We start from the raw sequence: 287,609 nt of genomic DNA on the forward strand, positions 1-287,609 counted from the left end.
GGCCACCAGGAAACCGGGAAGGAGGGATCCTTCAGAACAGGAAGCAGTAGCTGGGGAACCCGCCTTCCCAGCGTCCCGGCCCTGGGCCCGCCCCACCCCCCACCCCCCGCCGCTCCGGGGATCGTCCTGAGCCCCACTGACCAGGACTTCATGGCTCAGAAGCCACCAGAAGGCAAAGGGTGAAGGGGCCACGCCCCAGTGGCCGCCCGGCCTGCACGCTCGGCCGCCTGCTCTGTGCGCTCAGCCTTCCCAGGTGGGAAGCGCTCAGCCCAGGGAGAAAAGGGTGCGCATCCCAGGGAGTGAAGGGGCCCCTGCTCTCACCAGAGCCACTCTTCTAAATTTCTAATCAGGACCCAGAACTAGGCTGCGTCCTGCCCCTGCCCGCAGGGCTCGGTGGGGACCGTGAGGCTACAGAACATGGGGCAGCCCTGGCGGGAAGTCAGGAAGACTCAGACTCCAGGGGGCTGAGCTCTCCCGAGAAGGGAACCTGTCAGAACGTGTTAATGTGAAGGACAGAGGGGCCCCTGGGCCCAGCCGGAAGCTCTTCCTGGCGCAGGGGTTGCTCCACAGCGATAAGGAGTTGTTTTCGTTGGCTTACAGTTGCTGCTAATTTTTAGCAACACTATAGAGCAAAGAGCTGTTTCTCCACCAAAACTCCCCTCCACCCGGCAGGCCCCAGAGCCAAGCAGCACCCGAGGGGGAGCTGCCTAAACACCTGGACTCGGGGCTGGGTATCTAGAACCTTCTTCCTTTATCCCCGGAGTCCTGGGCTGCTGCTTCTAGCCCCTCCTCCAAGAAGGAGGTGAAGCTGAGGCTTGGGAAGGGCTGATCCGAGGCATCACCGCCCGTCCCTTCCGACGGTTGCCATGGTTGGCCTCAGGCATCCATGAGGCTGCAGGAAACACGGCTGTGGGCTGCGATACAGCAGGAGAGAGTGGGCTGACGTGGAAGACAGAAATTTTTTTTTAATGTGCAAACAGTTTAGGGAACCAACAGACAAAAGGAAAAAGAGGAGACAATCCAACAAAGGCTGGAAGAGCAAAGGGAGCTGATAGGATGAGAGGAGGAGTGGAGGGAGAACAGGCCGCCGATTAGCATCTGAGCGAGAGAGCGAGGACCAGACCGAGAAGGCCTTGGGGGCTCTCAGGACGTGGCTGAGGGCACTGGAGGGAGGGCAGGCAGCTGCCTGGGACTCGGACACCCAGCCCGGCCAGGTGGGGACCTGGGGACAGAAACGTGACTGAAACAGACAGGACAGGGCAGGTTGAGGACCGCAAACAACCACGAGAGCAAATACTTACGGGCATCATCACGGCCAGTGGCATCCGGAACTTCACAGAACCGCAGGCATCAGAGGACCTGAGCAACCATCCAGCCAAGGCCTTCGTGCCCAGGGAGGATGGCAGCTGACCGCCGGGGCCAAGGTCTCCCCGGGTCCCTCTGTTGCAAGCTCTTTCCCCAGCACCACTCACCTGCCTCTTGTTGATTACATAGTTATTTTTATTGAGATGTAATCGGCGTGTAACATTATACTCGTCTCAGGTGTACAGTGTAATGATTCAGTATCTGTATATGTTGCAGAAGGACGTGATGTGCAGCTTGATGACCACAGTGAACAGAACCGCGCTGCCTCCAGGAAAGCGGCTAGAGAGCCAATCTGAACATCCGCATCACGAGAAAAAGGCGTGGTCACGAAGTGAGGTGATGGAGGTACTAGACTTGCTGTGGAGATCATTGCACAATATTTTCAGCCTGCTTTTCAAATACGCAGTCACACTTGAAAACTGGGATCAAGAAACCTGGAAGGAGCAGGAATAACGTTGAGAGTGGGAAGGGTCAACACTGGAGAGAAAACACATGGGACAGGAAGCAAGAAGGGGCGGGACTCGGGCTGTGAGAGAAGGTTGAGGGGGCAGAGAGCAGGGAGGATGGGGGGACGATGCTGGGAGGATGGGGGGCAGGTGCTGGGAGGATGGGGGCAGGTGCTGGGAGGATTGGGGGGACGATGCTGGGAGGATGGGGGGACGATGCTGGGAGGATGGGGGCAGGTGCTGGGAGGATGGGGGGACGATGCTGGGAGGATGGGGGCAGATGCTGGGAGGATGGGGGGCAGAGATCAGGGAGGATGGGGGCAGATGCTGGGAGGATGGGGGCAGGTGCTGGGAGGATGGGGGGCAGATGCTGGGAGGATTGGGGGGACGATGCTGGGAGGATGGGGGCAGATGCTGGGAGGATGGGGGCAGATGCTGGCAGGATGGGGGCAGGTGCTGGGAGGATGGGGGCAGGTGCTGGGAGGATGGGGGCAGAGAGCAAGGAGGATGGGGGGCAGGTGCTGGGAGGATGGGGGCAGCGGGAGCCAGGCTAGGAGCCCTCTTCGTCCATGAAGGCTGGTAGACGCAGAGCAGGAGTTGGGGAGGAGGAGGTAGATTTGGGGTGGGGGCAGTATGGTGAAAGGTGATGCAGCAGAGATGCAAATGCCAGGGGGATGTGGGACAGGAAGACAGCCCCAAGGAAGTGGCAGAGGCAGTGAGGGTCAGCTTCCTCCGTGCGAGCTCACTGGGACGCTCAGAGCATCTTGGGTAAAGGAGGGATGACTGTCCATCCGTCAGTAACCCTGCTGCCCTGGGATGTAGGAAAAAGCGACAGGAAGAGAAAATTCAGGGGAAGATCGACTTTTAATTTATGAAAAGGGAGAAAGAGTCCAACTGCCCACCTTTTCATTTAGATTATTAGTTAGATGAAGAAATAATCATGTGCTGTCCCATTCTTTTGGGTATATATTACTGGAAAAGTATGAAATTAGTCTATTTGGGGGGTATACGTCCCTCAGAATTCTTAATTTTGTAAGGAATTCTGGCAATGCAGGTCCCGAAGACCCAATGGTCACATCTCCCTTTGCCACCAAAACATAGTAGGTGGAGCTTACAGTTGACTTATTTGTAAATATTTCTTTTAAATCTGAATGTTGGTCTGAAGGATTTCTTCAAGCAGCCTTGTTACTAATTTTACAGTGCTCCCCCCAAAAAAGAGCACTAGTAGTTGGATTTTTGGGGGTTTTTCTCAGTTGAAAGGAATCTTCTAATTCCCCCTGGTAGAGCAAGTCTGTTTATGGGGTTTGGATTTGTGTTTTGTATTATCCATAAAGCTTTTTCCATTTCCTAAAGTTTTGTAGCTTTACTAATAGTAGCAAATGTAGTCGATTGATCTTTTTGGAAGCATTTCAGGATGAAATCATGGATTAGTATTCATTTTAAGACTGGAGGCTAAGGAGGGGAGAAGTTGAGCCAGACCAGCTGGTCAGCACCTCTGACAGGAGTACCAGAGTGGGGCTCTAACTTGCTGTGTGGCCTCGGACCAAACCGATAGCCTCTCTGTGCCTCATTTGTCCTCTAAACAAGACTGCTTATTTCTATTTGCTTTAGGGCAGGAGTTCTTCACCGGGGTTCTGTGAATTTCGGCAGGAAAAATTCATCCTTGCTCTCCTCATCTCTCTCTAACTGAAATTTACCAGTTCTTTTCATTATGAAATAGACATAATGATGCTACAGCAGGATCCTATTGCCTGTGACATTGTTGCCAATTTAAACCACGATATTTTTGTATCATGTTACAATTGTTGCAGATAATAATATCCTTTCTGCTCTGTGTCTGCTGCTTCAGAATCAGTGATTAGACCTGCTGCTGGACCTTGTTAGTTAACGTATCAGTAAAGAAGCACGCATCACAATTAAAATATATTTTGTAACTATTTTAATCTAATTGGTTTCCTTGAGGTCTTGTGTATTTCATTTTACGCATTTAAACATCTTTGTCTAAGGAGGGTTCCCGGGGCTGCCATGGCGTTAAAAAAAAGGTCAAGAGGCTCTGCTTAGAGGGGTATTGAGGGGGTTGAACATTTGCTGAAGGACCAGCGGCTCTTTAGGGCAAAAAGGAGGAAAGGCAAGTTCAGAGAACAGTGTTGCTATTGCAACGATGAACTCAGTGAAATGGCTCTTGGGGGCTAAAGGGCTCTGGGGTGACTTCCTGACCCGTCCGTGTTCAGAGCAGCCAGTTCCTGCAGGATGGCGTCTGGGCACTCCTCCCGGGTCTGACTGTGCTGGCACCCATGGGCACCGCATCAGCCACCAGCGCCCGTCTGTGTCGGTGACCCGAAGTCGACGGCACGGCCCTGTCTGGTGCTCCGCCCCTGCCGCCCACGCAGCGCACAGTGGGCGGTGTCCTTCTGCCACACTGCCATGCGCTTCCCTGTCGTGATCTTAGAGACATGTGGCCCTGGACAAGCCCGGGGTGCTACCCCCGAAGTCCTGCTCGTGGTGAAGCAAACTCGTGTCGACGACTGTGCGGGGCTGCCTAGGGGTTCTGGACCCACTTCCCGCGTCAGACACCAGGCACCCCAGGGGGGCGCTGGCGCTGCAGTCAGGACACCTGGGCCTCTGACCCTGGTCACACTTTCTTTCCAGACCCTGGTTTCTTTTTCCTTTAATTTTTTGGCCACACCGCGCGACATGTGGGAGCTTAGTTCCCCAACCAGGGATTGAACCCAGGGCCTCCGCATTGGAAGCACAAAGTCCTAACCAGTGGACCGCCAGGGAAGTCCCAGCTCCTGGTTTCCTCATTTCCAAGTGGAGGTAATAACTGTACTTCCAAACTAGGTCATTGTGAGTGTGACACCACATGGTGCCCCTGGAAGAGGTCTGTAAACTGTAAAGGGCTGTGCCATGTTCACCACCAGCGCTGCAGTTATCAGAGCAATGGGGCACTCACAGGGCAGATGGGGAGGGATGTGGCGTGGCCCAGCCCGACTCTGGGTGACCAGCTCCCCAGCCCACAGCCCGGGAACCGCTCCAGGCTGGTGTGGGTTGGTCCATGTTCTGTTGTCCTTGGACTGAAGATAAAGGAATTTGCCCAACAGGGCAGGGCTCTCCTGGATGCCAAATCTCCCCAGGAGGACGGGTGGTGTCCTAGGGCTCAGAGGGCATCGTGGGTAATAGGGACCTAAGGCCTCCCTGGACCGTGAGGAACTTGCCTCATGAGGGCCATGTGGGGACCCAGGGCAATTCACATGCCCTTATGCCAGCACTCCCGCTTCTGGAGATTCATCCACAGGGAATTCCCTTGAATTTTCTAAAGACTCAGCCACCAGAATTCTCCTCTGCTTGTTCACAATAATAAAAATATTGAAAATAATCTAAATGACCTAACATAGGAGATTAAATACATGTGACGTGTGTGATACAGGAGGTAAACACTTGGCAGCCCCCAGAGTTCATGGTGTAGAAGAAGATGGAACGACATGGAAAGGATCTCACAACACGTTAAGTGAAAAGGCCAGTCACGGGGCAGGAGGAAAGACGTCGAATTCACATCCATGTACCCACACACATATGTGCACAGGCATGCATACATGAGGTAAACAATCAGCTGGGTGATGAAGTTGAGAAAAGTTTTCTTTTCTTTTTAAAAAAAATCTATGTTTTCTAAATACATGTATTTCTTTTTACTTATAAGAAAGAATGTAGGGGGTTTTGTGGTTTTCATTTTGTTTTGTCTGGTTTTAAAGAAGGAAAGGCACGCTAAAGAGGCGGAAATGCCCTTCTCTGCAGTTTTCTTAGTCGGGGCAGACTGAGGTGGCCACGGTCACCCACCTGTCCCGGCCCCATCTGCTCTGGTCTGAATGGCACCTCCAGAACATTCAGAGGGCCGAGGGTTTCCACGGTGTGGCCCCGGTGGGCCCCAGAAAGAGAGAGCAGGGGGCAACAGGCACTTAGGTGGTCCTGGATGTGGTCTCCCGAGAAGGATGGGGAGAAAGACCATCAGTGTCCACTCAGGGGGCTCGCGACCGCAGAGGCCGAGCCGGCAGGTAAAGCAGCAGAACAAGGCTGGAGGTCCACGCAGTGACCCGTAGATAAAAGAAAGTCCGCTGGGCAGGGTCCCTCAGTTCCCAGGCTGTGGGAGGCTCCCCCTGCCAGGCTGCCAGGACACAGGCTGGTCACAGGTGCACCATCAGACACAAACATAAAAGCTCTAAAGGGATCACAGAGCATCCAATTCCTCATACACCCTCAGCTCTGTAAGAATCTAAAGTACCCAATAAAAAGTCATGCTTTGGGGACTTCCCCGGCAGCCCAGTGGTTAAGAATCTGCCTTCCAATGCAGGGCATGCAGGTTCGATCCCTGGTTGGGAAACTAAGATCCCATGTGCTGCAGGGCCACTAAGCCCACGCGCCACAATGAAAGATCCCGAGTGCTGCAACTAAGACTCGATGCAGCCAAATAAATAAATATTTTTTTTAAAAAAGAAAAATACTTAAAAAAATTAAGTGCTTTCTACTGTACTGAAATTTACCAAAACTAGATGAAATAATTTTCCAATCTGAGCTTGTGTGTCGCTTGACTCTCAAGTAATGCCCATGTCCCAAGCCCCCAGATGATTGCAGTTCCACGAAAGCCCAGATGGTGGGTCCCCCAGGAGGTCCAGCCCTGGCGTGGCCCCTGGGTGCATGTGGAGGCCCTGGGGGCCGGATGGGGCCCCCTCAGCATTCCTGCCAGTCCTGCTGCAAAACCAAGAACAGACTGAGATCAGGCCGTTCCCTGTCCCTCGGCTGAGGATACGTCCACCTGCAGGGAGGCTCTTCCACTGAGGTGTCCCTGAGGGCTTCGGGGTGAAGACACCTCTGTCCTCAGCGTCTGGCACCGGGCAGGCTTCATGATCTCCTTGCCTTATCAGATTCCTTCTCTCACTCCTACCAAAGGCCACGGACAGGAGAATACATTCTCCAAATCCAGATGCTGTCGTTGGCAGGGCTTAGTGTCAGCATTTCCTCACCGTCTCCAGCAGGGCCCTTTCCGTCTCTGCATCCACTGCTGATGTCAAAGGGGCTGGTCGCCTGGGAAGAGGTGACCCTTGCAGGAGGAAGACAGGAGACCAGTCCTGGTCCACCCAAGGAGGCACCAGCTCTCATGCCAAAGACCCTGCCGAGGCCACCCTCACCTCCCCGTTCCCACATCGGGGTCCCGTTCCACAGGGCATGGAGGGTGCCCTGCTCACGGGCATGGCCACCTTTCCTTGTGTCCCTCTCAGCACCCACCACGGGGCCTTGTCATGTGCAGGGGCCAGCTGGGCACAGCCAGGTGTGCAGAGAGCAGGGGCATCTCAGCTCTGGAGGGCTTGACTGGGGGGGAGTCGTGATGGGGACTATGAAACGAGCCCAACACAGGGCAGGTGCCAGGCGTCCGGCAGTGGTGCCGGCTGACGTGGCCACCTGGATCGCGGGGCAGAGTCAGGTCACGGGCCCGCCTGCTCCAAGTCTGCGGGTGGTTGATGGGCTTCAGGGAGCAGGTAGGTTTGGGCACATTGCTAACTCAGATCTGACTCTGAAGCTCCATTTCTGCTGCCAGACTAAGAGATGGGCCGCCAGCCAGGCTGCCTCCCGGGGTTCAGATCAATGAAAACAAATGGGAGACAGCTCCCGCCTCCCTGTGTTCACAAGGCTTTGTGTGAGCCCAACGCGCTGGCCAGCGGAGAGTTCTGCTCCCATGGGACCCAGGAGACGACCAAGGGGCTGCCCCGCCCCGGGCCCCGCTCCCCTCACCTGCCCGGGGCGCCCCCTCAGTGCCCGTGCTCTGGGGCTCTGCGCGGGTCACGTGACAGCCTCACCGGAGAGGAGTAGGGTCTCTGGTCCCCCTGCTTGGGCCCTGAGTCCTGGGGTGGCTGCAGGTCCTCAGTGCCCGGTTAGTGCAAGAAAGGGAGCTACCACTGCTGGGAATGAGTCACAGGAAGGACAGAAACTAAGGCTCTGCTGGATCTGAGCCTCAGACACTAAGAAGAAGGAAAAGGATTTCTAAACAAGAAAAGAGTATTCCTTTCTCAGGGCTGAATGTATCGTACCCTTAATCCGAATGGACAATCAGCAGCTTGTCCTCGGCTTTGTTTTAACACAAACGCGGCTCCAGATGCTTCTCTTTCTGTGGAAGGACCTTGCATAGCCCCAGGAGGAGGATGCCAGAACGGTTGACATGAAACAATCACAGCACACCTACAGGCACACGGGTCAGCCTATCTACAGCTGACCCAGACCCTTGGGGTTTTCACTCTCAAAACTGGTCCAGGTTTCAGTGCCCACAAAGTGTACAAAATGGAGCTAATATGCAACATCTGCTGTTCACCATTTGGGGGTATTGCTTAAAAAAACCCACTCAAGTGACCCTTTAATCTTAAGGCATTAATATTTAATCACAGCTTTGATTGCATATAAAGGCAGTTCGAGGGTATGTTTTCACCTAAAGGTCTAATAATTTAATAACACTTATTGAAGCTGCATTTGTATTAGATTTTGCTCTGTTTTAATACCATGTTGCTTTAAATAGGGTCCATTTTTAATGGGGACCAAAGAGTCTATTTTTTGGTTCTCTGCTTTCTTCTACAAACCACAGGGCATGAAGATGCTTAATCAGGGCCCTTTGATGAAGAACAACAAAGCCATAAAGATCATTTCTATCAGACAATGAAGATCACCTGATTGAAATCTTCTCTCTCTCTGTGGACAATGGCGTCACCCCCAGGATTATCGTCACCTTTCATGGGCTGATATCAGAGAACATGCAGCAGAGAAATCCCCACTTGTTCAGAAAGCAGCTTTGAGGCAAACCTTTAATATAAAATGTGAGGATACATTCTAACTCTTCAGGTGCCAACCTCTCTATTCAAGAAGTTTGAAATTGGTATTAATATTTTAACTTATCGCTCACAGGATCTTTCCGAGTCGTAGCCACACTTAATTAGCTGACATTGGGTTTCCAAAGTTCCATTATGTAACTTACATTCCTTAGATGTTGGTTTATTAACAATCCCGAAAGGAGAAAGAAGTTACGAGAATCTTTGTCTGCTCTAAAGCAAGGCATGTATGCCTCTGACTTGCATCATAGATCAACCAAGTTGGCAGTTCAGGAACTTTGTCCGACACTGTGGTTCAATGCAATACAACTCTATTTTACATATTTAATTGCTTACGTCATTCTTTTGGGCTATTATGTATTGGGCTACTTTGCGCTATTGTTTGGTGGGGGGGATACAATTTTGACCCACAGTTCCTTGAAATCTGAGTTCCACAATAATAAGCCATATTAGAATAACATTCTAATACATTTCCCATGTAACCTCAGAGCATTTTTTGTTTTCCAGTAACTTCTTAACGAATATGTTTCATAAATATTTTGCTGTTGTGTTTCTATGTGTGTTATGATGTAGGGTATATTTTTTCTTTCTCGAAAATCTTGAAAATCAAGATGGGAATAATTTTTTCGCTTAAGGAATTAAAGAAATTTCTGGACACTTTTTTTCTGGGATCACCCTGGAGCGGACCTGTCTGTGTCCTGACTATATTCATATCTATGTATGGAGGTCTGTAGGCTGCATCTACGTACCTATGTTTCTATCTACCCATCCATCTCCGGAGTCCCCTGAGAATCGGGAAGGGCACAGACCTGTATCTGATGTTTTAGACTCCACTTCCACAAATTGTCCTTAGGAAGCAAAGCTTGATGTTTCAGGTGATGGCCCTAAAGACAAGTGAGCCAATATTATATTAAATTTAATCACCGTCTCCTTTGAGCAGGGCAGGTCTTGAAAATGGACAACAAGAGTGGATCCTGCTTCCACAGCAAATACATGTTTAGAGCAAGGGGCAGCAAGTACGAGTCCCAGAGGGAACCACGCCACTTCCTGCCTCGTTTCCTGGGTAATTCAAGGGCAACGACTTTCAATTTCATTCATTGCCTTTGACCTTTTATTTATTTGGTTCCTTGCTCTAATAGCAAATAACCTGAGGAATTTAAGAAACTTATAAAGGGAAATTAAATTATAGGTTAAAAATCATAATAAAAACACACATATCTAATGGGTATCCTTTTTATTGTAACAGTATAATATCGTTGTTAATTGCATTTTGGTATAAAACTATGAAATATGCCATTGAATGGGTTTCAAGATTTAAGATTAGCTCATAGATTGGTATGAGATTTTAAAACAGGCTACACAATCACATCAAAGACTGTTTTTTTCTCATATTCCATTACAATGTGAATTTTAAGATTGATATAGAGTTTAAAATATTTATTTAGATAATGCTATTACATATATGAATAAATATCAGCCAAGCAGAGAAATAGGTATAAAAAATATAGCCAGTTATTGAATTTTTTTTTTAGGGCTTGCTTTAGTAAATCAAGTATTGATCTCTCCCATTTGGGACTTTGCTCTATTCCACTCTCCACTCCTCGGTGAAATGGACTCATTGGTCTTGGCTTATTCTTAGCAAATCGTAATCCACATAACAAAATATAAGCTGTTCATCTCAGCCAATTTGGTCTTTTCTTTATGAGAAGAGGCTCACAGAAGTCTTCCATGGAGACCCAAAAAAACCATCTCATAAAAGTACGATTTGAAATCATCCACCTGAAACACATCTTCTCTCCACATTATTTTAATACGCATTATAAACCTCTCCCCACCTTTTCTCCCGAGATTCTCTTCTGACCCAGAATTAGGTGCTTCTCATGGACTCTAAGAAACTTTTCTGTCACACTCTAGGTGTTGTTTTGTTTCTTTTTCTTCCTTTTTTTTTTTTCTGGCTTTTTGCTTTTGCTTTGTTTTTGGTCAATAAAAGTCATTAAAAGTCAGGAATGCGTTTGCAGGCCTGGCAAAGCCAGCAGTTAGCTACTCTCTCATTATTGTTCATTAGCAAAAGCAGTGCAGCCTCACCACACCCAGAGGGAAACTTAAGAGTCATCGCAGCCATAAGAAATGCAGTGGCTCGCTCAAATGTAGTGTTAATCAGTAACTACAAACCCTTACATGCGTTTAACACGTTCGATCTGGAAAGAAAAAAATTATCTAAGTCATGAGATATTGAAAATCTTGCAAGAGACAAGATTATTTTTACTGGGAAGTAAGAAAAAACTGAAAAGCCCTATTTAGCAAAACCTTAAGATATTCCCCATCAGAGGCAAGATGTTTGGTTCTCTCCAGTCAAAGCAGAAGCCTCAATATCCATGAGAAACAGCCATGAGTGGAGGGAAGGCATACCTCCCCACGGTCCTTTAGGTGGGAAACAAAAGCCCAAAATCTCTTAAATTCTACGATTAGCATTAGCACTGTCTAGATGTGAGAATTTGTCAGATTTACCATGGAGGGTATGGAAGGACCGCAGCCGACACTTCTACAATCACGAATGTTATGGTTTTCGAGGGAACTCCGTGCCAGTGTCTCTACATGTTCCCGTGAAGAAACAGTTTAGTGCATTTACCAAGGAAGCCTAAGTTAGGAAAATGTTTATGACTCATTTTTTGAAATACTAAATTAAACTTAAATAGCTAAGTTTACTAAAGTTATAGGGATTATGTTTTAAGTCACAATTTTACTACCCTACAGAAAAATGATGCTAATTATTCTTAAATCCTATTTCCATTTTTTATCAGTTGCATGCAGTGCAGCCTCATTGGGTTATAATATGTAGGATCTATACTACTTAGCCAGCTACAGACATATCAAAAAATCACAAACCTTCTCAGTTTTCCCAAATAAATGAAATTAACTTTAAAAATCTAACTTTTAATAAGAGTTGAGGTGGGAAAAGGAGAAGAATGGAAACCTCTTTCTCTTCATTTTGGCAAATTTTTCTAAATGTAAGAATTGTTTCCTCCTGACGAGTCAGTTGAGTGGCTTAAGTAATGTGCTTTCTAGGCCATCAGGTAACATATGGCAAATAGTTTTTGTTTTGGGGACTTTGCTCTATTCCACTCTCCACTCCTCAGTGAAATGGATTCATTAGTCTTGGCTTATTCTTAGCAAATCATAATCCACATAACAAAGTATAAGCATCCTACCTAGTAAATTCTCAGAGACAACAATGAGAAGTTCTTCTTTAAAACAAGTGTAAAATAGGTCCTGACCTTTTAAATGATTAAAGTTATATTCCAATGAATGTAAACTTAACAGAGACAATGAAATCTCCAAGAGTGAGATTATTACTACACTCTGTTATTAATGTGGTCAAAAGGCAATTTTCCATAAGTTCCCACCTCTCCTTCCACCTCCACACCTACAAAAACATCCATAGAAAGAATGATAGGTAGGCTAGTAGTAAAATCCACACGCTAAATGTTAGGTGAAAGTCTTTAAGAAACAAAGGCACGACAGGAGAGTTTGCAGCAAAACAAAACATGGTCACTGGTATCATCCTTTAAGACTACATGATAATAAATATATGAATAATAAATCAACTTTCTAAATCATTTGAATTCAGGATGTATGCATCAGAAAGGCCAATATAGTTACTGTTCCCTGTAAAAGTACTCACTGTTTTTTATGCATTTAATTAAATTTTAGAAATTAAAAAGTTTTTAAACTTAAGGTTTCTAGAAATTTAAATTTCATTCCTGATATAAAGTGAGTTCGCTTCTTTCAGTGATAGCCATACAGCCCAGAAAAATTAACCTGGAATTTGCAGCAATATGTTTTCTTAATTTCATGACTAATCAAGTATCTATGAAATCAAATCAAGTTTTTATCAAACAGAACACTATACTTGTATATGTGCATGAAATATACAGTACACGTTATTAAATCCTTATTTCATTTATGAAATGTCTTCACTTTTTTCCTATTACTGAGTTAAATGCTTTCCTGCCAAGCCTGTTTGTATCAAAATCTACAAAAGTAATTCGTTTCATGCACTCCTCAGCTTCACCTATAGAAAGAATTGGGGCTCGTCATGCCAAACAAGAGATCTTCAATAAAATATCAAACATGAGACAATGCAGTATGAACAAGAGACGTAAAGTTTCTTCTCATGAAGAAACATGAAGACAGAAATGCAGACATTGACCTTGGGGGCTGTGACTTGTCTCTCCTCTAACTAGCAGCACCGTCATTCCTAGAGTTCAGTGTGATTAGTAGAAGTTTCACACAGACCTGGAAAAAAACAGTTAGATGGCATCACTATCACATTTAACACCAGCCCATAAGTCATAATTTACTTTCTGCAAAAGCACCTTCTTGTGGAAGCACATTTTTAAAAAACTTTCTTATGGACATTTTCAAATACACACAAGAGTAGAAAGACGAATGTAATCTACTCCCCTGTAGCTCGGTCAGCCACTGCTATTCCTGTCCCATCTCCAGTATTTTTTCCTGGAGTATTCTGAAACAAAGCCCAGGGGTTGTATCATCTTGCCTGTGGTCATGGGAGTATTTAAGGAATATTCGAGACAGGGAATCAGTGTGCTGGGCATCTAATCCAAGGAGCAGACAGGCAATGACGCTTGGATACGTAGTACATTTCCAACTGGCAGCAATTAATGCCAGCTCTCTTTAGACTGGGCTATGGTTTATTTTAGCTACGTAATTTATTTAAAATAGGAAATAGGCCAGCCTTCGTATTATTTTGTATGATTTATTAGCCTTGAAAGTAATTATTTTGAATATTAGAATTTAACACCCCCATTAGTGCTTGGAAGTCTATACAAAAAGGTCAAAATGCTTTTACTTTAAATGTAGGCTAAACATTTCTGGATATCTGAGACCTATTTTATCTGTGGCATTCAAAATGATCGTGTCACAGATTCTCATCGGTCTGATGTTTTTAAATGTTAAGATTTGATATCAAAGCAGAAGTGATATGTATACAAAACATATTTATGTATTTGTGTTTATACCCTCACTCTACCTAAAGAAAACCTCCACAGACCAGAGTATCCATTTACCCATAATCTAGAGTGACATGTTCTACCTTGAGTGGAGTATAGCTATCATTTTAATCATGACCTTATATATTATTAAGATTTTAAAATACCATTTTTACTTCAAGACATTAAAACGACAATCTGGAAAAGCCTGAGTCATGTGCCACAAAACATTCAACCAGGAAAATCTAATGAACTCACTTTTATTTCATGCCTAGGAAAGAAAAAGAGTTACGTAAGAAATAACCTGCTGCCACTATTACTGTCTCATGCCCCCCAAACAGGGTGTATTTGATAACTTTTCTTCTATCCAGTAAATAAAGCTATAGTGGCATCTGCAGATCCATCTGCAGACCCACAGCCTTTCACTGAGACGTTTTTCATTTGTTGAAAGGATGACACATGTTTATGAAAATCTCACTAAATTGTTATTTTTAAAGCCAAACACAGTCATTTTAAGTTTAATATAGATATATTTCCTCCATTATTCCCCATTTATTTTGTGTAGGGGGTGAGCCTTAGAATATTAATATTTTAAAGAATCATACATGTGTTAATTAACTAGATGGGGGAATCCGTTCACAATGTACACACATATCAAATCACCATGATGTACACTTTAAATACCTTACAATTTTCTAGGTCAGTTATACGTCTACAGCTGAAATGTTAAAGTCTGTGGATGTGCCCTCATCTGCTCCCACATAATTGTTAAAAATAAAGTGAAAAGGTCTACATGAAATAGAAAAAAGCAAAATTCACACACACACACACACATACACACACACACACATAAGGTGTATATAAAGCATATAAAGGGACTAAACTTCCACTCAAACCTCTAGTCCTAGAAATATTTATCTTTGAAAAGATTATTAATCTCCCTGAAAGCAATGTGGACATTTTACAAGCTCTAAGTACAGTATCTGCTCATAGTATATACTAGGTACAGAGTTACTGGTTACTGTAGTTTTCATAGCCTCCAATAAACACACACACACACACACACACAGAGTCATATTTTTAAAACATCATTTAAATCGTGCAGAGGGATCATAGCAAAACTGTGGTACAACAGCACAAAATAAAGCATCACCTTTACAAAACAGAGGGTGAATGTCATGCTATAGCAGGAAACTTACTGTACTTGTATTAATTATGTTTAAAAGCTTCTGGATTTTTTATACAATACGAGAGTCTCACCTTTTACACAAATTTCCGAAAGTATCCCAATATGTTAAAACGTATTCCATCTTGGTTGCTGCAGAGTCATTAACTGGAATTATTCTCATTGCTGTGTCACTTTAGTTGTTTCCTGGCAATAATGTTTAAGTTTGAAAAACTCTTTATCTTGTCATGAGGTTTACTTACTTCAATAATAAGGGGGTTTTAGGAGGGCAGGGATTCTTATCTCTTTTTAGGATTACTGTATTCCTAGTTTTTAATTTATAAGTGGTTTAGAACATCCGTAAGTATGTTTCACAGAGAAACAACCTGAAAAAACTCACTCCATTTTACTATGTAGCAGCCATGTGGTGGTGGTTTACTCTTTGGAGTGGTTACCTTGTGTTCTCAATAGTTCTGGGGCACTGATACTTATGTTTACAGTGTAAGCACTTAATCAGTTTTTTAAAAATTGATGCTATTAAGAATTATTTGATCATGTTTTATTTTATACTAGTAATCTTGCACATATCCTAAGTTTATGCTTTACGCTTGTATTTTCTTTAGGATAATATTAATTTTTATTTCTAATTATAAATATGCAGAAGGAATGAAAAGAGATAGTTAATATTATCAAAATTAAGCCAAATTGCTGCACTTGGGAACAGAGTCTTTCCTCAGAATCTTATTATCTGAGGCAACTACTGCCGTAAAGAGTTGGTGAAACTTTCTTGAGACTTTTGTAATATTTGAGCAGGTGTTCATACAGCAAATGATTTGCATTTACCATAGATGATTAGGACAAGCCCAAATCCTTTATGAGGAAAAAATAGGAAAACAAATATTCTCAACATCGTTACATTTTTGCTTACATCTTAACGCACACATTCACCTCTGAATAGCTTGAAAACCTTCCAAAATAATTTCTTTGGGAAATTGTGACTATGCACTTATTTACGTGAATTTCACAAGTTACAACAGTAAATATCAAAATCAATGAAAAAAGCTCTTGAATTCCTGGCTATATCCTGACTACATCATTTCACCATGCTCTTCTTCAAATTCCCAACTAAACTGGATTTTAAACAGAGAACAACCCCATTATCTACTCAGGGTAAGAAAATGTCATCATGTTAATGGAAATTTGTTACTTTCTTGTTCAGTAACTTTGGATGACAAATATTTATCTTCTACTCACAGTAACTGTTATTTTAAGGACTTCAGCACTAAATTTGATCCTATGGCTGCAGGTATATTATACTTTATTATAAACAACTGCCGAATGCTAAACATCTCAAGCTTCCATAATTGCATCAAAGTGTTTCCCCCAGCTTTCTATCAGTGTCTTCATATATCACATTCAGTTTTTCAAAGATATCTGAAAAGAATGTACAACTTGTACTATATTCTTGTAAATGGATTTTAAAAGTATCAACGTGATACAGACTAAAAGGTGTGTGTTCAACCAAATGGAGGGTTGGGTCAGGGTGGCCCTGTGTTTCAACTCTGTATATAGAAAATAAACTTCTGGCAGTGTTTTCTAGCTTCTTACTGTGCGTATGCATGTGTGTGTTTAAGAATACGAATCAAGTATTATTTTCTACCCTCTACCAGAAAAAAATTTTTAAGAAGTAGGTATGCTGGGAAAGGAACTTGAAAAAAAATCCAGCGCCAAAAAAACAAACAGAAAAACATTTGAAATTTCTTACTAAAGAAAGATCCCACTTTCTGTTGGTGGAGGTAAGTACACAAGTCATAAAGGGATTCTCCTTCCCTGGTCCAGGATGGAGAACTCAGCTCTAAAAGTTTAAAAAGAGAAACGCTTTGGATTCTTGGATTTGTGCAATTGTGCTCCTTCCCAATTGGAAATCAAGCATTTTAAAATTCATTGAAAATGTCGAGGAGAAGAAGTGCAACCAGCAAGGCCTCATAGCCCTGAGGTTTGTTTGTTTGCTTTCTCTCACATGGCGTCGTTTCTGATTCAGTGGAGACCCCGTCAGTGGCAGGGAGACAGCGAGACTTGGTTTGAAAAAAAAAAAAAGATGCTGCAGTGCTGAGCTCAAGAGAGGGGTGGGCCAGGGAGAGGGCGCATGCTACATCAGACACAGTACCTGATTTTTCACTGCACAGCTTGTCAGCGAGGTAGTGTGCCTCCTGGGCGATAAGTGAGAATATTTCATCTTCGTACACTTCCATTATAGTTTCACACTGTAGAAACAGAATAACAACATATGTGGATAGATATGCACTCACAGGACATCTTGTTAGGAAGAACTTGTCACAGTTTTATTAGCTAAAAATATAAAATCATGTTACCAAGGTAGTCCATTTTTATTAGCCCTTTTGGTTTAAGACATCACTGCATTGGATTAACCCTCTTCCCAGAATGTTAATTGCATCATTTTCCTGAGACTTGGCTAACTGATTAGTTGTGTTGAAAGACGAGGGTGAGGCAGGAAAATGGTTCTTTGTATTTGTTCCTCTTCCTCAAATTGGAATGGAATGCAGGGAACAGGAGGAATGGAGCTCCTATTTATGGAACTGAAAGTCTTCAGGTTTTTTGTTTGTTTGTTTGTTTTGAAACTTTAGAGAACACGGCTCCTTGAAATGGTTAAACCAGTTTCCTTTAGATTTAACATAATAATCCATTTTGTGGTTTTAAAACAGGGTCTGAAGTGTGAAAATAATTAAGCTTTCTCAGCAATCAAAACACAAGTGCATCTTCAATTGCACTCGGGATAACAGGGCTTTTCAGTTACTCAGGAAAGTTTCTCTTCATACCACTTAAGAGATCCATCCATAATTTCTCTTTGCTTCCCCCCACCCCAAATCTGACATTTCAGAGAAGAGAGAGCTCAAAGGTACCCACGCACCCAAAAATCTTAAATTCTGACTGGAGCGTGCGTCTGCGTTGGAGAAGCACAAGCTTAGGAACTGTGATGGTAAAGAGGGTTCACTGGAGACTAGTAACTCATTTTCCGAGTTCATTAAGTGAGAAGCTAAAATTTTTTAAATGGCATTTTAAAATATTTAAATTCCACTATTACATATTTATGGAAGACCTGTGAGATACAAACACACTTCCTCACTGTGATTCCCATTCTACAGTACTTTTAGCCCTGAATTATTGCCTTGACTTTTTAATTAAAATGAAATCTTCAAAAGTCAGCTGCAGCCCTTATACCAGGGGTTCAGCACGTCTGACATTTTGGCCAACGTGTGAACCAAAGACATTTCTCAAACAGGCTTTCCCACCACTTGGTCTGACTCAATAGCATTAAGTAAAGTGAAATCTCTTGCTATATATTTTGCCAGGCACATTCTAGAGAGCCAGAGGCCAGCATTCACGTGAAATAAACAATATGATGGGAGGAAATGCGGCATATAGCCAACTATCATACTAAGCCTTTGTTTAACTGAGTTTGTGCTAAAATACTTGAATGAACTCAGGAAAAAAAAAATTCTCTTCTGTGAAGCCTTGGGGGGAAAAAGTGATGTGTGTCACTCTCCCTCCATCATGTGGCTATAAATATTTGAAAACGACATTCATTTTAATTTGGATTTTAACCTCGGAACCACAGTCCCTGATTCCTGACGTGGGAACTTGTAAGAGACCTGCCCGGGCACGGGGACGGACTGGGTCCTCTTCCCAACCGTCCCCAGGAGCAAAGCAACATGCAAACTGTGCCTCCAAGTCACTGGGATTTGTAACGCACTTTCTGGAAAATATCACTTAACTGTCTCCACGGAGATGAAATACCACAGCCCCTAGGTGTCTCAGAAGGCAAGTCACTAAGTGCGCGGTTAACACTGAGAAAGCAGCAGGACAACAAAGCTAATAGATAACATTTTAATGGGCATGTCTTGAAACTCAACAAAACCCCAAACAAACAGCCAAAAAAAAAAAAAAAAAAAAGTACCAAAAACATGTTCACGGAGTACGGAATTCCTCTGCGAAGAAGATAGCTTACCGCGAATTTCAAATGTCTGTAAGCATCAGAATAAAAATAGAATTTTTAAAATTCTTTGTATATTTTGCCTCCTTTCCTTGGAGCAAATCTCTTGAAAGTCTCCTCCTTGGTCACGGGGGCTTCTTCGAGCTTGTAGTCATTCATCCGCTCACACACTTTATCCAAGAGGTCTGTGAGGAACGCCTCCGACTGGGCTAAGGGAATCTGCGGAGAAAAGCCAAAAAAGGGAGGAAACTCGTCTTAACGGTGATATTATTTAAAAGACCTTCCCCTGAATGCACGTGGTAGCACACCCCATCGCCCTAAACAGTATTCCTGTCCTGATACAACATGTGCACTTTCTATCATTTACATAATTTAAGGGGTTAGCCTAAATTCTGGTTTTTAAAAAGTGCCTATGTTCGAAAGTGGACAGAAGAAAAACCTTCTATTCAAGCTAGAAACTATACTTCTACGGGTGATAATTTTGGAAAGTCATGGAACATGCAGAATAAGGCATTAAGCACAGGCAATGGCTGTTATTATCTATCTACTTGCAAGAGACAGACAGAGCCAGAGAGAGCGCTCGGGTCTCTCTCTCCTCCAGCGCATCCCGAGCTGGGCGAAGGCCGGGCCTCGCGCTCCGCAGCCGCTGCCCTGCGCGCCGTGGCCCCTCGGCGGCCGCTCGGGCCCGGGGGCAGGGAAAAGCCGGGCTGACCGAATCGCCCCTCTCGCAGGCGCGGCTGCGCTGTCTTTGGAACAGCTGGTGCCCGTCTCCGCGCGCCCCTCTCCCTCCGGAATCCAGCGAGGATTCAGAGGACCCTTTGGCCACCACCTCCGCCCCGCGCGGGGGTCAAAGAGCACCCCTCGCCCTTGGTAACCGGGACAAAAACTCGGGGGCCGTCTAGACAGGTCAAGGTGCAGGATGCTGCGTCCCCGCGGCTCCTTCCGGAAGGGGGCGGGGACCCGCCAAGGGCGCCGCGGACGCGCCGCGGCCCCGGCCTCTGCGGGCTTTCTCCCTCTCCACCCTCTGCTGATCAAAGTAGGAAGTTTGCATGACAACCATGGTGAAAGGGGCTGAATCGCAAATGAACTCGATTTCTCCGATGTTGATATATCCAGCCTCCATTGTCCCCTTTCAGACGCAGTGTGAACCCTTCCGGTGCCGGCGACCGCGCGGCATTCACATGCGCGCTCCGGGCGCACAAAGGCTCCCCGCGCCCCTCCCTGCCATCTGGCCGCGGGGCTCGGGGCGGGCTGTGCGGCGCGCCTCTGCGCTTAACCCTGCTTCCAGCCAAAACCACTCGAGCGTCACTCCCGTCACCCCCCAGGCTCGGCAAGGAGCGAACTCTGTAGAAAAGGAAGGAGCCAAAGAAAGCCGGCACTAATGAACTTTCCATTAGCACCACCACGTGCGCCGTGATAAAATATCCCTCCTTCTGCCCGCAAAACTCGACTTGAGATTGATTACGAACTGCTTTCAAGGCCCATGCGGTCAACTCTGCAATTATGTCGTTTATTAAACTGGAGTGTACCGCAGCATTCTTTATCCGCTAACATATCAAGTTAAAAAATTGAGTGTTTTAATTTTTTTAAGTGTCGACACTCAAAAGACCCTAAAGAAAGTAGCTCAAAGCGCACAGTCAAAACACAAGTTACGTTTTTATTTACACCTTTAATTGTGCCACTTAAGCATCGTAAGTTGTGAATAAAACCAAAAACATAGGTTAACACATTGAAAATCTGTTTCAGAAACTAAAGATTAAATGTGTATTGGGACTTAAAAGCTAGGAAACAGAGGTAAATTCTTAAATTACAATTTATCAAGCAGATCATTAACAGAATGATTATGGTTTCTTCCTGCCCTGCGTGTGCTTTAGTATATTTCCTTGTCTGGTCCATATGAACAGGCTCATAGTACTTTCTGCATGTCCACAAAGCAGCATTTTTAACCTCAAAGTGAAGAGTTGGCTCTTTCATTTAAAAAATCTAACTGTGATCAAGAATCCATTCTCTCTCCCCCCTCCCTAACCCTCTCCTTCCCCAATCAAACTGTAAACACCGCGGGGCGATGCCATCTCTGAATGGAGAGGGTCTGAGCATTGGTAGGGTGCTTTTGGAACCCTGGATGCCGTCCTTACACACCACGGTATTTCCCGTTGAGATGAGACTACTCTCGAAACTGTTTTTTGTTTTAAACTGACCTGACGTTCTGAGCTGCGTGCATAAATCCTGAGTGTATAAGATTTGAGCAAATCAGGATGTCAATATGCAAGACCCTCCACAACTTACTTTTGAGAGCTGTATTATTTATTTCCTGGGTTGACGCTTTTTAAAAAACAGTCGCCACATGATAACTTTCCACCAAACGGGATTGTTTTTCTTATTTTGAAAGTGGAATTTTACGTATTTGAATATAGTAGTATTGTGCCTATTTTAACGCACATATGTTATACCTAGGGATCAACACGTGAATCTTGCTGATTTCATACATCTTTGAAGGCTAACTGGCTTTTTGATGTAATTGCTGGCTCTTTTGAGTAAATGTTCTTTAGTAGAAAGAGCAGGAAATGTTACAGGCAGAGAGCTCGGAAAATGCCACGTTACAATCTTCACTGAAAGCAAGAAAGGAAAACACCCAACATGAGACTAGTAGTGTTCGTTTTACAGAAATATTTTTTAAAAACTGACCTAAAGTGCCAAAGCATCCGATTTTGTGAGAAAATTTTAAAGAAAAAGATGCTTATGCATGGCAGCTATTTATACACTTATTAAAATGCACATGATTAGGGTTTAAAATGATTCCACTTAGCTGAACTACATTCACTAAACTTAAAGACTGTTCAAGGAATAATTGAGCCTTTTTCTCCCCTCAAAGTGTTTTGATTATAAGAGTGCAATAAGTATTGAGACAAGTGGAATAAAACTACCTCTTTCTTCCTATACTATGAAGGTTCTGAATAGTACTTGTCAATAAAGCAACTCCTATTGTAATCTTCGGGGAGCATTTCCTCCACCCTGGAAGGAGGGTCTCAGAGATACTAACCTCATTAAAATATGAATGAAAAAGGCCGCCATCATTGTATCAGGAGAAAACCGATTCACTGGCATGGTTTTCTTATCAGCCATTACTTTTACAGACAGACTCATCTGGTATACGTTATAAATACAAAAACGATCTGTTACAATTTCATTGCTATCTTAGCACACCCTCATCAAAGTAAATCCTAACTTTTGCCATTTTGGAATCTAGCTACAACTCTAAATCATACTTGGTATATGTCGTGTTTATTTATTTTTCCTTTAGGCCCCTTGTGACCATGTGCTTATCGTGTGAGCAATGACATGGGAGTGGGAGGAGATACTCAGATCCCAACTTGAAAACGGAAAAAGGTAGTTGAAAGTTTTGGCTTTGATTTCTTGAAAAAACTGGAGTTAGGGATCTATCCCAGAGCACTATGACAACACCTTTATAACAGTCAATTACAGGGTGCCTCCCATGTTCGTTCATTACTGTGTCTCTGTTCATCTTGTAGCAAATTTCTTGCTTGATAGCTATCACAATTATGTTACAGTGTACAGTCTGATGTGGAGATTGTCCTTGTGGTACACTGTCTTTTTCATAACTGTCTGACAATTTTGGAGTGTCCCTCAGATAGGAAACCAGTACTTAACCTGCTTAGTGACTGATAGTTAGTTTCACATGGTTGCAAAGATTTTCTTTCTAGAGGTTTAGTTAATGTAAAACTTTTAATTACGTTACAGCAAATATTACATCTAGTTTAATCACTAACTTTTCATCCATAAAAATACTGAAATCACTTCTGATATTAGTTAAAAGTCAATATTTAGAAGTGAACATTCAAACCTTCTTTGCTCTAGGCTACAGCCGGGAAAGCAAGAATTCAGAAACTCTTCTAAGTTGATGAGATCTGTAATTGGCTTTTATGTGAATTGACTGCTCTGAGTTTGTTGTGTGAGCCTTCTTCATATAATATGCAAATAGCATTGACTGTTTAGTTTTATTAAACAGTATAATTAGAAACCTAAAGAAGCTCATTTCGATGAGGAATAATAAAGGTTGATACATTTTCCAGTGTTCTGTATATCAGAAAAAATGAATCCCATCTGGACTTAATCAATAAGAGAGATTTTAAGTAGCCTTTGTTCAGAGAGCCAAACAACAGAATTAATATTAGTTTTTCCATAAATTCGGTGTTAAAACAGGTGAATTTGTGCAATCAGTAAAACCTTGGGTGCAAAAATACAAAGACTGCAGCACAATTTACCACAAATGACACAGTAAATTTATGAAAGTAACATCACAATTCTGCCCCCTTTAATCTGAATACTGGGAAAAGGCACTCTTATTATTTGAAATAAAGTATTTTGCAAGTGTTTCCTATTCTTATTCGTGGAGATGTTATGTCTACATGAAGTATACTCTCAGGTTGTGAGAAAAATAGAAATAACAAAATAAGAACAACATGATTTTGGGGGAAATTTTCCCCAGAATTCAAAACTATTAAAGTTTCAATCACATTTTCTTATTCTGGATCCTGTTTTCAACTTAACAGTATAGAAAACTTGAAAGTATAGAAAGATCGCATGATGGATCACCATTAATGAACTCCAAATGGGGGTCATCTAACTCAATTTGACTTTTTCCTAAAGTTAAAAAAACATACTTTCTTTTCATTATTAAATACAAACTTGGCACTGCCATTTGATTTCTCATCTTAAAAACTACTCTATTAGTCTTTAAAAAAACTAATTTTCAAACATTTTAGGTGAATTGAATACAGCTATCCACGTGAAAAATGTTATAAATTTTCAAGCTTTGTTAAAAATCACTCTAAGCGAGGATTTAGAACGACCTTTTCATGCTGTTTCTGAGCTTTGACCTCTGCTCGCTTACCCCGGAAGGATCTTGCAGATTAAAAAAGAAAGTAATAGAAGAAAGTGACAGTGCTTAAAAGGGCAAAGGCCGTAAGACTGCAACAGTAATAGAGGTGATGTGAATTTGTTCATTCGCTCAGCAATATTGATTCAACTCCATCTTCGTGTCGGACAAACATACCTCTCTAATTCGGACTTTTTAAAGGGGACTCTTCCGTGATTCTGAATAAAAATGAAAAGAAATACTCGAAAAAGACTGCCTGGAAGAGAGTCAATAAATCCTAGTTGATGATACTATAAAGATCACATGAATACAATATCTCTGTTCTTATTTGACAGTTTCTGTCCCCCCCATCTGCGTGTCTTTCACCATCTTGCTACTGAAAACACAATAGTTATCCCTTTCTAACCACCTCTGCAAAACACTTTCTCAGAATAGAAGAGGCGAAAAGTCACGTTTGCGGAACCTGTTGTGGCATTTCCCAGTTTTATCATCTGTGTACTTGTGGGCAAATGGTGAGATTTCCCTGGAAAACCTTAGAGGTCTCAGAGGAAAAGGATGAAAGAATGGGATAAGTTAAGAAGCTCTGGGTGTTCCGTCTCCACAGTTGTGGAAACACGCATACACACACCAGTTCCCGCTGGCTGCAAAGAAAGCACTCTTTTTTTTTGGACACGCCATGGGCATTCAGGATCTTAGTTCCCTGACCAGGATTGAACCCGCGCCCCCTGCAGTGGAAGCCAGGAGTCTTAACCACTGCCAGCGAAGTCCACCTTTCTTTAAAAACATTTTTAAATAGAAAAAGTTACACATTCACTTGATTTTTTTTTAATCCAGAAGGAACAAAAGAATAGAATAAAAAGTAAGGCTGATGCTACCCCAGACCCTAAAGCCCAGCTCTCCTTCCCCCAGAAACATTCTAAGTGCACCTCTATGAGTGTGCAATGAATGTGTGTGTGCATGTATGTGTGTGTCCGTGTTTGCCTGTATGCACATGTGCCTGTGTGTGTCCATGTGTATCTATGTGTGCATGTAGGCATGTATGCATGTGTGTCCATGTGTGTGTGTCCATGTGTGCACTTGTGAGTGTCCCTCCTCCTCTTTTTACAAGGTCCGAGCACAGCACACCCCCTGTCTTTCTCACTTGGGAATAAGAGGGTTCAGTCACATCCGGGAGGCTGAGGACCGTCTCCTGACGGTCACTGGATGAAGGCACACTTACTATGGGGGCATCAAAGCTCAAATCCATTGAGATTCGAAGACGCCCTGCATCCCAAGGGCAGGTTCCAAAGGGGAGCTCCCGCCCACGTGAGCTATGGCAGGATCTCTCTGGAATATTTGTTAAAAATCTGTTTGGGGATATATCTTAGCTTATTCTATCCTGAAACAATGGTTTTGAGAGGGTCGGGGCCAGCGTTTTTAACCCCCTTTCCTGGGTGAGGAGCCCCAGGCCCCAGGGACTTCCTTCCATGACTGACCGTGATGCTGCAAGGTCATTGCTCTCCATGCCCTCCAGGTCCTGCGCCTGAGGACACAGCAACGCAGACACTGCGGCCGGGAAGACCTTGGAGATCCCACAGTAACCCCCCCCCCGCTCTTCAGGTGGGGACACTGAGGCTCAGACGGGAGCGACTTCCCTGAGCACCACCTGGCGGAGCCAGGGTTGGAAGCCGGCTGCTCTAGTCGGTGCACGCTGCTGCCCCCCACCAAGCGACCAGGTGCGGCCACGCCCCAGATTCCTAGGTGACGCCCTAAGCCCCAGGACCTCAGGATGTGACCCTGTTTGTCGATGGGGCCTTTAAAGAGGTGATGAAGGTAAAATGAGGTTGTATGGGTGGGCCCTGATCCCATTTGACTGGTCCTTATAAGAAGAGGCGATCAGGACACAGACACACACAGAGGGACGGCCACGTGAGGACACGGGAGAAGACAGCGTCTACACGGCAAGGAGAGAGGCCTCAGGAGGACCTGGCCCTGCCCTCACCTGGATCTGGGACTTTCCAGCCTCCAGGGCTGGGAGACAACAAGTTTCTGCTGTTTAAGCCACCCGAGCTCCTAACACAGTCCCAGACCATGGAGCCCCCGCCTGAAGTCTTGCTAGTACAGCCCAAGCCCAAGGGGTGACTGGGGGCTGCTCGAGAGCCTGCCATGATGGGGGGACACGGAGCAACATGAGACGCATGCTGGTCTGCCTCGGTGCACGGGTGCTGTGATCCCGTCTGAGCCGGGGGCAGGACTCTGCACAGGCCCCCAAGCACCTCCATCCTGGTCTGGCGCCACCTACAACCTGCTGAGGGCTGGACCAGACGCCGGTCTCCTTGATCTCCCAGAGTCCTTGCCGGTAAACCTGGGACGAAAACAACACCTGTTCTAGTGTATCTGATCAGGTCAAGTAACTGGTAGGAAAATCTTTCGAGAGTTTGACACGACAAGTGAACGTAAAGGGTTATGATTACTTTCCCTCTGATGGATGCCGACTGTTTTAGTTTGTAAATGCCTTAAAGGTGATGCCGACTTGAGCATAGACTGACTTTTGCACCCACCTTACCGGTGGGCTAGTGGGATGGTCCGGTGACTCCAAGGCAGTGCCTCGAAAAGTTGGCCTGAGGACCTCTTGTCATTTTCTCCCCTTCCCATCCTCTCAGAATCCGAGAGCTGTCAGCATGGGCATCCAGACCCATGGCACTCAAAGTGTGGTCACCACCACCTGCTGCATCAGGCTGCCTGTTTCCAAGACCCCCAGGCAGCTGTGTGCTCAGGACAGAGCAGTGTTGCTTAGAATCCTGCTGGTGGCGGTCAGGGTGGCAATGGCAAGGGGGTGCTACCCGCGCTGACTTTTCTATTTTCTGCTTCTGTGCTCTGCCTAGAAAGAGCAGAAACTGGAGGAGGACCATTTAGTATAGAGGGACCAAGTGAAAGCCTTGTCCTTAGAAACACATGTGGGATGACCTGGAAAGAGGCCTGTGTCCTCAGCCCCAACAGCACCCAGGGAGCACCTCTGGGAGGATCTCATGCTCCTGTCACCCTGATGAGCGCTACACTGGGAGAGACAGCGGGTCACGAGTGAGCAGACGCAGTTCCAGGATGGAGATCTTTCATCGACACCCAGAGAAAACCGAGAGGGGCTGAGGACAGTGAGGGCATCACAGCCGCTCCCAGGCGCCCAGCTCGAGAGTCAGGTCTATTATATTACAGGCTGAACATTTTCTAAAAAATATGTAGCTCATTCTCATGGCGTTGTTTTTCTCTCATGCATTTCTGACCTCCCCTCTCTTCTCTAGACCCATGTCAGGCAGGGGCGCTGCCCCAAGTGTGACCTTGCCCGGACGGCCTAGTGCCAGGAGGAGCTCTCTGGGCTGGGTGCCCGTGTAAGGACCCACCCCTTCTGCACTAGGCCCCGCGGGGCACAGCCCTTCTAGTAAGAAGCGGTAAGAAGCGAAGGGATCGTGGTTTCTCAGATGCACCAAACTCAGGTCACCCAAGGCAAGCAGCTTGGAAATGGCTTTAACACGACATTGAAGATCCTGCACGTCCCCCTGGCTTGGAAGTCCCTTTGCCTCAGGAACACCCAGTTTTGGGACTTCCCTGACGGTCCAGTGCTTAAGACTTCGCCTTCCAATGCAGTGGGTGTGGGTTCGATCCCTGGTCGGGGAGCTAACATCCCACATGCCTCATGGCCAAAAAACCAAAACATAAAACAGAAGCAATATTGTAACAAGTTCAGTAGACTTTAAAAAAATGGTCCACACCAAAAAAAAAAAAAAAAAAAAAGAAAAGAAAAAAGAGCCAGTCAGTCCTAGGGTGCTGATCAGACATGCTATAGCTTCAGGTGCAAAGGCGGCAGGTCACTGGTAAACTCTTGAAGCGTTTGCGGGGCTGCCACACCTCAGGGCCAAAGGGAAGCATTGTCGGTGTCCTTGCTGTCCTGCTCATTCTTGGATTCCAGTTCTGTCGCATCTCTTAAAGCCGCAAAAGAATGGGCACAAAATTTGGCCCTGATTGAGACCCCGCCCAACCTCTCTCCAAGGAAGACAGAGAGACTGTTAACAAGTCAGCTTTGTTCTTATGCAAGATAACATTTTTGTTTGTTTTGTTTCATTTTCAGTGTTCGGGCCGCCAGTGACCGCGACTCTTCCCAAGTCAACGCACTGACAAGCTAAGCGTGCAGTGAGGTGCTGCTTCCCTCAGGCAACGGGACACAGATGCGAGGCGGGAGATCTACCCGCCAGCTCAGCCTCTGTACACCCAGGCCCTGGCCCTTCCCAGCCTTCGTCCATGTGGGACTGTGCACACCTGTGCACCCCCACCGCCCTGCCCCGTCACAGGCCTTTCCGGGGGCACCCGGTCCTGTGATCATCATCCGGGTGGCAGGGCCTGTGAGAATCTACGGCCCGTCTCAAAGCTCCTTCACTTTGGGACACGTAAGCGTTTGCCCATATTTAAAACATGATGAATAACTCCGCTCTGAGCACTCCTGTGGATGAAGCGCTTTTTCTTTCTCCTGTTGGATTATTTCCTCAGGCCGTGTCCCTAAATGTGGGGTAACTAAGTCGTGTTTGGTTTTATCTGCTGATACTTCTGGTCTGGCTATGAAACCCAATCCGGCTAATAGAGAGATATCTATGAAAATAAACTACGAACCAAGTCACGGTGAAGTTCCTCAGCGGTTTCCCTAAAGAGGAACGGCTCCCTCGAGGCCCCGTGTGCTGGGGATTCCTCAGAAACCTGCTCCAAGTAGAGAGCGGATCATGGAAGGAGCAACAGTTTGGGTTTATCACGCAGCCTGGAGGCATCTCTCAGTGCCGGCAACGCCCACCAGCCCCTCTTCACTCCTTCACGTGTTACCACTTTGCCCCCTGCTAATGTTTCCAGAAGGAGATAGACCTGAGATCATTTTGTTCCATTTGAGCTGAGTTTTCTTTATCACTATTTAAAAATTAACAATCCCAAGAGGTAACATGAAATCTCTTCCTTCCTGATTCTCTGTGCATTTGGATAAATATTATCTTTCTGCTCGTTAACACCCAGATCTTGGAGAAGGGTTACACTTCTAAATCGGGAGGAAGAAACACTCTCCCTAATGCTCCCGAAGGGAAAGAATCCCTGCCGCTCGTTCCGCCAGGTCCCGGGAGCCTGGGCCGCGGGTGGAGTCAGGCCTTCAGGGACTTTGCCTCAGGGCTCCACGATCGCAGAAGCCTCGGGCATCCGCTAAACTCCACTCACCGAGAGCGGTGCTGGGAAGTGAGAATGGGGACTGTTCCCACGGGCAGGGCGAGGTCCCTCCCAGTCACAGGAGACACCCACAGCCGAGAGAGTCTGGCACGAGTCACAGACCTAAGTGGTGAAATCGATCACTTGACCGATGCTTATTGAGCACCTGCTAGGTGCCAGGTGTTGGATTAGATGTGAGGAGACAACAGGGAACACAATTATGGTGGCCCCTGTCCTCCCAGAACCTGGGGTCTGGGCCCCTACCTGAAACCACACAGGGGCCATGTTGGCCTCGGGGTCCCCCAGGCCACCACCTGTTTTGTGTCGTGAGCCATGACTGGTTTTTACATTTACAAATGGCTGGAAAAAATCAAAAGAAGAATATCTTGTGACACGGGAAAATGATATGAAATTCAAATTTCAGTGTCCACAATAAAGCTGTCTAGGTCTTTCCAGAAGACTCTCGCTCAGCCCCACTCTGGCGAGCCAAGCTGCTCTGCCCAGGTGGAGCTGGGCAAGGCTGTTCCATCCTCACGCAGCCCCGCCTGCCGTGCGACGCGGTCCCGTCTCCATGGCTCCCGCCTCCCCTGCATCTTTCCTTCTCTGGATGCCCATAGCGCCTCTCTCCTGGAGGACCCAACAATAGTTCTTCCAGATTTGTTTACATACACATGCCTTGGTCCAGGACCCCACCCCGCGATGGGGTGGAAATTGTTATCTCATGCTGCAGGCCAGGAAACTGAGGCCTCGAGAAATTCACATAATGATTTCAGGGAGGCCTGGGACGGGACAGATGCCCCAGGCCTGCATCTCCCCCGGCACCACATAGCCAGCCCCACAGTGGACACGGAAAATGTCTGTGGCCTCCACGGCCTCCTGTCTGTACTCCAGGCCTGCTGCCCGGGGCCTCTCCCAGTGAAACCCCCTTCTCTCCATCCACAAGGCCTGCCGCAGGGGCCCCGTCCCTGTCCTGTCCATCCCACTTCACCAGATGCAGCCCCCGAGATGCAGGTCTCTTGCTTCAGGTCACAGAACTCGTGTATACGCTAAGCCGGAAGCTAATTGGGTCCATGTGATGCCGAAGCCCTTCTCTGAGTGTGGGGGGCCAGAGGGAGTGACATTTCCCCTGCCTTCATGGCGTGTGCACTGCCACGCACAGCCCTGGACGACACCTGTCACTTCTGGCACCGAGGAGGCGCCCCAAAGCTACTGTTTCTAGAACAATCAGTGTCACGGAACTCAGTCTCTCACCTCAGTCATCTTTCTCAAAGACAATCAGTGCGTTGCTTTCCCTCCAAAGTTTCCAAGGAAAGAATCGTTCGAAACCACCAGATGCAAAGCTGCAGTGCATTCAACCCAGCTCCCTCACCGAGGGCTGCGTGGCGCCCACCGCCAGGCCTGGTTCCTTTTGTGCTGGGGAAACTGTGCAATCCTCTAAATGCATCCCCTTTATCCCTCCGTTCCTCCCGATTTGTGGATTCAAACAATTCTGATTCTGTGGACTAAGGAGCAATTAACGGGACGAGGGATTTATTAAGGATAAGTCATGCCAGACAGTTTTGACAGCTTGTTTTGAGTGTGACAGAATTACAAAATGCATTATGTATTTAGACTTTTGTGCAGCGTCTAATACCAGGCTCGTGAAATTATTCTTGCCAAATGATCTGAGCCAGCCTGGATGAGAGCAGCCTCAGGTACTGGAAACGAAGGCAGAGATCAGGGACAAAGGATACAGGGCGCTCAGCTGCACGCCCAGGTGGAGGCCAGGAAGGGGCTGCATTTCATGAGGGCCGTGGAGGTCAATGTTAGGGTTTGTTTCCCTAACATGTTTATTGCTGATCTGGAGGGAGAGGCTGCTGCCGGCCACCATGCTACGTGGGGCGGGACGTGCCAGCCCCCACTGGGCGGCCCTCAGCCTTAGCAGCCAGCGAACAGGAAGAGGGACTGCAGAGGGCTCCCTAGCCACCCTCCAGCGCCCCCATCAGCTGAGAACGCCCAGCAGGAGGGCAAGGTGGGAACACAAACCCACTGAGCCTTATGGAATCAGCAAGACAGAACTGGGAGGCCCCAGGGTCGCCAACTGTAAAGCCTGCATGGATCGAATTGTGTCCCCCTAAAAGATAAGCTCACGTGCACACACCCGGTGCCTGTGAACGCAGTAGGGTCTTTGCAGATGTAGGTAGATAAGATGAGGTCATGTTCAGTATGGGGAGGATGGGTCCTGATCCAATGTGACTGGTGTCCTCACAGGAATGGAAGAGGAGACACGGACATCCAGGGAGGGGAGGGCCATGAGCTGACGCATGCAGAGACTGGAGGTCACGTCTCCAAGCCAAGGAGCGCCAAGGAGCGCCAGCCCCCACCAGAAGCTAAGAGAGGCAGGGAACCCATTTTCCCTGGGTCCCCAAGAAGGAACCGACTGCCAACACCTTGGTTTTGGACTTCTGGCCTCCTGAACTGTGAGACAATCCACCTCTGTTCAAGCACCCGGGTTGTGGTACCCTGTGGCACAAGTCTGGCTTTAGAAATGAAGAACTAACAAACGAGTCCAGTGGCCCAGACACCCGGAGGCAGGAGGTGGAGCTGTAGATGGAGAAGCTGGGGAAACCACACTCCCACGCTGGGGAGTAGATTCATTTCCCTCCGGGATCTGAGTGGGGAAGGGGGCGCTTCCGTCCTCTTCAGGGTCCCTGGGAGGAGTCGGGTCAGGGGAGGAGCAGCCAGCAGGCCGCTAGCTTGGCACCATTAGCTCCTGGAGCATTCTATCATGGCTTTTGTTTGTATTGATCAGTTGAAACGCATGCGTGGCCAGGGTTTGGTTAATTAACCTTAATTCCGTGCTAAGCTACTGTAATCTTTAATTCTCTCCCGTCACTTTATGCCCTCTGATAATTATTATTTTTATCGGTTCAGGGGTATTGAATCATCTGTTTTATTTCCTCTCCCTGAGGATAGCATGGCACTTAGTCTTTCTATAGCCCAAATGCTAATGTCAATGTTTCCTCGCTTAGCCAGAGCATTTGCTTAGTCAGGCCACGTTGCCTCTGTCCGTGTCTTCTATACTGTCCACTAGCACCAGTAACAGCAGAGTGTGTGGGAACCGAGGAGGAGGGTGCTAGAGACCCAGGGCTGGGGGCTGGCTGTGTGCGAGCCTGCCCTGGGTGAACAGGGATGAGGGCACCGGGCAGCCTTCCCAAGTCTAGAAACTCCAACTCTGGTATCATAGGCTCCTTTTATGTCATCCTGGGCTTGATCAGCACAAGCCTGATACCACAGACACGTATAACATCATCTAATTAAATACCCAGGAGGTAACAGGGGACGAATCCTCTTTTTTCCTTGACATTCTATCATTTTCCCAGGGGCTTCACAAAAGAGTGGAAATAGTCCCCAGACACCTCACAGAACCAAAGGAGAAGAAGTGACACACCTATCAAGCAAACATCTATTCTCTTATTTCACAGAAATGGAGAACACACTATGAGCAAAGTATTGCGCTATGTGGCGTGGGAAGTGGGGAGATACAAGATAAAATGTGTCCCTCTGGGTAGAGACGTAGGACAGCACACAGATAACTAGGATAAAATGCAGGATTTAACAAATACTCTAAAAGAGCCACAAAAATACTTGAACGTCCAGAACGTGTGAGGGAACGTCTGTATTTCAGCCTCTGACAAATTTATCTTTGAGAAAAGCTAACGTAGTGTCCTTCTAATGCAACAGGGAGGGGAGTACGGTTCGTTTGATCAACGGTGCTAACACATATGACTTGCTTTCAGCTGGAAGAAAAGAAAGCTGGATCATACCTCATACCATATCCAAAAACTGCGTTCTGTACAGACTCAATGTTGAAACATAAAAGCACAAACTATTGGAAGAAAATTCAGAAAACCATTAGTATGACAAATGGGGGGGAGGTGTTCTTGAACAAGATGAGACACCCAAAGGCGTCATGAGAAGAGACTGTCTGTGGGGCAAAGGGTGCAAAGCCACAGACAAATCCCAACCAAGAACACGCGTGGGCAGCATGGAGCTGCCTGTCCTTACACGGTGACTTGGGAAATAACGTGAAAGACAAACAACCCAACAGAAAATGGGTAAAGGATACAAATAAGCAACTCGAAGCACAGGAAATCTGCTTAACAACCTAGGAGCCACTGAAAGGGAAATTAAGACGAAAATGAAATGCCATCTTTCATGTTTTAGATTAGCAGAAATTAAACAATTATATTATCTGGGGCAAAAATGCAAGAAAGGTCTCATGCATGGCCAGTAGGGACATAACATGCGGCAACCTTTGGGGAAAGTAACCTGGCGACATGGATTCCAGTGAAGATGTACCTACTCTTTGACCCCTGCCCTCTGGAGAGTCTGTCCTGCAGAAATCACATGCACCAGACACGGGGGCGTGTAATCAAGGAGGCTTGTTGCCTATTCTGCTGTAGTAGCAACAAACTGGAAACAACCTGTGTGTCCATCTACAGGAGAACGGTCTCATTGGCCAGGCTAGATCTCCATCCACTGACCTGGAGGGGGTCCATGACATATTTTCATTAAGTGAGCATCTTAGCTTGGGCCACCGTAACAAAACATCACAAATTTGGTGGATTGACCAGTAGAAAATTTTTATCACAGTTCGGGAGGCTGGACATCCAAGATCAAGGAGCCGGCTGATTCGGTGTCTGGTGAGGACCCGCTCCCTGGTTTGCCCATGGCCACCTTCTCTCTGTGACCTCACATGGCAGAAAGAGAGAGCTTTGACGTCTCTTTCTCTTCTTATAAGGACACCAGTCCCGTCAGATTGAGACCCCACCCTATGACCTGATTTAACCCGGACCACCTCCTCAAAGACCCCATCTCCATCCAACACGGTCACATGGTGTGGCAGCGTGTTAGGGCTTCAGCATGCGAATGAGGGGAGAAACAGTCCGGTCTACAGTGTAAGGAGAGCATTCAAACGTAACATTTAAATTCACTGAGGACTTCCCTGGCTGTCCAGTGGTTAAGACTCTGCGCTTCCACTGCAGGGGATGAGGGTTCGATCCCTGGTTGGGGAACCAAGATCCCACATGCTGCTCAGTGCTGCCAAAAAAAAAAAATATATATATATATATATATATATATATATATATATATATATATATATATAAAATTCATTGAACATTTCCACAGTCTTCAGAGGAATATATGATTTTACTATTTTATTTTATTTTTTGGCCATGCCACACGGCATGTTGGATCTTACTTCCCTGACCAGGGATCGAACCCAGGCCCCCTGCATTGGGAGCACAGAGTCTTAACCACTAGACGACCAGGGAAGTCCCACTATTATTTTTAAATGACTAAAAGACAAAAACGAAAACATATCAAATGGGTATGTTTGTGCAGGTTTGAGTGGGTGTGGAGGATGCTAGGAAGGAAGTGCTGTCACCCTGGATTATCTGAGTGGGTGGGAAGCCACTGGGGAGTGGGGGGAAGGGACTGTTACAAACTTTTTTTTCTGTGTATCTCTGGTTCAAATTACTGTGTTACTTCTTTTTTTTTTTTTATAGATTTATTTATTTTATTTATTTATTTTTGGCCGTGTTGGGTCTTCGTTGCTGCGTGCGGGCTTCTCATTGCGGTGGCTTCTCTTGTTGTGGAGCACGGGCTCTAGGTGCACAGGCTTCAGTAATTGTGGCTCACAGGCTCTAGAGCGCAGACTCAGTAGTTGTGATGCACAGGCTTAGTTGCTCTGCAGCATGTGGGGTCTTCCCGGACCAGGGCTCGAACCCGTGTCCCCTGCATTGGCAGGCAGATTCTTAACCACTGCGCCACCAGGGAAGCCCCTGTGTTACTTCTGCAATGTAAGTTGTTTTTTTTTTTTTTTGCGGTACGCGGGCCTCCCAGTGCTGTGGCCTCTCCCGCTGCGGAGCACAGGCTCCAGATGTGCAAGCCCAGCAGCCATGGCTCACGGGCCCAGCCGCTCTGCAGCATGTGGGATCCTCCCGGACCGGGGCATGAACCTGCGTCCCCCGCATCGGCAGGCGGACCCCCAACCACTGCGCCACCAGGGGAGCCCAATGTAAGTTTTTTAATGAAGAAAAATTTGAAAACCCAAATTAGAGTCACCAGACAGGCATGTCCTCTAGTTCGATTTAGGTACCACCTGAAAATTGCTCAAAAACCCATCAGGGGCTCCCAGCCCACTGCTCCCCGCTGTCTAGGGACCCCCAGAAGCCCCCGGAAACCCAGCCTCTGGGTGGCATGGCCCGACCCTCCCCCAAGAACTCGGCTCCTTCCCTGAAACCCCGGGACAGCCGCCGACAGAGCTGTCTGGCTAAACAGGTGATCTTATTAGCGGACCCAGCAGCCTCTGAAATATTAAAGGCTACTCTTCATCCCATATTTTTACATAGAGCTCTCCAGACAGACCAAACTCAGACCATTCAATTGGCCGGAGAGGCCTCCTTCCCTCTGATGTTTCCAGAAAGTTCAGGAGGAAGAGCATGAGAAGAGCCCACAGAGCCTAATTATCTTTTCACTTGACTTAAACGGTGGGCAGGGGAATCAGACCTCTCAATATAAATTTTAAAGCCTCTCAGCTGAACCTTTGTCCGCTCCAGCACTTCTGTTCGTCCTCTCAATTCATCTTATCGCGAGCAGGGCCCCCGACTTTTCCTCCTCTGTCCCACATGAAGCTCTGAAGCTTGGCAGGGGGACTTGGGGGCTGACCCCATCGTGGAGTTCGCTTGGAGGGACGTTCAAGTCCAGCGCTTGAAAAGCACGCGTCAGAGCCCCCCAAGCAGGCCGTGTAGGCTGAGGCAGCTTCCCCACCCAGAGCCGAGCCCCGCGGGAGAGCAGGTGGTCTTCACGCCCCTCCAGGGAGACACGCGGCCCCCTCCCTCTGTGCACTGTCATCTCTGTCTTTTAAGTGTCTCTCCTTTGTTAGAGACCTGGTTACAGACAAAGATTCTGCACCTGCCAGGGAAATGACTGCCCCCCAGCAGTGAATACTGGGCTTCGGAGCCTGGGAGGCCACAGGAGGGAGAACCTGCCGGGAGCTGCCGTCCGCGGCTGGCTCGGCAGGCCATGCTCTCCCGGCCTCGCTCCAACCTCGGTGCCCTTGGCCATCCTGGGTGTCCTGCCTGCATCTCCCTCTGGGCATCTCCGTGTCTGCTGGCCTCCCTGCAAGGACTCCAGTCACTGGATCAGGGCCCATCTTTATCCAAGATGGCCTCATCTTAACTACAAACATACGCAAAGATCCTATTTTCAAATAAGGTCGCAACCTGAGGCTTTGGGTGGATGTGCATTGCTGGGGGTGGGAGGGCGGGTAGAGCGCTACTCCATCCAGCACACCACCTCACCAGAGTTGCGTGTGACTTTTTTTTTGTGTGTGTGTGGTATGCAGGCCTCTCACTGCTGTGGCCTCTCCCGTTGTGGAGCACAGGCTCCGGACACGCAGGCTCAGCGGCCATGGCTCACGGGCCCAGCCACTCCGCTGCATGTGAGATCTTCCCGGACTGGGGCACGGACCCGTGTCCCCTGCATCGGCAGGCGGACTCTCAACCACTGCGCCACCAGGGAAGCCCATGCATGTGATTTTTTTTCATGCTCCTTCCCTCCTCTATGTCCTGCTGGTGTGTCACTCTCTCCGAACTTGATCTGACCACAGCCGAGGTCCAAAACCAGCAGCCAAGGGCTTCAGTCATAGGATGGCCACGCAACTCCAGGGGGGCCGTTCTTTGTAAAGTTACAGCCACAACTTTCTCCAAACACCAGAATTCTGGATCTAAGTAAAGAAAATTCCTGATTTCCTCAGAACAGGACTTCTCGAATTCGGTGCTGTTGACATTTAAGACCAGATAATCCTTTGTCATGGAGGCTGTCCTGCGCTTACAGTGCCCCTGGCCTCTACCCGCAGATGCCAGCAGCGCCCCCTCCCCCCCGTTGTGAAAACCAAGCACGTCTCCAGACGTTGCCCCGTGTCACCCCCAGTGCAGAACCACTGCTGCCCAACCAGTTTCCCAGGTGTAAGCCTCTGCTGAAGCATTCTGGCGGGAAAAATGGCTCTGCCCGCCCACCTGGCTCTCTGGCCGCCCTGTTCTTGCTTGCAGCTGTGTCAGGGCTGACCCCTGTGCAGCACATCATAGCATCCTCGGCCGAAGAAGTCCAGCCAGACCCCCCTTGCCTCACCCCGCAGGTGAGCATGCCTCCAGGCCTCTGAGAGTGGGCGCTGCAAAATGGGTGACCATGTACACTTTATTTGGGGATAGGCTTCTCCTCGTACATAGACTCTTAAAAAGAAAAAAAATTGGGTCATACTAGGCCAAAATTCTTGACAATCAATCTTCTCTGCCTTCTACAGTCACTTTTTTTTTTAATTGAAATTTAAGGAATAGTGTCCATATTTGGCACTGGTCTCTGTCACTTAACACTAAACTAAATTAAAGATTTTCTTTCCCTCAAAATTGTGTGAACTTGCGTGTAGGTCATTAGAGTGGTCGTGACATTTGAACTTGGGGGGTTTGGATAACATTTAGAAGGTTAAAAACGTGTTTGGACAGTAGGAGAGGTCCTCAAGCCTCAGACCGAGGACTTGCTGAGTGCACGACCAGATATTGGTGTGCTGTCCGCCTTCGGCTGGCTGACCCTGATTTTATCAGGCTGTTCTATCCTGCCTTTCTCCTCCTCTCCCTCTGCGGGTTGGGATACGAGCTCTTCCTTGTCAGGGGCGGTGTGCTGGTGATGCACAGCTGCGTTCGGACATGGGATCAGTCCTGATTTGTCTGTTTCCTAAGAGCTCCTTGGCTGAGACTTCAGGAACTCTGGCTGCTTTCAGCACCTCACAATCCAGCGGGCAGACGGCAATCGGACGTCCTGGCAAAATGTGGGCACAAATGGGTGATGGCTAAAGGGACAGAGATCCAGGGAAATGCCTCGTCCGTGGGGGAAAGGGGAACGTTGCCTCCTCGGTTCCCTGGAGGGCTGAGCCTTGAGCCCCTGATGTCCTGGGATGCATCAGACAGACCTGGGAGAACAAGTCCCCCTCACAGCAAATCACCCAAATTCTTGGTGAAAGTGTGAGAACCAAGTCAGCTTGGATCTCAGATAACAGCTTGAGCAGGTAAAACAGAATGTGCATCAACATCTGTTCAAAATCATAAATAGGAGTTTACTTAGATCAGCATCTGGTAGGACACTCCATAAGCGAAAATGAGACTGAAATTTAGAGAGGGAAAAAAATTGGTTCTGAAAGTTCAGCCTGATTTTCTTTAATGGCTGATTTATAACAAAGACAGTCCCATCTTCTCTGCTTGCCGATCCATGCACAGCCCTGAGGGCTGTTTCTTTCTCTGGGTCATTGTCTTTTTAAACGATTCTTTGACCATTTGTGGACCAGGACACCTTTTTATGCCATGGCTGTATTTTATGTTACCAACCATCTCCTCCTCAGTCTATAGTCAGAAAACAAAATACACTAATTTCTCCTTTATCATTCAATAAAACCAAAAAATCTTCAATGGCTATCCATTCACGCTTGCTGACATACAGATCAAAGATAGCGAGACATCTCTGGGGGGTCGTCTATGGCTTAGAGGAGCTAAGAATAAACCATACAGAGATAATGCATATGTGGTGACTTGGGAATCAGCATAACCACGCACAGACAACTGCAGAACCGCGTTTCCAAGGGCTTTGCCCCATCACAGTCATCCCCAAACACGCTAAACCCGGGACAGCAGGTGTCTGTGCCTCTCTTCCTCAGCCTCCCGCCCCGTCCACAGCAGGGAAGGCAGGAGAAAGGAAAAAGCCAGAGCTGGGCTGTTCAGAACCTTGACAAGTTTTCAGCTGGCAAACAAATGGAACTGCTCTGGACCCACAGACATAGAAAACAGACTTGTGGTTGCCAAGGGGGAGGGGAGTGGGGGAGGGATGGACTGGGAGTTTGGGCTCAGCAGATGCAAACTATTATCTATAGGATGGATAGACAACAAGGTCCTACTGTAGAGCACAGGGAACTGTATTCAATATCCTGTGACAAACCCTAATGGAAAAGAATATGAAAAAACTTGTATATGTATGTATGACTGAATCACTTTGCTGTACAGCAGAAATTAACACAACATTGTAAATCAACTCTACATCAATGAAATTTTAAAAAAAGGAACTGCTCTATATGCAATCCTGGAACATGCCCATTAGTCAGAGAGAGAGGGAACACAGGAAACTTTGTGCCATCTCCAAAAAGATTCTCAAAGCAAAGTTAATGTTTGTTCCTTTTATTTTTAAGTACGTGCCCAAGCTGGGGGGTGGCAGAGGCTGCAGACCACCCAGGTAATAGGGCAGAGAGGGTCCCCGGAAGGAGACCCCAGAGAAGACCCGGCTGACCCACGCCGTGTCAGGACGGTCTTTGGGACGCACGGGACGCTCACTTTCCACGATTCCCCTCATCTGACTTGAAACCCCTCGAGAGGCAGAAGTTGACATCAAGTCTGAATTCCACTCGCCCACAGCGACAGGCACAGTGAAAATCTGAGCGCCTTTGACCGGAGAAACAATCTCTATGGGATTAAAGCGATTTTCTTATTTAGAAGAGGAAAATACTCAGTTTGCAATTACCTGCTCCTGGTGGCAAAGTCTGTCCTTGGTGGCTCAATCTAATGGGACAAACTTTTAGCGGCTTTGCTCTCCCTTCATTGTTTCAACACGCACCAAGACGATTAAAAATAATCTTCTCTTTCCCTTTTAATTTTACGTCACCCCTCTGCCCCACATACCCTGGGGACAGCATGAATTTTTAATCCTCGTGGTTTGGGGGGAGGGCTGGTTAACCCTTGTTGAGGCGCCAGCCAGGACAGGAAGCCCTGGGGAAAAGGTCCCTCTGCTGGCCTCGCCGGGAAGAGCACTGAGCACCCACACTGAATGAAGGCCACCAGATGGTCGGGCCGCAGTAACGTGCCTTTCCCCGCCCTCGGGGCCACCAGCAGTCCCCCGATCTCGGTGGGTCCCAACCAGGCCTGCCCAGGCTGGCAGCTCCCTCCTTCCCTATATCACCCTCGGCTGATCAAGTCTCCACTCTCTGCTCTGTGATGGGCGACTGCGAGCTAATGGGTTTGTGCCGTGTGCACATAGGCACGCTCACACCCACACCCACACGCGGTGCTCACACATGCATGCACACACACATGCACTCTCCCACGTGTGCACACACGTGTGCTCGCACACACATGCACACACTTGCTCTTGTCCTCCGGGTTTGCATTTCCACCCTGGCCTCTCTGGAGGCGGCTCAGGCTGAGCAGAGGATTTGGGGGCTGCGGGCAGTTCCAGCCTGGGGCGATGGCCAGTTGCACCGCCGCCCTGGGCAGGTCCTGGGCAGTTCAGACAGCTCGCCCCCCCTCCAGCAGGAGCAAGGGGCTGGCATGGAGTCTGGAAAGTAGATGGGACTCCAGCCTCAGGTGAAGAAGAGATCAACAGTCCTGCAGGTCCCAGACGCCCCATCCCTCTGGTGGGGAGCAGCAGGCTGGCCGGGCGCTGAGTGGACAAGTGCCGGGAAGCCCCTTCCGTGCCCTTGTCCACGTGTCCATCGGCCTGGGGAAGCTGGGGTATGTCGCCTCTTCCTGGGGTATGGAGTTGAGAGGCCAAGGCGGCTGACACCCTCTGGGTCAGGAATGTTCTCTGGGAAGGGAGGCAAAGGCAGCTGGGGACCCGGTTCCTGAGGGAGAGGTCTGGGCTGTGTGGACGCAGGAAAGGCGGTGGACGTGCAGCCCTGCGCAGAGGGCAGGAGAGGGCTCTGCCGCTCAGAGACGAGCCAGCAAGCAGGCTCAGACCCCCGTCCCGATTCCCTAACCACCTTCCACGACCAGGTGTTCCTGCTGTGGTGCTCCGAGCACCTGCAGACGCTTCTGGGACAGACCCAGCGTTCGGGACACGACATGGTAGTTGATACTAATGCGTGTTTTCTTCCCTGTGGTTACGGCTCCGTGGCCCCCTGGGGGTCTCAGGCCCCTCCGCCCCTGCATCCGGGGAGGTTTTCAGGCAGACCCTTCTCTCTGCCAGAGTTTGAGACCATCGGGAGGGGAGACCAGGAGCACCTGACCTCGGAGGGACAGTTTCCCAGAGGTGGGGAGAAGCCAACACCTTTAGGTCAAACACACAGGTTTAAGAAGAAAGGGGAGAAAGTTACGGCACCCACAGGAATAAGAAGGAAGACCCGTCAGAAGGACATAAAAGGCTTGAACCCACAGAGCCCAGGCCGCGGCCCCCAGGGTCTCCTCTTCATCGTCACGAGTGGCCCCCAGGCTCCTGGACACCGGAGGTGTGCAGATGGGCGCTCAGCTCCCCTGCCCGCTTGCCACCGCGGACTGCAGAGGCCAGCCAGCCAACCCCCAATTCCAGGATCACTTACAACCGGGGTTCTTTATGGGACATAGGTCTGGCTGATCCGCTGTGCTCTTCTGTGACCCAGAGGGTGGCGTGAGGGGAGCCCATCTTTGTGCTGCTTCTGCTGGCCTGGGGGTTCCGGAGCGGCCCCCAATACCCCATCGTGGGTCCCACGAAGGACAAGCGTGTCTGTGGTTCGAAAAGGCAGCGGTGGAGGGTGGGGGCTGCTGTTGTCTCCTTTCTGTGGCACAAAGGCAGCAGGGGTGTCCTGGCTCCGAGGCCAGAGTGGCCACAGGTGCCCTTGCTGAGCCCGAATCTTCCTGAACCCCGTGGCCGCCTGGCCGTGGCCTCGTGAGTCCCCTCGTCCTGACAGCAGCAGAGGAAGCAGCTCCCTGGTGGCTGCGTGGGAGCGTCTAAACCCCGCGTTAAATCTCTTTCTGTTTAAAGTCGCTGCAGGGCTTCTCACACTCAGCCGAACCCTCCCTGAGATGTGGTCTGGTACAAGAATTGTCTGCAGGCCACGAGCCCTCTGGGGCGGGGATCTGGGGCCGCTGTCCTTACCTGGGTAGCGGCACTGAGATAGGGTTCCATTTAAAGCGGGACCCCGCTAATCCCAGGCCTGCGGTGGCAAAATAGCGATGTGAGTGGCCAGCTGTGACCACCTGGGATGGAGCGTCCGTGGAACAAGGCCAGGCTTCTCCGGGCCTGAGGTGGGCTGTTGGCTGCGCTCCATCGGGGAGATTAACAGGCTTTGGGCTGCCCTGCGCTGGGGCTCCAAGTAATAGGTTTGAGGCAACGTCACTCGGGTGACACAGTAGACGCCTGGTAACCTGAGGCGCACACACTGCGCACCACGGAGCCCCCAGGTCGTAGCTTCTCCCCAGCGGCCACATGGCAGAAACTGCTGAATGATCACCGTCCTGTTTCTTTTTTTTAATTTTAAAAAAAATTTATTTATTTTTGGCTGCGTTGGGTCTTCGTTGCTGCGCACGGGCTTTCTCTAGTTGCAGCGAGCAAGGGCAGCTCTTCATTGCGGTGCGCGGGCTTCTCATTGCAGTGGCTTCTCTTGTTGCAGAGCACGGGCTCTAGAGCACAGGCTCAGTAGTTGTGGCGCACGGGGTTAGTTGCTCCGCGGCATGTGGGATCTTCCCGGACCAGGGCTCAAACCCACGTCCCCTGCATTGGCAGGAGGATTCCTAACCACTGCGCCACCAGGGAAGTCCCACCATCCCATTTCTTTCTCCTCCCGGACACAGCTGTCCTGCAATCAGGTGAGCACGAGTGACAGAGTCCCAGCCGCTGCATGTGGGCAGAAGTGAGACACCCCACTTTTAGGTCTGCCCGTGAACCCTTCCCGAGGAGCCCTCTGCCCCGTGTGCCCCATCCTTCCAGGAATGCAGAGAACACTGAGGACTGGATACGAGGAGCCTGGGTCCCTGGGTGACCACGTGGAGTGGCCTCCCCTGCCAACCTGCACTGGACCCGACGTGGGCAGGAGGCCAGCTCTCATCGTGGGAGGCCTCCCCTCTCTTTATGAGCGGTAAAGATGCACGCAGCATCATAAATCAACGCTAGAGCAGGAGTATTTCTCTTTTTAAAAAATGAAAGAAAGAAAAGAAGTAAAAGAGAAGATGATACACAGTAAAAGCCACCAAAAAAAATTAATGATAAAGGTGCAAAGAACCCAAGTATATTGTCTTGAGGACGAGAAAAGTCACTCATTCTTCTTTAAGGGGAAAGGAAAATGGAGAGTGGAAGGAAACCAGTCAGGCTGTCGATTACTGAACACACTAATTCTGCTGGTTTCCTTGTAGACAGTTGAGAAACATGAGATCAACTTATCTCAGACCCTCAGTCCTGGGTCCCCTCTGGTCACGGGAAGAAGAGTCCACCAGAGACAAAGTGACAGCCACCCTTCACAAGCCCCACCTTCCCGGGACTGTCCAGACCTCAAAGGACGGCACAGAACCAGGAGCACCAGGAACCAGGAACGGAGGCTGCACAAACCCGGGGCGGCCGCTTCGCCGCTTCCTGCTGAGTGGTTTGTATGAGAGCATCGTGTATCTGTGTGTGGTTTCCGTCTCACTAAGAGCAAGGCTGCTTTTGAGAACTGGAACTCCTGAAATGACTTGGAATTCCTCTGATTTCTCAAAAAAATAACCCAAACTATTTTTTAATGTCACAGTAATAATCTGTTCATTATGAAAAAACGTTTGAAAGATGAGCAAAAAGAAAAGCAGCTCAGGTAAGGCCAGAGACGACCCCGTCACCACCGCAGTGTGGATTCTGTGTCCCTTCACCCCGAGAAGAGATACTCGCACCCAAGGGTCGTCTGTATACACTCATTAGTTACCTCTTTTTTGGACTTAAAAACTGGAAAACACCTTTCTGATTTTTTTTACACGCTGCCTCGCAGGTTCCTGTGAACGTAATTTTATTCACAGTTGTTCTCCAAGTAATATATTTATTAAGGTGTGAACCATGGGCTGACGATGTCCATAGAACAACATAGGGGTGGCCCCCCGATTCCTGTCTGCTAGGTGTAGCTTCCAGCCCTGCAACCCACGCGCACATCATCTCTTTCTTTCGCTTACAGGAAAATGCACGAAGGAACTCAGGACAGTCCCCCGACCCATTTCAGAGCCATCACCACACTGGGGTCTCCAGCCACTGGTCCTGCTGCCTCCTGGGCCCTCACGCTCACAGCACGTGGCTGAAGTGCGGGCGGCTGGCGGCCACCTGCCGCAAAGCCACCCCCGACCCTCAGGCTGATGGACCCTCTTATGTCGCCCCTCCTCTGCTCAGGCAGGCGCCCCTCAGCCTCGGGGTTGGGCCTCAACTGATGGGGACCTTCGAGGTGGGCCCATTCCCTTGCCCAGTGGTCTCCTGACCATGAGATACGAGCAGGAGGCTCGTGGGGATGGGGTGTCGGGGGTCTTTTGGACAAATTCCCCACTTGTTAAAAAAGAACGGAATGCAAAACTTTTCCGTCTTTTGCTCTGAACGTTGTCTACATGCGACACCTGGAGACGGGCAGCCGTGCGGGGACCATGAAGAGAATCAGCCTATGAGGCTGAGCTCTCTCTTACTGCCAAGAGCAGCAGAAAAGAAGGACAGAAAGGAATGAGGTCACTCGTGGTGCCCCGGGGCCACAGAACTCACCTCCGCCACCGCAGAACCACCTGTGCTCAGACTTTTTATTGTGTAGGACAGGAAATGCTCTTATGGCCAAACTGCTTTTAGCTGGTGTGTCTGTCCTTTGAAGCTGAGAGCTTCCCACGGCAGCATGTTGGAAACGAGCAGTGGTCACGTTATAAAGCTCTAGTGCCAGGAACGGGGACAAAGACCAAATCCATTCCTCACTGTCGCTGCATGCGGTGCGCACAGTGGCTCCTTCTGAGAGCTCTGGGTCAGGGTGCTCCCTCCTTCGGGGTGAGAATTCCTTCTCTACACCATACTCAGCGTGGGCTGGACACGTACGTGGTGTGTTGACTCAGGGCAGTCACGGTGCCAGAGCATGACTCCTGAGCTTCAGCGGTCGTGAGCCAGGAGCCAGGCCGCTGGGGCCACCGCTGGGCTGGGAAGACACCACTGGTGCTCATGGCGCTCTGGTTCCCTGGTCTACAGACTGTATAGACCACCAAACCCAGTGCTGTTTCTGCCGTAATACCTGGTCTCAGGGGAGAAGTTCTGATTGTTTCCGCATGGGGAATCAGGCATTACCGTGGCATTGTTTGGGTATGAATAATCTTCCCAAATGAAATATCTTTAGGCTACTGCCCCATGCTGAGAACAGCCATCTGCTATGGTGGCTTTCAACTTTTTGGACATGACCCACTTTCTACATTGCAACTCATTACATAATGTGTCACGAGATAACAGTTTCCTTTTCTATAAGATGCACTCTGATATTTTATGTATATTTTTCTATGCTACTTTCACCCCACTCTACTGATTTACGGCCCACTAGTGGGTGGCAGCCTGCAGTCTGGAGGTTGCTGACGGACTGAATTCCCCTCTGCCTCTTAGCTGTCCTGTTACGATAGCCCACCTCTCTCATCTTGTTAGCAAACAAGGTCGCATGGACAGTTGTGCAGGTTGTGTACTGCACGGGCCCAGGACACCACAGTAACCTGATGTTGTGGGGTGTGCACCAGGATGGGGCAGCTCTATCAAGAGCTAAACTGACTTATCAGCCAATTAAGTTAATACCAGTTTGTCAAAATTGAGTCACTGACGCTCTCTGAGCCTCATCTTCTGTATTTCTAACATGAAGCTAATTAAAGTGGCCTCATTTACCTCCCACAGTTGTTGAAAGAATTTAACAAAAACAGCTTTAGAGTCTAGTGTAAGGAGATATTGGTCTCATCGTCACTATTATTTTATTTATTTATTTTAAATGGTTTTATTTATTTATTTATTTAGTTTTGCAGTACGCGGGCCTCTCACTGTTGGGGCCTCTCCTGTTGCGGAGCACAGGCTCCGGACGCGCAGGCTCAGCGGCCATGGCTCACGGGCCCAGCCGCTCCGCGGCATGTGGGATCTTCCCGGACCGGGGCACGAACCCATGTCCCCTGCATCGGCAGGCGGACTCTCAACCACTGCGCCACAAGGGAAGCCCCTCATGGTCATTATTATTGACGATACTTTCTCTATTTGAACTTGACGTTCATAGCAGGCCTGCACGATGCCTCGAGGATGGGGTCAATTCAAGCAAACCAGACTTACTTTCTCACACCCCCGTACCGCATGTCCCTCCCTCTAGGCCACCCAGGTCAGGAGCCCGAGCCTGGCTTTGAGGCCCTAAGCCCCGCCGTCCACTGAGGCTGTGGAGCACCTGTCGTAGGCCTTGCTGGGTGACACCTCCAAGAAAACAGCGCTTCTCCCTAAGGGTCTCCCCGCCCACCGCTGCCAGGTGGGGAGCTGGTGGTGGTTCCTGGGGAGGAGGGGTGCCAGAGGGGCCGTTTGCATGGGGGGGCTTTACAGCAACTACCTCGGCTGGGTTTTCCTTGGAAGGTTCTCCAAACATGGGAGGGGAGGGGGCAGTGCTGGCGGAAGAGGGGGGAGACGGTAAAGTGTATCCTCGGGGGCGGCTGGGGCCCCATCCCACTGGGGACGTTCCAGAGCCAGGCAGAGGACACCTCCGAGGTCCCCCCACCGAGGAGTATTAGACCCCTTTCCCTGCGCTGCTCCACCCCCAATCTATCCCCTTCCTGCTCACCGGAGAAAACAGTCAGATGGAGAGAACAAGTCTCCCAGAGTCAGTGGGAGAAATGGAGCCGCTGTATCTGCCACAGCTCCCCCGACCCCAACCCTGACCCCGATCCTGACCTCAAACCTGACCCCACCTAACCCTGACCCCAGCCCTGACCCCAGTCCTGACCTCAGCTAACCCTGATGCCAACCCTGACCCCACCCTATCCAATCTCTACCCCACCCCTCATCCAACACTGACACCAACCTTGACCCCAGCCCTGACCCCACCCCACCCAAGTCCCACCCCATCCTCTGAGGGCCAGCATCCCGCAGGTGGCCACGTGGGGGGCCACGTCTGGGAGTCTGTGGCCCCGCAAGCGGCCTCAGGGGCAGGCAGCCCTGCTCATGTGTGTACGGAGCCGAGAGAGGAAAGAGGGGAACAGGGCTCAAGGCAAGGCCGGCTTGGGACCCGGGGGACACGCGACCACGGGGCCGAGCCAGAGCAAAGTGGGGCCAGCAGGTGGGCAGGGGCCCGGGGGCCTCACTGACCGTGGCCTGGGCCTGACTCCCGCAGTCTGGGCACAGCCCGAGGCCAGTGCTTCCCAGGGTCCCCGATCGCCCCGGCCGGGCCACCCTGGCTTCTGACCAGCGGCTGGGCCTTCACAGCTGGGATGCACGTGGAAGGAGTCCTGGGACAGAAGAGGGCCGGCTGATTGCTGTGCAGGCCACAGGGCGGCAATGCAGAGTGGAGGCTGGAGAAAAGGCCGGACAGAGAACGTCGCCAGGACAGGCAGCGACAGCGCGGCTGGCGCTCCTAGGCGGGTCGCGGCGGTGCGAGGGCCCCAGGTCCTCGGGGCTGCTTCAGCAGAACCTGCTGTTTGGAGGACACGTGGCCCCTCGGGCGCCTGCCCCGCCCTCACTGTGTCCTCCGCGCCCACGTCCTCGGGGACAGAGCGTGACGGGGCAGTGGCCGTCCGCAGCGGTCACACGGGCCAGCTCCCTCCCCGGCTGTCGTCCGGGGGCAGAATGTGCCACAGTAGCCACCTGGCACCTTCTCACCCAGCGCGACCCAGCCCAGAGCAGCTGTCCACGCCCTCCCCCAACGCCGCCCTCCCCAGAGCTGCCCCAGCACCAGGCTGCACCCGAGCGACCAGCCTGCATCGACAGCAGCCAGTCTGTGTGTTAACTGTCCGCTCTGCACTTGAAAGGCCAACTCGGGCCCCTGCCCCTCAGCACATGGGCCCTCGGGGGTGCTCCCCACCTCCCTCTGAGGAAGGCCAGGCTCTCCCAGACCCTCAGCTTGGAGGATGCAGCCCATGGGTCAGCGTTTCCTTCCATCGTTGGAGAAACAGAATGAAAAAGGAAAAGAAAAGACAGGACGGGGCAGGAGATGGGTCGTGTCACCCTCGGCTGGCATGTCAGGGACCCAGGAAGCGCCCTGAATCCGAGACCTCTCCCAGCCAGGGCTCCGGCCTGATCCTGCCAGGCGCTTCTTTTGTGCTTTTTTTGTGTTTCTTGAACACTAAGCTGAGCGCACACAGGCTGTGCGCCCCCAGCAGAAGGACAGAGATGCCTCCCCATCAGCACCCCCGGCAAGAACAGCTGGCCTGCATCCAAGGCGGCGGGTGAGGCCCCGACTTCATGCCGAGAGGCCCCTGTGTTTCAAGTTTGGCCAAGCAGCCCGCTGGCCGAGGAAACAACCACGGGGCTTTGAAGCAGAGGAGAGTTTTCGGAGAGGGAGGGAGAACTGCTGGGTTCTGTAAAGCATGGGAGCTGCTGTGATCACTAGCTTCACGTCGACCGCAGGCAGGAAACCTGACTTCCACACCTCAACCCCAAAGCCACACAACTCCAAAACACGGGGCCTTAAAGACCAGCCTCTCCGGGCACCGCGTACCCTCCACGTGTCTGCCAGGAGAGTCCGGCTCCAGTGCCGAAGGCTGGGGAGAAGCACCCCGGGGGCTGTCTCCCCAAGACTGCCAGGCAGCAGCTCCGTGCGGGACGTGGTCCAGGACGGCCCTGCTTCCTGTCGCCGGGACTTTGAGGTCACTCTGGTCCACCTGATGAACGCAGCAGAATGATGGCTATCAACGGCTCAGCAGGTGGAGTGTTTGTAGCAACACTGAAAACGTGATTTCAACTTGACTGTCTCAAAGCACAAGACAATAGGGAAGGGAGAGCAGGCCTGTTTCCGGTAAAGGTGAGTCCATGTCGGGCGCTCAGGGATCCTCAGCACGGACACAGCAGGAGAGCTCGGAGGATGGAGGGCCTATGTGTGCAGTGCAGTCACCGAGGGACCCGGGGACCCCGCTAGCCTGCTCTGCGTGTCCTCAACAGAAAACATAGCTATTTTGCAGGTTGCTGTCAGGACTAGAAATCACTTAAAGGCTGTCATGGCAGGTCCTCGATAAAGAGCCGCCAGCTTCCCCGGTCCTCCCTCAGGGACCCGCGTCCCTACCTTTGCCCCCGCTCCTTCCCTGACCCTCCAGGGTCTCCCGGGTCACTCTCTTTTGCTTTTTGACCTGTTAGAGAAAGACTCCTTCTTCTCTCCTGGCCCAGGTGCACCAACAATGGGTCAGGTAACCCACATTTTAACCTCTTACAATAGTGACCCTCCATTTATTTTCGAAGCTGCCATGGCCCCGGGCACACACGCCTTTCCTGGCGCTGCCTGACCATGAGAATCCTCTGCAGCCGGTGTCAGGGACCAGGGTTACTCCTCCCCTGCAGGTCGCTGGGACCAATGGGGCCACCTGGTCGCCAGGAAGGAGGCCTGTGGATGAGCAGTGGTGCGAGTTGTCACTGTTCTTCCCGGGAAAGTACCTGAGTTATCAGAATTATCTGGTAATTCTGGTGAATTACCTGGTGAGATGATGGGAGATGGGCTTTTGTGGGGAAGACAGTCCTGCCCTTCTTTCTTTTTTTGCGGTACGCGGGCCTCTCACTGCTGTGGCCTCTCCCGTTGCGGAGCACAGGCTCCGGACGCGCAGGCTCAGCGGCCACGGCTCACGGGCCCAGCCGCTCCGTGGCATGTGGGATCTTCCCGGACCGGGGCACGAACCCGTGTCCCCTGCATCGGCAGGCGGACTCTCAACCACTGTGCCACCAGGGAAGCCCTGTCTTGCCCTCCTTAGAGGGGCCTCCTATAGCTCAACACACACTTAGGCCTCCCTTAAAGACGTGTTCAATACCCTACAGAGTCCCCTGGTGGCTCTTGTCCTTGCCCGACTCCCAGGCTCTTGGATGGGCACACAATTCCAGAAAGAGGTGGAAAAAGCAGATGGCCCACCTCGGTCATTTGCTTTAAAACAAGGTGCCTGTGCTCAGCCAAACCAACAGGAAATCCAAAACCAACTTCTGTTCAGCTCCGAGCGAGCCGGATGACGCTATGGAACACCTTTTCCTGTTATGGTTCCCTTAGGATGACAATGAAATTGCCTTATTGTTCTGAGCGCTTACCACCTGAGTGCGGGGTTGGGGCAGGACACGGGAGCCTGAGTTCACCGTGGCCCCGTCCCTCCTGATTTCTCAGACCCCTGCCATCAGACGCCGAGGGCTGGGCCCCTCTCCGCATGGTCTCAGTAGTGGAAGGACATCCATCTTTCCGCTCAGACAGGTGCCTGAGTCTGTCCCGGAGATGGGTCTTGCATCCTTATCCACACTAGAAACTTCTGTGGATCTCGGAGGCAGGGGTGGGGAGCCTGCGGGAGGGTGCCCAGCCTTTGAGGTCTCTGAGCAGCCCCTGCAGCCATTCTGGGTCCCCTGCTGGCCTTGCCCAAGAACCATGGAAGCGCTATTTTTATCCTGATGAGCAATAGTGCAGAAATGTCTTCCTACTTGACAAGACACAAAATTTAGGTGCTGGGAGAGAGACTTCAATTTCAAGCTTAAAGATTACTTTGGGTCCCCCAGGACTCAGAAGCAATTTAGAGCTGATACCCTGAACAAGAGAAAGGTTAGAAGATTAAGACCAACTGCTGTTTGGATAAATGGCTGGTAATTGCCCATATCCGCAATTATACACTGGCACATAATTTCTTTTCCGCTACCTTTCTCCTCTCCTGCGTCCCGTCAGGATTTATTCTGAAGGAGCCCACCTTGGTCTTCTGCCGAGCCTTGGTGACGTCGTACTCTACCTCGTCCATCAGGGCCCTGCACACTAAACAAGCACAAAGCATGTGTTATCTCTCTGGAAGGGGGATGAGGCTCCTGTGAGCCGTTCTCCAGCTGGACAGTCAGCAAACCCACGGTCCCCGGGGGCTGGGATGGGCTCTTGTCCTTTGGCTGCTTCTTCGAAGGCAGGAATGTGCAGTTTTCAAAGACAGCCAAACGGAGACTAGTTTTCTTTGCGTGCCCTTTTGTACTCGTGTTTTTATAAACCACATTCATTTTACTTTTTCCATTTAAAACATGCTTTTTTGAAGAATAAGGAGACCCATGCTCTGAGTCCATCAGAGACCTCGAGCCCCACTGGGCTGCATTAACTACACCCAAGGAACCTTTGCAAATGGAAAAGGTTTGTCCAAAGCTGGACCCTGCTCCCAAAGTCACATTTTGGCTGAATTTAAAGCCTCAGGGAGCCTCTGCCACTTACCTCGAATGGGCTACGCAGCTGATTCCGCCCCTTCTCCTCAGGCAGGGCTGCCCAGCTGAGAATTCTCACCAAGAAAAGGTAAATGAAGTAAATGAAGCCTCTAGCGTCAGCCTCATTTGCTCCACAGGAAACTGGTTTTGAACCTGCTGTCTTTGCCCCGGCTGTGACCGAGGATGCTGGAGGAGCCTGGCAAAGCCTCGGTCGGTCATGACCACTCGCCTGGCGTTAAACGAGGCGTGAAGACGTTATCTGTCCTAGTCGAGCACTGCATTTTGGGGTGTCTTTGGGAGAACAGCATAACCTTTAAATCTGAATGCAGGCACGGCCGACCCGACCCCGTTTCTTGTGCTGTTTCCTGGTTGTACATCAGAATGGGGTGGCCGAGGGCTCAGCCTGCATCCATGGCAGCAAAGACCAACCACAGTCACGACGGTGCCATCGCTATGGACGCTTCCTGCCTTCCACGTGTCGTGCTCCACGTGTCATGCACTCGACGCTTGTCACAGCCTATGAGAGCGACCCGAGGACTACTGTATCCCCATTTCATGGCGAGGCTTATAAAGATTGGGGAACCTTCCCCCGTTCCACTTCCCGGGTCACCCGGCGCACGTCTGTGAGTGTGTCCGGGCAGGTCAGCTGATTGAGAGCCAGACCATGGGATTGCACAAGCCCGGCTGCCATCCTGACCCCGCCCCTCACTGGCCAGGTGACCCTCAGGCAGTGTGAGCTGTCCTTGATCATTATGGTTGCCAATTATGGAACTACAAGCCCACTGAGTGGCACCCAGTCCTTCTCCTTCCCCAGGTCCCCAGGAACAGCCTGTCTGTCCAAGATGACAGCAAGGGCTGGAAGGTCTGTGGGCCCAACGCCAGAGGCCGGGAGGACCCAGCACTTCCTGCAGTGTGTTCCTTCTTCCCAGGAAAGGAACCTGTAGCCACAGGTGTCCTTTCCAGCTCCTGTGGCCATGTAACTTGCCTCCAGAACCATGCATTCCGGAACCTTCCTGAAGGCCCTTGGCCCGGTGTTGCCCTCCTGTCCCACTGGAGCCTGGACGGAGCTCGGGCCATCAGGACCAGGGCCCTGCGCACTGCAGGACAGATCTCCCGCCCACCTGGATGGCGATTCTCCATCCTCTTTGAGATGCCTCAGCCACTGCTATTCGAGTTCACTACTCTCCCAAAGAATGAGACCCTATGTCTCCAGGGCAGGGTTCTCCAGCGGGGACCCTGACCAGCCGTGGGAACACACCGGTGGGCGCAGGGGCTGATTGGGAGGGCACAGGGCCCCACCTCCCAGGACTCTCAGGTGACAGATGGCCTGGCAGGCTCTGCCGGGAGGCCTCTTGGGAAAAAAGCGAGGGCGACCATTGCAGGCTGAGGGCCATTAGGATCCCTGTGGACAGGCAAGAGTGGAGAAGAAGGGATTTCCTAGAGGTTCCTGACATCCTTTACTCCTTGCTCCCAGGGGAGGGAAGACAGTGGGAGCCAGTCTCTTGGCGGCAGGGAAGGAAACGGCCAGTGTGAAGGAGCAGTGGCTGGTCTGGCCCCGGGCCATGCGGCAGCTTCTTGGGGGAGCAGCGTCCCTGTCTGAGAGGGATACGGCAGGCTGGTGTGCAGGGTCCCGCAGAGCAGGGCGAGTGGGGCAGGGCCCTGGGGGTCCGGGTGGCTCCGTGCTCTGGCAGTGCCCCCGGCCCTTCCTGATACAGCTGCCCATCCGGAGGGCAGCAGGGGCCCTGTTAACAGCACCTGGCTTCAGATCCTGCCCACCTGTGCCTGCTTCACTTTTAGTTTTCTCTTCATCAGAGGATGGGGACTAGTCTATAAGGCACGTAGCACACGCATCCACTCAGCCAGGGCTGGCACCTTCCCTGCCCCTCTGGAAGAGTCCAGATTCTTGGAACCCCCCAGCTGGACCTGGCTACTCTCCTGGGATCCTGGATCCCACTCGGCTCTCTGTTCTGTGTCTGCAGACCGGGGTTTCAGACCCTGGCAGATCTGGGATGTTCTTGGCTTTCTGGAGCCCACTGGGTTGGATCTGGTAGACGTGCCCACCCCCGGGGCTCTTGGTCATGTTAATACCCTGTTCCTTTCAGCTCGGGCCCCAAGTTTGGGGAGCACCAAGACAGGCCATGTAAAGGACAGCTCCTAAAAGAGGTCCCCTGCAGTGACTGAGTTGATGGCAGTGTCACTGATGGTCCCCAAACCCATGGCCCTGCCTTTCTCTTCTCTGGCACCAGCTGCCTGGATCGCAGCCTCCAGGGGCCAGGAGGGTCCACACTCACTGGTCAAGCAGAGCGACTCAGGGGCAAAGGTGAGCCCCACCCACACAGAAGGCCGGGCTTCCAGGACAGCCCGGGAGGGGCGGAGGTCCTCCAGGTCCACGTCCTGACCTCCCCACGGAGGGAAGGGGCGGCTCGATCAGAAAAGATCATTTTAAATTTTCGCCCCAGGTCACAGAACGAGTTAACACAGTCACACCAGCGACCTGGGCCTCCAGATTTCTAGTCCGGCGTTAATTTAAATGTTAATCTGAAATCTTCACTTAAGTCACTGGAGTTTCGAGTTTATTAGAGCAGGCGGGGCCATGGGGCCTCCTGGGGGGTCACGTTGCCTGCCAGAGGGCGAGCCCTCCTCCCAGCCCTCCTCCTCCGCCGGCTGCCGGCTTCCTTCCCTCTCCCAGCCTTTCTCTCTTTCTGGGAGTGAGTTTGGGGAGGAGGTGGCAGTGGATGTCAGGGCAGTTGGGCTGGTCCCTGGGGGCAGGGCGCTGGGGCGCCTGGGCGGGCTGCAGAGGGCAGGTTGTGGGCACAGCTCGTCCCAGCCCCGTGAATAGGGACAGCACTCAGGGAGCCTGACACCTGCCGGCCCTGTCGTGACGAAAGCACTTCCACGGGGAGCAAGCCCTAAGGCCGCGGCAGCCTCCTCTCCCACCTACACCCTGCTTGGCACACGCCCTAGACGCGCTTTCAACCAGCGTTTTCACACCTGCTGTCTTCAAGGTGGCGCAAGGTACAAGGGAGCCCTGGGGAGCAGGTCACAGGCAGGCCCTCGAGGAGCTCGCATTTGCCTGGAGGTCAGCGAGCTGGCCGATGGCACAGGAACCGGTGCAGTGGGTCAGAGGCGGAGGGGACACCTGCAGACGCCTTGCCTGGACCAGCGGGGCGAGCAAGCACACCTGAGCCACGCCGAGCCACCCGCAGCAGTCGGTCCCAGGTGCCAGTGCAGGTGACCAGCAGGCACACCTGGGCAGATGCTAAGACACGGATCCAGGTCCCAGCCTGGGAGGATCCCGGTCAGCGCTCGGGGTGAGACCCGGGGTCGGCCTGTGTCTGTAACTCACGACAAAGTCGCTTTGCACCTGGGGGACGGCCACTCAAAGGCCCACACTCTTCCCGCCACCAAAGTACCTGTATCGGCTTAGTGGGATCGAAGCTCCTTTGGGGGAAGACAAAGCCCTGACCCCGTGGTAGGGGGTGTCCTGGAGAGGGCAACACGACCCCACACCCCACCCATCAAGGAACTCTCAGTCTCCCGCAAGCGGAAGCAGCTGATGCTCGAGTCTTTCTTGAAAATTTTGTCCACGAGACACCAGAAAGCGTGGTGGGAGTGTGGTGGGTGCCGCACGGTGCTAAGAGGGGCAGGTGGGCCACAAGGCGAGAGGCCCAGAGACGAGCTACCTGGTTGGAACTGAGAACTGCGGCCTGGTGTCCCCTCCAGATCCTGTGATGCTGTAGCCCAGAGCCCCCAGTGGACATGTGAGTGCCAGCCAGTGCAAGAAGCCTCCCGGGCTTGGGGAGCAAATCTCAGCTTCACAGCACCCACATCTTGTCACTTCCTCCCTCCCTCCCCCATTGCTGTGGGTGGAACAGTATCCCCAAGGCTACGTGCCCGTCCTCACCCCTGGTACCCGTGAAGGTGACCTTGTCTAGAGACAGGGTCTTGGTAGACGGTCAATTTAAGATGAGGTCACTAGGGTGGACCCTGATCCAATCTGACTAGAGTCCATATAAAGAGAGGAGAAACCCAGAGAGGAAGAGCATGTACAGACTCGGGGTGGTGGGGAGCCACAGGACAGCAGATGCAGAGATCAGGCAACGCGTCCACAAGCCAAGAGTCACCAGCCGCCACTGTACATCGGAAGGGGCAAGAGAGGACCCTCCTCTAGAGGTTTCAGAAGGAATGTGGCCCTGCTGACACCTCGATTTCAGACTTCTGGCCTCAAGAACCATGAGGAAATAAATTTCTATTGTTTGGGCTTCCCTGGTGGCGCAGTGGTTGAGAGTCTGCCTGCCGATGCAGGGGACACGGGTTCGTGCCCCGGTCCGGGAAGATACCACATGCCGCGGAGCGGCTGGGCCCGTGAGCCACGGCCGTTGAGCCTGCGCGTCCGGAGCCTGTGCTCTGCAGCGGGAGAGGCCACAACAGTGAGTAGGCCCACGTACCACAAAAAAAAAAAAAAAAAAAAAAAAAAAAAATTTCTATTGTTTAAGCCCCCCAGGCACCCCCAGGCACCACATCTCACCTGTGCCGACCAACACTGTTCCAGGTGACACAGCCCCATGTAAGGCAGACGATGGGGGAGGGGCAGGGAGACTTACAGGGATGTACCTGGTTGGGGCCTCAGAGAGCCTCCCTGAGGACTGACATGTGAACTGAAGCTCCAAGGACAAGCAGGAGACAGCCACGATGGGACCCACGGAGAGTGGTGCCAGGAAGAGGCATGTCCACCAGCAGGAGGTGAGCCGGGGGACGATGTGCTTGAGGGATGGAGAGACATTACTATAAAGCCTTGTCTTCTTTGTCTCATTTTTTCCTTTTTTAAAAAAAAATTTTATTTATTTATTTGGCTGTGTTGGGTCTTGGTTGCGGCCCGTGGGGTCTTCATTGCAGCGCACGGGCTTCTCTCTAGTTGTGGCGCACAGGCTCTAGGGTGCGAGGGCTCAGTAGTTGCCGCAGGAGGCTTAGTTGCCCCGTGGCATGTGGGATCTAGTTCCCTGACCGGGGATCGAACCCGCGTCCCCTGCATTGGAAGGCGGATTCTTAACCACTGTACCGCCAGGGAAGTACCTCTGTCATTTTTCTTATTCAATTTTATATCATAAGTATATTCTCAACTTGTGGCGTAATGGTGACTATCATAAAAGTTGTGTATAATATCCCATCAGGTAGATGTGCCATAATCTCCTTAACTCTTCCATCCGTACATGTTAAGTTGTTTCAGATGTTTAAATGTTTAATGGATAATTTAGGCTCACAAATGATCCTCATCTGCAATATAATGGCCTTTTTGAATTAACCTGGTGCATAATTGTATCTCATTCATTCGGTCGTCCAATAAGTATTAAAGCCCTGGCTCTCTTCTGGGCGCTGTACAGGGTGCAGGAGTTATAATGGGGTAAGAAGACCACCGTCCTGGCCACAGCCGCTCAGGAGAATACAGAGGACAGAGGGGTGTGGATCGTGTCCAGGAAGAAGAGCCTCACGTGCTCTGAGACCCACATGACGAGTGGAGATTAGAAAAGGCAGTATTTCGCCATCCTTCTGTCTCCCCACACTGCTGGGCAGGCCTGTGGCCCGCTTTGACCAGTAGAAGTGACGTGAGTGACGTGTGCAAGTTCTAGGTCCAGGCCTCAAAGGGCCTTTCAGCTTTCACTGTTGCCCTCTTGGAATGGTCTGGCCACCACGTTCAGAGCCCAGAAGGACGGCTGACTGAGAGGTCACATGGGAACGGGCACAAGCTGAGAGCCAGCACACAGGCCCCGGACCCTCCAGCCAGGGGAGCCACTGCAGGACTCAGGCTGCGCAAGCAAGCCCAGGTGGGACCAGGAGAGCCCCAGCCCACTCCCGACCTGGGAGAATGATTAGTTCACATGCAGGCTTCTGAGAGTGGCAGGGTTACACACACGTGGGTGCAGGTGGGCTGGACAAGGTGGGCTGGACCTTGTCAGGAAAGACAGCAGGTTTCCCTAGAAAGAGATGTGTAAGCCCTGAGGGATAAGTGCCAGGTGAGGTATCCACCAGGTGAGGAGTGTACAAGGTCCTGGAGAGAGGGACCAGCACATGCTCAGCACAAGAGTGAAATCACAACGTGTTTTAGGGACAGTAAAAACAGCAGCCCACATGCCTGAGGCGGCGTGGGTGGGACGAGTGTGGCATGTGAGGAGGCTGTGGGGCGGGGAGAGGCCGGACTGGGCAGAGCCTTGCAGGCAGAGGGAAGGAAGTATGTCTTATTCTAAGCTGCATGGAACCACTGCAGTATTTCAAGTAGGGTGAGACTTGATTACATCTACATTTTTCAGAGGTCATTAGGCTACAGTTAGAAGAGACGAGAGGGGATCAGGGTGTGTTCAGGCAGGCTGATAGGCTACTGCAATAGTCCCAGTAAGAGATCATTGGAGCTTGGATTACAGTGATGGAAGAGGGGCTGCAGAAAAGTCAGTGAATTCAACAGCTCTTTGGGAGATAAATCAATAGGATTGGTGATGACTGGTTGTGCAGGTGGGGAGAAGACCCTGCTGGCTGCAACCCAACCACCATTTCTGTTCCACTTTCTTCTAATGTATTAATAAAGCACCACTCACACCCCATCACTGGCAGCCACATGTGACAGACAACTGGCTTCTTCCTGGTTCATTCCCACCACGGTAATTCTGTGCCCATGGCCAACCATGGGCAAGGGTTGTAGTTCTGGCCAATGAGACAGCAGGAGAGGGCTTTCTCCCCTTCACAAAAGAGACATGTAGGAACATTCCAGCACCTCATTCCCGCCCCTGCACAGTGTCACCTGCAGGAGGCAGCTGGATACATGGCGGCCATCCTGGCACCTCGAGGAGCCCGCCTAAGGGTCAGGCCAACATGCCGAGTGGGCAGGAAGATGGAGGAACCCGGGTCTCTGATGGCATTGCTGAGACTACCACGGGCTGCTTTACTGTCTGACTTGTTGGATGTGATTTAGTCCATTTTCTCCTTATTACTGAAGCCATTTGGAGTTGGGGGTGATGCCACTTGCTTCCAAAGCCCGTATTGGCCTCGGTGATGTTTTAGTGTCCTAGGGCTGCCATGACAAAGTACCACAGAGGGGGCAAACAGAGATGAAACAACAGAGATTTATTTTCTTACACTTCTGGAGGGCAGTCGTCCAAGATGAAGGTGCTGGAATGTTGGTTTCATCCTGAGGCCTCTCTCCGTGGCATGTATGTGGCTGTCTTCTCCCTGTGTCTTCACATGGCCTTTCCGCTATGTGTGCATATGTCTGCATCAAAATCCCTCTTCTTATAACAGACCAGTCAAGTTGGATTATGAGTTACTGTAAGGCTGTTAGCATAACTGGTGCCATCTTGGGCCCGTAGAGTCCCACCTGTCCTGTTGACCCCACCCAGGTCTGTAGTGTTCAGTGAATCTCTTCTCTGTTGTGGTTGAGAGGTATTGTGCAATGATTGTTAGGTCCAGGTGGCCTCCATGCGCTGTTAGCCTCTGAACAATCACAAAGACCTTCGCTGACGTCTTCCTGGCGCCCAAGAGACTAGTTACCCATTCATAAATTTTTTTTTTTTTTTTTTTTGGCTGTATGCGGGCCTCTCATCTCACTGCTGTGGCCTCTCCTGTTGCGGAGCACAGGCTCCAGACGCGCAGGCTCAGCGGCCATGGCTCACGGGCCCAGCTGCTCCACGACATGTGGGATCTTCCCAGACTGGGGCACGAACCTGTGTCCCCTGCATCGGCAGGCGGACTCTCAACCACTGCACCACGAGGGAAGCCCCATTCATAAATCTTGACTTAGGAAGGCTCATCCTGTTTACAAACACATACCCCCATACCCTAAGTTAACTAAAAAATTGCCTTCGGCAGCATGGCATACAGCTTCGAATGCTTTCAGACTGTTGCCCACCAGACCCCACCCTATAATAAACTGACCCACTGAGTATAACAGAGCTGCCCACCTCACTTTTTGGTTCAGTGGACACTTTTCGTTCCCTCCATCCTCTAACAGTTACCGATTATAATTCATTGGTTATTTGATTATAACCCGAATCCTCACTAGAGTTAGGGTCCATAAAGACCTCATTTTAGTTTAATTATCTCTTTAAAGACCTCACCTACAAATACGATCACATCCAGAGGTATGAGGGGACCAGGGCTTCAACATATGAATTTGGGGGAACACAAGTCTGGAATAAAAAGTTTATTTTGGGACATCAGGACATCCCCAGGTTGATTAACTCCGCCTCAGTGACTCCCCAACTCTGGTTCTGCTTCTTTGCAACCCTCTTGACTTTCCTGCACAGGTGAGAGATGTCAGCTGTGGTTCTAAGCTTCAAATCCTCAGACCTGACATCTAGAGTCCTAGGCAGGTGTTTCCTCACCTGTGAACTTGTATTTGTGAGGAAAGTTCCCAGACACCCCTGGCACGCTCTCATTGTCATTGGCCAGAACTGTCCTACAACCTGGCCCAACCCGGTCACTGGCATGGAAATAAAATTATGATGTTTAGCTTAGACCAACTGAGATCCACCCTCTGGGGCTAGAAAGGGTGCAACCTGTCCTAGGAGGCACTTGGCCTCTCTGTAGCTGAATAAAATCAGGGTTCTGCCAGGAAGAATGCGCCTGGCCCCGGGACCCCACGGTCATCTCAGTACTGGGCAGTGATTCAGGAAGGCAGCAGGTGGAGGCAAGGCCTGGAAAGAGGAGGCCCACCAGCCGGTGCAAAGACAAAGCTCAACCCAGAGGCTCTTGCAAATACCTCCGGCCATACATCTCCCCTCCCCGCACGTTACCACGGCAACCCATCCGCCTGAGCGACTCCCCATCGAGTTTTAACCCAAATTATATTTTCCAGATCTAAAAACAGAGACACTGTGAGAAGAAGTCATTTTAACAACTTGAAGATGCTCAAAGATAGAGATGGGTGGCAGAAAAGGAAAATCTGATAAACAATATTTTTTAATCAAACAGGCAAACCCTGGTTACTCAGAACCCAAACGACAGGCATTTTCTTCCTACATTCTTTTAAGAAAAAGAAGCGATATTAGGATTCATCGTGGTAGTGTTTGTTTTCCAGGGAACATTCTAGTTTCACTATAATTCTATTTACCCCCCATCTTAATCATCCCTGATGTTCAGGATAACGGCCTTCAGTCACCAAGGGAGGAGGCGATTATGATCAGAAGATGCTGTTTACTTTGGGAAGATGTGGGCAGATACAGAGTTGGAAGATTTCCGGTTCTAACAATACAAGGGTCTCTGTCGGCCTTCAGGAGACCAGAAATGCAACCAACCAAAACACCACTTAAATCTCACTTATAATTTATATCTTTCATTCAGGGCATTCTCACTTGATTACTCTTTTTTTTTTTTAATAAATTTATTTATTTACTTGTTCGATTTTGGCTGCGTTGGGTCTTCGTTGCTGCGCACGGGCTTTCTCTAGTTGTGGCGAGCAGGGGCTATTCTTTGTTGCGGTGCGCGGGCTTCTCACTGCAGTGACTTCCCTTGTTGTGGAGCACAGTCTCTAGGTGCACAGGCTCAGCAGTTGTGGCGCGCGGACTTCAGTAGTTGTGGCACACGGGCTTGGTTGCTCCGCGGCATGTGGGATCTTCCCAGACCAGGGCTTGAACCTGTGTCCCCTGCATTGGCAGGTGGATTCTTAACCACTGCGCCTCCAGGGAAGGCCCTCACTTGATTACCCTTTGAAAGTTTTTATTCTGCATGTCTTGAGAACTAAATTTCTCTGAGACTTGGTAATATTAAGAAAAGTCTGGGGGCTTCCCTGGTGGTGCAGTGGTTGAGAATCTGCCTGCCAATGCAGGGACACGGGTTCGAGCCCTGGTCTGGGAAGATCCCACATGCCGCGGAGCAACTAGGCCTGTGAGCCACAACGACTGAGCCTGCGGGTCTGGATCCTGTGCTCCACAACAAGAGAGGCCGTGATAGTGAGAGGCCCACGCACCGCAATGAAGAGTGGCCCCCGCTTGCTGCAACTAGAGAAAGCCCTCGCACAGAAAAGAAGACCCAACACAGCCAAAAATAAAATAAAATAAAATAAAATAAAATAAATTAAAAATATTAAAAAAAAAAAGAAAAGTCTGGGGAAAGCATAAAACAGGCTATTTGTCATGTTCTATTTTCACAAGGCGTAGTCAGAGCTATTTGAGTGGGGCTTCCAGCTCTCAGGTCCCTGTCTGTTAAAACCACATTGACGTGATTAAAGATCATCAGGGTTGCAAACTATTATATGTAGGATGGGTGAACAACAAGGTCCCACTGTATAGCACAGGGAACTATATTCAATGACCTGGGATAAACCACAGTGGAAAAGAATATGAAAAAATGTCTATATATGGATAACTGAGTCACTTTGCTGTACAGCAGAAATTAACACAACATTGTAAATCAACTATACTTCAGTTAAAAAACAGACCGTCTGGGAACTGAATCTAGGCCTGTCCATGGGGAGCTGGGGACCCACACTCAGGGGCAGTGGCTTCCACCCGTCGAGGCCCACTGTGTGCAGACTCTGTGCTGAGCGCTCTACATGCCATCACACCGAAGACCAACCCAGACTCTGGAGCAGCTGCTGTGGTCATCATCCCATTTCACAGATGAGGACGCTGAGACTTGAGCAGGTAAGCACACAGGGCTGCAGGGCTGAGATTCAAAAGCAGGTGCATCTCCAGAACCCACCATGGTTCCACCCAAATGCCCTCCACGTAGAGAGGCGTTAAAGCAATCCAGTGATGGTGAGAGCTGGCACGTAGGGCTGTCAAGGACAGTGGGGAGAATGGCTCACACAACCAAATCATCTTGTGCAGGCTCTGTAGAGACTGTCACAGGCCCCGTTATCTCCATCCTAAGAGGTTTGGTCACAGGAAGACTCTTAAAGGCAAAACTCTCATGAATTCTAACAAGCCGATTAAGAAATAGCCCAGGCTAGCTTCATCCTGAGCGCGGTGTGCCCAGCCCGAGTTGCTGCGCGCTGCCATCACCAGGGGCCCCTCCAGTCCCGCCAAAAGGACGCTTGCCCCACAGTGGACATAGACACCTGCACCTCCCAGGAAGAAAGAAAACACTTTCCCAATAAAGTGTCCAAAGATGCCCACGTCGGTTCCAACAAGACCACGGCTCCCCTGCCTCCGGCGTGTGTGTGGCAGCGGGGCTCTGGTTCCCACCGAGGAAGCCGGGGAGCATCTTGTCAGCTAATCCCACTCAGCGGTGAGGGAGCACAGTTACCTGGCTGGTTAAAAAGCTGGCATTTCCAGGGCAGTGAATAAACTGCGCTGAGAAGGCACAAGCTCAGTTCCCTCTGCAGACACAGACCCACCTGTAGAAGGGAGAAAACCCCACTTTGGTGGTGACACTGGCTCTGCAGCATAAATTTGTAGTTCTTCCCGGCCCACCCCGGACGTGGGGCTCAGCCGTCTGACCCCAGTGGACTGAGGTGGAAGTGGCCAGTTCTGAGCACAGGCCTCCTGTGGCGTCACACAGTTCCTCTCACCCTCTTGCGCCCATAACCTGGCCAGAGAAGAGCACGTCCCAACCAGCTCCCGGGTCAGAGGGGGAGGAGTCACATAAGGGACAGACCTGGACCCATCCTACCCTGTAGAGCTGCCTGCTGAGCCTGGTCTAGACAGCTGGCCACCCATCAACCAGCAGACTTGCAGGGAAAACGCCCCTAAGTCTTGCTTTGTTATGCAGCAGTAGCTGGCTGACAGTGCACAACCAAATCAATTAAGAATTTAGAACTTAGAGGCTGGGGGTGGATGCTAGATGCTAGCTTGGGTGCAGTGGGTGCACTGGGCTGAGCGCTGCTGGGTAGAGTGGTGGCTTTTGTCCCTCAGGGTCCCCTACAAGTCACCTCCTCCTGGGAACATGATGGGAACCAAGCAGATCTTTGCCATCGCCTAATTCCGAATGAACTTGTTAAAGCATTTTTAGCGTAATGAAAACATTAGATCAATTCCTTGCAGCGATGGCTGTCACTAAATCAATAGCCCGTTTGGCGTATCACACTGACGGCTGACACACACGCGTGAAGGTCTGTGAACAATTGTGGGGCTGCAGAGTGCCCTTGTGTAGTAAGAAGGCGGAGCGGGGAAGGAGGGGCGGGAGAGGGAAACTCTGCTCCGACCGCAGGTTGAAGCACAAGAGGAGGGGAAAGAGGCAATGGCCTGGACGCCACAGGCACCCCGAGAACAGCAGGCAGCAGTGGAGAGAGGTCAGGACCAGCGCTCTGCACGGATTCTTGTGCAGCTGGACCAGAGCAGCACACACACCCTGCAGGAGTCTCCCGTCTTGTTCCACCTTTATCTCTTCTCCAAATGAGCCCACAGAGCAAAGAAAGGGTCAGTGCGAGAGAAGGCAGAAATAGATCCTGCGTCAGGAGCCCAAGGCAAGCCCTGGGAATAGCACTGATGGAAAGCCGGGGGCTGTGGGGTCTGCTCTCCAGGGGCAGGGATCCCGGCAACAGCTAACACATCACCGGGAAGAACGGGATTAGGGATGCTCAGACTGGGCCCAGAAGCAGCACGTTTTTCAGCTTCTAAGAGGGGTCCGTGACTAAGAGAAAGGGGAATCGGTCTAGGAAGACAAGAATAGGTTATTCAGTTCAACGATGTATCCAGGAGAGTTGTAACCATAACGATACCGTAAAAGCGTGCACACGCACACGCACACACACACACCTCCATGGGCAGTATCTGGGCAGAACAAGTTCACTGTGCGACACTGTTGGGCCAGAGCGTGGCCAGGAGGGTGTCTGTGGGTGACCCAGGGAACCAGTAGCTCCAGGCTCAGTAGAAAGGGGTAGATAAGGGTGTGAAAGTCTAGGGTCCGTGACAGAGTGGGAGAAGCACAATGAACTAGAAAGGTGTAACTATTGGAAAGACATAGGCAAATTGGTCATTATTTGTAGATGATCCCTGGAAAATGCAAACAAATCCACTGAAAGAATATCAGAACACTTCAGAGTTCAGCAAAGTCTTGCTTACAAAATTTATATGCAAAAATAATAAACATCTTATATACAAATATAACCAATAGAAAACACGAAGGAGGAAAAATTCTCATTAACACTAGCAATAGTAAAAGAGACAAAGTAGCTAGAAATAAACCTAGAAACAAGGGTGTTTTAGGGCAGTGAAACTACTCTGTACGGTCTACAGGGGGGATCCATGACCTCATACACTTGCCCAAAACCCACAGCATGCAGGACACCAAGCGTGAGCTCCAAGGTCATCTCTGGACGCTGGTGATGGTGACGTGGCAGTGCAGGTTCATCAATGTAACAGACATCCCTCTCCGGTGGGGAGGTTGATAGTGGGGAAGGCCGTGCATGTCGGGGGCTGGGGGTAAATGGGAAGGATCTGTGCCTTCCCCACAATCATGCCGTGAACTGAAAACCGCTCTACAAAATAAAGTCTATTCCCCCGAAACGTGCCTGATATATCAAGAAAACTTTTAGGGGCTTCCCTGGTGGCGCAGTGGTTGAGAGTCCGCCTGCCGAGGCAGGGGACACGGGTTCGTGCCCCGGTCCGGGAGGATCCCACATGCCGCGGAGCAGCTGGGCCCGTGAGCCATGGCCGCTGAGCCTGCGCGTCCGGAGCCTGTGCTCCGCAACGGGAGAGGCCTGCGTACCGAGAAAAAAAAAACAAACAAACTTTTAACTCGACTGGGAGATAGTAAAAAGACTTGAATAAAGGAGCTTGTTCTTGGCTAAAGGTTAGTTTTGTAAAGATGTAAATTCTCTGTAAGCTGATCTACGTATATTCAATGAGATTGCAATCAAAATAAGAACAGGATTTTCCCTGACCTTTCTAAAATAATTGAAAAGCTAATAGAAAATATGAGTAATATGGGATATTGAAATATACTATAAAGCTATGATAAGTAAAATAAAATGATACTAGTACAGAAATCGATAAATTATTTTTTTAAAAACCCCAGCAGTCTGGAAATAGACCCTAATACATATGGAATTGATTAGAAGATAATATATATATATATATTTTTGTGGTACGTGGGCCTCTCACTGTTGTGGCCTCTCCCATTACAGAGCCCCACTGCACGTGGGATCTTAGTTCCCCAACAAGGGATGGAACCCGGGTCCCCTGCAGTGGAAGTGAGGAGTCTTAACCACTGGACCACCAGGGAAGTCCGTGATGGATTTCTCCAATGAAAAACGGGCTTCCTGATTCCCGGAAGAGCAGAGCGGGTCTTTGTCCTCCAGGTGAGGGCCCTTTACCTGTGGACACATGCTTGTGGAGGATGGGTAAGACACGGCAAACATTCTGCGGCCTCTGTTCCTGCCTGGGCCTGGCAGGGAAGGGCGCGCTGACCCCTCAGGGAGGAGGGGGATTAATGATTAGAGTTTCTTGCTACTCTAAGCAGGGCTCAGCCTTGCTGGTGATGAGGGAGGCTGGGAGGAGTTGTACTGACAGCCTCAGAAAGGGGAATGGAGAGGCGGCACCTTCCTGGCAGGGTCAGCTCAGCAGGGCTGACCGCAGGTCCTGTGGCCTCAGGCTGTGCCAGACAGAAGCCATCGGCACCACCGACGCCCACCCACCGTGGGGCCAGCTGGGAGTCTGCCTTTTGTCCTGAGTGGCCAGACAACAGAACTGACAGCCTACCCATCTAGGGTGAACAGATGTTTTGGGTCAGGCTCCCCAAGCTCATGGACAGTGGCCCACTCTGCTGTGGAAGTCGGGGGTGGGCAGGGGTTCATCCCTCCTCTGAGTTCCATCGTGGGCATCCCCTCCCCTCCTCTGACACTCTGCGCTGTTAGCGCACCTTGTTTTCTCTACAGCTTCTTCCCCGACACTGCACCATCTCTCTCCCCATGGCCCCTAGAGGTGTTCACAGATACAAATGTTCATTGGCTGCCGGAATCATTGAGAGATGCAAGACGGCAGGCGGGGAATCCAGACTGCAGAACCAGGCTGCACGGATGGGCCTGGCACTGCTGCTCATTGGCTGAACAACCACAGGTGAAAAACTACAATTTTGCTTCAGTTTCCTCATGTGTCAAATGATGGTAATAATTCTATCCACCTGTCATAGATTGAGTTCCCCCAAAACAAAGGAGTGGGAAGGAGCGTGCAGAGGTGAGCAAAGAAGTCGCACGGAAGCGGCAGGTGGGGTGCAGTCGTTTGAGGGCTGTGGAGCCTGTGCTGAGTAGGGCTGGGCAACTGCAGTGTACGGACCAAACCCGGCCCTCCGCCTGGTGTTATAAATAAAGCTTTATTGGAACACAGACATGTCTGATTGTTTGCTTGTTCTCTACGTCGCGGAGGCCAGGTGAGGTCGCAGGGATGGACAGGGCACCCCCAGGTGGGTGGTCCCACCCCCTCAGAGGGCTGCAGAGGCCTGAGTGAGGCCATCCGTGTGAGACCCCTCACATGTGCAATGGATGCCAGACACGAAAGTCAGCTGTGACCTCCCATGTCCATCCTGTTGGCCTCTCCCACAGACGGGGAAGAGTCTGCTCTGAAAACAGCCTCTCCTCGGCAGAAATGACCATGACGACTGGGAAGGTGGCCAAGGTGGCGGCTTTCAGGCATTTTACTGCTGATCTGACTCCTTAGAGGGAAGGCAGCCGGCTTGCCAACCCCCCCGCCCCCAGCCCCGGCGTAAAGTGTCTTGGATTCTAGTCTTTGGGAGACAGAATTGGGAGAATTCCTTCTGGATGCGAGCAGCCCCGTCACATCCAGTGTCAGGGTTCAGGGCCGTCTGTGTGAGAGAGACGGAGATTCAACCAAACGCAGGGGGCCACCCCTCCCTCCCAGGTTTCCCCAAATGAGTTGGCTTCAAATGGAAGGAAACACTGAAAGAGATGTTAAAAGAGCAACACAGAAAGAGAGAGAAAAGAGACAAAACCCTGAGAGAGGAGGGGTTCCCCGGGGGAGCTGCGCGGGCCTGGTGGGAGGGTCCCTCAGCATCCTGGTGCCTCTGTTCTCTGTGCTTTCGCTTTTGCACCCATCTGGCACCCAAGCCTCATGCCTGGTGTGTTCGAAACGTATCAGTAAGTTAAAAATGTTGAATACCCTCATATATGTCTATTTAAAATGTCGTACGTGTGTTCTAAAACACATTTATACACCAGGTATAGTTTTGAGATAAAACACACCCAAACAGAAGCACTAACATCTCCAGGCCAGACCTCGGGGGCTCCTCATCTTCTTCCCAGGCACGCCCTGCAGGGCACACACCTGGGTGCAGACACCCTGGAGAGGCCAGCTAGCCCCGCTTTACCCGCTCTTCGTATTGTGCTTCTGGGTACACAGTTTTCATTGGAAGAGAAGGATCTGTTGCCAAAAAGAAGTTGGAAACTCAGTTCTAGAACATCCCAGACCTTCTCTCTTTTTGTCAGAGCTTCCTCACCCTGCCTACTCTGCCCTAGATAGCCTGACAGGCTAACTTTGTCTCTATTCCAAAAGTATGGTGGGTTCCTCAGGCTGGGTTACACGTTTGCCTTTTAGCAGGAACTTTCTGGAGATCTTGCTTTAGGGTCAAGAAATGACTGTCAGGCACTGGGTCCTGGCAAAGGATGATATATTCAGTATTTGAGGTCAGGGAGACCTTCTGCTTCATCTCCAGTCACCCACCGCAGGGGGCCTGTGGATTACAGGTGAGGGGCGTAGGTGGGGACCAACTCTGAGGCTACAGGGAAAAGGCTCAGCTGACGCCACAGGTGAGACCTCCGGGGCTCTGAGCAGAGCGCCTGACCCACAGGCCTCCTAGCACCCCCCACCCCCACCCAGCTCAGGGTCCCTTCTCCACTTTTGGCTCCGTGGCCCCAGCCCACCTGTCCCTCTGCACCCTGTCCGCAGACTCTGGCCTCACACAGGGCCGCTGTGGGACTCCCTCCTCCCATCCCTCCACCCCCAACCTGTCCCAGAGCCCAGCCGGGGAAGCCAGCGCAGGCCAGCAGAGCGGCCTCTAGCGGCCGGGACAGGCAAGACTGGCCCACCTCCACCCAGAGGCCCAGTGGCCACGCGATGGGGCCACAGCTGTGCAGAAGCAAACCGCAGAGCTGGGCTCAACCGTGAGTCCAGAGCCACCCAGACCCGTCCAGACGCTTCTGCCCCGGCGGTAGTGGACTCTCGGTTCCAAGGTCTCGTCCCACTGCAACAGCCAATCAAAGACCCCGATCTCCTCACACGGATCACCCGATCCTCCTTAATCACGCCCATCACCTCAGTGTGGCTGAAAGGACATCCCTTCTGCCTTTTGCCCTCTAAACGACTAAAAAGACTAAGCCCACCTAGAGTCCAAGGAGCAAGTTTATAGCCAGGAAATCTGGGTGCGCATTTATTCAAATCAGTTGTAACTAACTGGTACCAGTAAGTACCAGTAGCCCCATGAGAGATGTCACCAAAGTGGCGCAGTGGTTAAGAATCAATGCAGGGTGGAGGGGTGGGATAGGGAGGGTGGGAGGGAGGGAGACACAAGAGGGAAGGGATATGGGAACAGATGTATATGTATGACTGATTCACTTTGTTATAAAGCAGAAACTAAAAAAAAAAAAAAAAAGAATCAATGCAGGGGACATGGGTTCGATCCCTGGTCCTGGAAGATCCCACATGCCGCGGAGCAGCTAAGCCCGTGCACCACTGCTACTGAGCCTGTTCTCTAGAGCTCATGAGCCACAACTACTGAAGCCCACACACCTAGAGCCCGTGCTCTGCAACAAGAGAAGCAAGCGCAATGAGAAGCCTGCACACTGCAAAAAAGAGTAGCCCATGCTCTCAGGAACTAGAGAAAACCCACGTGTAGCAGTGAAGACCCAATGCAGCCAAAAATTAAATAAATGAATAAATAAATAAATTTTTAAAAACTGAGTAAGTATTTGAACAAAAAGGCTAGCGAAATAAAAAGGCTGGGTTGGTAATGGTGTGACGAAACCTCAGCCTCGTGCATCACTGGTAGGAGTGGAAACAGACAGGACTTGGCGGAGGGCATCTGCTAACGTCCGAATAGTCACTTAAATCACAAGTACACACATGGGGTGACCCGGTGACTCCAAGTCCAGGAGTTCGGACCACACATACACATGTACAGGTGCAAAATGACTCATGTATAAAGTCATCCATTGCAGCATTATTGTAGCAGCCATGGCTGGAAACAATGTATCAATAGGAAGCAGTTATAGCACAGGTGCAATGAACTGCTATGTCAGGAAAAAGAGAAACTTCTCAAGTATAACTATGGGATAATCAAAATACACATTTAAGTTTTTAAAAAAGTTCCAAACCATGTGTATAACATAGAATGCTACCCTTGGGAAAAATACAATTTTTCTGGAAGGATACTAAGATATTCTTAATATCCGTCTCCTCTGGATAAGAAAACTGGTGGCTGGAGACTCAAATAATAAAGGACGCAACCTCTACATCCTTGGGACTTCCCAAGTGACAGGAGTGTGTTTGTGGCTCAAGGTGGGCCCTGAGAGTTTACGTCAATCAGGTGACCCAGAGCTTCAAGATGGAGTTGATCACTGGAAAACTAACCGTTAGATTGATTAGAGTGATTAGAAGGTAGGGTCTTGGGGCCAGGTGCTCTCAGCTCCTTCTCTGACCCTCAGGGAGGGGAGGGGCCTGGAGCTGGAGCTCAGAGATGTAGCCAGTGAGCCTTCAGTCCTGCTATGTAATGGAACGCCAGTAAGAACTCTGGACGCTGAAGCTCAGTGGTGCTTCCCAGCTGATGGACTCTGATGGGTGGGGAGGGTGATGCCCCCCGTTTCCACCCAGAAAGGGCCCAGAGCTCTGTGTTTGGGACCCATCCAGACCTCACCCTCTTTGTCTCTCTACGTGGCTGCTCCTGAGTTGTGTCCTTTATGATAAAACTGTAATCACAAGCACATCACTTTCCTGAGTTCTATGGATCATTCTGGTTAATTATCAGACCTGAGGGGCATCATGGGAACCTCCAGATTTGTAGACAGTTTGTCAGAAGTGTGGGTGGCCTGGGGACCCCACTGGTGGCTGGTGTCTGAAGTGGGACAGTCTTTTGGGGGGATGGAGCCCTAACCTGTGGGGTCTGAACCTAACCCCCTGAGGCTGGTGTCAGAATTGAAGTTGGTATCATAATAGGGACAAAAAAAGGGGGATGAGTTTTTGCTGTAACCATTTGTCCCTTTTTTAAAAGTCTGCTTCCTATTTACAGCTAAATACGTGAAATTAAAAGAAAGATATTTTTAACTCTGGGAGAAAAAAAAATAGTTGTACATGAAAGCATGGTCTAAACCTGAAGCAAACTAAAATGAGGCAGAATTTTGAGCACCTGATGGACCTTAAGAAAAAAGATCTTTACCGTTGCTTCGTGGAGGACTGGTCCCCTTGGAGAGGAGAGAGGCTGATCCTTTCGCTGGTCTCCTTGGCAGCCCTTTTCTTTCATCCTCTGTCTGATCTCACCGACTAGCCTGGAGCACACAGACCTCCAACCCTCCAAGTCAGAAACACTGCAACCACCTGGCGAGACACGGGTGTCCGGGCAGAGCTGCTCAGGTCGGGAGGGGATTTCCACGTTTTAGAAGCTGCATTTCCCACCCTGGAGACTCCAGCCTTGGGCGTGCTTGATTTCACCACAGAAAGAAAAGCCTCGTGCAACACGGGAGCTGGGGAAACAGCAGCACAGTCGGGCAGGCCGGTGAGAAGCAGGCCCTTCAGAAAAGCCTCCCCACTCGGTCCCTGGATTCTTCTGCTCACGGGGCTGCTTCTTCTCTGCATCCTCATTTCTCCTCTGGGCTTTTCTGCCGCACAAAACAGAAAAAGAGAAGGAAAGCACTTAGCAGGCTGTTTTTCTGTGACCATATAGGGAATCACAGGGTGTCAAAGCTTGGGGACATTCAGTTGGCTGGGGATGACCGCAGAGCGGTGTAGAGATGCTCGTGCTGGGCTGGCCTTGCGTTTCAGTTCCTGACTCACCGGGTTAAAAGTGGTGTGTTCTGAGTCCATCACCTGTGTCAAATGGGCGTCATAGTCGTCCTCCCTGCAGGTGAGACTCGTGTGGCCGACTTTGCCCACCTGCTGATGCACTTCCGCCCCCCGGCTGCCGCCCGCTTCCCATTCCCCGGTCGGTTGTTCACAGACAGTGGCTTGCCCGCCGTCCTGTGCAGAGTCCACCGTGGTTGTATCCTGCTTCAGCCACCTGGGCAAGTTCTCAGAAGAGCAGCAGGAAGCCCACGGGCGGCCTCCACACGAGGACAGACCTGTCCGAGCGTCCCCAGAGCTGCTCTTCTCCGTGCGTTGTCTCTGCTTCCTCCCCTGCAGGCGAGGGACAGCTCTGAGGACGGGTGGAGAGGCCAGTGTCCTGAGCGGGCGGCCCTCTTCTCTTCATCTCAGACTATTTACCTGGACCTCAGAGCATCATTTGTGCCAGGGATACGCTAGCATTTAAACAGCTGTTGCTCCTTCTGTTTCCAAAGTAGGGGCTTGAGGACTCAGTTTGTGGCAGTAGGTGGGGACCAAGGCCTGGGAGAGGCACTGTCCCAGGAGCCAGAAGAGCCTGAGCCCCATCTTGGATCTGCTGCCATGGCTGCTGTGAGGCTGGAGGGTCCTGGTTGTGTTTGAACAGCATCGCAGAGCTCAGGTTAGGTGTGAGGTGAGTCCCTTCTTCTGAACTTAATCAATGGCTTTCAAGGATGCCATGGCATTAACCGGAGCCTCCCGAACAGCGACCCCGTCCTAGCATTCCAAGATGGGGTGTCTATCCAAGGTGCTTCCACCTTTCAACCTTTCAACAGGGAGTGACGGACCCCTTCTGCGTGCTGGGTCCTGGGGATGCCTGGATGAAAAGGCACAGCTCACAGGCTGCCCATCCCCGACCTCTCCTTGAGACCTCAATCCCTGCCTTGCCCATTGCCACCTGCCGAGTGGGACGTACTCACACCGCCCTGCAGATGAACAGGAGATGGGAAAAGAAGGCTCCCTTTTTACCCTGGGCTGCGGTGTGAGCTGGAAGGGGACGGCCTTGTGCTGCCTGGATGTGTCCGGAGCTGGAGAGGCTGTCCTCCCCCTGCCCTCTCACGTAACACCGGCCAGGAAGAGGATCTCCTGTGTTATCCTGTAGGTGTCACCTTGGCTGGGGCTAAAACCTCCTCGTGCTGCCCTAAGCGCTTCTGGAGTAGGCAACACAGAGGGGGTGTGGGAGTTTTCTGAGGCACAGGGCATGAGCTCTGGGCAGCAAGGGCCATGGCTGATGCCCGGAAAGCCGGGTCTGCCCCACTCCCCCTCGCCGCCCTGCAAGCCACTGTGAGTGCGCACCATGCTGTGTCCAAATCAGGGTCAAGGCCAAGCGGCCATTTCTATTTAAAATCAATACATTCCCTCTTAACTGGAACCTGTCAACTTGTATCAAGATAGCATTTCACAGTTACCTGGCCATTTTGTGGCGAGATAGTGTTGAGAGTTGACCCTCAAGGCAAGAAAGAATGAGTCAGAAAAAACGCTAACGGCCTCCCCCCTGTGAGGTTTAAGGCACCGTCTCATTTCCTGGGACAGACACTTCTCCTTCGCTGAATGGTTTTGTCTCTTTTACTTAGACTGGGAACCTTCTGGGCGGGCCTGCTCGACCCCCTGCCCCCGCGCCGCAGGGCCGTGAGTCTGATTCAGGCAGGAGACAGCAAGGCCGTGCATGCAGCTCCCGGGCAGGACCCCCTCCCTGTGCGGACAGGCAGGGAGCCCCCTCGGGGTGTCCTGGGGACCCCTCTTCTGCACCCGCCCCTGCACAAGCTTTGGCCGCTAGAAAGCACGGTCCTTAACTTCGGCCGGACCCCGGGGAGCAACAGTTCTGGAAAATGACCTCAGCTGAGAAGCCGAGGAGCAAGCTTCCCCTCTGGGCAGGAGAGACCGGCAGGGAGGGGCTTTCCCTCCAGCTTCTCTCCCCTCCGCCCCTCCTTCCCCATCTCCTTTCTTTCTGAAATGCATTCACCCCAGAGACTGAGAATCTGAGGCTGCATTTTCTGGGTGAAATCCTGTTGAGTCTGGAACCTGTCCAGACGGGGCCAGGAGAGTGGACTAGAAACTGGAGATGCCACTGGAAACTCAGGCCTCAGGGGGGCAGTGCCTGCGGGCTGGGTGTGCGGGCAGTCACTCCAGTGCTGAGCTCCTTTCTCTCCCGCGCCAGAGCTGCACCCACGTGACTCAGGGTCCCTACAGTAAACAAACAGCAGGTGTCAACTGGGTGACTCAAGGAAGGCTTATCAAAGGGCTGGCCAGGCTTAAGCAAAGCAAAGCGACCAGCCCTGAGCCCAAAGGGGCAGCTGGAACTCGGAGAGGACAGCCGCAGGGAACACAGCTGTTGAAAGCGACCATCAACACCGCTGAACTCGATCTTCAGTAGACGGATGCCTGTGACCTGTGCCAGCCCGCGAGGATGGGATGGGCCGTACAGACACCCACCCCACGCCGTTCACCGGCACTGAGCCTCCGAGGCTCGGGGAGGGATGCAGAGAGTGGGGAGGGATGAGACGTCCTCCTTGGGGGACACAGGCCACACCCTCGCTGGCCCCCCTGTTGCTCCGGTCCTTGCCCTGCCTGCTCCGTTACCGCCGCGCATCCGCCAGGCTCTTCCTCCCCCGATCCAGTCCGTCTCCAAAGTGCTCCAGCTTGATCTTTCTAAAGACACTGCCGACTAAACAATGCGGTCTGCCATCCGGTTCCACAAAAGTCAAGTCATTAGCCACTGCAGTTGCTGACCTTCCACACCCCCTGAAAGGAGTTCAGGGCGGAGATCAGGATGAGGTCCTCTGTGCTCTGGGGAAACCGGCAGATCAGGCCCTCAGATCATTGGACGCTTTCAGGAGAAAATTTCATGAACCAAGATTCTGGCATCTTCCCATACTTAGAAAAGCACTAAAACTGAGGTTTCTGTTCCTTGTGAGGAACAGTAAAACCTTCTACAGAGATGTGTGCTTGACTGCATGCACCCCTTCTCCAAAATCGCATATAGACGGACACGCCCCCATCAGAGCAGTTCCTCAGAGCTCTCTGAGATGCTGTCTCCCAGGCTATGGTCCTCAGTGGGCCCCCAGATAAAACTGAACTCATGGCTCTCACATGGTGTGGGTTTTTTTTTGCAGTCAACACCACCAAACTAATGATGACTCAAAGACCAAATACCCCAATAGCACCAGTGACGCCTGAACTTCCTTGAGGATAAAACCCAATCTCCTACAGGACAGGACCCACCTGCCTCTCTCTGTGCCGTTTCATCCAGGTGCCTTACCTCAAGTCTCCCAGATGCTTCGTGTTTCTTCAGACCTATGCACCTCTGCCCCTCGGTCAGAGAGGCTGATCCTCCTTCCCAGCTGCTCCTGGCCCTTCAGGACTTGATTCAAGCGTCACCTCCTCCAGGAAGTCTTCCCTGAGCATTCGCCTGCCCTCTGGTCTGAGTCTGAGCCCAGCTTTGGTGCCCCCAGGGCGGCACCCCTCCCTCCTCGCGCTATGACAGTGGAGCCCTCAGGGCCCCACCGGCCCCGCACTGCATGTCCCAGGACTGAACGCCGGCACCGAGCACTTGCTCAGGAAAGGGAGTTTCTGAACAGAGAAGTGACCGACGTCCGGAGCAGGTCACAAGTCTGAGGGACCCAACTTCCCCACCATGGAGGAGGGGATGCTATGAAAGGGACTCCGAGAGCATTTCCAGCTCTCACATTCCATCAATTGCCCTTGAACTAAGAGCCACAAAAACAAAGCTTGGCCTAAAAGGTCCCCTTCCCACGGACTGCTGGCTGCTCTCAGCATTCATCACTGTCCTGCGTGCCACGGGACCGCGGGATCCGTGACCCGGGGAAGGCAGGGCTGACCGCACCAGCGACCCACTAGGCATCTCACCCACCATCACCCCCCACCCCTGCAGCAGGCCATGACCCTCAGACCTCAGTTCTGGTCTCAGCTGTAACAGGAGTCGGAAACCATATGCGGCTCGTGGCCCAAGGCACCGAGGGCACGTGTAACCGGCTCACACTAGGGAAATAATGTGCGAACCCATCGTACGCAGTGTTGTATTTGCATTTTGCATGTTTTCCCTGTTTCCTCTGGAAACAATCAAAGCTGCGTGCCCTGGGATGGTCCTTTCCAGAAACACAGTGTCACTGGAGCACATGGGGAAAAGCAGGGCTGGTGTTAATAGGAGCATCGCTGAGATTCGCGCCATGCGCCAGCAGGGAGGCGAGAAGCCATGTCCTCTTTCCCCGGGACCCACAATATCCACTGCAGGGGCCACCTTCCCCGGTTCAGTCTTTGATTTTTCAGACTGCACCCGGGTGTGTGAGCTCATATTGCATTATTCTGTGTGTGTGAGCGTGGGGTTGGATATTACATATTCTTTCAATGCTGATCAAAGCAGCCCATGTGGAGAGTTTAAATTGATGCCATGCTTCTACATAACAGCTGGTATCACTATCGCTTGAAGCGCCAGTGTGAGGCTCTCCGGACTGGCTGTTCTGGAAGATGGGAACCCCGTGGCTGCACGCGCCCTCCTGGCATGGTGATGAGCAGGTTGATGGCATTTTTGTTAAGTCTGTGTTCAGTGCTCACGTTGTGACTGTGGAGACCCTGCTCGCGGCCGAGCCCCAGCTTGTGACCTCATGTTCCCTTTCCTGCACGGTTCTCCTGCCTTGCGGATGGCTGACTTGCTTTGCATTCACTCCGTTTCTATACCCATTTGGAACTCACACCCAGAGTCCCCGACGGAACTTCACTCCCCGACACGGCCACACCGCTGCCGGGGAACCTGTCCGTGGGGTCCTGGGCTCTGGGCTCCCTTCCTTGTCGCCATCCTACTTTACATGTAACACACTCCCCAGTAGCTCCCGAGAGAGCGTGCTGTGGAGACCCTTTTTGAGACCCCGTAAAACTAAAAATACCTTTATTCCACCCTCATATCCAACTGATGATCTGACCGGGGCTCCAGGTGGGAAGTCATTTTCCCTCTGGCTTCCTAAGGCTTTTCCCACTGAGTTTCGCCTTCATCTTTGTTGTTGAGAATCGTGGGGTCACGGGAATGCACCCTCACCTGTTCCCCCACCTCCAGCCCCCCGCCTCCACCTGCCCTCACACCTCCCATCACCCCCCATGGGGGGTGCGCAGCTGACCCGGGTCCCAGCTACTCTGCTCTGAGATCCACGACCACACTTGTGCAGCTGGGCCTCCCAGGGGCTGCTCCCCGCCCCGGCGCTGAGCGGGAGAGGGCAGCTAAGGCCAGATAGTCCGTGGGAGACGGGCCCCTCCGATGGCCGGCTGGTGTGAGGACCCCCGACCCTGGGAACCGTCCTTGGCCACGTAGCTTCCTGTCCTCCGTCCACCCTCCTCTGCCTGCAGCCCAGCGTCTCCGGCTGCCCCAGCGCTAGCTCACCCGGCGACGTCCCTGTGAAATCTTTGTGCTGCAGGTCTGTCTGCAGCCACCATTGCTCCTTTCTCGTCCTCTTCTCTCCGTCTTTACGTGTTTATACCTTTGTCAAATTCTCACTCCATTGTTCTAGTGGAGTTTTGAGTAGGAGTGGAGATAACTCCGGCCATCAACCCCTTTTACTGGAAACCCTATAATCGCAGCGTTAGTTTGACCCCATGAATAAAATTGGCCGAGTGGGGAGACCCAGGGCTCGTCTCCCAAGTGAGACTAGAAAGGGGGCGGGGGGCCAGGGTCTGCAGTGGGTCAGGATGTGGGCACATCACCCCGAATGCAACGATGCCAAGAAGGCGACAACGCTGCTCAGTGGGTCGGTTGCCAGTCATTAGAGTTGAGTTAATAACATTTTGAAAATAAAGAATATTTGCCATTGGCCCTACCTGCTGGAGTCTGATTTCATTGCGTTGGAAGCAGCTTCTGTGCATCAGGGTCCCCAGGGCGTGAAGCAGAGCCCACGGGAGCGGTACTAGCCACAGCTGCTGCTGGACTGGGGGCTTCAGAAATCAAGCAGGAACGCACTCCAGGGGCCGAAGACCCCGAAGTGGTGGGCGCACAGCAGAAACGCTTTAGTGGCGCGAGGGAAAGATGAGGGACTGACAATTCTGGGTGCTGTAGCGGGGTTCGGGGGGCCGTGGGAAGGGGTTGTCTGCAGCCTGGCCAGCGCCTGGCACCTGGGGATGAAAGATGGCAGGAAGAGGGGGCCTCACAGCAGGAACGGGACGGGGAGTCAACCCCCCGCAGGGAAACACAGGCCTGTGCCGCGGACTCAGGCCAGTGGCCTTTCCCCTTCTTATTCCTGAGGTGTCCTTGTCACAGGAAGTGGGAGCAGCCCTGGGCTCTTCCTGCAGGAGGACCCTGGGTCTATAATCCTCGCACAGGACCTGATGGGCCCCCAGCACTTTCTGGTTGGGCAGTTGGTCTATTTATTCCAGGTGTTTGTCTCCCTGAAGATCAGACCTGCTCCTTGCGGCCGCAGACCCCGTGTCTCCCGCTGGCTGTGGGTGATGAGAGCCGCGCTTATGCCAAGAGCACAGCCCAGAAGCCTCAGCTGCTCAGGGTGGTGGAGCCCGGGCGGCTCGCTGGGACGGCCTCATGGGGGTCCTGGGGACGCTGAGCCTGGAGTCGTGCGGCTGGCAAAGCCCCTCCTGCCCTGGACCTTGGTTTCCTGCCTTGGGAGGCCAGGGGTAGGGGGACTGTACCAGGCTGATGTCCTCCGAGCTGCTTTCTTTGCCCCTGGCCGTCTGTGATTTATGGAAGCAGGCTCTAAACTCACAAGGAAAGTCCGCTACAGTTTGCTTCTGGGCAGGAGTCCACCCAGGCCCTAAATGGATAGGAAGTTGCTATTCTTGCGATTTTATTTCTTTATAGAATGTGAGAAATGGCCAATATCTCAGGGATCATGCATTCTAAACACTTGGTTTTTATATATGAAAGTCAGCCACGTGGCTTGTAAAAGGCCAGAGAAGTAGCTGGTGGTGAGACTGGATAGAGACACATGGACAACAGCCAGACCGCATATAAACACAGAACCCTGACCACACGTGCAGCAGCCCCTCCTCGGTGACCAGCCTGGGGAGCCAGCCCGGCTTCCAGGAAGTCAGCCTCTGTCCCCAGCAACTAGCTCAGGAACCCCCGTAACGCAGCTGGGCCACGATCAATATCTGACATCAATATCTCGATCCCCAGTTTCTGTCCCCACTTCCAATGTAGGACCAGCTGGGGAAAGCCTGATATGCTCCCCGCGGCGGCCACGTAAGAGCCCTGCTTCCAACCCTGCCCCAGCTCCCTGTGCCCCCAGCCTCCACCAGGGCACCCCTGAGTCCCCTTTCCCACGATGAAATGCCCCAGCTCTGAGGAAGCAGCCTCTGCTTGCTCTCATCTGGCCCCTTCATCAATTCCACAGCAGAGGACTGGACTTAGCTGCCGGGCCTCCAGGTCCTTCCCCGAGCTCTGCCCCCAGAGTCTCACTGTCCAGAAGCAAAAAACGAGTGGTTTTTCCCAAGTAAGTCTTGGCCACTGGTTGCCAGCTACCGTAAGGTTAGCCAGCCTTCCCAGGGATGCTGGGAGCCCGACTAGCATTTCAAATTGCTTTCCCTGGGAGCATTCATTCTAAGCTCCAAACAATCAACTTACAATTAAACCTTTTGAGAATTATTTTTTAATGACTTTGGCATTTCCGGACTGCAAGTAACCCATATTCACCCGTGTTTGTATTTGGGGTCACATCTCTCCCCTGGGGGCACAGGTTACTTTGCAGTGCTTCTCTGAAGCTGACGGGCCCTTTCCCTCCCCCTACACCCATCACTGGGGGTGGCCCGATCCCTAGTGGAGGCTCAGATGCTGAGGGCGTATTTTTGTGTCCTGGTTGGGTGCCCTCAGGTGTGAGAAGGCCTTAATTTATATTCAAACAAGCGGTAGCTTGCTTGAATATTTTTTCAGTCCCTGTGCACAATGACAATTTAAAAAGCAGTTCACACCCTATCAGGTCAGATCGATTTAGAAACCTGACATCATTTTTACGGTAAAATTTCACTAGGTCTACAATGTATCCCATTTTAAAAGTTTTAAGGAAATAGTATTACTCACAATGCTAAATTCAAATTCCTCCTAAAATCAAATATTTCAGCGAACAACCTGAGAGGGATTTTTAAAAAGTACAAAATCCCAACATCTAATGAGAAAAAGTGTAAATTTGGCAAGAAACAAATTATTCCTGATCTGTGAGAGTTCCCGTGCTCCAGGATCTGCCATTTTATTATAAATGCTCCATACATCTCAACTATGGGAAGTAAAAGACATGACTATTCATTTTTATTTCAACCAATTATTTGGCCTTTCCTCACAAGTGATCTTTGCTAACTCATGTACTGCCCTTATCGGGAAGCTGGGCACAGGGAGTGTTTCTCTTCTGCTGTACGTGTGACTTGAGCACGTGTTTCCCCAAGAGCCTGGGGTTCTAAACTGCTGGCCGTGGCACGCCCCTTCTCCCCACGCAGTGAGAAGAGCTAGAGACCACAGGTGTCTGCAAACAGCTTAGTAAATTCAAAGAACGGCATCACTGGTTCTCAGGTCGGGACCCTGAACGCTGTTGCAGCCTTTGCAGAATCCAGAAGCCTGAGCCTCCCTTCCCTCCCCAAAGGGGGCAGGCCAGGCAACGTGGAGCCGAGAGATCTTCAAAAATACTCGGGCTCAGTTCGCAGCGGGAAGGACGGGCAGGATCACTGGCTGTTTCTCCGCCTTCTAACCGCTGGCATGAGTCACAGGGCATGCCCCTCAGTAAGTGACATCAGGTTCATTAATACCCGGGATGGCCTCAAAGGGGGCAGAAGTCACACAGAGGCAGGAGAGGCAGGAGGAAGGCGGTGAGCATCTGGCTTTGCCTGGCCACCCTTGGCGCCAGCTCCTGGTTCCCTTCACACAGCTGGGACCCCCCCTGTGCTCTGCCTTCCCTCGCCCTCCCCCCCTCACGCAGTCCCTGCCCCCTCTGCCCTGGTCAAGCACGCAATCTGAGTCCCTGTCCTTGACTGCAGGGAGGCTGGGACCTTTGGAACAACCTGTGCCTGGATTCCAAACTGCATAGAACCTAAGAGAGACGGGAGAGACAGTTAGTCACCAGAAATAAATCACATACATTAAAACAAGGGTTGCAAAAGTGTAACGAAGGAAACATCGTCAAGAATTCAGCCTTGAGATTTTAAAACCCCAGTCTTCTGACTTTCAAACTTGAGTTCAGGATCTGAGAAACACGTTGGGGGGCGACGGGGAGGGAACGCGTGGTGGGGGGGCAGTTCCGGCGGGATTCCCACATCCAGCGCTACTGTTAAACCAAAAGCGATTTTATTTGTCTCCAAGTGTTTTAATCAGATTGTAAAGACGCTTTACTGCCTGAAGATGAAAGCAGCACTTGTCGGAGTAATTTTTCTTAGTTCTGTTTTTTTTTTTTCCAACGAGATCAATAAGCAAACCGGCTGCCTGGGAAAGCAACTGCATTCTGTGTCTGTGGGAGCCTCAAAAAGCAAGGGAGATGCGAGACTCTTCTGGAATCACTGAGACACGCTTTGCAAGTAGAAACATGTACACTCTCTACCCTCAGAGTTCTGAAACGATGGCGTCTGAAGTGATCACAATTCCTTTTTGTCGAGATGCCAGTCAGCGCCTCTCTCCAGAAGGTGGGAGACTCTCTTGCCGCTGCACAGAGCGGGCGAGAGTCCTGAGACGGACTCATCTGTCGTGAGCGCTCCTCGATTGCAAAGCTGTCCCTTAACGTCCACCGGTGTCATCTTAGTCTCTCAGTCCCCACCCGGGTAGGTATGTCACAGAACAGTCACAGAGACACGTCCAGCTTTGGGACTTCTTCAGAACCATGACGGCAAACCCGCGAATGCCCGTCACCACTGAGCTGGTGGAAACACCTGGACCTCGGGGTCTCACCGACTTTACTGGTAGCCGGGTCCTAGGACAGGGGCTCCTCATGCACTGAAAACACATAGACATTGCAATGCCCAACCTTACATTGATACTTTGGTTCCCAGGGCTCATTTCTGTTTTGTTTTAACAGCCATCTGATGAACTGGGAGCTCCTAATGAGAAAGGCAGCCTTAGATGAAATAAACTATTAGGTTGAGAACTTGGGTGTCCAAACAGGCATATCTTTCTAAATTGCAAATTATTAGCTGGTTCACAGACTTTAGCTGTGACAAGCATAACGCATTGTTTAAGTGGCCTCAATGGGTTTGTTTTGCTCTCATAGATCAGCCCCAATGCTCTCCCAGCAGGAAATTTATTGCCAAAAGAAAAAAAAAATCTTTCTGACTGGAGAGGAAAAGAAAAATGTGCATCTTTCACCATATACTAAAAGATAAATATCTGAGAAGTCACATTTCCAGTTGCAAGTGACTGCAAAGTGTGTCCGCGTTTGCTCTAGTGTCCTCACTAGTACACCTACGCAAAACTTGTGTGAGAATAAAAGAGAATATGGGGTTGATACAATTCTGTATTTCTAAGTACTTTTAAGATACTGGTGTGGGTGCACTGGAAAAATACGAATGATATGAAAAATGTGTCAACTCGGTTATTTTATTTTATTTTTATTTTTTTGGCTGCACCGTGCGGCATGCGGGATCTTAGTTCCCTGACCACGGCTCAAACCTGCACCCCCTGCCGTGGAAGCACAGGGGCCTTAACCACTGGACTGCCGGGGAATCCCTTAGTTATTTTAAATGAACAAACAGAGCTGATACTTAAAACAAAAATTACAAAGCATATTTTTCCCAACTGAAAAAATTCCTTTGTAATGCAGTCCATCCAGTTCTAATTTTAAAATGACCCACTTCATGCGTTTGGAGCTTTGGAAACCTTGTTTTCTTACAGCAGAGTGTCCTACACGGCATGGTTTGCACTCATCTGCTCCCCACCCCTTTTCCCTTTGAATAAGTGGAAAAGAGACAGTACACAGCATTGAATGCGATGACTCCTTTAGGAGATCAAATTTCTCAACATTCCCTAAAGGACTATTCAAGGACCCTCTATAAAACATCCACAAGATCTGTAGATCTTCTCCTCTTCATCATCATCAAAGTGGTTACAATGTTTAGAAATGAAAGAGGAGAAGCAAATTGGGATCTGGCTGGTTTTGGAGAATTTATTCAATCGTCAATCCAATTAACTGGCCATCTTTAACAACTTATGTTTATAAAATGCATTACATATTACCCGGACATATGAAACAGGCTTAAATCTTCAAACATAATTCAGTCCATGTTCTAAAAACAGGTCCTTTCTCGGGAAGCTGTCCACGTGCAGTGCTGACAGACACCAGTGGGTGCCATCCCCAAGGCTCACACACAGCAGTCAAGTCACGGAGAGGGAAATCCGGGTGGTGTTAGGTGCCTACTGTGATAGTGTCAGGACATCTGAGAAAGGCAAATTATGTTCTCTCTTTGTTTTTTCTTTCTAAACATATTTGACAACTGATCTTGTATTAACATTTGTGTTCTCTGAGATGATTCTTTTGTACACCATCTATGCTATTTCAGCACAAGGTATCAATCATGGATTAAGGACAAGGTCCTGTATAAAGAATATTTATGTCTTAATTGTCTCGAAAGCTTGGCATAGTAATTGAAAATTCAAAGGTCAAAAATGCTACTGTGTTTTTCTTGTTTTCAAGAAATCAAGAGGGCGACAACACAAAGATTGATAGAAATACATTTTCCTTGTCTCTTTCGCACGTTATACTAAGTGTAAAAAGGTGTCAGGCTGTCAGGACTTCGTGATGTTTCCCACTTAACAGTGAATATGTCTTAGAATGCCTACTAATAGAGATACTGCCTTATAGGTAAAAAGACTAACAGACAAATCAAGAAAGAGGTCATACGAAGGAATGTGAACATTGGAAAACACGTTTAACCTCAACAGCAATCAAATACAAATGAAAGCCCAACCTGAGATGTCATGATTCACCAATCAAATTATCACACACAAAAAATGTATTAATCACAAGTACTATATGAGGAGGAAAAACTGATCAAATCTTTCTGGGAATCCAACCCAAGAAAAGAATCTCAAATCCAAAGATACATGAATGAAGTTGTTCATTCCAGCAGTATACATAATAGAAGAACACAGGACACATTCTAAATATCACCAACAGAACAGATAACTAGATTATAAAATAGCCATATGATTATATAGATTTAGTCAATAATATAATGTCTATACATACTTTCAGAAATAAACATCAGAAAAAGAGGTACAAACTACTATGTATAAATTAAATAAGCTACAAAGATATATTGTACAGCACAGGGAATATTTTATAATAACTATAAATGGAATATAATTTTTAAAAATCATGAATCACTATGTTGTACACCTGAAACATAAAATATTGTGAATCAACTGTACCTCAATAAAAAAAAGTAAATAAAAATCTCATGAGAGGACTTCCCTGGTGGCACAGTGGTTAGGAATCCACCTGCTAATGCAGGGGACACGGGTTTGAGCCCTGGTCCAGGAAGATCCCACATGCTGCAGAGCAACTAAGCCCATGTGCCACAACTACTGAGCCTGCGCTCTAGAGCCTGTGAGCCACAACTACTGAGTCCACGTGCCACAACTACTGAAGCTTGCACACCTAGAGCCTGTGCTCCGCAACAAGAGAAGCCACCGCAATGAGAAGCCCACACACTGCAATGAAGAGTAGGTCCCACTTGCTGCAACTACAGAAAGCCCACCCACAGCAACAAAGACCCAACACAGCCAAAAACAGATAAATAAATAAATTTGTAAACAAAAAATTTAAAAAAAATCTCATGAGAGAGAAAGAAAAATGAAGCATAACTTGCACCATAATAAAAATGAACTCAAAATGGATCACAGACTTAAATGGAAGACCTAAAATCATAAAACATCTTTCTAGAAGAAAATCTTTGCAACTTTGGCTAGGCAAAGATTATGTAAGATCCCCAAACCATAACCCATAAAAGAAAAATCATTGATAAATTGGACTTCATCAGAATTTAAAACTTCTGACCTTTGAAAGATACTAATGATTATGAACAGAGAAGCCACTGACTTGGAGAAAGTATTTGCGAAACACACATGTGATAGAGTCTTGCTTCCATGACATGAAAAGGATTCTCAAAACTTGATAATACAAAACAACCCAAACTTAAAATAGGCAAAAAGCTTGAATGAAGATATATGGGTGACAAACAAGCACATGAAAAGATGCTCAATATCCTTAGTCATGGTATGGAAATGCAAATAAAACCATAATGAAATACCACTGGGCATCCCTTAGAATGGTTAAAGTTTTTTTTTTAAAAAAAAACCTACAATGCCAAGCGCTGGCAATGATTCGAAGCGACTTCTTCTCTTGTAACCTGCTGATGAAATGCAAAATGGCACAGCCGCTTTGGAAGCCAGCTTGGCAGCTTCTTACAGTTAAATGTATCCTCCTCGTATTGCTCAGAAATGTCACTCTTGTTTACCTAAGGGAAATGAAACTTACGTTCCCTCAAAAACCTGTCTGTGAATAGTGACAGTGCTTTATTCCTAATCACCCACAACTGGAAACAACCCAAATCAGGTGGGAGATGCATGAAGAAGTGGGTCCGTCTTTACAGTGGAATCCTACCTTACACTGATCCATTCAACAGAGCACATGCCTCTCCCTGCCCTGTGCTACGTAAAAGGGCAGACCTAAGAGACTACTTATTGTATGATCCCATGTATGTGATTGCATTTATATAACATTCTGGAAAAGGCAAAATAAAGTAAAAAAGCAGACTTGGGGATGGGTGACCGAAAAGGGACAGGAAGGAATTTGGGAAGATTTGAAACTATTCTATATCTGATTGAAGTGGTGGTTATATAATTCTATGCATTTTTCAGAACTCGTAACTTGTAGACTAAACACAGTGAATTTTGTTCTTTATTTTTATGAATAAAGTTTCATAATTTTGGAGAAGATGAAAAGGTTCTGGACATAGATGGTGGCGATGGTTGCACAACAATATGAATGTACTTAATGCTACTGAACTGTACATTTTAAAATGGTTAAAATGGAAAATTATGTTTTGTATATTCTACCACTATAAAAATAAAGTTTCGGGACTTCCCTGATGGCGCAGTCATTAAGAATCCACCTGCCAATGCAGGGGACACAGGTTCAAGCCCTGGTCCAGGAAGGTCCCACCTGCCGTGGAGCAACTAAGCCTGTGCACCACAACTACTGAGCTTGTGCTCTAGAGCCCACGAGCCTCAACTACTGAAGCCCACACGCAGAAAGCCCATGCTCCCCAACAAGAGAAGCCACTGCAATTAGAAGCCCGCGCAAAAATGAAGAGTAGCCCCTGCTAGCCGCCACTAGAGAAAGCCCACACGCAGCAACAAAGACCCAATGCGGCCAAAAGTAACATAAAAATAAATAAAATTTTAAAAAGTTTCATAATTGCTAGTCATTGATTTTTTAATATCTTATTTTACCTTTTGGTAGCAATTGTAGTGTCGACTGAAAAAAATACACAACATGAGAGTTCTGAGTTAAGTTTTATTTGGGGCAAAATGAGGACTATAGCCTGGGAGACAGCATTTCAGACAGCTCTGAGAAACTGCTCCAAAGAGGTAGGGGGAGGTCAGTGTACATGTGATTTTGGTGAATGGGGGATGTGCAATCAAGCACATATTTTTTTGCAGAAGGTTACTTCTGGTCACGAGGAGCAGATGTCACCATGAAGGATTTTGTGCTTTTCTAGATACGAGGAGATGCAAGAATTGGGCTCATAAAATCTTCTCCTGAAAATATCTAACCATCTGAAGACCTGTCCTGACAGTTATTCCCAGAGCACAGAGCACCTCACTCCTGATCTCCACCTGAACCCCTTTCAGGGGGTGTTGAAGGTTAGCAGCTGCAGCAGCACATGATTTAATCCTCATAAAGGCAGATGGCAAGTGCCAATTTGTAGGTGACAGTATTTGAAGCACATTCATCTCCGTCACGTTACCAGTCCTACACCATCCCAATGAAGCCCACTGGGCTTCAAATGACCTCATTTTTAAAGTCAGGAAACAGGTCCATGTAGGTGGTCCGATGATGTAGGGCGAGTGGTGGCACCCTTACCCTCCGTGTTATCAGCATCCATCTGGCCATTTCACCTCCAGAAAGGTAAGTGCTCCTGGCTTTTCCTTTGCTGAGTGACAGCAGAGGTGTTTCCTGAAGCTCCGTGCGGATTTTTGGAAAGAAGGCCAATTCGGTTACTAATTAACTTTACTCAGTAGCCCGAGCAGAGACTTGAGTCCACAAGATTCAAAGCTCACTTTTAACAAATGTCTCTGTTCCCTTGGTTTTCTGTTACACAGGAAACAAAAGTTTCATGATGTAACGCTTTAGCTAGGTGCAATGACCCTGATGGTGTGTATTCTGTTCTATACTATTTGGTTTTTTTTTTTAGGTCTGATCATGACCCACTAAATTGACTTTATCATCCACTAATGAGTAGTGACCATGGTTTGCAAAACACCTGTAGTGAGCCTGGTGACACACACTTTAGTGTCTCATTAACAGCTTTTGTAGGGGAAAGACTGATGTTTACACGGAGGAGCCTGTTCATCTATTTGTGAACTGAATATACTTTGAAAGTCAAAAACTATTGAAAAAAAGTCCTTACCTCTTAGATCCACATTTCCTACTCCTGTGACCAGCACCGTGGCTACGCCAACCATATAATGACCTTGCTGTTTCTCACTCCTCCACACACCGTCCTGCCTCAGGGCCTTTGCACAGGCTCTCCCTTCTGCCTGAAGCATCTTCCCCCAGATATCCCATGACTAGGCCCTCACCTCCTCCAAGTCACCTTCTCAGTAAGTCCCTCCCTGACCACCAGTTTAAAACAGCAGCCACATTCTCAGTTAGCCTTGCCTCGCTGTCTTTGTCCTATTCATGGCATTTTCACCTTCATTATTTAGTAAATTTATATATTGTTTATTGTCTGTTTCTCCCAGTTAGACAATAACTCCAGAAAGGCAGGGATCTTTGCCTTTTCTTCACGAACACATTTCACCTGGAATGGAGCAGCATCTGGCCGACATTTAACACCGGCTGATGGAATTTCTTAAATATTTTCTACAAATTAGAATGAATTGATGGCAAGCTTTTCATTGTATCTGGTCTGGTGAAGAGGAGCTGGGCACATGGTTCTGGGTCTCACCCATACCCCCCCACCCGCAGACCCAGGCTGATATGATGATTCCCAGAGTGTAAGCCTCAGAGACACCTGCAGCAGAATCAGTCATCATGCTTACTAAAAATGCAGATTCCTGGACCCCACCCAGGCCTACCGACTTAGACTATCTGATGGCAGGGCCAGCAGTTGTATTTTAAATAAGCCCCAACCCCCACTAGCTAGCTGTTTGGACTTTGAGGTTATCAGCATGCTGCCAGACTAATCCAGACTGTGTACACTCTGCTAGCAATAGCTAGATGATGATGGCGATGGTAGTGGTGGTGATGGTGGTGATGGTGAAGGTGGTGATGGTGGTGAAGGTGGTGATGGTGGTGAAGGTGGTGGTGGTGATGGTGGTGGTGGTGCTGGTGCTGGTGGTGCTGGTGGGGTGGTGGTGGTGGTGGTAAAGGTGGTGATGGTGCTGAAGGTGGTGCTGGTGGTGGTGCTGGTGCTGGTGGTGCTGGTGCTGGTGGTGGTGATGGTGGTGGTGGTGGTTGTGATGGTGATGCTGGTGGTGGTGTTGCTGGTGGTTGTCTTGATGGTGCTGGCGCTGGTGGTGGTGCTGGTGTTGGTGTTGGTGATGTTGCTGGTGGTGGTGTTGGTGGTGATGGTGCTGCTGGTGGTAGTGGTGGTGGTGATGGTGCTGCTGGTGGTGGTGGTGATGGTGATGTTGATGGTGGTGGTGGTGATGATGCTGGTGGTGGTGGTGCTGGTGGTGGTGATTGTGATGGTGCTGGTGGTGATGGTGATGGTGGCAGTGGGGCTGGTGGTGGTGGTGTTGGCAATGGTGGGAATAATCAGGCTGCAGGCTGGTCAATACCTACCCAATGTCAAGCACCACCTAAGTGCATTAGCTCATTTAATCCTGTCCATAACCCAGAGGTCAGCACCATTATCACCCACCATAAATCTGAGGACAGGGATGCAGAGAGGAGGGATGTAGGTGATTTGTTTGGGGTTATGGGCTGGTGAAAGGAAACCCAGTTGTAGCTGGTCTGGTTTCCTGACTGTACTATTTCACTGCCTACAGTGAGGTTCAAACTGCTATTTCTTTAAAATGAAAATAAAGAAATCTTATTTTTCTCATCTAGTAGGCCAAAAAAAAAAGAAATCTACAAGTAGGTCAAATAAAATCAAGTAGGAATTACTCAAAGAAGATCAGTTTTTATAAATTCCCACTGAACCCACAAGAGGTGGTCTAGGCCTCCTGGGCCTCCCTCCCCTTGTCTGTGGTACTGCAGGCAGGCAGGAAAGATGCCTCACACGCTCTGGGCCCTGCTGGGCCATCCTTGGGGCCTGGGGAGGAGCCCTGTGGCCAGGCCGCCTGTGCCCTTCCAGGGAGACCGCAGGTTGCTTCAGCTCCCCGCCTTTAGGTGAGTCGACACCTGGGCCTCAAGCCTGAACAGACACTACCTGGACACCCCTGCTCATCTTCACACCTCAGGGTCACCTGGGAGCCCAGGCCAGCACTGGCTCGGCCCCTCAGGTGCAGCTGTTTTAAACTTCCCAAGTGCAAGCTCTCCATCTGGGGTGACAGAGGAGCATCCCTGCTGCATGTGTGCTTCCTGTCTCCAGACCCCACCCCTGGGGCCTTGGACTTTGCTGAGGGACACCTTAAAAGTGCTCAGGACAATTTCAGTAAACATCTCCCTTCAACCTCCCTTTGAAGTCTTCATATCCACGCTTGCGGTTTTATGTTTAAATAGGGCACATGGCCTGTGGGCTGAGTGCTGTGTTAACAGCATGGAATTGTGAAAGCGTGTGTCCAGATCGGGCTGAGAATGAGGACATCCCTGGCACTGCCTAATTGCCATCTGTTTCTACCATTCTGCAGGAGAGCTTCAAAGATAATGGCATTTATTCTGGAGTATTTACTCCACTGTTTGGGACAGTGATATGTAAATGGTCCAGCCAGGGCACTGCCCACTACAGCTTTCACGTCTCAGAGAGTTCTTTGTGCTCGCAACGTGAGCTGACAGCAACAAAGGTAGAGGTGAGTTTCCAATGAAAACAGCCGAAGGAGCAGACCCCAGACCATCACCTACCCAAGGAGGAGGGATGGCATCGCTGACAGGTCCCAGACACTAAATAACACAGGGCACCAGTGCACGAGAAAGAGGGAAACTGTGTGTGTGTGTCTACACAGGGAGCTCCTCTCATCTAAGAAGTAAGGAGAATAAGAAAACGTACGAGTTGTCTGTTGCAAAAAAGAAACCCAGAAAAGGGGAATCAGGAAACATTATAGAGGATGGTGAGCATGGAGTGCAAAAGAGGGGGGAATGGGAAGCGGGTGTCAGGGACACAGCTCTCTGAATATACCCTTTGTATGGTTCTGATGGGTTAGAACCAAGTTAATGTTTCACATTATTCGATCAGTAAGGAGGGAGGGAGACCTCCAATGAGATACACACAGAAACAGAAGAACCGAACAGTGTGTTACACATAAATAACATAGCAGCACAGAAGAGGGTGGGCAAGGAAAGAACTACAACTACATTCTTTCTCTCATCTCTCTGTCTTGTCAGATCCGGCTGCTATAATAAAGAACCTCCAACCTGGGCATCTTGAACAACAGACATTTATTTCTCTCCGTTCTGGAGGCTGGATGCCCGAGATCACAGTGTCAGCAGAATGGGTTCTTGGCGAGGACCCTCTTCCGCCTTTCAAACGGCCGCTGTCTTGCTGTGTGTTCACATGGCATGTGCTCTGCAGCCTCTTCTTGTAAGGGCGCTGATCCATCATGAGGGACCCACATTCATGACCTCATCTAAACCTGATCTCCCCCTAAAATTCCATCCCCTAACACCATCACATTGGGGGGTAGGGTTTCGACATAGGAATTTGGGGGCAGACACAAACATTAGCTCTATAACATACTCGAAAGCTAAAGGCAAAAGGATACGGATCCAACTTGAAGGGTTTTCTTATGGCCAAATCTGTGACAATTTGAACATAATAAGTAATGCTAATAATAGATTATAATTCGTAGAATAGAATACAAATTCATGAGTCCATACTGATATAAATAAATAATTGAATAAATAAATGAATAGGGGGCTTCCCTGGTGGCGCAGTGGTTGAGAGTCCGCCTGCCGATGCAGGGGACACAGGTTCGTGCCCCGGTCCGGGAAGATCCCACATGCCGTGGAGCAGCTGGGCCAGTGAGCCATGGCCGCTGATCCTGCGCGTCCGGAGCCTGTGCTCCGCAACGGGAGAGGCCACAGCAGTGAGAGGCCCGCGTACCGCAAAAAAAAAAAAAAAAATTAAAAAAAAAAATGAATAGGAAATAGTGAAAGCTCTTCTTATAGTATTACAAGTGATGAATGCAGAATTGTGGACTTAGAAAAGCATCAGTTGCCACCCAACATCATCAGAATCAATTCAGGCAAGAATAATCAATGAATGTAAACTAGTGGGCGATGTTTGAATAGAAACAGAATATTTACATAGTCTCAAAGTAACTCCTTATGAGACACTTATCAATTGCAAAGGGAAGAAGAATGGTACAGTGGAGAAAACTGGTAGACACCTCTAGGGGTGGACCAGCTGGGCAGTTTCCTGAGGTGTCAATCTACACACAGAGAGACCCACTAGAAACGTAGAAGGGTGGCAAAAATTATGTTTACTAGAATTCCACTGAAGAAGAATACTATTTGTGGATAGAAATATACTCCAAGCCACTCCCTCCCCAATCCAGAAGACTAGGAAAGGCAGCCCCTGACGGGAACGGGGGCAGGGGTGGCTCTAAACACCAGAGGAGAAGCCGACTGGCCGCCCTCACATCTCCACCGTGCAGACCTCTATTCCTTCTTTCAATATATTATTTTTAAGCATTAAAAATATTGGGTCACACCTACTGTACAGCACAGGGAACTATATTCAATATCTTGTAATAACCTATAATGAAAAAGATAGCGAAAAGGAATATATATGCATATGGAGATTCTTGACAGCAGGACAAGTTCTTAGCTGACTTCCCATTTTCACACCTATCCAGGTGCGTGTCACGTAAGCACGTGCTAGCAGATATGCAGGTGCGCAAACTCTTTTTTTTTTCTTCTTATGGACAAAATTTGGATCTTAATTTTTTGGATCAATTTTCCCCAGAGAAAAACCTGAATGCCCTATTTTGGGATTACTTTTGAGTTGGAAGGAGATTTAACAAATCTTTAGTTTAAAAAGTAAGATGGAACAATACAACTTTCCTGCAAAACTGAAACCAACCTAGAGAATGTTCTTAGGCAGTTTTGATTCAATAAAATCTCTTTTTTGATCAGTTACATCTCAAACTAGCCTTAAAAATCAGCAAACAGTTGATAAATCAACAGTGTGATGAATTTTCTTCATTCTCTTTCTATATTTAACTCAAAAAACAATTTCTAATAGAATATTACTTTTTGATTTTCAAGTGTTAAAAATTTCAGACTAATAAATCTGATGCTTTTTGATATTTATAATGACAAATGCTTACAAATAAAACTGTTTAATGGAAAATAAAATATTGTGATAGGAAAGAAGTCACAGAATTCAGAGGATTCTACTACCATACAGATATTGAACAAAAGCCTGATTTATCATGATGTAATCTTTCAGACATACAATACCTTGTAGAGACTGAAGTTTGAGACACACCTAGCATAAAATACATGGACCCTGTGACTGTGCAGACCTTCCCCCTGTACCCTACCAGGAATATTTACCATGCATGGGCACATCTTTATACCTTGGCTTTCAATGAAAGTTTTCTCTGTATACGTAGTTTCATCTTTATTTATTTTTTGTTCAACACTCTGATCTGAGGTCTTTCCATTTTGGCATGCATAGCTCTGGTTCACCATTTTCATTTCGTGAGTATATCACAATCTATTTTTCTATTCTTTTTCAAAATGTGCGTTTGGATACTGTGCTTGTTTTGTGTTTTTACTTGTTTGGGAGCTTTGTTTGGTTTTGCTATAATCAACAATGCTGCAAGCATGTTCTGGTTCTTAATGCACACGTGTGAGCCATTTCTTTAGGGTGTGTACCAGCAGGGAGATTGCTGAATAGGAGAGCATGCTCTGTTCTTCACTAATTAATAACTTTACTAGATATTACCAGTCACTCTGCAGAATGGTTGTTCTACTTTATGCTCTGTCGGCACCCGCGGCCTCACCAGCACTTGGTATTGTCCAGCTTTTAAATTTCTACCAATCTGATCGGTGTGAATTTGTTTCAATTTTTATACTCCCTTACACAGAGTGAGGCTTCCCAGCTTCTCGTATTGTCATTAGTCATTTGAGAGTCCTCATCTGTCATCTGTGTGTTTATATCCTTTGCCTATTTTTCTATTGGGCTATTTGTTTTTATTATTGTTACCAATTAGTGTGTATATGTGTGTACTCTGGGTACTAATACTTTGTTAGTCATACATGTTGCAAATATTTTTTCCTAGTTTATGGTGTGTCTTTTCACATTTAAGTGACATTTTAAAATAACGGAGCTGTTTCAAATTTTAATGAGCTCCAATTTACCAGTCTCTGCCTGTTTTTGTTTTATGTTATGTTTTTTAAAATCCTTTAAAAAATCCTCATTTACCCACTGAATCGATATAATTCTACGAGGCAAACATTTATCAAAGCATTATTATTATTCTTCCCTAAGTTCCAATGTAGGTCAATGAGAGTTTTTTTGGTTTTTGGTTTTGGCTGCACTGGGTCTTCGTTGCTGTGCATGGGCTTTCTCTAGTTGTGGAGAGCGGGGGCTACTCTTTGTTGTGGTGAATGGGCTTCTCATTGCGGTGGCTTCTCTTGTTGCGGAGCATGGGCTCTAGGCGCGCAGGCTTCAGTAGTTGCGGCTCGTGGGCTCTAGAGCGCAGGCTCAGTAGTTGTGGCTCACGGTCTTAGTTGCTCCGCGGCATGTGGGATCTTCCCGGACCAGGTATCGAAACTGTGTCCCTTGCATTGGCAGGTGGATTCTTAACCGCTGCACCACCAGTGAAGTCCTGGTCAATGAGAGATTTATTAGTGGCTTTTCCAATGCTTGCACTTAGATTATCTTCATAATCAATCCTATAATTGTCTAAATGTTAACACTAACACTTTCTAGCAGCAAAACCTTTTTATAAGCGTTTTTCAGTTCAAACAAGATATCCTATCTGTAAGTGATCTTTTTTAAAAAGATCTTTGAAGTGCTTAGGTATCTAATTCAATACTGAGGACATGAAAAGTAACAATGGCTTAGCATATACTCTTTGATATGGATTACCCCATAAATCCAGACCCTGCTCCCCTAGATCCACCCAGGCTGCTATTCCCTGAACGCCTCCCTTTCTTCCAGCTACTCCTCCAATTGCCTGCTGTTGCTTCACATTGATTTTTCCCTGGTCTCTTTAGCCACATTAAAAACTCCTTCTGACCAGACGTAGCTTAAACCGCTGTTTTCACTCTCAGCACTTAGTGTAGTAGTTTATAAATGGAAGGTGGTAAATGAAAAATTGAACAAACATTTGGTGTATGCCACTTGGACAGGATCGTTTAGATTTCATACAGCTGGTAAATATTTATCTACAGCTCAGAAAGCAGCGATCCACATTCGCTTCATTTTCTGCTGGTGAAGATTCCATCCTTTGCGTAGTACAATATGTTAGCCTGACTTTGAAGTCGCGAGAAATTATTTTTGGACTCTGTCATTCCTGCCTCTTCCTTTCCCTCTTCTGAGCCCGGGGCTCCTGTCGTGGGAAGGCCATGGCCACTGGCATCTTTCAGGCCACATTGTCCCAACCTCATTGCCTGTCCTGCAGTGAGCAGTATGAACTTGGACTCCGTAACACTTAGTATTTTCTACAAAGAATTTCTTCCTGCATATCACCTACGATCATCAAAATAAGGAAGTTAATTTTGCTATATAACTCCCATCTTATCTTCAGACTTCATCAATTTTTGCAACTTGTTCCAATAATATTCATTACAGTGAAATGATCCAGTTCAGAATCATGCATTGCATTCAGCTGTCATGTCTTTTTTTTTTCTTCAGTCTGAAACAGTTCCTCAGTCTTTCCTTGACTTTCATAACTTTAACACTTTTGAAGACTAAAGGACAATTGTTTTGTAGTATGTCCCTCACTCTTTTTGTCCTTACTTCTTCAGGATTAGGTTCAGTTAGGTATCTGCGACAGGATTATCACATAAGTGATGCTGTTTCTTCCTCTTGCATCCTTTCAGGTGGCACACAATTTTGATTTATCCCATTACTGAAAATGTTTACTATCATCAGTTTAGGTGGAGTTTTCTAGGCTCTTCCACCAGAAATTATTCTTTTCTACTAATACGCCAGTGCCCACGTGTACTGCTTGCAGATCTGGAATCATATGAAGTCACTGGACATCTCTGCGCCTTTGCTCGGCCTTCTCTTTCTACCTAAAACGACCCTTTTCTGTCCCCATAATCCCCACATTCATTGTTTTGGAACCAACGTCTGTAGCTTGTGGGTACGTAAAGGCCCAATTACATTCAACCCCCCTCCCCCACAAAGGCCAACAAATCATAAGTCGTCTTCGGACGCCTTATCCTGAGTAGCCCTCACTCTTCTCCGCATCACTGTCTGGTCCCCTTTCTGCCACTCATTAGCATCTTGCTCTCCACCTCTGTCGCTGCTCAAACGCAAACTCTCGCGCACTCGTTCCGCGCCGTCTGCCTCAGGGCCGCACCGGCTCAGCGTACGCGTCTCTGCCCGCAGCCCCCAGTGCGCATGCCCGGCACCTCCCGGCCCGCCCCAGGCGCGCTCGCTCCCCGCGTCGGTCCACCGCTCAGTTACTCCGCCCCCACCCCGCGCCGCACTGTCTGAACACAGAAACCAGGCTCAGGTCCCATTGCGGGGCGCGGGTCCGCTCCCTCCCACTTCCAACGAGACTTCCGCCGGCCGTAAAGCACGGCGCCAACTGCTGCAAAGCGCCTTGCGACAGAGCCCGGGGCCGAACTACAGCCGGTAACCGCCCCCACGTTAAACAGTAGGCTATCCGGAGCCGAGGAAGGCGGACGCTCGCGTGTTTGACTTCCGCGCTCGGCCTGCGTCCCCCGGAGGTGGCTCGGAGCCGCCGCGGCCAGGAGGGGTGAGCCCGCGCCGGCGCCTCCCGGCCGCCATCATCCCGGCGTGCACTGCGGCGGCGGGCCGAGCCGGCCGCCATGTTGCGATAGTTTGTTGTTTTCTTCCTGAGGAGGAGCAGGCTGGAGGCCCAGCCACCTGCCGGCCGCGCAGCCATCCGCCCCCAGGCCCGGCCCGCTGCCCCCCGTGTCTCGTCCCCCGCCGCGCGTCTCCGGGCCCCGGCTGGCCCGGCGGCCCCCACAGCTGGCTTGGTGGGGCGAGGCTGAAGGCCGGGCCCAGCGAGCACTATGGCGGCCGCGCTGGGAGCGGGCGGAGGAACCGGCGCTGGAGGTAAGTGAGCGGCCCCGCGAGGGAGGCGGCGGCGGGGGGAAGCGGGCCGCTCCCGGCCGTCGTTGTGCCGTCGTGTCCCTGCCTTCGCGGCGGTGAGGCGTCAGGCTCACCTGAGGTGGCGGGCGGCCTGCGCGGGGGGGGAGGACAGCGCCCGCCCCCGGGCCCTTTGGGGGAGGGTCGCGGCCCAGGGGGAGTTGTCCTGTCGGGCTCCGGGTGGTTGGCACCCCTGCACTAGACCCGGCTAGGACTCACCTACGTGAGGGGATGTGTTTGTGCGGAGTTTCGGAGAGCAAGGAGTCTGAAAAAATAACCTCCCCGGGCTGGTCTCATTTTCCATGAACTCCTTAGTGGTCTGATACCGACCTATTAGGGCTTCGTGATCAGCATCTTACAGAGATGGAAACGGGGCTGAAAAGGGTCAGGTACTGATGCAGTTCCTCTGGGTAGTTTCTCTTGTTTTCCGAGCGTAGATGAGTTTGATAGGGGACCTAACTCAAAACAGATTTCAGGTCAAATCACTTTCTGGTTGAAATCACGTTTTGTTGATTGAGTTTTTTTTTTTTTTAACGTGAGAAAAACACTTGAAAGTGACTTTACGATAGTTCGAAAACTTTGATAAAGGAGACCCTTAACTGGTAAAGTATGAACAACAGCAGTGTTTGGGCTTAGTTCTCATTATTGAAAGGTCAGACCATCCTACTGCGTGTTCTTTAGGAATGCTTATTTATGAGTACTTTGCAATAATCCTGTCTAGGTCTAAGTATTTTGGTCTGAGTATTGAAGCGCTCATATGGCGCAATGGAAAAACCCACAGAGACTAAACGCAAGAAATGTCACTTCTGGCAGTATGATTTGGTGTATGCCATTTTTCTGTCACGTGATTTTTTCCCTGAGGCTTTCTAGTTAAATTTTGAAAATACTTGGTTTACCTTCCTTACTTGGTTACTTTCTGGGGTTCAAAATCATGGTTCTGTATCATTTTCAAAGTGTAGTCTGGGAACTCCTGGGTCAGAACTGTTTCCATTAATAGTACTACTGTCACTTGCATGTTTCGCTCTTTCACTGGAGCATAGTGGAGTGTTCCAAAGGCTGCGTGACACGTGAAGGCGTCGTTGTACAGGTGGCCAATGGAATGTGTGCTTGCATAGCTTTTTGAGTTTCTCATTTTTAATTTCGAAAATAGCAAATGTTAGTGAATGTAATTCACATAAACAAAAGCTTTTTGGTGTCCTTAGTAAATTTGAGTCTAGAAAGTTTTTAAGAATGGCTATTTTAGAGGATTAAGTGGGTTTTGTCCTTGATGATGTGGAGTTTTTCCTTCCATTTTGTCACAGGTGCCTGGTTTCCCATTGCTTTTAGACTAAAGCCAAACTCCTTACCGAGGTTTGTGAGTTCTGCATGACTCGGTCCCCCAGGCTCCCCAAGCTCTTGGGTCAGCCTGCTTCCCTTTAGGAGGACTGCTCCTGCCCTCCCTCTGGCTCTTCATCCCCCAGGTCTCAGGCTCCTTGGGAGGCCTCCCTTGAGCATTCTTTTTTCTGTCTCACATATGTCCATCTCTTGCTTGTGTGCCTCCCTCACCTAAATTCTGTGGCACCTTTCTTTCTTCAGAGCATTTACCTGAGTTTGTGATTTTATTTGCTTATTTATTTACCTTTTTAAAATCTCCCTTCCCGAGGAGCCTGTAAGCCCCCTGAGGACAGGAATGCTGCCTGTTGTACCTGCCATGTATTCCAAGTTCCCGGCGTGTGTGCCCCAGTTTGCTTTGTTCACTTAGTAGTAGGTCTTGGCGATCTCTCCTGTGTTAGTAGGTGAGAGTTACATGGATCCACCATTTATTGATTAACCATTTTTGTATTGATGGGCATTTCAGTTATATGTCCTTTTCCACTGCTGTGGAAAATTGTGCACTAAACGTCTACAGACACATCTTGGTGTGCTTAAGCAAATATTTCTGGAGGATTGATAACTCTAGAAGTGGAAATACGGTGTTGTAGGCTACATATATTAAAAACTTTTTTTGTGCGTGTGTTTTTTTGTTTTTCGGCCTTGCCTCTCGGCACGTGGAATCTTAGTTCCCTGATTAGGGATTGAACTGATCAGGGATTGAACCCGGGGCCACACCAGTGAAAGCCCGGAATCCTAACCACTAGGCCACCAGGGAACTACCGCTCCCACCCAAGTTTTCTTTTATTGAAGTGTAGTTGATTTACAAAGTTGTGTTAGTTTCAGGTGTACAGCAGAGTGATTCATTTATATATATTTACGCATATATATATTTTCTTTTTCAGATTTTTTTTTTGTCACTTGCCTTCATAAATTTTTTTTGTAATGGTGTCTCCATGCCAAGAGTTCCTCTGTGCTTTTAATACCTTATGCTTCTGTGCTTTTTTTATGTTTAGCTTTTATTGCATATGGAATTTTATTTTGGGTGTGGTGTGAATTTGGGGCTTCTAATAGTTCTAATATGATTTATTGAATTATCTTTTCCAACTTTATAACATATTAAATTCTCATTCATAGTTTTAAAAAATTACTGCTCCATGGTGTGTGTCTATTTATATTATAGCATGTTTTTCAGAAATTTCGATTAGCTCTGCATTTAAAAAAAATAAACTTCAGAATCATCACATTCTATAAAGAATTCTGCTGAAATTCTTACTGGGATTGCATTGAGTTTATTAATATAACTTTGGGATGATGGATACTTTTACAATATGGGTTCTTTCATTCAGCAACAAGAATGTCTTGCTGTCAAGCTCTTTTTTGCCCGTCAGTTATCTACCACATTTCTGAGTACCTGCTCTGTGCTGGGCACTGATCTAAGAGGTTGGGATACATAAATATTGGAATAGAAGAGATTGCAGATACGAAGAAAATTTTACTTAAGGTAAGTTCCATAGGAGAAGAGATCTCTGTCTTCTATGGCACTTACCTTAGTAAAATTTTCTTTATATAGTTTTCATACATTTCTTGTTAGTTTTATTCCCAGATATTTTGTATTTGTTGTTGTGGATGGTGTAGTTTTTCATCATATTCTGAAATTTGTTGCTGATCTACTACAGAAAAACTTTTTTTTGTTGGTTATTGTGTATAACTGGCTTATTGGAATCTTTTTTAAGAGTTCGGTGCTTTAGATTTTCTAGTCAGACTGTCATATCTGCAGTCTCTTCTATTTCAGTATTTATGTCTCATTTCTTTTTCTTGTACTTCTCGTTCTAGAGCCATTCCTTGTCAAGTCCTCCAATATAATGTTGGGTAGTAGGGGTGATGACAGGCATCTTTGTCTTGTCATGAGTTTAATGAGTGTTCTTTTAATGTTTTACCAGTGAGTATGGTGTTTGCTGTAGTTTTCTGGTAGTTATTGTTTGTTTAGCTAAGAAAGTTTATTTTTTGAGTTGGGGTTTTAATTTTATCAAAGCCTTTTCTGCATCATTGAGGTGATCATGAGGTCCCTTCTTTAATATCTTGCTGTGATGTATTGATAGATTTCCAATGCTGAATCAGTCATGCAATCTTGTGTTCAAAACCTTCTGGTTCTGTAAGTCCTTTTCAGTGTTTTGTTGCTTTTCATTTTAGGGTTTATCTGTGATCATAAGAGAGATAGGCTTATAGTTTTGTATTTGTGTGTGCACATGGTGCTATCCTGTTTTTTGTAAGATAGGCTGACTTCCTAGAATGAGTTGTGAGATTTTCTGGACATTGTAAACATCTCTTTATTAAATGTCAGAAGAGCTCTTGTCTGCAAAGCCATTTGGATTTGTTGCTTATTCATTTTTCGGTTTCTTCTGATGTTATTGGTCTATTTAGCTTTTTTAAATCCATGGGTCAATTTTGATAAATTTTTCTGGGAAAATTATCTTTATGTTTATATTTTCAGATGAACAAATATAGAGTTAAAGGCTTCAGTTTCCTAAGAGTGGGTGTGTTGAAGGTAGGTAAATTTTTGAGACCCATGCATGTCTGAAGAAATTCTTACTTTATTTTCATACTTGATTGATGATTTGGTTGGGTCTCGAACTCTAGATTTGACTTAGATTCATTTTCCTTAGATTTTTGGTGGTACTGCTGTGTTGTTTTCTGTCTTCCAGTTCTGCTCTTGAGAAGTCTGATGACATTCTGTTTCCCTGTTATTTGTATGTGACCTTTTTTCTCTTCCTGGAAGGTTTTAACAGTTCCTCCTTATTGTTATAACATTCATTAGCATAGGTCTTTTTCTATTTCTTGTGCTGCATTTGGTGGATACCTTAGTCTGGAAATATGCATCCTTCAGTTCTGGGAAATTTTCTTACGGTACTGTCTTTCTCCTTTCAATTCCTCTGTTCTCACTTTCTGAAATTCTTATTATTGGATTTTGATGCTTCATTTCTATACAAAAGATAAACATGATGAGGTAGTTCATTAAGATTCTTTTGGAAGGATAGATACTTTGGTAGTTCACAGAGTCAGATAAAGGAGTTGGACAACTAAGACCAGAACAACAGAAATCAGGGCGGTGTGGGCCTTGGGCGGGCTTGCAGCTGCTGATGGGGCTTGCTCCAGCTAGGCTCTGTGGCTGCCACTTCCTCATCAGTTACTCTTCTTATAAGCACAGGAATTTTGTTCCTGTTTGGCCAGGTGCTGTTCATCTTTAACTGATTTAGCTACAGCAAAATGTGGGTCCACTGTTCTAGATCTTTTGATATTTTTATGTTTTTTGGAAGAAGCTGTAACTCCGGTACTTATATATAATTATATTTTTAAAATATTGGCAACCAAGTTGATTAAAAAAAGACAACATAATTCAAAGAGAGTGTGTGTCTTCTAGGCCACCAGATTGCAACCTGTGCTTCAGAGTGATTCTGCCGTCATGATTTTGTAGGTTCCATGAATTAGTGATCTTCCTACCTAAACATTCAGGAAGTTACGGTTACCCTTAATATTTTTACATAGGAAATCAGAGGGTTTGTTACTGCAGTTGCTTCCTGAATAAATTCAAGAGCGTTGTACTTCGTGTTTGGTAGACCAGAGCTTAAATCTGATTTTGCCGTTAACTAACTTTGATTAGTCTTACTTTTCACATCTGTAAAAGGAGAATTTGGGGATGGATTAAATGAGAAAACAAATATAAAAATGCTAGCTTGCTGAAGTAAAATGAAGCCTCTCTTCAGCTCTTCAGTAGTGCTAGGCTTATTTGAGCTTTATCAGTCTTGTTTGTTTTAGTTAGGACAGAGGCCATGCTTTGCATTCCAAGTATGAAGGGCTTTAACACAGGAATTAGAGGCTTGTACAATCCTTGGAAAGGCTGGGGGTGTGATGGTCAGGAAAACTTAGTCTGGTTATCTGATGCTGATGGTTGGGAGCCTGCCCGGACGCCCTTGTAACTGAAGACTATTGCGAAGCTCCAGTGGACTGTCTCAAGTCTGCAGTACTGGAGGTGTTGACTTCTGATGGTATCGAGTCTCAAGAAGCCCCCACTGACCGTCACAGCTCCTGCAAGCCCGGATGCCACACATGGTTTTCAAGAGCACATTCTGACCTCTGAGAACCTCATATCTGCAGTGTGTGTGTCCGTCCGTCATCTGTCCTGCCTCTGCCTCATCAGAGTAACTGATGATAATTGTGACTCAAAGCTCCTGTGGCTGCCTTACCTTGCATACTCTAACTCAACACCACACAGCGAAGGAGGCTCTGGGAAGTCCACTTCTCCCATCCTCTGCACCATCGCGTAGAGCGGTGGGGACCACAGTCTCAGCAGAGCTGTTACTTCTGTCTGTGGAAGGAAAGACGGGTGGAAGGACTTTCTCCCTTTCTTTAACATTTCTTCCCTTACACTTCTTCACCAATTTAGCAGCTAATCTTTAGCAATTGAGAAGGTTTCACTTTTTAAAAAGAAGGTGTGGATTCTTGGGAAAAGACATGGGGTGTCATTTTCTCTAGATTCTAAGTCATGATGGGAACATTCAGTTGGCTGAGCTCAGACTTCTTGTCCTCTCCCAGCCTGCCCGGGCCAGCAGAGAACTCAAGGGTCTAGCTTTTATGGCTTCCGTAATTGGGAGGCAGAGCCCTGCTCTGTCTTCTGTCTTCCTTCAGGACTCATACTGTGATTAATTTCCAACACAGGAAGAGGAAATTCAGTTGTAAGACTCGCAAAACAAATTGTCAGTGTGCACTGCACTTCATAAGCGAAATACAAAGTTCACTTTAGGGAAACCTCTCCAGGGTCCCATGAAAGTGAGAGAGTTTTAGAACAAAACTACAAATAATTTTTCAAGTACGTGATGTAGGGGTGCTTTCTGAAAATTTTGCTTGGTTACTCAAGATTTGGTAGTTATACTGTGGGGCAAAGATGCTCACTTTGAATGTTCTTAAATATTAGTCCAATTCCTTTCTCTAGTTGCTGTTTAAATAAAGGTTCTGGATTTCCTCACTTACAAAATATGGAATTTTGACTCTGTTAGTGATTCAGAATATGAGCATGTATACATGAGAATGGTGTTGAGGCGAAAGAAAGAAGGTTAGAACCTTTGGACTAGAGCAAAGATTGGCAATCTTCGTAAAGGGCCAAATGGTAAATATTTTAGGCTCTGCAGATCACAGGGCTTCTCTTGCAATCCTCTGCTGTGCCTTGTAGCTTGAAAGACCTATAGAGAATATGTAACTGAATTAGCATACAGTGTTCCAATAAAAGCTTATTTACATAAGTCAGGCAGTAGCCAAATTTGGACAAAAAGAGGTGGCAGACCCTACGTGGCCTGTGGACTGCAGTTTGCTGACCCTTGGACTAGACAGTTGCTAGAACCCTGTTCCAAGTTAATATTCTATAAAATTTCTAATCTAAGCTCCAGGTTTCTGGAAAGGATGAGGAAATAAGAATGATAAGTAAAAGAGTTGTGTTCGTTACAGATATCTAATTGCTGTGTAATTGAAGATTGTAAAAATTCCAGTAGCTGTTTTTAAGTCTTGCAGATGAGGAAAGTTGATTCCCTGAATAACATAGCATGTCTGGTATAATGTTTATGTTTAGCCTTAGAAGGAGAGTTTCTAGGTAAAGGCATTGACTACTCTTGTCCTGCTGAGTTAATCTTCCCCTTGGTCTTCAGGGATGCGATGTTCTTCCTTTAAAACTCTGGATTAGTGTGGACATGTTTTGTTCTCTTGGTTCTGCTCAGTATGACAGATACAAACTAGAACTTTTAAAAAAAAGGATTTGTTTATATTCTAAAGGAGAACAGAAGGGAAGTGATGCAGAAAATGTAAGAAGAATAAAAATAGGCATACAGAGTTCTTGTCTTAGTTTGTTTCTTAGGATTTTGAGTTAGAATTCTTTTCATATCCATTTTGACATTCCATATTCCAGGTGGTAAGAAAGTATGTTTTTGTTTTCTGCTTTATCAGGTGTGGTTTTTCCTTTGCTTAATGTGGTTTTGTCCAAGCACAAGGTTACCCACATTTACAACCTTTTGTGTCTCCTTTTGGGAATTCTAGTTATTTTCCACTTCCTTTAGGTATTTAGTTTCTCTCGGCAGTGTTCCATAGTTCTTAATTTATAGGTCTTTCACAAGTTTTATTATGATTATCCCTAGTATGTATTTCGTATTTTTAAGCTAGTGCAAGGATTTGTTTTTTAATTTCCAACTGCTCATTCCTTGTATGTAGAAAAACTATTGATTTTTAAAATATTGTTCTTATATTCTGTGACCTTATTTCATTCACTGCATAGTTTCAGTACCTTTTTTTCATAGATTCCATATGATTTTCTCCATAGTTGATCTTGTTTGCTGTGAATATTGACAGTTTTACTTCTTCCTTTTCTATCTGAATTCCTTTTATTTCTTTTTCTTGTCTGGTTGCACTAGGTAGAACTTCCATTACAATGCTGAATTGCAGTGTAATCGAAGCCACAATCCCAGTCTTGTTCCTGATTCCAGATGAAAGCACCGAGTCTTTGCCTTTACCTGTGATGTTTGCTATAGGTTTTTCTTACAGATGCCCTTTGATCAGGTTAGGGAAATACCATTCTATACTTAAATTTGATGAGAGTTTGTATAAGGAATGTGGATATTGGGTTTTTTAAAAAAATAAATTTATGTATTGATGTATATATTTATTTTTGGCTGCGTTGGGTCTTCGTTGCTGCATGCGGGCTTTCTCTGGTTGCAGTGAGCGGGGACTACTCTTCATTGCGGTGTGCGGGCTTATTGCGGTGGCTTCTCTTGTTGCAGAGCGCAGGCTCTAGGCGCGTGGGCTTCGGTAATTGTGGCACGTGGTCTCTAGAGCGCCGGCTCAGTAGTTGTGGCGCACGGGCTTAGTTGCTCTGCGGCATGTGGGATCTTCCCGGACCAGGTCTTGAACCCGTGTCCCCTGCATTGGCAGACGGATTCTTAACCACTGTGCCACCAGGGAAATCCCGGTTACTGGGTTTTGATTAATGCTTTTTCTCCTTATATTGAGATGATAATATGGTGTTCTACTTTTAGTTTGTTATTGTGACACATTACATTGATATTAAAAAGGAATTGATTTTTGGATGTTAAACAAACCGTTCATTCTTGGGATAAACCCATGTGGTCATGATGTGTATTATCCTTTTAATGTATTATTGAGTCCTATATGCTAATTTTTTAAAAATAATTTTTGCATGTATGGTCATGAGGAATAATGGTCAATTTTTTCTTTTAATATCTTTGTCTAGTTTTATAGTGGCCTCAGAATGAATTTGAAAGTGTTTTCTTAGTCTGTTTCATGTATCTCTGCTGTAATCTTTTTTTTTTAATGGACACAGTTTTCTCTTTTAAATACTTATTTTATTTTTTATTATTTATTTGTTTATTTTTGCTGCACCAGGTCTTAGTTGTGGCATGCGGGCCTCTTTTTTAAAAAAGAAATATTGATTGATTGATTGATTGATTGCTGTGTTGGGTCTTCGTTGCTGCGTGCGGGCTTTCTCTAGTTGCAGCGAGCATGGGCTACTCTTCATTGCGGTCTGCGGGCTTCTCATTGCGGTGGCTTCTCTTGGTGTGGAGCATGGGCTCTAGGTGCAGGGGCTTCAGTAGTTGTGGCACGGTGGCTCAGTAGTTGTGGCTTGTGGACTCATTAGTTGTGGTGCACAGGCTTAGTTGCTCTGTGGAATGTGGGATCTTCCCGGACCAGGTCTTGAACCCATGTCCCCTGCATTGGCAGGCAGATTCTTTTTTTTTTTTTTTTTTTTTTTTTTTTTGTGGTACGCGGGCCTCTCACTATTGTGGCCTCTCCCGTTGCGGAGCACAGGCTCTGGACGTGCAGGCTCAGCGGCCATGGCTCACAGGCCCAGCCGCTCCGCGGCATATGGGATCTTCCCGGACCGGGGCACAAACCCACGTCCCCTGCATCGGCAGGTGGACTCTCAACCACTGCGCCACCAGAGAAGCCCTGGCAGGCGGATTCTTAACCTCCGGGCCACCAGGGAAGTCCACATGTGGGCTTCTTAGTTGCCACACTCGGACTTCTTAGTTGTGGCATGTGGACTCTTAGCTGTGGCATGCATGTGGGATCTGGTCCCTAGACCAGGGATCAAACCCGGGCCTCCTGCATTGGGAGCGTGGAGTCTTACCCACTGGATCACAAGGGAAGTCCCTCTGCTCTAATCTTTATCATTTACTTCCTTTTGCTATCTTTTGGTTTAATTTCCTTTTCTTTCTCCAGTTCGTCAAGATTTAAATTAAGGTTGTTGATTTGAGATCTTTCTTCTTTATTAGTGTAGGCAATTGTAGCCATAACTTTTCCTCCAAGTAGTGCTTTTGCTGCATCCCGTAAACTTTGATATGTTGTATTTTTGTGTTCATTTTTCTCAAAGTACATCTTATTTCCCTGTTTCTTATTTCTTCTTTGACCTATGGGTTGATGAAGTGTACTGGTTAATTTCCATGTATTTGTGAATATTTCAGTTTTCCTTCTTCTGTTTATTTCTAGTTTTATTATACAGTTGACCCTTGAACAATGAAGGGGTCAACTGCAACCCTCTATGCAGTTGAAAATCCACGCATAACTTTGCAGCCGGCTTTCCATATCCATGGTTCTGCATCTGTGGATTCAACCAATCACGGATTGTGTAGTACTGTAGTACATATTTATTGACAAAAATACACACATAAGTGAAACCTATGCAGTTCAGTCCAGTGTTGTTCAAGGGTCAGCCATTTTTTAGTCAGGTTTGTATGCTTTGTATGCTTTTGACCTTTTGAAACTATTAATTAAGAATTGTTTTACGGCCTAACATATATCCCAGAGAATGTTCCGTGTACACCTGAGAAGAATGTATATTCTGCTGCTGAGTTGAGTGTCCTGTATTTATCTGTTAGGTGTAATATTCAGTATAATTTCATCTTTTTAAAAAAATGATAGTACTGTACCATTTATTTTTAAATAAATGGTAAATAAAGCTTTGCAAAGTCTTAAATTTCTATTTAACTTCCAAATACTCTCATCTTAACTTGATTATGTCTGCAGAGACCCTGTTTCTAAATAAGGTCACATTCACAGGTGGGGGAATGGGGAGGTAGGACTTAAATGTGTCATTTTGGGGCACACAGTTCAATCAACTACAGAGTCAGTTAGCAACAAATTTCTTCTGTTTTCGTTTAGCTGTGAATGTCTTTTTTTCACCTTTATTTTGATAGTTTTGCTGGATATAGAATTCTTTGAGCACTTGGTATATGCCTCTGACCTCCATTGTTTCTGATGAGAATTAGCTGTTAATCTTATCGCATTTGTTAAGTGATGAGTTGTTTTTCTCTTGCTGCTGCTGAGGTTTTCTCCTTGTCTCTGAAACATTTTGACTGTGATGTGTGTATTTGTAGATCTCTGTGTTTATTTTACTTTGAGTTTGTTGAACTTTTTGAATGTGTAGATTAATATTTACAAATAAATTCGAGAAGTTTTTAGCTATTATTTCTTCACATATTTCTCCCTGCTTCTATTTCTCTTTTTCTCCTATTACACATATATTTGTGTGCTTAATGGTATCTCACATTTCTCTGAAGTTATGTTCATTTTTCTTCATTTTTTCTTTCTGTTCTTTGGATTGGATAATCTCTGTTGATCTGTTTTCAAGTTTACCAGTTCTTTCTTTTTTGCCAGTTCAAATCTGTTGTTGAGCCCCTCTAGTGAATTTTTCATTTTAGTTATTTTTCAATTATAGAATTTCTTTTTGCTTCTTTTTTATAGTTACTGTTTATTTGGTGCAACATTGTCATCATACCTTCCTTTAGTTCTTTAATCATGGTTTCATTTAGTTATTTGAGCATACTTATAATGACCAATTTTGTCTGTTAAAGCTGATGTTCGTGGCGTGTGGCATCTTAGTTCCCTGATCAGGGATCAGACCCATGCCCCCTGCACTGGAAGTGCAGGTTCTTGACCACTGGACTGCCTGGGAAGTCCCGCACGGGCAGTGTCTGTTGCCTTTTTTCCGGTGGGTTATGGGTTGTGCTTTCCTGTTTCTTTGCATGTCTTGTAATTTCTTGTTGGACATGGGACATTTTAGATAATATATTGTGTCACGTCTGAGTGCTGGTCTCCCCACTTCTCCACCCCGGGCCTGTTTTTACTTGCTTGTTTACCTTTTTGGTGACCAGCTAGGTTTTAAGTGAAGTCTGTTCCCACCCCACATCCCACTCTGAGCAGTGTGAAGCTTCTGATGTCACTCCTCAAGGGGGCCACAGCCTTGGGCATGCCCACAGTCACCCTGGGATGGTGGTGCTTTGGCTGGGCTCCTTCTGTCTTTTTCTCTAACCACACCTTCCACAGTGCCCTGGGCCATAATTTCCTTTACAGACTGACCGGTCAAATTCAGGCTCCTTTGATTGGATAGTGTCTGAGGTCAGTGATTGAGATCTGTTCTAAGTAAGTTAGGGCCCTGGCCCCTGTCTCCTCATTTCTCTCTGGTCCACTAGGCATCCTGCAGTTCAGTCCTTATCTCCAGTGACTCTTATCTTTCTAATCTCTCTCCAAAACCTTCACTGTTTTTGAGAGCACCTTTTGCTTAGGACTTTTTTTGTACTCTGTTCATAACGAAGTTAGTTCCTCTGAGAGAGTTTTGGAGCTCTGTTGTTACAAGGTTTGCTTTGCCCCTTGGGCTGACTCTGAGCCCCAACTCTTGTGCTGTGGGTGGGGACAGTGATGTACTTGTCTCTTGGGTGACACCCTTGCTCTAGGAGCTGAGTGCCTGGGTGGCAGCAGGGTGGGGGGCGGGTGCTGGCAGTAGCCGTGGATCTGCTTGCTTACCTCTCAGTATGAAACCCCCATCCCGTGAGCTGGGGCAGGGGTGATCTGGGTGCCGGTGGCGTCTGTACCACACTTGGGGCCTGGGTGAAAGAAGGGAACCCCGGCCTCCTGCTCACGCCTGGGAGTTAGCCTCAGCGCCAGGCAGGTTGCGAAGGGGGAGGAATGCTGAGGTCTGTTGTTCTTGGCTTCACTGGTCTAGAGTGGATGGAGTTGATGCCTCACTGAGCTGCGAGGGGGAGGAGTGAGTGGGTCCTGGTTCAAAAACCACAGAATCCTGTAACCGTTCTTACCAAATGTGAGTAGATTTCTTGAATGAGTGTTTTCCATTTAATGTATGCATTTAGAATCAATTCCAGAGACATGAGTCATTTCATTAAAAATAATTTTCACCAGTTTCACAGAGTGGGTTGGTGGAGCTCCTCCTGATGTTATCCTGGAAGCAGAATTCCCCAAGGATGCTAATTCTTTAATATCTCTCATTCTTTTTCTTCTTCTTTTTTTTAAAGCAGCTATTCTGTTTGGTAGTGTATGGTAGGAATTGATGTATTACCTTGTTAGAACTTTATTGGTTAATTTCTAGCCCCAGGCTGGAAAAATTCCTGGGGTTTTATGTTTATGTCATCTTGCTCCCCTAGGTAGACTCTCTGGGGAGACATATGCTGCTGCTTCTCAAGCCTCTTTGCTTGCATGTGTTCTAAGATGAAAAACTTAAATTCCAATTCTTTGACTTTCCTAATAATAAAAGTAAATTTGAAAATGAGGTAGGAGATGTGGTGTATATGTGAAATATACACTCAGTATGGAAAAAAAAAGTAAAATATCTTAAAGTTATCTGTATTGAGTACATGTTATAATGATGTTTTTGATACACTAGGTTAAAATGTTGTTAACATTTAACCTGTTTAAATTTCGTCTTTATTTAAAAATTTTTTATAATTCTTTTTTTAAAAATTGAAGTATAGTTGATTTACAATATTGTGTTAGTTTCAGGTGTACAGCGAAGTGATTCAGTTATTTTTTTCAGGTTATATTCCATTATAGATTATTATAAGGTGTTGAATGTAATTCCCTGTGCTGTACAGTAAATCCTTTTTGCTTATCTATGGTAGTTTGTGTTTATTAATCCTGTACTCTTATTTGTCCCTCCCTCCCTCCGTCGCTGTCCCCTTTGGTAATCATAAGTTTTCTGTGTCTTTTTCTTTTCACTTTTTAAAATGTGAACAGTAGTAAAATTTAAAATTATGTATGTAGCTTGTGTTGTACTTCTATTGTTTGTTAATTCTCTACATAATCTCTACTGCCCTTAAATAGGGTCTTAGTTTTCCATGATTAATTTGGAAAAATGTAAAAATTTCAAAAAGTATTAGAAAAGTCTCTTTAATTTTTGCAAAGTCGGCAATTTTCCCCTTTTATATAGTTGTAGTAAAAAATAAAAAATATGTACTCAAAAACCATTGTTTTAAAAAGAAAACAGTTTTACTTAAATTTATGATTAAAAAAAATGAATCTGTCAGTTTTCATGCCTAATAGTGTTTAGTAAGTTGATTTTCTTTAGGTAGATGTGTGCTTTAAAATTTTTTAATTATTAAAAATGGCTAAAGCATTTATAATTGTTGTATATGAAATTTTACTATTTTAAAATGTCATGTCAGGAATCCTTAAATGAAACAAGTTGTTTCAGTATTTGAATGTGTGTCTGCTTTAATTTAGTAAGACTGACTTTCGTGGCCTCTCGCTCACAGATGATGACTTTGACCAGTTTGATAAGCCTGGTGCAGAGCGGTCCTGGAGGAGAAGAGCTGCAGACGAGGACTGGGACAGGTGCGGAAACCCCTGGTTATGTGCAGGATCCATGCTGTTTATCTCCTGTCGCTAGGCCACACAGACATCTTTACTGAAAGCAGTGTGTTAGCTACTGATGCTCTTTCCTGGGCAGGCTGGTCCTTACTGGGCTAAAGTAGGGCAGGGGTGAGCACTCCAGGTGGAAGGCTTTGTGGTGGGCTTCTACCCCAGGCCTGTGCTGTCTCAGGGCTGCCCGTGGAGCACTGGGGGTCTTATCTCTCTGTTTTTATACAGTGATGGTATTGACTTGGTGGGCACCCAGGGCTATTATTGGAGTAATTGTACGCCTGCAACAACAATAGCAACAGAATTCCTCCACATTCTACATTATATTTGGCTAGACGTTAACATTTTTGCTATTATAATTTGTGTAAAATGGTATCTCGTAGTTTAAATTTGGATTTCTCTGATAACTAGTGAAGATGGAAATCTCTCTTTAGGAATACACACACACACACACACACACACACACACACACACACTATTAAAAATGTCTACAGTTATGATAGATGTCAGTTCCATGTAGTGATTACTTCTGGGAAGGCGCTCTAGTAGGGGTTAGAGGGATGTGCACTGGAGAAGTGCACAGAGGCCTTCATTTGAGTTGGGGGAGTTCTCAAATGATGACTATTCGTTGCGTATTTCTTACCATCTTAAATACTGTGTTGAAAATATGAACATTACCTTGGAGTTGCAGTCAGAAAGTTTGATAATGAAGGTCAATAGACCTGAATAAGGAACAACAGTGATATACTGCTGTGAAAAGAATACGTGGTTGCCGTTTGAAAACTGTGATGTCCGAGAAGTACCGAAAAATCTACATTAAAAACTATGTAATTCTTATAGTCTACATAAAGTTGATTACCCTCAATGATTCTTAAGGTAGTCCATAAAAAAGTGAGAGCTTAGAGCAAAGTTTTCTATATAAGCAGTCCTATTGGGAAGTACTGATAACTAGTTTTATTTAAAAGACTATAATGGGGAGCTGAGTAAAATCTTGTGTATTTTCATAGTTTACTCATCATTTGGACTTTCTGTTCTGTTAGTCATATGGTAGTATTTATGTCTGTTTTTCTTTTGGGTTGTTTGTCTTTTCCTTATTGATTTTAGGGATTCTTTATACTTTTTGAAATTTGTTTTTTGCGCTTAGAGATAACTCCTTCCAGTCTGTGGTATGTATTGTCTTAAACTTAATAGTCTTCAAGTAGATTTTTATAAATAATATCATTATAATCTTTTCCTGTATGTTTTTTTAAATTAAAATATGAAAAATGTATTTGGAAATCATTTTCAGACTTATGGGAAAGTTGCAAGAATAACCCAGAAATTCTTATAAGCCCTTCTCTCAGACTCACAGTTGCTTTTTGTCATATTCATGTTATTCTCTCCCTCTTTACACACTCACATACACACACATAGAACATTTTTCTTTCCTGCACCATTTGACAGTAGTTTGCAGTAGTTTGTATCATGCCATTTTCTTCTGAATCTACATTGGTTATCCAAGGTTTGTCAGTTGTCCCAGTCATGTGCTTTCTAGCCAAAAATGAGTTTCTTTTCCTCCTCTTTGTTTCTTCATCTGGAAGAATTCTGTCTTTAAAAACTTCTGTAAAGGCTTCTGTAAAGCCTTTGTCTTTGATGACTTTTGACACTTTTGAAGAGGACACACTGTTTTATCTTGTAGCAGCCCTCAAGTGTGGTTTTGCTGGTGGCTCCTCAAGCCTAGATTCAGGCTGTGCCTTTGGTAAGGAGCGCTCTTCGGTGACACTGTGGCCTTCCTGAGGCCACCTCTTCAGGAGACACGTGATGTCAGTCAAGCTGCTTTCTGCCTTTTGTCCTCAAGAAATCCTTCCCTACCCAGTATTCTGTATGTTCCTATGAAAGGTTTAAAGTGTTTTTTTGGTCTCCCTCCCTCCCTCCTTTTCTTCCTTCGTCCCGTCCTTCCTCCTGAAATTGATTAAATTGATTGATTTTTTTTTTTTTACTTATTGAGAATTTCAAGTGTATATGAGAATAGTACAGTGCAGGCAACATACCATCCTTCAGCTTCAACAGTGTCAGTGGGAAGCACTGTTGTTTTATCTGTGATCTCTGTAACCCTCCTCACATCACAGACGTAATTTCATCTGAAAATATATCAGATTGTATCTCTCTAAAAAATAAAGGATTTATAAATATAGCCATAATAGAGTTATATCTAAAAAGAAGTCCCTTAATAGGAATGTTTTATTAATGTTCACATTTCCCTGATTGTCTCATGTATATATAAGTATATAACAAATACACACACATATAATGTGGATATGTGTCTGTGTGTTCTTTTATAGTTGGACTTGGAGTCCAAATAAGATCCATATATCATAATTGATTGGTAGGTCTTTTAACTATTGTTTCATCTGTAAGTTCTCTCCACAGTTTTTGTTAGTTCCCTGCAGTTTTTGTTGAAGAAACAAGGGGGTTTATCTTGGAGAATTTCTGCTTTTGGTGATTGCATCTCCTGGAGTGTTTTTAGTATGTTCCTTCATCTCTTGCATTTTCTGTAAATTCATAGTTAGATCTGGAGGTTGATCAGATTCAGGTTTGAATTTGGGCAGGAGTAGGGGCTCTGCAGTGTCTTAGTTGGTGGTGTGTTCCTCTATCAGGAGCTTCACAATGTCTTGTTAGCTTTTTGTGGTGTTACCAGCCATTAGGTGATCCAAGTGGTGATATTCTCATTCTGTCATTCCTTCTTTTTCTGTTAGTTGTGGTAATTCCGTAAACTACTTGGTTCCTCTGAGGTACAGAATAAGTGCTTGATTCTTTACTTTTATTTACCGGTTTTCAAAAGAATGGGTCAGTTCCTTAGCATCCTCCAGAGGTGAGTTCTATTTTTGAATCATTTCAAATTCATAGATTTAAATACTGCATGTGTTTTTTTTAATCCATTGTAGTTATTATTCTTATTCATGTTTGAATTGTCCCAGTATTTGTTCAGTGGGAATTTATTTTGGTTGTCCTGACATTAGTTGGTCTTCTGCTGTGATGGAATTGGGTTTTGTGTGCAGTGAGACAGGGCTCTAGTTTTTCTTGTTCTTTCCAGTGTGACTAGCATTTGTCCCAGTGTCCTCTCTTCACTCATCTTCAGTGCATGTTTGCATATGAAGATTCTGTATCATATGTATTTCTTTATTTGATATTTTTAAAGCATAAAATGGCCTCTTCCATGTACTGGATGGTAGAGGAGAAGTTTGAAAGTTTAGGAGAAGAGTGAGTCAGAAAACATATCAGTGTACGTCCCGGTAGGAAAGAGCATGTTGAGAAGGTCTCCACTGAAGGTCATTTGATGACGGGGATGTTTACGGGGCAGGGCTAAAGAAGCAGGTGTGACACTGGGGGAGCAGCAGCAGGCCTGCGGGGGAGGGCTGTCCGAGGGCCCAGCCAGGGCTGCGCTTGTGTGGGGGGTGGAAGTGGAGCTGAGCAGGTGGGGGGGACAGTCTCTCCTCCCGCTTTGTGACATTCCGTTGGGACCTCCCGTGGCTGAGCCCATCCAGAAGAAAGGCCGGGGGAACAGAGAGCCCGTGGGAGCCATTCCCAGAGACCCCATCCAGGCCCTGGAGCCGGCAGGGACCAGACGAGGGTGGCCTGGAGTAGGGAGGCACAGAGACGACGAGCTCACAAGCAGTCTTTGTTGTCACTTAGATTTCTCATTTTGAAAGGCTGCAGCCAGGTGATTGCCTGCAAAATACCTGTTCCCTGAAGAAGTCTTTTAGTGTAATTCTGTTTGTTAGTGAAAATTTACGTGCTGCCTAAGAGCTGGTCGTCTGTCATCTTTGTTAAGAAATACCTGCCAAAGAGGTTGTTCTTCCTCCAGTAGTGTTTACTGGTGAAATCTTGTGGGAGCTCTGCAGTTGAGTGCAGGAAGCCTCCTCATCCTTTTGGTACTCCTTTCACTCCTGACAGCTACCGTTATTGTCCACGAGCATTACTGTTCACCCCTTTGACCATTCAGGTGATTTGGACCATTCAGTCCCATTAGTTCATTGTTGTTTTTGGTGACCCTTGGTGTACTTTTGGTAGTGTTTCGTATTTTACAAGTTTCTTCCCTTTTGTGTACTTCTTTCTAAGGATCCAACTTTATGATAACAATAGAGAACTAACTACATTTAACTTTTTTGGGGTGTGTACATAGTAGTTAGTATTTGGACTCTGGAGCCAGACTGTCTCAACTCATCTCCTGGTTTCTGACTGGGAAGCAGGGTGACCTTGGGCCAGTTCTTTAACATCTCGGCGTCTTTGTTTTCACGTTGAAAAAAAATGGAGAATGATGTAGGTGTCTGGTTGCTGGGGTTGTGTTATGTCAACAAAAGAGCGAGTATGTGTGAAACGTGTGGAGTGATTGTTGGCATGTAGCACACTGAATGGGCGTTAGTGATTTCTTGAGCTATAATTTATGCATATTGTAGTCGCGTGCACTTAACCCTTCTGTCTCCCGTCTTGCTTGCTTATTTCATGCTATTATTGCCTTTGTTAGTCATGGAAACAACTGTTCTCCATCTCTGTACACTCCACTCATTTACATTTTCATTTATCTTCTTTTAAAAAATGCTTTTGTTTAGAAAAAATAGGTGGTAGTCCAAGACTGATTTCTTATTTCCATATATTTGTCAGCAACAAATACTTTCGAGATTTTTGCTTGTATGATTACCAGCACCTGTTCATATTATGGTTTTAAGAGTTCTCCTCAATTAGTTTCCCCTGGGCAAATGGTATTACCTTCCCTTTTCAGTTATTTAGAGTGATGCTCCAGAGGGGTGCTTGTCCTCAAAGGGATGCTTGTATTTTTGGGGGGTTATCTAGAATCAAATTCTCAAATGCGGTTATTGTAAATATTGTGACTAGAAAGCATTTTTTCCTCGTCCATGGAAAATGATTGTAACACTGAAGATACAAAAATTGTATCTGAAAGATGATTAGATGATTTGTGGATTGAAAATGTTGGAAGAAGTTATACATTAGTCTCTAATAACTGTTTTAATTATACAGGTCCATGAAAGCTTTTTCCCATGAGCTAAGTTCTCGTCCTGAATCTGTCTCTGCCGTGTGACCTTGGGCAAATCGTTTTATCTTGTCCTTATTTCCTCTATCTATAAAACGATGGTATACGATTTATGTAGGGTAACATAAAATAGTGAAAGAGGAGGTATTCGGTGCATGAATGAAATGACTTGTTGAGTTGTTTCTGGTTCTAAAAAGTAGTATATAGAATTTCTGTTGTAACTTCATATGTGCATTCCAGAATATTCTGGCATTCTGCACAGTAGCACACTAGAAGTAAACATGGGTTTTGGGTAAAATAGCACTCAAAACCTATAGAACTTATGGATATTTGTAACCAGAGCCCTTATTTAAAAAATAGCAAATCATAATAAGAACATTGGTGCAGTTAAATCTCCATTGGCATTTGTACCTAGAGTCATAGTCTAATTGCGTTTCCTCCTTCTAGATGTTGGTCCTTAGTCATTTGCTTTTAAAAGACATAATTTAGTGGTAGCCATCTTCATCAGTTAGAGAAACATACAGTGGGAAATGTCTTCAGGTTTTTCATCTGGTAAGGGTTTCTATTTTAATTATGAGAAGAACTCCTTATGATTGCTTCAAAACATAAACATGCTGACAAAAGATTGCAGACAGCTGACATGACTCCCATGTTATAAAGATAATTCTCTTAGTTATGATTTACTTGAATGTCCTCATCAGCATTGATTTTTCATTTTTAAACTTCTTCAGTTTTCGCAGTTTGAGTGTTAAATGGTCTTTCAATGATTTTGGTTTTTAATTTTCCTAGTTAATGATGTTGGGTATCTATCTTTTCCTATTTCATCGTAGGTAAGAGAAAGTATAGATATTGTATTATAGTTTCTTCTTTTGCTCATTAATGAACAAGTCCAGAGAAATTAAGATCTCATATTGAGGTGAAAAAACTAAGATTAGAAGTCTAGTGAGAGCCGCTAGTTATAGCAAAGCTTCCCATACTTAAAGGACCAGATGTTCCCTATATATTTGAAAATATGTTTTCATTATTAATAAAGGAAAATGTAGCAAACTTAATGTGAAAGTAGCCAAACCCTAAAGTCCTGGATAAATTTCCCAGTGGTCTACAATCTTCGCAGTGTGTAATAGGAATAATACATTGTCATGTCTCTTTTTTCCACAGTGAACTTGAAGATGACTTACTTGGAGAAGATCTGCTCTCTGGCAAAAAGGTAAGAAATACAGGGCTTCCCTGGTGGCGCAGTGGTTGAGAGTCCGCCTGCCGATGCAGGGGATACGGGTTCGTGCCCCGGTCTGGGAAGATCCCACATGCCGCGGAGCGGCTGGGCCCGTGAGCCATGGCCGCTGGGCCTGCGCGTCCGGAGCCTGTGCTCTGCAGTGGGAGTGGCCACAACAGTGAGAGGCCCGCGTACTGCAAAAAAAAAAAAAAAAAAAAAGAAATACAGATCTTCCTGAAATTAAATGATAGTTATTTAATTGCATTTAAAATATAGGAATACATCTTATGCATGGGATGTGTTGCTGGAAAGTTGGGTATAGATTTTTATTGTGTGAATTGAATTACTCTTTAAATGCACAAAGAGTCGAGTGTTTAATTTGTTAATAAGTTCTTTGATAACTTAGAATTCAAGCCCTAAACCTGTTGAAGCAAGTTCTTTAGCTCCTGCTACGCCAAGGCACTCTAGCAGGCACTGAATCTCTGAAGGCGGCAGCAAAGCTGCCACTTGCCCAAAGGAAGCGGCAGCTCCTTCCTTAACATTCAGTGGTTAGTATTTGCATACTGGAGCCAGGATTTACTTTTTGGGAATATGCAGAGATAAGCATAAAAATAAACATACTCAAATATGATACATATTCAGATAAATAAGAATAAAAGTCTAAAACCTGATGTAGGTTTTTCTAAACTCTTGATCAAGTAAAAACTTGGAAGCAGTTATCGTTGATGTGTATATCTATTTATATATCGTGTGTGTATATGTATATACGTAACTCTACATATACAGATACATATATATATTTTTTTTGGCTGCGTTGGGTCTTTGTTGCTGTGCGTGGGCTTTCTCTAATTGTGGCGAGCGGGGGCTGCTCTTCGTTGTGGTGCGCGGGCTTCTCGTGGTGGCTTCTCTTGTTGTGGAGCACGGGCCCTAGGTGCGCGGGCTTCAGTAGTCGTGGTGCACAGGCTTAGTTGCTCTGCAGCATGTGGGATCTTCCCGGACCAGGGCTCAAACCCGTGTCCCCTGCGTTGTCAGGCGGATTCTTAAGCACCACACCACCAGGGAAGTCCCCTGCCAATATATTTTGAACCATATGAAACATTAAAAATAAAAAGCCAAAGGTTAACATGAAATACTGAATTTTTATTTTACTTATTAACAGTTTAAAGACACTGGTTATTCTCACTAAATATCAAGATAGCTTTTCATGCTTAGTTTTTTGAAGTCTTCAGATTGTGATGGCTCCTTACTGTCAGCAGTTATATTCAAGCTCATTATCCTCTTAGGTGATTGGGTCACATCAGTTGTCTGATTTATCAGGTGTGATTAGATTTTCCTTTTCCTTTTATACTTTAGTTGATGAAGGTCCAGTACTAGAAGTACCAGCCTTGCCATTTTCCTGTAACTTACTATGTCGCGTTAACATCTTCTCTAATACATGGATTTACTGTAGCCGCTCTGCTTTCTGTTTCTTACTGCACCATAGGCCTGCGGGTGTCTTGGCTTTGGCCTCCCCCAACCTTTTCTCCTTTAAAAAGTAAGCTGTGTCATCACCTGTAACTCTAAGTAAAGATTAGTTCCCGTTACCTGTAAACCCATTTGATCATAGTGACTGAAAGTGAAAAACCAGGGAGAGTGCCCCTCAGCCCGCCCATGTTGAGCTTGTGCTCTGGCCTCAGGATGCTGCATGTGTGGTGTGATTTGGGGGGCCAGGGCCAGTCCTTCCTGTGTCATGGTCATAGAGGGGAGGGGAGGACTGTGTTCTTTCTGACTCAGTGAATTAGTTTGCACATCCTTGAACTGCACTCACTGTACTTGGGACTCCACTACCCTAACGTAGACACATTTTTTTCCTTTGTAATTATTTAAAATGCTTTAGTGAGGAATACCAATTACATGTTAAAATGTTTAAATGTAGTAAAGTATTTGGACATGAAGTTGGAGTTCTACCCTTGGGCAAGGCTGATGTATCATAGTTTGCCCTGGGTTTCTGTCAGGGAGCCCACCTGGCCCTAATGATTTCACAGGCATTCTTGGCCACTTTCTCTTACTCTTTGTTGCCCTGCTTTCCTGCAGACCACGCTGACCAGAGTCCTCCATAGCTATTCCACTCTTGCCTGAGGAAACACTTCACTCCAGTTCATCTTTAAGTAGAAACTCAAGTCTTTTTTTCTTCCTCTTTCTTTCCTTGTGTGCGTGTTGTCAGGGAGTCGTAACGCACACGCACCACAGAAATCATTTTAATAAGGTAGGGAAGCGTGAGGTGCCCCGGGATCTAAGAGACTGGCACGCACGCCTGCAGCCTAACAAAGCCTGGAACTGTGAAACTTTGACCAGTCGGCAAATTCACTAGGCTGCTTCTGCTTACTGATCTGATGAGTAGACAAGCCTGTCAGGAACAGGAGAGAGGGTCTAAGTTGTGTTTATTTTCATGTGTTCATCCGTACTGGACAAACCAGAGTTTTCTTTTAGTCCCTTACCATTTCAATTGGGCACTCTAGTTATCTAAAATCTGCTTATTTCTAAAATTCCACTATTTTTTCTTTTGTTGTGCTAAATTTAGTCAAATATTAAGGATACCATTTTTTTTGTGATAAGAAAAAATTACTTGTTTATAGGATACTGCCAAAGGACTCGTTCCTTTTTTTCTTTCGTTAAGAGTTATAGTAAATATGATCATTATGTTTGCTGCTTCTATACTTATTTGACTGTGCATCTAAAAATTAGTCTGGGGCTTCCCTGGTGGCACAGTGGTTAGGAATTCGCCTGTCAATACAGGGGGCACGGGTTCAAGCCCTGGTCCGGGAAGATCCCACATGCCGCGGAGCAACTAAGCCCGCGCGCCACAGCTACTGAAGCCCACACGCCCTAGAGCCCATGCTCCACAACAAGAGAAGCCACTGCGGTGGGAAGCCCGCACACTGCAACTAAGAATAGCCCCTGCTCGCTGCAGCTAGAGAAACCTGCACACAGCAATAAAGACCCAACACAGCCATAAATAAATAAATGAAAAATAAATAAATAAAAATTAGTCTGGGGTAGTTAGCCACTACGCCATATGTAGAATCTTGACTGTCAAATGGTTATATCAAACTGAGAAAACTTTCTGAATGGCAGATGTTTTAATAACAAGATTAGAAACAATCCAGTCAACGTAATTTTGCACTTTTGTAACAAGTCTTTTTTGTGGAAGTGACATGCATTAATTAGATTTCTTACTTTAATTAGAATCAATCAGATTTGTCAGATGAAGAGCTAAATGATGATCTTCTACAGAGTGATAATGAAGACGAAGAAAATTTCAGGTACTCAATATTAGCTCATTAAAAATGTTCTTTATGTAACTAAATTTCTAGTAACTAATTTATAATTATAGTGGGATATAAATGATAATGTACTGTATCTTTAACATGATTATATTGTAAACAGGATATTAATATAACACTTTGATGTGGAAGCCATATATATTTTTCTATAAATAGATCAACTGTTTAAAGTCAGTGTTGGTCTTGCATTTAACGACCTCTGAGAGCTCTATTGAGTGCTGGTTATAAAAGTTCAGTACAGGTATACGCACCGCTCTTTTAAAGAATTCCTTTATTTGGACGGGGGGCAGTGGCCTCCGACTCTTAATACTGTTGGTCACAGTTTGATGTTCCTCCTTTTGTTTTCATTTTAGACAGTTTTTATTTATACATATCTAGTAACTGAATTGCCATTTTGAAAATTCCTTTGGACTGTACTTCGACTCTAGTTGACTATCTGAATATAGTTGTTTTAGTCTGTTTGGGCTGCCATAACAAAGTATCATAAAATGGGTAGCTTACAAAGAACAGAAATTTATTTCTCACAGTTCTGGGAGCCGGGAAGTCCTAGGTCAAGGTGCTGGCCTGGTTGGCTTCTAATGAGGACCCCCAGCCTTCTCACTGTGTACTCACATGGTTGGAAGGTGTGAGGGAGCTCTCTCGGGTCCCTTTTACAAGGGCACTGATCGCATTCATGAGGTTCCACCCTCATGACCTAGACATCTCCCAAAGGCTTCACCTCCAGACACCATCACATTGGGTGTTAGGATTCAACACATGAATTTGGGGGGGGCACAAATATTCAGTGCATGACAATAAAGAATATCTTTCTGTTGCTGACATAGTAACGCAATTAGAAGAGGAAGAGGCACTTAGTATACTCTGTTAGGGGGAGTAATTTTTTCAGTTTTATGAGGAAACATTTATTGTGAAAATATAGAGACACTTCTTGCTTATAAATGTAGTTAACAAATATATTCCATTCATTGTTGAGCTATAGATTTGTAATAGTTTTTCTAACATAATGGGTAACAAGTTTTAAATTAATTTATTCTGTGAGTTATTTGTTTCCCAGTTCCATTCTGTGACATCATTATTATATATTGATCTTTTGAGTTAGTTAAGTAACCCTTGAAATAAGCCTTTGGAATTTTTTTAGCCATATGTCTTCAAGTGTATGTGGCATGTTCAATTTTTTGTTAAGATTGGATACTTAATAAGTGTAAACTTAGATTTAGGTACAAAACCTTGCGTTTTAAGTGTTATTATGCATTTTTAATTGTTTGACATCTATCTGTTGTGATTTAACAGGTGGAATATGATTTCTTTTTTTTGCAGTTTTAAAACTGCCTTCGTTTATTTTACTCAGAAATTAACTTTTTAAAAAAAATTTGTGGCTAGTATAAACTTTAGTTGAATATTGAAATGTATTTTCATGCAGATTTTTAATATTTTGATTTTTTAAATAGGAGTTTATAGTTTGCGTCATAGATTTAAAAAAGAAAACAAGTTCTTAAAATTCCATCTATGATTTTCTGTTTATATAGTAATACTCCTAGTTTTACCGGGACGTTTTATTTTTATTTTTTTATTTTATTTATTTATTTATTTATTTTGCTGTACGCGGGCCTGTCGCTGTTGTGGCCTCTCCCGTTGCGGAGCACAGGCTCCAGACGCGCAGGCTCAGCGGCCATGGCTCACGGGCCCAGCCGCTCCGCGGCATGTGGGATCCTCCCGGACCGGGGCACGAACCCGTGTCCCCTGCATCGGCAGGCAGACTCTCAACCACTGCACCACCAGGGAAGCCCTACTGGGACGTTTTAGAAAATAGATACCACCCGTTTCATTCTTGAAGTTAGAATGAAACGTAGTCTGTTTGCTTTCAGTCCTGGACTTTTGCCAGGTAGACCTGTTTCTCATGGTTGGTCTGATTCTCCCTGTCAAATAAGCTGCAGCTGATGATAGAGGGGGCGCCTTATGCAGTAGGAGTCTGGTGCTGGCCCTGTGTACGTGTAACGCACTGAGCTCTGCGGTGTGCAGGAGGGGTTTGTAGTGCTGGCTTAGTAGGGAGCACATTGAGTTTTGCTCATTGTTGTTGTCAGTGTGCCTTGATCAGTCACTGGAGTAACTTTTCACCGGTCTTTCTAACAGTTAACTTATGCAATGATTTAGTTTTGAGCTTCACTCCAGTTGCCTGCCTTTCTTTGTATTTTTGTCCCCTCTAGTTCTCAGGGTGTCACAATTAGTCTGAATACCACATCTGGCATGGTCACATCATTTGAACTGTCTGACAACACTAATGACCAGTCTGGAGAACAGGAATCCGAGTATGAACAAGGAGAGGATGAACTCGTTTATCACAAGTCTGATGGATCTGAACTGTATGCTCCCGAGTACCAGGAGGAAGGACAGTATGAAGGCCATGGGGCTGAGCTGACAGAAGACCACATCCAGTATGCGGGGGAGCCGGAGGAGGAGCCGCTGTACAGTGACGAGGTGTTAGACATCGAGATCAACGAGCCTTTAGATGAGTTCACAGTGAGTCTTTCTCCTTTGTATGGCCGAAGAGAGCATGGCTGCCTGGGTACAGGTTTCTAGACTGATTTGAAATCTGTTTCCCTCCCCTGGGAGGGCGGGAAATTAGACCTTATTATCAGTGTCTGCCAGTTTCTTTATCTGCGCTATGACAAAGTTTGTGTTGACAGCTTGTTTGGCCAGAGGTAATGCTCCTTTGTCATCCTGGAAGGCTGCACAGAATCGTGACCTTGAGGAAGAAAACAGCTTTGTGTGGTGGAGATACACTGTCAATTGTTAGAAGTACTTAATGCAGGGCTTTTATCCAGGCTTTAGACAAGATCTGATAAAGTCCTTCTAAGGTGAAAAGATTATTGACCTGCTAAAGACATCTTTAAGGTGCTAATATTCCAGAGTGATTGATGTCCTGTTCATTCATCCTTTTTTGTAACTGAGAACTGTCTAAACATGAATAAAGAGATTGGAGATTAGTTTAGGAAATGTCACACACAATTTGTTATCTGTAATCAGGAAGCAAAGATTGCGCTGATTTTTATTTCAGAAAGGTGGTTTTGGTTGGTAGCTTTTTTTTTTTTTAGGTTGAACTGTCAAGAAAGAAAAAGGTATTAGTGAAAGATTGCTCATCTGTCTTCATGATTTATCATTAAAAAAGATTTGTTTTTGAAATAAGCACTTAACGAAATTTATGTTGGAAGGGCATGACCTCCATAGGTGCAGTAGAATCTTAGGGTTTTCAGGGTGCTGGTCTCCCCCAAGGTGCAGTGTGAGTGGGGCTGCTGGAATGGGGTGGAGGCCTGCAGCGTTAGGGCTAGAGTTCTGCCTTTATTTCTTAATGTTTCCATTCAGAGTAGGTAATTTTTCATTTGAGAAAAAATGTGTGTGTGTGTGTGTGTAGTTTTGAAAGACACTAATTGTCTACATGGAGCCTTAGAATATTTAGTTCCAAACACAGTTGCGTTTATATATCGCAGTGTTATTTTTAAGATTTATTCTTTTTGAATGCTTTCTCTTTAGTAGATATAGTAATGAAAAAATGTTTCTGGGTTTGGTAAACAGAATCCTGTAAAAGGCATCATGGGTCCTTGTTTTTTCGATAACTCTGTAATGGTTTGTTTTGGTAATAAATCCTTCAGTAGTGTGGACAGGTGCTCTCTGGTTTACTGGTGTGTGCATATACCATGTTAAAGTGAGACACTGTAATTTAAAATGATTCTTAAAAATTAAGCCAAGATCTTTTAAAAACGTGCCCCGTTATTCCCTGGTTAGAGCGTTTTAGTATTTCTACTGCTCATCCCTAAAATAAGATGGTCAGTCAGTTACATCCCTTGTAAATTCAAAAGCTCAACAGATCTTTACCAGTGTCCAAGCAGTGGGGACGTAAGTATTGCTGAAATATGAAGCATGAAGCGTGGCCCCTGCCTTCTGTGAACTTAGACTTTAGTGGAACAAATCACAGTGTGGAAAGTGCTTGATAGCACTTACACGTGGTCACGTAAGAGGTATCTCTCACTTTGGTCTTCTTGCAGAGTTTGTTGTAAAGAGAATTTTTAGTGAGGACTTTCCCTCTCTTATTTTCCAAACTTGAGGTTACATTTAGGCCCCTTGTTTTATAAAATCCAGCTTAACTATCCAGCATCTTGTGCCTAAGATTCAGGTATTGAAAAGAAAAAAATGCAAATTCAATATACTCACAGTACTTCTCCGCATTAAAATAAATTTTTTCAGAATTAAAAAAAAATCTTAAAGTAAATAAATTTACTTAACTGAACGTGTCCAAATGTTTTCACAGAGAGTTGTAAAGTTTAAAGGTACAAGGCGAAGTTAAATGTCTTTCTGTGAGCAATATCAGCTCACCTCAGTATATCCAGCTTTATAGCCACACTCATTCTTTCCTTTCTTCCTGGTTTCTTTAAGATTATTGGTTTTTTTATAGATATCACAGTGGTAGAATCTGGCACTGCCTCTTCTTTGCATGGGAAGAGAAAAATGGACTTTAAGCTGTGAAATACTTTTCTCTAGCCCTGCAGTGCAGGCCTCTTACTGTCTTCTTAGGCTGTCACTGGTGCACAGATTAATTATTATTCATTATTAGAGTAACGAACATATGAGTAGATTGTAGTCCTGTGTGTCCCAGTGGTATTTTAGTTTATTAAATGGTTTATTTAACTGTGGTTCATGTCCTAGTTAGGACTTGTTAACTCATACTCCAAAGCTAGAATTAACTCTATACTCATCACGAGTATATTCTATTTGAGCTCACATGTAACGTCACAGGGAGGAATTATGTGTATAACTTGGAGTGGAATCATAAAATCGCAGAATTTTACAATTAGAAGGGACAATCTTACATATGAAGAAACTGTATTTTCCCATAAAAAGTTGGTAGTAAATTGTGGTGTTCTTTCCTCTCATGCTCAAAAAATTTTTGGGGGGATTTTGCTGTCCTAATCTTGAGAGTGCATTGGGATTTGATGTAAAAACTTGTGTTCTTGTATTAGGAAGAGATGTATATTATTTATTACTCAACAGAATATTAGAACACTGTCAGATGATTTATACTTTTGAGCACAACCAGATTTACTTAGTGCCTTTAAAGTTAACATAGATTGAGATTTCATAAAACATTGTTCTGTAAAAACAATTTTAGATTGGTAATTTATGTAATGCATAGCAGATTTTTGTTTCCCAGTGAGAGTTCAGTGGTGTAGACTATTCTCCGTTGTATGTTGGCTGAAAATTTTGATTAGCATCGTATGGCCTTATTTGAAATCCGACAGTTCTGCTCTCAGTGAATCATGGGTAGTGATAGGTGCTCTTTTAGGTAGGATGGCCACAGTTTCTTTGGGGAAGTAAAATGCAGTGTGTTTGGACAGTCTTGAGAGACAGTTGTGGGGACTAAGGTGGTCTGTCACCTTGGGTACAGCTGCTGTTCTTTGTAGAGAGACTATTGGATTCTGTGCAGTGGGGCTGTGCAGGTCCCGCAGCTGGTCCGCTCTTCCTTCCTGCCTGTTGTTCACTTGAGCTGGTGGCCGGGGCACTGGGGAGTTCAGCTCCCTTGGAGGGGATCAGATCTTGTTACTTGTAGTGACACCTGTAGGAGCCCTTCTTGCCTTGCAGTTGTTGTTTCCAGCCAGCTTGCCTGCTTCCTTCCCTATGCCCTCAAGAGATGCCTGCCTGCTGCCATGCCCTTACATTTCATGCAAACCTGGAATCATCCTTCTAATTCAAGGGAGCGGCTCATGGAGAAACTAATTCTAACATGTAATTTTAATACAGCTCCTGAGTTGAATTGAATTGCCCATACTTTTGTTGTCTATTGTTGCTATAAAAACGGTTCGAATTGGGCATGATTCCAGCCCCCATACTGCTGCTGAGCTGCTCTTTGCAAGCACATACACACTTTCTTTTTAAGATTATATTTCCTTAGTGTTGGATTTGAAGAAGAGCTACGTGTCAGGGCCCTTGGAGGTTGAAGCAGGGTCCGTGTCACTCCCTGTAGCGACTGGCTTGGCATGCTGCTCTCTTGCTCTCATGAACACTCAGGGCAGGCCCCATTCTGGTTTTGTGCTTAGTGCTTTTCTGCTCAGTCTGATAATTGCCACAGTAAAATTTGCTAACATAACTAAGCATGAGTCATGAAGGTGAAAAGTGCTTAAAAACCCCAAAGCTATATGAGAAAAACTTACTTTCTCTTTAATGGCTGTTAGGATGAAGAATACTTGCAGGCTTGTGGGCAACAAGGGATGAAAGAGCAGGAAGACTGTGTTGCTGAAGAGGAATTAGATGAGATTACTGATTCCCAGGTTGCTCCTGAAACTGAAGAGGTATTTGTTCATCTTTTAAAAAGAGTCCAAAAGTTTGCTGGAGTTTCTTTCTTCTTCCAGATTTAAATGAGCATCTTTTTAACATTAGCGAAAAGTTGATACATCTCTTCTTTGAAGTATGAGTGTAGTTAAAAAAAAAAGAACAAAAACAAAACCCTGAGCTTTCTAGAATCTTTGGACAGTGAGTTCTGGTTAGCTTTGGCTTCCAGATAGCTGTTTGCCCTTTGAGTGTTAAGAAGGTTTTAAATGTTTTATGGGAGTGCGGGTAGAAATGTTTTGAAATGCGCAGTATATGTTAGTGCTTTGAAAGGAGTGCTGTAATTATTTCAAATTAGTTGTTAGTTAATTTTGACCATTATTCAGAAAATACTGCAGAGTTCCCTGGATTTAGGTGCTGTGTTAGGTATTGAAGAAACAAGGATGATTGAGAAGCTTGGTTCTTGTGCTCAAGGTACTTGCAGCCTCATAAAAGGGAGAGAAGATGTGGGCAAATTCCAGTGATGTAAACATAGAAGTAAACTTCCCAGAAGAGAGGCTCAGGTACATGCTTTAGCAGCTCACACAGGGGCCTCTCTGGTCGGGTGTGTGTCTTGAGGATGGATTGGGATGTGTTGAGGCCTTATGGAAGAGGTAGCCTGTGAAGTAGGTCTGGAAAAATAGATGTCATTGGACGAATAGAGGTGTGCTCTGAGACAGAGGCTTACAGATTCTGTTTTCCAACCTTAGCACTTGTCCCATGGGTCAAGCATGTGAGCCACAAAATCATTCTATAGTCTTAGAACTTGTGGGTTACATATTTTTTTTCCTTAATAATGTTTTTTTTCTCAGTTATTTTCCTTAATACTTTTTTCCCTCTTTTTCCCAAGAGATCATGAAAAGTGGTATTTCACTGGCTTAGGTCATTCCTTTAGGTCTTACACCAGTGCTTTAGAAACTCAGTATACAAAACATTTACCCTTATCTTTTCCCTAATATAATGCTACGGCAGAGTATATGAACACGTACAGACACTTTCTGGGACACATCCTTGCTTTTCCTCCACGAGCTAAATTTGACTTCTCTTTTTGTGCTTTCTCTCTGTCTCTCTTGCTATTTGAAATAATTTGAAACTTAGAGAAAAGGTAGAATGGTAGAACGCTCCCTTTTCCCAGATTCTTCAATTGTAGGCAAATATATTCAGCCCAAGGAACCAAGACAAAGCTAAAGAAGATGTTAAGTAAGAAATGGTTCTCCTACCGGTGAGTGCTCTGTTCTGAGGGATGAGCCACCCGAACCGAGGCTCAGGGACCAGGTTCATGCAGGTCGTGTTGAGCACCACGTTCTGCCCCATGCGAAGCCAGGACGAGCCTAGGTTAGGTCAGGCCTGTGAAAGGGTGTTTTGGCAAAAGATCTCTGAGAGAGAAATCTAAGAAGCTGTTAAGGCGTGGCGGGGACAGATGGAAATGGCTGTGGAGGTCATTCTGGGGGTGAGTAGTTGAAAGGGAAACCTGGGAACCCAGCACCCATTAATTAGTTCATGTCCTCTTCATTAGCTTGTAGTATTTTGTAGTTGGAAAATTAATTCCATTGTGTTTTTTTTCCCCCCAGTAATTTATTCTTTCAGCATTTTAGGTAATACTTCTCCTTACTCTGATAATGTATTGTGTTTGTAGCATATTTTAGAGTGAGAAAAGGTTTTGTAGATTTTAAGCTTTAAATGATCTCTGGAGATATAAACTATTTTATTGTAAAGCAGTTAAAGAATAAGAATGCTAGTAGGTGTTATGCTATTGCTTGGGTGCCTTCTGGAACTGATAAGTTATGACTTGTAGATCTAGATGTTTCCAACTTTGGTTCCTGAACTATATTCATTAAAATATTGAAGCAAAAGTGGATTATTATTTTAAAAAATGGTAATCTTACCTTCCATTTTCAGTGTCTTCTGAACAGAGAGATTGAGAGAGAGAGTTATCTTTGGAGGAACATGAATGATCAGACCCAGCCCTCAAGTAAATGAACTCAGAACATGTATGAGTTAATATAACAATATCTCAGACATACTTAGGAAGGCTTAATCATTGGGGGAAAAGTTAGATCCCTTCCTTGTACCTTATGCCAATATTGATCTCAGATTAATTCACACCAAACTTTACATGTATTAGAAGAAAATGTTTTAATAATGGTGTGTTAGCCTTAGGCTTACCTGCAAAACAGAAAACTCACCAAATAGTACAAGTTTATTTCTCACTGATGTCAAAAAATTCCAGACGGCATTTCAGATCTGGTATTGGCCTCACAAGGTAATCAGGTACCCAGGCTTCTTCCAGATTTCCATGGTACAACTCCAGGGCTGCTGGTCTTACCATGGTCCACATCCAAGCAGTGGATTGCAGCAAGACTGAATGAGACCATGCCCACCCTTTGAAGACATGTCCCAGAGTTCTCAAACAACACTGTGTAAACATCTCATGAGTTATGTCTTAGTTATGTGGCTGTACCTCACAGCAAAGGAGACTGGTGAATATAGTGTTTTATTAGGTGACAGCATGTTCAGTTAAAGCTGGGAGTTTCATGATTAAGGATGTGATAGAGAATGAGTAAAAATGAGTACCAAGTTGTCTTGGTTTCACTACTCTCTACTACTCTTGGTATTAGGCCTTTTTAAGCCGTAAAGGAAAAGAATGATTTGATCATACAGAAATACCCCAAAACACTATAAACAAGTTTAGAAAGTCTTAGAGAAATACCCCAAAAACACTATAAACAAGTTTAGACAATATGAGGAAATATTTACACATGAGCCTAAGAATTAATATATGTAGTAAAGTTAATATGTTCGTTATGGAAGAGTTAATACACTCAGTATGTTCCGTATATACAGATGAGCACTCCTGTAGAAAGAAGGGCAAATAATGTGCGAAAGTAATCCAAAAATAACATAAGCAAATGATCACTAAGTATATAAAATATATTCAATAAAATAAAAATTATAACAGTTGAGAATTCTAACCTGTCTTAATATTGGCAAAAATCAAAATTATTGGTCAAGTATTTTTTATTCTGTTGGGGGGATTATTTTGGAAATATTGACTGCCAGAAGAATTTTCCACAATTCTGTCATGTCTCTGCATGTTCGGGGGAGCAAAGCACCTCCTTTGTTCCCAACAGTCTTTTCAAGGATGTTTTTGTAGCAGCATCTAGGAAAGACGTATCTTTCTCTGGAGCAGGGGGCAGCCATGCCTTCTCATTATAACAGTTCCCTAAACTCAGTGCCCCTCCTGTAATACAGCTACCTTTGCACAGGGTCACCTGGCCCTCTTCGTCAGATAGCCCAATGGGAATTGGGGCTTAGGGAGCTGGACCCAAATGCTACTGCTGTTGTTAAGAGTAATAAATTGTCCTAGTCTGTGGCTGAGAGTCTCGTGCCTTCTCACAGCCTCCATGAAACAGTGGCAGGCTACCTTACTAACTTGCAAGAAGAGTAAAAATGTAGACCCTGCACTGTTTGTGACAGTATCAAAAGCCTGAAGGTCCTTTGGCTCAATAACTCCACTGATGAAGTTATCCAAGAGTTACTCTAAGATGTGTTCAAGGATACATGCACTAGGTATTTGTTTGCAGCGTTGAAAATAAGTGGAACCAATGTAAATAGATTTTTCTAAAAGGTTGAATAAATGATGGTCAGGGGACTGCAGGTTGCCAAAGGATGCCCTTGCTCTATTGGACATGGAAAGAGGCTCGTGATGCGTTAAGTGAAAAGAGCAAGCAAACAGATTTCCTCCCCTTAGGTTCCTCCATAGCTTTGCATGTCTAAATGTGTGTGTGTGACTCTCAAACACGTGTCTGGATGGATAAAGACAGAAATGGTGATAGTGATCACCTCTGGATGGTGGGATTATTTTATACTTTGTGTGTCAAATATTTTAAAATGTTTTTGCCACAAATAAAATAACTTTTGTGAACAGGGAAATACAGAGTGGTTAAAATTTGACCCTTGGTGATTTGGAGGGGAAAGAAGTAGAATGCATTTGTTTAACTCCTGTGATTTCTAGTTGCTGCTAACTCTCACTTGAAACATCTTAATGCTTGTTTTCTATGTGACTCTTTTTATAGAGAAGAAAGTAAACTCTCATCCAGATACATAGTTTATACCGTCTGTTAAGAGGTGTATTATCTGCTTTTTCTTTTAAGCTATATGTTCCATAATTTAATTTTATATATTGTATTTTAAAATATTTTTAAAAAGTCACTCATACATTTTCCTTATCCTCTGTCCTTGATTGTTGGTTTGTTTATTACCTTGTTTATGTTGCTTGTTTTTGTACTGACTGAAAATTCTTTGTATTGCTCTTTGCTCTCAGGACTTAATAGTCCTTCTCAGAGGCAGGTGTTGTGCTGGTCTTTTCTCCTGGCAACAGTTGTTTTGGGTTTGTTTTCTTCCTCATAGTGGAATCGCTGAATGTCGGTCAAAGAGATCATTATTGAGAACTTGTATGCACGGTACTGTTGTGGGTGCTGGTAGGTATTATTTCAGTACCTTTTGGTAGGCTTTGCTTTTGGAGGGCTGTCCTCCCATCTTTTTTAGAAGTATAAATAAATTATATAGTCCTCAGGGAAGAGCAGCAGTTTTATTTTGCCGCATACACCTGTGTTTTGGTGTCTTCCTAGTTTTTTGACCCATTTTCTTAAATTAACTGTCTGCAGCGTGTTGATGAACCAAACCTTTGCACTCCACCTTGCGTTGCAGCGTTCATGGCTCTGGGTTGCTTAAGACGGAGGTGGAAGGCATATTGCAGTTTTTCAGATGACTTCTTTCTAGGAGTTATGTTTAAGTACACATTAGAATCTGAATTATGGAACTAAAAAGTAATTTCAGTTGAACAGTCTATTTTCAGTGGTTTCTTTTATTTAACTAATGTTCTTGCTTGGTTAATGCAGAGGAATCACTGTACTCGAAACAAATTAGAAAGACTTAATTATGAAGACTAACTCTCAAGCCTTTCTAATTATACAGCCACTTCAGTGTCAGTGATGCTTTCGTCTTCAAACATGGTTAAAAAGGTTTTGGCTTGTATAGAGGAACAAGTGAGAAGTTTAAAAATATCTTTGCACTAGTTAAATTCGAAATACTTTTAAAATTGTGATAACATTTACATTTAGTGATAGGCACAGATCTGAGGTATACGTTCAGTGTTTTGATACATGTATACATCCAAGTTACTACCCTTTTTGTTGGTGAGAAACAGTTAGTTCATCACCCCAGAAAATTCCCCCTTGTTTCTTTCTAGTCTGTCCTGACTCCTCTCAGAGGCAAGCCGTGTTCTTAGTTCTGTTGACTTAAATTAGTCTTTCCTACTCTAGAACTTCATGTAAATGTAATCATACATTTATGTAATCAGTATGTGATGATATAATGCTGTGTGTCTAGCTTCTTTTGCTCACCGTAATGTTTTTGAGTTTCATCCAAGTGGTCGTGTATGTCAGTAGTCAACAGTTCATTCCATTTTATGGATATACCTTATTTGTTTTCTCCTGATAATAGATACTTGGGTTGTTTCCAGTTTTGTTTTTGTTATTATGAATAACTCAAAGCTTATTTTACACAGTGTTTTGTGAATGTAATTTTTCATTTCCCTTGGCATTAACTAGGAGTGGAATTACTGAGACAGGGTAGCAGTGCGTTTAATGCTATAAGAAACAGCCGAATGGTTTTCCAAAGTGTTTGCACCGTTTATACTCCCACAAGTCATGTATGAGAGTCTCAGTTCTCCCATTTGTTTGTCTAGTTTTTGTACCATTATTTGTTGTAAAGCCTTTCCCATTGAGTTGCCTTAGTGCTTATGTTGAGAATCAGTTGACCACTTAAGTTTAGGTCTCTTTCTGGAATTTCTTTTTTGTTCTGTTGCCAATACTACACCATCTTGATTACTGTGGCCTGAAATCAGGAAGTGTAATTCACCAGTTTTGTTCCCTTTTCAAGATTGTTTTGGCTATTCTAAATCCTTTGAATTTTGCATATAAATTCTGTAATTCACTTGTCAATATCTATTAAAAATCCAGTTGGGATTTTTATGAAAATTACATTGTATCTTTAGATCATATTGGGGGAAAACTAACATCGTAATAACCATGTTGCCTGTTGATAAACACAGTTTAATTCTTCCTACTTGTTTTTTTATTTCTTTCTTTTGCTGTGATCTCCAGCACTATGTAGAATAGAAACATTGAGGGCACTAGTTTTTGCCTTGTTCTTCATAATAGGTGTAAAATATTCAATATTTCATCAAATAAAAGCTACTTGGAGGTTTTTCAGTCAAATTGAAGTTCTTTTCTATGTCTAGTTTGCTGAGATTTTTTTTTTTAAATCAGAAATGAGTGTTGAATTTTGTCAATGCTTTTTCTGCATCTGTTGAGATAATCTTGTGACTTTTATCCCCCGTTTTATTAATGTGAATTAAATTGGCTTTAAAAACTATTAACTATATTCCCGAATTAATTTCCATTTTGCAGGTTTTTCCATTAATGTCCTCTTTCTATTCTGGGATCCAGTCCAGGGCACCACATTGTTGTCTTGTCTCCTCTGGTCTGTAATAGTTTGTTGGTCTTTCCTTGAGTTTCACGACCTTGACAGTCTAAAGAAGTACTGGCCAGGTGTCCTGTGGAATGTCTCCCAACCTGGGCTCGTCTGATGTTTTTCTCATAGTTCTATTGGGGTTATGGGTTTTTGGAAAGAATACCATGGAGGTTAGGTGTCCTCATTCCATCATACCACTGGGTACAGGACCTCCCTGGCAATGTCACCCTTGATTATGTGGTGAGGTGGCCTTTGCCAGTTAAAGATAGTAATTCTGTAAAGTTACTATCTTTCACTTTCTCTGCTCTCTTCTTTGGAAGCAAGTAACTAAGTCTAGTCTGCACCCAAGGCGAGGGAGAGGTCCACCCCTGGAGGAGGGGAGAGTATGTACATATATTTGGAATTCTTCTCGAAGTAAGATTTGTTAAATTGATTTTTTTTTTTTTTGCGGTACGCGGGCCTCTCACTGTTGTGGCCTCTCCCGTTGCGGAGCACAGGCTCCGGACGCACAGGCCCAGCGGCCATGGCTCACGGGCCCAGCCGCTCCACGGCATGTGGGATCTTCCCAGACCGGGGCACGAACCCATTTCCCCTGCATCGGCAGGCGGACTCTCAACCACTGCGCCACCAGGGAAGCCCCTGTTAAATTGATTTTTGAACGTTAAATCAACCTTACGCTTCCGGCTAAACCTCACTTGGTCGTGACGAATTTTCCTTTTATTTTTTGCTGGATTCCATGTGCTTTTATTTTCTTAAGGAATTTTGTGTCTGTATTCACGAAGGAGGTTGGTCTGTAATTTTCTTCTCTTGTAATTTTTGCACAATTTAATTGCTCAGTCTTTCCAGCTTGTAAATTTTAACTGTTGGTAGAATTAGATACTTTTTGTATTTCATGATATAGTAAAGAAGTATCCTCTATCAAATATTTTGTAAGCACTAAAAACTTTTGGGAAGTTTTTTAAAGCAGTGTTCTCTGTAGTTGTTTTCTATTGGGTTGGCCAAAAAGTTCCTTCAGTTTTTAAAGTAAAAATAAAAGACATTTTTCATGTTCATCAAGAACTTTATTGAACAACACATTCACCCTTTTGTTCCACTGCCTTCTGCCAAGAACTGCAAATAACTGTTCCAGGTGCCCTTTACAGTCTTCCAGGGAATTGAAATGTTTTCCATTAAGAGAAGTTTGTAAATGGAAATCCGAAGATGCAATGTCTGGTGATTACGACAGATGAATTAGAACTTCCCAGCCAAGCTGTAACAGTTTTTGCCTGGTCATCAAAGAAACATGCGGTCTTGTGTTACCCTGATGGAAGATTATGTGTTTTCTGTTGACTAATTCCGGACGCTTTTCGTCGAGTGCTGCTTTCAGTTGGTCTAACTGGGAGCAGTACTTGTTGGAATTAATTGTTTGGTTTTCCGGAAGGAACTCATAATGGAGGACTCCCTTCCAATCCCACCATATACACAACGTCACCTTCTTTGGATGAAGACTGGCCTTTGGCGTGGTTGGTGGTGGTTCATTTCGCTTGCCCCGCGATTTCTTCCATTCCACATTATTGTACAGTATCCACTATTCATCGCCCGTCACAATTCGTTTTAAAACGGAACGTTTTCATTGCAGTTAAGTAGAGAATTGCATGCGGAAATAGGTCAGGAAGGTTTTTTTGCTTAACTTATGTGAAACCCAAACATCAAAGTGATGAACGTAACCAAGCTGGTGCAAATGATTTTCAGCACTCGTTTGGATATTTTGAGTATGTCGGCTGTCTCCCACTTGGTATAACATTGATTGTTCTCAATTAATGTCTTGATTTTTTTTTTTTTTTTTGCGGTACACGGGCCTCTCACTGTTGTGGCCTCTCCCGTTGCGGAGCACAGGCTCCGGACACGCAGGCCCAGCGGCCATGGCCCACGGCCCAGCCGCTCCGCGGCACGTGGGATCCTCCCGGACCAGGGCACGAACCCGCGTCCCCTGCATCGGCAGGCGGACTCCCAACCACTGCACCACCAGGGAAGCCCAGTGTCTTGATTTGATCTCTGTCAACTTCATCTGGGCTACCCGACCCTGGAGCATGGTCAACGGAGAAATCTCCAGCACGAAACTTTGCAAACCACTTTTGACACATTCCATCAGCCACAGCACCTTCTCCGTACACTGCACAACTGCACAAATCATTTTTTGCATTTCAGTTGCGTTTTTACCTTTCTTGAAATAATAAAGCATAATATGCCAAAAATGTTGCTTTTTGTCTTCCATCTTCAATATTAAAATGGCTACACAAAAATTCAACAATTTTGATACTTTTTTTTTTTTAATGCATGCTGATATGACAGCTGTCACAATACAGTCTAACAAAATAGTTTTGAATGAAATTAGAGACAACTACGTGCTGCTCCTGGAGCCACCTTACAGGAAAAACCAAATGAACTTTTTGGCCAACCCAGTATATATGATAAGACTTCAGTGGAATTGTCTGTTTTTAAAGAACTTTCATGATGGTTTTCATATGCACCCTCCGTTAAGCATTACAACTACATGTTTCAGGTTTTCAAGATAATTAAATAGCTAAAGATCAAACCTCCAGATATTTCTGGCAGTGTCCATAATGAAATCAGAGATTTACATACGTATTTAAATTCTTACAAAATATAATCTTAGGCTAATTTAATTTTTATATTGTTATCCAGCACCACCCTTGAGTGGAATTTTAGTTGTGAATGGAATATTGTGAATATGTATGAATATTCCATTCATAAGTATTTCTCTGCAGAGAAAGTCAACATTTTGGCAGGTAGGTTAGTTAGTTAATTCTGTAAGCACATAGCCAAAGGAGATGCCCAGTATTTAAAATAAGAGGTAGTGACCAGTGGCTGAAGGAGCGAGTCTAGCTTAGTGAATGTTGCCAGGTGGCCTGTACTTGAGGCAACTGAGACCAGGCAGTGTTTCAGTTTTAGCTCAGGGCTTGTATAATCCTTGATGTAGTTTAAAGCTGAACTGGACCCTGCGACTTGGACCAGAAGTTTGCATTCTAGGACATTCCATCTCTCAAAAAGCTACCTTGTGCCATCCTTTTTGTAGTCAGGCCCTCCCTCCATTCCTAATCACTGGTAACCAGTGCAGTTTTGTTTCTTGGAGAGTGTCATATATGTGGAATTGTCGCAGAGTATCACCTTTTGAGTGATAAACCTTTTGACTTCTCTCAATCAGCATGATGCCTTTGTGATTGCATCCCAGTTGTTGTATCAGTAGTTCATTCCTTTTTATGGCCGAAAGAGCATTCCCTGCTTTGGATGCACCATAGTTCGTATATCCATTCACTATTGTTTCTGTTTTCGGTGATCCAAAAGAGAACTGTAAACATTTTCCTGTAAGTTTTTACGTGAACATAAATTTTCATTTCTCTTGGGTAAATATCTAGCAGTGGGATTGCCGGGTCAAGACTAGAATTGTTTGTTGGTTTGTTTCTGGTAGCCTATAGTATTTGTTTCAAAGAAACAATTTTCAACTTGTCTGTGTTGTATTTAGATTTCTTAGATGGAGATTTGTATGTAGAATAAACTGTTAGCTTCAGTACTGTCATGTTTCATGTTAAACTTGCTTGGAAAGTGTTTGAACTGTAATTGCTTTTAATGGTTGAATTAGAAATGACTATTGTAATAGAATCTTTGCTTTACTGGTAGTGATTTCTTTTCCTCCTCTGTGGCCTTGCTACTTAAAGTGTGTTCTGTGGACCTGCACCTTGGCTTCACTTGGAGCTTCTTGGAAATACAGAATGTCAGACCCCACCCTGGACCTGCGGAATCAGAATCTGCATCTTAGCAGGATTCCCAGTGATCGGTATAAACCTTAAATTTGAGAAGCACTGCTCTGGAGCATTAATGGCGGTGGAGACGAGTATTTTGTAAATGAGTTGACGTTTGCTCAGTTTGAGTGTAGTGCAGCACAAACATAGCTAGGCCCATCTCGCACGTCACTCATTCTTGGTTTCAGCTATTCAGTGAAGTAATGGTATTAAACCAACAAAATGCCAACATTTTGGTACTTTAAAATTCTATAGTGGAGGGGCTTCCCTGGTGGCGCAGTGGCTAAGAATCTGCCTGCCATTGCAGGGGACACGGGTTCGAGACCTGGTCCGGGAAGATCCCACGTGCCGCAGAGCAACTAAGCCCATGTGCCACAACTACTGAGCCCGTGTGCCGCAACTACTGAGGCCCGTGCGCCTAGAGCCCGTGCTCGGCAACAAGAGAAGCCACCGCAGTGAGAAGCCCGCGCACCGCAACAAAGAGAGTAGCCCCCACTTGCTGCAACGAGAGAAAGCCTGCACACGGCAACGAAGACCCAGCGCAGCCAAAAATAAATAAATAAATTAATTTAAAAAAATTCTATAGTGGACTTCCCTGGTGGTGCAGTGGTTAAGAATCCGCCTGCCCATGCAGGGGACACAGGTTCGATCCTTGGTCCGGGAAGATCCCACGTGCCGCAGAGCAAATAAGTCCGTGCGCCACAACTGTGTTCTAGAGCCCCCAAGCCACAGCTATTGAAGCCCCCGCGCCTAGAGCCCATGCTCCACAACAAGAGAGGACACCGCAATGAGAAGCCTGCGCACCGCAACGAAGCGTAGCCCCCACCCGCTGCAACTAGAGAAAGCCCACACGCAGCAACAAAGACCCAACACAGCCAAAAATAAATAAGTAAAATAAATTTAAAAAAAAGAAATGGACTAAAATTTAAAAAAAAATTCTATAGTATGCTTGAGGATCAGAATACTGAAACGTGGTTTTGCAATCATTAGGCTAAAAGTTACAGTTTACATTCATTATTTTATTTTCAGGCATTTGATTCTCTACTTCAGGGTTTATAGCAATGAGTGTGTGCATTTTTTACACAGAAAATATTGGGGAAAGAATCCAAAATGATTGTATCTTTTTTTATTTTTCTTGCACACTTTCTAATGAAGTAGTTCATATTTGTTTCTGTTAAGAGTAAAGGACATGTAAGAATTATGAATGATGAGACTAAAGGAGTAGTTTCTGGGTCTTTTTTTTTTTTCAAGTTTACCAAAAGTCTAAGTGAACCTAACGGTCAGTAGGTACCTACCTTATTACGTAACAGTAGGTCACTAACATGTAACATGAGGTGAAAGTGATTAGTGTCAAAAGGAACATGAGTTATACAGAAAGAATTGTTGATGAAGAAATTACTTTTAGTTTGGGACCGGATTAGGCAGAATTTTTGTAGGAATCCTGATGTAATGAAATAAAAGATAAAAACTGGTTTTAGTCTGATGTGAATGAAGAAAAAAATAGTTTTATGGTTAATAATCTGAGCTAGAGGTGGTAATGAGCAAACACTAGGCAGTGGAACGAAGTAGAAAGGGGTGAGAAATGTTACAGGAAAGATTATGGAGGCTGAAAAAAACCAGATCAACCCAACAGCAGATTTGGAGCGCTTGCCTGGCATTGAAAGTCAAAGTAGATGGGGTCAGGAATTACAGGAAAAGTGGAGCCTGTTTAACGGGAAGGAGTGTGCTGTCATCTAATGTGAGTTACAGGGTGGGTTATATGCTAAGAAGCTCATGGAACACTAGTGTTAATTTAATTAATATATTGAACTTTGTTTAGCTCTGAATTAGAGTCCAGGCCAGCAGGGATTTTTGGAATTCATGTTTGTTCTCTTAGAAGTATAAGTAGTAACAATGTGTAAGACTTTGTATATTAACCAGGAGTAGGAATTTGAATTTTTTCTAACATTGTTAATTTTTAATGTTTGAGATTTTGTCTCCTGGGATCAATTTAATGTTTCACATGGCTTTACAAATAGGACATTTTGCAGTATTTTTACATCTTAAATATAAAGAGCTTTTATGTGTGCATACACATATGTGTATACATAACCATTATTCAATATTTAATTCAAAAGAATATGAACTCACTTTCCCTCTTGTTTTTTGTATGTCTGCAATGTAGGGAGGCATGGAAACTTTGGAGCTGCAGAAGGACATGAAAGAGGAGTCAGATGAAGAAGAGGATGATGATGAGGAATCTGGACGATTACGTTTTAAAACTGAAAGGAAAGAAGGAACAATTATTAGGCTCTCAGATGTAACTAGAGAGAGAAGGAACATTCCAGAAACTTTGGGTAACTTTTTTTTGCCTGTCTCCCATCCTTCACTCCCATTTCAACTTCCTCCATAGTACTGTTACGATTAATGAAACAGATAAAAAAAAGTTGCCTTTATAGAGTATTATGCATGGCATTCAGAAGGTGGATGGTCTGTGTGAGGGGTGAGAGCTGAGTTACGGTGCTGTAAAGGTCAGTCTATATAAATGACTTGTCTTCTGGATTAAAACATGTTTGAATAAAATATTTCATTGTTTTTTTTAATAGTTTTTGTTTTGGAGTCTGTGGCTTAGACCTGCTCTCATGCATACTGTGTGGTTCCTGGCTGGCTCTGGGAAGGTGGTGTGGGGTGGTACAGGGTCATTTTACCCTTCCCGAGACTATCCAGGTTGCCAGGGCTAATTCTGGGCCAGACTGTTTTGATTTGGTACCTTTTAGTGTTATTATAACCATCTCTTGTTGTTGTTGTTGTTCTGTATGCCCTTCCTCTCAGTGTTTAATGAGACAAGATGACTTGTTTGTAGCACAGTCAGTTGAACGTTATTCCTGTTACAGACCTACTGCAGGCTGTTGCTAATCAGCAGAGCCTTTTCCAGTATTGACCCCCCGCCCCCCCTTGTCTATGGTTTTGTCTAGTGCCCATTGCAAAGAATAAAGCAGTGGTTCTCACATTTGAGCAGCAGAATCACCCAGAAGACTTGTTAAAACACATATTTCTGGATGCACTCTCAGCTGTTCTGATTCAGTAGGTTTAGGGTGGGGCCCAAGAAAGTTGCGTTTCTGGTGAGTTCCCAGGTAATGCTGTTCCTGCTCCTCTGGAACCCATACTTTGAGAACCACTGGGATGTTGTCCCGTATTCCAAGGAGGAGGGTAGGAGGGTGGAAGGATGGAAGGACAGAGGGTTGTTGTACTTGTTCTCTGGTCTTGGTCAAAGTAAAAGTCAAGAAACTACCCATTAGTTAACTACCTTTATTACTTCATAAAACTGTTATTTGTAACCGTTTTCAGTCGAAACCCTGAGTGTGTGTCTTTAAGTGGCAGATAGGAGTTCTCTGTCAGGGCACTAAGCTCACAAGATGCCAGAGTTAACAGTAGTGAGCCAGTCTTACCATGTTCCTGTACTAAGTGAGGTTTGTTGGAAGGTTGGCCTAGAGACTTAGTGTTCTCCATTTCTTCTCCCTCCAGTTTCCTCCTTCTACCTTTTGGCCCAGGATTTCCCTGGACTGTTCTTAAGTTATGGTATAAAGTTGCCGGTTAGTCTGAACCAGTACACCATAGGTTTCTAAGAAAGCAGAGCTGAGAAGTTGGGCTTGGGTAAAAGGAGATGAATCAAAGGTCTTAAAACGGGGATGAAATGACCAAAAGTATCCGTCAGCAGGAGTAATTGGTAACATTACAGAACAAGCTTATTGGAATAGATAGACATCTCAATCTTGGGCTGGGATAAGATGAACAAAGGAGAGATGGCACCCCTGGCTGAACACCAGAGGGCAATGGGCAGCGGCTTATTAGGGAAGGAGGGTGCCATGTGGGGCGGGTGGTGATGAATCATCCCTTTTCTGCTTCTGTGTAGCTGGGCTGCGGCTTTGTTACATAAATTGGGGAACATATGTGTCAAATCTTAATAACTGGGATAGCTACACGTTCTAAGGATGTGAAATCACTTCACAGACAGCGTCAGGAATGGTGGCCTTCCCTCTCTGCAGCCAGCTCCTTATGGGCCCTGGTGCATTTCATGGATCAGCCTCCCCGCATCCTCAGTGCCCTTGCTTCTCCCATCCCCCCTGGTCCTCAGCTACGGTCTTCTCATCTCTTTGCACTTTACCCAAGCACTGATGTGTTCTGAAATGTCCAGCTTGCCTGTGTTCATAATTTGTACTTGTTTCATTCCTGCATCTCTTTCTTTTCAGGATCTTTGCCTCATTTCATTCTTTTCAGGGTCATTTGTACTTCCTTTACTGAAAAGAATTTGTGTCGAATCTTTTTTTTTTTTTTCCTTTTTTTCTTTTTAAGGCATTTCTCAGTTGCTATAGTCACGTCATCGTGAGACAGGAGGGTGGAAGGGGGATAGTAATGGGCAGGTTGGCCCTTTACATACGGGCAGAGAGGGCCTGGGGTTCTTAGAGGCAGAGTGTCTGAAGCATAAACAGCTTGACCATTTACCATTTTTTTAAACATTAAGAAAAAAGGCTTTAAATGTATTTGTGCAGAATGTGATTCTTTGGCTAGATAATAGGGCAAGTAAAAATGATACTTAAAAGTATCTTTCTCTGTTCCTTATTTGTAAGCCCTAACTTAAGAAAGCTTAGTGTTTGAAAACATGAGTTTTCTAGTAACTGAAAAGTTAGGATTATTCCCAGTACAAAAACGATTTTTCTGTTCATTTTAGAGATTGGTTTCCTAAAGCAGTGAGCTCCCTTATTTCCTTAAGACCCCTCCCCCCCAACAAAAGGTTAATTTTATATAGAAGAAGAATATTCAGTGAGAAAGAGAAGCTACTACAGTATTTGGTATACTAGAAATTCACATAAATTTGTACTCATCGCTTTGTATATTCCTGGTGATAGAAATATCAGTTTCAGGTTCTGTATACAGATGCTTGCACTTATTTGATTGTATAAAGCTGCTTACCTACTCTTTGTAATGGGATTAAAATACCTTGCTACCAGAGTATATATGTCGTCTCATATGATATGTGTTTTTTGACAAATGATGTCTTTTAACATTCTGAATACAAATAAAAACAATTATTTTGTGATATCATCGATTAATGTTAAGAACACTCCACTCTAAAAAGAATGAAATGATGGTCTGGCATCCCCCATTTCTGACCCTTCCATCTGCATGTGGACTAGTGAGTTCTTTTCAAACTCTGGAAGGGCATTTGGTCACTTTTAGTCTTCTTTACATTCAAATATATGATGTCATCCTTAAATATGAAGAACACTAATTGATATTTATGACAGTCTTGACCATTGGAGAGCCTAATTCACAGTTGTTGATCTGTATTTTGAATTACACATTGGATTAGATATGGAATTTTGGGCTTTTACCTGAGTTATGATCTTAAGTAGTGAGCTTTTATCCTCAACCAGGATTCTGGGAATTAAGTACCTTAGAGAAAATGTGACCGTTTCTCAGTTTTCCCAAGGATGGTACAAAACTACGTACTTAGGAAATACATTCATTCATTACATAAAAAGGACCCCATTGGGTAAAAGGGCTTAATTCTCTGACAGAATGCAGTTGAGAAGGGTTTCTAGCACATGCATGTTTAAGGGAAAGATTTATTTTGAATGGAAATGTCAAAAGCCATCTCTAAAATGTGGGTGTCATTGACCAGTTACCCTGAAGTGTCAGCACAGCAGTTCAGAGCTGCCAGTTCTTTTACCCTAGGAGGTGGACCTCAGATTCTCTGCGGAAGCAGTACAAGCAATAAATGAAAGACTATGTTTATTTTAGTTAGGCTTTGACTGTTCTTTCTCTATGAGGAGGCATCTAGATTTTGCCGTATTCTCAGTTTCATTGGCACATGTAATATGTTAAATTATGTTTTACTGCTTTAGCCTGAAGACCGTTGTTATTATGCCCACATAAAGTTCTCTTGAAATAATATCCTCGGTTAATTTTGCTTAAGGCAAAGGATCTTTGGGAAAAATATTTTCATCTAGTAATAAACAGTTTAAGGTCACCTAGTACCAGCAATAGGATACTGCCTTCAGTTTACACGATGGTCCTTGTATTTGCAAGATTTTCATAAATTTCTTGATTCAGTTATCTGTTTTAAAAAAAAAAAACCTCAGACTGTCTTTTGTGTTTATTTTGCCAAGTAAACTGTTTTATAGATATTCATTATGTATTAGTTCAACTATTATAAAATTATTTATATGTAAATATGTTTTTCTTAAGCACATTTTAGAAAGGGACAACACTGTAAAACCTTGTTACACTGAGCTATATCTCTTTACTTTGGAATATGGACATAGTTCAGAAAACGCTTAAAGGGAAATTAACTTTTCAGTTGAAGTTACAAATGTAATTTCCATCCTGTCATATTTTGGTGACCTTTTGTGACAGCTTCTCTCAATTGGAGGAAAGCATTTTTACTTGCTGATTAAAGATGTCATTTGAAACCATTTTATTACTGGGGATAGTGAAATTAATCTTGACACTTAGAACCACTAGCAAAATAATTGCTGATTCACTGCATAAAATGTGTATGTGAACCAATCATGTAGTCAAGATGAGAATAAAAGTCTGTGCTTGTTAAGAAGAGATTAAATTTTCTTTTGAATGGAGTCAAAGATTCATTTGAAGGGAAGGGGAATACCATAGAAACAATTTCAAGAAAATGAAATGTGGCTTAGAGATTTTGGAAGAGTTTGGAGATGATGATGGAATCCAAGGTAGGAGATAAACTGGTAATATTTAAAATTTACCCTTCACTGTGGAAGAGGGCATAACAATGCTTCTTAGTAGAATTCAGTGAAATCTTTAGAAGGTATTCATTTATTAATGGAAGATATATTATCATAACTTAGATAATATTTTAAAATAAAGGAACCATATTTGAATAAGTTAGCATTTTTCTTCTAGGAATTCAGAATAATGTGCCAACTGAAGTTTCTTAGGGCCAGAGACTGTATGTTTCTTGTATCCCTAAAGCATTGGTCAGAGAGGTGAGCAGCACCTACTGGGTGTCCCAGAAATATCTGCATTAATGGGTTTTTTCTTTTCTGGCTTTGCTCTCCTTTGCTGTAGCTTCCCTATCAGACTGCATGGATGTAAGCCTTTCTTCACAGAGTAAAGTTGTTATTTTAAAAAAAATAAATCTGAAAATCTGAAATGACAGTATTAAATAAGTTTCCATTCTTTATGAAATTAACCTAAGTATTTGACTCGAGAGTGATTTTATTAGTTTTGCTTTTAAAGCAGAACAATCAGGAATTTGTCATTTTTGAGTCTCTGTGCCACTGTGTATTAACTAATACTTGTCCTGGTTCCGCTTAGAAGAGTGTCCTGGTTTAAGGCTGGGGGAGCCAGGTCTTGACCAGCGTCATCCGCCATCACTGCAAGATGCCTAGCAGATTAAGGGCGGTGGTTGGGTTGAACTTCAGCTCCTTCTTTTTAGCTTCCCTCAGCACAAATGAAAACACTTTAAAATTTACAGGAGATCCTTGTATTTTATTACAAGGGAAAGGCACGTCTTCCATTTAACTAGTCTCACTCATGGGGCCTGCATGTCTCTGTGATTGTATCCTACTTGATGCTGCTAGTTGAGTTGTTTGTAGTGGGTGAAGCACTTGCTGTTCCTAAGTTTCATTGTCATGTATTTCTTTCCTGTTTTTCCCTATAAATCTGATTTAGGCTATTCGAAGGTATCTAACACATATGCATCTTTTCAAATAGAGCTTTCAGCAGAAGCCAAAGCTGCGTTGCTTGAATTCGAAGAAAGGGAGCGACAGCATAAACAGGGACGCTACGGCTCAAGGCGGGGAGGAAGGAGAGGAGGTTCGTCCATGTGTCGTGGAGTGGGAGACCAGAGGAGAGAGAACAGTGAGAGGGGAAGAGCCAAGGATCACAGGCCCGCCCTGCTGCCCACACAGCCACCTGTGGTGGTAAGTTGTATAGTTTCATTGTGGGAGCTTGCAACTTCAGAACAAATGAAAATACGCTTTTGTGTAGGTATCATATTTTGCATTTATCTTAGTCTGAAATTAAAATTTAGTAAAAGGCATAATGGCTCAAGTTTCTTTGTAATCTATAGTATGATTTCGTGTATGGTCACACACATTCAGTCCTCTAGTATTCAGGTAGTGCAAACTAATTCTCTGCACACTACTGATAAAGAGAGAGGTGATAAGGAGACCTGGTGTCTGCCAGTGGCCGAACCACAGGGGAGCCTTGCTTGTACCTTCTGCTTGTGGAGAGGTGCTGCTCCTACGAGCACCATTCTGAAAATACTGAACGTCTTATATCTAGAATCTAGCAGTGATGGTGTATTTTATAAAATATTTTTTCTTATACACTGCTTACCGTAGGTTTTTCCTTAAATGTAGCAGTTTCTCTTACAAGTAACTGTCATATCCTATCCATAAAAATGGAGATTGTCATATCCATAAAAAGTTTTCATAATTTAAGAAGAAATCAGGTACTTGTAACTTCAACTTCATTTGAATTTCCTCTGTATTTCAAAGATGAGACATCTCAGGAATAAAGACAGGAATTGTAGTGATTTTGTTGTTGTTGTTGTTCCTTCAGTTAGCTTCAGGATTTTATAGCTTTTTCCTTCAGAAGTCAGTCTTCAAGGACAGATTCATTTAATATAAATATGTGTCCACACTGTCTACCCTCCCCTACATTATTATCTGAGTTTAGGGGAAAACCACACTTTGCCTCCGTGTAGAAATGTTATGTTTTAGGAGGCATTCATTTGTGAAATAACAAAGTAGAAAAGATGACTTACTGTTTTTTTGTTTTGTTTTATTATTATTATTATTAATTACTTTCAGTTACTTTTTATTGGAGCATGGTTGCTTTGCAGTGCTGTGTCAGCCTCCACTGCACAGCAGAATGACTCAGCCGTACACATACAGACATCCCCTCCCTTTTGGACTTCCCTCCCATTTAGGTCACCACAGTGCATTAGGTAGAGTTCCCTGTGCTGTACAGCGTGTTCCCATCAGTTGTCTATTTTATACATAGTATCAATAATGTAAATGTGTCAATCCCAGTCTCCCAGTTCCTCCCACCCCACACCTTTCCCCCTTGGTATCCATACATTTGTCCTCTAAGGATGACTTAACTGTTTTAGCATGAGAATTCTAATTTTGATCTACAGGGAAGAGAGGTAGGTGGGTTGATTACAGCATAAAGAGGTTGATGATATTAATAACTGCTGTCTGCTCATACAGCTGTTCTTAAGCTTCTCTAGTAGCGAGAAGACTGGCCCTTCAGTTTTTTCTTTTTCTTCTCCATCCCATCTCCTCGCCCCCAACCTCCACTTGCCGTGTACTGAACAGCCAACTCCATTATTTTGGCCTCCTGGGGGGGAACCAGCCACACAGGAGACCAGTTTTTGCATAATTGTGTCTCCGTGATCCTGGAAAACTAACTGAACTCGCTGTTTTCTTATCTACATAGGGGGAGTATGTGCCCATATGTGCCTCCTTCAGAGAGGCTCAGCTGGGAGATCCGTGAGCGCTTTACAAACGTTGCCCAACCTGAGTCCCCCCCGACAGTGATGCCGTATCTCTGGAATTGTGTAGATGCTACTAGGGCTCCCAGTGAGCTGGGACTGAACCCACTCCTGGAGCTTTGGCATACATGTTCTACGCTCATCTTTGCTAGTCAGTGGTGTTTGAAAGCTGCAGTTTACTGAAACGGTCACAACTGTCTGAAACGACCTTAACCTCGCTCACGCTTGTGTCCACCCTTGATCCTGGCCACTCCCCACCCCAGAGCTGTCTCTTTGACTCTTCACCCTCAGAGTTCTGGAAAGAATAACCTTTGCTCACCGTCTTTGCTTGTGTCCATTTTCTCGGTCCGTCCCTTGCTGCCTGGACGTCGTGCCTTTCCCTCTCCCGAATGTGCTCCCAGAATCGCCACCTGACGTTTGCAGTCCGTCCTGTTGGACTGCACTCTGGGACCTTGGGCATCACCCATGAGCTCCTCTTTCTTGAGCCTTTCTTACTTTGAGTGTCTGAGCTTGGGGTGTACTCTCTTCTTTTCCAGCAGGGCCCCTTCTGTCTCTCCTGTTCCTCTGGCTGCGTTGTTCTCAGGCCTCTGTTTAGTCAGAGCTCTCAGTCGGCAGCATTGTCCTTCCTGCCATCTGCTGTCTCCACACGAGTCTGGGTCTGTAGCCCTAGCCTCTTGCCAGCTCAGTTTCTTCACTTCCCAGCTGCCCTGGGCCTCTCTGCATGGGTGTTGCCCAGGCCCTAAATTCCCCTTGTTTAAAACACGCGATTTCCTTAAAAATCCTTCACGCTCTTGAGTGAATGGCCCTGCACTGTGCTCATTCCCACTTCTGTTCAGACTTAGCTTAGCTGTCCCTCTGTCAGCGTGCTCTCCGTGTAGATTCAGTGGTGAATGAGATAGAAAAGACTCCCGCATCATGTGCAAATGTGCACATTACAGATGTCATGAGTTAGAGGAGGGAGCAGACTGGTTTCTGGGAGCATATGTATGTATCCACGGATTTAAGCCGTTTCCAGAATCTTTAGAGAAGTCCTCCCTGAGGAAGGATAGGTTAGACAAGGTCATGGACACTTTGGTTTCAAAATTCTCGTTGTTCCTTTGAAATGTCTTCTTCCTGCTGCTCTTGTTCAGACCACGGCCGTTTCTTCCATTCAGCTCCCGCTGTAGCCTGTTAAATGGTCTGTTTTCTTCCATCCTCTTTCCCCTTGTCCATCTCACACACTGTTAGTCATCGTCGTCCTGCATGCTGTGACAACTGGGAAGCCTCCATAATTTGGTGTCATCCCGGGGAAAACAGCTCATTATACGAGACACTTTGGTCGGTAGTAGCCTGCTGCCTCCACTGCTGCGTGTGGCCAGTTTGGTTAGTGGCTACAAGCAGGACTTGTGGAATCAGCTTCTCTGCTCTTCTGCTTACCAGCCGCTTGATCTTGTAAAAGGAGGGTCCTGACAGGGGCCACTGCATAGGGTGGTTGTCAGCGAGTCAGTTACTCCTCATGCTGACCTTTGAGTGGGTGCTTACAACACAAGAGCCCGGTGCTCTGCGGCTGTGGCTGTGGGGGGTGGTTTCCTGCTCTCCAGTGAGTCTTCCATGAAGCAGCCCGAGATCCTTGACCACCTTGAGGGTGTATTTTCCCACCTTCGCGTCCTCCGGTCTTCAGGTGTGGCTGTAGCCACACTGGTCTCCCCCTCGTGTACCCAGCAGGCATGTGTTTCTGCCTCTGCTGCTCTCCAGTGATTCTGTTCCCCTCCTGGCATGGCACGTCTCCTTCCCCTCCTTCCTGGTTCAGATGCCGTCTTCTCAGGAGCTTCCCCCCACTCCCTTCGGGGAGCTCTTTGTCCTTTTCTGCAGCCTGGTTCCTAGCAGGGTTGTTTGTGCCGTTCCCGCCTGGCTCGCGAGGCTTTCTCACAGAGGACCAGGGCTGGCTGTGCAGGGACGGCCCAGGGCAGGTCGTGCTCCGTCCCCAGCGCAGCGCTTGGCTCGCGTTGGGCAGTTTCAGTGGTGGAGCTGCACTTCTTTTCCTTTTGGAATCCATGCCTGTTAGTCTGGAGCTGCCGTTTTCCCTCCTGGCCCTGAGGTCGACTCGTGTTGTCCGACAGTGGCCCTTACTGTGAGCAGGTGAGCAGCTTACTTATCCTGCTGTTTTGCACAGGCTGCTCCTATAACTGATTTCTAAGTCGTAACTTTACAGTTCAGTCGATGTGAAATCTGTAAGGCGCCGGCTTTTTTTCTTCTGAGTGTTGATCTCTGTGAATGTGTCTCTTTTCCGGTGCTTTTCAGGCGCACTCTCCGAGGTTAATTCCTCCTCCACAGCCTCAGCCTCCCCCTCCGCCGCCACCGCCGCCACCTCAGCAGCAGCCGATCAGAAGTCTGTTCCAGCAGCAGCAGCTCCAGCCTCTGCTTCCCCTGCAGCATCCGCACCACCCCTCCCCTCCTCAAGGCATGCACCTGCCGCCCCAGATTGAGGCCCCGAGGGCGATGATGACCCCTCCTCCCGTGACTCCGCAGCAGCCCAAGAACATACACATAAATCCCCACTTCAAGGGGGCAGTGGTGACGCCCGTTCAAGGTACGTGTCTCCGTTGCTGTTGTAAAGTTCCAGGTTCCTCTGGCAGATCATTCTCACGTGCAGGTCTGTAAGGACCACGTGGACTCCCTGACTCTTGCCCCACCACTCAGATGCGCGCTGCCTGGCCAGGCCACGCTCGTCTGCTGCAACACGTGCGTCTCTTGTTGTATCATTCAGTGGCGGGGACTGAGAAGACACAGTACATGTAAAGGGCGTCAGAGGTAATTGTGGGAGTGTCTGCTTGGTGTTCTTCATAAATTCCCAGGTGGGGATGTTTGCAGAGTCAATGTTCCCTTCAGGTTCCACTCGGTGTGCTTCCTTTGGGTTCCAGAGGTACAAACCCATCTTTTAGTTGTCAATTCTAAGTGAATAACCTCTTCTGTTATGATTACAGATGCATGTTCCTGAAGCTGGGAAACTAGTTTTGAGCAGTTGATATGGAGCATATCTTCATGCATCTGTTCAACACAGTGTTGATTGAGATCCTGCTCTCCCTGGCATTGGAGATATATTGGTGAACAAAACAGACAATGCTTTCTGCAGTTGTGATCTGGCTTTCTAGCAGAGACAGCAGTGAACGTAATAAAATAAGAACGCTGTGTGGCGTGTTAGAGGACGAGCATACAGTGACACACACGTGCAGGGTGGGGGACATCGGGGTGGGCTGCAGCTTTCCATGGGGTGGTGAGGGCCGGCTTCATTGAGAAGGGAAGAGTTGAAGGTCCAGGAGCTAGTGATGTGACTCTTTTGGGGGAGAATATTCCGGGCAGAGGGGTCGGCAAGTACAGGGGCTCTTCCTTCTGTTGAGACTATGCCTTTTGTGTTCAAGTAACTAAAAAGAGACCATGTAACATTAACGTAGTGATAAAGGTGGAAAGAAGTGCGGAACCTGGGTCAGGTAAGACCTGGGAACCATCCCGAGAGCTTTGGCTTTTGCTGTGATTAGAGCAATTTGAGCAGAGGAATAACGTGATCTGGTGTATGTTTTAAAAGGGTTATTGTTGCTGCCGTGTTGAGAGTGGGCTTGTTAGGGTGGCAGGGGTGGAGACCAGGCATTCAGCTAGGAGGTGACTACAGTAATCCAGGTAACAAATGACATGGCTCAGGTCAGGGCGGTGGTGGTGGTTAGGGGTCAGATGCTGGATGCAATTCAAGATGGAGCCGATGGGCCGGATGAACATGAGAGGGGAGAAGAGGCGGAATGATGCCGAGCGGGGCGGAGTTGCCTTCACCTGAGAGCACTCGGGGGAGAGCAGGTCTTGAGGAGCAGCACGACAGAAGTTCTGCGGTGGAGACGCCGCCTAGACGTGCAGGGGGAGTGCCACGTGTGCAGTTACTAGGGAGAGCTGAGACCAGGGGTCTGGGCGCAAAGCAGATGGGGGTTTGTTGACACAGAGGTGGACCTAGAGCCTGCACCCAGTGGGAGACCCAGGCGTCATTGTGTCGGGGAGACCGAGGCCTGGAACCTGGGGCCCTCGACGTGATAGGCGGGGGCCCGCAGGGAGGTGGAAACCCAAAGAGTGTAGAGGACGGGGGCAGCAGGGGACCCACTGCTGCCGGGTTGTTGGGGTCGGGCTTCAGGCCGCGTGCTGCACGTGGCGGTAGAGGGGTCTTTGGGGTTTTGACAGAGTGGTTTTGGTGAAGTGGTGGCAGTACATGCCTCACTGAGGTGGGTTTGAGAGGGAACGGGCGCACAGAAATGGGAGATGGTTGTACTGACAGTTGTCAAAGGTGTCCTGTTGAGACCGAAGCTGGGGAGTGGAGGTGCTGGGCAGCATTGACGCCCACTCGAGCTGTGGGTCCTGACCAGAGACCCGGCTGCGTGCTTGCACGCTCTTCTCCAGCCACGCTCACCTTTCTAGACAGAGCTGGACTTGCCGGAGTCCAGGTGTTGGCAAAGCAGTAGAGAAGGCGCTTTGCTCACAATGAAGGGCTGTGGCGTGTACGGTGACAGGGGGCCAGGAGATCTTTGAGGGTCCAACAGTTGGAGGAGCTGGGGTCCTGGAGGAAGAGGAGTGGAAAGGTAGAAGGTAGTGCGGTAAGAAGGGGGACCCGTAGAGATTGTGTGAGGTTGTGGATAACGCCCAGGTCTCAGGTGTGGTGGAGCTGGGACAGAGGATGGCAGCCGGGCGCCGGGGCGGCAGGGCACTGGGGCATGAGCGTCGCTGCCGAGACCTGAGACAGGGCTGGTGTTGAAGATAGTGGTGAGCTAGGAACTGAACTCTGAGACACAGGAAAGAGCAGTGGTGTGACCAGTACGTGGGCAGCAGTAGGGGTTCCTGGGCCGTGTCGTCCGATAACATGAGATCCAAACCTGGGGTCTGAAACGGCAGTGAGGACCGAGAAGGACCCCCCGCCCCCACCCCCGCTCCAGAGCCAGCGGGAAGAAGGCTGAGGGAGCAAAACAGCCTCATCCTTTGGGAGAGCTAGATTTCCATTAGAGCAAGAAGGGGAAGAGCTGAGGCCATCACAGCTTCTGCTGAGGGTGAACTTGGAATTCTAAAGGGTCAGGAAGTTCCAGAAGTTGGAGAGAGGCCTGAGATAGGACTTAGAGTATGGGAGAAAGCCATGGCCTGGCGTCACCATGAAACTGTGCTGTGGCCTTGGAGCAGAGGGCTGTGGGGGCAGCTGGCCGCGGGTGTCAGCGTCCGTGGGTGGCTCTAGGAGTTGGTCCTGTTTTACACACCCAGGAGGGTCGGAGTCGGGTTGGTACCTCTGGGTCCCTGAGCCTCCTTCCCTGGCCCCTTCCCTTGTCCCCGTGCTGTGCTGGAGTCACTCGTTGGCCTCACCCCCTCCCAGGGCTCTTAGCTCTCAGGGGCAGGCAGTATGGCTGCTGCACTTAACCTTTGTAGTCCCTGCAGCTAGCACACTGGTGGCCTGGGTCTCCTTCAGCAGCTGTGGGATGAAGAATCCAGCACACGCTGCGTGAAGGGGGAGGACGACTCACTGGGGAAGCCTGTTCCATAGCGGCTTCCCAAGACATGCAACTGCAGTAAATCTAATTTGTCGAAATAATTTTACCGATGTCAGCATCTGTTACTGTGTATTTCCTTCTAAAATTGAATGGAAAACTGGCAGTTGGTAAGGTGCACAGATTTTCTTTAGCTTAATGAAAATAAACAGTGTTGGAACTACACAGTGGGAAAGCTATAAGGAAACCCCAAGCTGTCCTCTAGGCATGAAAATAGTGTGCCTTGCCAGAGTCAGTTGCCAAATGGGTACAGAATGCAGGCCTTGCATCCCAGTGCTCATGCCTGATTCAGTAAATACAAGATCAGATTTCTGACAAGAGTTTTTAAACTCTTAGAACCAGCTAAATGTGTTCTCCTCATGAAGCCAGGCGACGCAGTGCCCCACCCATGTTCCTTCTCTTTAATGTACCTTTGATCTTGAGAACGCTGACACAGGGAGAGAGAGAAATTGCCTTTGCAGGGTATACACTCAGAAGACTTTCGAAGCAGTTGTTTATTCGATATTAAATGAACGAGCTTAATTAAATAGAAAGTGGCCGTTATTCTTGAGAGAGGCTGAATGTCTAGTGGTCTCCTGTACATGAGAGAGAGATTAACCTGTGATTCTCAGAGCCTCAGGCAATTAAAAGGTATTTTAAAAAACTGTTTTTAAAAAATTTTTAAATGTATGCACACCTTTGCCTGATAGCACATATTTTCTTTTCAAGGATGAAGAGCGTTCTATCATACTGTAATTAACCAGTTTTGGTGGAAATTTAACTTGTTTTCCAGATTTTCAGTATTAGAACTGTGGTAATGAATTGAAACATTAATCAGTTTAGTTCATTAATTCGTGGGACAATATGCGAAATAGATATTAAATATCAAATATAAAGAGTTCAGGGTTCAACTAGAATGATCTGTTAGCATTACAGGTTTTATTTTATTTATTTATTTTTAAAATTTATTTATTTATTTATTTATTCACTCATTCATTCATGGCTACGTTGGGTCTTTGTTGCTGCGCGCAGGCTTTCTCTAGTTGCGGCCAGTGGGGGCTACTCTTCGTTGTGGTGTGCGGGCTTCTCATTGCGGTGGCTTATCTTGTTGCGGAGTACGGGCTCTAGGCGCCTGGGCTTCAGTAGTTGTGGCACGTGGGCTCAGTAGTTGTGGCTCGCAGGCTCTAGAGCTCAGGCTCAGTAGTTGTGGTGCATGGGCTTAGTTGCTCCGCGGCATGTGGGATCTTCCAGGACCAGGGCTCGAACCCGTGTTCCCTGCATTGGCAGGCAGATTCTTATCCACTGTGCCACCAGGGAGGCCCTAGCATTACAGGTTTTAAATTCTCTCCTGTTCACAGTGAAGAAGGAGGCAGATAAGTAGAAGTGTTCTGCTTGCAAACCAGGTCGTGGGCTACGGGACTCCTGCAAAGACGCTTTGCAAACACCTTGGCAGTCTGACCACGGCCCCCCCTGGGTTTGGCTAGATTTCTGATCTCCTATCACACCTGTTCTCAGATGCTCTCTTCTGTCATCTTTTGTTCTTTTTCTCTTCTTTCTCTTTCCTTGCTTTTTACAGTTGATTAAAAAAAATTGCCAACTCATCAGAAGGCTTCTGTGTAAGAAATCTATTAATTATGATGGGATTTCTTGCTCTCATCCATCCCCCTTCCCCCCTCCCCCCGAACTTAGAGAGACTTAAAATACTTACCCTTTCATTATATTGGAATTATTTGATAGGAATTGATGTTTAAATCCCAAGTTTAAAAATAAGTGGTACATATTCTTGGAGACCTGTGTATTATTTTCTATTTGGTAGTTAATTTTAAAAACACTGTCTTTATATTGTTTACTATGTAGTTTTTTTCCTTCCTCACTTTCATTATAATCTTCTGAGGTCAGAGATACTTTATTAGTTTTTTCTTTCTCCACTTCACAATCTCATATTTTGCTTCAGGTATATAATCCACGTACCCCAGTGCCTGTTAGCTAGCTGTATAAAATTTTATATTGTCTTGCACAGTGACCCACTGTTACTTTGAAATTTTGACTTATTAGATTAGACTGTCAAGAGGGATGGACTTCTCCCATTTTTACATTTTATCAAAGGAAGTTTCTCTCGGTCTCACTTTCTGGCTTTGGTCAGGCAATTGACACAGGCTCTCACACCGTATCACTTTCATTTGGACCTGTGGAAGTGTGATGTTAATTAGAAGCTGAGTTACGGAATTCTTTGAGTAATCATAATACCTAAAAAAAAAATTCATCCTTAGCACTCTATTTTTTTTTTTTTCTTTTGCGGTATGCAGGCCTCTCTCTCTTGTGGCCTCTCCCGTTGCGGAACAGAGGCTCCTGGTGCGCAGGCTCAGCGGCCATGGCTCATGGGCCCAGCCGCTCCGGGGCATGTGGGATCTTCCCGGACTGGGGCACGAACCCGTGTCCCCTGCATCGGCAGGCGGACTCTCAACCACTGCGCCACCAGGGAAGCCCCTTAGCACTCTATTTTAAAAGTAATTTTGATTGACTTTTAAGCTTTATCACTTCTGTGTTTCTCATTTACCAGAACTGTTACTATATTATTCTTGCTAAGTTCTACATGGCTATCCCTTTGTGTGTGTCTGTGTTTTGACGTCGTCCTCTTATGAGGACATTGGTCATGTTGGATCAGGGCCCACCCATGACCTCATTTTACTTAATCACTTCTTTTTTTTTTTTTTTTTTTTTTTTTGCGGTATGCGGGCCTCTCACTGTTGTGGCCTCTCCCGTTGCGGAGCACAGGCTCTGGACGCGCAGGCTCAGCGGCCATGGCTCACGGGCCCAGCCGCTCCGCGGCATGTGGGATCTTCCCGGATCGGGGCACGAACCCATGTCCCCTGCATCGGCAGGCGGACTCTCAACCACTGCGCCACCAGGGAAGCCCCTTAATCACTTCTTTAAAGGCCCATCTCCAAATGCAGTCACCTTCCGAAGTCCTCGTGGTTAGGGCTAACATACGAATTTGCGACGGGGCCGCAGGTCAGCCCACAGCCTCTGACCATCTGAGATCTTACTGGATGCATTTGGCAGGACGTTTTAATGGAAGATATAGCAGGCTACCATGTAGCAGTCACCACTCGGGTGGGCATATTTTTCACCCCCAAAATCAAAATCAGTATAAGGCATATGTTTTAAATAACTTCAACATATCTCACTTAGCCCCACGGTGTGAAACTAGCATCCGGCTTCTTCCCTGTGATAAAGTGTCTGTTTTACAATCACTTGCCTCCTTGTTCTTCTGGTAAGTTGATGGAAGTTCGGCCTGTTTAAACACAAAACTAAGACAAGCTGGTAGTCTCGGCATAGCAGGTGTTTGAGTAGGTCATTCTTTGTCACAATACCCTGGGTGTGTGTATTTTCCTTTCTCTGCCTGCTTCACTTCCTCCTTCCCTCCTCCTCTCTCTTTCATGATCCTAGAGGATTTGGGTTTAAATTCGTATTTGATTGGAGTCAGAAAATATAACTCGGATTAGACAGCCTGGATAACCTGGGTATGGATGTCAAAAATAAAGTAGGTTTTTTATTGTAGAGGAATAATATCTCCTTTTGTTGCAAAATATTTTAATTCTAAATAAGAATTCACTGTTGAAATTTAAGCTTCTACTCGTGTTATTGTATACCGAAGACAGAAGTTCTCTCCCCTTTCCCTTTACGGAATTGTAAAAATATTCAGCACTTAGCTTAAGTGTAAACTTATTATATGTATTATGCACATAGTATATATTTTTCATTAAGCTTAATACATTGTACTCCTTTTCTGGTGGGTTTGGATGTGTTTGTAATGAAAGGTGTTTTTCTTGCAGTGCCCTTGCTGCCAGTCCCGAGCCAGCCGAGACCTGCTGTGGGACCCCAGAGATTCCCAGTGAGTAGCAGCTGCCCCTTCTGCTCTGATAGGGATGAGCATGCCTTTATTAGGAAATATTACTATAGCAAATATAAGAGGTTCCAGCTAAGTATAAGTTTAAGGATTTGTAAATATTGACAATAATTTTTGCAGTGGAAAATGTTTGTTAAAAGCTTAAGGTCAATGGATTTTTGAGAATGGAATTAATTTTGTTTGACTGTAAAATTGTTGAATCAGGATCATCAGTAGAATGCCTTTTGTCTTAAAGAATATGAATTTTGATTTTATTGTTGCCTTATGTTAAAGTGAAAAAGGGCCTTTATCGTGTGTGTGGGGGGAACATGTGCATTTGGGTAAGTACGGCTATGTGTGTGCAATTTTAGGGAATAATAATGAGATGTCTTCTTGTTTTTAAAAAAACCCTCAGAAGTCTTCATGAGCCATTGGGTTTATATTTTAAAATGGAGGTTTTCTTTTTAAAATATCTTTAAGAGAAAACACTCCTCCCCACACTTTCCTGTAGTTCCCATAACTTAATCCATTCTTGTAACATGTTTTAAGTAGAAGAAAAATGTCCATTAAATAGTTATATCTGTTTAAATAAGTAAATTTCATTTTACTTGAGTTTTTGGTTTGATACATAGTTAGTTCATGGTTTTGTGAAATCAGTGAGAACATGTTCTCTCAAAGAACAATTTTGCGGAAACAAGGACCAGACCATAACATTTTAATGTAGTTTGTATGTAAAACAGGTGTAGTTTTGTTGAGGCTAAACCATCTGATATCCAGGAAATGCCTAAATGACCTATTTGACTCTAGCTTTGATGCTTCAGTAGATATCATAGTTATGTGGGGCATTTAGCAAAAAGGTTTTAATGAAGGATATCTAGATGTGTAGTCAGATGATTATTCAAAAAATCAGTATTGGATTTAAGGTTCAGAGTGTTTTTAAGAAAACTCCTTGATTTGTAATTATTATTTATGAATTATGATTTCTGAAACTGATTCTTACAGGTTTCATACCCTGTATTAGCTAATTTTAAAAAATTACTTATCAAGTTCTAAAAACTAGTTATTTTTAAAAATTAGGTGATGTTTATTGAGTACAATTCTGTATTTGAAGCACTTGTCTAAATAGCTAAGATTTATTAATTGTATTACCCAAGGATAAGCGCGTATGATTTTAGTCATTAGATATATTTCTTTTGGTGAAGTAATTTAACTGCTAGTTATTGTAAAGCACTGACATTTAAAAAAATGTACTTTTTGCTGTTTTCAGGGTTGTGAGCTTCTGCATTAGAATCCTCATTGGACTTGTGTTTGTGTTTTATTTACAATATAATGATAAAACTTGATGTGAAAAAAGCAATTGTAGCTTAAATCATAAAGCAATGTTGTGTGTAAATATAAAATTAGAATAATCATTTGCAGTTTTTATCTACTTATAATTTTTTTTTTTTTTTTTTTTTTTTTTTTTTTTTTTTTTGCGGTACGCGGGCCTCTCACTGTTGTGGTCTCTCCCGTTGAGGAGCACAGGCTCCGGACACACAGGCTCAGCAGCCATGGCTCACGGGCCCAGCCGCTCCGCGGCATGTGGGATCTTCCCGGACCGGGGCACGAACCCATGTCCCCTGCATCGGCAGGCGGACTCTCAACCACTGCGCCACCAGGGAAGCCCCTCTACTTATAATTTTTGATTGTGCAGATATAATTGTATCTGATACTGGAAGAAGCAAACCTCATAATACTTGAGGATTTTACAAGAGGATAATAAAACAGAATTTCTTTGTGAGAAATTGAACTTATTTTTAAGTTATATTGTACTCTGAGGGTGGTAAATATTATTGAACTGCTCTCGGAAGTTTCTGCAAGGCGTGATGTTTTGTTACTGTTTTTAAGGTGGGATGTGTGTGGGGGTGATGGGAAGGAGTTGGCCTAGAAATTAGTCATGTGTGTGATATAATTTCAGAAATATTTACCGCTGTTTATTATGTATCTTTTATTTATTTACTTATTTATTTATGGCTGCGTTGGGTCTTTGTTGCTGTGTGCACAGGCTTTCTCTAGTTGCGGCGAGCGGGGGCTACTTTTGGTTGCGGTGCGCGGGCTTCTCATTGCGGTGGCTTCTCTTGCTGCGGAGTGCGGGCTCTAGGCACGCGGGCTCAGGAGTTGTGGCTTGCGGGCTCTAGAGCACAGGCTCAGTAGTTGTGGCGCATGGGCTTAGTTGCTCCGCGGCATGTGGGATCTTCCCGGACCGGGGCTCAGACCTGCGTCCCCTGCATCGGCAGGCAGATTCTTAACCACTGCGCCAATATGTATCTTTCAGCCCCAACTGCTGGTTCTTAGGCTGAAGTCACAGTGAACTTGTGACCTTGAAACGCGGTGCTCTGCTTGCTTCTGCAGTCAGTCTCCCGTAGAGACAACAATCGGACGTGGAATCCATTGTTTAAAAATTACAGTAGAGGTGTTCGGTTTTCTAATAGTCCATCAAAATGTTGTTGGGAAGGGAGAGTAACTCTAGGCCATGCCTGTCCTGTTACGTACGCCAAATGTGTTTTTTTAATACCTTTATGAGTATTAATTTTTACTTTTATGTAATTTTAAAGGTGTCTTTCCATTTACAGTTATTACAAACTATTGGCTATATTCAGCATGTTGTACAGTGCGTCCCTGAGCCTGTGTTACACCCAGTCGTTTGTACCTCCCATTTCCCCACCCCTGTATACCACTCCCCCCCCGCCCCCACCCTTAACCGCTGGCTTGGTCTCCATATCTGTGAGTCCTGCTTCTTTTTGGTTATATTCACTAGTTTGTTGTATTTTTTAGATTCCACATATAAGTGATATTGTACGGTATTTGTCTTTCTCTGTCTGACTTATTTCACTTAGCATAGTGCCTTCCAAGTCCATCCATGTTGCTGCAGATGGCAAAATTTCATTTTTTATGGCTAAGTAGTATTCCATTGTATATACATACCACATCTTCTTTACTCATTCATCTGTTGATGGACACTTAGGTTGCTTCCACGTCTTGGCAATTGTAAATGCTGCTGTTGTGAACATTGGGGTGCATATGTCTTTTCTGAGTAAAATTATTTTTTTCCTTTTCTGCTAATAGATTATACTTGGATTTTTATCAATGTAGATAGTTTTGTGACCATTTAGTGAGTTTCTCCTATGCAGAATGCTCTGCACAGAGCTAGTCCTTAAACTATAAAACGTATTAGCATAGGTCAATGAAGCCTAACTTTCCTCCTGAAGACAGTACTGTTGTGGCTTAACAAAGCCCCTTGGCGATTTCTTACTGATGGCAGTGTGCCCTGCAGGCTCTTTCTTGGTACTTTTCCATAGGGGACTTAAGTCATTATTTGTTAAACTGAATTTTGCTTTGTAAAATGACTATACACACACACACACATGCGCATGCGAGCACGCGCGCACACACACACGTTGGTAAAACACGTTAGGAAACCTAACTTCAGTTTCATCATAGGGTCCGTTTGAATCAGTGTACTTCCTTGGCACACAAAAAGATTTGAATTACAGAAATGTATTGAGCAAAGCAAAGTTGATTTTGATCTTGTCTTTCCCCAGCCTAAGCCCCCTTAATGAATTCCCATTGCTCCTAGAGTAGGTCATGCTCTTGTTGACAACTTCATACTTGTATTGATGTAAGGACCCGATTCATGTCTGTACAGAGTCCCAGGCATCCTGTGTCTTGTGGAGCCGACCTGACTCCAGGCCTTGTGCACAGAAGTCCAGATAAATAGCTGTTGAATAAGTGTATACAGGGATTTAATGTTGAGTTATCTTCTACTTATTAGGAACCTACATAAAATTAATAGTGTAGAGAAGGGGTGTATACTTTAATTTTTTACTTTTTGTTTTCAAGAATACATAAATGAATTTGCACAATAGAATTACATTATCCACATTTAACTATACAAGAATTCAGCTCTACCCAGTTGACTAAAAAGTGAAAAAGGCAGGCAGTAGACAGAAATACCACTAGATTTCCCAGTTTTAATGGGATTAGGATACAGTTGGTATTAATGCTAAGATATTCCTTCTCTTCCCCAACACTGGTAAACTTTACTTTCTTAATGGTCCAGTTTGTTTGACAATTTTGTGAAAACTTGAGAAATTCTTGAGAACTAGTATGCCTAGAAATTGTAAGAACTAGTAAGAAAACTTGAGAACTAGTATGCCTAGAAATTGTACTAAGTGATAACACATCCAGTTTTTTAATTAAACAATCACAGAGGACTCTAGACAACCTAATATGAAACATAATTTTTTTACAGAATTATTTAGTTATTTTTTAAAGTCACAATCTTAGACCAAAATATGGTATTCTAGGCTATGCTTAATGTAGCAATACTAATTTTTTACTTCCTTTTAATGAATTTTATTTACAGAATTGAATAAACAGTTTCTGAAACAAAAGTTTGAATGTCAAAGTAATAAATATCATAAGAAAAGGATTCCTTATTTTTGATCATTTTAGAAAATACTGCTTAAGCTTTTAAGCTCACTGCCAGCACTTCTTTTGTCATGTTAGTCTTTGCATCCAGATGGGATTTTTTTCCCCCTTCTTCCTTTGTTTATGAAATTTAGTGAAGTGCTTTGTAATTTAGGTTTCTAAAAATTAGATTCACGTATTTAATTTTAGTTACAGATATAGCCGTTAGTGCTTTCTTCTCACTTAAGCTTTTATTCCCAGGACTAATTTAATTGTTCATATCAGAGTTATGAACCTTTTTTGGAATCATAAGTATATCTCAGTTGATAGCAAGCATATCAGAGAATGAATCTTTTTCATACTTATTTTCATATCAGAATATTAATCTGCTGAATGTAAAATGTACCTTAGAAATAGCGACTGCTTAAAAGAGCAGATTGGCACAGGAAGGCAGCACGTGCCTCAGGAGGTCAGGGGGCCATCGAGTGACTGTTCGTCCTTCCTCCATGTCAGCTCCTTCTCTTCTGCCTCATCCTGCTGTCTAGCCGCCTGCTTCCCCACAGTCCACTCCTGAAGCATTTTTGTTCATGCCACAACCTTTGAGTGTGATTTCACAGGACAGTTGTGGTTTTCTCGTGTGTGTGTGTCTGTTTGTTTTTTTTTTTTAAATAAATTTATTTCTTTATTTTTGGCTGCATTGGGTCTTCGTTGCTTCGCACCGGCTTTCTCTAGTTGCGGCGAGTGGGGGCTGCTCTTCGTTGTGGCGCGCGGGCTTCTCATTGTGGCAGCTTCTCTTATTGCGGAGCATGGGCTCTAGGCGTGCGGGCTTCAGTAGTTGTGGCACGTGGGCTCGATAGTTGTGGCGCACGGGCTTAGCTGCTCCACAGCATATGGGATCTTCCCGGACCAGGGATCGAACCCATGTCCCCTGCATTGGCAGGCGGATTCTTAACCACTGTGCCACCAGGGAAGCCCTCTTTTTTCTTCTGTTTTTGCAAGGGAGCGAGGATGGGGAGACTAGTTTACCTTTCTGCAAGTCAGCTTCTGTTTTTGTGTCTATTTGAATTCTGTTTTCAGTTCCATGTTCTTTGTTTACATATTAGTTTAATAGATCTCTCTTTCCACAAAGGCTGTTCCTGATGTTTTTGTCATTAAAGTTTTAAGTCCTTTTCTTATCCATAAGTATGGCTATCCAGTTACGTATTTGTCCTCAAAGAGATGTTCGTTGTTTTTAAACTTTGTCCACTTGAAAAAGCAACACTGAAGTGTTGATTAATAATATATTTTTAAGTGTTTTCAGTGTCAGGTAAGCACACAGATAAATTTCAAGTAACTCACATTGTGAAGATTCTTGACCTAGGCTATTTTAAAACCTATTCAGTCATTCATTTTGCATTGGTGTTTCTGGTAAATGCTGCTATTTCAGGGTAGCCAGTTAAATACTGAGTCATTTGGCTACTGAATAATTTCCTAGTGATCTTTGTTTAAATTAAAACTAAATATTATGTTTAAAAAAGACTACCATACTAAGTTTAAATTAGTCTTCTTAGTGATTACCTTATTAGGTAGACCCAATAAATGAGATTTCCATTTGTGTTTACTGTGTAGTTATAGCACCTCACAAGTAGGTCTGACTGCACTGTGTTTCCATGTAACGCGGATGCATGGTATCAGGTGGTGGTGATTGACACTTCCTGGATGTATTTTATATGGCATCTCATGCAAATCATGTTTGATGAGACTGCTGCATCAAATTACATTTCTCTCTGATTATAGCCCTTGCAGATGGGAGTCCAGACTTTATTCCGTCTGGGAAAAAGAAGTCTTTCTTTTGAACCCATACTGTTTTTACAACTTGCCTGCAATGCCTTGTAATTATTAGCACTTAAGATGGGTAAGAAATGATGGGCATTTTCTCTTATCAGATCTCTGAGTAGTAGCAGGTGAATGTGGGAGGAGGTCCTTCCCCCCGTCAAACATTGTCAGGCTTGCAGCAAGAGAATGCGTTTTAAAATGCAGGTGACATAATACCCAACATCCTCCATTTGCTAGTGGGTTTCTGATTAATCATGATTACCATACATTATCATACCATCAGATTTAATCATATCAGTGCATTCCCATCTGCAGCAGTAACAGGAGCAGCTAAGCACTGTGGTAACAGCTATTAAATATGGTGGTTATAAAATTCAGTGCCCTGTTGACTTGACTTGCTGTCCTGTCAGCAAGTGTTGTGTGCGTTGGGTGGAGAGAGGGCAGTGGGCATCCACACCAATAACTCGAAGGCCAGGGAATACTCATTGAGATCATAAAGTCCAGCCATTACGTCACAGTGTAAAAACTGCATTGTAAAAGTGTGATGCACTATTTTGTTTCATTGTTGGCTAAGTAAAACTGTTACATTGAATTGAATACCTTTCATAAATCCTCCCAGATACATAGTGCCATTCATTGTATAGTAGACTTGAACTTTGAGTATGACTTGCCCATCTGTAATTTCATAACTCAGCCAATGAAATGTTGACAATAACACAAAGTTTCAAAGTCTTAGAACTCCTTCCATGCCAAGAAAATCTCTGTCCTGTTTTTACTGATTTGTCCTGCAAGGCACACCAGTTTTTTTTTTTTTAATGTTTATTTTTCCAGGAGTCCTTGAAGATCCATATTTCTGTTTAAACTTTGAAAGTGGCCCTATTTTATTTTAAAGCACCTGAAAGCACTTCTTCCAAAAGATTTGAATATCTTTAAACTTTAAAAATTTTGTCCTTTTGATGTACACTCTGATTTTTAACAAATACATACAGTTGTGTAATCACTACAATTAAGATAGAGAACAGTTCCGTCTCCCCAAAAGACTTCCTGTGCTGCCCCTTCGTAGGCAGCCCCCTCCCCCCACCCAGCCCCTGGCAACCAGTGATCTGCTTTCTGCTCCTCAAATTGTGGCGCATAAATGGAACCACATGGCATGCTTCATTGCGAGCCTGGCCTCTTGCTCCCAGCACAGTGTATTTGAGGCTCGATCATCCCTTTTGTCCCCCCTGCCAGTGGTTTGTCCTTTCTTACTGACCAGCATTATTCCATTGTGCACATGTAGCCCAGTTTGTCTGCCCAGTCACCATTTGGACCTTGGAATTTTTTCTGGTCATAGTTGTCAGTGAATAGTTGGGAGTGGGGATTGTGGGTCATACAGTAGGTATGTTCAGATGAGAATTTTGAGACAGACTGTGTGCTGTCAGTCGACAGAGCTGATACCGCTGCTTTGCTTTCGTAGTCCTTTATTGAATGAGGAAATACCATCTTCCTAGAGCATATACTGTTGACGACCAGTGGGAGATGAAGAACATTATTGAGTGGTTACAGTATTACAGATTCTGCTCAAAGCTTGTGTTCAACAACCTCATGAAGGTACCATTTTCTCCACTTTACAGACAGGGAAACTTTGAGTCTTGGAAAGATGGAATCGCTCAAGTTCACATAACTGGGTGCAGGAGGTGGGATTTGAAGCCAGGCGACCTGAGTCTCTTAATCGTGCTGAACCGTCTCCCTTTTTCTCTGAGTATTAAAATGCACCTCAGTAAACCGGGTAAAAATAATTGGATCTGGTAAGATGCATCATAACTCTGTAAGATTGTGGCTGTCAGGAGTGCTGAGGTGGAGAAGTTTACCATGGTAGGGCCTGACGTTGGGTGAGCTTGTTTCCGGAGGGGAGTTGGGGGGCAAGATATAGGGATAAAACGTTGTTCGATTTATGAAAAAATGGTAAACAGTCTTCAGTGGGTTCATCAGAAACAGTATTTCGTACTAAAGTAACAGTGTTATAACTTGCAGTGCCTGCTCTAGCTTCACCGCTTGAGCCAGTAACCTTAAATACCCTATAGCATCTTTCAGTCCATGTGGTGTCCTCCTCTCCCCCACCACCTCCAGTGCGAAACCTAGCGCTTGCTGCTGGGTATATGGTGCTTCAGAATGTTCAGAATGCATCTGCAAATACACGAGTACCTTCTAGGAAAATGAATGTAGGTATTCAAACAAGGCATAACCTGAAAGAAAAAAACCTATGGAAAGTACTGAAATAAGAGGATTAACATTGTGACAACGGACTGTAATTCTAATTACGTGGTGGGGGGGGTCACTAGTGGTCTTGATTCTTTGCACTTAATCCATCATTTAATCAGAATTAACTGAGAGGCATTCTCAAGTGTCTATTGGTTTCTTATATAGTTCTTTGCAGTTTAAGTGAGATTAATAAATGAAAACATGTTGTAGTGGAGGCTGTAATTTATTGAAAGATTCATGAAGTTGCAATGACATTGTTAAGGTATTCAATTAGTCTTATTAAAATACACCAACTGACCCTTTCAGGGAAGCTGATAAGTCACATAATAGCTGTTAGAGCCTCTTTATTCTTTGCATTATACGATTAACTTTGTGCTAAGCAATTTATGCAAAGTTTTCATCTTTCTTTTTTTGTAACTGAAGTTATCAGTTCTTCCTGAATAGGATTAACATAGATAACATCACATAATTAACAAGAGATGCAAAAAAGCAAGTACAATTTGTATAAGAATTATATGTGGGAGAATGATAATTTCTTACCTTGGACTTTTAAAGGGATATAAAGAAAAGCAAAACAGAGCAGTTATTTGAAAGGATTATGGTAGCTTTTTCTTTCAAAAGGCAGAATTACGGTAGTCCTAAAAGTTCTGTTAAGTGAGGTATTTACAGCTCACTAACAGTCTTAAAATAATTCTTCATTTTCTAGAGAGAGTTGGTCATTTATTATCCTTTCTACTTGTGAAATGGCAGATGCTATTACATGAATGATCGCATCAGGAGAATTTAGGTAGTGAACGCCAGACTCAGGAACGACCGTGTATTCAGCATTACCTGAGGACAGGTTGGCCGCAGCGGAAGCAGTGCACGAGGTGAGAAAGAGCATTTATAAACCACAAGTCAGTGTAACTTTGGATAATTGTTTAACTCTGTAAACCTGAGTTTCTTCATCCCTTAAAGGAAAAGTTACTGGTTCTGCCTGATTCTTGGCACTGTATCTATGAAAGAAACTTGGTTTCTTGGTTTATCAGTCAGGATGTGAATGAGGAAAACTCAGTTAACAGTGACTTAACAAACTGAGTGTCACATTTTTTGCATAAAAAAGAAAGTTCTTCTGGGTGGGTAGAGCAGTTCTGTGTTGTTATCAGAGATCCGTTTTTTTCCCCTACTCAAGTTTCAGGCTGAAAGAGGAGGAGGGTCAGGCAGCCCCTAGTGAGCCTTCCCGGAGGCCCTGTCCAACTGTGCCAGCTCACCTCGTCACAGGCTGGGATTGGTGGTCTTCTAGCTGGGCACAGTGTTGTCCTTCTGTTACTAAGGAAGAAGTGAGAATTTATACTAGGTAAGCAATGGGAAGTCTTTTCCATGTGGCTAAAACTTGTGGTCAGAATTTAAGTTGTGTAAATCGAGAAAAAGAAAGTGACATCTGTGTTCAAAACAGAACAGAAAACAATGAGGAAAAATGGTATTGTGAGCTTAATGATACCTACTATTTGTTAAATTTTTATTTCATAAAGCCAATACTGATAACAGTCAGTAAGCAGCTTCTAGGACCTTAAAGCTGAACATTTTTCAGTTTGTTTACATATTCAGACTCTCAAGTTCTGTTATCCATTGAGGCAAATGGAGGCAACTAGGGGCCCGCTTATCTTCCCAGATGGTTTCTCCCTAGTGTCCGGCATGGTCTGACATCGCCAGAGAAGTAGCCGTTGTCACTGTGGTTTATTTCATGTATCAGCCATTGTCTTTCTTTCGGAATAATATCTTGTATCATCTGCCCTCTTCTTTCAAATCCTCTTACGTAGGCATTTGCCCGCCTGGAAATGGGCTTCTTCCTCGTTGGATACGCTGCATTTATCATTAAAGCTGTCTCTTTGCCAGTGTTGGCCTCCCTCATTTGTACACCTCAGGGTGGCTTTCAGCTTCTTGGGGGCCTGCGGGTCAGCTGCCATGATCTTAGCTGGCACCCGCTGCCTTCCACCTGGCTGTCCCAGGTTCCCACACCTTGCTAGTGTCACTTAGTTTCAAGGTTAAGCCCACAAAACCCCTCTTTTTCCATTCTTACTCTATTGAGCCAACTTCCAAAGCCAGAAATTTCCTTGTTTACTCAGCTTGAGTCAGCTATTTCTTTCTAAGCTGTAGATAGCATCTCTGGTCCTCCCTCCGTTATCAGTCTCTCAGGTTGATCAGATAAGAACTGCTAATTTGTATTAGCCATTCAGGCCAGCCATGGAATGTCCATGGCTGTCTGACTTGACTGGATTTAGTATTTCACTGGTTTTCTTAACTCTAAAGCGCACACACACTCTCATGCAATTACATATACATATGTGATTGTAAGACACTGAGACAGATAAGGGGATGTGAAAGTAAGTCCCTGCCGTTTGCTGTTTGTTCACAGCAAGCAGTAGATAGCATGGTGGGTCCCTGTTCCGTGCTCTGGACATAGGTGACCTGTGCTTTCTAACCTTGTGCTTTGTGCAGGTGATTTAAGTGCTGAAAAGATTTCTGTGAGCACAATAGCTCCCTCGTAGGGCTGTTGGCAGGATTGAAGGAGATAGCAGAGGAGCTCCCAGCAGAATTGGCAGCAGCAGCGGCAGTGTGGGTTGAGCCTTAGATGGGCAGCAGCAGGGCCCGGGAGGGACATTTGGGGTGCCCAGGGCTAGGTAAGGGCACAGGGGATGCAGGATAGGAAGGAGGTGGAGCCCCCAGGGTAAGATGCGGTTTCAGGTAAAAGCCCCCAGCCCTGGCCTGATCCCCAGAGGGTAGGGCTCTGGAGCGTAAGTTGTCCATCCTGGGGCAGAGGGCAGAGTGTGTGGCCATGTCAGGCAGTCCCTGGCGAAGGACGGCATTTGCAGCACCTGGAGCATGTGGTGCTGGCCCAGTGAAGGAGACTCGGCGATGGCCCCAGAGCATCCAGCGTGGGAGTATCAGCCAGAGTGGACTGACTTCACAGCGACGCCAACGGGATGCCTATTTCTCACTCAGATCACCCTCTGGGCATCTTCCTCTGGCCCTCAGGGACCTCTCTCTCCATCCTCTGGCAGGTGGGGAAAGAGGGAAGATTATTCACGGGAGGTTGCCTTTCACTGACCGGGCCTGGAACTAGCCCACATCACTTCTGCTCACATGCCATCTGCCAGGAACTAGGTCATGAGGCCGTATTGGCTACATTCATCTTACAGGTGTATGGTTCTTCAGTTGGATCTACAGGCAAGGTGGGGACACTGGCCTGGGCTGTGTTCCTTAACAGCAGTGCTGGAAGTATACCCTACCCACTGTTCACTTCAGTTTCATTCTTCAGGGAGCAACCCTCTTCTCTAAAATTAGGGACGTGGTCATAGGTTGAGGATGAGAGTCTGCAGGTACATGTCACCTTTCCTCTCTAATTATATTACATCATTCCAGGACAAGTTACAGCAAATTCTCCCCTACAGTTAGGTTGGTCAGGGTCTGTTGGTCTTGGCTGCTCTCTGGTCCTGCTGCCCTGTCTGTGCTCTGAGTCCGCTCGGCTCATGAACCTTGGGGCTGGTCGCCGGCGCCTTGGTCAGCACAGTCCACCCTCCTCTGCTTGCCTCCTGAGGCTTTCAGCCGTTCCCTGAACGTGTGCTTCCTGGGCGGCCGGTTGCTGGGCGTACTGTGGCGTTCTCCATTAGGTGTGGGGCCTGGCTCCCCTCGCCTTAGAGTCAGGCGGTTCATCCATCCCTTATGTGTTATGGGCGTCTTTGTGCCAAGCTCTGTGCCGAGCGTGGAAATGCACTGGTGAATGAAACAGTCGTGGTCTCGGCCCTCATGGCTCTGTGGGTGAAGGGTAGAGAGAGGCGGGGGTGGACTTGAGGGAGATTTAGGAGGTAAAATTACTAGGAATTGGTAATACCTGTTCTGTGAAGGCTTTCCGGTTTGAACTCAGAATGAGAGCACAGGAAGGAGATCTGTGCTGATTTGTCTTTCACCTTACAAGGAAACACATTAATTGTCAGAAGCTGATACATTTATTAATTGTAACTATATTATAATATAATTATATCAATATAATGTACTATATGTTATATAATAGAGGGTCATTTGGAAGTAAGAATAAAGTTCTAGTTAAATATTACTGATGGAGAAAGAATTCCGGGGCTTTGTTCTGTATTGCTAACACTTGAATGCCTGTGTATATGCAGTTAGCACATGGATGATTAGTAAAAGGGAAGAAGGTTTGGGGAAAAGATGAAAATCACAATATTAAAATTCCAGAGGGGGCAAGATTTATGATCCCAATGTATTTTCAGTTTAAGACCAAAAAATGTCTTTAGAAGTTAGGAATATTCAATATAATCGCCCAGGAAATCTGAAAGTGCTTAGAGACCCAAGAAGTAATATACCTAGTTCTCAGGCAGCTTAAAATTATCAGTCTCTCTTTGAGTTTATTCTTGTAACTCAGTGACTACTTTTTTTTTTTTTAACTTTTTAAAAAAATTAATTTATTTTTGGCTGCATTGGGTCTTTGTTGCTGTGCACGGGCTTTCTCTAGTTGCAGCGAGCGGGAGCTACTCTTCGTTGCGGTGCACGGGCTTCTTGTTGCGGTGGCTTCTCTTGTTGCGGAGCACGGGTTCTAGGCGTGCAAGCTCAGTAGTTGTGGCTCATGGGCTCCGTAGTTGTGGCTCGCAGGCTCAGTAGTTGTGGCTTGCAGGCTCTAGAGCGCAGGCCCAGTAGTTGCGGCGCACGGGCTTAGTTGCTCCACGGCATGTGAGATACTCCTGGGCCAGAGCTTGAACCCGTGTCCCCTGCATTGGCAGGTGAATTCCTAACCACTGTGCCACCAGGGAAGCCCCCTACTTCCTTTTAGAAAAGGATGAAGGGCTAAGGGGCGAATACTTTCCCTGATCTCAGCCTGTGGCAAGGTAAAAATCAAAATGTAGCAGACTTTCTACTTATGGTGGAGGGAAGCCAGTCTACTTTTCCACTTATATTTTGCCTTATCTGTAATGAGAAAACCTGTCTTTGGGAGGACTTGAAATTAACTGTCTAATGGAAGGAGGAAAAGAAGGTTATAAAGAGCCCTGTTGCAGCAGCCACGTGACCAGTGCCAGTCAGAGATTCACCAGCAGAGGGTGAGGCTTGTGGCACTAAAACGCACTCATGGAATTTACAAATAACTACAGATTTCAGAAGAAACCGAGTATTTTCCCAGCATGGTGCGAGCCTGCTAAGAAAAGTGGTAATAAATATTGGGGCTTCACATGTTAAATAATGAAGAAAGCTGTGTTTATTAGTCAAGACAGAAAAGTCAGGAAGCTTTTCCAGGCTTCTTCTAATTGTGAGCAGAATCAGGGAAGTAAGACAAAGAGTCTGTCACTCCCTGGCTTCCATGAAGCTGAGTGAAGGAGCAGTTCTGGAGTCATTCTTATGGGGCTGAGTTCTGCCTTCTAGGTATTGGCAGTGCTGATGTCAGTACTGTGCAAAACCCCATGTGTCCTGCAGTGACCCACACCGGACGGAAGTGGAAGTGGGCGAGCTGGAGTGCAGGGGCAGTGCTGGCCTGGGGCCTGTGATTACAGTGGTTCTGAACGACAGAGGTTACGTTTTGCTTTACACCTTACGGGAATCGGCGAAACATTTGTAAGTCAGTAAAAGTTCCCACAACGAGTGATGCTGCTTTCTAGCTATTCATACAACACAGTACTGAAGGGCTAAGTGGAAATAGCTCCAAAGGACTTTCCCTCTTTCTCAGAAAATGCATTTTACTCTTCCCGTCCTCCTTTCTGACACCGTCTCCCTGTGTCTGTCCTTTTTTGTCAACTTGGTAGCACAGTGGTGACTGATACAGCTGAGTTTATGAGTCCTGAAGTATGCTGACTGTAGTTCAGATTGAAAGCTTGTCAACAAATTAGTAGCTTAATACTTTCAAGTGCTGTTATAATTCAGCATACTGTTCCTATTTTTAAGTGAAAAATCTGACCAAATGCAGTAATAGAATGAGAATTAAAATTTCTAACAAATAGACTGCTGTTAAAAATTAGCAACAAACACATGATTCATGCCAGAAAATTCTCTGTAGTTGTAGCTGAATGAAAGTGGAGGGAACAGAAAGGAAGCAAGAACGCAGAGAACACTGTTGGCCCCTGTGGGGGCGGGGGAGGGGAAGGGACACCTGACCGGGGTGGGGGTGGGTAGGAAGCATCTTACCTGGTAGGAGGGTGAGAGAGGGTAGGTCAGGAGGCTGAGGGACTAGAAGATGGTCAGAGAAGGGAGAATGTCCTGGGCAGTGGGAGGGCTGACCAGGAAGAGGGGAAACTGTGAGGGACCATGCTGGGCCCATTAAGAGTAAATAGAAACTCAGCTTCTCTGGTGGCGCAGTGGTTAAGAATCTGCCTGCCAAAAAACAAAACAAAACAAAAACAAAAAAAGAATCTGCCTGCCAATGCAGGGGACACGGGTTCGAGCCCTGGTCCGGGAAGATCCCACATGCCGCGGAGCAGCTAAGCCTGTGCGCCACAACTACTGAGCCTGTGCTCTAGAGCCCGCGAGCCACAACTGCTGAGTCCGTGCGCCACAACTGCTGAAGCCTGCGAGCCTAGAGCGTCTGCTCTGCAACAGGAGAAGCCACCACAATGAGAAGCCCACACAGCGCAACAAAGAGCGTAGCCCCCAGAGAAAGCCAGCGTGCAGCAACGAAGACCCAACACAGCCAAAAATAAATAAATAAATAAAATTTTAAAAAAAGAGTAAATAGAAACTTAGAGTGAGTCCGATTCAGCGTATGGAGAGTATTACCCTGCAGTACTCAGCAGCCCGTAGAGAAGCGGGGCGCTGGGGCCCACGTGCATGCAGGGTCTCCTGAAGCAGTGTGGCCGCAGGACGGACAGGTCGGTGAGAGAGTGAAGGAGGGACGGGAGAAAATGAAGTTTGTATAACGAGGGCTTACGAGAGGGCTCACGTTTTGGCTGAAACAAAAGTATAGAGTGAACGTTTCCTGAAGAAATCAGTAGTATATGGAAGTTTGTATGGGACGTGATGGTTTCCAGAATTCATGTTCTAGACGATCATTTTCATATCTAAGTCAGGGGAAAGTATGGTTTTTTAAATCGCCAAATTTAGTCTTCCTTTTTTTTTTTTTTTTTTTTTTTTTTTTGCGGTACGCGGGCCTCTCACTGTTGTGGCCTCTCCCGTTGCGGAGCACAGGCTCCGGACGCACAGGCTCAGCGGCCATGGCTCACGGGCCCAGCCGCTCCGCGGCATGTGGGATCTTCCTGGACCGGGTCACGAACCCGCGTCCCCTGCATCGGCAGGCGGACTCTCAACCACTGTGCCACCAGGGAAGCCCAACCAAATTTAGTCATTTTGACAAGATTTATACCATATGGGATGAAATTTCCCCTACCTCATTTTAACTTGTTTTTCTTGGGTATTGTGATTAAAAAAATAAAAATAAAGAATGGTGTCACCTTGGGCACGTTATTTAATGTCCTAAGTTTCGATTTCCTTGGCTGTGAAGTAGGACACCCACCCCCCCGATGTCACTGTGCTGTGCGTTCATGAGCTCAGGTGGTCAGGGGCTCTGCACAGGGCCTGGCGGGCAGTGCGTGAGCCACAGGTGGGGGAAGCTGCTGCCGTCACGCCTGGGTCCTCATTATTTCTTACTGTGAAGCAGATGCTCATGCTGGCTTCACAAGGTTACTTGTGTGAATGCTGTGCCAGTTGCTGCCGTCGTTATCCGCTGTATGGTGGGAGTGTGTCAGGAGCATGGGCTTGCACACACACAGGCTGAGAATCCTTGTGAGTAGAAAGGATTATCTCCCGCTCTGGTTGACGGTGCCCAGACCTGAGCCTTGGTTCAGGCTCCGGCCTGGGTTCTTACGTGGGTCCTGAGTCTCTCACCAAGCTCCCCCAGGGCTGTCAGACCAGCCAGAGAAGCAAAAGAATTGACACTGAATCCAGGTGACTACACCAAGTAAGCGCACCCACCGAGTCCCAGCCCCTGCATTTCACCAAGCCATCATCCCCCAGGTCTCCCTGTCCTGCCTGGAGCCGTCCTGATGCCACCCCGTGCCCAGCTCAGCAGACGGACCTGCAGGTTGCTGGTTGCTCCAGCGCTGGCCCAGGTTCACAACTCGGTCTTTCAGCTTGCCGCCTGATTCTCAGAACATGGACGGGCCTGAGGTCCTTTCCTGGTGCAGCAGTCCCCCTGCTGTGGGGCACTTCCATACCCAAGGGGCTTTTCTGAGGCTTTGTGGTGCCGTTCCCTCCCTGGCTGGGATCTACCCCACCAAACCTGTATCCAGACAAACCCTGCCCTAGTGACCTGATGCAGGCTAACATACACCTGCTTGTAAGTGATCACAGCTCAGGTAGTTGAAGAGAGCTATCGTTTCTTAATACACTTTAAAGGCGGAAAATGTTTTCTGTCTTTCAAGTAGGTGTTAATATTTTACTGTTTGTAAGCTAAAGCCTTATGAAAAATACATATATTTCATTTTTAAAAGATTTTAAATTTCAGTGATTTCTTTTACCTTTCACATCCCATAGCTTGTTTTAGGCTGTGGTGATGTTAATGGATCTTATCTGTCCCTTCTGTATTTATCTATTTGAAACTCCTTCTTGGTGTTCCCCCTCCAGAAGAGGGACAGGCAGGTATACATCAAATTAGTTTAAGGAAACAAGCCGTATAGCTGAAACCGGGTTTTACTTAGGTGAACGTTGCTAATTTATGTAGTCAAATTGCATGGATTGAAGGCAGTGTGACCAGTCAAACCTTGCCACAAGCCAGAGGGCAGACAATTTTAAATTTTATTTTCTGGGCCACTCCAAGAAAAATGGTTTAAACATAAAAAAAAAAAGACTGGGGACTTCCCTGGCAGTCCAGTGGTTGAGAATCCACGCTTCCACTGCAGGGGGCACGGGTTCGATCCCTGGTCAGGGAACTAAGATCCCACGTGGCATGGCCAACGACAACAAAAAAATGACTGAACCTTGATTGCTAATTTGTTATCATCCAGAAAGTTTTGAAATACGTGTATACATGAGGGAAAAGGCTTGTAAAACTATACACAGGATACTAATGCTATATTTTATAAAGAAATACTTTATTAATAAATGTTCTTTTTAAGTTACCTGGCAAAATATCCATGCAAATGCACACCACGTATTTCATCGGCTTCACACAAAAATAAGAGTAGTTTTAAAACGAGGAAAGAACGCGGCAGTGAAAGACAGAAGGCAAATCCATTGAAACTCTTAATGCAGATGTAATCAGTACCAATGTAGGTAGGATAGCCGATGCTATTAGAAATGTGTTTTTCTAGCATATTATTACCATAGTAAAAAATAGTAAATATTGAAGAATATCCATATCAAAGCATCATATTAGTAAAGTCTCAAACATTGCGATAAAATATATACATTTATTAGGGGTAAAAAGCTTTATGGTTTAGTATGAGTGTATACAGTATGTATTCTCAGTTATAAATCCAGCATTTCTCTGATGTTGTTTGCTTCAATTGTATCTTAATTGATGCCTTTATCTGGAGTGAGAAGTGATGTTCCCTAATGTCAGATGTCAAACACTGGTGAGGTGAGAATACCCTTGATTTCACCTAAACTGATAGACACAGCCTACAAGAATTTAAGCTTTGCAACTTTCTGATCCATATGTTTCAGTACCATGTGTTTTTATGAAGATGTAATATTTGTGTGTAAATCTAATTTCGTTAATGTTCTATAGCCAGTGGTCATATGGGTTTGTGGTGTTTATTGCGTTCATTTTGCATTATTCTTACAACACTATGGATAGAGCAGACCTTTAAAGAGAGAAGGAAGGCAAATGTAGTTTGCAGAAGCATTTTCAGTGTTATAATATGATGTCACATTTAGAAAGAACAGCTAATTCGTAATAAAATGACAGAAAAGTCATCAGAATTTTAAGTTTATGAGAAAGAAGTGTGTTTTTTTTGGTTTTTTTTTTGTGATACGCGGGCCTCTCACTGCTGTGGCCTCTCCCGCTGCGGAGCACAGGCTCCGGACGCGCAGGCTCAGCGGCCATGGCTCACGGGCCCAGCCGCTCCGCAGCATGTGGGATCCTCCTGGACCGGGGCACGAACCTGTGTCCCCTGCACCGGCAGGCGGACTCTCAACCACTGCGCCACCAGGGAAGCCCAGAAGTGTGGTTTTTGAAAGTTGAAAAATACTTCAAAGAATGAGTTGTTATTAAATGAATATTATTTTGATGATACAGTATGTATAATCAATGAATTTCTGGATAAAGAAGTGAAAAAAAGTTGTGAGGCTTTCTTAAGTAAATGTGGTGTTTTAAAAGAATCTCCATAAATGCTTGAAAGGCCAACTGAAAAATGAAGTAATTTTTCAAAATTGAGGTGTAGTTGATTTATAATATTAGTTTCAGGTGTACAACGTAGTGATTCAAAATTTTTATAGATTATACTCCATTTAAAGTTATAAAATATTGGCTAAAAAGTGAAGTAATTTTAATTTGTCTTTGTAGAGTTCTACTGGTAACCTGCAGTTATTGAAAAATGGTAATCTGTTTTAAGAGTTCAGAATTTTTAGCCAGTGGAATCTGACTATTATTTCTTTTGTAGTAATGTGGTTTCTTAAACATTTCACATTTTCCTGTTTTGTCAGAGATTGCTGATTTTTGTTATGGTACACATTCAGTTTCTTTTTCTTCTGTTGAAATAAAGCAGCTTCATAGCTGTGGCTTATGGTTGTGTGAAAAAGGTAGCAAAGAATAGCATGTTTGAGAAGATGAGTGTCAGGAACACTGAAAGTAGACATTTAGTCTTTTGGATTAATGGGCAAGAAGCTCAGTAATTGCATGGCTTTCAGTAAGCTTAAAAATAATATTCTTTTGGTTTTGTAGTGCTGTTAAAACATTGAATTAATTTTTAGATGCTGCATTTTGACATTTGACTGTTTCACTATGGCAGAATCACCTATTTTGTAACATGAGGTTATATATATATGTGTGTGTGTGTGTGTGTGTATATATATACAGGGGTGGTGGCTTCAGGAGGTGAGTTCCTTGACGTTTGCAGAGGAAAACTTAAAACATGTACACCTTTCTAAAAAAAAAAAAGCGAAAAAAAAATAAAATAAAAAAAATAAAACATGTACACCTTTCTGAAAACTACCGTTTATTTTCCTGCCTTCCACCCTGTTTTCCTGCTGTGCTTCAGGGCCCTCCAGAGTTCCCACAGCACACACCTGGACCTGTTCCCAACAGTTTCAGCCAGCCCCCGCGGCTTCCTCTTCAGGACCAGTGGAGGGCCCCGCCGCCTCCCCAGGAGCGAGACCCTTTCTTCTTAGGAGGTAAAGGATGGCGCAGAGTAACAGAGCAAAGCCGCGTGGGGCGACGTGCCTGAACATGCTTATGTTTTAAACGGTGTTTAGCTCCCAATAGGAGATTTTGTTAAGAGTGTCAGATTTTTGTCCCATAGCCCTTCTGCCTGTAATTTCAGATGCTAAAATTGGACATTATTGGTATCTGAAATGTGAAAATCTCATACAAAGGAGGAATTCATCTATAGAAAATGACTAATGAAGCAATCTAGAAATAAGAGGCAAAATGTAGAATTCATTCTTTTCAGACATTCACACCCAGCCATCTCTTGTAATTTTCGTCCGTAGTAAGACAGTACATAAAACTGATTTCTGTGAAGTGTGTGTTCTGTGTGACCAGAGGGCAATGACGTTGCAACGCCCTTCCGTTTCAGGTGAACCGAGGTTCCCGAGCCATCTCTTTCTGGAACAGCGAAGTCCCCCTCCCCCGCCACCTCCTCCCACGCTTCTTAGCAGTGGTCACCCTGTGCCCACTCCCAGTCCCTTACCATTTACCCAGCCTGGACCAGCGTTTAATCAGCAAGGACAGCAGCCTGTGTTCCCGAGAGAGAGGCCTGTGAGGCCAGCCCTCCAGCCGCCAGGGCCGGTGGGGATTCTGCACTTCAGCCAGCCAGGGTCCGCAGCAGCACGGCCGTTCATCCCTCCTCGCCAGCCCTTCCTGCCCGGCCCAGGACAGCCATTCCTGCCCGCCCACACACAGCCTAACCTTCAGGTAGGCGTCAGGGGCTGGTTTTGTGTTTCAGAATTCAAGTTAAAACCTTTCACATTTTTATTCTAGTCTTACAAGATGTGGAGATTATTTAAAGAACAAGGGTATTAAAATTAAATGTGCTCTTTATTAAAGACAGCTTCCTTAACAATATTGCTTATCTCCTTAATCATAGGAGAAATGGAGAAAGTGATTGTCATTTTTTGGGAAATGAAAAAATTCAGTAGTAAGATTTTTTAAAGGATATACTATACACTGCTAATGAAATTAGGGCATGTTTTGATAATACCTTTGCTTATCATTGCAAGATTCTTAAAAGGTTAACAGGAAATAAGGTTCTTTGTCAAATTATGTTCCTGCAATATGTAGTGGGGAAAAAAAGGGTTGCTGCTCCCTCATTATTTGAGAGATTTGAGTGCCCTCTGCTGGTGTTGTATGTTTCATCAGCTGCCTTGAGTCTGATACCTCTCTTACCCAGTATGTTTTTTCTTGTGTTTTAAGTTTCCTGTTAAGGTATGTGATGATGATGGGCTTGAACCGATTATTTAGAAACACATAGAATATGTACCTAAAGTAAGAACAGGAAAATGGTTATTATATAAGATGTTACAGTAGGATAAAATGTTTTTTTCTTTTTATTAAAAGAATATAATTTGGGAATTCCCTGGCGGTCCAGTGATTAGAACTCTGTGATTTCACTGCCGAGGGTGTGGGTTCAGCTCCTGGTAGGGGAACTAAGATACCACAAGCTGCTCTGCACAACCAAAATATATATAAATGTGTGTGTGTATGTGTATGTATGTGTAAATATATATACATAATACAATATAATGTAATATAATATATATATAATCACTACATCTGCATTGCAGAAATACGTATAGATAGGAATTTGAAAAGGAATGAAGTCATCCCACCATCTAGAAACAGTAACCACTAACATTTGGGTGCACATGTCTTTCAGTCTCTTTAGTGCTTGCATCCTCATCATGATGCTTACTTTTCCCAGTTAACATGTTATTACCATCTTCTCAATGGTGATGAGTTAGTTCTCTTTCACCACGGCATTTGAAAACACTGCACGAGTTGACGTTTTATGGCTGTCACTACTTCTGGCACGTGTTTATTGGTTTCAGTCCTTGGGTATTGGAAACAGTGCTGCAGGAAACATCCTTGAGGTTGTGTTTGCTCGCATCCTTAGTTATTTCCTTAGGATAAATTCCTGGAATTTCAGGATCTAAAGGATTTAGGGCAAATATAAAATGCAGCGTAGTAGCTTTTGGCTTATCACTGCATTTAAGATAGTATCAGCTTCATCAACAAATCTAAAATGAAATTTTAGTGCTACTCGAAGCTTCTTTCTGGTGTTGGGGTTTTTAAGGAAATGGCTGAATCGGAACACGAGCAGTATGTACATGATAAACTGTTGCTTCTCTCTTTTTGGCCTGGAAGGGGCCCCTGCACCCCCCGCTGCCCCCTCCCCCGCAGCCCCAGCAGCAGCCCCCGCTCCCGCCCCCGCTCCAGCCACCCTCGCAGCACCAGCCGCCGCCGCCGCCGCCTCCGCACCCACACCAGCACCAGCACCAGCACCAGCACCAGCACCAGCACCACCACCTCTCTGTTCCTCCCCCGCCCCTGATGCCCGTGGCTCAGCCCCAGTTCAGGCCTCACATGCAGACGGGGCCGCCTCAGCCAAACAGCAGTCGGACGCAGTGCCCCCAGCGCCAGGGGCTAAGGCATGTAAGTGTCCAGTGTCCTCAGCTGTCTTACGGGGGCACCTTTTATGTCGCGGGGCCTTGTGTATCTAGATCCTCCTGTAGTGCGAGGTGGCCTTAGTAATTGACGCATAACTTCAGAAAGTAGTTTTGGGCGATAATCATTCTACCTTTGCCGGTGGCTAATTACTTGGTACCGAGATTCTATCTCCTTGGGCAATGAATGCACAAGTAAATGAATTCAGGAAGAACTTCTTGAATATCCTTTGTGGTCAGGCACTACTTTGGTTCCTGGGAACACAGCAGTGGATGAGAGAGACCCCCTCCCTGCCTTCATGGGGCTCATAGCTAATCGTGGGGGGTGAGCTGCATTGATTTGTGAGGTTACGCTCTCGAGTACCATCAGCAGACGAGTGGCTTGCCATGCATTGAAAGAGACTGGGAGATGCGTGTCGCTTTAAAAATCAGAGACTAGTCATGGTTACTGTCTTATCCTCCGTTAAATAACTAACCCTGTAAAGAGGCTCAGGGTTAGAGTTCCAGGCTGTAAGGTGAGATAGTTGGGTTTTCCCTTTAATACTGGTCCTTTTGACCTTGAGCTTCAAGCATGTCACTTCCCTACCTTTAATCTCCGTTTTTTCATACCCGCCTCTTTGTTTCTTAAAGTAACACTTGAGACTAAAATGATGTAAGAAATAAGAAAGGATTTCTAGATCTGGAAAGAGGGTGCTTTGTAACCTGGGCTTCATTTTGTAAGAACAGTGGCAGACGACACCCCCAGTCTTGAGCTGAGCAGCCGTGGAATGCAGTCCTCCCTCAGCCATCTCACAGATCTACACACTCCTCTAGGCGTTGGGTCTCTGTTAAGAATCCTCAGGGTGAACATGACTTGACGGTCTCCTCCCCGATGAGAGCTTTGGGCATCTTTCTCCTTTTTCTTAGGGCACTAACTTAATGCTTCGTTCTTTGTTTGTTCTACCTTCAATTTAGGGGACCCTTTGACAGTGGTGGTGCCATTAACTCAGCTGACTCCTTGTGCGGGAGTCCTTGTTGCACTGTTGATTCTGTTAAAAATGTTTGTCCCCATCCTGTAAGTCACCTGGTGTAATATCCATAAAGAGGAGGCTGTCTGTAGGCAGGTATGGTACCTTTCCCAGCCCCAGTCCTTATCAGTAGGGATATGTCACTACGTAGAGCAGGAAGCATTTATGCAGGGAAAAAATGTTTACCAACAGGAAGGTATCTGCCCCCCGAAGTAGAAGTCAGTTATTCAGTTAGAATGATTTTTTAAAATATTTTAATCTAACGTGCCTTTTTATGTTTCTTCTCCCAAGTTTCCAGTTGTAATTAGAATTTCTTTCTTCTTGTGATGATAGAACACAACTTCTCAGAATGTAACCAAACGACCAATGCAGCAAATGCAGCCAACTGCTCCAAGAAACAGTAATTTGCGTGAATTACCAATAGCACCGTCACATGTTATAGAAGTGAGTAACAGTCGCTGCTCCTCCACACCAGCGGCTCAAGTAAAGCCTATTATCAGCACGTCACCGCCCACGAGGCCCGGGGTGGGGCCCAGGACTGCGCAGGGGAAGGCTGATGTGAAAGTCAAGCCAGTTAGCCCTGTGGGCCGGCTTAAAGAGGAAGCAAAAACAGAACCAGAGGTAGGACTTTTCTTTTTCTAATTAAAAAATAATGTTTGGTCTCAAACCGGGAGACCTTATAATCAAGGTCTCTACCTCTTATCTCAGTTCACTTTCACCCAGTGAGTTCTTCACAAAATCTTCCCACCTTCTTTTAACCTAACAACCATATTCATATAAGATACACTTTCATTCTCACTGGTGCTGTATCAGATTGTATTTATATATTTATACAGTTATAGTTGTGTGTTACAGAATCTGTGTGTATCAGGGATCTTAACCAACTGTTTCTCTGAAGGGCCCAGATAACAAATATTTTAGGTTTTAGAGGCCAAATTGTCTCTCAGAATTACTCAACTCTACTGTTTCATCACAAAAGCAAACATAGACAGTCTTACATCAATGGGCATGGCTGTGTTCTGGTAGCACTTTACGACAAAGTCAAGTGTTGGGCCAGATGGGCTCATGGGCCATAGTTAGCTGACCCCTTACGTTTACTCTTATGTTCCTGTGGCTTTTCTGGTTTTAACTGTGAGCTTCTAGAAGGTAGGACCAGTTTGGACCTTTAAATAAGATGGGGAGGGGTGTTTTGTTCTGAATTGTGTATATTATTGCTGATTTCTAAATAGGTATAAATGTTGTAAGAATAAATAATAAATGCAAGTCAGTATTCTACATGATTTCCAATTGAGATGTTGTTTGTACCTTGGTTTAGTTTTGGCCACTTGATTATGTTTTGCTTAGAGGCAGTTCAGTGTTAATGCAGTATTAGTCACGAACTTTTACATTTAAAAAAAAAAAATTCTTTACGTCAGCAAAATTTATGCCTGAGACAAACCCCTTGCGGCCCTTGGTCTCCTGTAAAAGAAGTGAATGTGCTTGTCTAATGCTTCCCTGAAGTCAGGATTCCATTGTGGGCTGTTCCCTGGAATTATAGATACAAAAGTTGGGCAGTATCTGTATAATGTAGGAGCATAGGCATCTAGTGTAGCACAGGTTAGAACACGCCCTTGGAATGATCCTCTGTCGCTAGCAGTGCGGCTCTGAGCCAGTTACTTCACTTATCCCAAGCCTCAGTTTCCTTAACTATTGGGTGTATGTGCCTGAGACTTGGCAAGAGACCAGTACGTGGGAGTTACATTAATAATAATATATATAATGTAATAAGTAAGTATGTCTATTAACTTTATAAAATAATGGCACAAAGTTTCCTTAGATGAGAATATAAGCCCTTAATCATAATAAAAACAAGTGTTAACTGGTTTTTGCCTTTCAGTCAGTTAAATTGCTGGGGGGGGGTGTCAGATTTTCTTCTAATAAATTATTATAGCAGCTGTAGTGTAATGTTTCCAAGTCAGAGATGTAAGTATAGAGTGAAAATACTGAGTTAACGTTTAATAACATCTTATTAGAAGAAGGGTGACATTTCGGTTTTAAAATCAATATATGAAAAAATCATGTAGATTTACAAACGGGATTGGGATAGTTTATGAAAAGAAATCATTGCTAAAAATCTTATCCTGCTTTTAGTTTATATAGCTAGCTCCTAACTCATATGTATAAATGGATTTGGCTCAAAAATGAAGTCACATACACTTTTGTAGTAACAGTGGCTAAATAAAATGAGAAAAGTGACTTTTCAGGCATACCACCAGCCACGTTTGTCTGTCCCTTTCATAATAGTTGATTTAGTAAGCAGGCTTCTGAAGAAGTCTTCTGTAGGATAAAATGGATGCCTTGTGCCTGAAGTGGAACTTGCAGGTGGCCATAGTGTAAGTGGTGCGTGTCTTAATTTGTTTGCTTTTAATTTTCTGTGCACATAGAATGGGACCAGGAGTAAAGTTTTTTTTATTTTTTAAAATCTTCTTTTCGTTTTGCTTAGGTAAGTGTGGTTTATCTTCTTATATTCACCCAATTGGTAATGATATAATGAAGGACAAATCTATTTAGAAGTATTTCTACCTATATTCTTGAATATACTTTAACTCTTTTTTGATTACATGGGGAAAAATCCTAGTGAATATTAATTATTCTTGCATTTGAAACAGTGGATCCTCTGGACCTGTTACTATTTCCCCAGAATGCCCTAGCCCCTGTACTTTTTGAACTTCTGTTTTTCTGTCTTCCCCTTAATGTCACTTCTAGCTCTGTGCAGCCCTCATCCAACTTAAGATTTGCTGTTTCAGGTCTGTCCTAGACTTTGAAATTAGGGGACTGAGTTGATCAGGATTGCTTCTAAAATGACAAGCAAGCCCCAATGAGGGGGCTTGGCTCTGTGTCTTGTAGGTCAAGTACATGGGCTCTGGGGGCATCAGCCAACCCTTCAGCTACATTTTGGTCTTATAATTCCTAACTTCTAAGGTTTATTTGTTAACAGCTGAATTCTAGATAGAGTAAATCCTATTCTTTTGCAAAGGATCTGTGAGTGATTTTTTTTTTAAGAAAATTATTACAATTTTAAACAAATGCTAAACTTTTAACTTCTAATAAACTTTCCTCTTTGGATGGTTTTTTTTTTTTTTTTTTTTTTTTTTTTTTGCGGTATGCAGGCCTCTCACTGTTGTGGCCTCTCCCATTGCGGAGCGCAGGCTCAGCGGCCATGGCTCACGAGCCCAGCTGCTCCGCGGCATGTGGGATCTTCCCGGACCAGGGCACGAACCCATGTCCCCTGCATCGGCAGGTGGACTCTCAACCACTGTGCCACCAGGGAAGCCCCTGGATGCTTTTTTTAAGAAAATTATTGGACTTTTACAAAGATTCTTCTGATAGACTTTCAGAATGGTTTGGGACTGGTATATTAAAGGCATTCCTTAGATACCATTAATATTCCAATACTGCAATTGGCAGCATTTTGATTCTGAGGAGAGTGCATGAGTTCAAGGTCAGAGAGATTGACTTGTGCTGTTCATTATAAGCAATTATTCTGTGACAAATGAGTTTGAGATCAGGCTGAAAATTCTGTACGAAAAATCAATAGTTCTAATCAGGCCCTTTCAGGTCATTTACACCCCACCTTTTGTTGGTTCGTCAGAGGAGAGCCAGATAAAACCTGTGTGACAGCGAGGCCTCCGTACTGTTGGAGTTTCCATTTCAAACGTATTTTGATATCTTAAATGAATAGTTTAATTGGTTTCAAAGTTGTAAATGAGTGGAAATTTACATTATTTCATTTTTAATATTCTGATAAGATTTTCCAAATTAGCTTTAGCTGTGTAATTTTTTTTTCCCTCCCCAGGGGAAGGAGTTATACTTAAAGTCTATAAGCAGATTTTGAATGGCTTCTTTCAATCCTGAATTAAAGGGTTTTTAGAAAGTGCCTTTTCTTAAGTTTGCTGAAACAGACCGGAACCGTCACCTAGCCTTGTACTCAAAACCATGCGTGTTTTCTGCTTCAGTTCCCTGATGAAGATGAAGAAACGAGGTTATACCGCTTAAAGATAGAAGAACAGAAGCGCCTCCGAGAAGAAATCCTGAAGCAGAAGGAGCTGCGGCGGCAGCAGCAGGCCGGCGCGAGGAAGAAGGAGCTGCTCGAGAGGCTGGCGCAGCAGCAGCAGCAGCTCTGCCCCCCACCAGCCCTGGCCGGGCAGGAAGAGCAGCTGTCGGCACCGTCGCCCACCAATGGTAACCCACTGTTACCCTTCCCGGGGGCACAGGTCAGACCGCATGTGAAAAACAGACTTCTCGTGAAAAACCAAGATGCCACTGTTTCAAATGTTCCACCCAAAACATCCAATTTTGTGCCATCTGGTGCTAACACGCAGTATCAAGGACAGCAGATGAAACCACTGAAACATTTGAGACAGGCCAGAATCATACCTCAGTGTCCAGCTCAGCACAAAGTCCTGCAGGTAAAGCCTGCAGACGGGGAGGGACCGCCACCCCCCTCGCAGACTGCTCGAGCCGCGTCCCTCCAGGGCCGGCCCCCGGAGGCCAAGCCTGGCACGAAAAGGACTGTCATGCACCGGGCCAACAACGGTGGCGGAGATGGGCCGCACGTCAGCTCCAAGGTCAGGGTGATTAAGTTGTCAGGAGGGGTAAGTTGACGAGGTCACCAGTGCCTCTTGGATTCTGTGTTTCACTTAGTATGTCCTAACTCCCAGAGAGGATTTTTGAAGGAAGGGAAGTAAAGTTGCCTGTCTTAGAATCATGTGGACCAGCCTCTCCCCACTTGAAGCTGGTGTAAGGATTGTCGTTTAAATCCTGCTTCCAATTGGGACCCATGTTTCAGTTGTCTCTTGAGTCTTACTGAAAAACCAGTGTGACAGTTCCTAAGTTAGACGTTTCTCAGTTTTAGCTGCTTTTTATAGATAATTTACGCTAGAATCATCAAGTTTGTTTTAAAAATAAAATTTCCTTTACCACAGAACACATAATTTGTTGTGTGTAGCTTTAGATTCAGGGAGCATCTATGGCAGCGGGGGGCGGGGGGGCAGTGTGTGTGTTGCTTTTAAGCAGCGTTGTTTCAAAGACTGTTTCCCGTCTTCCAGTTAAAGCTAATTGCCCACCACCCCGCCCCCATTTGAGGGAAAAAGGGATTGACAGTATTCTAAAGTGAAATCATGTGTAATCCTGCCATGTGCTTTCAGAAGTGGGGCACCCCTCATTTCTTTCTTCACCTCAGAACAGTGCCCATTTTAGAGCATTTTCAGTAAAGCATAGTAATTGCAGTTTGGATAAATTCAGTACTTAAACTGAACAGTTGCTGCAGATAGATTCCCATTGCAGGAGATTCTCCCCTCAGCGTCTGTAGAATACTCGCTTCCTTAATTCTGCCGTATGGTCTTTATTTATTATAGAAGGTAGCACTCATCTCTTGCTTTAATTATAATGAATTCTGCAACAGACTCTCTTTGGTCCGAGTAACTGTCGTACTCTCTGTCGCAGCTCCCTATTGTGTGCAATTTGTGTTACAAGCTGGGGAAGAAAGGGGGAGAGCTGTAAGACACAGGCTCTTAGAGCAAACCAGCTACAGATGATTACTTTTAAAACCACAAAATATTTACAGTAAAAAAAGAAAAGGACTTCTGATTCTCAGTTCACCCAGGGACAGCAGTACCACTAGGAATGGGCAGGAGTTGTTTGCTGTACTGGATTGAGGGCAGCTCCTCGTTAGCTGCTTAATTAGTTGAGTTTTAATTGCTTTTGTTTCTAGGTTTGTAGACTAAGGTGTGAAGTTTTTCACATGCCATAAGAAAATTTGGGATAGAGCAAATCTGTTGTTTCTCACCTCCGTTCATTGTGATTCAAAATGTTGATAAGTACATGGCCTGTATTATATCAGATTGTTTAAATACTGTATGAATTTATTATCTTTAGGTGAAGACCCAAGTGTTCATCAGTTTCCGGTGTCTGTGTGGCCTTTGGCTTTTGACCGTGTTTTAATCATACTTTGTCGGTGTCTCATTTTTTTTTACTTGAGTTAGAAACTTCTGAGGATGGGCCATGGGGCGATGGTTTGGGAATAGGCCTTTTCCCTGGGCAGCCACAGTGGTGCGGTGCGGGCCTGGGCACTCGGCTCCGGCAGACTAGGAGGTGCGGGGCACGGCTCTGCTGTCCACAGGCAGCCTTCAACTAACGAATTTATCTACTTCCGCAGAATTTATCTGCCTCGATTTTTGCTACTCTTTTTTCTCCAGTGGAAAAAAATACAGTTTTTATATCAGACCATATTCCAAAATCATGCTATATAATTTTACAATACACAGGAAAACAACAGAGGAATTTTACATGAAAATAGCTGTCTGCCAAACTTTGAAATGGTTTTTTTTAGCTCCCTTTTTAATTCTTAAGTATTAAGTTAATTAACCAACATGTTCTGTATATTAGGATTTATTCCAATAATTCCTCCAATAGCATGTTGACAACTTTCACCTTATCAGAGGGTAAATGTCTCTTGTTTGTTTGTATCTCTCTGAACCAGAACAAACAGTGTTTCCCTAATGGCCTGGGTTTTTTTGTGTGTTTTTTTGGTGGGTAGGAACTATTTGTAACATACGCATTGTGCAAAAAGGAGACAGTTCTTGTAAGTGCTAAGAATGCTCTCATTTTTCCTTTTATTTCTGTTCCTGCTGGTCCTTCTCTCCTTTCATGCACCATGACATTAATGCCCAGGGCTGTGCTGTGTTGTGTGCCTGGAGCTGAACCAGCCACCCTGGTGAGGGTCTGACAGGGGCTTAGCATCTGGGAGGATTGACTTGTATATCGTACCTGTGCAGAATATTATTTATGCATTTCAGGTTTATAGTTACTTGTTTAATAAAAGCATTTCATTGTCAGTTCACATTCTTGTATTTTGCTATGAGCCCAGGACTTCTTCACATTCTGTTAGTGCAGAAATACAATAGATATTCTATTTATAAGGTTTTCTAGAGAAATTTACTTTTCAGAGAGTCAGTTTGATTTCTTTCACTTTTTTTGTAACGTAAACAGGCGTTTAATGTATTAACTAAACTATTCTTTGCATTCAGTGGTCTCCTCGTTCTAGTAGTTGGTCTTCAGACAGGACACAGGACTATCGCAGTACATAGTGCTGTTCTAGAAATTGTGCTCTGGCGGTGATCACAGTAAAAATATGTTTCAGCAGGATTGTTAGGAAAGCAGAATTTTCTTGGCAGTCTTATTCTGATGTACAAATTGAAAATATATTATAGCTTAAATTAGGTTTCTTTAGGTGAACTTTTACTTGTGAGGCAATTGTGAATCAATAAGGTCTTCTCTTTTGTCATTTTCCATATTTCATTATCTGTAATTAAATAATTTATCTTTGGATTTTATTAAATTGGGTTTTTTAAAAGGTGAAAGAGCCTGAGTCTTAAGACTATAGGTTTTTCAGTCTGCCCTTTCATTAATTATACTATCTTCAAAGTGATTTTAATTCATACTAATCATCGAAGGAGAATTTCTAGTCTTTTTATATTGTTCCTCTTTGTTAGAGCCAATGCATTACGGACATGGGAAGCATTTTCAAAAAGAACGTAATGAAAAGTCTTTCTTGGTGTTGGTTCTCACACAGTCTCTGACCAGGGTCTGGTCTGGGTTTGTAGCTCGCAGAGTCGTACCTGACTTTCTTCGGGGGCCGTCTTGGCATCATGTGTTCTTTGTTGGCCGTTCCGAAGCTCCTGTGTGTGGGGCGTGGAGGTTGAGGCCCTCAGTCACCAGGAGAGTGTGATGACGTGAAAACAACGTGGCTGTGTTTGAGGAAGACCCGTGGCTGGATGCTTGTCTTATTATTTATTGCCTTGGGGGCCCTTCTAACACGTAGAAGGTACTTTATAAATGTCCATTTTCTTTTTGGAATGCTCCTAAGGCCCCTTCTAGAAATACGTTCCCTGATTTTATGCCGCATAATAGGTAGTAGCTACTGTTTATCAGGTGTTTAGCATGTATTCACAGCATCCTTATGAGTTAGATCTGTTATTGCCATTTCATAGGTAACTACATTGAGTCTCAGACAAGTAGCCCAGAGCCACTCAGCTACTAACTGGTGGAGTGAGGCTTCTAAATCCTGTGCTTTTACCGTTATTTCTAATGGCTATTTTTGCTACTCCTTTTCCTCCTAGGTTTCTTAGTTCTGGATTAGGGAGAGTAGTCTACTTTCTCCAGTGGGTTTTTTAGGGGGGGTTCTAGGATAAGGGGGTGATCAGGTTTCATTTTGCTTGCCAGCCCCAGTTGGTAGTGACTGGCTGCAGAGTATGTTGAGAAGGGTTTAGAGGTGTGCCACAGAACCCTGCCTGCTGAGTGGCGTCAGCTGTGGAGTCAGGCCTGGGGAGCGGCTGGGTTTCCATCACGCCTGTTCTGGAACCTGTGTGGAGTAGCCTGGTATGGTGGGTTAAAGCAAGGGACGGTGTACCCTGGCTGAGCGTAGCTGTGGCCAGCTGTGTGCTAGAAATGTGTCTTTGAACATTTCTGTGTGAATCAAAAGAGATCAGATTTTCTATTTAAAATTGAAATCATTAAGGGAATTTGAAATTTAGAGAGACCTTTTGTTATGAGGCTAATCAATCTCTTTGTGAATTTTAGTTTTTTCCCATTTATATTGTCTGGATTTGTTGGGTGAGATTTAAAAAGGAACAAATTAATGCTACTTATAAAGAGTGTTAAATGTTGGCAAATATTGCTTCTAAAATTTCGTGTGCCTCCCTGAATATTATTTATATAAGTAATCTACTTAAAGAATTTTATTTGATGGAATGGTTCTCTTTTTATTATTTAAAACGTAGGAATAGTCTCCATTTGCTCATTTCTCAGGAAGCTACTTTTAAGTATTTAATTTTCAGAAACCAAAAGAGCAATCTTGTTAAATCATAATTTCTGAAATTCCCTGGTGATCCAGTGGTTAGGACTCCATGCTTTCACTGATGAGGGCCTGGGTTCAGTCCCTGGTTGGGGAACAAAGATCCCACAAGCTGTGCTGTGTGCCGTGCCCCCCTGCCCCCAATCATAATTTCTCTCATAATCAATACATAATCCAGAAAAACTCTTCAGGTAATAACAGAGCATATATAAAAATGTAAAATGTTTACTTACTGTAAACTTAGTATAATCATCCTCAGCCATGTTTTGTGATTAAACACCAGAAAAAAGAATCAGGACGAGCAAGTGCCATGCAAAATTTGTTTATTCAGGAATTTAATTAGGCCTGCAGCTCTGTCTTCCAGTTTAGGGGAAATGGGGAATCTTTGAGATGCTTGCGTCGGGTTACCTGGCCGAAATGAACCCGTGTCCTCAGAATGAGGCTAAGTTTCTCCCAGGGTGGCTGTGAGGGTTAACTGTCGTGACATGGGTGAGATGAGTGGCACAATGCTTGGGCACATGGCAGTGGCTCAGTAGATATTACTACCCTTTCCTTTTAGTTAAAGGAAGAAAAAGTGTGTTCTTACGGTGTTCTTTAAGAAAATGAAAGCAAATTCTGAATTCAGCTGCTTTATTCTAATTGAGGTCATGAAAATTTTAAGAATTTGGCAGCAAATTAAGAAAAGAGCCCTTTGTTCTGCTGGCCACACAGAGAAATGGGAGAAGCACAGAATGCCTCAGCAGGAAAGCCAGCTGTCCAGTCATGATACCCTTGTATTTTACTTTTAAAAGGCTGTCAAAATGCTTCACGTAAAAGGTCCCAATTTGTTTGTGTGAGCTTGCTTTTGGGGGTTGGTGTGCATTTGTAGATTTCTTCTCTTCCTCAAAAGTTATTCTCAGATTTTCTCTAGCGCGATGGTGTGTGCATACCTGATCTTTTTTTGTGGAGTGGAGGACGTTTAATTTTGATATACGTAATCTCAATTTAAGAGAAGTTGCAAAAATAGTATAAGGAGTTTCTTACACTGTGTATCAGATTTACTAGAAACAGAAGTGCTGGTCTTGGAGTCATCTGTCAGTCTTAGGGGACTGTAGTCTGAGAAGGAGTCGCAGGTGGGGATACAAGTGGTCACCCTCGCGGCCTCCCGTTCTCCGGACGTGAGCCTGTTGTTCCGTGGTCTGGCCGCCTCGCTCTTGCAGTTCTGTCTCCCCGCTCCGTCCACACCCACACTGCGCCCTTTCTCGGCACCGCACCTGCACGCCCCCGCCACGCCCTGCCCTTCTCTGCCCACTGCTGGAGCTGTCTCCTGGTCACTGCTCCCGACTGCGGCTGGGTTTCTGCTTCAGTTCATTTTTTGTCTCAAGTACGTTATAAATATTTAAGAAACGTGTTGAAATAATAGAGAAAATAAGTAGCTTCTCCCTTTAAAAATACAGGTATTGTTTACAGTTTCTTTATGGAAATATCCAAGGAGGAGTTAACACAGTGTCGTGTTGTCGCCGTTCCCCGCCCCACGGTACTTCTGATTATAAAAGTAATAGTTGTATATTGTAGACATTTAGATGACACTAGTAAGCAGAGTATGATAACACCAAAAGTAGCATTAATCCTTGTTAATTCAGTTTACAAGATGCGATTGTATCGTACATCGGCTGCTGTTTGATGAGTCTGTGGTGATGACTCGTCCTTGGGGAGACCCACGCCCCAGGCCAAGGCAGAACAAGGCTCACGTTGTGGATGTCCTTCTGGGACTCGCCAAGCTGCCTGGCCACGGCTGGAGGATTCAGCTGTCCTGACTCACTGGTTTCTGGTGGAAACTGACTTGATGCCATGGTTTCGGGCAGTACCCAAGAGCTGATGCCGTGCTAGAGGACCAGTCAGGGAAAGCAAGTCAGGTGAAAGTGAGTTGGAAATGGGTAGTAAAGGACAGAACTGCAGTGGGCTTGTGATCGAGAAACACCCCTGGGAAGCTGAGTGTCAGAGAAGCTGCTTTGACACAGGTAGGGGAGCCAGGAGAGGCCCTGCCCAGATGGACGGGGAGTGGGGGCGGGCGTGGAGACACCACCGTCTAAGGAGGTGAGGTGAGAGCCCAGACTCCCACCTTGCTGACCCCTGGTTCCCTCTCGTCCTGCCATCTCTCTCCTCTCTGGTGGCTGGTTGTAGTTGGGCCTCCTCTGTTGCCTGATCGTTTCCCTGTTAGAGGAGCTGATGAGCAGTCAGATGGCCGAAAGGCAAATGAGAGGGGAAGGAAAATGGGGCACGAATCTTGATTAATCGCTTGTTTGGTAAGATGTATATTCTAGAACCTTCTTTTGGAGGAGAGGCTACTGTGCATAAGTAATTGTTTTTAAGAGCTTTGAAACACTTTGGGGGGAAGAACTGATAACTTCTAGAGGTACGACGTTTTAAGCATTCTTAAACATGTGACCTCTAAATTTGGGCAAAATAGACTACTGTTCATTAGAGGACAGGAATCAGTTTTAATGAATTAGAATGTCTGCACATGAATTTATAGGTGTTTTTAGGCATATGGTGTTTCTTTCAGAGCGAAATAAGTGGTTAAATCAGAAATAATTCTCTTGTAACTAGGAATCAGGATTTGCTAACCCACCTTCTCCAGCAGAAAAGGAATCTGCTTTCTCCAGCGTCTTGGGTAACTTCCCTCTCCTCACTTCGAACGGCTACCAAGAACAGGAGCCTCGTCATCTGCGCCGGGAAGTCGCCCAGCGCTCTAAAGTAGGTCCTTCCCAGCTGCCCATCGGGGCAGGTTGGAAGCGTCTGCTTTCCAGAGTCTGGAGCTTCCTCCCTACGGGGGAGCTCTTGCTGGAGAAGCCGGAGTTCGTGGGCCCCTCCCGCTGCTGGCTGAACCGCAGTGTCACTTCTAGCAGTCCTTTCCTTTTTTTAGATTGGTAGGTCTGTGCTGTAGAAATCGGAGAGTCCTGGGGCATCAGATCCCCTCACAGGCTCAGGGCTTTGGTATATTTCTCCAAAGGCCAATTAATTTTGCTTTTAAAAGACTCCCCAAACCTAACTAGTTTCAGAAAGGTAGAATGTTGAGAGAGAGAGAGAGAGAGCACTTGAATAACTGTGCGTGTTATCACCATAAGGCGAAATCCTGGTGCACCTACCGGTTGAATCCTTTTTTTCTCCCGGAAGCCCAAGCAAGCACTTGTGAGATCCCTTTAACCTTATGGATTTTGTTTCAGTTCAACCCGTGTAGACCTGTTACTGGAATTTTTTTTTTTTTTTTTTTGCGGTATGCGGGCCTCTCACTGTTGTGGCCTCTCCCATTGCGGAGCACAGGCTCCGGACGCGCAGGCTCAACGGCCATGGCTCACGGGCCCAGCCGCTCCGCGGCATGTGGGATCTTCCCGGACCGGAGCACGAACCCGTGTCCCCTGCATCGGCAGGCGGACTCTCAACCACTGCGCCACCAGGGAAGCCCTGGAATTTTATAGGAAGCATTTTAGATTTAAGTTGCTGCTTTTACGTGTTTTGCATGCTTGCCGTATGAAAGGATAATTTATTGCATAGAATAGATGGACACTGCACATGTGAAGTGTCCTCACCTCATATCATATTGCAGCAGTTTAATTAGGGAATTGACACAGGAGCCTGGATAAGAATGTTATTAGCCTGTTTGTTTTCTTTTATTTTTTCTCCTTTAAGTAGTAGTCTCAAAGACAAACTAGAGCATGAAATGTATTTGTGTTTAGAAACTTCGTAGAGCATGCATATCATTTATCGTCCAGATTCTGGGTGAGCTTTCTAAAGATCACAGGGCCAGGCCCAGCATTGTTGTAGTTAATAGAAACCTGCTCTGTGAGGTCTGTGGGCTGGCAGATGAGCAGCATTGCCATGACAGTGAAGTAGGCCTTATCGGAAGGAGAATTCATAAGAGGCTGCCCTGGGACCCTAACCACTGTCCTTCTCTGTGTCCCGACAATGTTATCTGCCCTCTCAGTACGGAGTATCAAATGTCTGTCATGAGTACAGAAATTAATTTAATGTCACCTGAAGACATGCAATTAATCTTTTAGAGGTTTTCATAATACCTTTACAGAAAGAGTTGCCAGTTTGGCGGATTTGGATTTTGGGGTTTAGAAGAAGATAAGGAAAATTAATTTTTCATCAGGGTTAATACAAGCTAGCAGGGCCACAAAGGCTGAGAAAAATGGTTGGGGAATTTGTCAAGTGTTGTCACTCTAGAATAATGCTGCTTAACGTCTGATAGGTGTAATCAAGAGTTGAGATTTCTATAGAGAGGGATTAATCAATTTGCTCACTAGTGAATGCGAGCCAGCGATACCACTTCTTCATGATGTTTAAGAATGAAAATAAGATTTGATCTGTCAAATTGCAGGATACCCTGACAATATCAATGGGCATTTTATCTATACGTTTAAACAATTTGTTATAAATAAATTTGTCATGCTAATGTTGGTGGCTACAAACCTCATTTTTTGTAACGATTAAGCTGATAAAAGGTGTTCCCTAAGCTTACTTAATTCAGGAAGTGCCTTTTATATTTAAGAAAAACTGCTCTCAAAAGACATTTTTATGGTATTCATTAAAAGATATTTATTTGTGGAAAAAAACCAAGAAAATATTTCCAGGTTGGTCTAAGACAGGCCAAACTTCTTTTCTCTTCATCTGTTTTGGAGGAAGTAAAAGGTATTTAAAATCATGTCTAAACACACTGCTGTGTAAGGAATTTAAAAGGGAACTGTGCCACCCTAGAGAAATGCACTTTCAAAGTGGATTTCCTTTCTTTGAATGGAACGTAATCTGCCATCCACAGATGACTAGTTATTTCCTTACATTAAGATGATAATGTAACTTAATAAGTTTTTAATGAAACTTTCAGGTTTCTGAAAGTCCTAATTTGAATCAACAGTATTTTTAAATTTACATAACTAATAATTTTGGGATCTCCTTCAGTGCTATTAACTATATGCACAAGTTGTAGAAGACTTCTAAATAAATAGGTGGGTTCAGTTTGGCTTGGTTCTCTTTCACCTTTTTTCTGTGTCTGTGAGAATGTGAGAGTAGGTGTAAAAAATATGTTTCTGGCCACAGCCTAGAAGTTAGTAGGTTGAATGTTACCTGGTGTTAACCGGAATAACTCTGGGATTTAAAATTTATCCTAAGAATTAGCTTTTCGTTGTGCTAATTTGAAAGAAAATAATTGTTCTCTCAATTGAAAAAAAAATCTGCTTTTCCTACAAAATGAAATAACTTATTACTTATATTTAAGCCTTGAATCTTCAGCATGGTTTCCAGAAAAACGTCAGAGCAGAGCATTATAGTAAACCTTCATTTCCTTAAAATGATTTAATTGAATGATGGTTAGTCCCTTTGTTTCCAACCCTACTAAAAATAGTTATGTTAGTATAAGCTCCTTGCCTGCGAGGTTGTGTGGAGTCCATGCTTTGGAGCCACTGAGACAGGAAGTCCTAAAAGCACTTGCTGTGTGACCAAGGATCTTGGGTTTTTCATTTGGAAAGTGAGAATAATGATATTTACCTGGAGGGAGGATTGAAGGAAAACAGTCCCTGTACAGACCCTAGTGTACAGACCCTAGTGTACGACTTGTCAAATTGAAGACATTCAGCAAACAGCTCCATCCATCTTCCCGTGAGTGGAGCATGTTGGATGATGCCATTCAGCATGGTGATGGAGAGCCAGGGTGCCTTGGAGATTTTTGTTACAAAGTTTATTACATCATTTGTAGCTGTAGAAGGTGTAAAACATTGTCCTGAATGTAAGTAGCTCCAGACCTTACCCAGACCTTCCCGTCACTTGTCAGTAAGCTGATGATAGCTGTTTTTCCCAAAAGTTGGGCCTTTGTTATAATCCCTGCTTGAAACATCCCTCTTTCTTGTTCATCGCTGACTCACCAAGTGCTTGTCGTCTGCCTGCTCGGGGCTCGGTCCTCTTCTCTGTCCTGAGGATGCCGTGGTGACCAGTGCTCCCCGCGGGGCTCCCATTCTCTTGAGCATGACAGGACTGTGAGTGGTGATTAATGCTGTGAAGAAAAATAAAGCAGTTACGTGGCCTGGGAAACCTTAGGATTAGAGATGCTGGGGGCCCCCTCGAGTGAGCAGGTCAGGGTGGTGGCTGCTGAGGCTCCCCGGGCAGGGAGGAGTAGGGGTGCTCACCGTGCTCCTGAGTTTGTGAGATGCAGACGGAGCGAGGAGACCGCCAGGCGGTGAGGCCCAGACCCGCAGGCACTCTGATCACAGACGTCATTTACTGTGTCTTCTCAGGCCATCTCTTGGAAAGTCCTAAATGGAGAGGCTCTTTGTGGTACCTGTACCTTTATTTCTGAACTGCAGATGGGAATCAGGTTTACTTTAAAACGTAAACTTGTTTTGAAAGGAAAATAAAAGTTTAGAACTTTGTTCTTCAAGGTCTTCCTCTGACCTAATATTGTCAGACATAAATTATCACCAGTCTCTTAACTCAAAATAGCAGTAAAGAGAATTTTTGTTTGGGGTGTTTATTGACTAAATGTTTCTGTTCTTAATTCCCAGTTTAAAAATCATCAGATCACCACAGCGTTACATATTTATCACCCAAGTACATACACACGGTGTATTGTATACCTTAAAAATAGGCAAATATCCTACTTTTGGTGCAAGCTCTTCTTTTTAAATAAAAGTTTACTATCTAGATCATCTACTTTTTTTTTTTTTTTTTTTTTTTTTTGGGCCGCTCCTCACGGCTTGTGAGATATTAGTTCCCCAACTGGAGATTGAACCCAGGCCCCCTGGCCGTGGAAGCACAGAATCCTAACCATTGGTGGTGAGGGAATTCCCTTTTTTTTTTTTTCTCTCTTTTTCTTTTTTTTTTTTTTTAAGCTCATCTACATTTTTAGCTCTGGATTGCTAAAGAAAATATCTGCAACGATATTCACCATGTTGTCCACCGTATATATGGACATCATTCCTTTTAGACCACATGTACCAGCTGATTACCGATTTGTACAGCATGACAGTATGTTTTCTGATGCACCCAGTATCAGTGCTGAACTGAAGGCTGGCCTTTTTAGTATCACAGTGGCATTTAGTAAATACATATGTACTAATTGACAGTGGCCCCTAGTGGGACCTAGTATCCTGATACTGTAATCTTTTTTTTAATAGCACATTCAGAACTACGTAGTTTTTAGAAGCCTGATCTACTGTTGATTGTTTTATTCAGTAAATATCTCAGTGCCATCTATATGCATAGGAAATTTTGGCTTGGTGAACAAAAGCAGACTCACCAAAGTCTAAGCCACTGGTTTCTCTAGACCCTTACAAAATGGCATATGCTCTAGGTGTCCATAGACTTTGCCCTCCTCTGATGAGCTTCCAGGGAGTCCGTAAAATGGAAGACTTTCCCCAGAGAGCTAACCATACATAATAGCCAGTTCATTTATCCACATTCGTGAAAAAGGTAGACGGTGGAGGATCAGTCAGTAGACTGTTAGGTAGCTGAGCTGTGTGGAGAATTTAGTGACCCAGTGCCACCTGCATCTATGGCACAGCCTCTGGTGGGCCCTGGGGGCTAGTGTGAAGTGTCAGCCCATGTAAAAAGATGTTTTTAAGAACAGTGAGACTTAACACTTGAATAGTGAATTTATGAACCTTATACTAACATAATTTCAATATGATTTTAGGTAAATTAATAAGTGATGGATTACTGGCTTTTAAAGATAGGAACATGGGGCTTCCCTGGTGGCGCAGTGGTTGAGAGTCCGCCTGCCGATGCAGGGGACACAGGTTCGTGCCCCGGTCCGGGAGGACCCCACATGCCGTGGAGCGGCTGGGCCCATGAGCCGTGGCCACTGAGCCTGCGCGTCCGGAGCCTGTGATCCACAACGGGAGAGGCCACAGCAGTGAGAGGCCCGCGTACTGCAAAAAAAAAAAAAAAAAAAAAAAAAAAAGATAGGAATATGTGGTGTATATCCTTAAAATTTTCAACTTTTTAGTATAGAAAGTTTCAAGCATATACAAAACTAGAGAGTGTTCACATAGCTTTTCAAGATAAGAACTTTGAAAAATTGTGTGCTGAGAAGAGGCCATTCCTGCCTGGCTGGGGTACCTGCTCACACCTTTTGGATAAAAGATGTAATGGAGAAGTTTCAAGAAGCACAAGAAGCAGTCTGACTTTGTGTGGATCCTGGTCCTGCAGCATGGCCTGCCTTTCCACAGTGCTTCCATTTTCATTTGGGGAACAGTCTTCCTTCAGGTTGGAATAGCTCCCAGCAGGATCACGTTTCAGGCACTTACAGCCGACATTATAACGTCACAGAGTCACGGACCATTGTGGGGGGACCCACCTGGTTCAGCCGTCCTCAGCCCTGGCTGGACAGCATCACTGGAAGAGCCTTTAAAATAGGCTCATGTCTGGGTTCCAGCTCCAGAGGGTCTAATTGGATGGTTCTGGGTCAAAGTCCAGGAACACTAACACCCGAGAGCTCCCCAGGTGACTAATGTGCAGGTCGAATACCCCTGACTAGTCTCACGCTAAGCATGATGTGAGCTGTCGGTTTTTGGTAGATTTCCTTTATCAGGTTGATTTGTCCCTTCTGTTCCTAGTTCATTGAAAATTCTTATTATGAGTGCTTTTCCTGTATCAGTGCAGGTGGTCATGTGGTCTTTTCCTCTACTGATGTGGTCTGATAGCTGATTTTTGAGTGTTAAACCAACCTTGCATTCCTGGGATAAATCTTACTTGGTTATGGTGTATGATTCTTTTTCTGTGTTGCTGAATTTAGTTTGCTAGTGTTTTGGTGAGAATTTTTTTCATGTATATGTATGAGGGATATTCTTTTGTGGCTTTTGTTTCTTTTGATGTCTTTGTCTGACTTTTGTGAAAGGGTAATACAAGTCTCAGAGAATGAGCGGGAAAGTTGTCCCTCCGCTTTTGTTTTCTGAACCAGATTGTGTAAGATTGGGAGTCTTGTCTTTCTTAAATAGTTGATAGAATTCACCAGAGGATCCATTTGGGCCTGGGGTTTTCATTTCTTAGCCTGGTCTCCTAGGGAGGCAGCCCTGTCGCTGCCTAGCTTAGTGGTCAGCCAGCGTTGAGGAATCGATGGTGCTCGGCGCCTCGCCCTTCCCTTGGCCGGCGAGCTGTGTGTGCGTTGCCCCCCTCGGACCCCTCCTCAGCTCTTCTTCCTGCTGTCCCCCCGCGGTTCCCTGTCAGCCACGTGGGGAGGACTTGTCTGGGCCTCCAGTAACTCTTTCATTTCTAGAATTTCCTCATTCAGTTTCTCAGATTCCTGGCTGGTCTGCTCTTGTTCCAAATAGGACTGAGGCTGGAGGCCAGCCTACGTGTGGGTACTTGTGACTCAGAGGAGGAGGGGTGACCAGGGTGCTGCTCAGCCTGTGGGCGCTCTGGGGAGCCCAAGTGTTCAGGGTTGTATCTGCAGGGAGGAAGGCACTGGGGCACGCCCAGGATTTACACCAGTGCCAGGGGGACAGCGGGGCAAGTCAGGATGATGACCCACTTTCATTAGGTTTGAATGGGAGTTAAAAGTTTAAAACCACTGCCTATACAAACGGTCGGATTTTAACAAGACTGCTCATGAAAATGGAAAAGGCATGTCGAGTATGAAGTATTTTTAAAGTCAAGCACTATTTCACTGAACTCAACAGCACTTACTTTAGTAATTATAGACCTCTTGAGTGGATACAGTAATTAAAGATCTTAGTTTTAAATTTGAAAAATACTATTAAAACCCAAACACCCGTCAAATAAATTTCCTTAGTGGCCCTAGTGAAATGGCAGGCTTGATGGTTTTGCTTCTCAGTTGAACGCTGATCGAGGTGGAGCCCGATGCTGGGGAGGGGTGCCTGCCTGTGCGGAGACTGACCAGCGCGCTGCCTTGGTTTCAGCAGGGAGGAGAGAGCGATGGCTGTTTTCACCTGGAGGGCCAGCCTCCGCGGCTCCCTCCGCCCCCAGGAGTGAGACAGCAGCCTGCCCGCAAGGTGACGCTGACCAAGGGGGTGCCTCAGCAGCCCCAGCACCCTCCGGTGGGGGCCCACGTGCACTCAGCCGGCCCTCCAGGCATCAAGAGCATCCAAGGAATTCACCCGGCCAAGAAGGTACTGCCTGTTACTGCCCCTGCCCCAGGAGCCTGGCGCCGGAGCCCCGTGAACCCACTGATGGGAGTGCCTGGCGCAGCAGGAGCGCTGATTGTGGATGAACGAACCGTAGTTTCCTTCGCCCTGGCCTTGAAAGCTAACGTGTTCACAAAAGCGCTTTCCTCTTGGGACTGTTTTAGTGGTACGATGCGGGGAAATCACCCTAAACCCAGGCTGCGGGTATTTCGGGCAGCTCTGAGCTGTCCTCTGGGGACAGCCCTGCACAGAGCCCAGCCCAGCGCTCCTTCCTCCCCTGCCAGCTGCTCCTCCAGAGACTCTTGCTCCTCGTCACCCCAGTGCGCAGATGGGAAGCCTTTGGGGGTGAAGTTCCTTGCCCGAGAAAGTGCCTCTCCCCCCGGCTCTTCCCTCCTCCCTCCCTCGCTCTGGGGTCAAGGGGGTGTTTTCCTTCTCCGAACTCAGTGTGGGCATCCAGTACCCCTTGTGAATTTAACCTTCCCGAGGAGAGGAGCGTCCCCCTTGTGCCATCATGTCCTGGTGGGGACCCACCCCAGCTTCTGGTGAGGGTGTCTTTGTAGCTTTCCCGAGGCCCCCCTCTCTGCCTGACAGCAAGGTCCCCTCTTGGCGCAGAAGCCAGATGCCCCTTGCCTGATGACCTTAGGGTGGAAGAGGGGCAGCAATGCCTGCTCTGAGTTCCTTCTAGAAGGCTCTGAACTCCGCCAGTTCATCCTCTCTGCTTGCCTTGCAGTTAATATTAAGGACTAGTGTTAGCCTGAAGACCATTCTAGCTCTTTGAAGTAATTCAGTTACTCTGGATTTATTTTCTCATAAATACCTTATGATACAGGGACAAACAGAGTTGTGACATTTTTGCTTCAGGTGGCACAGGCACAGACACATTGAGTCGTATCTTCAGATATACTCTTTAAAAATTGCTCCAGTCTAAATTTTCTTCGGTCAGGTGTTGTCCCTGGGCATGCGATGAGAAAGACCGTAGAACACCCCCTCCCCATACAGCTGTTGTACACATAGATAAAGCACTCGTGTTTCTTCATCTTCAGCCTCAGGTTACTCTCCTATAAAAGTGAGGACAGTAATCTTTCTTGTCTTATTTGGGCTCTTGTGAGGGTTTTATAAGAAGATATACGGCGCCTGGAATGTAAGCCAGCACTTGGTAGAGGATGTTGTTATTAGTTACAGAACACAACAATAGTTATTTACTGCTGGTTTCCAGGCAGTGAAACTTGCACTTTTTGATGGTGTTTTCCCGTGTGACTTCTCTTGAAATACCCTTTTGCACTCCAAGAACTCACTTCACAGGAGTAGTTGTGTCACCTTCTGTGGAATGTTCAGAAGTGTTGCGTTTTTTTCTCAGTTTCCCTTTGTGTGGTACCCATTCATGTACGAAGGTTCCATTCCGATTTCTGTCTGCCTTCCTCTCTGCCCTTTTCTGAGACGGGACGGGAGGTCATTTTTGGCTCTTTCTACGCCGACTCTCGGGCAGAGTTGGGCAGGATGTCTGGAAAACCCAGTGAGCCCAGTCACATCCGTGTCTGCATTTCACTGTTCTCCTGATCTGGGGGGTGCTGGTGCTTTATCTAATTTCCGGATTAGAAAAGACCGGAAAGCTCAGCTGTTCCTTCTTGTTTAAAAGATCCCAGAACAGTGGTTTTGAGCCCTGGACGGCTTTAAAAAATGCTAAGGTCTGGGCCCCACCTTAGGCCAGTGATGTTGTAATTTTGGTGGGGGACAGGGACACTCAGTCGTTGTAGTTTGGGTTTTTGGTTTTGTTTTGAAAGCCCTGCAGAGGAATGTAACGTGCAGTGGTGCAGCCGGTGGGAGACTCCTGCTGCAGAATCTGCCCTCCAGGGTACGTAGGGTTGTGGCTCGCAGTGACAGGGAGGCAGCTGTGGGGAGCACCATGCACAGTCCCCTGGTCCCCGCTGGGTTTGCCTGGGATACAGTGGGAGAAATTAGGGCTCTAGGGCCGATAAGGACTGGACCCAGATCTTTGTGTTACTCGCGGCAAGTTTCTGAACCCCTGTGATCCTGCTGCTTCGTCTACAGAAGGATGGTAGCACAGAAAGTGCCTACCTAGTACCATGCTCGGCACCAAGATAGGTGCAGACTTTGCTACTTCCTTTTCCTTCCTTTTCTTTCACTCCAGTTTGCTGGGTACTGTGGTCTTATTTAGACATTAAACCCTTTTCTGATAGTGGATAAAAACTACAGAAGGTCCTGCCACTCACGGTATATTTTAATGGATTCTGATTTGTTCACTTTTGTATCTTAGTAGCTGTGAAAAGAAACCCCAAGCTTCAACCTTGAATCGTTCCTTTTGTTGTTGCCAGGTCCTCATGCACGGGCGCGGCCGGGGAATGGCAGGTGCGATGGGCCGGGGCCGCCTGATGCCCAACAAGCAGAATCTCCGGGTGGTGGAGTGCAAGCCTCAGCCCTGCGTCGTGTCTGTTGAAGGGCTTTCTTCATCCACTACTGACGCCCAGCTGAAGAGCCTGCTGATGTCAGTAGGACCCATTCAGGTGGGTCACCTGGGGCCCCTTCTGTCTGTGCCCTTTGTCCTTCCCAAGACTCGGTTATTTCTTCATTTAAAATCCCGTTGTGTTGGTTACTTCATGTTAAAACAGTACTCTTGAGAAGAAAGACAAATATTTTATCTACTGTGCACACTTGATGCCAGAACTTTTGCCTTAGGGTTAGATTATTTGGAAATTATCAGGTGCTCAGAAACGTTCTGAAATATTTATTCTAGCTGAACAAATTATCCTTTGAAATCCTCAAATTATCCTAAAGTTCTTATATGCACCCAAACACACAATCTTTTTGCTCTATCACACACTTGTTTTGTGTGTAACAGTTTTAAAATTTTAAAGTATTTAGCCTTTTGACCTTAATTTTCAGAAATAGCCTCACATGTTAACACCTGTGGAACTTGCTTTAGACTTTACAAATGTGAAATAATGTGGACTATATTTTGGTCTCTTAATTTTAAAACTGGCTAATTCTAAATGCGTGAAGATCTCTGCTGAGCTGGCTGCAGATAGGTCTCCAGTTGTGCTGTAAACAAACATTGCCACTGAAATCCCTGATCGCTCCAGCCTCTAGAGCCCTGGAGGTAAACCAGCGCAGTGGGTAGACCTGGTTTTCCTTGAGCAGTGTGTCTCTAGTCCCCAGCTCTGGCCTTTCCTACCAGCTCCCCGCCTCCCCCACCGCCCGCCACCGAGTCACAGCTGTGAGCAGCACACCCCCCCCGTCCTGCGCCAGGATCCGTGTCTGAGGCTGGAGCACTTCCGAAGGATGTTTGATGCAAATCGTAGGACGTGGAGTGTGAATGTTAGATTTCTGAGTAAAAAGTGCAGAGAAAGGGGACTTCCCTGGCGGTCCAGTGGTTACACTGCAGGGGGCACAGGTTTGATCCCTGGTCAGGGAGAACTAAGGTCCTGAAAGCGGCATGGCCAAAAAAAAAAAGAACACAAAAAACACAGAGTGCTTTCTCTTAAGGTCTCTTGCTTCATGGGTTAATGGGGAAACAGAGTTGACACAAGTAATTAATTTTTAGTGTATTTTAAGCCTTCATCTACCATTGAGTGTTGACAAGAGTGAGGCGTAGGTGGAAGCCCTTCCGAGATGATGTCGTTGTTGAGGTTTAACTACTTCTGCCTTCATCCTTGGATTCTCAGAGAGGTGGTTAAGCTTAGTTTTCATGTGTATGTAATAGCGAAACGTTAACCAGAGGCTGTGGCTTCTGTTTTTAGGAGGGTCAGTTTCCCAGCTGTGTGGTCAGGAGCGGCTTGTCAGTCATCAAGAGGTATTAAGCTCATGGCCAAGGAGAGTTGTCCTTGGACAGTCCGTCATAACACGGATTAATTTGCAGGAACAGAACTGGCATTAGAGAACTTACGATGTATTAAAATATGGTTATCCTGAGTGGATTCTCAGACAAATGGCGGTTGAAAACTTGGGGTCACAGTTCACAGTTCACCAGGGAGCCTGGAGTTAAAGACCCGGGGCCTAGTCCAGTCTGTTCTCTGAGGGCTCGTGTTCCTGGTGTCTGTGTTTGGGTGGGAAGTGGTAGCACTGTTGCTTTCCACATGTGACCTGCTCGTTTTCTGGACTTTGCTTCCTCCTACGTAGTCTTGATAACTCTCTTGAGCATCCTTGAATGTGATTCAGTTTTCAAGAAGTGTGAATGGCAGTGCTGTTGCTGCTTACAGCACTGTGTGAGGTTGACTGCCCTGCAAAAGTTAGCTTGGAGCCACTGCTAAAACACCTAACCTTGGTTTTATCCATCTTAAAAACTGAATTTTGAGTGCTGCATTTTGGGGGCCATCTTTCCTCCCATTTGCCTTTTTTATTTTTTTTTTCTCCTGTTCTGGAAAAAAGGATTAGAGGTCATTGTGTTAAGTAAAGTTTAACTGAGGGCACTTAAAGCCAGGCAAAAACAATGTCAAGTGTTTTAAGGGCTTCTCTTAACTAGAAAGGGAGAGGAAGATAGGAAAATGAGAGTGGTGTTTTCTGAGTTACATCAGGTACCCTGAAAATGCCACCGTAAAAAATCCCGGAGGGTGATGGATGAATCTAGCACTTACTCAGTAGGGCACGTTTGTCCATCCCAGGGAGCAAAAAGCAGAGCTCTCATTTCTTGCCAGTCTTACTTAGTTCCGTAGAATGGTTTTGAGGGAGAGCTTATAGATTTTTAAACACTGCATTCACAAAGTGCTGAGTTTCTCAATTTAAAAACAAACAGGGCTTCCCTGGTGGCGCAGTGGTTGAGAGTCCGCCTGCCGATGCAGGGGACGCGGGTTCGTGCCCCGGTCCGGGAAGATCCCACATGCCGCGGAGCGGCTGGGCCCGTGAGCCATGGCCGCTGAGCCTGCATATCCGGAGCCTGTGCTCCGCAACGGGAGAGGCCACAACAGTGAGAGGCCCGCGTACCGCAAAACAAACAAACTGATCTGTCAATAGCAAGCTTCTGCCAGCATTAGATAGCTAAAGAATGATATTGCTAGGTATAAATTATTTAAAGGCGTTTATAACAAGACTTCATTGTGGTTTAACTATAAGTACACTTCAGAGGGATGGTTAGGGGACCCAGGCCCCGTGCCCCGCTGCGCTGGCTGAGGAAGAAACGTGTGTCAAGCCTCTGGTGGGCTGGGCTGTGGTGCCACCTGGCGTTCACTTAGTGTAACAGCAAGAGGTGGTGTCTGGACTAGGAAGGCGGTTCCTTTGGGCCTTTAGTTATGGGACCGGCAGTCACAGCACGTCAGCTCTGCTTCTCTTCTGTGGCGGCGTCACTCCCCGGTTAGTGTGCTGTCCCCTTAACCTGTTCTCATAAGCCTCTCTAAAGAGTCCTTTTTAAAGACATGTATCTGTAGTCTCCCTGACAGAATAAGGAAAAAGGATAGGATTTTGTAGAAGTGTTCTGACCAGTGGTAGAAATGACACAGGAAGCATCGCAACGTGTTTGAGAGTTTCAGGTGAGAGGGTGCAGTGAGAATAAGCCCACCTGGTACTCTCTAGCAGTGATAGGGAAAGAATCAGAAAGGAGGTTCTGCCCGGACACTGGGGGGTCTTGCTCTTAGGGAAGGGAGGGGCCGGCTGGGTGCGTGTGGGGCTCTGGGAGGCGGACTTGTGCGGGGGCATGGGGGCTCCACAGACAGGTGAGCCTCGCGCAGGTGCCCCTCTGGTGACCGACGCACGTTCCCAGGGAGCGGCCTCCCGCTGCGTTCCGGAAGACTGAAGCCGAGCTAACTCTTAGGGTCAGGAGGTGAGGTGGTTATAACTTCTGAACCCCTTTGCTTAGTTATCCTTACTTCCCTGTTTGTGGGATTTTACCTGAAACTGTTAAGAAAAATGTGTTATCCTATAGAGAAACGAAATGCCATGGTGTGAAAATAAAAGTATTTTCCTTGTTGTGATCATCACTAAACTAAAAAGGCGGCACTGGCCACGAGCAACGGCAGGGATAACAGCGGAGGCTTAGATCAGGCCAGCACGTGCCTGGCACCGCGCTGTTCACTTTTCCCCGGCGTCTTTCCTGATTTCTCCAACAACCCTGGAAGGTAGTTGCTAAACCGAGAGCCCGAGTGACCGGAGTGGCCATGGCAGCTCATTCTCGAAGCTGCCGGGCCCTCCGGGACGTGGCAGTGCAGCAGCAAGTGTTGGGCTTTGAGAGAGGGCTTCGGTTTCGGTCCCGAGTCTGCCGTTTATTGGTGTGCAGCTTCCCAACCAAGTACTTCACCTACGTGAGTCTCATGAACCACACAAGCTTGCAAACGCTGTCTCCTACCCCTTTCACCATTCCGTGGCGTCACCCGCAAGGGGGAATGGAAGAAACACGGAGGCCTCCACATGCCATTGAGGGAAAGCGTGTGCTCTTGAAAGGCGGCCTGTTGTCCCAGAGCAGAGTCTTCTGGGGGGTTCGCTTCAGGCTGCTGAGGAGAGGCCGTCCGGGATCCACCACGTTTGCCAAGCTCCCAACGCGGTAGTGCCAGGGAACCAGACACTTGGAAAGCCCTCATTCTGGCGGGTGTCTTGGGCCGCCCAGTGAGGGGGAGCCCTTTTGAGCAGTCGTGTAATGTGGGGTCACATTGGAGCATCTCGTTTCTGGGATGAGACCATCTTACCTTCTTTGCGTCTGGTTCTGACTGACCAGGGATGGCTGGTGGGTCATGTGGAGAAAGCTGGGATCTCAGTGAAAGCACTTCAGTCATTTTGAAGTTCAGGACGTTTGGGAAGGAAAACACCAGGCATAGTCAAATGTAGACTTTCCGAAAACCGACGTCACGAGGTTTAAAGAAAATATAGCCATGGCCGCATGATCTGAAACCGTAATGGGAAAAACTGTTAATTGGAGGCTCCCACACAGAGTTCTGAAAACACTGTTGTAAATAATCCCAAAAGAAAAAAGAGGATTCCAGGCAGACCATGTGATAAGACACGGGCTGTTACCTGCAGGGCACGTTTGTACAAGATGAAGGTGAGTGTGGAAGAAGAGGGCCTCAGAATGTCTTTAAACTGTATCAGAGCAGAAAGAACAGCACTTACGCCGTGGACACAAGAAGCCCAAACACAGGACTCGAGGAAAAAACAGAATTGGCATCAAAAAAAACCGCACACGCTGCGATGATTAGTTAAATATGAACAGGTACGGGAGGAGTCGTTGATTTCCGTGAAAAGCAGCCTGAGACGCTGCCCCGTCACCAGCGAGAGGGTCGAGTGGGCTGTGCACAGAAAGGGTCCGGAATGAAGGGGTCGTGCGCCATGCTGCCCGAGGACTGGCTTGAGGAGCCCGACTGCGAGGCCAGAGAAGAAAAGGTTTAATGGGCATAGGCCAGCTGCCACCAACACGTGCAGGTGCCATCGCGTGAGAAAGGAGGACCTAGTGCGTGTCCCTTGATGGCTCCCAAGCTTTCCCTGGAGGCTGGGCCCACCCCAGGGTATCTTATCAGGTCTGGGGTGGAGCCCGAGAGAGTAGATTTCTAATGATTGATCAGTGGGGCTCTTGTTTGAGCAATTTCACTTGTTTAAAACAACTAATATCAATATCATTTTTGGCTTTAGGTTGATTCCTGAAGGTTCTGGGAACTGTTGGCCAGAGTGGGAGAATAGTTTAATTGATTTTCAGGACTGCAGAATCATTTCAGAATCCCCTTAACATTCATATGGGGATATAAGTGTACGTATAGCTGATTCACTTTGTTATACAGCAGAAACTAACACAACAATGTAAAGCAATTATACTCCAATAAAGATGTTAAAAAAAAAGAATCCCCTTAATATTGTAATTTATTAGTATACATGGACATGAACACAAGCTCTTTCTAGAAAGAGGAAGAACTTTTCCTAATCAGGGAAAAAACGGCCAAGGTTCTGAACAGCATGGACATTTTTCTGGACTTAAATTGTAGGTTGTCACAGCTTTTCTACTGTTAATGTAGTGCCTTGTGGCAGTTCAGTCAAATGGCCCTGAATGGGATGGCTGAATATAAACAAAGGAAGCGGCCAACTAAAGGAGTATTTTAACTGGTATTTTGCTACTTACAGTAGCACAGTTATTCTCAAATTTTCTGCAGATGTCTTGTCTCTGAAAAATGAGAAGTATATCAGGGTGGGCGTGGGCAAGTTAGCCTGTCTCTCCGAGGGCCAGTACTGTATTTGTGGGGGAGATGGGGTGGGGTCAGAGTGAGTGTGTAGACTGGAGACAAAGTTTAACTCTTCGTTCATTCTGGGTGAATTGAAGTGTTTAATTATTTGTAAGTGGGCTACTGATTAGCAGAAGCACATATTTTCAAAGTAGAAGCTGGTGATCGTAATAAGTTTTTAGCTTATTAGTGGACAGTGTCTTTTCCTCGCTTCCCAGTAAAGTGATCGCTAATACTTGTCGTTTTGGTGGGTCAGAAATGGTTGAATATTGACAGTTTTAGCAATTCAATGTTATATCTGAAAATAGGTTTTGTTTTTCGGAAAAGGGTGCAAAAATGTCAATAAAGGGGAACAGACAGAAAACAAATTTTAAGACAGTGTTCTTATTACTTTTGTTGACTATTGAGAACCAACTCCTTCCTGTGATTTAAAAATTTCATTGAGGGACCTCCCTGGTGGTCCAGTGGTTAAGAATCCGTCTTGAAATGCAGGGGACGCAGGTTCCATCCCTGGTCGGGGAACTAAGATCCCACATGCCACAGGGCAACTAAGCCTGCGTGCCACAACTAGAGAGGAGCCCGTGCGCCTCAACGAAAGATCCTGCATGCTGCAACTAAGACCTGACGCAGCCAACAAATAAGTAAATAAATATTAAAAAAAAATTCATCGAAAGTTTATGCTCTCTTGATTGATACCTTCTCAATCAAATTGAGCTTTAAACCATTTAGATACAGATAAGCTGTCTTCTTACCTCTTACCTTATAAATTGGTAAATGGTAAAGAGGAAGCTTCATGCCTTCATTCCACATTGTGAAATCACCTAGAGGAAATGACATCTAGACATGCTTTTTCTCAAAAGAAGAGCATAGTATTTTCAAAATCCAGATTCCATCTGTGAATTGTAGAGTGTGCATAATTATTTGTGATACCATAACAAGTTAGTTTTTTCTTGTCAGTTCCTATTTGAGCGATTTTTGTAGTTTTGGACAAAATAAGTTTAGGTAAGTTCTTCTAAGTCTTGTGGTAAGAACTGCCACAGTGATGGCAGCAGTTAGCATGAAGCTGTGCCTACACATCAGCGCCCTCCAGCACTGCAGCCATGTGGCCGGAAGAGGAAAAGGGTGCCTAAGGCGCCCGAGATCGAATCAGAAAGTAGGGCCTGGTGGGAGGTTCTGCTGCAGTGCTTGGGTTGGACTTGTGACTTGAAGCAGGCTCTTACCCACCTTCTTCTCTGGCCTCCTCTGGTGGTGACAGGACAGCACGGCATTTTCTCTTGCATTTTCTCTTCAGGAGCAGTTCCAGAAGAGCTTCAACAGCTGGAGATGATTCAAGAATAAAACACAGAGTGGGCGTGAGCCGGAAGCTGGGGCTGGCAGAGAAAACAGGTCTTTGTCAAGTAACAGAAGTGGAATTTGAGAGGCCAGAAAAGCCGCATGCTGACAGTGTGTCCAAGAGAAATTAATTGATGGCATTAATTAAAGACCAAGTTGCTGAGCTTTACTTGTCCAGTTAACTTAATGATAAGTGAAATCATCAAGAAAAATCTTCTGCGTCTGGTTTTTATATCTGAAAGAAGAGGAAAACTCTGGTAACTACTAAACTGGCTTCAGAAAACCAGGCAGACAGAGCTCACTGCTGCCTAGTGGCTGCCTCTGTCACCTCCGGACCTGGTCCTTGCACTGGTCCGGGTCTGGTTGGTGATGTGCCCCAGACTATCTGACTGCTCCTCCGAGGGGAGCCTGTGTGCAAACCTCAGTGCCATGTAATGTGGAGACCTGAAACTGTTTATTTCTGTGTGAAGCACTGAAAAGCAACTTTTTAGAAAGAATATTTTTTTAGTGCTGTCCTGGTCATGTTTTACTCATGGGAGTTCTGTGTTTACTAAAATGGAGAGTGCTTATTTCATTTACAGTATACCTTTTTTTTTTTTTTTTTTTTTTTTTGCGGTACGCGGGCCTCTCACTGCTGTGGCCTCTCCCGTTGCGGAGCACAGGCTCCGGACGCGCAGGCTCAGCGGCCATGGCTCACGGGCCCAGCCGCTCCGCGGCACGTGGGATCTTCCCGGACCGGGGCACGAACCCGTGTCCCCTGCATTGGCAGGCAGACTCTCAACCACTGCGCCACCAGGGAAGCCCTACAGTATACCTTTTTTGAACATATTTCAAGGAATTGATATTTTGGCTATGTGCTTTTGTTGTAGGTCTTTGAACAGATGCTTTAAAATGAAACAGCCACGTGTGTAAACACTTCTAAAGGGTTGTGTGTTACCATTAGTTATTTTTTCTGGCTGTTAAACGTCACTGGACAGAAGCCCAGACACAGCAGACGGTTCCCCGCCTCTGAGTCCTGTGCTGCTTCCTCAGGCTGTGTCCCCGTGGTAGCAAGGCCCCCCTGCCACTTTGCTCATTGCCCCAGACCACATGGCAAGTCACCAAAATGCTTGAGAAGGATCAGACTCGAGAGTGGGGCCGGCTGAGAAATCCAAATTCTCCTCCGGCCCATCCCTCCCAAATCCTAGAATCCTACATCCCCAGGCCTCGGGGGAGCACAAAGCTGGCCCTTGTCCTCAGGGCAAGTGTGAGGGAGGACCAGTGTAAGTTCACTGTCCCTGCACCAGTCTCTTCACTTGATGGATCCATCTTCTTCATGAACTCAAACAGTAGCCTCAGGAATGGTTGTTTCAGATCCTAAAGATCTAATTTTTTTTTAAGGTTTTTTTGATGTGGACCATTTTTAAAGTCTTTATTGAATTTCTTACAGTATTGCTTCTATGTTTTGGCTTTTTTGGCCACGAGGCATGTGGGATCTTAGCTCCCCGACCAAGGATCAAACCCGCACCCACTGCATTGGAAGACGAAGGCTTAACCACTGGACCGCCAGGGAAGTCCCCTAAAGGTTTAATTTAAGATGCCACTTCTCTCAGACCTTTTAAAGCACAGACCGTGACCAAATTGTGCTGATGGTTGCCACAGACACAGCCGCCCCTCACTGTGGCCCACCTACATATATGAAACCCTTAATTTACCCCAGTGGTAATTAGGAGGTAACTGCCCACTCTGACTGTGGGGTCCCGTTGCATTACAGCAGTTCGTCCTGTATGATGAGTATTGTGCTTTTAAAAAGCTGACTGAGGGCCCCGTGGAAAATCGCCTGACAGGAAGACGTGAAAGCAGAAAGTAACTCTCCAAGGACACCTGTCCTGGGCCTCCCCAAGAAGGCTTAGAGAGATTAGGTGGCTGACGGGGCAAATGGTGGAAGGTCTTATATATATATATATATATATATATATATATATATATATATATATATATATATATATATATATATTTATTTATTTATTTATTTATTTTATTTATTATTTTTTGGCTGCGTTGGGTCTTCATTACTGTGCGCGGGCTTTCTCTAGTTGCGGCGAGCAGGGGCTACTCTTCGTTGCGGTGCGTGGGCTTCTCATTGCAGTGGCTTCTCTTGTTGCGGAGCACGGGCTCTAGGCGCGCGGGCTTCAGTAGCTGTGGCTCGTGGGCTTAGTTGCTCCGCGGCGTGTGGGCTCTTCCCGGATCAGGGCTCGAACGTGTGTCCCCTGCATTGGCAGGTGGATTCTTAACCACTGCGCCACCAGGGAAGCCCCCATGATGGAAGGGAGGTCTTAACACCAAGCTGTGAGGATACGAATGAGTGCTGCTCAGGGCAGTGACTTACTGGAGCACTGTTGTTGGATAGATTATCTGGATAGATTACAAAACATTGCCGGGGAGGTAGAATTAGTTTGTTTTAGTGATCTAAGGGTCAGCCTGGACTCAAATTTTGCATTAAATCTGATGTATAAAAATAAATAAATAAATATTATATATATTTTTATTTATATATATATATATATATATTACACCCTCTACAACAAGATTCTAAAGTATTTCTGTTATCTTCCTTCAGAGTTTACAGATGCTTCCCCAGCAGCGGAAAGCCATAGCCAAGTTCAAGGAACCCGCTCACGCATTAGCGTTTCAGCAGAAGTTCCACAGGTAGCCTTGGATTCCCTGGTGACAGGTGGGAGATGGCAGGGGTCTGTTGCTGCCGCCTGCTGTCTGTCTCTGCGGAGACGCACCAGGGGTGCAGAGAGAGGGCACGTCGCCTCCTTTTGTGACGTGGGTGGTTACTCCTGGCTTTGTGTGGATCTTCTCTGTCAGTCTGCATGTTTTCTTCTACTTGATCAGGTGGCTGCTGATGTGCAGAGGTAGTTTAATGGTCATTGTTTCTTTAAATCCCCACAGGCATATGATAGATTTGTCCCACATAAATGTGGCCCTGATCGTTGAGTGATTTCTGGCAGGAGAGCCTGACCGTAACGCTGCACACGCGCTGTGGAATTTCTTCCCGGGAGCTGCTGCGCAGAGCCCCGCAAGCTTAGGTCTCTCCGTCCGCAGCCCTGCGTGGCTGTTGTCCGGAGCGCCCAGCGGCCCAGCACTGATTCCAGAAGAGCTGGCCTTACGGGACGCGGCAGACTCGACTCGGTGTTAGATCGCTTCACATTCTCTTGTCACCACAAAGAACTACAGGTTTCGCTTTCTTTTGTGTTCAAAGTGCTTACAATGCATGTACACATCGTTCCTCGTGATCTCATGTATGATCGATTACAGCGACCTAGAGTGAGTAAAGAGCATTAATGTCACAAATTCTCAGTAATTTTCACAGCAAAGAATATTTGATAATGGTTGCACTTATCTTCAGTGCAGGCTAGATGAGCGTTTTCTCAACCAGCTTCACTTGTTTTACTGTCTCAGAAAGCCCTCAAAAGGCTCTTGTAAAAACGTAGGTTAAAATTCGGGTGATTATGATTGGCAGTTGCATATCCTGGAAAGCAGGGTATGAGGGTGGTTGGGAGTGGTGCCAAGTGTGTGGCCGATTCTGCTTCTTGTAAATATTCCAAAAGCGCCAACTGTATAGTCCTAGTTCCAAAGGGAACGCCCCTTTTTATACTCGTCCTGAAGGCGGCGGAAGTGCTGCTGGGTATCGTCACGCGCCCCCAGGCTGAGAGCAGGTGTCCGGACGCCCTCGCCTCCAGCCCTCGCTGGGCTCCCTCCTAGGCGAGCTGCGTAGCATACCTGCCAGGTGAGGAGGGTAGGACAGCCGGAAGCTTTCGCAGGCCTGTTTTTTCCTCTTTTTAAATGCAGCCCCAAGTGGCATATTCATGTCACCGGCTCTGTGACGCATATAGAACATTCTTGGGCAACCTGTGATTAAGATTTTCTTTTTTGAAGGCCTTTTGAGCAGGGGCTGCGCTGTCCTTCAGTGGACCCGAGAGCGAGGGGACGTTTGCGCTAGCTTGTCGTTCTCCGTGGCTGTGGCGCAGTGTGTCTCTGGGATGCTGGGTAGGCTCCTTCAGGTGAGAGACACTTCCTCCCCTTAAAGTCATCTGTAGTAAAATTCATTCTGGGCAAACGTGGAAAAAAGTGCCTTATTGTATTTCTGCTCACGAAGGAGTTTCACTATTTTGGATGGATTCTAACGTGGACCTGAACTATTTGAGCAAATGATACCGGGGCATACTCAGACTTTTTAGCTATATTTTATACCTAAGATTTCCTGTGAGATTTATTAATGGAATTAAGGGAAATAGAAGCCTGTTACCACCAGTTAATGCGTCTGGTTAGTCCAGTGAGGACCAGATGTGAGCAGGAAGCCCCCTGCAGCAAGGTGTCCCTCCCTCTCAGCCTCCTCTTGGGAGCTAAGACACAGGTCATGTGAACTTGTATCTTCTTATTTTCACAGTTGAAATTTTATATTACTTTTTCAAATTAAGTTACCAGAACCAGAGGAGGAGAGCATTTCAGACCCTGGGAGACTTTTTGTAGCATTGATTCCACTGTGGTACTGTGTGCTAGGAGTGAGCCTGGAATGTGAAGGTGGGTGTTGATGGCTGCTCTTCAGAAGATTTCGGTTCCAGGAAACTATAGGCACTCATAGAACACACTAGAACACCGCCCCCGCCCCCCCCGCCCCGCCCCGAGCTGAGGTGCCTGGCCACCCGTGTTCCAGAAAGCCCCTTCCTAACCCTTGGGAGGTGGTGGTGTGTGCCAGCCTGGCCCTGGGTGCTCCAGTGGAGCATCCAGATGGCCAGTGGCCACTGCCCACGTCCTCACAAGTAGTAGATACAGGTGTGTTCACAGGTTAGGAGCGTAGCTTATGTGGCTCAGTCCACAGAGAGCTGCGTTGAAGTGGTGAGTTGGATAGCGTGCAGGCACCACATAGGAGAGATCCAGACCACTTCCCCGCCCTGGGCAGCAGGAAGGCTTACAGTTAATGGACTTATCATCGAGGACTTAATGATGCAATGAGCTGAGTTTACAAAATTTTACCGCTTTTTGAAATAGTCTGAGTATGTTGTGGCTTTGAAACTAAAAATCTGCATGTTGTCTCTGAAAAGTAGCCATTCAGGCATACTTTCTTCTAGCTAGTGGTAAGAAACGAATCCTATTTGGGCACCTTTGTTCAAGGCAGACCTCACGGCTACTTTAAGGTCTGTTTTTGTGTTGTCTGAGTCTGACAGGGGTGCCCCGGAACAGGTGTGTGTCTGTAACAGTCTACACACACAGAGAAGTAAGCTTTCTCTTGACAGAATGTTCTTGAAAGGCCTAGTCGAGCCGGGCCTTCTGGAAAGGACTGGTTTAGAAAGGCTTCCCGCGGTCGCCTCCTGATGCACACGGCCCCTGGGCACGGGCTCTGTTAGTGCCAGCCAGGCCTGGGAACAGAGGCTTGGTTTCCTTGAGGGAAACTGGAAAAGGAAAGAAAGAAGCAGAATTAGAAAGGAATGTTATTTCCATTTTCGGTGCACTTCTCGCAGTGAAATCAGACCACCGTGAGCTGAACCCTCTTGGAAGATCTGCTGCAACCATTATCTTTGTTCTTTCTTTATCATGCATTTAAAGGGTATGCAGGAGCAGTTAACATACCATGTAAATATGGACCTCTTAAAACTAAATGTTATTGGAAATGCTTTCAGTTCAACAGCATCTTAGCTATTTGTTAGTTCTTTAGTGTTGTCTTATCAAAGTTTAATGGATACAGTTCCGTAATTGTTGATGTGTTTGTGTGTATATTCGATTTTTATAAAGATGGTAGTAAGTCAATACATTTATCCTGACCTGTGTATTATTTGTTCACAAATTCAAGAAGCCAGTAAATATCAGTATATCTCATAAGGTAAAGACAGTAGGTGACTGTGTGGACCTGAGGTGCTTTTTCTTTTTGCATTATATCTTGTTTTGATCTTATGCTGTAATAGAAGCTCACTTAGCTACTTACCTGAGCATAACCTTGCACTACCGTTGGTCTGGCCACATTTGTTAAATTCTTATAGTGATATCCTTCTTAAGGAGAAATATCGTCTCTTTTTTCCAAAAGAAACATTGCGGGTTCCCCCCTTTCTGGACAGGCAGCATGCTAAGTAGGGGTCTGTGCCTCTCCCCACCGGGGAGGGCAGGGGAGGGCAGGGGGAGGGCAGGGGAGGGGGGCGTCATCGTAACTATTTCTAATTGGGGGTCTTCCTTCTCATGATTTGTAAAGGTCCTGGATAAACAATTGTTTATGCTTGGTTCTGTAGCGTTTCTGAATTGTGACAGCTTAGATCCTGCACAAAGGGGTCTTTTTTTTTAAAGGGCATTTGGCTTAAGTATGCAAACACACTTTGTTGCTGGAAGGAGGCTGGGAGAGGTGTCCAGGGTGAGGGAAGAAGGAGCCTAGACGTGGGGCGAGGAGAGTTGTAGCACGGAGGGGTGGTGACGAGGGTCCATCAGAGGCTTTATTCTAACACGCTGGCTCCACACAGGAGTCAGCCGGTCTGGGGGGGAGGCCTGCGGGCGGGCACGGTGGGCTCGGTAGATGTCCGCTGGCGGCCCGGGCTGGAGGAGGGGCGTCCGCGCCAGGCCCAGCCCCTTGGGCTCGGTGGACCGCCGGGCTCTCGGACAGGAGGAGGCCTGGCTGGCTTGCGTGGAGGGTAGATGAGAACTGAGGCCGTGTTGTTTTGAGAACCTGTCACTTTCTTTTTTTTGTTTTTCTTTTTTTTTGTTTGTTTGTTTTGTGTGTGTGTGTGTGTGTCTTTGGCTTCTGGTTTTTGTTTTGTTCTGTTTGGCTTTTGTTTTCTTATTTTTTAAAATTTCTTTGTTCTTTAATTGAAGGTAAGCTCAGTGTGCTCGTCGTCCCCTCCTGGGGACGGTCAGGTTTTGGTCGAGGTCTGTGTGAAGAGCACCTAGAGCCGCTCTTGGGGGCTTCTGGTCCTCCCTCCTGTCCCTTAGATCCTGGAGAGGCAGCGGGCCGCTTGTCCAGAAGCGTGTCCCGGCGGGCGCAGGCCCGCGCTGCCCCTGCTCTCCTGGTGCCTCTCCGGGCTTCACGCGCGCCCCAGTAGAGCTGCTTTTACTTTCCTGTAGTCAGCTAGAGGCGCCCCGCCCCGTCCCCCCACAGCCCAGCTCCTTTCTCTTTGTTTGTTGGGGGAGGGGGTGGGGTGCTTGAAAGGTATTACTGATTTTTTACAGGGTTTTAAGTGACAGAGTTCTAAAAGGGAATTAACCAACAGAGGGAGGGGGTGTGGGTGAGGCAAACTAGGACCAGGAGGTGCCCCCACCCCTCATGAAGGAAGCCACAGGAGTTACATCGATAGAGGGAAAATTTAGGTATTCCATTGTATTTAATGAGCATTTTTAATTAACCTTCTCAGCTCTTCTTAAAATTTGTGAATGACGCATTATTTTGGACATTGGTAAATATGAACTCTCCAAAGGCAGTCAGCCTTGACTTCTATTAAATCCTAAGGATTTTGTGTAAGGTTTTTTACAACCTAATTAATTTTTCTCATTTAAAGTGCCCATGGTTTTGTGTCCTAGAACCAAACAAAACTCACTGATTCATATTGGATCCCAGGTATACCTTCTGGTAGCGTGTGGTTGGGAAGGATCATTGGTTTTACACGTGTAACCTGCTCTTTCTAGAGAAGGTGCAGAAAGTCTTAACTCGCTCTTTTCTGTGCCGTGTTTTGGTAGGAAATCTTTTCATTAAGATGGGCAGGCAGAACAGGTATTTTTAGTGAGAAGTTGCTTTTTGCTTTTACTTCGTACCAACTAAAATGTAAAAAGGCCTCCATGTTGGTGTTTTGTTTTACTTATTTTGAAAGGTATGTAGAAAAATACAGGCCTTTTAAAAAGGAACATGATGTAGTCTTTGAATTTTAATATTTTCCACAAAGTGGACAAACAGTTGTACTGTTTTAATATATTCTGCATTTAGTAATTTATATACTCTAGAAAGTAAGACCTCTTGCTAGCATGATTTTCTTTTAAACTATTTTTCATTTTAAGGGCACGTAATGGAACCTGATTTTTAAAGGACTCTTTAAATTGTGTGCACTCTGCAGTATTGTCTTAGAGTATATAATTTATGTTTTTAAAGCACCACGCATGCGTGCAACACATGTATACTGTTGACTGAAGAGCAGATACTCATTTGTTTTTATAATTCAGCTTTGCTTTTCACAGGCATGGGATCCAGAATTGTTCTTCCTTTGTGAGGATCTTAACTCTGAGGCTTTCATTCCACTGTTTAATTTTCAGGTTCACCAACAACACAGCCTGAAGTCTGATTTTTTTTTCTCCCCCCACCCCCGCATTGTTGAGTTGGTTCTCTCTGCTGGGCTCCCGGTCTGGTCGTGCTGCTGCTGCGGAGGGTCTGGGCCACGTCAGCCAGGCTTGCTGCGCACCCTCCTTCCTTCCTTCGGGGCTCTCCCTGCCAAACCCACCACCCACCATCCTCAGGCGCGGCCCCTTCTTTCACTTGCCATTGCTGGGTGTCCGTTCTCTTCTCCTGCCGTCTCCCCTGGTGACGGCTTCTTCATCCGGTGACGGCGCTCCTTCCTGGCTGCCCTGTCCAAGTGTTAACGTTTAGAATTCCCCTCTCAGTGCCGTGAATATCTTTGTGCTGTGTCGACAACTCGATGACATCTAAACCTTTGCTTTGACAGGTTTTACTCACGGTTTGTTCCTTCAGGTCTTTCTTTGGTTGGCGAGAGTAACATCTGGATTCTGTTGTTTTGCAGTCCGACTCAGGGGCTGGGGCCCCGCGGAAGCCAGCGTCCCGTAGCCTGCGCCGGCCGTGCCATTAATCACCCCTTCTCTGTTTTTATCCACTTTTGCAGGACCTCTTTTGCATGGGTTCAGTGTTAGTGGTAGCGCGCCTCTTCCTCCACGGGGAGGTGGCCACCTGTTTGGCTCTGTTGCCGCCGGCTGTGACCCTCCCTAACCTTGTTGCTCATCGCTGTGAGCTGGGCTGGGCCAGCTCGGCGTCGAGGCAGAAGCTGTGGTTGTGGGGCGCAGTGGGAGTTGAGACATCAAGAGCCGAGCGAATCGCTTTCCCCTGGGTGGTCTGCTCTGCGTGTTCTACCGAACGCTACACACGTTTGCGGGAAGTGGTGTTGCCTTGTTTTACCCCATGTTTCACTTTGCTCTAATCACTGGGACAGCTTTATCAGGAATATATGTGAAGAAGAGTTGTGACATGGTTGGAAAAAATGTATTCTTGTGTGTATCATTTGTGTGATTCCATGCTGAGAAATATGTTTTGAACTGTACTGTAATTTGAAAGATGTGTTAATAAATACTTGCAGTTTCTGCTTTTGTTCTGTAGCTTTTATTTTTTCTCGCACTCGGGTTCGGTCCATTCCATGTCTTACCCATGTGGACAGAGGGCACTGGGACCATCCCTCAGAGGATGGGGGTTGTCCCCAGGCCCCCCAGATCCACCTCCTCTGGTCAGTGCTTGGCCTTGAACAGGTGTCTAATTCATGGAGGGTCAGGTGACTGTGTTCCTCACAGTCCACGGTCTCGTGAATCTGAACTGACCAAGCAGACGGCGTCATTGTCGGTTTTGTTTGTTGGAAGTGGGAGACTTATATTCTCTTCTTAAATTTTTTAAAACATCACGAATAATCTGTACAGGTTTTCAAAGGAAATCTGTACTCCAGCACTAATTGTAACACTGAAAGTGGGGAAAATCAGTCGCCCATGCCTCTCCACCGCCATTGCCTGGTGACTTCTGTTTCTGTCACATGCACACGGCCTGTCTGAGAAGCCGCATGCACTGGCGCTGCTGTGTCCACTTCCCACTTAAGGCGTCCTCAGAGCTTTTCACGCTGCTACAGATTGCTCATAATTCATGGTCTATTTTGAAAATATTTAAAAAAATAAATGTGTCCCCCCCCCCCCCACACACACACACCAAACATTGTTCAAGGAAAAGCTTGAGGAGGAGAAAACCGGAGGTTCCCCCTCCCACTTCCTGCCACGCTGTACAGGCCAGGAACCTGGGCTCCATCCACACACACCCGCTGCCTCACGGACCGAAATGAGGCTGACTTTTAAAGGTAAGCCGTAGCTTAGCACTGCTCTCCCCATGGGAAGGCTGAGGAGAAGGATCCCAGGTTTCAGGTAAGGACGGGAGAAGGTGAGAAAGAAGGCTGGTTTGGGGGAACACAGAAGGAAGTGATGTATCACAGAGGTCAGTGCATGTAATCAGTTTCTCAGATCTGATTTAGTGGAAGTTTTAAACCTCAGTCAGAATCGGAAAATACCTAGTGATTAAAGTCAAAGCCATTTTTCTTCTATTTTAATCCATAGTCCATGGGTAAGTCATTCTTTTTCTAAAAGGCCGACCTTTGCGTTGAGTCGTGGGATCTCGGGAAGATGGACTCAGCACCTGGAGATGTCAGGTCGCAAGCGGGTTTCTCTGAATTGGGGGGATTCCTTACGAATGGAGCTCCTTTGAAAGGTGCTTTCAGGTCTCCACCACCACCACCCCCCCGGCCTGGAGAGGTGTGGGCGAGTATCCCTGCCAGGGCTGGAGGAGAGAGCGTGTGTCTCCGGCGGGTGGGAGCCTCCTTGCGGGCTCGGGAGGCGGGGAGGTACTCTGTGCGCTCCCATGACTCCTGCTGAAAGGCTGCAGCTGTCTCCACAGTTCTCACCCAGCTCTCATCTGACAGGCTCTTTTACCCAACAGTGTATTTCCATATTTTGAAGGAAATTATTTATAGTCAAATCTGAAGAGAAAAATAGGTCGTGAAAGAGTTCTCTAGGCGAGTACAGTGCTTAGGAATTGTGGCTCCAAGAAAGAGAAGCGCAGGAAGTAACATGTCTGCAGCTTGAGGTGTGGCTTCCAGATTTAAAGAAGTGATGAGCACAGCAGTTTTTCAGCTTCATGCTCAGAAATAACGTCTCCTCGCTCCACTTGGGGTGTCGCCTATAGACGGGGTGAGAGGCGGAGGTTTACGTTAGATCCGAACCAGAAAATAGACCCTGAGCCTCCCACCAACTCCCCCCCGCAACCTGCGTCCACACTTGTGCCTGCGTGATAAAGGGGGCGGGACGCGTCAGGGACCCTCGTGGATGGATCCCCTCCGCCTTGAGGTGAGCCCGGCCTAGGGACCAGGATCGGCGTGGGGAGAAGAGCAGAGGTTTGGCGGGAGGACAGCGCCCCCTGGGCCCGAGCCCCCGGGGCGGCCCCTGCGCTGGCAGCCTGGTCGGGAGGGCTCCTCAGGTGGACATGGCTCGCGGCGACCGGGCGGTGGGCAGTGGGCGCCGAGGGCTGCGCGACCATGGGGAGGCCCTGCCCCTGCGGCTTCCAGCCGTGAGCGCCGAGCACTGGCCCGGGAGCCCCCTGCAGCTGCCCCGAGGGCGCAGGTCGCGGCATAGCTGGGTCGGCACCGCCACGGGACCCACCCCGCCCTGCGCCCGCCCAGCCTGCATCCTCCGCGATGCAGGCCCCAGCCCTCCTTCCCTCCCGCGCCGGCGGGCCAGGAAAGGCGGCTGCACGTCGGGTGCTCAGGTCTGCGTGACCGAGAACCCCTCTCTCCTCGGGGTACTTGCCTGAGGCCTGAATCCTTGGACGAACCAGAGGTGGGACCCTCCCACCCACTGCCCACTGTGGATGCCATCTCCCCAGGGTCACCACCCTCCCCCATGGTCGCACACACATCCACCACCACCACCCCCGCCCCGGCGTCATGCCCTCCCGGTTTCTCTCCCCCATTTCTTTGGTCGTTACTCTTAGGAAATGTCATTCCCACAGCATGATATTAGATGGAGACTCGGTCCCTTGCCTTCCTCTCCGCCCTCAGCTGCCCCCATCCACCCCTTGTCGGCCACCGGGTCATGGCCAGAAAATATCCCCTGTGGCCTGTGTGGGCACCTCCTGGACTCCAGATCCGCTGGCGCCCCGACGAGCAAGTCTCCACGCCGCTGGGATCTCCACGCCTCAGCCCTGCCTCTTTTGACTGCTTGTCACCTGATGTCGGTTTTCTGGCTGCTGCTGGGAACCAGCTCCTTGAGCTCTCTCGACTCCCTTGCTTTTGTTCTCTTCCTGCTTTGATGCTCCCTGGGCAAGACCCCAGTCCTCCAGGACACTTGCCTCGCACCCCAGCTGTGACCACGGCTGGAAAAACGGGCAGCCACACTGCCTGGCCTGCTCTGAATTCACAGCTGCAGGCCTCAAAGGGGAGCCGCACGTGTAGCCGGGAGGCCCTACCGCATCTCCCGATCAGGTCAGAGTCACTCTCATGGGAGCATTTCCACATCTCCTCTCTCTTCCGAGTCAGCAGCCTCTTCCCCGCTCCCATTTCCTTACTACAACAGGGGCGCTCAGAAGAGAGCTCCCACATCCCCTCACCACCAACCCCGCCACGTGCCTTCAGGTGCCCTGCGCGAACCACCGGCCCTGCTACGGTAGGCGAGCGTCCTTGCTCCTGTGCAAGGCCAGCATCCCAGCTGCACTGCCTCCCGGCCCCTCACCGAAGGACCCGGCACCTGCAGGTATGTCTTCTCACCCCTGGATGTTTTCTTCTGCACTGGACCTTTCCTGTTAGCAACAGACAGGCAGGAATATCCTCCAGTTAAGAAAACAGTCCTCCCTTGACCGCATAACCACGTTTGGTGACCAGTGCATACTTCTTTCCCCCTTTTGGTAAAACTCACTGAAAGAGTTATCTTTTCTTGCTGCCTCCATATTCTCTTTTTAAAATTCTCTCTTGAATCCACACCAGTCTGGCTTTCGAACCCAACGTTCCCCCAAAACTTCTCTTGCTAAGAATGTTCCTGGTGCCCATGTCACCAAATTCAAGGATCAAGCCTCAGGACTCCTCAGTCCATCGGCGTGTGTAAAGCAGTTGACTTCCCCCGGTGTCCAGGACACCGCCTTCTCTTCGTTTTCATCCTACCTCACTGGAACCTGCTTCTTCTTAGTCTCCAGGTGGGGTCCTCCTCACTTCCTGTCGGCTAAAGATCGGAGCCCCTGGACCTCTCCCTTTCTCAGTCCACACACACTCCCTACATGACCTCAGGCAATTGGGTAGCTTTAAACAGCAGCAGCAGGCCACCGAGTCCCATGGACGTTCCCATCCTCCTGTGGGCTTTCTCCTGAACCCCAGACTCGGACCTGCGCTCCTCCTGAGATGTTCAGTACACGGCTCACAGCTCCAGCTGCTCCAGCTGAACTCCTGATCTTTTCCTTCTCTCCCCATCTCAGGAAATGGCAGCTCCTCTCTCAAGGATGCTCAGGCCCCAAACTTGGGAGCCATCCTTGCCTCCCCTTCCCCCCTAACGCACCACCCACCCTCAGCAAGCGCTGTCCTCCAAGTGTATCTGGAATCTCACCACGTCTGGCTCCACAGCTGCCACCCCAGTGAAAGCCACCAACCTCTCACCTGGAAGGCCGGCCTGGTCTCCAGACTGATTTCCCTGCATCCACTCTTAACCTTCTACGGTCCTGTTACCAAACATCAGCTGGAAGCATCTTACTTAAGATGTAAGTCAGGTGACATCACTCCTCTGTTGGGAATGCTCCGGTGATTTCTCGTCTTACTCAGGCTAAAATCAAAATCCCCACAACAGCCTTCCAGGCCTTGGGTCCCCTGACCCCCATCATGTTAGCTCATCTCACGCCCTTCCGCTCACTCAGCCCGAGCAACATTCGCTGCCCTGCCCTTTCTTGATAAGCCAAGCAGGATTCCCCGTGCTGTGTCCTCGACCTGGGATGCTCCGCCCCTGGGTGTCTTCCTGGCCTTCTCCGTGCACACTCCCAGGCCTTTGCTCTCTGTCAAAGCGACCGCTCTCTAAATAATCTCCCCGTTCCCTTGCTGCCATTATTTTCTCTCTCCTTATACTACTTTATTCTCCTGGGAGTTTTCACCCTGGTCTCTTCCTTCTTAGAATGTCCAGTAATTTTGGATTGTATATTGGACATTTTGGACACATCATTTTGGGAATCTGGAATTTGTTGTCCTGATTTAAAGAATGTTCATTTTTGTTCTGGAAGGCAGCCAATCTCATGGAGGGTTGGCACGAGCCTTTGAGACGTCGTTTCAGCTTGGTTTGGTCCATCTTGGGGGGCCCTTGCTCAGGGCTCCTGGGGCTGGAGTTGCAGATTGATTGCCCAGGATGTTCAGTAATGTTTCCGCCGTGTCTGGTCAGGGCGCCTCCTCTCCCAGCACCGAGTCCTCTGCCGTCTACGTAGCTCGCAGTCTTTCGTGGCTGATTCCTGCCAAGCCCCACGGTGTCATGCCCAGAACACGTGCAGCTTAGTAGAAAGCCAGGACTCACGGGGACCCCCTGCAAGTGTCTGGAGTTCCTCCTCTGCTTCGTCCTCCCCAGGACCCTGCACCACAAATTCCAGTCTGCTCGGCTCAGCCGAACTGGCGTGCTGCACTCGGGGTCCACGGCCCTGCACTGAGGTCTGGAAGGTTCCTCCAGGCAGAAAGCCGGCCATGTGTGATGGCAGCCCTGGGTGCTTGTGGTCCAGCACCTGGCAGAGATGCTGTGTACATTTCACTCCATTTCATGCCTGGTACAGGGGCAGAACCAGTTGGGTTATGGTCGCTCTGTCCTGGTTGGAAGCAGAGCTATCCTGTCAGGTAACATAACCTAATAAATTAGTACATTTTGTATATTTTGTTGATCACGTGCCTCCCTTCACTCTATAAGTAAGTAAATTCTAGAGAGGGAGGAAATATTTCCTGTTTTGTTTTTTCTTTCCCTGCTGTATCCAGAGGGCCCAGAACTGTGCTTGTCACTCAAAAGGTGCTCAGTTCATAAGTGAACAAGTAGAACTTGTCCCCAGATGGTACCACATGAGCTCCTTTTGGAGGAGGACCATCTGGGCCCTGATCCTGCCCCTTACCTGCTCCCACGGGGGCTGCGAGGACCGCAGATTCAGTGCTCCCGTCCGCGGGGCCCAGCATCCCTGGCTGCCCGGCACACTGGGAAAACCTCTCTCGTTCAGTCTGCTGACGGGGGCTGAGTGTGCAGTGAGGAAACCCTTCTGTTTGAAGAGAAACTGTAAACGTTTCAAATGGGAGCGACCGGCTGCAGGCGCCCCTTGGAATTCAGGTGTTATGACCTGTGCAGGAGTTGGCGGGGCACGGTGACCACCTGGGACACGGCACGGAGGGGGGCGCGTGGCCACGGGAGAGCACGGCCCGGGCAGGAGGCACGGAGCCTGAGCCGGGTCCCTGCCACCCTCAGCTGCAAGACGTCTTCCCCTGGTTGGGGCCCAGAAACCAACGTGGCATGAGGCCCAGGGACCAAGCAAAGATGTCAGCCCTTCAGTAGAAAGCAGCTGCTTCCTGGGAATCCTGGTGGGGAATCTCGGAGGATGAAAGGCCCTCAGGTCACACCTGGACATCAGTGACTTCTGGTCCTCACCTTCCACACCCCCCTCCTCCTGGATTTCATGGTGACTTGATCCCGTCATCTTGTAAGCCCCAGGCTTTGGGAAAAAACATATATTTTTTAATATATGTATGTAAATACCCATATTGATTTTATAAAATATGGCATTATGGCCCTTATTCTTTGTGAAACAAATTTAAAGCTCTCTAGAGAAGAAGTCTACACTGTACTGTGGTACGTTGACTGTAAGATACTCCTTTTTTTCACCCTCGACATCTCTGAGATGGGGTATGTCTGACACTCGCCATCAGCCAGGAAACACTCAAGAAGCAGTTGCACACATCTTGTTGTTTATCTCGAGGGCGTCGTCAGAGGGCCGCAGCGACTTGATGTTGCAGAAAACAGCCACTGAGGAAGGACCGAGGTGTGTGAAAACTTCCATTGGTACCTCCCACTGGTAAGTTAGGCAGCTTCGATTGGATAGAAGATGTAACGGCTGCCACTTACCGAACGCGTGTAAGTGCGGGGCCTGTGTGATGTGCGTTATGTTGCTTACAATACATAGCGTACATGTACCACAGATACGCACACACGTGTTGTCCAGTGCACAACAGCCCCTGTGTGCTGTGAACGGTGACGTCGACTACAGCCCGGTTTGGGCCAGGGCCACACGGCTTGGCATGTTGTTGCCGCAAGTTTTGGAAATCGCCCCTGTCCTGGTTGAGGAGAGGAAATCGTATTAGCCGAGGGCTCAGGAGCGGAGGGAGGGGCCGGGCTGGGTAGCGGGGGCTCACGGCCTCCCCGGGACCCCCGCCCCTCTCCTCTGCGGGCCCTCAGCTCTGTTGGGGGCCCTCAGTCCCTCTGACCTCCGCCTGACCCTCCAGCCGCCCCGTGGTCCCCGCGTGGCCTGTCCCAGGACCCCGTCACCTGCCTGTTCCGTTCCTCTCAAGACCCATCCTCAGAGGAGGAGTCGACACTGAAGAAGTGACTGAAAGGCTTTCCTCCCCAGGGGCCTAGCATTTCCAGCCCAAGCTGCCTCTCTCGGCAGGAAGACAGGCGCCTTTCGCTCGCGCTCACCCCATCCGGGTGCCCTTGGACTCAGAAGACACGTTCTCACTCAGCCAGTCAGGTCCTCGCTCTGCGGCCCGGCGCCTGCGCACTCCTCCCCGACTCCACCGCTCACGCAGACAGACACACGCGTGTGCGCGCACCCTCACAACTCCCGCGGTATACTTGCGTACACGTACGCCGCACACTCACACGTACACTTGCACACCCAGCCACACCCTCAAGCGCTTAACCCAGAAGCTCGTGTGCTCACCTGCCGGTCTGCACCCTCCGGGGTGGGAGGGGGAAGCAGCGGGGGCCCTGCCTCTCCTGGAGTTGGACTTGGGGGGGGGGTCTGTCTGCCCTGGGGCGTCTTCCCTGGGGACTGGAGGTCACAGCTGGCAGGACGGCAGGAGGGCGCCCGGCCTGCGCTCAGAGGGTCCGCCTGGAGGAGGCTGAGGATGGGAAGGCTGCGCCCTCCAGCTGGCTCACTCGCAGGCAAAGTATTTTTAAACTCATTTCCTTGACCTAAAAAGGTTCTTTTTGGACTGAACACCTCGTCTTCAGGACCGACTCGGAACACTGCCTATAAATAGCTCGGAGCGGCGGGGAGGGCGCTGGCACCCGGGGGCCCCGAGGTGGAGGCCCGCGTGAGGGCCACCGGGGTCGCTTTAAGTCACAGAACCGGGAAGGGATGAACCGGGCTCTCCTGCCCTGCCCCCGGGTGCCACGCGGCCGGGGAGCGAGGGGCTGCAGGGCAGAGGGCGGCCTGACCGCACGGGCAGGATCTGAGCTCCTGGCATTTAAAAATCACTTCACTCTCCCCACGACAGAAGTGCGCTCCTTCCATGGAACTAGGGAAACAGAGAATGGAACGAATCGATACGTATCCACGAAGCTCCTCACAGGTTGTTTCCAGGCCACGGAAGCCAAGTGACGGTCCACTGTGATGGGCATGGCTGGGCTGAGACCCCCCGGGCCGCCCCTTCCCGGCTCAGCCTCCTGGCCGACTTGGGGTGTCGGGGCTTCTCTGCTGAGGGTGGGCAGGCTCCTCAGATGCACCTTGGACCACGGGGGCTGGCAGCTGGTGGCTGAGACACCCCCGGGCTGCCTCAGTTTCCCCTTTTCCTTCTCACCCCCGGTGCTCACCTTCCTCTGCCCTCCGTGGGTGGGCTGGTGGCCAGGAGGGCAGGTGGGGGGTCTGGGGCTGCAGTGGGACCCAAGCTTGGTGCCGTCTGCAGGAGGTGCCCTCCACACGCTCTGTCTGGTTCTTGGCTCGGCTCTGCAGGGCAGTCACTTGAAAGCCTCTCCTGCAGGCCGTCCCGAGGTCGTGGACCCCTGGACGCGAATAAACGGGGGACGGGGGAGAGGGAGAAGGCAGCGTGCACTGCAGGCAGCATGGCTGTGGTGCCACGTGGCCGGGAGTTGGGGGAGCTGCGGCTCCTCCCCGTGGGCGGGCCGGTCGTATCGCAGAGCGAGCTCCAACAGGGAAGGGGTTCTGGACGTTCGATCAGCGTTGGTCTGTTAGGTTTTTTCTTGTTTCTTCAACTTCTTCCTTGAAAAAGAGGAAGAGAGCTGAAAGGGGTGCTTTCCCCACAGCAGCGGCTGCGCTGGGGTCTGCATCTGGGTGGCCTGGGCTCTGTCCGGGAGGGGCTGGCAGGAAAGTGCTTTCTGGCCTACGGTGGATGAGGACAGAGGGGTCTCTCCTCCCCGCCCCCAGCCGCCCTCCGCACACGTCTGCTCCCGCCACAGCCAGGCCCGGCTTTTAGGGAGGGGGCATTTCTCCTACAGTGTCTCTGGTCCCCAGGTGTTGCTGCAGAGGGCACCGGGGCAGGGCAGATGCCGGGTTCTTTCCCACTGAGGATGGCGTCCAGCGCAGGGACGGGTCCCCTGTGAAGGCCGCTCGAGGGAAGAGCCCCCCCCGCCCCGCCCCCCCGTGCTTTGTTGCTCAGGACACAGCTGGTGTCGGCATCAGCGCTCCACTGCAGCCGACCCCAAACATCGGTTCACAGAGACTCAGATGCCTTCATCTAGAATTTTCAAAGACTGTAAGGTCATCTTTTTCCGTGTGTGTAGAGAGACTCCATCAGAGTCTCATTTGAATCCAGGTGAGGCCTGAGTACGGGACAGAGGAGTGATCCAGCCTTAGATCAGGGGTATTTCGGAGCTTAAATGGACCTCAGGGTGCCCTGTCTCATCTGCCCTGGGGTGGAATGGAGGCCTGGCAGAGTTAACCCCCCAGTCAGAGGGCTGGGGAGTGGGGAGCCCATCGGTTCCCTCTTGGTAAAGGAGAGGCCGCCATGATACTGTCCACGTGTGTGGCCCTGTCCTTCCTAAGAGCCTCTCACAGGTCATCCACTCACCCCAAGATGTGGGAAGTTGTTTCCAGGCCACGGAAGCCAAGTGACGGTCCACAGGTCCAGGAACCTCCGGACGCTGCCACCCCGGCCCTCTCGGGAGGAGGACTCGCCAAGTCGCACCCCTGGCCACGCCCCTCAGCTCGGAAAGGGCTGCAGCTGAGCCCGGACGCGGGGCCTCCCAGCCCGGGGCCCCTCAGCCCCAGTTAAGGGAGAGGAAGGCACGAGGGTGCCCTGCCGCCCTCCTCAACGCGTTGCTAGGCTTCAGTTTTCCCAGCACAGTCATCGTTTTCTTCTTCCTTTTTTGACTACTGGCCAGAATAAAGAAGAAAGTGATGCTTTAGAGCACTGACCCGGCCTGGTGCAAGGGGGCAGCTTTGATGGCTGGGCTTCAGCTGGTGGGGAGGGGATGCAGGACAGGGCGGTGCTGTCGGCTCTGACCCCACATGTCACCCCTCTGTGGGGGCTTGCCCTGCCGCCATTGCCCTCTTTTTTTTTTTGTTGCGGTACGCGGGCCTCTCACTGTTGTGGCCTCTCCCGTTGCGGAGCACGGGCTCAGCAGCCATGGCTCTCGGGCCCAGCCGCTCTGCGGCATGTGGGATCTTCCCGTACCGGGGCACGAACCCGTGTTCCCTGGATCGGCAGGCGGACTCTCAACCACTGCGCCACCAGGGAAGCCCATTGCCCTCTTTTTGAAGGTACTTTTGATATTTTGTGTTTATCAGCCCCCGCTGGCGGTCCTATCACTGTCGGCCCCTGTCCGGGCGCGAGGCCCGACTTTCCCTCCGTGACCAGCAGAGGGCGCTCGGACTCCACTCAGGGGAGTTTTTCCTGCCAGCCCGGCTGCCCCTCCGTGATGCTGGATCCCGGGAAACTTTCTCGGCGAGCAGGCTGAACCAGAGGCATGGTGCCGCCCTGAGCCAGCAAGTCCGCAGCCCAGCCCTCTGCTCCCAGCCGCCTCCTGCACTTGGCGCTTCTGCTGCCCGGGGCAGCGTCGAGGGGAAGGAGGCTGCCCGGAAGTCCCAGCGAGAAGCGGAGCGGCTGCAGGCTCGGGAGGGCGGGCGCCGTCCCGGGAAGGCAAGAGACGGAGCCGGCCGGGCCAGCCGGAGCGCGTCCGCGGAAGGGGCGGCGGCCGCCCGGTGCTGGCAGCGATGGGGCACTGACCCGCAGAGCCCCGGGCTCAGGAAGGTTGGCTGCGCCCTCCCACATAGGCCCGGGAGTAACACCACCAGCAGCAGGGGGAGCGCTCAGGTCCAGCCTCACCTGGAGGTCCCGCGTGCTGATGCCAACGCTTTGGGGCTCTTTCTGAAACAGCCCCCCTTCCACGCCCACGTCTCTGCCCAGGCTCCTGCTTTCTTGGCCCATGTGTGGCCTGCCTGTTGGGTCTGGCTGGAGGGTTTTGGCTGGGATTCTGATGAGTTGGACCCGCAGGGTGACAGACACAGGGACCCGGGGACCAAAGCTCCTTCCAAAGACATCGGGTTTGTTTTGCTGCCTTTTGGTTGCGAGGCTCAGAAAGGGAAGCCTTGAGCCTACCTGGGGGGGGGGGGGGCGGGTCTGGAGAAAGGGAATTTCCCAACTGGGATGAGGCTTGGCGTCCAGCAGAAAGGGCATCACCTTCCCCTGGAAGCAAACACCCAGGCCCTCTCCTGGGACGTGGAAGTTTCCACCCAGGAACCTGTTCAGTTGTACGGGGGAAATCCTTGGGTTTTCGGCATAATATTTCTTCGAATTTATCTTTTCAGATTTCTTGAGCCTCTTATTTAAACCAGTTTCCCCCTTCTGGAAGCATAGCTGCCCTCATCCTGAAAACCAAAGACACCCATTGAAAAGGCCACCTTCATGCAGTTTCCCTGTCTTCTTGGTGGGCCCAGAGCTTGTTTATAGAATGTGAATTACTGTCAGTTTCTTCTTCCTTTGAGAAAATCAGGCTCAGCCAAGAAAAGCCAAGAAGGTTACCTCCAAACACCGGCTTCCTATTTTCCCCCTGGGGACGATTTTCACCAGATTGGGATGAAGCCTGCATGGCTTCTGGCCACCCGCTTGTGGGTCTTTACAGGTGGGTGTCTCCTGTTTACCTCCAGGCTAGCATAGGGTTCGCCTGTCACACCACCAGGTCTTGCTGGATTTGTTATCCCAGCCAGGAGCGATGTGAGCCGCCTTCGAATTCCAATAGAAAGTGTGCTGTGCTGGCCTCACCCCACTACGTTCCAGCCCCACCACAGCGGGCTGGGTTTCCATGAGATCCTAGATGGGGGTTGGCGAACGTTCTCTGTAAAGACCCGGATAGTACATACTTCAGGCTCTGTGGGCTGCGTGGTCCCTGATGCAGCTTCTCAGGAGCCGTGGGAGCCTGAAGGCCCCCTCGGGACAGCAGGCAGAGGGATGAGCCAGCCTGGGGGTGGGGTGGGGGGAGTAAGATTCCAAGAGCAACTTGCTGATGGAAGCTGAGTTACAGATTTTATAGAATTTTCACATATGGAATATTCTTCTTTAGCTGTTTTATTTTCAACCATTTAAAATGTAAAACCCGATCTCAGCTTGTGGGCTGTATAAAGACGGGCCGCTGTCCAGATTTGTCCCTGGGGCCATGGTTGGCCGATAAGAAACTATGAAGGTCACTTCCCTGGACCTCTCAGCCCCCTTGAGTGGATGGTTCTTTCACAAGGATGGACAGGCCACTTTTCTGCGTCACTGGGGCACCCAGTTGCTTCCCCCCGCCCCCCAGCCCTGGAGCTGGCTCACAGGCAGGCACTTTGTTGCTTTCTTGCCAAATCTTGCAACCAGCCGGCATTCTTTGCATGTCAGCCCAGTATTTCCCATGTGGATGTGATGCTGACAGCAAAGGGTCTCCACCAGGAGAGGATGGGGCTGCCTCCCTCCCACACACACACACACACACACACACACACACACGCCGCCGCGTGCTGGCAGCTTCCTCAGAGGGACGGGCCTCGTGCTTTGTCCCACACGTAAGAGCCCATCACCACCCCTGATGGATCCGAAGTGTGCACTCTCAATGACATTTCTTCTTTCACATATTTGGGACAACCTGGTGGAAGAAAACGGGAGTTGCAGATGACAGGATGGGACGGGAATTCTGCCACAGAACAGACACGGCACAAAGTCTCTGTAACTTCTTTAATTATTCAAACAACAGAGCACAAAGATAACAGTTTCAAGTACATTCTGGTATGCGTGTTTGACAGGAATAGATATGCAATTAGTCACGAGGGAGGCCGGCGGCAACACCACGCACACGCTTGGCACAAACTCTTGGTCCTGTCAACCCTGAAGATGGAGAAGTGGGCCCTCGTCCGGCAGCAGTGCTGCGCCTGCCCGATGCCCTGCACTTCGTTTCTCTATGCTGTGGACGTGAAAAAGAGAATTCTCACTATAAAGCTGCAAAGGGTCTTAAAAGGTGGGGAGGGAAGGGGGGAAACAGGCGAGGGTGCCACAACCTTGCCCGGCCAGGAGGGGGCGCTGCCAGGGACCTTCGGGCCAGGCCAACACCTGACCTCTCTCTCTGACCGCTAACTAGTCCAGTGGACCAGTCTGGCCAGAGCTGCTGGTGTGCTTCGTGCTCCTGCTTGGCTTAACACTCAGACCTGAACAGTCATCAGAACAGAAACCACCAGCCTTACCAGGGATCGTAACCCTGCTGCCCACCTAGGAGACCAAGGAGAACCAGGGACCACTCCTGCCCGGAGGGTGAGCTCTGGCCCCAGCACCGCCCATCGGGGCCCTCGGCCTCCTGGAGAGCCACATCTCACCAGACCTCAGCACAGAAGGCCCCCAGGGACCTGAGCCCTAGCCTCAGAAGCAGCTTCTCCAGACCCTGACCAGGTGGGACCGAGACTGGCCCGAGGCCGTCGAGTTCAATTCTGTTCCCCTAAACCCAGGGCCGCCTTATTTAATCTTCTGAGAGGCCCTGAGGCCACACGGCCCACCTTCCCAAAGCTCAGCCTGCAGAGGCATTTGGGCACAGAGCGCAAAGCGGGACAGCAGCCTTCACTAAACCAAAGCCCTCAGAGTGACCGCCCAGGGCGGCTGAGCCTATGACACAGCATCAGGCACGGAGGACCTGTCCCCCCGGCCCTGCTGACACAGGGCCACTGGCCCCAGGGTGCCCGCAGGAGGACTACGACCTAGGGACAAACGTCCACACCTGACAACCACTCAAGACAGACAACTTGGAGACACCAGCATGGCCCGAGGACCCCGGCACCCTGAGGCTCTAGTGGGTGTGATGGGAGAGGAGGGAAGGCCGGGTCCGCACAGAGCAGGCAGGGAGCACATCCTCCTGCAGATCGTCAACACCTGGCCCTCTCCTTGGGGACCCTTCTGAAAAGTCCCGGGTCCCAGGACTTCAGAAAGCAGTTAAGGACCTCCTCCCTGCAAGGCCAGGGGGACAGTGCACCCCAACCTGGGTCAACCAAGCGGAGGGAACAAAGTTGGCCACCAGTGACGCGGGGCCTGGGGAGGAAGTTCTGGGTGAGTGCCCCAGACCATCTCCTCCAGGCAGCCACTGAGGCTGTGCTGGTTAAGCTGGGGGAGGTGAGGGCAGAAGGGCACCCAGCACGGCACTGCCAGCCTCTGAGTAGACAGACTTTCACACAATAAATACAAACAGAGCTGAGGTTTCTCCAGGGACGAAAACAAAGACGTCGATTCGGTTACCTACGTGAGTGGATCTGAATTCACAGTATAAGCAACACATCTAAATATAATACTGGGAACTCCTGTCAGCACTAGGTTTCCCAAACAAAGAAGCCAAAAAAAGGAAAGAAAAAGGGCTGCAACAGGAATTCTTAGTTATTATATACTAACCAGGCTGTGCGTGGCACATTTTATTTCTATAAAACTATTACAAAATATTCAAAAATACATTTTAGTAAATTTACAGCAGTTATTTCTCAATTTATTAATGCAAAAACATCCTTTGTTTTTCTCTGTACAAACTACAGGCTCCATCCTTGTGGGATCATCACTATGTGCGCTTTTAAAAAATATTATTTTCTAATAAATTCTTTGAAGTTAAAAATAACAGAGTTCTTCCAGTTTGTCCAAGAAAAAAAAAAGTGTATGTGTGTGTGTGAGTGTGTAACAGTCTCGACTTCCAAGAATGTGGCCAAAATGGTGATGATAAAGCAAATATTAAACCCGGAAGACAAAACAGGAGATGGCTGTTACATTGGAAACTAGTTAAATTAAAATAATATATTTTCATATTTTACACTATTTCAAAAATGAAATGTAATTCAGTTAAGTATTGATCTCTCAAAAATCTAATTTACAATTCTGTGTATAAAAATATAATTTGTGGACCCCCATGAAGCATGTTTTAGTTTACACTTGCTGAAAAGCAGGAGCGTTGCAAACGAGGAATGCAGAGGACAGAAGTTTGCTTTCTGAAAGTCAGGACGAGGCACATGTAGAAAAATAGACTCTGAGCGGGTCGCTTGGCTTCACAAAATAATCTTTCCCCCTGTGAGTACAGTTCACATGATAATAAATTATCCAAGAAACAAACTATTTAAGGCTCTTGAAGGTCCGGTTCATATTATTTTAAAACATCTATTCATACCAAACAAATAAATAGCCAGGAGAGGTGAAAAAATAACCAAACTTAAACAGGAATCAAAAAATTCAAAAATATATATATATAAACTAAACACAACAACAGAATTTCTCGGGGTCTTTGATTCCTTATAGTCTACTTTGGACTGTCCTACTTTTTTATTATTATTATTATTATAATTAAAGTCTCATTTCGTGCGCTTTTTCCGTGTGTCATTTGCGGTATCTCGCCCCTCCCCCCGCCCGCCCCGCCCCCTCCCGGTGCCCTCCCCGGCCCCCTGGCCTTCAGCTGGACTTGACCGCCATGCCGAGCGGGTGCAAGGCCTCGCTGTCCAACAGCCAGGTGCCTATTTGGTAGAGTAGCTGCGAGTACCAGTGGATGCCCGAGGCGCCTGGCGCGTCGGTCGCACCTGGCGCAGCCGGCGCACCTGGCGCAGGCGGGGGCACGCGGCCGCCGCCCCCGCCCCCGCCGCGGTCCGTGCGCGAGGGCGCCAGCGCGGCCAGGAGCGCGTGCGCCAGGCGGTAGGGCGCGAAGGCCCGGTGCGCCCAGTTGTGCTCCTCTATGACCGCGTAGCACGACGCCAGCACCCGGTTGATGAGGATGGTGCCCTGCGCTGTCAGCGGCGCGTACGCGCCCGTGCTCTCCTCGCGCAGCGTCACGCTGTGCACGGCGGCCGGCAGGAGCCGCCGATCCCCGCCGCGCTCGGCCACCACGTACACGTGCTGGCCAGGGCGCACGCTGCTAGCGAAGAGCGCCCGGCGCTCCGGCGCGCCCCCAGGCGGCCGCCCGGCGCCCGACAGCGCCTCGGGCTCCCGGCCGGCCGAGCCGTTGTGCGGCGCTACAAAGAGCAGGTGCGCGGCGGTGAGCAGCAGACGCTCGCGAGGCTCCCGGGTCTCGATCGCGTAGAAGACCTTCTTGGCGCCGTGGTCGCGGTCCAGGAAGGTGAGGAAGTCGCTGTAGAGCAGCCGGCCCTCGTCGTCGGCCGCCAGCACGCGGTCCCCGGGGCGCAGGTCCTTCACCAGCTTGGTGCCGCCCTGCTCCAGGTGCACCGTGGCCGAGCCCGGGAAGCAGCCGCCCGATTTGGCCGCCACCGAGTTCTCTGCGGGGGGAGAGAAGGGAGAGAAGAGGAGACAGGGCGGTGAGTCCCGAGAGGAAGACGCGACTGGGAAGGGGGGCGCACGCTTGGTGTCCCGCGCGCCCAGAACGAGGAAGCGCGTGGCTCCGGGGAGAGGTGCCAGGCTGGTCCCGCGCGGACCTCCCTCCCCCCATCCCCACCGCCTCGGTGACCAAATTCAGATGCAGACGCATTCCTTAACGACTCTCTTAGGATTGGACTGGCGGTGACAAAGGTCGATTGGCGTCTCCGGCGGGAGGCCGGTTACACTCCTTCCCTTTCGCCTCCCCCCTCCCCCGCCCCCTCCCCCGCCGGCTCAGCACACACCCAACCTCGCCATGAATTCAGAGGGTATTTGCTCTCCACTTGGATTCCTCAGGAAGCCTCCTTGAGCTCACCCGGGCGCCGGGGCGCACCCTCCTTTGCTCCCGCCTCCGGCGCGGGGCGCGGCGCCCCCTCGTGCGCTCCGCACCCGGGCTGCGCGGCGGGGACCCTCGGCCGCTCCCCGCACCACCCCCCCGCCCCCAGTGCCCAGCGGGGGGCCTTGGTGTCGGCTGGTTGGTGTCGGCCGGTTGGGGGCGAGGGCGGGGTTGAAAAATAGCTGTAGTAGTTGTAGCAACTGGACAAACATTCCAGAGAATTGGCTGAGGTGTGAAAATCCGGGGCTTGTGTGGATCTTCTAATTAAAATCCAATAAAGGGCTCGCCATTGTCATTGTAATTTCTGCAACAAATGGGAGGCGCTCTTGGAAGAGGGGCTCCTTCCATCCCCCCCACCCCTCTCGGCTCCCTCTCTCCAGCTCTGGGCCGCCCCCTCCCTATTTGCTCAGGTGCAACCCCCCCGCCGCACCCCCGGCGATTCACACGCGGGCTCTCCAGAAGCCCGGGCCTCACAAGCACTATTTGCACAGCCAGGCCTCTCTTCCAAGCACTCGAGATGTGTATTTGAATTTTAAATGGCGGGGCCTGCTCCGAGCTCTGGAAGCGCCGGGTTCTCAAGGCCCCTTGACTACCCGCTTTCTCCGGCCTCTGTCGCTCTCTGAGGCTCACTGTCCCGAGGACAATAATCGGAGTCGGGCGGCGCGCAGGGGGCCGTGGAGGAGGGGCGGGGACGTCCCCGTCTTCTTTGCATTCCAATCTCCGGGATCCTGCTTTTTGCAAATAGAGATCGCGAGAAAGAATCTTCCTGCTGGAATTACTGAGGGCTTTTAATCTTCTCATCGTTTTCTCCGGCATGAAGTGCGGGGCCGGCCTTTGGAGGCCCGACATAGCCGCCCGGAATGCGCCCGGGACGCAGGCGAGCCCGAGGCGTCGAGTCGCACGACCCTGCTTGACACGCACCGCCCCGCGCCCGGCCCGTGTGCGCGGAATGCCAATGAGCGGCTCTGCGCGCCGGGCCCGGCTCCCCCGGCGGGGTCCCGGGGCCGGACGACCGCTGCTCATTTGCGAGGAGACCTCGAGGGACCCCCGCCAGGGGGACCCCGCGGACAGGGGTGGCCCGGAGCGGGCCGCGCGCCGCGCCGCGCCGCGCCGCCATTTAGGAGCCCCGCGAAGTCGGGGCGCGCCTCCCCGCCCTGCTGGCGTCTGAGACCCTTTCCCAGGCTCTAAGCCCAGACCTTCTCCCCAGCCTTCCACACCTTTTCTTTCTGTTGCTACAGGAGGCCACTCTTTTCCTTACCTCCAAAGTGTGCCTCGACACTTTGAAAGTGTTTTTCTGCTAACATACGCTATTAAAATACAGTTTAGGAGACAAACAGGCGAAACGGGGGGGCGAGGGGAGACGCAGTTCCTCTGAAGTTCACTGTGAACTGTCTTGCTGAACGCGCCGGCTTCTGCCGAGAGTTGGAGAGACCTGCTTCAGTGGAGCTGGGGAACTGTGCGCGCGCGCGCGCGCCTTCCTTCCGGAGCTGTTCCTCGCCAGCAACAGCGTGTGGCGTTGCAGGCCCAGGGAAGTCAGCCTCACGCAGCAGGGCGGGGGCTCCAGCTGCAGGCTTGGCTTTCCTGGCCCTGCCTGTGGCTCAGGGCGGCCCAGCTGGTTCCTAATAAGGACGGATGCTTCTGGGCTTGCGGCCTCCAGATGTTGGAAGTGGTAACTACCGGCTTTATTACCTCCCATCAGGCCTCTTCCCAAAGGCCGAGTGACTTAAGTTAGTTCATAATCCACAGGCGCTCAGGGGGGAAGGGAGTGGACCGGGGCTTCCACCCCGGGCAGAACCTCCTGTGCCGGGTGCGGGCCGGTGGCGAGTGGCGAGTGGTTCATTCTTAAGCTCTATTGAGACAGAGGCTCTGGGCCAGAGCCGGCCGACTGGGCAGGGCTGCAGTCCCTCACCAGGACAGTCCCCCCCGGCCCCACCATCTTTCCTCCCTGTCTCTGCCACCTGCAGCGGGGACTCCGGAAACAGGGGTAGGGGAAGGCTCGAGAAGCCAGATGCCCCCTGCATCTGGGCTCAGAGAACGTGGGCCTCTGTGGCCTCAAAGGTAGGGACAGCTCCCGGCTGGGGACTGGGACAGGCCTCACGGAGTCTGTTCCCGCCACAGGAACACCAGTCATCACCCAGTCCCCTCCCTGCCTGCCCACCTCCTCCCCACTTTCCTCCTTCCCGTGAGCCGGGCTTTGGGGCACAGATCTGGAGCTGCTGGGGGGTGCTGTCGGCGTGGGTGGGTGGGCCCGCCCCCTCACCTGCTTTCACCGAGCAGTGGATGTGCGCTTTGGACTCGTAGTAGACCCAGTCGAAGCCGGCCTCCACGGCCAGGCGCGCCAGCATGCCGTACTTGCTGCGGTCGCGGTCCGAGGTGGTGATGTCCACTGCGCGGCCCTCGTAGTGCAACGACTCCTCTGAGTGGTGGCCGTCCTCGTCCCAGCCCTCTGTCACCCGCAGCTTCACTCCCGGCCACTGGTTCATCACGGAGATGGCTAAGGCGTTCAACTTGTCCTTGCACCGCTGTGGAGAGAAGGGGGCACCCAGCGCCCGTGAGCGTCCGGGCCTGCCCCAGCCCTACCCCTGGGCTGCTCTGCCTAGCCCCCCGGGATGCGGGCTGTGCGCAGAAGTAGGGAGACAAGGCCGGGCCTGGAACGGGCCGGCCTGTTCCGGAGAGGGGGAGCTCGGCTAGGGAGGAGGGGGTGACGTCGTAGGAGGAGGCACGTCCTCTCGGAGGCGACTTGAGCGCCTTTCTCCACACCTGAAATAGCAGAGCCCCCGGCACGGCCTGAGAAGCAGATGAAATGTCTGTCTTCGAAATAAGTAAACTGCGTGGTTTTGGACAGTGGCTGCACAAGCCTCCAGGAGCACCCTAGGCTGTGGCCCGCGTCCTCCTCCACGACGCCCTCCACGCCCCTGCCCTCTTCTGTGGCCCCATCGCTCCGCACCTGTGCAAGGCTCCACCCAGCTCCCTGGACAAACTCCCTCTCAGGAGGCAGGAGAGAGGCCCCGGGTGCACCTTAGCCGTAGAAAGAAAAATACACGTTATACTTCTTACAGAGTTAAAAGCCTTGCCTTATCTCTGCCCTGCGCCTATCTGAGGTGAGAATTAAGCCAAAGGTAGAGAGGGTGGTGGGACCCTGATAGCAGCCGAAGGGGTGGGGGAACCAGAAGTGAAAGGCAACCAGGTGAGTTATAATTTTCAATAAGACCAGGGCCGGATGACAAACATTCTTTATCTGGACAGCCACATTCCTTTTCCCCGTGGAACTCTTTTCTCCCGGCTTTTCTGTGGTCTGATTGTGTCTCTTGTTTTCCTTAACCTGTTCCCTCCCCGCCTCTTGTTTTCTTGGCCGGCGCAGAATGGTGTCCTGCAAGTTTGAAGAGCCAACTTAAGAGGTGGAGGGGGGAGGGGAGGGGAGGGGGAGGGGAGCCAGAAAGGCCTGGGGCCTCTGGGCTCTTGCCTTAGGGAGGCTTCTTCTGGAAACCGCCCTTGGGGTCCCCCCCCCACAAGGAAGCTGCCAGTAGGAGTAAAGAAGCAGTGAATAGGCAGGACTGAAGCCAGGGTAAAGCTGTGGGAGTTCCCATATAAGTCTCGGGTCCCATTCAGACAAGGATGCAAGAAAGAGTTGAATCACGTGCATGTTTGTGTGGACAGTAACTCACTGGACGTTTATACTGCGGCTGGTGCGGGGTTGAAAAAAGGGGAGGTGGTGACAAAATCATGATGGGGGCGTCCCCCAGAGAGCCAGACTCAGGAGGGATAGGGGACAATTCCAAGTTGACTTCTGCAGAGGGTAGGGCTGATATCCGGGCGGGGACCCCGGTTACGGAGATGACCAGCCGGCCCCAGCAAGGACCCTATTATAGCCTGGGGGAACTCTTTCTTACAGAGCGCGGGGGAGGTGGAGGGCTCCTGCAAGGGCCGCTGCCGCGTTTTAAGGGGATGCGACCGATTGCGCGACAGGAAAAGACCTGTGTAGTTGGCAGCAGTAAAAACCAGTATGTGGTTGTAGAGTTAGACATACAGCAAGTGTGTGTGTGAGTGTGTGTGTGCGCGCGCGCGTGGTGGAGGGAGGGCAGACGGCTAGGGGGCGGTCCTGGTAACAGGTCAGCGCTTGCAGGTTTCTAGGCCCGCCAACAGTTTTCTTAAAAAAAAAAAAAAAGTCAGAAGGACAGAGTTTGAGTGAGGTCATCTTGAGGATTGAATGCGTTTTACATGAAAATCAATCGGTAAACCAGGGTCAGTTTAGAGCCGGGATGTGGAACCGGCTGCGCAGGCGCACACCACCGACGCGCACACGCAGACACTCGCTTCCCGAGCCCCCATCGCAGCCCAGCTCCCTGCTTTCGGGGGGCAGATGCGGCTTTCAGTGGCTTCCCCCGGGGCCGCTGGCGAGGGGGAGGGCAGGAAGGGGAGCACGCGTACCATCCCCCAGCGTTCTGAGTTGCGCCACTCGGACAAGAGGTGGAGACCCCAGGCGAGGAGCCCAGGGCCGAGGCAGGCCCGGGCTCCGCCAGGCGCAACGCGGCCTCGGCCCGCGGCTGCAGGAGTCTCTGCGCCCCGGCCGGGCGGGATCGTCGCGGGCGGAGCCGGGAAGCCCGGGCCGGTTATCAATTCACTGGGTCGTGTGCCGCGAATCAACCCCGCCTCTGTGCAGCCACCGTGAAGCCCAGAGGGGCCGACGGGCCCGGCTTTGTGTCGGCGGAGGCCAAGTTGTTCCCCACGCCTGAGCTCCCGCGCCACCTCCCCAGTCTGCGCAGCCGCTCCGCGCCCGGGAGCCGAGCAGGGACTGTCACCGCCGACGCCCACGGGCTTCCCCAGCGCGGGGGAGGGGGTGTCCCGACTTCAGAAGGGTCCCCTCGGGTCCCCGCACACACCTCTCGCTGCTCCTCCTCCCCCCCCTCCGGAAAACCAGGCCCCTCCCTTCAAACCCACACCTGAGCGCCGCTCCCCGGGGCCGCCACGCACCCGGAAATCTGCCCAACGTGGCGCCTCGGGCCGGTCCCCCGCGCAGCCCGCAGGCCGGCCCCTCGCGGCCTCCTGCCCCCTCGGAGCCCCTCGGCACCGCGGCCTGCGGGGAGAGCGTGTCTGTCTGCGCTTCCCCCTCTCGGAGTTAATATTAACCAGGGGCTCATGCGTTCCTGAACTGCTCTGAAAGTTCCACTGGGGACGATCTTGCCATGGTTGAGGGACTTGGGCGGCAGTCACGTTAGGGAGACAGAGACGGGGGGGGGGGGGAGGGACACGCACCCGAGAGCAGAGTCTAGGTGCTTATCTTAAGTGGGGGGCCGGCGGGGGGGCAGGTGCCCCAGGAGCCCGGGAGGCGTTGCCGCTTCCCCTTCCCCCGGCCCTGCCCTCACCTCCCAGGTCCCCCGCCTTCCCCACTTTAACTCTTAGGACCGGGGACGCAGGAAGGACGCGGAAGGGGTAAAGCAGGGGTTGCCTTTTAGGCCCCCCCCACCAGCCTCCAGGTTTTTAGGGCACGTTTTTGGGGCCCGTGGTACACGCCTGGCCTGGCTCTCCCCACCCCACCCCGACGTCGGCTGCCCCTCCCCCCTCCTTTTGTGCTGGGAACGGGAATAGCCACTGCCCAGGGAAAAAAAGTATTTGTTTTCGTTTCGTTCGTCTGAGGGAAGTTGACAGAAGGTCAGAAGTTCAAATGCTGCCAGCGCACGCTGCGGCCAGAGCGGCCGGGCGCCGGGCCGCGCGGCTGTAGGTCCCGGCGGGGCGGCCGGGGGCGGCGGGGCGAGGGACCCGGCGGGGGGCGCGGGCCGGGCGCCCAGGCCCGCGAGGCGCCTCCGCCCTGGACGGGCTTCTCCCTCCCGCCCGGGCCCGCCGGGTCCGCCCGCGCCGCCTCGCCAGTCGGGCCGTCGGAGCGCCGCCGGGAGCCCTGGCCGAGCCCGCGCTCGGGCGCGTGGAGGGGCCGGCGGGCGGCCGCAGCCCAGCCCCGCGCGCACTGAAACCCGAGCCGCGAGATCGATAACCCGGGAGTAAGTGGAGCCGAGATGCGTCTGCCCGGGTGCGCGGCTCCGCGCGCTCGCACTTGTAGGCGGGGCGGCGAGGCCCGGGGCCCCGGGCAGGGCGCGGGCCGGGACCCGCTCCCTCCCGCGTCGGCCCGGCGCGGACCGCGGCGGCCGCTGAGCCCTCCGGCTCGGGGACCTCCGGCGTCCCCGCCCCCGCTGCTTTCTCTGGCCTCGCGCCCCTCTCCTCGGTGCCGAGGGATCCCGGGAGGGCCCCTGCCCTCCCGCCGGGACCGAGGGTGACCAGGGGGTCGGAGCCGCAGATGAGCTGGAAAAGCGCCCGCAGCCGGCCGCACGCGCAGGGCACCCCGCGGCCTGCGCAGAGTTAATTGCGGCTCGCGCTGCTCTCGGGCACAGGCGCGCGCGTCCACACTCGCGGTCCAGATTTAAGGTGGTCGGGAGCAGATGCGAGCGAGCCGGGGACGCGGACCCTCTCCTCCCCTCCCTCTCCGCCTCCGTCCGTCAGCTGGAGCCCGCTACCCCGCCTGCCCCTGGCCTTCCTCGGCTCCGCAGCAAGGCCGGGCATCGGGCTGGGGAGCGGAGCGGCCGGGAGTGTCTCCTCGGTCCCTCCCACCCCCAGCCTCCCCTGCACTTGCGCCCCGCCAGCGCCGCTCCGTCAGCTGCGGTGCGCTCCTGGCCCTAAAGGTAGGACTTGAATATTTTAATAGGGCAATAAAAAAGATGTTGACCTATATTTGCCAGGAAATCCATTTCTAGCTTCAGTTATACGTGCCTGGAGTTGCAGAAAGTCTGCCATTGACGGGCAGATTGGCAGCCAGAAGTCTCAAACGGAGGCGGAGAGGGAGAGAGGAATGCGTGTTTTGCTTTGGTTCTTCTTTCCAGCCCCCCCCCCCCCCCCGCTAATATCTAGTCGCTGCTAATTTCCTATGCAAGCAGGTTGAAAACTAGCGTGATGCAATGCCAGTAAGTTCTAAGTCCCTCCCCTCAAGTACCGCGGGCTCGGGAGAATAAGAGGGCATCCTTAAAGAAATATCGATACATTCACACTCTGGCGGGCACAGCTGCCAGCGATGGAATCGCAGTGGAGCTATGTGAGACGGCCAGGGACTGGCCCAGCCGCCTCTGGAGCCCCGACCTTTTGTCAGCCCGGCCTCCTGGCTTTTCCAGTTGAGGGTCTTTGGTGGGGGGCAGCGGGGGGCGGGTAGCAGTGGTGGGAAAGAAAAACACAGAGGAGAAGGGAAACGTGTAAGCGCCGAGGCTACACTTGCACAGTGATCTGGACGCCGCTCTATGCTTATGGGGGGGATGCTTGCACCCCCCCTCCATTCCCACTCCCAACTTGGAAAGGACAGATGCCCCCAAAGTGAAGGTCTCCCCAAGTTACAAGCCAGAGCTGAGGCAGGATGGGAAGGCCATCCCAGTAGGACAAATCAAATCAGGGCCATGCAAGGACCACATCTCCTAGCGTCCTTATCCCCACCCCCCAGCCTAAACTTCTCCAGCTGGACCCTTCACCTCCATTCCCCTCCAGGAAGAGGAAGGGATGATAGGCCGGCAGGTGGGTGGGGAAGGAGAGGGTAAAATCGGCTTTCTACCTGCCTGAAGAGCAAACAGACTGTACGGCATGGTTACACATAACCCCTTGGAAGCAACACATTCCACGCCCCGTGCTGGGTTTCTACCTGAGTCATCAGCCGGTCCGCTCCAGTGTTTTCTTCATCCTTAAATATGATGTCAGGGTTGTAGTTGGGGGTGAGTTCCTTAAACCGCTCCGAGTTTCTCGTGATCTTCCCTTCGTATCTTCCACTGGCCCCTAGGGTCTTCTCAGCCACGTTGGGGATGAACTGCTTGTAGGCTAAAGGGGTCAGTTTTTTTGGGTTCCGCCTCTTCCCAAATCCCCGGCCGGGTCCGCACGCCAGCCCCGAGCACATCAGCAGTGAGGAGACCAGCACCACCAGCAGACATCTCGCCAGCAGTAGCATCTCGTCCATGGAGCCCAGGGACCTCAAGGCTGGCCCGAGCAGGTCTGAGTGCGCGAGGGTGCGGGTGTGCGAGCGTGTGTGCCCGTGCGCTCTCCCTCCCTCGCTCGCTCCGGCTGGCTGCTGGCGCCCTCGCTCTCAGCCTCGCTCTTTCTCTTCCTATATAACCTTGCCCGCCGCCGCTGCGGGGGACTCGCCACCGATCCCCACCCAGACGGGGGCTGGAACGGCAGGCTGCTGGCCGCTGATAACGGAACACATCGGAGTTGGGGCTCAAGACAGCAATCAAAAGACAAAAAGAGTCTGATTTTAAATGGTAGCAAGCCTGAGAGCTTGTGCGGGAGGCTGTCTTCAGTACTATATTATAGCTGGCAGGGGCGTATCTGATTGGCCAAAGCAGCACAGGCTTGTCTTCTGATGTTTAACCCTAAAAAAGACTAATTTTTTTTCCTGTGGCTGCTTTATTTTTACCTGAAGGCTTCTAGTTAAAAGAGAAAAACATCTTTACTAAGACAAAGGTGAGAGGGAGAGAGGAGGCGCGTTGCCGAGGATAACACCAGCTGCCCCCTGCCCGGGGCACACCTCCCGTTCCCCCTTCACTTTCTCCAGAATGGTAGATGCTTCAGTTAAAACCAACTTAAGTTTTTAAAGGACAATCTAGACCCACCGCCACCCCCCCCGACCCCCGGCCAAGCTTCCATCACCAAACAAATAGTCTCTCAAATGTTTGAGGGGCAAAGCTGCCCAGGTCTTATCTAAATATTTTCCCAGAGACTTTATCATGCAGGCCAGGGCTCCCTGCAGTTGAAAGAAAGAGGGGCCTGTGCCCCCTCCGGAATATTCCAGTTGCCACGACTGGCCGGGACTGTACGTAACGTAGTGCTATTTGAAGTGCTTTAAGCACCCTAGAAAAACTTGAAAATACTGCTCCTTTATTGTGTTTCAATTAATGCATTATTTTTAACTCTCTGGAAGTGGAATGGAGGTGTGCTCAGGGTCTGGTGCAGAGTGAGCTGAGGGAACGATCCAGCAGGCTGGGCCCGAGCGGGTCTGGGGTCTGCACCCCAGCTCAGAGGAGGGAGCCGGTGCTGGTGCCTGCGTGGTGGGCGGAGGCCCATTGTGCCTGGGGGCAGCGGCGAGTGGGCAAGGCTGTGCACACACACCACCCCCATGATTCAATCGATCGGAGCAAAGTGCAGGCCAGGGGATGAGCTGGATGTGGAATTCAGGTTCCTTCCACATCATGCCGACTTGGCTTTCCCTGGAGCTTGACAAGCCCATCCTCAGGGTCCTGGGGGCTGTAGCCCGAGTGGGGCAGGGCCCTGGGGGCACAGTGTTCTGGTCAAAGAGGGGCGTGCAGAAGAGGGCCCGGTGCTCAGAGCTGGCAATGCTGGAGCCCCCAATTCCTGCACTTTGAGAAACAAACTAACTTAAAAAATCTTATTTAAACCAGGAAAAGAAAATCGGAGATTCCCCCTTTTTGCAGAATATGCCCTCCTCCTTCTGGGCCCTTCCTGTCTCACCCTGACACAGCAACTGCTCTGGAGTGGGACGCGGGAGCGAGGGTTCTTCGTGTGCAGTGGACGGAGGGAGGCCCGGCTGTCACTCTGTGCAGTTAGGCGTTCTCCCGTGACCCCAGCGCGAGAGGCCGGGTCCTCAGAACAATGGGACACTTGCCGCAGTCTGGGTAAGCTCCAGTGCAGACAAACTTTTCCTCTGGGTGTGGGGAGCGTGGAAGGGGACATCGAAAGAGGCTGTAGTTGGGCCTTTGCAGACACTGAGCATCTCCAAGGCTCTGCTGGCCAGGAGCGCATCTCCACCCTGCCTTTTCTATTCTCTGATTTGTGAAGCATCAACCCAACTTCCTCAAGGCCTCCCAGTGGAACCGATGCAGCAAGGTCACACCGTCCTGGACCCAGGAGGGTAGGCCTGCTTGAAGTGGTCGCCACACAGCAAGTGTTGTGACACCGCTGGGCATGGGGGCTTGAGAAGCCACAGGGCGTGCTGGGGACACTCCAGCCTCCTGATTCCCTCCCCCACGTGGCACCTCGCTCCAGTCCCTTCCCTTCTCCCCTCTTTTTCCGCTCAGGCAAAGGCAAAGGGGCCACAGCACCGGGTCTCAACCCCCTGGCTGGAGACCGGGGAGCCCATGTGGCCACCGCATGAGCAGGGATGCCCGCCTGAGATCTCGCAGGTGCCGGGAACTCCCCAGACGGGGAGCAAGGCTGGCGCTTCGGGAGCCGGAGCCTGAGCTGCAGAGAGCTCTGCGTGGCTCCGAGACTTGGGGGCTCGGCTCCCTCCAGGTGGGGAGCAGGCAGGACAGGAAGTGGGAGGTCCCGTCAGGCCTCCTCGGCCCAGGGGGCCCAGGCTCGGGCCGAAGACACCTCCTGTCCGTCTTGGCCAGCCCCGGACACCCCCAAGAGCCTGCCAGGGCCGCCTGCCTGGGAGCTGGCCAATCCTCAATAATGAAATAACGAAGGACCGTGAACCCACCACACTGAATTCCGAGGGCCTGCTGCCTGCGGCGGGTGGGGCTGGGGTGGGATGGGGAATCGGGACAAAGATCAACTGTAGCTTGTGTTTACTGCCCTGGAAACAAGGGCATCAGCCGAGCCACCCCAGACGCTGAGGTCTCACCCTCCCCTCACTTCCCCTTCCTTTCATCCTGCCCCCTCCCCACTTCCCAGACAGCAGACGCTGTCCTCTTCCACCTCCAGACGCCAGATGGCTCCCTCTCTTTGCCTTTGCCCCTCCAGACAATCTGGGCCCCTCCCCGTGCGGGTCAGAGGTTCCAAACCCCAGCCTCTTCCTGACCTGGCCCGACATCCCAGGTAACCTCAGGAGCCATTTCTGATTTGTCTGGGCTCTGCCCTGCTTTCCCATGGTCGTCTGCCTTCCTCCCTCCATACCCCTCCCCACCTCCATCCTCCCATCCCTGCCCACCTCCATCCCCCACCCCACCCCACCTCCATCCCTCCATCCCTCCCCCCTCCATCCCTCCCCACCTCCATCCCCCACCCCACCCCACCTCCATCCTCCCATCCCCTCCCCCTCCATCCTCCCATCCCTCCCCACCTCCATCCCCCACCCCACCCCACCTCCATCCCTCCATCCCTCCCCACCTCCATCCCTCCCCCCTCCATCCCTCCCCCTCCATCCCTCCCCCTCCCCCTCCATCCCTCCCCCTCCCCCTCCATCCCCCATCCCCCCCACCTCCATCCCCCACCCCTCCCCACCTCCATCCCTCACCAGCATTATCCCTGTTGAGGACAGGTGGCTGCCTGTCTTCTGCCCCCACCCCCAGGAGGCGCCTCCCAGGCCCGGCTCCTGCCTTCCCACCAGCCCCCACCGCTAGATGGCCTCCTCACTCTGCCTTCAGGCTCTGGGTCTGCAGGTTTGGGAAAAATATGTGCGCACCAGGTTGGGAGGGCCCTGAAAGCGGGGCTAGACAACTCGGTCCAACCTCCCCTGATCCCCCCCTTACTGTTTGCAATCCCCCATTTCCCTTTTCCCAGTGTGGTACCCACTGGGCCCTGCAGCTGGCACTCTGGCCTCCCCATCGAAGCCGCTGCCTACCACACTTGTCCAGGGCTCACCCGGACTCCGGTCTCTGGGTTAGGACCCTAATCTGACATTCCCTCCTCCCTGTATCCCTCACTTTGGCTTCTCTTCCTGACAATACTTGTACTCATTCTCTTTCTCTCCAATCATCCAGTTTCAATTTCTTTCTGATTTTGTTCCAGTTTTGGCAAATTGAATCTCTGTTGTTACGGTTCTCCTAGAGATTGCCAGCCAGGCCCCCTCTCAATTTTGGAGGGATGGGGTCCTTCAACACTGCTCTCCTAACCCCATGTCCCTTGCTGACCCTGGACCTGGGGGATGAGTCTCCAGCTTCCCGGAGGGGTCCAGGGAAGACCCTGCTGTTCTCAACCGGAGCCCTCACCTGGGTGCACAGCAGCTGCTGCCGCCCTGCATGCATGGCCCCATAGAGCTGCAGCAGTGGGGGTGGCAGTGGCAGGAGGAACTGGTGGGGAGGCCCGCAGCTCTGGCTGTGCTGGCACGAGGGGCCAGTGGGGCGATGCCGTCCTCGCGGGCTGGCGCTTGCAGGGCAGCAATTCTCAGCAGAGCAGAGCGGAGAGAGGCCCCCCACCCCCCGCCAGGGGATGGGCAGGTTGCTGCGAGCTGCAGCAGGCCTGGGGGTAGGACCTGGGCGTCTTCCAGGCCTCAGGCACTCTTTGAAGCAGGAGCACAGGTGGCATCGAGGCCCCTTCTATCCTGAGGACTTACGATCCCCTCCCTTACTTGGGAAGGGCCTGGTGGGCCCAAGCTGCTGCACGGCCGAGGGGCTGCGTGTGTCTCCAGGGGCCAGAGCTGGGTTTGGAGCGGCCCGGCTCGGACTCAGCCCTGCCTCTGCGGGGTGGGCGCTGCGGACGAGGTGCACCTGTCCAGGGAGTGAGGACTCCAGGCCGCATCTGCCTGTGTCCTGTGTCCGCCGGGCTGGCAGAGCCCCTGGCTGGCTGTCCCCGCCTCTCTGAAGGAGGGTAGCTGCGACCCTTCTTGGCAGGAAGCAGAGCGCTTACATCATCTGGGCAACTTCTGTGCAGCCGTTTCCTTTTAAATAAAAAAGGGATGCAGTGCTGACACGCAGAAACAGAAGCCATTTCTCTACAGGAGCAGAGAGAGCACAGAGGCTCCCCAGGCGGCAGCTTCGCTGTTTGCCCGCCGCTGTCCAGGGAGCATCCCCGGCATCAAGACTCCGGGGTCCCAGCCGCTGGGGCACCTTTGTGGCTCCAGGTCTGCCCTCCTCCGCCCTCTCCCTCTTGGCCAGTCACCCGACCGCTCCTGAGCCCTGTTGCATGATGGCCATCAATCCTGTGGTTCCACGTTAGCCTCGTCCAGCAGTCTCTCTACGGCGGGAAACAGAGCCGGAGCTGGCCCTACGCCCCCGCTGTGAGCATCCCTCCTGGCCCCTTAGGTTTGTCCCTTGGATGCCTCGGCCCCTCCCTGGAGATGCACCTCTGGTTTGGGGTGGCTTCCTGGGGACTTTTGGCTACGTCGGGCACCAGCCACGTGTGCAGTTGGGGAGGCCCTGGGGGTCCCACTTGGCCAGGCAGCTTCCAGAAGGTGCATCCCCTCCCCACCCCCCTTCTCTGCTGTCGTGAAAGGGGGCGATGCCACATCCCTCTTAAGATGCACAACCAAGAGCAAGAAACACAGAGGCATCGGGCGGAGGGGCCCAGGCCGGGGCAGAGGAGGGGCCTAGGAAGCGGGGGCAGGCGTGTCAGGAGGTGGGATAGGGCGCAGAAGGGGAAACTGAGGTGCGAACACACATTTGGGCTTGACAACGTTAGCGAAAGCCGCTGGGACCTTAGCAGTTCCACAGACTCCGGACCCAACATTTGGGGGGTGCTAACAAGAACCCCTGGGAGGGTGGCCGGTGGCTCTGGCTGGGGGGGAGTTTCCCAGGGAGACAGATGCCACACCACAGGGCTCGGCCCTCTAGGGGCTGGGCTGGGAGGGCAAGGACGCTGTGGGTGAAGGAGGCACCATCACCGGGGGTCCCGTGGCCCCTCACCTGGTGGAGGAATACAGCACAGGGGCCTGGCTGATGGGGTGTCCTCTTGTGTTTGCCAAGCATCTCACCCAGAGAGTGTCACTTGGTGAGAAAGGAAATCTCACCTGTGACTTTGGGTAATCGTATTTGCTTATTCAGTGTTTATTATACCTTTTCATTGTGCTTAGATAAAATTCAGTTAATCAATGCACACAACCCATTGCACAGGTGAGGAAAATGAGGTACAGAGAGGTGAGATCTTCTGTCCGGGCACTTGCAGAAGATGTGACAGAGGGTGGCCCTGCCCTAGAGGCAGGCTCAAGGTCTCTGCCGGGCTGATGCCAGCACAGATGGGCAGCAGGTGACTGTGCCCAAGGCCCCTTAGCAGTGAGTGGTCAGCATGGACCAGACTGACCTCTGTCTTCAAGCTCTGGGTTCTGCACCCCTGAGTTCCAGGAGAGACACCCAGCAACGCTGTGTTTCCAGGCTGGCTGTGGGGCTGGCCCCTGAGCTGTGGGCAGAAACGTGGGTTTCAGGTTAGGCATGCTCAAGGACATCGTTTCTATGAATCCTTGAATTATTTATTTATTTTTTAAACATCTTTATTGGAGTATAATTGCTTTACAGTGTTGTGTTAGTTTCTGCTGTATAACAAAATGAATCAGCTATATGTATACATACATCCCCATATCTCCTCCCTCTTGCGTCTCCCTCCCACCCTCCCTATCCCACCCCTCTAGGTGGTCACAAAGCACTGAGCTGATCTCCCTGTGCTGTGCGGCTGCTTCCCACTAGCTATCTATTTTACATTTGGTAGTGTGTATATAAGTCCAGGCCACTGTCTCACTTTGTCCCAGCTTGCCCTTCCCCCTCCCCGTGTCCTCAAGTCAATTCTCTATGTCTGCGTCTTTCCTTGAATTATTGATCTCTCAGAGGGCTGTGGAAAAGAACACAGTGCAGCATGAGAGAAACCTTTAAACAAGAGCAGTCTTCCTGGGCTGGCCTCTCTGTGATATGTTTCTGTTTTAGGATTTGGGACCTTCACCTGGAGGGGACCACTGCTGCTTCAGAATGACAAGAGATTTTCAGATGCAGGACTTCCAAAGCCCGCCTCACCTTCGGGTCCTCTGTTATTGTTACTCAGCATTCTGTTCACCACGTGACAGCGTGTGGGTCTCCAGGGCCTTTGATCAGCCCCGTCGGGGAGGGAGTGGCATCCAGCTTTTCGGGTTGTCTGTCCTGCAGGGTGGTGAGCAGAGGTGGTCCGACACACGACCCATCACTGTGGCAGGATGCTGCTCCTTTCTTTCCTCTTTGCCAGAGCACAGCTTTTGCTGGTTTCAGTTTTATTTTTCAAACAGATTATTGTGATACATAGATCCAGGCAGACAACACGATTCCCCACAGCTAAGTCAGCTTGGTCCTCCCGTGGCCTCACACCCGCCAGGGCAGGGTCCCATCATCTTGGGCGGGATGGAGCATCTGGAAGTCTCACCAACTGCCTTTTGTCTCTTGGTCTCTGAGTGTGTTTATTTTAGCACCATTCTGTGCTCTGTTCTGGTTGTCCTGATGTGGACTAATTCCCCAGGGCTGCTGGAACGAAGCGCCACAGACTGGGGCTTAAGACAACAGACATGCACTATTTCACAGGCTGGAAGCCAGAGGCCTGAGCTCCAGGGATTGGCAGGGCCATGTTTCCCTGACAGCGCCAGGGAGGGGTGTCTCCCTCGCCTTTCTCTCTTAGCCTCTGGTGTTGCCGCAGTCCTTGGCATCTTACGGTTTGTCGATGCGTCACTCCAGCCTCTGCCTCCATGGTCCCCTACCTGGCCGTCCCCTTCCTGTGTGCCTGTGGTCTCTCCTCCTCTTAGAAAGACACCAGTCACTGGGTTGGGGCCCACCTTACACCAGTGTGGCCTCATCTTCACTAATTCCACCTGCAAAGACCCTAGTTCCCACTAAGGCCACACTTGCAGGTACCGGCTTGGTCTTGAACAAGTCTTTTTGGCCCCAGCTGAACCCACCACAGATGGATTAAACATTAGCTCTTCAGTAAGAGGCCACGTTCTCTCCAGCCCCTGCAGGTAAACTCTTGGTCAGGACGAGCAAGACCTGGGACCTTGTTTCCTCCTGGGCTGAAAGGAGGGGACTAGGATCTGAGAGCTGCGATTCGTGTTCCTGCAGCTGGTTGTCTCTTGTTTGTAGGGCAGGAGCCGCATCACACACGGTGCTCTAACCGAGTCGATGGTATCACGCAAACTCCTCATGTGCAGCACGTGTTTGCAGATCTCGCTGGAGCCCCCGGCAGCCCTGGGGGGGTGGGCGAGGCGGGGGGCATCGTGCTCCTGCCACAGGTGAGGCGACAGGCCACAGGGCTCCCTACCAAGAGCTGGCATCCGATCTGGGCATTCCCCCACCACCACCCAGAGCTGCAGCCCACGGTGCTGGGGTCTTTAATCATACATGTCTCTTTTGATTAACTTAGATGGGGCAGATTCCAGACTTATTACTCTCCTGCGTTTCTGTCCACTGCATGTGGGTCACCCACGCCGTCTCCGCAGGACCCATGGTCAGTCCGTGACCCAGCCAGTGAACTTCTCCATCACTTTCACTCTCTAGCTCGGCGTCCACCTCCGGGGCCAGCTGTGGCCTCTCGCCCTCCATGGAGTCCGTCCATCTCCCCACATCTCAACCTGTGGACCCCGGACGCCAGTCTGTCACGCCCTTAGAGTCAAGCTGATGGCCTCTGTGTCACTGCTCACATGCATATTTAACTTTGAGGGTTGTTACTTGCCTTTCGTCATCGCTATTTGTATCCTCAACACGTTTGCTAATTTCCAGAAGAGCCTTCAGGGTGTGAGTCTTATTCATCTCTGTAAGTCCCACAGCTTCGGCTCAGAAGATGCTCAATAAATATTTGTCAATTGACAGATGTTTCTTATTAATTAGCCAGTTAAACTGGTGACATGCTGTGAAATGCACTCTGGTGGATGCTGCTTAAAAAGAAACCCAACGAAACAAAGCAAGCAAACAAATAATAGCAACAGAAACCTCAAGTATCAAGTTCAGGCTCCAGGTACTTCCTTCCTGCTGGAGAGGGCTCTGGGGACCTCGGCCTTCGTTTGCTGTGATCTCGGAGTTGGCCTCAGAGGGGCTGAGGGGTGGAGGTTCTTCTCCTATTCCAACATGTTGTCCTTTGAGCCCAGGGCGCTGACAGGAGCAGCCAGAGGGCCGGGGAGTGTGGCCCGAGTCCAGGCCACGTCTCTGCAGCCAGTAGGACTGAGCTGGGGCTGGACCCGCTTTGACGTCCACTGTTTGTGCCTCTGAGTGTATTTCCCCCTCTGTGAAATGGGGCGAATGCTTGGGTTGCAGGGTGTGCTCAGTAAGTGATGGTGCATGGCACTGCCCAGCTGGTGCCTGCCCGACGTGGGCTCTGAGCTGAACAAAAGCGGTTTCACCGTTAGACCGATGGACATAGCTGCTAAATCCTTGTTTCACGCAGTTGGGTGTCAAGTAATTCAACTGTTTTCAACAGAGTGGGCCGGCCCTGGGTCACTTCTTTGGTTTGATGAAAAGGATATTCGGGCTTCCCTGGTGGCGCAGTGGTTGAGAGTCCGCCTGCCGATGCAGGGGACACGGGTTCGTGCCCCGGTCCGGGAAGATCCCATATGCCGTGGAGCGGCTGGGCCCGTGAGCCATGGCCGCTGAACCTGCGCGTCTGGAGCCTGTGCTCCGCAACGGGAGAGGCCACAACAGCGAGAGGCCCGCGTACCGCCAAAAAAAAAAAAAAAAAAAGGACATTGGATCAAACTGAGTCAACTTAAATAATCTTGCTTCCTGTTGAGGCTCATTTTCCTTTGTCCCGTGCGCCTCGATCACTCTTAAAGACCACCTCCGGGCGACTTTCCTGGCTGGTCCAGTGGTTAGGACGCCGCGCTTCCACTGCAGGGGGCCCGGGTTCTATCCCTGGTCGGGGGACTACGGCTCTGTGAGGGCCGGTGGGGGTGTCTCAGAGGGCTGTCCCGGGTAAGGGTATGTTTTCAAAGGGGCTGTGATCCCCGCAGTGATAATTTGAGGGGGCGGCGGACCCCAGGGCATTGCCTCCCCCTGATAGATGAGGAAGCTGAGGTCTAGAGAGAGCGGGTGACATTGCCCAGAGTCACTTGTTCAGCCTCTGGCTTGGCCCATCACTCTTCCATTTCCCTGCCTTCAGCTCAGGTGTGGAGTGAGTTTGTGCTCAGTTGCTCTGGACTCTACTCTTTTAACCTTAAAGCTTGAGCGGCCAGAGTGTCTGGGGCCCGGGCCTCGCACCGCACTCTAAATAATTTCCTTTTCCATGTAAAGAGCCTTCTTTTGGCTTCTGCGTTGACTCCTGCCCACAGGATCTGGGATGTTCCTACCAGCAGTTTATCCCCGGAGAAGGGAAACCTCTGATTGGCGTCTTCCCTTGAGAGCGCTCAACGCTGTTTGTTTCCACGGAGGGGAAGGCGGAGGTGGCCTGGGGGAGGTGATGGGGTGGGGAGGGAGGGAGGGATGCCAAGAGAAATCCAAAGGCATGAGATCAAGTCAAACCCAACACCGCTCCTCTCGGCCTTTTCAGTGTGAGGATGGCTCACCCCAAAGTACACAAACCAACAGACTGAATCCCAGCTCTCTGTTTGAGCAGCACCCAGACAAAGCCTGCCCTCTGGGGTCCTCCCTCCGGCCCCGTCCCACCATGGTAACCGCTGAATCCCCCGGGCCATGGGAGCAGGCCAAGTATGTGCCTGATTGTCCCGGATTCTCTTGTTTCCTCCCATCGGTGGACGGCGTTGGATGTTGTGTACGTGTGTTCTTTCTTACCCTGATGTATTTATGCCCTAATTTTGTGGTGCTTTGTTTAGGGGAGGGCGGAGGGGGTGGGAGGCAGTGGGGTGGCCGGGGACTCTTTTGTGTCAGATTGGTCAAGAATGTGCACCTTGGACTCTTCAAGTGCCACCGCCCAAAGGCCGGGAGAGCCGTCCCTCTGCAGGACGCAGGTCTTGATGCACTTGGAGGCACTTGTAAGAATTCCTGCCAATGTGATCGCGTGGCATTTGACTTCTGCTATTAAGGAAGGAGGTATAAAGGCCGCAGACACCTTAGGCAACAGTTCTATACAGGAGGCAGTAAAACGTGTCATTAGGCGAACCCGATAAGGCGCGGCGACTACTTTCAACTCTTCAGTCACATATCATTTCCCAGCAATTTACTGTGCATTTCAGTGAGGTCTGTCTTTTTACAATTCCCTGTGAAAATAAAAGCCACGGCAGGAGCGTGATTTGCTGTTAAACACCACTGACTCACATCTCAGCGTGTTACGACAGGTGTGGCATAATTTCATCTGACGGAAGGGGACGGGCAACTATGGGATCTTTCAAGGACAAGCCTGGAAAGCCCAGTGGTGGCCTCTACATTCTGTGCATTTCCAGGTTACGGACCCATATCTGGAGGAATCCTCGCGTCTTCACGGTCCCCGTTCCCATTTAGTGTCAGGTAGCTCAGTCCCTTTAACAATTATGCAGTTTTGCCCAAATCGGCTGTGATAGGACAACTAATCCATCGGTCACCTTTCTTTGTGCAAATAATCAATTCTCATCAGTAATTGCTTTTGGGCAATAGTTCAATTCTGCTGTCATCGTTTGGCTCGCAGCATCATAACATCATCTGGGCGGCTCTAAGGGCAATAATACATGTTCAAGGCCAGACAGTATTTATTCCTGTGCTTAACTATTAGGTTAATATGCAGTGCATGTTTCCACGTTTCATCCTCTAGCCCCACCGTGCAGAAAAGACATGTGCGTAGGAGTCCGTGTCTTCAGAATGTCCAACATCTGAGCCTCTGGAATAGATCATCTTTCTTTTCTTAGTTTTCAGAGAGAGAGATTTAGTGCCAGGTAGGCACAACCTGGGATTCGTGAAGTGGTTTTTCTGGGGAAGGATTTATAAGGTCTTAGAATCGGCATAAGAGGAAGGCTCGAGTGAAAAGAGCTGGCTTCAGGTCAGAGGTACACCAAGAACCTTCTGCAAAGAGATACCTGGACCCGTAGCTACATGGCTGAGTCATGCCGGAAGGAAGGAAGCCAGTGCCAGCAGGTGTGGCTGTGAGCGGTGACTTGAGGATCACGGTCCCCCCCGTATGGCCCACCTCCTCTTTCGCCACATTATCCCAGAACGGGGCCCCTCTCTCTTCCCTGGTCTAGGTAAGCCTTACTAATAAGTTTGGGCTGTTAGATCACTCAACTACGGGATTTTTCTGTTGTCTAACTTGGCTTTATAATTTCTCCAGCTGGAGGTTTAAATACCTACTATGTCTTATTTACTCAATAATACATTCCTTAAGAAGTCAAATTAAAATGAGGCCTATCTGTTCCCGACTGTCGTCTTAGGTCGTGGGTCGGGGAGGAACTGGTAAGGGATAATGGACAGTTGATGCCCTCAGAGCAGCGTGGGTTTAAACCAGGTGTGACTGCCACATACTCCTTAGGGACTTTGAAAATTGTGACCATTTTCTTTTTTCTCTCTCTCTTAAGCTAGGCTTTGTAGGAAAAAAACCCCACGAATTTGCTCCTGGTACAAAGGTTTCTAAGATATTTGTTATGAAGAAATAAAAATCCTATTAAAATATTTATAAATCTAAACAACCCCCGAAGCCACACATACAATTAGGCCTTTCAGCCTTCTATTCTGAAAGCCAGATAAATCATCATTCAGAGAGCAAAGATGAAAAATCAAAACACACACAGAGTGCTCAGACGGCCGCCACAAAAGAAGGCACGGAATGTGGTCTAGAAAATTATCCTTGTCTCTGAGCCATGCTCAATTCACAGACATCCCAGGAAACCTTTGAGTTTCTGACTCATCAAAAAAAAGGAGAAGAAAAAAAAAAAGCTCATGTGATGTCATCTCCGGAGAGCATCATTGAAGTCTATAGGCAACTGGGGCTTATCTGACTCAAGTGCCTTGTTCCCGTCAAAGGCTGAAGAGTTCCAAAGCCAGAACTGGAGCACACACCTCTCACCCTCCGCTCAGAACTCTGCTTTCATGTTGGTCTTGTTCCACAGATTCACAGTCCAGTCTATGAACCAGCCCTGGAGTTCGAGACCACACATGCCCTTAAATTGTGGTGCTGGTGACACTGAGGAAAGCTTGTTCACGGGTTTATCTTCTACCATGTATCCACACATCTGCTTATTCATTTCACGGACATGCACTTGACTCCTATGATGGGCTAAGACATGCTAGGATGTCCCTTGGTACAGACGCGAGAACCAACCCCCCCGGCCTCACAGCGTTCAATCAGGGAAGAGATGTGATGGCAGAAATCTCTAAAGGCAACAGGTTCCGTCATAGTGCCAAGGACAAGGGTTGAGACCCCGGGAGAGGAAGCCGTGGAGTTTCACTCTTGCTTCTGTGCCCCAGGGGTTAGCATTAATTTCTCCACTGGGGGACCACGCACCACGCAGGTGGTGTACATTTGGAGACCACATCCACCTGTGGCCTGGCTGGGGTCTCCAGTTTCTCCCAGGGAGGGTTTGTTTCCTGACCCCGAATCCTGGGTACAGCCGTGTTTCTTTGTTGCTTCTTGGCGTGGATGGGTGGCGCTTCCCCATCGGCCTTTCAGCTTCTTCACGACAAGAGAAGCCCTTCCACGGGTCAGCGCCAGGGCCGGCTCTCCTATCTACCACTGCGGCTGCTGAAACCCAGCTCCCAGGGTCCACAGCGGGTCTGACCACCCCTGGGCCTGTTGCAACATCGCTTCACAAGAGTAAGGATCTGACATTTTTCTCTGGAGTCCCCTGAGGCGTTCTCTTTATTCCCTTTCCAGGTATGTTTCAGCCCTTTGAAAAATGATGTCACTCAGTACCTGGTGTGTTTGTAGCAGGTCCTGAGGCCCCAGCTTGGCTCAATCCGTGGTGTTGTCACAACCCTGCTGAGCTCCTTGCCAGGCAGCTCTCCATTTGGTGGCAGCTCCTAGCAACCCCTCGAAGGGCCGGCCTCCAGCTTTCCTTGCTCACTGCCCGCCCCTCCCCCTCCCCCCTGCCCCACCCCCCCGTTGGGTGTGCAGGGTGCAGGCTCTCTGATCCCCAGCCTGGGTGGGATGCTCGTCCCGGGGAACCCTTTGAGTGAGCTCGAGGCAGAAGAGGGAATTTATAGCTGGAGGAGGGGACGGCGACGTGGACGGGCGACAGCATCTCCCTCGTTTATTCACTACTGAGGCTGCTTAGACTCACCAGGGAGGGTGTCACCTGGGGGTCTTGAGCTTGTGAAGCACACACTGTACCAGGTGACTGGAAGGTGCTCACCTCGGCTGCCGAGTGCCACCCCACCTCCAGGTGAGAAGGGAGCCACGCTGGATCCCTGTCTGGCGAGCCGTCTTCTGATGCCCCCGCCCCCTGACGCAGTCGCCCTGGCAGTGCCGGAGGCAGCCTCTTCCCCAGCGCTGCTGGAGGTGCGAGAGCGAGTCCCCCGGCCCTCCGCCCTCCCCCGACGACCTGGGTGGGGCATCGAGCAGGTGGAGGCCGTACGGGGCCTCAGGAGGGGTCGGCAGCAGCGCTCCCCTCCTGGACGCTCATCATGTGGCCGGACTGACTCACAGCACGACAGACAGAAACGCCGCCCAGGAGAGGTGCCGGGGCGTGATTAGGGCTCAGCCTAGCCCCGCCCTCAGCCCAGCCCCGCCCTCAGCCCAGCCCTCGCCGGCCTGGCTGGCACGGAGCCCTGGTCTCTTGTTCCCCCCGGAGGGGGAGGGGATGGCCCGCAGAGAGGGAGGGCGGCCGTGTCTGGGGATGGGAACCCCTCGCGTGGCCTCTGGCGCCGGTTCCGGGGTAGCTGTCCATGGTTCTGTAGCCCAGGCTTCTCTGCCGGCTCCCCGCGTGCTGCTGTGAATGGGCCTCTACTGAAGATAAGTCGAGGGGGTCCTCAGGGGGGGCCGTGATAATCACACAAAGCTGCGAATTCCATGGGACCTAGATCTGGAACTGAGTCAGAGGGGAGGGCCCGAGGGAGCCGGGGACTAGAGGCGGGGGCCAAGCTGGCGACCCCGGGGCCTCTGAGCCAGGGGGCCAGGGTCTCCGCTGCTCCTGGATCCTGCTTGGGGGCTGTGGCCTGAGCCTCCTGTGGGTCCAGGTGCACAGGCAATGGGGTGTGGGGCTCCCACGGAGCAGGGAGCAGGGGGGAGGGGGCCGTCTAACGTGTGCTGGATTCAACGACTTCTTTCTCAAGTGCCTCTTGGGTTCCAGGCACCAGAGGAGGGGAGGAGAGGAGGCTTGGCCCAGGCCGCCAGGCCCGGGAGGCTCTGCGCTGAGCCAGTGTGGCTGCCGGCTTTGCTCTGAGTCGCGGCCAGAGCAGCACCCCAGATGATAAGTGCTGTGTGTGCAGAGGTTCGGACACCCGGTGCTCCCAAGGGGACAGGCTTCTCAGAGCTCCTCCTTCCTCTAATGGAACCTACCAGCAGTTTACGGGGGAGGCACTGGCAGTCCCATTTCACAGAGAAGCAAACTGAGTCTGAGGGAGGGGGAGAGGAAACGGGTCGCATCCAGCAGCTCATCCCTTCTGCTACCTGCCTGCCCTTGAAGATGGCACACCTGGTCTGGGAGGTGTTGTTCTGTGATGCCAGGCATGGGGAATGTCCCTAGCCTTGCAACGCCTGAGCCTCTGGGAGACCTCACGGGTCCCACCTCTCAGCTTGAACCCTCACAGACGCCCACTGTCAGGAAGACAGAACTTGCACTCTTCCTCCGACGAATCAGAAGGTCTCCTTGTAGCTCTCATAATCCATGACCAGCGATGCTGGGAAACAACCCAACAGGCCTTTTGCAAATACACTAACTGAATGGAATATCTACACAAATACACACCTATAAGGAACCCAGTTCCTGATACGGCAGTTTCATTTGTTTAGAACACGCCCAGTAACCAGAAGAACGGTAAACAAGACTCTGGCTCCCCAAACAGATGTCCTAGGTCCACACCCATCCCTACACAGAAAATGGGCTTCCTGACCCTCATCCAGAGTCTACGTGCTCTTGAAAAATTCCTAACCCACTTGGTCGTCCTGCTGCAAGCATTCAGCAGTTTTAGAAATAAAACATCAAAAGACGGGGGAGAGATTCCTACAGGTTGGCATCCCCAGGGGCCAGATGTCAGTGACACGAGGGAAAACCAGGCTCTGGCTGCCCTGGGCCAGGCTCAGGGGCTCAGGGAGCCGGCGGCCGGAAGCACTGGGTGGAGTTCAACCGCTGCGGAAACTGATGATTCTAGCTCGTGGAGGAGGTGGATTTTGTCCAGTTTGAACTCTAATAAAGCAGAGAGAGGGTGTAGCGCTTTTTCAGAAACATTTCTGTCCAACATGAAGAGCAGAGGGCAGTTTTGACCCGGGCATGAAAATTAGCCCTGAATTCCCTGGAAGGCCGGCCCCCTGGAAGGTGGGCACCTGCGTCTCAGCTGAGTGGTGAGCACCCTCTCAACCTGAGGTGGGCAGATGAGCTTCAGACGCGAGGTCCCCCGCATCCCGCCCACCAGGACCTGTGCTGGGAGGGTGGACCTGAGGGGCAAACTCCTCCTATGTATGGGGCAACGAGAAGCAGGACGGGCTCAGGCCTCGCTGGTCTTTACCAGGTGAGACTCAGGGCTTCCAAGATCTTGAGGCATTTGACATCCTTGCTCATCCTGGAAGCACTTTATCTATGTGACCACTCGGTGTCCCCTCCCTCCGGCCTGCCGGTGACCCTCCTGTAGGCATAGCCATCTGGGTCCCGCTGACAACTGCTGGGATCCCGAGCCTCTCTTCCTCGGTCAGAATTTCTCAGCAGAGCTCGTGGGAACTTGGCCGCCCCCAGGGCTCGGGTGGTGACAGCTGGGGGACTGCCCTCCCATCGTGGAGAGCTGCTCTGGAGACAGCGGCGACCTGAGCCAGGCAGGAGCTTTGCTGTCCGAGGATGTCAAGGGCTCCAGGACACCTACTTTCCCCTGAAGGACCAGACGGTCCCGGGGGGCTGCTGTCCAGAAAGTTGGTGGTGCCCGCAGCTCTGGGGACTCATGGGGCTGGGGTGACAGAGGCACCTGGTAGCTGGTGTCCTGAATGCCGCAGGCTCTTCTCCACCTGGGTCTTTAAGGAGCGCTTGGTTTTCAGAAAAGTACCGTTTGCTGGATGGTCCTCAGTGACTCTAGGGGATGACTGCTCATGAGGCTGCAGGGACCCGGCAACTGGGGGTGTGACAGTGTGCTCCCTCGGGCTGGTAGCTGGGGGGGTGTCCTCAAGCCCACAGCAGGAATTGATTGGAGATTTTCTGACTTCATGAGGCTTGTTTTTATTTATTTTATTTAATTTTAATTTTAATTTTTTTAACATCTTTATTGGAGTATAATTGCTTTACAGTGGTGTCTTAGTTTCTGCTTTATAACAAAGTAAATCAGTTATACATAAACATATGTTCCCATATCTCCTCCCTCTTGCGTCTCCCTCCCTCCCACCCTCCCTATCCCACCCCTCTAGGTGGTCACAAAGCACCCAGCTGATCTCCCTGTGCTATGAGGCTGCTTCCCACTAGTTATCTCTTTTACATTTGGTAGTGTATATATGTCCATGCCACTCTATGAGGCTTGTTTCTAAACAGCTTTGTTGAGATAAAATTCACAGACCGTACAATTCGCCCATTTAAAGTGTATGATTTAATGGTTTCTAGAATATCCGCGGATGTGTGCAGCCATCACCACAGTCAGGTTGAGAACATTTTCATGACCTTAAAAAGTAACCTTTAGCTATAACTTTCCTGTCTCCTCATTCCCTGTCCTCCCCCCACCAGCCCTCCCCAGCTCAGCCCGAGGCTAATCTACTCTCTTTTCTGTAGAGTTCCCTGCTCTGGACGTTCATGGGAAAGGAGTGATAGAACACGTGCTGTTTGGTGACTGGCTTTTTCATGTAGCATAATGTCTTTAAGGCTCATGCATGCTGTAGTCTGGGTCAGAGCTTCCTTCCTTTTTACGGGAGAAAAATGTGTCATTGTATGAATAGACCTCCTTTGTTTTACCCCTTCACTTGCCTTTCCCCCGCAAATATACAATATAGTATCGTCAACTGTAGTCACGAGGTTCCACGTTACACCCCAGGGCTTACTTATTTTGTCAGTGGAGGTTTGTGCCTTTGGATCACCTGCATCCACCCCTAACCTCTGGTAACCATCAATCTGTTCTCTGCATCTATGAGTTTGGAGTGTGTGTGTGTGTGTGTGTGTGTAGAGAGTGCACATATAAATGAGATTGTACAGTATTTCTCTTTCTCTGTCTGACTTATTTAACTTAGCATAATGCCCTCAAGGTCCATCCATGTTGTTGCAAGTGGCAGGATTTCCTTTTTTTTTTGTTGCGGTACGCAGGCCTCTCACCGTTGTGGCCTCTCCCGTTGCGGAGCACAGGCTCTGGATGCACAGGCTCAGTGGCCATGGCTCACAGGTCCAGCCGCTCCGCGGCATGTGGGATCTTCCCGGACCAGGGCACGAACCCATGTCCCCTGCATCAGCAGGCGGACTCTCAACCACTGTGCCACCAGGGAAGCCCCTAGAGTTTCCTTCTTCTGACTATTGTGAGTCGTGCTACCATGACCATTTGTGGACTCTGTGTGGTCGTGTGTGCCCAGGAGAGGCTCCACCAGAGCCTGATCAGGAGACAGAGCAGGGGGACCAGGGGTGAGGACTTGCTCAGGGGCTGGGAGGGGCCAGCTCCCTACTGTGGCCCAGGCCTGTGGTCACGCTCAGGGTTACCCTTGCAAGAGCTTACCCTCAGGTGTATTCTCCTCTGAAGACAGTGAATGTCTGAGCCTGTGACCCCAGGAAGGTGTCTGAGTTCTTTCCTATAATCCTTATAATACTTTTTTTTTAACTCTATTTATTTTCAAATATTTATTTTGGCTGCACCAGGTCTTTGTTGCTGCATGTGGGATCTTTAGTTGAGGCATGTAGAATCTAGTTCTCTGACCAGAGATCGAACCCGGGTCCCCTGCATTGGGAGCTTGGAGTCTTAGCCACAGGACCACCAGGGAAGTCCCTCCTTATCATTCTTATATATGGTAAATTGCATATGAAATTATATGTGTAGAAATCATATGTAGGAAATTACTCCTATATACGATTTCCTATAATTCTGGGGGCACACAGACCTGTGAGAACACAAACCCTACACATGGGGAAATGAAGAGCCCCCCTTGGTCCTGTGCTCAGAATGTGTCATTAGGGCCCTTCCATCTCTGGGTCTTGGTTTCTGGTCCTGAAAACGTTAGGGGTGCATTAGCCGAGATGCCACTGAGGTCCCCAGCTCTAGCATCTGTGGTTGTAGCTGACCTCATTGGCGGAAGAGAGGTGTGTGCAGGAACTACCCTACTCTCTAAGGGCCTCTGTTTCCTCCTCTGAAATCTGAAGTCCTTGGACTTGGTTGTCCAGTCAGAGGCTGGGCTCCTGTCTGGAGGGCTGGCAAGGGCTCTGGTCACTGGTAGCTGGATGCTGACCTCTGGGCTTCCTGTAGCCCAGGCGTGGTAGGAGGGTGCTGTCCATGTCCTGTGCGGGCTGTACCCTTCCTGTCCAGGGAAGAGACTCTACAGCCCCACCGGGTATACAGCCTTCCTGGAATGGGCAAGGTCTCTTAGGAACTTGACCTTGGAGGGTCATAAGCTTTAACACCTCTGCCTATGTCTTCTGTATCCCACCCCTTTATCCCCCCCACCCCAGCTCCTAGCACTGTTCTAGGCAGACAAAAGGTATTTAATAAACACTTGTAAAGTGCTTGAAGTATTTTAAGTGATGTTCTCAAATCTTCCTGGATTAAGACATCAATGGAAAGCAATTGAAGTTATTAATCTGTACTGGGATAGGTTCTTAGCCAGAATGGCCATGACCCCGGCTGCATCGACCCATTACACTGGAGAACGCATTTCCCTCTTCACGCTGGCTACCTGGGCCTCACCTGGCCAAGGGCTTTGAGTCACTGCATGTATGTGATAGTGGCCCTTTTAACCAAGGGAAACCCAGTTACAGAGCCAGGTTTTTGCAGGAATATTGGTTAGCTGATCATCAATATAACGGCTCTCCTCGATTTTGCTTTCCATCAAGAGTGACAGAGGCCAGAACTTCTCCAGCCCTAGTGATAGGACTGTCACCAGGGCACTGGGGACACCCCTCCCATTCCTCTGCTTTGGAAAGAGGTCTGTTCCAGCTCCTCTTGAGCTGGAACTTGGGAAAGTCACTTCTCTGAGCCAGGTTTTCTTGATGGTAAAGAGGGAAGATGTGCCTCTACTATCCCATGGGTCTGAACATGGACCAAGTCATGCATGGGGGATGGGTGTAAGTGAGGTAATGATCATGAGATTTGGTCAGAAAAGGGAACTAGACAGACTGAAGCTGATCTCCCTGTCATTCTGATTGTCCCGTGACCAGCTTTTTGTTTCTGATGGGTGTCATCTTGGCACACACACAAATACAGCCAGAATTCCCCTATCCATCTTGTGTTGTCCATGATGGAGTGGATTTTCTTTCACAGTCAGTGACAAGGGCTTTCAATTTTTAGAAGGTGAGACAGCAAATTGTAGTCCAGGAAGCCTCAACGATACTTCTGTAAAAGCATTGTGGTTCTATGAATTGAATTGAGGAAACTAGAGGAACTTTGGTTGCTTGCTGAAGTGTTAGCTGGAATAAAGGTTTAAAGTTCAATGAACTGAATTAGAAAACAATATAAATTAATGAATATAATTCCTTCAATGTTAAACTGATGTCCCGTGACATTTTCTTAAACCTCTGGCATCCCCCTTTAGGGGTGCCCCCACTTCGATGGCAAAAGTAGGTGAACACACAAAACAGAAGTATTAAGTTAAAAGCTTTTCAAAAACAATTTTTTTAATTTATTATTTTTTGGCTGCGTTGGGTCTTTGTTGCTGCGCGCGGGCTTTCTCTAGTTGCGGTGAGCGGGGGCTACTCTCGTTGCGGTGAGCGGGCTTCTCATTGCGGTGGCTTCTCTTGTTGCAGAGCACAGGTTCTAGGCACACGGGCTTCAGTAGTTGTGGCACATGGGCTCAGTAGTTGTGGCTCACAGGCTCTAGAGCACAGGCTCAGTAGTTGTGGCACACGGGCTTAGTTGCTCCACAGCATGTGGGATCTTCCCAGACCAGGGCTCGAACTTGTGTCCCCTGCACTGGCAGGCAGATTCTTAACCACTGTGCCACCAGGGAAATCTCTTCAAAAGTAATCATGTTTGCTTTAATGACTTATTTTTTGTGGACATGGACGCTTATGGTTGTGACTGTAGACCTAAACACTTAGAAAGTCAAATTTCAATGAATAAAACATTTTAATACTTGTGATTGCACTAGAAAGATAAATGCTTCTTGATAGTCTTAAAAAAACTGCCATGTCTTCACAGAAAAGGGCTCGAGACACCTCTCTTTGGTGGGGAGGTCAGGCAGCAGGGATGTGAAAGACTTGGCCTTGAATCTCAGTGTCACTGGGAAGCAGAACAGCTGTCTGATTAAGTCTGTGCCTAAGGATTTCAGGTCAGACACATGAATTCATTTCACTGGAGCACCGGGAGCCCAGTCTAAGACCCAGCGTGGATGGTTTCTTATAAAATTACAGCAAAGACATGGGAAACCAACAGTGTGACTCAGGCCTCTCTGAAGTCAGCAGTTCTTTGCTTACTGTAACCGGATGACAGTTATCTGGACGAAGCTATGCAAATATGCTAAACCAGGTCATTAATTTCAACACTCTGTGGGGCTCTGGCAGTCTCCGAACCACTGATCCTGGGGAAAATTCCTGCCCCGGAAGTCTCAGAAGGGCGGAGCCCATCAGGTGCGAGCTGTAGCATGGGGCCTGCTCTGCAGGTACCTGCTGTGAGCACAGCAGGACCGTTTCCATGACTGTATCCGTCATGCTGTCAAAGAGGTAATCTTATCTTCGCTCATTTACTAAATATACAAGGGCTGGGATTTCCACTTGGCAAATGCGCCTGTTTACCTGAAGGCTGCTTTTCCCTGAACTCAGATAAAGTTCATTGGCAGCTCTTCGAAGAGACAGGCTGACTTCCAATCCCTGCAACGCTTTCATGCGCGCAGTCGAGACTCTGCTCTCAGTGGCACACTCCCTGGCCCAGCTGCTCTGGCGTGGAGGGTCAGCCGTCTGATGGAGAAGGCTTCCGGGGACGTCATCTCCTGGAGCAGGGCCACCACCCACCCTCCGTCCTTGTAAATCTGGTGCCTGTTTCCCCGCTGGGCTTGTAGAACTGGGCGTTTATTGGAATTTGTGACCAGATTTCCCCTTTGAGGTCACAGACTCTGTTTTTTTTTTTTGAACATCTTTAGTGGAGTATAACTGCTTTACAATAGTGTGTTAGTTTCTGCTGTATAACAAAGTGAAGCAGCTATATGTGTACGTATATCCCCATATCCTCTCCCTCTTGCATCTCCCTCCCACCCTCCCTATCCCACCCCTCTAGGTGGTCACAAAGCACCAAGCTGATCTCCCTGTGCTACGCAGCTGCTTCCCACTAGCTATCTCTTTTACATTTGGTCGCGTATATATGTCCATGTCACTCTCTCATTCATCCCAGCTTACCCTTCCCCCTCCCCGTGTCCTCAAGTCCATTTTCTACGTCTGCGTCTTTATTCCTGAGGTCACAGACTCTTTAAGCATAGTTTACACGCATGTGCCTTTCAGCCAAGTTCAGGTAGGTTGTAGTTTAAGTAGAGCTGAGATAAATAATCCAGATTTATAAAACATATCTGTTTGCAAGTTTATTTCCTCTTGGAGAAGACGGGCTACAAGGTGCCTTTAAACGGTGAGATCCCCCAGGCACTTGCTTGTGAGTCTATTAACTCAATGGGGCCTCAGAACAAGGTTTGACACACCCACACGTGTACACACACACACACACACACACACGCACGAACGCACAATGCAAAACCCTAGCAAGGAAAAACACACGCTTTTCTCATTCAACACACGTGCCTACATACACCCCAGTGTATGCTTTTCCCCCCAGGGCTGTCCCCTCAGGACATCTGACCCTATGGACAGCCTGTCTCACTGGCTGAATTTGCCCTCGATCATCTCTGGTTGTTGTGAAAACTGAAATTCACTCTTAGAGGACAAGCACTGGTCACTTCTGAGGACATCTGGAAAATGTGCTCCAGCTTCTGAGCAACGGTGTTGGGGATGCATGGCGGGGGCGGGGCAGGGGCTCATGGCAGGGGCGGGGCAGGGACCCACCTCTTTAGGAGCCCTGGCCATGTGTCCTGTCTTAAGGCCAAGGTCCCCTATTTGTCATCCCCCTGTCTCCACCTGGTGCCATCCCTATTTGATGCAGGGAGTCGGGGACCTCAGGAATGGGACTGAGTCCCACCATCACTTGGCCCAGGAATCCTCCTTGGTCTCCCCTGGGCTCCTCTCACGGTGAAATTTTCTGCCCTTCTTGGCCAAGTACTGCATTAAATTATCTCACTTTCAGTCTTTCTTAAGTTAGATCTGCATGCTGGCTTCTGGGTGGAATAACTTCAGATTTTTGCCTGCTTGGCCTTGCTTCATTTTGGACAATTCCTGGCTTTGGGGACCAGGCCCCATCCCGCCCTGCAAGGTTCGTGATGTGCCATCTCCCCCTGCTTTGCCAACAGGGATGCGATGGAGGCCTTGCATCCCAGGCCAGGTGGGCAGGTGTTTCCCTGCAGCCTGGCTGCGCTGTGACTACTGCAGAGGCCAGTTTGTCCTCAAAACGGCGTTTCGTTTGTTTGGACAAGGAGTGAAACTGTGCTGGTTTTCACTCTTCTGTCTCAAAGGCTTTGCACTGCCCCTGGTTCACTGGCGACCTCAGGGTGGGTGACAAACCAGCCCCAGAGAAAAACCTGCCTGTGGAACCGTGGAGGCATTAGCTTGGCAGGCATACACCCTCACAGGCATCTTTACCTATGCGGTCCTTTCATTTGTGAGAAAGAGCATTTACTTTTATTCCCTGAAGAGCTTCACCTTGAAAGTGCAAGAGTGAGTTCTAATCCCCGTCCACAGATTCCTACCGTCCCATCACGGTTATTCCCTGCCTCGGTGTGATGACAGGCAGCCAGAACAATTTATTACCGTCATTTCTACCTCCATTCCACTTTCCATTTTGATATTAAATTATCTGCCATAAAATGGGAGGAATTATGGTCTGTGGGCCTTTCCCTTCTCCCTTATCTTTATGTGTACAAGCTGCTCGGAAGAAAGGCCCTTCTCCACCAGCTGACGTGGCAGGTCAGGACGTTGGCGGGTCACCCTTCGGAGCCTTTTCCGTCTTCTCCATCTTCTCCATCAGTGAGTACTTACCGCGTGTCTGCCCAGAGGAGGCAAGCAGCGTGCATGCTCAGGAGCGTAGGTCCTTTGTTTGGGCTGCACGAAGCTTCCAGTCTGCTTCGGAAACAGAGGGGGCAGGGATGCTAAGCCGCGATACCGTCAGAGGAGGAGGGCCTCTGGGGACCGGGAAGGAGTTTCCCCGGAAGGATGGTCAACACCGAGCTGGGCAGAGGCCAGAAGGTGGAACAGGGGAAAGCAGGAGCGCTAGTTTGGAGCCCTGGCCGGGGCACCTTCTGGGCCGAAGGAGTCAAGCAAACGCCCCAGACTTGTGGGGGTGGGGAAGACGGAGGGCCAGGCCCTCCTCTCTTCTGGAGCCATTGTTTGGAATCTCACTCGAGGAGAGAGAACGGTGACAGTGTGAGATTTCCTTGGAGGTGAAAATATTCGAGCTTATCCAGGCGGAGGGCTCACTGCGACCCCCAGCAGGGGCTGGGCCTGCACGTCCCCCCTTCCGGGTCACTGCTGGCTTGGACCTCAGGGTCCTGGCAGTTCAGGGGACCACGTGTGAGCTGTTCTTTCTCCCCTGCAGGCAGGTGCGGTCTTACATGCACGTGGGTCAGAGGTCTGTGCCGTGTCCCTGTTCTCAAGGGCAGAGCAGGGCCAGGCTGACTTAGTCTCAGCCTTCATCCCAAGACTCCTGTCCTCAGTCGGCGCTCAGTAAGTGCCTGTGATTCGAGGGTGTGTAAACATGCCGTGGTGCCTGCCACGGTAGGTGGCGCGAGAGGGTATCACTCAGCCAGCAGCAGCCCCGGCTGTTAATTTCCCGGCAAGGGGAACCCAGGAGGGCACAGGGCCGTGGAGAAGGGGAGTCGGGAGGCAGGTCTGGTGCAAGGGCAGCCCTGTGGGGTCTGTGGGGAGAGTAATGCGTGGGCCGCGGCCACTCTGCCCGTCCATCACCTGCCCCGTCTGGGCACTTCCTCCTCAACTCAGAAAAACCGGGGGGCATCAGAGGTCAGAAGCGGCTCAGCACTCACGGCGTGGGGTTCGCCCCTGAGTGGCATTGGACATACTTTTGGGGTGGCACGGGGTGACTCTTGAGGGCGCGGGCTGGAGGGTTTCCCCAGCAGACCTGGCTGGCCCTGGGCGGTCACCCCACGTCCCTCCCCCTTTCTGCGGTCCACTCTGGTCCCTGGCCGCCGTCCATCCCTAGCTCGGCTCGGCCAGGATGAGGAATGCACGCTGGCCCCTCACCCGGCTGCTCTACATGGGGAGGAATGAAAAATATTCTTGAGTTCCCGCTACACCCGCTCCCCTGGGCTGCGGCCTCCTCCTGTTACTTCCTTGAACACGCCGGGCGGCCTCGGCGCGCCCGTCCTAAGCCCAGGCTCCCCGTCAATGATTAACCGTGAGTTTGTGGGTGTCCCTCACCCAGGTCCTGGGCCGCGTCCCCGCACCCACTCCTGAACTGGAGCCAGGAGGGCGTCGGGGAGGCGCCGGTGCCCGGAAGGACGCAGAGCTGGGTCTGATTCCAGTTTCTCCACTTTTTAAGTCTGAGAACCTCTGAAGGAAGTGGGATAACTAAGTCTCCGCAGCCTGATTGCGTTTCTGAGATTCACAGCCCGGCAGAGGCACCCAGCCGTCACACCAAAGCTTCTGGGCGGCGGGGGCCCTGTGCCCCCTGCGCTCCGCCCGCGTGGATGGGCTCTCCAGGGGACAGTTCCTCTGGTCGCCCTGGACCCCAGGCGTGTCCCCGCTGGGCAGCTGGCTTCTGCCTGTTCATGGGCTCGGGCTCCATCCCGGCCGCTGCTCGCCTGTGTCCCGTCCTCTCTTTGCCCCCCGAGAACACACGCCTGGGCCGATGTGGGCGGACTGAACATTTGACAGAAAGGTCTAGGTTCAGTCTGGGGCCTCCGCACCAGCACCCGTCTCTAGTTGAATTCGGAGGCCCCTTTCTTTCCAGGGTGGAGGCATGCCTGTACCCAGAGCGAGCTCCCCGAGCCCCACCTCAGACGAAGCCTCCCCCTTCCGACGCAAAGACACACTCAGTGCCAAGGCCAGGCTGGGCTGGGGGGCTTCCCCTCCCCCACGTCTAGACACCTGCCCAAATCCTGGAGCAAATTTAGGGCATCCAAAGTAGCCGGTCCAGGGAAAGGGAAGGGCCCTCTTGTCTGACTCTCTAAGTGCTGTGTTATCTTCGCTGCACCCCTGTTTGGTCGCCATCCTTCTATTTATTTTATGACTGAGGAAATTGCGCCCAGGGTCCCTGCCCCACGACTGCCCACCGTCTCCCACTGTGAGTTCCTTGGGGTTCCAACCCGGGCCCCCGGGCACGAAGACCGGCTCTTTTCGTGGGAGGGCGCTGTCCCTCGCCCAACCCTGGCGGCGTCTCCCGCCGGGCCGCCCCCAGCATCTGCACGACGAGGCCGCCTGACCCACCTGTCGGCCCGGCCCCCATGCTAAGGAGCACCACACCTGAGTCCCTTATGGCTACAGTGTCCGCACGTGGCTTCGCCAGGGATTTTGACAGAGATCCCTCGCGTCGGCCTGGAAAGCAGGCCAGTCTCGCCAGCTCACACACACTGCTCTGCTGCCCGTGCGCTCGCCAAGTTCACAGGCTTCAGGTCGGGATCAACCCCCGGGTCTCCCACGCCCTCTCCTCAATGTGTGCTCTGAGCACTGGAGTTCGGACTCCTGGGCCCCACCCAGCCCCTCGGTGCCAGCGTCTGCAGGCGCACGGCTCCCTGGGGGTGTGTGCGCAGGGACCCCTAGCAGGTCTCTCTCTCCTGCACGTTTCCTATGGTCACGAGCTGCCCCTAAGCTGGGTCTGGGCCAGAACGCTCGCTGCCGGCATCAACCCACATGAGAGAGAAAGTCGGCAGGACGGGCCGATAAGGAGGCAGGTAAGGGCTGCAGGGGGGCTGAGACGTCACAGAAAGCAGCGCAGGGGCCGGTGCATGTGCGCACGTGAGCGTGTACACCTGTACGTGGACGTGTGTGTGAGCGTGCACGAGTGTGAGAACGCGTGTGTACACGCGTGTCAGTGTGCGGAGTGGCAGGGCGATGGGCAGGACGAGCGACAGTGGGCATCTGCCGAGGACGGCCCCCCAGCTGCTGCCCCAGGTTCAGCAGGGGTCAGCGCTCCCTTTCAGGATGGAGCCAGGCCATCGGGGTTGGTGGAAGGGTGTTGGTCCTACAGCCATCTTGGCCTTGGGCCCGTTACTTCAGCCATCTTCTTACATTTCCCCAATACCAGTGTCAGGGTTCTTGTAGGGGTTAAAGTGATCCCCAAAAACCTCTGAGCTGAGGGCCTCATGTGTTAATATGCCCTCAACAGGTATTAGTTACAATTCTTTGATCCTTACAGCAGCTCTGAAGTAGTTGTTGTTACCTTCATTTTATAGATGAGGACAGCAAGGCTCAGAGAGGTTAAGTGATTTACCCAAGGTCACACAGCTGGGGATTTGAGTTTGGGTCCCTGACGCTCAGCGGTCTTGTCTCCAGGCTCCTCTATGGGCTCTGCCGCCCGGCGCCTCTTTCTGAGCATCTGAGCAGCCCCAGCCTCGTGCTCCTGGCCTCCCCATCCCTGACACCTGGTCTCCCTTTGTTCTCCCCTGGGACCACCGATTTGAGGTTTGAAGTCTTTGCTGCTGATTCTGTGTGGGTTGCTTCTCTCTCACTGGCTCAGCTTCCTCCTGGGTGAACTGGGAGTGATTGCAGGGGCTGGTCCCCGGGTCACCGAATGGTCACGGGACATCAGTGACAAAGGACGGAGCCCAAGGTGAAGGAGACCCTGGACTCACAGGCGCCTCCTTGCAGGCACTCAGGACAGGGAGGGTGTGGCTCCAGGAAACACACAGAGGATTCGAAGGCTCGACTTCCAGGCAGCCTCACCGAGTGAGATCTAAATGGTCAGTGTGCTTCCAGGGGCACCGAAGCACCTCTACGTCGGAGACCCCAGAGCCTGGGAGCCAGCCGTGCATGGGGAGCCCTGGAACCCGAGGCCCTGAGATTTAGGGTTCCCCATCTCCCAGGACAGGGAAGAAGCCAGGAGGAGACAGAGTGTGTGGAATGACCTCATCTGCTACCAACTCTCAGGCTCCAAAGGCAAAGCTGACGTCAGCTCATATGTGCAATCATTTTTCCTCTTTCCTGCAAAACAGTCCCTGCTGCTGGGAGAGCATTTGGCCGGCAGCCCCGGCGCGGGATTGCCAAGGCATGCTTCCATCCCTGAGAACATTTCTCAAGTGCCCACTGAGGGGGCAGCGAGGCCCTGGCTCCCAGCAAGTGCCCCCCTGCCATGATTCTGATGGGGGCTGGGACCTCTCCAGGACCGGGTCTCAGGGGGCACCTGGCGCCGCTCCCCAAAAAGCCTGGAGAAACAGCAAGAGCTGGGTCTTCTCTGACCGTGGAAGGGACACTTGGGGGAGTCACTGCCAGGCTTTCCTTGTAGAGAAGCTGGGATCGTGGTCATGCCCTCTGAGCAGGTATGCCCTGGCACGGACCCCGTGGAGGAGGCCAGGCAGGCGGGGGACAGGAGACCCAGGGGCCATCCCAGGTGTGGACAGCAGAGCTCTGGGTCTTCCGGCCAGGAGGGCGAGGCAGAGAGGCAAGTTGCTACGTCGGTCGGCCTGGCCATGTCGCCATGACGGCCACATGTGGCCCTGCCAGGAATTTACGGAGACTCCGAGCTCTGAGTGATTGCTCCAATTTTGTAAGTGCATCTCACTGCAGAGTGGCCCCCCGCAGGCCCATAAATAGTGAGTTGTTAAATGTCACTCTGCTGCCTGCTCACGTGTCCCCAGTGCACGTGGTGAAGAGGGATCCCAGGCCTGTCCAGCCCTGCAGGTGGCATCATCAATAATCACCTTCGCAGGCTCACTGAGGGGGCTCCTCTCCCCTCCCCAGTCCAGGTCCCCCTCCCCCATTCTTCTGACCTCACCCCAACATAGGTGCTGCACACAGGCATTCAGGTTACATTTCCAAGTTCAGGTGTTCTTACAGGAAAGACAGTTATCGACTGGCCCACAGGTGTTCATGGAACGTTGAATAGTTAAGATACTGGCTCATGAGGAAACACCATGTCCACGTATTTGCAACTGTACATCTCATCTTCATTCAGAATCTACAGGAAAAGCACCCACCACGACCATCCCAGGGATGTGGAAATCCTGGGGGCTGTGTTTACTCAGTGAGAAGACTATGGAACTTTCTTATCTAGTCCCCTGTCCTGAGGCTAAGGAGAAGTGCTCCACCCGCCATTCGCAGCTCGCAGTTCCAGCAGGATCGATTTGATTACTCATGCTTTATACATGAGAAGGCAGTTCTGAGGGCGTGCAAACACTTGCTCTGTTGTGCCAGCCTCGGCCCCGCATAAACCTCTCGCTCGATACGTGCCCACTGATGGCCCTCCTTGTCACCGTCCCACCATCGTTCTGAGGATGATTTACAGGGTTACAGACTCCTGGACCTTAGACCTCTGCCTGTAATAAAAAAAAGTTAAATGCAAACTTCCACTGGCCGATGGCTCTGGAGTTTAGCGTGATGATAAAATGCAAAGGTCGCCACCCCGCACTTCTGGAAGGCACAGCACGCATGGCTTCCCGGCTGAGGGCCGGGTGGCGCAAAGTGGGCCCAAGGCTGAGGGCCGCTGCTCCGCAGGGCTGACCCTGACCCTCTGACCAGCGGCTGTCCCTCCAAGGGGCTCACAGTCTTCCAAGCTCAGACAGCAGGGACGCCTCACTCAACGGCCTTCCATCCTCCCCACGGCTCTGCACAAGCCCTTGACTTAGCAGATGCAAGAAAACACGGAGGGAAATGAGCTCAGCCTCAGGCCACCCCCCTGGATCCCTCCCGGACACTTAGGATCTCTGTGCATCAGGGTCCTCGTCTGGGAGGTAGGACGCCAGCCCCTGCCTCTTGGGGTTCTGTGACATTTATGTGAGACTTGCAGGTGAGTGTGGGGGATGGTCGCTGACACCGAGCAGGTGCTCTCGTGGCTGACTGTTCCCCGTCACACGGGTTCTGGAACCTCCTGGAAGCCCCTGTGTGACCACCACCGAGGCCTGGCTCTCCCGGGCTCGCTGACTCTGGGCTGTGGCTCCAGACTTGTCCTACGCACGCTGCCTTCCTCAGCCTGACCTGTGCCTTCTTTTTCTGACGTGACGGCTGTTTTTGAGCTCCTTCTTCATTGGGTTTTTGACGTGCTTTTCTTGTACCCTGGGGCTTTTTGAGGAGAGAAAACACCTTTTAAAAGTCTTTTAGGGACTTCCCTGGTGGCGCAGTGGTTAAGAATCTGCCTGCCAATGTAGGGGACACAGGTTCGCGCCCTGGTCCAGGAAGATCCCACGTGCCGCGGTGCAACTAAGCCCGCGAGCCACAACTACTGAGCCTGAGCGCCACAACTACTGAAGCCCACATGCCTAGATTCTGCGCTCCTCAATGAAGAGTAGCCCCCGCTCTCCGCACCTAGAGAGAAAAGCCCACGTGCAGCAACGAAGACCCAACGCAGCCAAAAAATAGAATTAAAAAAAAAAAAAGCCTTTTAGAGTACACAACCAGAAATATATCAAAGTCGGTTCTCAGCTCCTTGTCTTTACCTGAAACCACGGGGGCCGTGCTCCTTGGAGAGACAGGCACACCAGGGTGATGGCTTCTCGGTGGGATGATGGTGTGGGCCCACCCGGCCTTGGCAAGCTGCCTAAACTTGGCCACAGACCGTGACCATCAGAAGCCCTTTCCCCGTGTCTGCACGTTTTGGTGGGTGGCCTTCTGTGTCCCCTTCACCTGTGCTTATGGGGCCTCAGGTCACCCGCCATCGCCAGACACGGCCCAGGTCCTGCACCCGCCGCCCCGGGATGTCCATGCACTGGGGTGACCTTAGGAGGTTGGAGGTTCGTAGACACGTAGGGCTCACGGGGGCTCCACCAGAGACCTCCTGGCCTCGCCCCTCCACCTGGGGTCTTGGCACAGCGGCTCTGACTGCGCCCTTTGACCCCAGGCACTCACCAAGGGCTTCTTTCTTCAAACAAGAGCGATTCCGGTGCTGTCAGCTCCTGGACTTTTCCCAACTTGGTTGCGTGGGCAGTGGCCACCCTCTGCAACCCCGGTCCAAGCCCATGTCCCCCTCACGCCCGTGGCTGTGCTTTTCCCAGCAGAAAAGGCAAACTTCTCACTGACTGGATGGGAGAGTGACCCTGCAAGCCGACGGGTTTAGAGATGTGCTTTCTTGCTCTCCTCCAAGGTGTGCCTTTGGGGTCCCCTTGGGGAAGCGAGGTCCTTTTGGCCGTGCAGCGTAGGCCCCCTCAATGCACCTTCCTTCCCCCCTGTCGCCTCTTTGTCCCCGACACCAAGGCAACAGCCTGCCCTCCTCAGCACTGGGCGTTGGCCCGGCCTGCCCTCACCTCCTCCCTCCCTTCCAAGGCCACGTGAGCGCCGCTCCCCGACCCCCGAATAGCCAGGTTTAACCGTTTGTGCGGGTGCCGCCACCCCCAGATATGGTGCTCACATAAGCACGGAAGCTTTTCTCTCACGCGTGACAGCCCAGAGGCTGTGCTCCATGAGGACACGTGGGGCCCCAGCACCGACGTGTGGCTTCCCTGTCTGGTCCAGGGCTCGTTTGCAATCGCCTTCTGGCCGCAGAGAAGGGGGCAGGAGGTGACGAGGAGACAAGGTGATGGCCATGAAGGTGGTGGCAGGGCTGCAATGTCCCTTCCCTTCGCGTCACGCTGGTGAGGGTCCCCGCGTGGTCAGACCGAGCTCCAGAGGAGGCGGGGAGGCGGGCTCGCTGAGGCCAGAGGCGGGGAGACCCTGCCGTTAAAAGGAAAGAAGCGGGTAGCGGGCACAACCGAGGCTTCAGCACCTCGGCTGTCTCCTCTGATCTGTCCTGCTCGTGCCCTGTTCCCAGGGTTTTCCCAGCGTGCCTTCTGCGGATGGGGACACACCAGGAGGCTGTTGGCTCTCTCCTTCGGCTGGGAACTCTGGTGATGGGATCTGGTCTGGTCTTCCGGAAGAAAGCCGGCTCCTGGGGCTTCTCGTGGCCGCCGCCGGGCTCCCAGCCCTCCCTCTGGGTGGGAAGCAGCCTCACCCGCCTGTCTCCTGTGGCTCAGAGGAGGCCGAATGGTGGGCGTCCCTCTCAGACCTTGTTTCCGGCGCTTGGACATGGGTGCCTGGCTCGATCCTGCAAGGACCCTGAGCAGGCCGCGTCCTGACCTTTGTTACGAGGCCCTCCGTCCACCGCCCGGCCTCCTCGGCACTGTTCACGGCTCTCTGCCCTCCCGCACTGCTGGGGCCGCTCCTGGGGGCCCCGCGACCCACGACCGCTTCCACTCACGTCTGTTCGCCCAGACGCAGCTCCCGAGGTCATCCACGCCCTTGTCTTCACCGTCGGAAACTGTCAGCGCCTTTCCATAAACATCGAAAGAAAATCACCCCTTGGGGGAAGGGCCTGGTACTCCCCGTGCTGGCGTGAGCGCCGTGGAGACGGAGCCTGGGTCAGGACGTCGGGGAAGTTCCCACCTGGGAGGTGGGCCCAGGAGTGAGGCGTGAGTGAGGAGGGGGGCACCTGTGTCCGGGGAGGGGCCCGGAGCCCTCACAGCCGTGGTTGCTGGGGCCACAGTGACCCTGGAGTTGCCCCTCTGCCTCAGTGGGGACTTGCCCACAGCTGGCTTCCCCGGGCGGGAGGGGGCCACCTCTGGGACCGTCAGGTCCCCTCACCTTCAGGCCGGAGAGCCGGAGAGCCGAGCAGGGGCTTGAGGAAGGCCAAGCCGAGGCGTGGAGCTGTCCAGCTCGTGGGGAGGGAGGGAGCCGGGCGGCCGGGGGAGCTCACCCACCTCCGAAAGTGTCCTACACGCCCCGCACGTGAGAGTTGTCATCCGGAAGCTCACGCCAGCTCAGACGACCTGCCAGGCTGTGCTCTCTATGTTTTATGTCACCCGAAAGATGACATAAAACATCTGTGTCTGATGTTCCATATGTGTGCGTTATTTCCCAGTCTGTCCTGGGAAGACTCCCAATCCTACCTTCTGTGCATCTCCCTCCCATCCAGGGCAGAGCACAGGCAGCAGGCTTCTAAGAACAGGGTCCTTTACGATCCATCCGGGGACTTCCCATAGACACTCAGAATACAGCCACTTTCACTCTGGTGTGTAACCTCGATGCTAGGAGCAGTCTCCCTGGGTCAGCAGAGGACCCTGACATTGGATACACAGAGAATAAAACCCTTGTCTGCAGGGAACAGTCTTTACACAGTCATCATCATATAAATGACCTTAACTGTTTAAAAACTTTTACTTCTCTTTGGTAGTCAGGCTAGGAATAAAGCCCAGAAGACTTAATTATGGGTTCAAGAGCGAATGCCAACGTTAGTATTCCTGACAGTGTAAAAATACGATTGTAACTGGTAAAAGTGGCAGAGACAGTGGAGTGGAGGGAGGGGGGAGTTTTATTTGCTTCCCCGATTTGTAGAGTCGAAAATCAAGAGATACCTTTAAAGTTGGTGGAAGAAATAAAGTGTATCATCTAAATGTATCAATGTGAGCAAGAGGAGGACTAAAACTAAAAACATAGCTACCGTATCGTTTGGGGGGTTGTGAGAAGCAGTGTGAGTGAGACGACCCTCACTTTTCTTAATGTGTCACAAACACGTAGTTTCCAAAGCTGAAAACTTGAAAGTATAGAGGCTGTATCAATCAGGACAGACAAGGTTATGCTGTATAACAAACAAGCTCAAAAAATGTCAGGCACGTAGCTTTAAATGAAAGTTATTTCTAGCTTGTGTTAACTGCAGGGGGTGGTAGCAGGTGGAGGTGCAGCCCTGGCTGTGGTTTTGGCTTCAGGGGCAACTTCCACCTGGGTTTAGGATCTGTGTTCCTACGATGAGCTCTGTGGCTGAGAAGTGTGACTTGGCCTCCCTCCTGCAGGATTCCTTGGATCGTGCAGTATCTTGTTCAGCCACGTCCCGGATCAGAGGTCTGCAAACCTGGCTGGCAACTTGTTTTCATGTGACTGTTGAGCTGAGTCGTTTTTCCATTTTTAAATGGTTGAAAAAAAATCAAAAGGTGAAAAATATTCCATGACACATGAAAATTATATGAAATTCAAATTTCAGTCCATAACGCAAATTTTATTGGAAAAAGATTTCAGAAAGTTCTAAAAAGCGAAACTTGAATTAACCTCAGTCTGGCAAGTGTTTACACAACATTTACACTGTATAGGTATTATAAATAATCTAGAGGTGATTTAGAGTGTATGGGAGGATGTGTGTAGGTTATACGCAAGTACCATGCCATTTTATATAAGGGACTGCCGCATCCTTGGATTTTGGTATCCACGGGGGTCCAGGAATCAGTCCCCCCCACAGATACCTGGTGACAAGTACTTGCCATCTGCCCTTCACAGGACAAGTTTGCCTACGTGCTCTCTAGGGGTGAGCATCTGCTCGGTCGTCCCCATCATGAGGATTCGTTCATTCATTCATTCACTCATTCATCCAGCAATGTTTAATGAGCGTGTACTTCGTGGGAGGATACACACCCTGGAGCTCTTGTTGACACAAAGCTAAGAAAGATGTGTTTCCTGCCCTCAGGAACAGCGAGTATGAACTAGCCGTTCAAGCCCCCTCTGACTCAGAATGGAGCTCTTTCTGCAATTCCCCCACTGTCTGCTGTTATCAAGGTAAAGGGTCCCCAGGGTATCAGTAGCACAAATTCACTTTGAATTCAGTTTTTCCAAAGAGGGGCATTACCCCTGGGGATGGAGTGTGTCCCATTTTCCTCTGAGGCTCTCAGAGGCCCGGATTTTGCTGGGCAGGGCAGCCTCATGGGTCCCAGGCTGGGTCTCATCTACCGTGGGGCCCCTGAGCTCATGAAATGGACCAGGCTGAGGCCCTGAGGTCCCCAGGGCCTCAGCCCTCTTCAAAGCACAGGTCTGACTTGGTTTATAAATATTCTGTGGAGTTGTTCACGCACGGCTGGGGCCACTGTCAGTCTTGGTCCCTTGGCTTCGAATTAATGAACTGACTTTGCAGGGAAAGTTCACGAGAAGGCACAGCCCGAGGGCTGTGATTTTACTGGGGTTTGGTGAGCTTGCAGGGCAGGCCGGGCAGGATGCAGGGTGGGGATGCAGGCGTCCAGCTGCTGCAGGCTGTCCTCCTACGACCTGGAGGGGGGCCAGTCCTGGAGGCAGGTGGGCTTTCAAGCGTCTTGTCGTCCAGCCAGTCCTGTCCCGTCTCACCTCCGCTCATGGGCCAGAGGTCGTCTGGGGGCAGAGGTTATCTTCCTGAATGCCAGCCTCCGCCGACCGGGCATGGCCTCAGTCACTCTCCTTTCCCTTGAAAGAACTTCGAGGATCCATAAAAGTTTTTTTTTAATTAATAAGAAACGTGCATTCGTCAGCCGTGCCTTCTCAGAAGCGGGTGAAGGGGAGGGTAATCGGTCTTCACGCACAGGCAGCACCACTTTGTGCGAAGAGGTGCCCAGAGCCCAGGTTTCCAGCGGGACCTCTGACCCCCTTCCTCACACTGTCTTCCCTTCCCCGCGGCTGATCCAGGCGCACCCTCTGCCCAAACGCGCCTCCCGTTTGCCACTGAACACGGCAAACGTGTCCCTTGGCCTGGAATGCTGTTTCCTTCTGCTGTCCTCTCCCTGGAGCTTCTGGGTCGCCAAGCACACTCCCAGCTGGGCTGCAGAGTGAGCATCTGGGGGGCTTGCTTTCCCGGGCAGTCGAGGCTGCCTGGCATGGAGGTCTAGCTCCAACGCGCTGGGTGACCGACAATCACGTCACCTGACGGTCCTGTCACTCATGGCTCCTCCTCTTCCCTGGATGTTTGGGTTTATTCACTCACTCTGTGTTAGGTCCCTGGAGGCTGGAAGTCCAAGATCAAGGTGTCGGCAGGGCTGCTTCCTCTGAGGCCTCTCTCCTTGCCGTGTAGATCACGTCTTCTCCCCGTGTCCTCATACGGCCGTCCCTCTGTGCCTGTCTGTGTCCTGATCGCCTCTTCTTACAAGGACACAGGTCACACTGGATCAGGGCCCGCCCACATGACCTCATTTACCTTCATCACCTCTTTAAAGGCCCCCATCTCCAAATGCAGTCACCTTCTGAGGTCCTGGGGATTAGGACTCCAACGTATGAGTTTGAGGGGGACACAATTCAACCCATAACAAATTATGAAAAGAAAAATGAAATTGGAGCTATTATTTGAAGAAACATCCTTAAAGCCAATAAGTTAAAAGAATCACTCAGGTGGATACTAAGCATTGCATCATTCACAAAATGCTGCATTTTGGAGAATTATTAAAAGTGTAAAAATGAGCCACGTGTGCCCATGGACAAACATGGTCTAGAATGTTTAAAATGCCAAAAAGTTAAAAAAAAAAAAAAAAGACAAGAATGGTTGCAAGAATGACCTGAAGAAGATCTGTCTGAGGTGAGTCGACCTCCCAGCACCCTTCTGGGGTCTCTGGCCTCCAGTAACCAGGGAAGCAGGTAAGCACACCTGTTACCTGGGAGAAGATGGGCTCAGAGGTTGCAGCTCTTGCCTCAGGTCTTGGATGATGGGACTCTGGCTGTGGGCCTGGGCACCTGGCTCTCCTGTCTTTCCTCCCACCTCCACCTCCTGTACGGATGGATGTGGAATCCGGACCTTCCTCATGGCACAGATGTCCCAGGCCGGACCACGTTGCCCTCGGCGCTTGCTGCTGGCCTCCGCCTCTCCTGGGCTACCAGGGACGGCTCACGGGTGGGGCCAGTGCCGTTTCTCTCCACTCCTCACAGACAGGTATTCCGTTTTCATGAATCTGTTTTCAGAATTTCTGGACAATCAGCCCAGGTTTCCTATTGCTGAATTATAACTCCCCACCCCCAGACTGGAATCCAGGAGTATTTTTGACCAGAACAGTCATCAAGTCCCGAGGAGCGAAACCTTTTGAAGAGCAGTATCAGATACACTCTTCTCTCAGCGGGCAACTGCCTATGTTTTATTTACAGCTTCACATTTCCTTAGTTCCGAGGATAATGTTATTTTTGTCCTGAAAATTCAGCCTTCCTATTAATAACAAATGCAAACCCATGGCCATATCCTGACGCCGTTCCGTGCTCAGATCGATTGCAGTGTGTAGCTTCTGCTGGTGTGTTTTTTCTTTACCGATAAAACATTTCGTTTAGGTGAGTTTAATACTGCTTAGGTATGATTTGTCCAGAGTGCTTGAAAAATGTCCCAGTAGCTTTTCCTCCCCCTGGTTTGGTTATCACCAGCCACAAATGACTCACGGGAATTTTAGTTCAGTTTTTAGAGATGAGAATTTTGAGGTTAAAAAAGATGTTAAGATCTTTTTTTGCAGCCTCATCTTAGAGATGAAAAGAAGGAAGGCCCAGAGAGCTTAGAGGCTTAAGGTCCTCAGCTAGTTAGCCGCAGAATCAGTGCTAGAACCCAGGGATCCTCTTCTCAGTCTGACATTTCCTCTTTGCTGATACTTCCTTGGCTAAAACATGGATTCGTTGAGTTTGCCATTCTGCAGCTTTGGAGTCTGTTCTGTGAACCCTGGTCCACCCATAATGTTAAGTGATGCAGAGCTAGTGTGTCGAAAGGGAATTGTTTGCATGACCTGGATTTCCGTCAGCCTGGGCATCACAGTGGCGAATAGCAGCGCCTTCGTTTTCCGATTGGTTCACCCAGAGTAACTTTTATCTGGTAATTGCCCAGCTGCCCGTGCTATTATTGGTATTGGCGTCTCATATGTGCACAGGGCTGGAACAGATCGGCTGAACTGCTGGATCAAGCGAGAAACATATAACCATACTTGAAGAACCTAATTAGACATTTAGGAAGATAGCAGTTCCCCCATCTTCTCCCACATCCCCACCCTGCCAAAGTCTCCCTTTGTACAGTTCAAATAGGAAGCAATCTTGGAAAAATCTGAAAATATGCACAAGCCCACTGCTGTTCCCGGGAGCGAAGGAGTATCGATCTCACACTGCTTCTATTGATTTAATGTCACCTCCGTGATTTAATCATGTTTTCTTTCCCCTCTGTTTGCAGTCTTTCTTCTATTGTCTGCCACGAAGCAGCCAAGGCCTTTCAGCCGCTGAGCTGGTCAAAATAACTTTGTTTTCCATTTGCATTGTTTGCAAGAAATGATTAAACCGCCCAGGGTAGGACATTGGTGGCTGGTGTTACGTGGGGTGCATAATGTCATGGGACACCCAAGTGTCAGCCTCGGAGCCCAGCCGTGGAGCTGGTGTGGGTCACGGTCATGGGAGCAGGGGCGTCTTCCCCTTCAGCTGCGAGGGAAGCGCTTGCTTCGTGGGCGATGCCTTTAATGCCCCTGCTCCTCTCCTTCGAGCCTAGGAGTTTGCCACGTCAGAGCCGGGCCACACAAAGCCACAGTCAACAGTGGAAGCTCATTTGGAATGAGAAGCAGTCCAAAGAAAGACTTCGAGACTTTGTCTTAAAGTGGCTTTACTTCCTAGTGTGACTTTTGTGCACGGTGCCGCCATGGCAGCCATGAGTGCTGGCAGACACGCGGGGACAGCTGCTGGCAGCGTGGAGGCCCTGGCCATCCATGAGTTCTGGCCCTCCGTCACCGAGTCTGTGCTCTCTGTCTCTGTCTGGGCGGAGAAAACGACTCTGAGAACCTCAAGTACGTGTTTGTGTAGAGGGCGATGAGATTCTTATTTGGAATCTCCATGATTCGAGAGCTTTGCTTTAAGATTTTTATAACAGTGCTTTTTTCATTTTTAGAGAAAGTTTTTCTTTTCTTTTTTTCAGAAGCAATAGATCTATATAGTGAGGGAGACAGGGAGAGGGAGAGAGGGAATGAAAGAGAGAGAGAGATGGATGGAGGGAGGGAGGAATCGAAAGCAAGAGAGAGAGGGACGGAGGGAAGGAGAGAGAGAGGGACGGAGGGAAGGAGAGAGAGAAGGGGAATGAGGGAGGGAGAGGGGGAGGGAGGGAAGGAGAGAGAAAGAGAGAGAGAGATGGAGGGAGTGATAGAGGGGAAGGGAGGAAGGGAGGGGGGAAGGGGGAGGGAAGGAGGGCAAGAGAGAAGGGGGAGGGAGAGACAGGGAAGGGAGAGAGAGAGAAGGAGCAGGGAAGGAGGGAGAGAGGGGCAGGGAGGGGGCGAGGGAGGGAAAGAGAGAGGGAGAGGAAGGGGGAGAGAGGGAGAGGGGGACCCACCTGGTTTTAATCAGAGTTCTCCATGAATGTTGGTAAGGACCGGCCTGGGAGGCAAGACCCCCCATGGGGCCCTCCATCCTTGGGGGCCGAGACGAAGGCTCTCTGGGCTGTGTGTCTGTCCTGACCGTGCTCATGTCTGTCTTTTCATTCGTGCTGTGCTCTCTGCCTTTCCCTCTTCCTCATCCATTAAGATCAGGATGATGGGTCTTCCCTGGTGGCGTAGTGGTTGAGAGCCCGCCTGCCGATGCAGGGGACACGGGTTCGTGCCCCGGTCCGGGAAGATCCCACATGCCGCGGAGCGGCTAGGCCCGTGAGCCATGGCCGCTGAGCCTGCGCGTCCGGAGCCTGTGCTCCGCAACGGGAGAGGCCACAACAGTGAGAGGCCCGCGTACCGCAAAAAAAAAAAAAAAAAAAAAAAAAAAGATCAGGATGAAATGCTGCCTCTAACTTGACCAAAGGTTTTAGCCCCAGCCCTAAACCTTCTGAAAGTTAAGAATTACTTAATAAAATAAGTTGCCCTAAAGAGGGAATAAAAATGGCCCTTACTATTTAGTTAGTATGGATGGAGCCCTGCTTATTAAGTCTATGGGGGTAGTCAGAGCAGTAGTCATGAAAATTTATAGTGCTCAGTTCATTCCATACAGGAAAAAAATGTAAATAAATATGCTAGATACTCAAGAAGTTAAGAAAGGGGCAAAGACCATAAGCACAAATACAAAGAGAGAAAAGCAGGGAAAACAAATGACACGCAAAAATTAGCGCATTAGAAAATAGAGGAATAGCCAAAGGGATTGTAAATCCATGAACTGGTTGTTTGGGAAGAAATGATAAAGATATCTAAAAAGGCAAATAAAAAAGAGAAAATACAAATAGATAACATTAGAAATGGACAAGGAGATCTGAGCATGGAGCTGAATTTATTAGGAGTAAACAGGAGAAGGAATATGGTTGCAATGTAACACTCTGCTTGTAAATTTGTAGATTTTCATACATTGGATTATTTTCTGGGAAAATACAGATTGGCAGAACAGGCTCAATAAGATGTTTAAAGCATGGATAGATGGATGTCCTTGGAATAAATTGTTCACGTTGTCAAAGAATTACTTCAAAACCAGAAACGTAAGTCCAGGATACAGGAGTTTTAATGGCAAATTCTTTTAAATTTTCAGGGAAGGGATAATTTTTTAGTAGACTTTATTTTTTAGAGCAGTTTTAGGTCGCAGCAAAACTGAAGGGAAGATGCAGGGCTTTCCAGCATACCCGCTGCCCCACTCATGTGTAACCGGCCCCATCATCAACACTCCCCAGCAGAATCAGAAGGATACTTCTTCTTCTTTTTTTTTTTTTTTTTGACCAAGGATGAATCTACATTGACACATCATTATCACCCAAAGTCCATAGTTTACATCATGGTTCACTCTTGGTGTCGTACACCCTGTGGGTTTGGACATGTATACATTATGGTATCATATGGAGTAGTTTCACTGCCCTAAAAATCCTCTGTGTTTCATCTATTTATTCCACCCCCCCAACCCCTGGCAACCACTGATCTCTTTGCTGTCTCCATAGTTTTCCCTTTTCCAGAATGTCATATAGTTGGAATCATACAGTGTGTAGCCTTTCCAGATTGGCTTCTGTCACTTAGTCATACACATTTAAGGTTCCTCCATGTCTTTTTATGGCTTGATAGCTCATTTTTTTTAATGCTGAGTAACAGTCCATTGCCTAGATGCACCACAGTTTATTTATCCACTCACTTACTGAAGGACCTCTTGGTTGCGTCCAGGTTGTGGCAATTGAGAATAAAGGTGCTATAAACATTCACGTGCAAGCTTTTGTGTGGACATATGTTTTCAACTCTTTTGGGTAAATAACAAGGAACATGATTGCTGGATTGTATGGTAAGAGTATGTTTAGTTTTGTAAGCAACTGCCAAATCGTCTTCTAATATGGTTGTATTGGGACTTCCCTGGTAGTCCAGTGATAAAGAATCCTCCTTACAATTCAGGGGACTCGGGTTAGATCCCTGGGCAGGGAACTAAGATCCCACATGCCGCAGGACAACTAAGCCCACGTGCCACAACTACTGAGCTCCTGCACCTCAAATAGAGCCTGCAGACTATAGTGTCCACGTCCTCTGGAACCCGCGTGCCACAACTACAGAGCCCATGGGCCCTGGAGCCCTTGCACCACAACTAGAGAGAGAAAACCCGCGCACCACAACTAGAGAGAAGGCTGCAGACCACAACGAAGAACCCGCGTGCTGCAACGAAAGATCCCGCATGCCTCAGTGAAAATCCTGCGTGCTGCAACTAAGACCCAACGCAGCCAAAAATAAAAATAAAATAAATAAATACTAAAGACACAGCAAAACAAACAAACAAACAAAGTGGTTGTACCATCCTGCATTTCCACCAGCAATGAATGAGAATTTCTTTTGATCCACTCCTTGCCCACATTTGTGTTGTCCATGTTCTGGACTTTGGCCATTCTAATAGGTGTGAAGTGGTATTGCACTATTGCTTGGGAATAGATAGTTTTCATGTTGTTTCATGTCTGTTCACCCACATGCAAAATAAAAACCTCCCCAATTAATTTTACTAAGTTATCATAATTCTTATATAAATCTTGACCAAAATAGTATGAAAAATTACAGACCAGTCTCACTTATGCATACAGATGCACTAAATTGTAAAGAAAATACTACCTAATCAAATCCAGCAGAATGTTGAAAGAATAATACACCTTGATTTCAGGAATGAGGTGATGGCTTAATATAGGATACTGCTGGTATAATTTATGGCATCAATAGGCTTAAGGATAGAAAGAAAAGTTTATCTTGATAAATTTCTAAGAAGCTCTATTCATGATTTTTTAAAAGTTTTAGCAGATTAGGAATAGAATGATTCTTCCTTAACTTGGTAAGTATTCTGTCGTTTAAACTAAAACCTAACATCAGATATCAGAGTAAAACAATTAATATATCTCTATTAAACTTAAGAATGAGGCAAGGGAGCTCATTTCCCATTTTAACACTGATCTACAAGCTTTAGACAATACAATAAGACGAGAAAAACATGAGCAATAATATACATCTCCAAAATATAAAGAAAAAAATTATTACAATTTGTAGATGATTTGATTGTCCACCTAAAAAAACTCAAGAGAATAAACTGAAAATGCTATTGGAACTATTTAGATAGTTTGTATTAAATTGGCTAGTTATAGTGCAAAAACATTAACCAATAGGTGTTCTACCTGTTTGCAACAACTAGTTGGAAAATTTTAAAGGAGAAAAGATTATATTCATTATAGTATATAAAGCAACTGGGAATAAATTTAAGAAATGTGCAGAGCTCCTATAACAAAAAACCAAAATTTTTTCATTTGACAAAATGGAAAGATATGCCATGTTCCCAAATGTAAAGACTCATTATTATAAAGATATAACTTTCCCATAATTAACTAATTAAAAATATAATGTAATTCCAACAGAAATAGACACACAGACATAGAAAACAGACTTATGGTTACCAAAAAGGAAAGGAAGGGGGGAGGGAGAAATTAGGAGTATGGAATTAACAAAGTACTATACACATAGAATAGATAAACAACAATGATTTACTGTATAGCACAGGGAGCTCTATTCAGTATCTTATAATAACCTATAATGGAAAATAATCTGAAAAATATGTACATATAAAACTGAATCACTTTTTGCTGTACACCTGAAACAACACAATATTATAAATCAACCATACTTCAATAAAAAAATATAATGTAATCGCAACCAAAATCATGTAAGGATATTTTTGGAACTTGACCAAGTGATTCTAAATTAAAGAAGTAACAAATAAGTGGAAATAGACAAACATTTTTAGAAAAGAACATTAATGGTATATTTGCTGTCCTAGATTAAAGGTATTGTGAAGAAATATTAAATCAATGTGAAAATAGTAGGTCAACAGGAAAAGAAAACAGACACAGATGTAATATTTTAAAATAATCTAGTATGTAATAAAAGGTACATTTCACATTAGTGGGAAAAGCATGGGTTATGCACTGAATGGTGCTGGGACACTATGTCGGTATTTGGAGAAGAAGAGTTCGGGTTCTACTTCCCATCAGACATTAAATAGTTTCTCACATGGATTAAATAATTCCATGTGAGAAAAAGAGAATCGGGGAAAAAAACAGAGCAGCATTTATCTGATCTTAGAGAGGAGAAGACCCTATAAAGGCAAAGACTGATATGTTTGACTACATTAAATTTTTAAAATTTGCAAATTAAAAATAGTACTTCAAGTTAAACTGCAAACAAAATATACTGGGAAAAATTCACATATGACAGACAAAGAGGTAAACTTCTTAAATATAAAAATACTTCTAAGGATCTGTAAGAAAAAGTTGAATATCCAAGGAGAAAAATGAGCAAATGGCATCAATAGACAATTCAGCAAAGCAAGACAAATGGCCAATGAGAGTAAGAAAAGGGTTCAACCCCACTAGTAATCAAATAATTCATAGTAAAATTAAATTAATAGCTTTTAATGATCAAATTGGCAGAGATAAAATATCGAGATAACAACCAGCCCAGGATTGGCAAAAGGCTGAGTGATAACAAAAACTCTCATATCCACGTATGAGTAAATTGGTGCGATTTTCTGGGTACTTTTACTACTTTTGATCAAGATTCTTAATGCTTAAACCATTTGACCTAGCAATAAACCTCTCCTAGGAACTTATCCTAAAAAAATTTTTTTAAAGCTGCATACGATAATTTTAATTTCAATGTTGTAAATTATACCAGAAGATTGGAGACAACATAAATAGCTAAAATGGGGGATTGTCCAACACAGCAAGCCCTATATGTGTAGTGCAATACCATGGACATAAATCTGAAGAATACCTAATGAGTTGGAAAATTTGCATCATGTAATAAAAAGTGACAGAAAGGATGCTACTTGTAAGAAATCCTGTAAGTCCAATATTGTAAAATAAATGTTCTGTATATATTAAGTACATAAAATAGTCATTGTTTGGCTCTAGTTGGTGGAATTAAGGGAGATGAAAAGCTACCTTTCTGTATCTTCCATATTTTGTACAATGAGCGTGTATTACTTTTATAATCAGAGGAAAAAATGGAGTAGCGTGAGGCTGAGAGAAGGGCTCTGCAGGCTGAAGTGAAGGAAGGACATTCTGTGAGGGGCACCCGGTCCCTGACGTGAGCTCCGTGGTTTGGGCCTGTAGCACACACATCCCGACTGGAGAAGCGGTTCGCAGGTGTGTCCTCGGCATCGCGGTTGGGGGTCCTTGGAGAGGGGATATTCTGTTCTGCTGACTCACGTCGCGTGTTGGGGATGCTGAACGCTGGCCCCCCTGGCGGGAGAGGGGCTTCTGAGGTGTGTGGGGTTTGGGAGGGGCCTCCCTTCCCCTCCTCATGTCCCCAGCCTTGGCTGTGGACTGGTCTTGGGCTCAGGTGAGCTAGCTAGCTCCCCCGGAGGGCAAGAGGCTTCCTAGAGGATATTTTATAAGCTTGGGTACCGGGAAGGCGCGGGATCCTATTATGTCATTTAGTACTGAAGCTGCAGAAAACGTGAGAAAGAACCGCAGAAATCCGGGAGTCGGGAGAGGTTGGAGCTGAACTCCCTTCAGTGCAGGTATTTGCTCTGTGACACCTTGAATGGTTTTCTCCACAGTTGTATGCTTTGAACAGAAGTTTCACACTTTTAAATCAGTGGCTCTCAATATGGGCTCCAGAAGTTCCGCATCAGGATCAAACCGGAGGCGGGGGTGTCTCTTCTTTAGCGGTGCCCCTCCCTATGCCCGGCCCCCTTCCCGTCATCGCCCACCACCAGCCTCAGCTCTGCCTGTAGCTCAGTGGCCCTATCCCATCTCTCATATGATACGGATCTGAAGGGAGCCACCATGTTTGATTTGCCGGAATCTCTTTTTCAGCACAATGAGAAGAATAAGAATAATTTAACGAATTTGCTGAGTGCTTACTTTGAGATGGGCGTTATGATTTACATGATTATCTCAGTTAGAGAAAGTGTCTAATTATTCTTATTTCTCGGATGAGAAAACAGAGGATCAGAGAGGTTAAGTAGCAGTCCAAAGTAACACAGCTAACAAAGGGTAGATTCGGGAGTGGCCCACACAGCCCACCTTCTCTGGTCTCTTCCATGCACTCTCCTCGGGACATAGTCTAGCTTGCTTCAGGGTTGGTCTCAAAAGGGTCCAGGTCTGGACTCAATGTGCTGGATTTGGTTCCACCTAGAGTGTGAATATTAAATCCTACCGAGGCAGTCCAAACTTGTGTTATTTTTATTTTATTGTATTTTTCAGACCTGTCACATTGGCCATAACATCCACTGGGTCTTTTTCACACATACTAAGTTGTGTCTTCCCCGGCTTACACCACATGCTTACCTTGAGTTTAGGATTTTGTGTTCATGCTGGATAAATGCCATCTTATCAGTTTATATAAGTTATATAAGTCTGTATATCTAGACTCTTTAAAAAATTTTTTGGTCCAGTCATTGGAATATTAGCTGCATCTTAAGGTTTGTAACAGTCTCAGATTTTCTGAGCAGGTTGACATCTTCTATGTGCATAAGATGTGCAGGAGTCCATCTCTGAGGTGGGGAGCTGGAAGCCACACAGGTCTCCCTTCTCGGGAAACGGGCCCCTTGCCGCTGCTCAGCCCGATCCTCTCTCCTGGAATATCACGAGATATGACTGCATCTGTGGATACCCCGGAGGTTGCGTTATTTAAAGCAATCCACCATACCGACTTGTTTCAGTGAAATTTCTCAGCTTCTGATAACAGTAGGATGAAGGAAAGATGTAAGATAAGCTGGGGAGTGAGTTTGTGGCTGCAGCTACCTGGACCAAGGGCGCTTCCTCCTGGACCAAGTTCTGCTTATGGGCTTCTCAAGGGCGTCTACTCACCACGCTGGGAGTTTCTGTGGCTACATCAATTTGCTCACCATTCTATTGGTGCTTTCCATCCTCTGCAAGCTCGCCACAGACATCCGTTGGGTCGTAAAGACAACAGTCAACCTCTAAGTAAGCCTGTGCTGCTTCCCAGAGAGCCTGGATCTTCCCACAACTGACTTGCACACTTTACCTGAAAGTTGCATGTCCTATAATCGTATGCCTGTAGCATGACTGTGAAACAACAAGGTGGGTTCTAAAGCCACACAAAACCATCCCCATAATTTTGTAATGAAGCCTCACATGCATTTAAGTTTATCTGTTGACAAAGATTCCACATTGGGAATTTCTGAAGAGTGCCCTGAGCATGCTGATTGCATTTTAAGTGCTCAGTTAAACGCTGGTGTCCACGAGCCCCGTGCTGTCTTCCTGACCCCAGACGCTCAGTTAGTCTGAGACCAGAGCAGTTTGAAGGGCTAAGCTTCGGCTTTTGTAGGAGCCGCGTCTCCTTAGAATGTAACTTCACATGGTTCTTCCCAGGCCCCCACTTGCCTACAGCGTCTCAGAGCTCCCCGATCTGGACGGTGGTCCTGCCTGGGTCACATCCAGCTGGGGGCGATGGTATCAGTGACACCCAGGGAATGAGCGACAATCGCATGCACGTCAGGGGGTGTGTCTGCTCTCTCACTGGGAGATGTGTTGACTTCCGCCCCTTGGAGACAATGTCTGGGAAGGGAGTCCAGGTGGGAAGGAATGTTCTCCGTGGACTCTGGGTACGATCGGGTCACTAGGAGAATTCTCAGCTCAACCCACGCTTTGCACCAGGTCTTCGCGACCAAGCACTTAGACGGGAGTGCGGCTCCCCTGGGCTGTGGGCTGAGCACCTCCCACCGCCAGAACATGTGGAAGACAGTGGGTCTCTTCCAGGCCACCTGAGCCATTGTCTCCTCAGCTGCAGGGCAGGGAGCATTCTAAAAGAGACAGACATCTTTTAAAGTATCCCACGAGCCGCTCAAGTCTACAGGGGCGGCAAGGCAGCTATGGGGGCCCCCAAACCCACACACCCA

At 48.2% G+C, this 287,609-nt stretch overlaps 3 protein-coding genes across 3 annotated transcripts; 1 reads left to right on the plus strand and 2 right to left on the minus strand.

Moving 5' to 3' along the window:
* Positions 1 to 12,932: 12,932 nt before the first annotated feature.
* On the minus strand, positions 12,933 to 50,681 carry CNPY1 (canopy FGF signaling regulator 1; the record flags this gene model as incomplete). The annotated part of the gene is given in 5 exon segments (XM_079710925.1): positions 12,933 to 12,970; positions 17,016 to 17,112; positions 18,876 to 18,920; positions 18,924 to 19,079; positions 50,580 to 50,681. Coding segments are annotated over 5 exon segments (432 nt in total). The 5' UTR covers positions 50,676 to 50,681.
* Positions 50,682 to 95,614: 44,933 nt separating this feature from the next.
* Positions 95,615 to 209,702, plus strand: RBM33 (RNA binding motif protein 33; the record flags this gene model as incomplete). The annotated part of the gene is made up of 18 exons (XM_079711346.1): positions 95,615 to 95,657; positions 109,640 to 109,718; positions 115,933 to 115,981; positions 119,213 to 119,289; positions 121,515 to 121,827; positions 138,166 to 138,337; positions 143,730 to 143,938; positions 147,832 to 148,087; positions 154,874 to 154,932; positions 174,603 to 174,735; positions 175,140 to 175,477; positions 176,927 to 177,214; positions 178,566 to 178,853; positions 182,228 to 182,866; positions 197,019 to 197,225; positions 199,574 to 199,762; positions 209,316 to 209,404; positions 209,654 to 209,702. 18 exons carry the CDS (start codon positions 95,615 to 95,617, stop codon positions 209,700 to 209,702), a joined length of 3,477 nt encoding a protein of 1,158 aa, XP_079567472.1.
* A 21,646-nt stretch (positions 209,703 to 231,348) lies between these two features.
* Positions 231,349 to 240,572, minus strand: SHH (sonic hedgehog signaling molecule; the record flags this gene model as incomplete). Its single annotated transcript, XM_079711190.1, has 3 exons — positions 231,349 to 232,163; positions 234,858 to 235,119; positions 240,264 to 240,572. The coding sequence occupies 3 exons, from the start codon at positions 240,570 to 240,572 to the stop codon at positions 231,349 to 231,351; spliced, it is 1,386 nt and encodes a 461-aa protein (XP_079567316.1).
* Positions 240,573 to 287,609: the final 47,037 nt, after the last annotated feature.

This window comes from Hyperoodon ampullatus (genome assembly GCF_949752795.1).
Source record: "Hyperoodon ampullatus genome assembly, chromosome: 9".
Taxonomy (NCBI): Eukaryota; Metazoa; Chordata; class Mammalia; order Artiodactyla; family Ziphiidae; genus Hyperoodon; species Hyperoodon ampullatus.